Below are 288,358 nucleotides of genomic sequence, written 5' to 3' on the forward strand. Positions count from 1 at the left end.
ACGCTAACCCTAACTCCTAACGCTAACCCTAACTCCTAACCCTAACCCTAACCCTAACCCTCCTCTAACCCTAACCCCTCACCCTACCCCTACCGCTTAAACGCTAACCCTAACCCAAAACCTAACCCTATGCCCCAAACCGTAAACCTAACCCTACACCCTACGCCTAAACGCTAACCCTAACTCCTAACACTAACCCTAACTCTTAACCCTAACCCTAACCCTAACCCCACTCTAACCCTAACCCCTAACCCTACCCTACCGCTTAAACGCCAACCCTAACCCAAAACCTAACCCTATGCCCCAAACCGTAACCCTAACACTACACCCTACGCCTAAACGCTAACCCTAACTCCTAACGCTAACCCTAACTCCTAACCCTAACCCTAACTCCTAACCCTAACCCTAACCCTAACCCCCCTCTAACCCTAACCATTAACCCTACCCCTACCGCTTAAAGCCTAACGCTAAACCAAAACCTAACCCTATGCCCCAAACCGTAACCCTAACCCTACACCCTACCCCTAAACGCTAACCCTAACTCCTAACGCTAACCCTAACGCTTAACCCTAACCCTAACTCTAACCCCACTCTAACCCTAACCCCTAACCCTACCCCTACCACTTAAACGCTAACCCTAACCCAAAACCTAACCCTATGCCCCAAACCGTAACCCTAACACTACACCCTACGCCTAAACACTAACCCTAACTGCTAACGCTAACCCTAACTCCTAACCCTAACCCTAACCCTAACCCTAACCCTAACTCCTCCTAACCCCTAACCCTACTGCTAACGCTTAAACCGTAACCCTAACCCAAAACCTAATCCTATGCCCCAAACCGTAACCCTAACCCTACACCCTACCCCTAAACGCTAACCCTAACTCCTAACGCTAACCCTAACTCCTAACCCTAACCCTAACCCTAACCCTAACCCTAACCCCCCTCTAACCCTAACCCCTCACCCTACCCGTACCGCGTAAACCCTAACCCTAACCCAAAACCTAACCCTATGCCCCAAACCGTAACCCTAACCCTACACCCTATGCCTAAACGCTAACCCTAACTCCTAACGCTAACCCTAACTCCTAACCCTAACCCTAACCCTAACCCCCCTCTAACCCTAACCCCTAACCCTACCACTACCGCTTAAACGCTAACCCTAACCCAAAACCTAACCCTATGCCCCAAACCGTAAACCTAACCCTACACCCTACGCCTAAACGCTAACCATAACTGCTAACGCTAACCCTAACTCCTAACCCTAACCCTAACCCTAACCCCGCCTAACCCCTAACCCTACTGCTAACGCTTAAACCGTAACGCTAACCCAAAACCTAACCGTATGCCCCAAACCGTAACCCTAACCCTACACCCTATGCCTAAACGCTAACCCTAACTCCTAACGCTAACCCTAACTCCTAACCCTAACCCTAACCCTAACCCCCCTCTAACCCTAACCCCTAACCCTACTGCTAACGCTTAAACCCTAACCCTAACCCAAAACCTAACCCTATGCCCCAAACCGTAAACCTAACCCTACACCCTACGCCTAAACGCTAACCCTAACTCCTAACGCTAACCCTAACTCCTAACCCTAACCCTAACCCTAACCCTAACACCGCCTAACCCCTAACCCTACTGCTAACGCTTAAACCCTAACCCTAACCCAAAACCTAATCCTATGCCCCAAACCGTAACCCTAACACTACACCCTAACCCTAAACGCTAACCCTAACTCCTAACGCTAACCCTAACTCCTAACCCTAACCCTAACCCTAACCCCCCTCTAACCCTAACCCCTAACCCTACCCCTACCGCTTAAAGCCTAACCCTAAACCAAAACCTAACCCTATGCCCCAAAACGTAAACCTAACCCTACACCCTACCCCTAAACGCTAACCCTAATTGCTAACGCTAACCCTAACTCCTAACCCTAACCCTAACCCTAACCCTAACCCTAACCCCGCCTAACCCCTAACCCTACCGCTAACGCTTAAACCCTAACCCTAAACCAAAACCTAACCCTATGCCCCAAACCGTAACCCTAACCCTACACCCTACCCCTAAACGCTAACCCTAACTCCTAACACTAACCCTAACTCTTAACCCTAACCCTAACCCTAACCCCACTCTAACCCTAACCCCTAACCCTACCCTACCGCTTAAACGCTAACCCTGACCCAAAACCTAACCCTATGCCCCAAACCGTAACCCTAACACTACACCCTACGCCTAAACGCTAACCCTAACTCCTAACGCTAACCCTAACTCCTAACCCTAACCCTAACTCCTAACCCTAACCCTAACCCTAACCCCCCTCTAACCCTAAGCATTAACCCTACCCCTACCGCTTAAAGCCTAACGCTAAACCAAAACCTAACCCTATGCCCCAAACCGTAACCGTAACCCTACACCCTACCCCTAAACGCTAACCCTAACACCTAATGCTAACCCTAACGCTTAACCCTAACCCTAACTCTAACCCCACTCTAACCCTAACCCCTAACCCTACCCCTACCGCTTAAACGCTAACCCTAACCCAAAACCTAACCCTGTGCCCCAAAACGTAACCCTAACACTACACCCTATGCCTAAACGCTAACCCTAACTCCTAACGCTAACCCTAACTCCTAACCCTAACTCTTAACCCTAACCCTAACCCTAACCCCCCTCTAACCCTAACCCCTCACCCTACCCGTACCGCTTAAACCCTAACCCTAACCCAAAACCTAACCCTATGCCCCAAACCGTAACCCTAACCCTACACCCTATGCCTAAACGCTAACCCTAACTCCTAACGCTAACCCTAACTCCTAACCCTAACCCTAACCCTAACCCCCCTCTAACCCTTACCCCTCACCCTACCCCTACCGCTTAAACGCTAACCCTAACCCAAAACCTAACCCTATGCCCCAAACCGTAAACCTAACCCTACACCCTATGCCTAAACGCTAACCATAACTGCTAACGCTAACCCTAACTCCTAACCCTAACCCTAACCCTAACCCTAACCCTAACCCCGCCTAAACGCTAACCCTACTGCTAACGCTTAAACCGTAACCCTAACCCAAAACCTAACCGTATGCCCGAAACCGTAACCCTAACCCTACACCCTATGCCTAAACGCTAACCCTAACTCCTAACGCTAACGCTAACTCCTAACCCTAACCCTAACCCTAACCCTAACCCCCCTCTAACCCTAAGCCCTAACCCTACCCCTACCGCTTAAAGCCTAACCCTAAACCAAAACCTAACCCTATGCCCCAAACCGTAAACCTAACCCTACACCCTACGCCTAAACGCTAACCCTAATTGCTAACGCTAACCCTAACTCCTAACCCTAACCCTAACCCTAACCCTAACCCTAACCCCGCCTAACCCCTAACCCTACCGCTAACGCTTAAAGCCTAACCCTAACCTAAAACCTAACCCTATGCCCCAAACCGTAACCATAACCCTACACCCTACCCCTAAACGCTAACCCTAACTCCTAACACTAACCCTAACTCTTAACCCTAACCCTAACCCTAACCCCACTCTAACCCTAACCCCTAACCCTACCCTACCGCTTAAACGCTAACCCTGACCCAAAACCTAACCCTATGCCCCAAACCGTAACCCTAACACTACACCCTACGCCTAAACGCTAACCCTAACTGCTAACGCTAACCCTAACTCCTAACTCCTAACCCTAACCCTAACCCTAACCCCCCTCTAACCCTAACCCCTAACCCTACCCCTACCGCTTAAACGCTAACCCTAACCCAAAACCTAACCCTATGCCCCAAACCGTAAACCTAACCCTACACCCTACGCCTAAACGCTAACCATAACTGCTAACGCTAACCCTAACTCCTAACCCTAACCCTAACCCTAACCCTAACCCCGCCTAACCGCTAACCCTACTGCTAACGCTTAAACCGTAACCCTAACCCAAAACCTAACCGTATGCCCCAAACCGTAACCCTAACCCTACACCCTATGCCTAAACGCTAACCCTAACTCCTAACGCTAACCCTAACTCCTAACCCTAACCCTAACCCTAACCCTCCTCTAACCCTAACCCCTAACCCTACTGCTAACGCTTAAACCCTAACCCTAACCCAAAACCTAACCCTATGCCCCAAACCGTAAACCTAACCCTACACCCTACGCCTAAATGCTAACCCTAACTGCTAACGCTAACCCTAACTACTAACCCTAACGCTAACCCTAACCCTAACCCCGCCTAACCCCTAACCCTACCGCTAACGCTTAAAACCTAACCCTAACCCAAAACCTAACCCTATGCCCCAAACCGTAACCCAAACCCTACACCCTACCCCTAAACGCTAACCCTAACTGCTAACGCTAACCCTAACTCCTAACCCTAACCTAACCCTAACCCCCCTCTAACCCTAACCCCTCACCCTACCCCTACCGCTTAAAGCCTAACCCTAACCCAAAACCTAACCCTATGCCCCAAACCGTAACCCTAACACTACACCCTAACCCTAAACGCTAACCCTAACTCCTAACGCTAACCCTAACTCCTAACCCTAACCCTAACCCTAACCCCCCTCTAACCCTAACCCCTCACCCTACCCCTACCGCTTAAACGCTAACCCTAGACCAAAACCTAACCCTATGCCCCAAACCGTAACCCTAACCCTACACCCTATTCCTAAACGCTAACCCTAACTCCTAACGCTAACCCTAACTCCTAACCCTAACCCTAACCCTAACCCCCCTCTAACCCTAACCCCTATCCCTACCCCTACCGCTTAAAGCCTAACCCTAAACCAAAACCTAACCCTATGCCCCAAACCGTAAACCTAACCCTACACCCTACGCCTAAACGCTAACCCTAATTGCTAACGCTAACCCTAACTCCTAACCCTAACCCTAACCCTAACCCTAACCCTAACCCCGCCTAACCCCTAACCCTACCGCTAACGCTTAAACGCTAACCCTAACCCAAAACCTAACCCTATGCCCCAAACCGTAACCCTAACCCTACACCCTACCCCTAAACGCTAACCCTAACTCCTAACACTAACCCTAACTCTTAACCCTAACCCTAACCCTAACCCCACTCTAACCCTAACCCCTAACCCTACCCTACCGCTTAAACGCTAACCCTGACCCAAAACCTAACCCTATGCCCCAAACCGTAACCCTAACACTACACCCTACGCCTAAACGCTAACCCTAACTCCTAACGCTAACCCTAACTCCTAACCCTAACCCTAACTCCTAACCCTAACCCTAACCCTAACCCCCCTCTAACCCTAACCATTAACCCTACCCCTACCGCTTAAAGCCTAACGCTAAACCAAAACCTAACCCTATGCCCCAAACCGTAACCGTAACCCTACACCCTACCCCTAAACGCTAACCCTAACACCTAACGCTAACCCTAACGCTTAACCCTAACCCTAACGCTAACCCCCCTCTAACCCTAACCCCTCACCCTACCCGTAACGCTTAAACCCTAACCCTAACCCAAAACCTAACCCTATGCCCCAAACCGTAACCCTAACCCTACACCCTATGCCTAAACGCTAACCCTAACTCCTAACGCTAACCCTAACTACTAACCCTAACCCTAACCCTAACCCTAACCCCCCTCTAACCCTAACCCCTAACCCTACCCCTACCGCTTAAACGCTAACCCTAACCCAAAACCTAACCCTATGCCCCAAACCGTAAACCTAACCCTACACCCTACGCCTAAACGCTAACCATAACTGCTAACGCTAACCCTAACTCCTAACCCTAACCCTAACCCTAACCCTAACCCTAACCCCGCCTAAACGCTAACCCTACTGCTAACGCTTAAACCGTAACCCTAACCCAAAACCTAACCGTATGCCCCAAACCGTAACCCTAACCCTACACCCTATGCCTAAACGCTAACCCTAACTCCTAACGCTAACCCTAACTCCTAACCCTAACCCTAACCCTAACCCCCCTCTAACCCTAACCCCTAACCCTACCGCTAACGCTTAAACCCTAACCCTAACCCAAAACCTAACCCTATGCCCCAAACCGTAAACATAACCCTACACCCTACGCCTAAATGCTAACCCTAACTGCTAACGCTAACCCTAACTACTAACCCTAACCCTAACCCTAACCCTAACCCCGCCTAACCCCTCACCCTACCCCTACCGCTTAAAGCCTAACCCTAACCCAAAACCTAATCCTATGCCCCAAACCGTAACCCTAACACTACACCCTAACCTTAAACGCTAACCCTAACTCCTAACGCTAACCCTAACTCCTAACCCTAACCCTAACCCTAACCCTAACCCCCCTCTAACCCTAACCCCTCACCCTACCCCTACCGCTTAAACGCTAACCCTAACCCAAAACCTAACCCTATGCCCCAAACCGTAACCCTAACCCTACACCCTATTCCTAAACGCTAACCCTAACCCAAAACCTAACCCTATGCCCCAAACCGTAAACCTAACCCTACACCCTACGCCTAAACGCTAACGCTAATTGCTAACGCTAACCCTAACTCCTAACCCTAACCCTAACCCTAACCCCGCCTAACCACTAACCCCACCGCTAACGCTTAAAGCCTAACCCTAACCCAAAACCTAACCCTATGCCCCAAACCGTAACCCTAACCCTACACCCTACCCCTAAACGCTAACCCTAACTCCTAACACTAACCCTAACTCTTAACCCTAACCCTAACCCTAACCCCACTCTAACCCTAACCCCTAAACCTACCCTACCGCTTAAACGCCAACCCTAACCCAAAACCTAACCCTATGCCCCAAACCGTAACCCTAACACTACACCCTACGCCTAAACGCTAACCCTAACTCCTAACGCTAACCCTAACGCTTAACCCTAACCCTAACTCTAACCCCACTCTAACCCTAACCCCTAACCCTACCCCTACCACTTAAACGCTAACCCTAACCCAAAACCTAACCCTATGCCCCAAACCGTAACCCTAACACTACACCCTACGCCTAAACACTAACCCTAACTGCTAACGCTAACCCTAACTCCTAACCCTAACCCTAACCCTAACCCTAACCCTAACTCCTCCTAACCCCTAACCCTACTGCTAACGCTTAAACCGTAACCCTAACCCAAAACCTAATCCTATGCCCCAAACCGTAACCCTAACACTACACCCTAACCCTAAACGTTAACCCTAACTCCTAACGCTAACCCTAACTCCTAACCCTAACCCTAACCCTAACCCCCCTCTAACCCTAACCCCTCACCCTACCCGTACCGCTTAAACCCTAACCCTAACCCAAAACCTAACCCTATGCCCCAAACCGTAACCCTAACCCTACACCCTATGCCTAAACGCTAACCCTAACTCCTAACGCTAACCCTAACTCCTAACCCTAACCCTAACCCTAACCCCCCTCTAACCCTAACCCCTAACCCTACCACTACCGCTTAAACGCTAACCCTAACCCAAAACCTAACCCTATGCCCCAAACCGTAAACCTAACCCTACACCCTACGCCTAAACGCTAACCATAACTGCTAACGCTAACCCTAACTCCTAACCCTAACCCTAACCCTAACCCTAACCCTAACCCCGCCTAACCCCTAACCCTACTGCTAACGCTTAAACCGTAACCCTAACCCAAAACCTAACCGTATGCCCCAAACCGTAACCCTAACCCTACACCCTATGCCTAAACGCTAACCCTAACTCCTAACGCTAACCCTAACTCCTAACCCTAACCCTAACCCTAACCCCCCTCTAACCCTAACCCCTAACCCTACTGCTAACGCTTAAACCCTAACCCTAACCCAAAACCTAACCCTATGCCCCAAAACGTAAACCTAACCCTACACCCTACGCCTAAACGTTAACCCTAATTGCTAACGCTAACCCTAACTCCTAACCCTAACCCTAACCCTAACCCTAACCCTAACCCCGCCTAACCCCTAACCCTACCGCTAACGCTTAAACCCTAACCCTAACCCAAAACCTAACCCTATGCCCCAAACCGTAACCCTAACCCTACACCCTACCCCTAAACGCTAACCCTAACTCCTAACGCTAACCCTAACGCTTAACCCTAACCCTAACTCTAACCCCACTCTAACCCTAACCCCTAACCCTACCCCTACCACTTAAACGCTAACCCTAACCCAAAACCTAACCCTATGCCCCAAACCGTAACCCTAACACTACACCCTACGCCTAAACACTAACACTAACTGCTAACGCTAACCCTAACTCCTAACCCTAACCCTAACCCTAACCCTAACCCTAACTCCTCCTAACCCCTAACCCTACTGCTAACGCTTAAACCGTAACCCTAACCCAAAACCTAATCCTATGCCCCAAACCGTAACCCTAACACTACACCCTAACCCTAAACGCTAACCCTAACTCCTAATGCTAACCCTAACTCCTAACCCTAACCCTAACCCTAACCCTAACCCCCCTCTAACCCTAACCCCTCACCCTACCCGTACCGCTTAAACCCTAACCCTAACCCAAAACCTAACCCTATGCCCCAAACCGTAACCCTAACCCTACACCCTATGCCTAAACGCTAACCCTAACTCCTAACGCTAACCCTAACTCCTAACCCTAACCCTAACCCCCCTCTAACCCTAACTCCTAACGCTAACCCTAACGCTTAACCCTAACCCTAACTCTAACCCCACTCTAACCCTAACCCCTAACCCTACCCCTACCACTTAAACGCTAACCCTAACCCAAAACCTAACCCTATGCCCCAAACCGTAACCCTAACACTACACCCTACGCCTAAACACTAACCCTAACTGCTAACGCTAACCCTAACTCCTAACCCTAACCCTAACCCTAACCCTAACCCTAACTCCTCCTAACCCCTAACCCTACTGCTAACGCTTAAACCGTAACCCTAACCCAAAACCTAATCCTATGCCCCAAACCGTAACCCTAACACTACACCCTAACCCTAAACGTTAACCCTAACTCCTAACGCTAACCCTAACTCCTAACCCTAACCCTAACCCTAACCCCCCTCTAACCCTAACCCCTCACCCTACCCCTACCGCTTAAACCCTAACCCTAACCCAAAACCTAACCCTATGCCCCAAACCGTAACCCTAACCCTACACCCTATGCCTAAACGCTAACCCTAACTCCTAACGCTAACCCTAACTCCTAACCCTAACCCTAACCCTAACCCCCCTCTAACCCTAACCCCTAACCCTACCACTACCGCTTAAACGCTAACCCTAACCCAAAACCTAACCCTATGCCCCAAACCGTAAACCTAACCCTACACCCTACGCCTAAACGCTAACCATAACTGCTAACGCTAACCCTAACTCCTAACCCTAACCCTAACCCTAACCCTAACCCTAACCCCGCCTAACCCCTAACCCTACTGCTAACGCTTAAACCGTAACCCTAACCCAAAACCTAACCGTATGCCCCAAACCGTAACCCTAACCCTACACCCTATGCCTAAACGCTAACCCTAACTCCTAACGCTAACCCTAACTCCTAACCCTAACCCTAACCCTAACCCCCCTCTAACCCTAACCCCTAACCCTACTGCTAACGCTTAAACCCTAACCCTAACCCAAAACCTAACCCTATGCCCCAAAACGTAAACCTAACCCTACACCCTACGCCTAAACGTTAACCCTAATTGCTAACGCTAACCCTAACTCCTAACCCTAACCCTAACCCTAACCCTAACCCTAACCCCGCCTAACCCCTAACCCTACCGCTAACGCTTAAACCCTAACCCTAACCCAAAACCTAACCCTATGCCCCAAACCGTAACCCTAACCCTACACCCTACCCCTAAACGCTAACCCTAACTCCTAACGCTAACCCTAACGCTTAACCCTAACCCTAACTCTAACCCCACTCTAACCCTAACCCCTAACCCTACCCCTACCACTTAAACGCTAACCCTAACCCAAAACCTAACCCTATGCCCCAAACCGTAACCCTAACACTACACCCTACGCCTAAACACTAACCCTAACTGCTAACGCTAACCCTAACTCCTAACCCTAACCCTAACCCTAACCCTAACCCTAACTCCTCCTAACCCCTAACCCTACCGCTAACGCTTAAACCCTAACCCTAAACCAAATCCTAACCCTATGCCCCGAACCATAACCCTAACCCTACACCGTACCCCTAAACGGTAACCCTAACTCCTAACGCTAACCCTAACTCCTAACCCTAAACCTAACTCCTAACCCTAACCCTAACCCTAACCCCCCTCTAACCCTAACCCCTCACCCTACTCCTACTGCTTAAACGCTAACCCTAACCCAAAACCTAACCCTATGCCCCAAACCGTAACCCTAACCCTACACCCTACGCCTAAACGCTAACCCTAACTGCTAACGATAACCCTAACTCCTAACCCTAACCCTAACCCCCCTCTAACCCTAACCCCTCACCCTACCCCTACCGCTTAAAGCCTAACCCTAACCCAAAACCTAATCCTATGGCCCAAACCGTAACCCTAACACTACACCCTAACCCTAAACGCTAACCCTAACTCCTAACGCTAACCCTAACTCCTAACCCTAACCCTAACCCTAACTGTAACCCTGCCTAACACCTAACCCTACCCCTACCGCTTAAAGCCTAACCCTAACCCAAAACCTAACCCTATGCCCCAAACCGTAACCCTAACCCTACACCCTACCCGTAAATGCTAACCCGAACTCCTAACGCTAACCCTAACTCCTAAACCTAACCCTAACTCCCCTCTAACCCTAACCCCTCACCCTACCCCTACCGCTTAAAGCCTAACCCTAACCCAAAACCTAACCCTATGCCACAAACCGTAAACCTAACCCTACACCCTACGCCTAAACGCTAACCCTAACTGCTAACGCTAACCCTAACTCCTAACCCTAACCCTAACCCTAACACCGCCTAACCCCTAACCCTACCGCTAACGCTTAAACCCTAACCCTAACCCAAAACCTAACCCTGTGCCCCAAACCGTAACCCTAACCCTACACCCTACGCCTAAACGCTAACCCTAACTCCTAACGCTAACCGTAACTCCTAACCCTAACCCTAACCCTAACTCCCCTCTAACCCTAACCCCTCACCCTACCCCTATCGCTTAAAACCTAACCCTAAACCAAAACCTAACCCTATGCCCCAAACCGTAACCCTAACCTACACTCTAAGCCTAAACGCTAACCCTAACTCCTAACACTAACCCTAACTCTTAACCCTAACCCTAACCCTAACCCCACTCTAACCCTAACCCCTAACCCTACCCTACCGCTTAAACGCTAACCCTAACCCAAAACCTAACCCTATGCCCCAAACTGTAACCCTAACACTACACCCTACGCCTAAAAGCTAACCCTAACTCCTAACGCTAACCCTAACTCCTAACCCTAACCCTAACTCCTAACCCTAACCCTAACCCTAACCCCCCTCTAACCCTAACCCCTAACCCTACCACTACCGCTTAAACGCTGACCCTAACCCAAAACGTAAGCCTATGCCCCAAACCGTAAACCTAACCCTACACCCTACGCCTAAACGCTAACCCTAACTGCTAACGCTAACCCTAACTCCTAACCCGAACCCTAACCCTAACCCTAACCCCGCCTAACCCCTAACCCTACCGCTAACGCTTAAACACTAAACCTAACCCAATACCTAACCCTATGCCCCAAACCGTAACCCTAACCCTACACCCTAACCCTAAATGCTAACCCTAACTCCTAACGCTAACCCTAACTCCTAACCCTAACCCTAACCCTAACCCCCCTCTAACCCTAAACCCTAACACTACCTCTAACGCTTAAACCCTAACCCTAACCGAAAACCTAAGCCTATGCCCCAAACAGTAATCCTAACCCTACACCGTACGCCTAAACGCTAACCGTAAGTCCTAACGGTAACTCTAACTCCTAACCCTAACCCTAACCCTAACCCCCCTCTAACCCTAACCCCGCACCATACCCCTACCGCATAAACCCTAACCCTAACCCAAAACCTAACCCTATGCCCCAAACCGTAACCCTAACCCTACACCCTATGGATAAAAGCTAACCCAAATTCCTAATGCTAACCCTAATTCCTAACCCTAACTCTAACCCTAACCCCCCTCTAACCCTAAACCCTAACCCTACCCCTACCGCTTAAACCCTACCCTAAACCAAAAGCTAACCCTATGCCCCGAACCGTAACCCTAACCCTACACCCTAACCCTAAACGCTAACCCTAACTCCTAACGCTAACCCTAAATCCTAACCCTAACCCTAACCCTAACCCCGCCTAACCACTAACCCTACTACTAACGCTTAAACCCTAACCCTAACCCAAAACCTAACCCTATGCCCTAACTCTAACGCTAACCCTGACTCCTAACCCTAACCCTAACCCTAACTCCCCTCTAACCCTAACCCATCACCCTACGCCTACCGCTTAAAACCTAACCCTAACCCAAAACCTAACCCTATGCCCCAAACCGTAAGCCTAACCGTACACCCTACACCTTAACGCTAACCCTAACTCCTAACGCTAACCCTAACTCCTAACCCTAACCCTAACCCTAACCCTAACCCCACTCTAACCCTAACCCCTAACCATACCGCTACCGCTTAAACGCTAACCCTAACCCAAAACCTAACCGTATGCCCGAAACCGTAACCCTAACCCTACACCCTACCCCTAAACGCTAACCCTAACTCCTAACGCTAACCCTAACTCCTAACCCTAACCCTAACCCTAACCCCGCCTAACCCCTAACCCTACTGCTAACGCTTAAACCCTAACCCTAACCCAAAACCTAACCCTATGCCCCAAACGGTAACCCTAACACTACACCCTACGCCTAAACGCTAACCCTAACTCCTAACCCTAACCCTAACTCCTAACCCTAACCCTAACCCTAACCCCCCTCTAACCCTAACCCCAAACCCTACCACTACCGCTTAAACGCTAACCCTAACCCAAAACCTAAGCCTATGCCCCAAACCGTAACCCTAACCCTACACCCTACGCCTAAACGCTAACCCTGACTGCTAACGCTAACCCTAAATCCTAACTCCTAACCCTAACCCTAACCCTAACCCCACCTAACCCCTAACCCTACTACTAACGCTTAAACTCTAACCCAAACCCAAAACCTAACCCTATGCCCCGAACCGTAACCCTAACCCTACACCCTATGCCTAAACGCTAACCCTAACTACTAACGCTAACCCTAACTCCTAACCCTAACGCTAACCCCCCTCTAACCCTAAGCCCTCACCCTACCCCTACCGCTTAAAGCCTAACCCTAAGCCAAAACCTGTTCCTATGCCCCAAACCGTAACGCTAACACTACACCCTAACCCTAAACGCTAACCCTAACTCCTAACGCTAACCCTAACTCCTAACCCTAATCCTAACCCTAACCCTAACCCTGCCTAACAGCTAACCTTACCCTTACCGCTTAAACGCTAACCCAAACCCAAAACCTAAGCCTATGCCCCAAACCGTAACCCTAACACTACACCCTACGCCTAAACGCTAACCCTAACTCCTAACGCTAACCCTAACTCTTAACCCTAACCCTAACCCTAACCCCCCTCTAACCCTAACCCCTCACCCTACCCCTACCGCTTAAACGCTAACCCTAACCCAAAACCTAACCCTATGCCCCAAACCGTAACCCTAACCCTACACCCTACCCCTAAACGCTAACCCTAACTCCTAACGCTAACCCTAACTCCTAACCCTAACCCTAACTCCTAACCCTAACCCTAACCCTAACCCCCCTCTAACCCTAACCCCTAACCCTACCACTACCGCTTAAACGCTAACCCTAACCCAAAACCTAACCCTATGCCACAAACCATAAACCTAAACCTACACCCTACGCCTAAACGCTAACCCTAACTGCTAACGCTAACCCTAACTCCTAACCCTAACCCTAACCCCGCCTAAACCGTAACCCTACCGCTAACGCTTAAACCCTAACCTTAACCCAAAACCTAATCCTATGCCCCAAATCGTAACCCTAACATTACACCCTAACCCTAAACGCTAACCCTAACTCCTAACGCTAACCCTAACTCCTAACCCTAACTCTAACCCTAACCCCCCTCTAACCCTAACCCCTAACACTACCACTACCGCTTAAACGCTAACCCTAACCCAAAACCTAAGCCTATGCCCCAAACCGTAACCCTAACCCTACACCCTACGCCTAAACGCTAACCCTAACAGCTAACGCTAACCCTAACTCCTAACCCTAACCCTAAACCCTCCTAACCCCTAACCCTACCGCTAACGCTTAAACCCTAACGCTAACCCAAAACCTAACCCTATGCCCCGAACCGTAACCCTAACCCTACACCCTACGCCTAAATTCTAACCCTAACTCCTAACGCTAACTCCTAACCCTAACCCTAACCCCCCTCTAACCCTAAACCCTAACACTACCTCTAACGCTTAAACCCTAACTCTAACCCAAAACCTAACCCTATGCCCCAAACCGTAACCCTAACCCTACACCCTATGCCTAAACACTAACCCTAACTCCTAATGCTAACCCTAATTCCTAACCCTAACCCTAACCCTAACCCCCCTCTAACCCTAAGCCCTCACCCTACCCCTACCGCTTAAATCCTAACCCTAACCCAAAACCTAACCCTATGCCCCAAACCGTAACCCTAACCCTACACCCTAAGCCTAAACGCTAACCCTAACTCCTAACGCTAACCCTAACTCCTAACCCTAACCCTAACCCTAACCCTAACCCCGACTAACCCCTAACCCTACTGCTAACGCTTAAACCGTAACCCTAACCCAAAACCTAACCGTATGCCCCAAACCGTAACCCTAACCCTACACCCGACGGCTAAAAGCTAACCCAAACTCCTATTGCTAACCCTAATTCCTAACCCTAACCCTAACCCTAACCCCCCTCTAACCCTAAGCCCTCACCCTACCCCTACCGCTTAAATCCTAACCCTAACCCAAAACCTAACCCTATGCCCCAAACCGTAACCCTAACCCTACACCCTAAGCCTAAACGCTAACCCTAACTCCTAACGCTAACCCTAACTCCTAACCCTAACCCTAACCCTAACTCCCCTCTAACCCTAACCCCTAACCCTACCCCTATCGCTTAAAACCTAACCCTAACCCAAAACCTAACCCTATGCCCCAAACCGTAACCCTAACAGTACACCCTAACCCTAAACGCTAACCCTAACTCCTAACGCTAACCCTAACTCCTAACCCTAACCCTAACCGTAACCCTAAGCCCGCCTAACCCATAATAATACCGGTAACGCTTAAACCCTAACCCTAACCCAAAACCTAACCCTATGCCCCAAACCGTAACCCTAACCCTACACCCTACGCCTAAACGTTAACCCTAACTCCTAACGCTAACCCTAACTCCTAACCCTAACCCTAACCCCCCTCTAACCCTAACCCCTCACCCTACCCCTACCGCTTAAACCCTAACCCTAACGCAAAACCTAACCCTATGCCCCAAACCGTAACGATAACCCTACACCCTACGCCTAAACGATAACCCTAATTCCTAAGGCTAACCCTAACTCCTAATCCTAACCCTAACCCTAACCCCGCCTAAAGCCTAATCCTACCGCTAACGCTTAAACCCTAACCCTAAACCAAATCCTAACCCTATGCCCCGAACCATAACCCTAACCCTACACCGTACCCCTAAACGGTAACCCTAACTCCTAACGCTAACCCTAACCCTAACCCCCCTCTAACCCTAACCCCTCACCCTACTCCTACTGCTTAAACGCTAACCCTAACCCAAAACCTAACCCTATGCCCCAAACCGTAACCCTAACCCTACACCCTACGCCTAAACGCTAACCCTAACTGCTAACGATAACCCTAACTCCTAACCCTAACCCTAACCCCCCTCTAACCCTAACCCCTCACCCTACCCCTACCGCTTAAAGCCTAACCCTAACCCAAAACCTAATCCTATGGCCCAAACAGTAACCCTAACACTACACCCTAACCCTAAACGCTAACCCTAACTCCTAACGCTAACCCTAACTCCTAACCCTAACCCTAACCCTAACTGTAACCCTGCCTAACACCTAACCCTACCCCTACCGCTTAAAGCCTAACCCTAACCCAAAACCTAACCCTATGCCCCAAACCGTAACCCTAACCCTACACCCTACCCGTAAATGCTAACCCGAACTCCTAACGCTAACCCTAACTCCTAAACCTAACCCTAACTCCCCTCTAACCCTAACCCCTCACCCTACCCCTACCGCTTAAAGCCTAACCCTAACCCAAAACCTAACCCTATGCCACAAACCGTAAACCTAACCCTACACCCTACGCCTAAACGCTAACCCTAACTGCTAACGCTAACCCTAACTCCTAACCCTAACCCTAACCCTAACACCGCCTAACCCCTAACCCTACCGCTAACGCTTAAACCCTAACCCTAACCCAAAACCTAACCCTGTGCCCCAAACCGTAACCCTAACCCTACACCCTACGCCTAAACGCTAACCCTAACTCCTAACGCTAACCGTAACTCCTAACCCTAACCCTAACCCTAACTCCCCTCTAACCCTAACCCCTCACCCTACCCCTATCGCTTAAAACCTAACCCTAAACCAAAACCTAACCCTATGCCCCAAACCGTAACCCTAACCTACACTCTAAGCCTAAACGCTAACCCTAACTCCTAACACTAACCCTAACTCTTAACCCTAACCCTAACCCTAACCCCACTCTAACCCTAACCCCTAACCCTACCCTACCGCTTAAACGCTAACCCTAACCCAAAACCTAACCCTATGCCCCAAACTGTAACCCTAACACTACACCCTACGCCTAAAAGCTAACCCTAACTCCTAACGCTAACCCTAACTCCTAACCCTAACCCTAACTCCTAACCCTAACCCTAACCCTAACCCTAACCCCCCTCTAACCCTAACCCCTAACCCTACCACTACCGCTTAAACGCTGACCCTAACCCAAAACGTAAGCCTATGCCCCAAACCGTAAACCTAACCCTACACCCTACGCCTAAACGCTAACCCTAACTGCTAACGCTAACCCTAACTCCTAACCCTAACCCTAACCCTAACCCTAACCCCGCCTAACCCCTAACCCTACCGCTAACGCTTAAACACTAAACCTAACCCAATACCTAACCCTATGCCCCAAACCGTAACCCTAACCCTACACCCTAACCCTAAATGCTAACCCTAACTCCTAACGCTAACCCTAACTCCTAACCCTAACCCTAACCCTAACCCCCCTCTAACCCTAAACCCTAACACTACCTCTAACGCTTAAACCCTAACCCTAACCGAAAACCTAAGCCTATGCCCCAAACAGTAACCCTAACCCTACACCGTACGCCTAAACGCTAACCATAACTCCTAACGGTAACTCTAACTCCTAACCCTAACCCTAACCCTAACCCCCCTCTAACCCTAACCCCGCACCATACCCCTACCGCATAAACCCTAACCCTAACCCAAAACCTAACCCTATGCCCCAAACCGTAACCCTAACCCTACACCCTATGGATAAAAGCTAACCCAAATTCCTAATGCTAACCCTAATTCCTAACCCTAACTCTAACCCTAACCCCCCTCTAACCCTAAACCCTAACCCTACCCCTACCGCTTAAACCCTACCCTAAACCAAAAGCTAACCCTATGCCCCGAACCGTAACCCTAACCCTACACCCTAACCCTAAACGCTAACCCTAACTCCTAACGCTAACCCTAAATCCTAACCCTAACCCTAACCCTAACCCCGCCTAACCACTAACCCTACTACTAACGCTTAAACCCTAACCCTAACCCAAAACCTAACCCTATGCCCTAACTCTAACGGTAACCCTGACTCCTAACCCTAACCCTAACCCTAACTCCCCTCTAACCCTAACCCATCACCCTACGCCTACCGCTTAAAGGCTAACCCTAACCCAAAACCTAACCCTATGCCCCAAACCGTAACCCTAACCCTACACCCTACCCCTAAACGCTAACCCTAACTCCTAACGCTAACCCTAACTCCTAACCCTAACCCTAACCCTAACCCCGCCTAACCCCTAACCCTACTGCTAACGCTTAAACCCTAACCCTAACCCAAAACCTAACCCTATGCCCCAAACGGTAACCCTAACACTACACCCTACGCCTAAACGCTAACCCTAACTCCTAACCCTAACCCTAACTCCTAACCCTAACCCTAACCCTAACCCCCCTCTAACCCTAACCCCAAACCCTACCACTACCGCTTAAACGCTAACCCTAACCCAAAACCTAAGCCTATGCCCCAAACCGTAACCCTAACCCTACACCCTACGCCTAAACGCTAACCCTAACTGCTAACGCTAACCCTAAATCCTAACTCCTAACCCTAACCCTAACCCTAACCCCACCTAACCCCTAACCCTACTACTAACGCTTAAACTCTAACCCAAACCCAAAACCTAACCCTATGCCCCGAACCGTAACCCTAACCCTACACCCTATGCCTAAACGCTAACCCTAACTACTAACGCTAACCCTAACTCCTAACCCTAACGCTAACCCCCCTCTAACCCTAAGCCCTCACCCTACCCCTACCGCTTAAAGCCTAACCCTAAGCCAAAACCTGTTCCTATGCCCCAAACCGTAACGCTAACACTACACCCTAACCCTAAACGCTAACCCTAACTCCTAACGCTAACCCTAACTCCTAACCCTAATCCTAACCCTAACCCTAACCCTGCCTAACAGCTAACCTTACCCTTACCGCTTAAACGCTAACCCAAACCCAAAACCTAAGCCTATGCCCCAAACCGTAACCCTAACACTACACCCTACGCCTAAACGCTAACCCTAACTCCTAACGCTAACCCTAACTCTTAACCCTAACCCTAACCCTAACCCCCCTCTAACCCTAACCCCTCACCCTACCCCTACCGCTTAAACGCTAACCCTAACCCAAAACCTAACCCTATGCCCCAAACCGTAACCCTAACCCTACACCCTACCCCTAAACGCTAACCCTAACTCCTAACGCTAACCCTAACTCCTAACCCTAACCCTAACTCCTAACCCTAACCCTAACCCTAACCCCCCTCTAACCCTAACCCCTAACCCTACCACTACCGCTTAAACGCTAACCCTAACCCAAAACCTAACCCTATGCCACAAACCATAAACCTAAACCTACACCCTACGCCTAAACGCTAACCCTAACTGCTAACGCTAACCCTAACTCCTAACCCTAACCCTAACCCCGCCTAAACCGTAACCCTACCGCTAACGCTTAAACCCTAACCTTAACCCAAAACCTAATCCTATGCCCCAAATCGTAACCCTAACATTACACCCTAACCCTAAACGCTAACCCTAACTCCTAACGCTAACCCTAACTCCTAACCCTAACCCTAACCCTAACCCGAACCCTGCCTAACACCTAACTCTACCCTTACCGCTTAAACACTAACCCTAACCCAAAACCTAACCCTATGCCCCAAACCGTAACCCTAACACTACACACTACGCCTAAACGCTAACCCTAACTCCTAACGCTAACCCTAACTCCTAACCCTAACTCTAACCCTAACCCCCCTCTAACCCTAACCCCTAACACTACCACTACCGCTTAAACGCTAACCCTAACCCAAAACCTAAGCCTATGCCCCAAACCGTAACCCTAACACTACACCCTATGCCTAAACGCTAACCCTAACAGCTAACGCTAACCCTAACTCCTAACCCTAACCCTAACCCCTCCTAACCCCTAACCCTACCGCTAACGCTTAAACCCTAACGCTAACCCAAAACCTAACCCTATGCCCCGAACCGTAACCCTAACCCTACACCCTACGCCTAAATTCTAACCCTAACTCCTAACGCTAACTCCTAACCCTAACCCTAACCCCCCTCTAACCCTAAACCCTAACACTACCTCTAACGCTTAAACCCTAACTCTAACCCAAAACCTAACCCTATGCCCCAAACCGTAACCCTAACCCTACACCCTACGCCTAAACGCTAACCGTAACTCCTAACGCTAACCCTAACTCCTAACCCTAACCCTAACCCTAACCCCCCTCTAACCCTAACCCCGCACCCTACCCCTACCGCTTAAAACCTAACCCTAACCCAAAACCTAACCCTATGCCCCAAACCGTAACCCTAACCCTACACCCTAACCCTAAACGCTAACCCAAACTCCAAACGCTAACCCTAACTCCTAACCCTAACCCTAACCCTAACCCTAACTCCGCCTAACCCCTAACCCTACTGTTAACGCTTAAACCGTAACCCTAACCCAAAACCTAACCGTATGCCCCAAACCGTAACCCTAACCCTACACCCGACGGCTAAAAGCTAACCCAAACTCCTATTGCTAACCCTAATTCCTAACCCTAACCCTAACCCTAACCCCCCTCTAACCCTAAGCCCTCACCCTACCCCTACCGCTTAAATCCTAACCCTAACCCAAAACCTAACCCTATGCCCCAAACCGTAACCCTAACCCTACACCCTAAGCCTAAACGCTAACCCTAACTCCTAACGCTAACCCTAACTCCTAACCCTAACCCTAACCCTAACTCCCCTCTAACCCTAACCCCTAACCCTACCCCTATCGCTTAAAACATTACCCTAACCCAAAACCTAACCGTATGCCCCAAACCGTACCCCTAACCCTACACCCTAACCCTAAACGCTAACCCTAACTCCTAACGCTAACCCTAACTCCTAACCCTAACCCTAACCGTAACCCTAAGCCCGCCTAACCCATAATAATACCGGTAACGCTTAAACCCTAACCCTAACCTAAAACCTAACCCTATGCCCCAAACCGTAACCCTAACCCTACACCCTACGCCTAAACGCTAACCCTAACTCCTAACTCTAACCCTAACTCTTAACCCTAACCCTAACACTAACCCCACTCTAACCCTAACCATTAACCCTACCCCTACCGCTTAAAGCCTAACGCTAAACCAAATCCTAACCCTATGCCGCAAACCGTAACCCTAACACTACACCCTATGCCTAAACGCTAACCCTAACTCCTAACGCTAACCCTAACTCCTAACCCTAACCCTAACCCTAACCCTAACCCCACTCTAACCCTAACCCCTAACCCTACCCCTACCGCTTAAACGCTAACCCTAACCCAAAACCTAACCCTATGCCCCAAACCGTAACCCTAACACTACACCCTATGCCTAAACGCTAACCCTAACTCCTAACGCTAACCCTAACTCCTAACCCTAACCCTAACCCTAACCCCCCTCTAACCCTAACCCCGCACCCTACCCCTACCGCTTAAAACCTAACCCTAACCCAAAACCTAACCCTATGCCCCAAACCGTAACCCTAACCCTACACCCTAAGCCTAAACGCTAACCCAAACTCCAAACGCTAACCCTAACTCCTAACCCTAACCCTAACCCTAACCCCGACTAACCCCTAACCCTACTGCTAACGCTTAAACCGTAACCCTAACCCAAAACCTAACCGTATGCCCCAAACCGTAACCCTAACCCTACACCCGATGGCTAAAAGCTAACCCAAACTCCTATTGCTAACCCTAATTCCTAACCCTAACCCTAACCCTAACCCCCCTCTAACCCTAAGCCCTCACCCTACCCCTACCGCTTAAATCCTAACCCTAACCCAAAACCTAACCCTATGCCCCAAACCGTAACCCTAACCCTACACCCTAAGCCTAAACGCTAACCCTAACTCCTAACGCTAACCCTAACTCCTAACCCTAACCCTAACTCCCCTCTAACCCTAACCCCTAACCCTACCCCTATCGCTTAAAACCTAACCCTAACCCAAAACCTAACCCTATGCCCCAAACCGTAACCCTAACAGTACACCCTAACCCTAAACGCTAACCCTAACTCCTAACGCTAACCCTAACTCCTAACCCTAACCCTAACCGTAACCCTAAGCCCGCCTAACCCATAATAATACCGGTAATGCTTAAACCCTAACCCTAACCCAAAACCTAACCCTATGCCCCAAACCGTAACCCTAACCCTACACCCTACGCCTAAACGCTAACCCTAACTCCTAACGCTAACCCTAACTCTTAACCCTAAACCTAACACTAACCCCACTCTAACCCTAACCATTAACCCTACCCCTACCGCTTAAAGCCTAACGCTAAACCAAATCCTAACCCTATGCCGCAAACCGTAACCCTAACACTACACCCTATGCCTAAACGCTAACCCTAACTCCTAACGCTAACCCTAACTCCTAACCCTAACCCTAACCCTAACTCCCCTCTAACCCTAACCCCTCACCCTACCCCTACCGCTTAAACGCTAACCCAAACCCAAAACCTAACCCTATGCCCCAAACCGTAACCCTAACCCTACACCCTAACCCTAAACGCTAACCCTAACTCCTAACGCTAACCCTAACTCCTAACCCTAACCCTAACCCTAACCCTAACCCCGCCTAACCCCTAACCCTACTGCTAACGCTTAAACCGTAACCCTAACCCAAAACCTAACCGTATGCCCGAAACCGTAACCCTAACCCTACACCCTATGCCTAAATGCTAACCCTAACTCCTAACGCTAACCCTAACACTTAACCCTAACCCTAACCCTAACCCCGCTCTAACCCTAACCCCTAACCCTACCCCTACCGCTTAAACGCTAACCCTAACCCAAAACCTAACCCTATGCCGCAAACCGTAACCCTAACACTACACCCTATGCCTAAACGCTAACCCTAACTCCTAACGCTAACCCTAACTCCTAACCCTAACCCTAACCCTAACCCCCCTCTAACCCTAACCCCGCACCCTACCCCTACCGCTTAAAACCTAACCCTAACCCAAAACCTAACCCTATGCCCCAAACCGTAACCCTAACCCTACACCCTAACCCTAAACGCTAACCCAAACTCCAAACGCTAACCCTAACTCCTAACCCTAACCCTAACCCTAACCCTAACCCCGCCTAACCCCTAACCCTACTGCTAACGCTTAAACCGTAACCCTAACCCAAAACCTAACCGTATGCCCGAAACCGTAACCCTAACCCTACACCCTATGCCTAAACGCTAACCCTAACTCCTAACGCTAACCCTAACTCTTAACCCTAACCCTAACCCTAACCCCACTCTAACCCTAACCCCTAACCCTACCCCTACCGCTTAAACGCTAACCCTAACCCAAAACCTAACCCTATGCCGCAAACCGTAACCCTAACACTACACCCTATGCCTAAACGCTAACCCTAACTCCTAACGCTAACCCTAACTCCTAACCCTAACCCTAACCCTAACCCCCCTCTAACCCTAACCCAGCACCCTACCCCTACCGCTTAAAACCTAACCCTAACCCAAAACCTAACCCTATGCCCCAAACCGTAACCCTAACCCTACACCCTAACCCTAAACGCTAACCCAAACTCCAAACGCTAACCCTAACTCCTAACCCTAACCCTAACCCTAACCCTAACCCCGCCTAACCCCTAACCCTACTGTTAACGCTTAAACCGTAACCCTAACCCAAAACCTAACCGTATGCCCCAAACCGTAACCCTAACCCTACACCCGACGGCTAAAAGCTAACCCAAACTCCTAACGCTAACCCTAACACTTAACCCTAACCCTAACCCTAACCCCGCTCTAACCCTAACCCCTAACCCTACCCCTACCGCTTAAAGCCTAACGCTAAACCAAATCCTAACCCTATGCCGCAAACCGTAACCCTAACACTACACCCTATGCCTAAACGCTAACCCTAACTCCTAACGCTAACCCTAACTCCTAACCCTAACCCTAACCCTAACTCCCCTCTAACCCTAACCCCTCACCCTACCCCTACCGCTTAAACGCTAACCCAAACCCAAAACCTAACCCTATGCCCCAAACCGTACCCCTAACCCTACACCCTAACCCTAAACGCTAACCCTAACTCCTAACGCTAACCCTAACTCCTAACCCTAACCCTAACCCTAACCCTAACCCCGCCTAACCCCTAACCCTACTGCTAACGCTTAAACCGTAACCCTAACCCAAAACCTAACCGTATGCCCGAAACCGTAACCCTAACCCTACACCCTATGCCTAAACGCTAACCCTAACTCCTAACGCTAACCCTAACACTTAACCCTAACCCTAACCCTAACCCCGCTCTAACTCTAACCCCTAACCCTACCCCTACCGCTTAAACGCTAACCCTAACACAAAACCTAACCCTATGCCGCAAACCGTAACCCTAACACTACACCCTATGCCTAAACGCTAACCCTAACTCCTAACGCTAACCCTAACTCCTAACCCTAACCCTAACCCTAACCCCCCTCTAACCCTAACCCCGCACCCTACCCCTACCGCTTAAAACCTAACCCTAACCCAAAACCTAACCCTATGCCCCAAACCGTAACCCTAACCCTACACCCTAACCCTAAACGCTAACCCAAACTCCAAACGCTAACCCTAACTCCTAACCCTAACCCTAACCCTAACCCTAACCCCGCCTAACCCCTAACCCTACTGCTAACGCTTAAACCGTAACCCTAACCCAAAACCTAACCGTATGCCCGAAACCGTAACCCTAACCCTACACCCTATGCCTAAACGCTAACCCTAACTCCTAACGCTAACCCTAACTCTTAACCCTAACCCTAACCCTAACCCCACTCTAACCCTAACCCCTAACCCTACCCCTACCACTTAAACGCTAACCCTAACCCAAAACCTAACCCTATGCCGCAAACCGTAACCCTAACACTACACCCTATGCCTAAACGCTAACCCTAACTCCTAACGCTAACCCTAACTCCTAACCCTAACCCTAACCCTAACCCCCCTCTAACCCTAACCCCGCACCCTACCCCTACCGCTTAAAACCTAACCCTAACCCAAAACCTAACCCTATGCCCCAAACCGTAACCCTAACCCTACACCCTAACCCTAAACGCTAACCCAAACTCCAAACGCTAACCCTAACTCCTAACCCTAACCCTAACCCTAACCCTAACCCCGCCTAACCCCTAACCCTACTGCTAACGCTTAAACCGTAACCCTAACCCAAAACCTAACCGTATGCCCGAAACCGTAACCCTAACCCTACACCCTATGCCTAAACGCTAACCCTAACTCCTAACGCTAACCCTAACTCTTAACCCTAACCCTAACCCTAACCCCACTCTAACCCTAACCCCTAACCCTACCCCTACCGCTTAAACGCTAACCCTAACCCAAAACCTAACCCTATGCCGCAAACCGTAACCCTAACACTACACCCTATGCCTAAACGCTAACCCAAACTCCAAACGCTAACCCTAACTCCTAACCCTAACCCTAACCCTAACCCTAACCCCGCCTAACCCCTAACCCTACTGTTAACGCTTAAACCGTAACCCTAACCCAAAACCTAACCGTATGCCCCAAACCGTAACCCTAACCCTACACCCGACGGCTAAAAGCTAACCCAAACTCCTAATGCTAACCCTAATTCCTAACCCTAACCCTAACCCTAACCCCCCTCTAACCCTAAGCCCTCACCCTACCCCTACCGCTTAAATCCTAACCCTAACCCAAAACCTAACCCTATGCCCCAAACCGTAACCCTAACCCTACACCCTAAGCCTAAACGCTAACCCTAACTCCTAACGCTAACCCTAACTCCTAACCCTAACCCTAACCCTAACTCCCCTCTAACCCTAACCCCTAACCCTACCCCTATCGCTTAAAACATAACCCTAACCCAAAACCTAAGCCTATGCCCCAAACCGTACCCCTAACCCTACACCCTAACCCTAAACGCTAACCCTAACTCCTAACGCTAACCCTAACTCCTAACCCTAACCCTAACCGTAACCCTAAGCCCGCCTAACCCATAATAATACCGGTAACGCTTAAACCCTAACCCTAACCCAAAACCTAACCCTATGCCCCAAACCGTAACCCCAACCCTACACCCTACGCCTAAACGCTAACCCTAACTCCTAACGCTAACCCTAACTCTTAACCCTAACCCTAACACTAACCCCACTCTAACCCTAACCATTAACCCTACCCCTACCGCTTAAAGCCTAACGCTAAACCAAATCCTAACCCTATGCCGCAAACCGTAACCCTAACACTACACCCTATGCCTAAACGCTAACCCTAACTCCTAACGCTAACCCTAACTCTTAACCCTAACCCTAACCCTAACCCCACTCTAACCCTAACCCCTAACCCTACCCCTACCGCTTAAACGCTAACCCTAACCCAAAACCTAACCCTATGCCCCAAACCGTAACCCTAACACTACACCCTATGCCTAAACGCTAACCCTAACTCCTAACGCTAACCCTAACTCCTAACCCTAACCCTAACCCTAACCCCCCTCTAACCCTAACCCCGCACCCTACCCCTACCGCTTAAAACCTAACCCTAACCCAAAACCTAACCCTATGCCCCAAACCGTAACCCTAACCCTACACCCTAAGCCTAAACGCTAACCCAAACTCCAAACGCTAACCCTAACTCCTAACCCTAACCCTAACCCTAACCCTAACCCCGCCTAACCCCTAACCCTACTGTTAACGCTTAAACCGTAACCCTAACCCAAAACCTAACCGTATGCCCCAAACCGTAACCCTAACCCTACACCCGACGGCTAAAAGCTAACCCAAACTCCTATTGCTAACCCTAATTCCTAACCCTAACCCTAACCCTAACCCCCCTCTAACCCTAAGCCCTCACCCTACCCCTACCGCTTAAATCCTAACCCTAACCCAAAACCTAACCCTATGCCCCAAACCGTAACCCTAACCCTACACCCTAAGCCTAAACGCTAACCCTAACTCCTAACGCTAACCCTAACTCCTAACCCTAACCCTAACTCCCCTCTAACCCTAACCCCTAACCCTACCCCTATCGCTTAAAACCTAACCCTAACCCAAAACCTAACCCTATGCCCCAAACCGTAACCCTAACAGTACACCCTAACCCTAAACGCTAACCCTAACTCCTAACGCTAACCCTAACTCCTAACCCTAACCCTAACCGTAACCCTAAGCCCGCCTAACCCATAATAATACCGGTAATGCTTAAACCCTAACCCTAACCCAAAACCTAACCCTATGCCCCAAACCGTAACCCTAACCCTACACCCTACGCCTAAACGCTAACCCTAACTCCTAACGCTAACCCTAACTCTTAACCCTAAACCTAACACTAACCCCACTCTAACCCTAACCATTAACCCTACCCCTACCGCTTAAAGCCTAACGCTAAACCAAATCCTAACCCTATGCCGCAAACCGTAACCCTAACACTACACCCTATGCCTAAACGCTAACCCTAACTCCTAACGCTAACCCTAACTCCTAACCCTAACCCTAACCCTAACTCCCCTCTAACCCTAACCCCTCACCCTACCCCTACCGCTTAAACGCTAACCCAAACCCAAAACCTAACCCTATGCCCCAAACCGTAACCCTAACCCTACACCCTAACCCTAAACGCTAACCCTAACTCCTAACGCTAACCCTAACTCCTAACCCTAACCCTAACCCTAACCCTAACCCCGCCTAACCCCTAACCCTACTGCTAACGCTTAAACCGTAACCCTAACCCAAAACCTAACCGTATGCCCGAAACCGTAACCCTAACCCTACACCCTATGCCTAAATGCTAACCCTAACTCCTAACGCTAACCCTAACACTTAACCCTAACCCTAACCCTAACCCCGCTCTAACCCTAACCCCTAACCCTACCCCTACCGCTTAAACGCTAACCCTAACCCAAAACCTAACCCTATGCCGCAAACCGTAACCCTAACACTACACCCTATGCCTAAACGCTAACCCTAACTCCTAACGCTAACCCTAACTCCTAACCCTAACCCTAACCCTAACCCCCCTCTAACCCTAACCCCGCACCCTACCCCTACCGCTTAAAACCTAACCCTAACCCAAAACCTAACCCTATGCCCCAAACCGTAACCCTAACCCTACACCCTAACCCTAAACGCTAACCCAAACTCCAAACGCTAACCCTAACTCCTAACCCTAACCCTAACCCTAACCCTAACCCCGCCTAACCCCTAACCCTACTGCTAACGCTTAAACCGTAACCCTAACCCAAAACCTAACCGTATGCCCGAAACCGTAACCCTAACCCTACACCCTATGCCTAAACGCTAACCCTAACTCCTAACGCTAACCCTAACTCTTAACCCTAACCCTAACCCTAACCCCACTCTAACCCTAACCCCTAACCCTACCCCTACCGCTTAAACGCTAACCCTAACCCAAAACCTAACCCTATGCCGCAAACCGTAACCCTAACACTACACCCTATGCCTAAACGCTAACCCTAACTCCTAACGCTAACCCTAACTCCTAACCCTAACCCTAACCCTAACCCCCCTCTAACCCTAACCCAGCACCCTACCCCTACCGCTTAAAACCTAACCCTAACCCAAAACCTAACCCTATGCCCCAAACCGTAACCCTAACCCTACACCCTAACCCTAAACGCTAACCCAAACTCCAAACGCTAACCCTAACTCCTAACCCTAACCCTAACCCTAACCCTAACCCCGCCTAACCCCTAACCCTACTGTTAACGCTTAAACCGTAACCCTAACCCAAAACCTAACCGTATGCCCCAAACCGTAACCCTAACCCTACACCCGACGGCTAAAAGCTAACCCAAACTCCTAACGCTAACCCTAACACTTAACCCTAACCCTAACCCTAACCCCGCTCTAACCCTAACCCCTAACCCTACCCCTACCGCTTAAAGCCTAACGCTAAACCAAATCCTAACCCTATGCCGCAAACCGTAACCCTAACACTACACCCTATGCCTAAACGCTAACCCTAACTCCTAACGCTAACCCTAACTCCTAACCCTAACCCTAACCCTAACTCCCCTCTAACCCTAACCCCTCACCCTACCCCTACCGCTTAAACGCTAACCCAAACCCAAAACCTAACCCTATGCCCCAAACCGTACCCCTAACCCTACACCCTAACCCTAAACGCTAACCCTAACTCCTAACGCTAACCCTAACTCCTAACCCTAACCCTAACCCTAACCCTAACCCCGCCTAACCCCTAACCCTACTGCTAACGCTTAAACCGTAACCCTAACCCAAAACCTAACCGTATGCCCGAAACCGTAACCCTAACCCTACACCCTATGCCTAAACGCTAACCCTAACTCCTAACGCTAACCCTAACACTTAACCCTAACCCTAACCCTAACCCCGCTCTAACTCTAACCCCTAACCCTACCCCTACCGCTTAAACGCTAACCCTAACACAAAACCTAACCCTATGCCGCAAACCGTAACCCTAACACTACACCCTATGCCTAAACGCTAACCCTAACTCCTAACGCTAACCCTAACTCCTAACCCTAACCCTAACCCTAACCCCCCTCTAACCCTAACCCCGCACCCTACCCCTACCGCTTAAAACCTAACCCTAACCCAAAACCTAACCCTATGCCCCAAACCGTAACCCTAACCCTACACCCTAACCCTAAACGCTAACCCAAACTCCAAACGCTAACCCTAACTCCTAACCCTAACCCTAACCCTAACCCTAACCCCGCCTAACCCCTAACCCTACTGCTAACGCTTAAACCGTAACCCTAACCCAAAACCTAACCGTATGCCCGAAACCGTAACCCTAACCCTACACCCTATGCCTAAACGCTAACCCTAACTCCTAACGCTAACCCTAACTCTTAACCCTAACCCTAACCCTAACCCCACTCTAACCCTAACCCCTAACCCTACCCCTACCACTTAAACGCTAACCCTAACCCAAAACCTAACCCTATGCCGCAAACCGTAACCCTAACACTACACCCTATGCCTAAACGCTAACCCTAACTCCTAACGCTAACCCTAACTCCTAACCCTAACCCTAACCCTAACCCCCCTCTAACCCTAACCCCGCACCCTACCCCTACCGCTTAAAACCTAACCCTAACCCAAAACCTAACCCTATGCCCCAAACCGTAACCCTAACCCTACACCCTAACCCTAAACGCTAACCCAAACTCCAAACGCTAACCCTAACTCCTAACCCTAACCCTAACCCTAACCCTAACCCCGCCTAACCCCTAACCCTACTGCTAACGCTTAAACCGTAACCCTAACCCAAAACCTAACCGTATGCCCGAAACCGTAACCCTAACCCTACACCCTATGCCTAAACGCTAACCCTAACTCCTAACGCTAACCCTAACTCTTAACCCTAACCCTAACCCTAACCCCACTCTAACCCTAACCCCTAACCCTACCCCTACCGCTTAAACGCTAACCCTAACCCAAAACCTAACCCTATGCCGCAAACCGTAACCCTAACACTACACCCTATGCCTAAACGCTAACCCAAACTCCAAACGCTAACCCTAACTCCTAACCCTAACCCTAACCCTAACCCTAACCCCGCCTAACCCCTAACCCTACTGTTAACGCTTAAACCGTAACCCTAACCCAAAACCTAACCGTATGCCCCAAACCGTAACCCTAACCCTACACCCGACGGCTAAAAGCTAACCCAAACTCCTAATGCTAACCCTAATTCCTAACCCTAACCCTAACCCTAACCCCCCTCTAACCCTAAGCCCTCACCCTACCCCTACCGCTTAAATCCTAACCCTAACCCAAAACCTAACCCTATGCCCCAAACCGTAACCCTAACCCTACACCCTAAGCCTAAACGCTAACCCTAACTCCTAACGCTAACCCTAACTCCTAACCCTAACCCTAACCCTAACTCCCCTCTAACCCTAACCCCTAACCCTACCCCTATCGCTTAAAACATAACCCTAACCCAAAACCTAAGCCTATGCCCCAAACCGTACCCCTAACCCTACACCCTAACCCTAAACGCTAACCCTAACTCCTAACGCTAACCCTAACTCCTAACCCTAACCCTAACCGTAACCCTAAGCCCGCCTAACCCATAATAATACCGGTAACGCTTAAACCCTAACCCTAACCCAAAACCTAACCCTATGCCCCAAACCGTAACCCCAACCCTACACCCTACGCCTAAACGCTAACCCTAACTCCTAACGCTAACCCTAACTCTTAACCCTAACCCTAACACTAACCCCACTCTAACCCTAACCATTAACCCTACCCCTACCGCTTAAAGCCTAACGCTAAACCAAATCCTAACCCTATGCCGCAAACCGTAACCCTAACACTACACCCTATGCCTAAACGCTAACCCTAACTCCTAACGCTAACCCTAACTCTTAACCCTAACCCTAACCCTAACCCCACTCTAACCCTAACCCCTAACCCTACCCCTACCGCTTAAACGCTAACCCTAACCCAAAACCTAACCCTATGCCCCAAACCGTAACCCTAACACTACACCCTATGCCTAAACGCTAACCCTAACTCCTAACGCTAACCCTAACTCCTAACCCTAACCCTAACCCTAACCCCCCTCTAACCCTAACCCCGCACCCTACCCCTACCGCTTAAAACCTAACCCTAACCCAAAACCTAACCCTATGCCCCAAACCGTAACCCTAACCCTACACCCTAAGCCTAAACGCTAACCCAAACTCCAAACGCTAACCCTAACTCCTAACCCTAACCCTAACCCTAACCCTAACCCCGCCTAACCCCTAACCCTACTGTTAACGCTTAAACCGTAACCCTAACCCAAAACCTAACCGTATGCCCCAAACCGTAACCCTAACCCTACACCCGACGGCTAAAAGCTAACCCAAACTCCTATTGCTAACCCTAATTCCTAACCCTAACCCTAACCCTAACCCCCCTCTAACCCTAAGCCCTCACCCTACCCCTACCGCTTAAATCCTAACCCTAACCCAAAACCTAACCCTATGCCCCAAACCGTAACCCTAACCCTACACCCTAAGCCTAAACGCTAACCCTAACTCCTAACGCTAACCCTAACTCCTAACCCTAACCCTAACCCTAACTCCCCTCTAACCCTAACCCCTAACCCTACCCCTATCGCTTAAAACCTAACCCTAACCCAAAACCTAACCCTATGCCCCAAACCGTAACCCTAACAGTACACCCTAACCCTAAACGCTAACCCTAACTCCTAACGCTAACCCTAACTCCTAACCCTAACCCTAACCGTAACCCTAAGCCCGCCTAACCCATAATAATACCGGTAACGCTTAAACCCTAACCCTAACCCAAAACCTAACCCTATGCCCCAAACCGTAACCCTTACCCTACACCCTACGCCTAAACGCTAACCCTAACTCCTAACGCTAACCCTAACTCTTAACCCTAACCCTAACACTAACCCCACTCTAACCCTAACCATTAACCCTACCCCTACCGCTTAAAGCCTAACGCTAAACCAAATCCTAACCCTATGCCGCAAACCGTAACCCTAACACTACACCCTATGCCTAAACGCTAACCCTAACTCCTAACGCTAACCCTAACTCCTAACCCTAACCCTAACCCTAACTCCCCTCTAACCCTAACCCCTCACCCTACCCCTACCGCTTAAACGCTAACCCAAACCCAAAACCTAAGCCTATGCCCCAAACCGTACCCCTAACCCTACACCCTAACCCTAAACGCTAACCCAAACTCCAAACGCTAACCCTAACTCCTAACCCTAACCCTAACCCTAACCCTAACCCCGCCTAACCCCTAACCCTACTGCTAACGCTTAAACCGTAACCCTAACCCAAAACCTAACCGTATGCCCGAAACCGTAACCCTAACCCTACACCCTATGCCTAAACGCTAACCCTAACTCCTAACGCTAACCCTAACACTTAACCCTAACCCTAACCCTAACCCCGCTCTAACCCTAACCCCTAACCCTACCCCTACCGCTTAAACGCTAACCCTAACTCAAAACCTAACCCTATGCCCCAAACCGTAACCCTAACACTACACCCTATGCCTAAACGCTAACCCTAACTCCTAACGCTAACCCTAACTCCTAACCCTAACCCTAACCCTAACCCCCCTCTAACCCTAACCCCGCACCCTACCCCTACCGCTTAAAACCTAACCCTAACCCAAAACCTAACCCTATGCCCCAAACCGTAACCCTAACCCTACACCCTAACCCTAAACGCTAACCCAAACTCCAAACGCTAACCCTAACTCCTAACCCTAACCCTAACCCTAACCCTAACCCCGCCTAACCCCTAACCCTACTGTTAACGCTTAAACCGTAACCCTAACCCAAAACCTAACCGTATGCCCCAAACCGTAACCCTAACCCTACACCCGACGGCTAAAAGCTAACCCAAACTCCTAATGCTAACCCTAATTCCTAACCCTAACCCTAACCCTAACCCCCCTCTAACCCTAAGCCCTCACCCTACCCCTACCGCTTAAATCCTAACCCTAACCCAAAACCTAACCCTATGCCCCAAACCGTAACCCTAACCCTACACCCTAAGCCTAAACGCTAACCCTAACTCCTAACGCTAACCCTAACTCCTAACCCTAACCCTAACCCTAACTCCCCTCTAACCCTAACCCCTAACCCTACCCCTATCGCTTAAAACATAACCCTAACCCAAAACCTAAGCCTATGCCCCAATCCGTAACCCTAACCCTACACCCTAACCCTAAACGCTAACCCTAACTCCTAACGCTAACCCTAACTCCTAACCCTAACCCTAACCGTAACCCTAAGCCCGCCTAACCCATAATAATACCGGTAACGCTTAAACCCTAACCCTAACCCAAAACCTAACCCTATGCCCCAAACCGTAACCCTAACCCTACACCCTACGCCTAAACGCTAACCCTAACTCCTAACGCTAACCCTAACACTTAACCCTAACCCTAACCCTAACCCCGCTCTAACCCTAACCCCTAACCCTACCCCTACCGCTTAAAGCCTAACGCTAAACCAAATCCTAACCCTATGCCGCAAACCGTAACCCTAACACTACACCCTATGCCTAAACGCTAACCCTAACTCCTAACGCTAACCCTAACTCCTAACCCTAACCCTAACCCTAACTCCCCTCTAACCCTAACCCCTCACCCTACCCCTACCGCTTAAACGCTAACCCAAACCCAAAACCTAACCCTATGCCCCAAACCGTACCCCTAACCCTACACCCTAACCCTAAACGCTAACCCTAACTCCTAACGCTAACCCTAACTCCTAACCCTAACCCTAACCCTAACCCTAACCCCGCCTAACCCCTAACCCTACTGCTAACGCTTAAACCGTAACCCTAACCCAAAACCTAACCGTATGCCCGAAACCGTAACCCTAACCCTACACCCTATGCCTAAACGCTAACCCTAACTCCTAACGCTAACCCTAACACTTAACCCTAACCCTAACCCTAACCCCGCTCTAACTCTAACCCCTAACCCTACCCCTACCGCTTAAACGCTAACCCTAACACAAAACCTAACCCTATGCCGCAAACCGTAACCCTAACACTACACCCTATGCCTAAACGCTAACCCTAACTCCTAACGCTAACCCTAACTCCTAACCCTAACCCTAACCCTAACCCCCCTCTAACCCTAACCCCGCACCCTACCCCTACCGCTTAAAACCTAACCCTAACCCAAAACCTAACCCTATGCCCCAAACCGTAACCCTAACCCTACACCCTAACCCTAAACGCTAACCCAAACTCCAAACGCTAACCCTAACTCCTAACCCTAACCCTAACCCTAACCCTAACCCCGCCTAACCCCTAACCCTACTGCTAACGCTTAAACCGTAACCCTAACCCAAAACCTAACCGTATGCCCGAAACCGTAACCCTAACCCTACACCCTATGCCTAAACGCTAACCCTAACTCCTAACGCTAACCCTAACTCTTAACCCTAACCCTAACCCTAACCCCACTCTAACCCTAACCCCTAACCCTACCCCTACCACTTAAACGCTAACCCTAACCCAAAACCTAACCCTATGCCGCAAACCGTAACCCTAACACTACACCCTATGCCTAAACGCTAACCCTAACTCCTAACGCTAACCCTAACTCCTAACCCTAACCCTAACCCTAACCCCCCTCTAACCCTAACCCCGCACCCTACCCCTACCGCTTAAAACCTAACCCTAACCCAAAACCTAACCCTATGCCCCAAACCGTAACCCTAACCCTACACCCTAACCCTAAACGCTAACCCAAACTCCAAACGCTAACCCTAACTCCTAACCCTAACCCTAACCCTAACCCTAACCCCGCCTAACCCCTAACCCTACTGCTAACGCTTAAACCGTAACCCTAACCCAAAACCTAACCGTATGCCCGAAACCGTAACCCTAACCCTACACCCTATGCCTAAACGCTAACCCTAACTCCTAACGCTAACCCTAACTCTTAACCCTAACCCTAACCCTAACCCCACTCTAACCCTAACCCCTAACCCTACCCCTACCGCTTAAACGCTAACCCTAACCCAAAACCTAACCCTATGCCGCAAACCGTAACCCTAACACTACACCCTATGCCTAAACGCTAACCCAAACTCCAAACGCTAACCCTAACTCCTAACCCTAACCCTAACCCTAACCCTAACCCCGCCTAACCCCTAACCCTACTGTTAACGCTTAAACCGTAACCCTAACCCAAAACCTAACCGTATGCCCCAAACCGTAACCCTAACCCTACACCCGACGGCTAAAAGCTAACCCAAACTCCTAATGCTAACCCTAATTCCTAACCCTAACCCTAACCCTAACCCCCCTCTAACCCTAAGCCCTCACCCTACCCCTACCGCTTAAATCCTAACCCTAACCCAAAACCTAACCCTATGCCCCAAACCGTAACCCTAACCCTACACCCTAAGCCTAAACGCTAACCCTAACTCCTAACGCTAACCCTAACTCCTAACCCTAACCCTAACCCTAACTCCCCTCTAACCCTAACCCCTAACCCTACCCCTATCGCTTAAAACATAACCCTAACCCAAAACCTAAGCCTATGCCCCAAACCGTACCCCTAACCCTACACCCTAACCCTAAACGCTAACCCTAACTCCTAACGCTAACCCTAACTCCTAACCCTAACCCTAACCGTAACCCTAAGCCCGCCTAACCCATAATAATACCGGTAACGCTTAAAACCTAACCCTAACCCAAAACCTAACCCTATGCCCCAAACCGTAACCCTAACCCTACACCCTACGCCTAAACGCTAACCCTAACTCCTAACGCTAACCCTAACTCTTAACCCTAACCCTAACACTAACCCCACTCTAACCCTAACCATTAACCCTACCCCTACCGCTTAAAGCCTAACGCTAAACCAAATCCTAACCCTATGCCGCAAACCGTAACCCTAACACTACACCCTATGCCTAAACGCTAACCCTAACTCCTAACGCTAACCCTAACTCTTAACCCTAACCCTAACCCTAACCCCACTCTAACCCTAACCCCTAACCCTACCCCTACCGCTTAAACGCTAACCCTAACCCAAAACCTAACCCTATGCCCCAAACCGTAACCCTAACACTACACCCTATGCCTAAACGCTAACCCTAACTCCTAACGCTAACCCTAACTCCTAACCCTAACCCTAACCCTAACCCCCCTCTAACCCTAACCCCGCACCCTACCCCTACCGCTTAAAACCTAACCCTAACCCAAAACCTAACCCTATGCCCCAAACCGTAACCCTAACCCTACACCCTAAGCCTAAACGCTAACCCAAACTCCAAACGCTAACCCTAACTCCTAACCCTAACCCTAACCCTAACCCTAACCCCGCCTAACCCCTAACCCTACTGTTAACGCTTAAACCGTAACCCTAACCCAAAACCTAACCGTATGCCCCAAACCGTAACCCTAACCCTACACCCGACGGCTAAAAGCTAACCCAAACTCCTATTGCTAACCCTAATTCCTAACCCTAACCCTAACCCTAACCCCCCTCTAACCCTAAGCCCTCACCCTACCCCTACCGCTTAAATCCTAACCCTAACCCAAAACCTAACCCTATGCCCCAAACCGTAACCCTAACCCTACACCCTAAGCCTAAACGCTAACCCTAACTCCTAACGCTAACCCTAACTCCTAACCCTAACCCTAACCCTAACTCCCCTCTAACCCTAACCCCTAACCCTACCCCTATCGCTTAAAACCTAACCCTAACCCAAAACCTAACCCTATGCCCCAAACCGTAACCCTAACAGTACACCCTAACCCTAAACGCTAACCCTAACTCCTAACGCTAACCCTAACTCCTAACCCTAACCCTAACCGTAACCCTAAGCCCGCCTAACCCATAATAATACCGGTAACGCTTAAACCCTAACCCTAACCCAAAACCTAACCCTATGCCCCAAACCGTAACCCTTACCCTACACCCTACGCCTAAACGCTAACCCTAACTCCTAACGCTAACCCTAACTCTTAACCCTAACCCTAACACTAACCCCACTCTAACCCTAACCATTAACCCTACCCCTACCGCTTAAAGCCTAACGCTAAACCAAATCCTAACCCTATGCCGCAAACCGTAACCCTAACACTACACCCTATGCCTAAACGCTAACCCTAACTCCTAACGCTAACCCTAACTCCTAACCCTAACCCTAACCCTAACTCCCCTCTAACCCTAACCCCTCACCCTACCCCTACCGCTTAAACGCTAACCCAAACCCAAAACCTAAGCCTATGCCCCAAACCGTACCCCTAACCCTACACCCTAACCCTAAACGCTAACCCAAACTCCAAACGCTAACCCTAACTCCTAACCCTAACCCTAACCCTAACCCTAACCCCGCCTAACCCCTAACCCTACTGCTAACGCTTAAACCGTAACCCTAACCCAAAACCTAACCGTATGCCCGAAACCGTAACCCTAACCCTACACCCTATGCCTAAACGCTAACCCTAACTCCTAACGCTAACCCTAACACTTAACCCTAACCCTAACCCTAACCCCGCTCTAACCCTAACCCCTAACCCTACCCCTACCGCTTAAACGCTAACCCTAACTCAAAACCTAACCCTATGCCGCAAACCGTAACCCTAACACTACACCCTATGCCTAAACGCTAACCCTAACTCCTAACGCTAACCCTAACTCCTAACCCTAACCCTAACCCTAACCCCCCTCTAACCCTAACCCCGCACCCTACCCCTACCGCTTAAAACCTAACCCTAACCCAAAACCTAACCCTATGCCCCAAACCGTAACCCTAACCCTACACCCTAACCCTAAACGCTAACCCAAACTCCAAACGCTAACCCTAACTCCTAACCCTAACCCTAACCCTAACCCTAACCCCGCCTAACCCCTAACCCTACTGTTAACGCTTAAACCGTAACCCTAACCCAAAACCTAACCGTATGCCCCAAACCGTAACCCTAACCCTACACCCGACGGCTAAAAGCTAACCCAAACTCCTAATGCTAACCCTAATTCCTAACCCTAACCCTAACCCTAACCCCCCTCTAACCCTAAGCCCTCACCCTACCCCTACCGCTTAAATCCTAACCCTAACCCAAAACCTAACCCTATGCCCCAAACCGTAACCCTAACCCTACACCCTAAGCCTAAACGCTAACCCTAACTCCTAACGCTAACCCTAACTCCTAACCCTAACCCTAACCCTAACTCCCCTCTAACCCTAACCCCTAACCCTACCCCTATCGCTTAAAACATAACCCTAACCCAAAACCTAAGCCTATGCCCCAATCCGTAACCCTAACCCTACACCCTAACCCTAAACGCTAACCCTAACTCCTAACGCTAACCCTAACTCCTAACCCTAACCCTAACCGTAACCCTAAGCCCGCCTAACCCATAATAATACCGGTAACGCTTAAACCCTAACCCTAACCCAAAACCTAACCCTATGCCCCAAACCGTAACCCTAACCCTACACCCTACGCCTAAACGCTAACCCTAACTCCTAACGCTAACCCTAACTCTTAACCCTATCCCTAACACTAACCCCACTCTAACCCTAACCATTAACCCTACCCCTACCGCTTAAAGCCTAACGCTAAACCAAATCCTAACCCTATGCCGCAAACCGTAACCCTAACACTACACCCTATGCCTAAACGCTAACCCTAACTCCTAACGCTAACCCTAACTCTTAACCCTAACCCTAACCCTAACCCCACTCTAACCCTAACCCCTAACCCTACCCCTACCGCTTAAACGCTAACCCTAACCCAAAACCTAACCCTATGCCCCAAACCGTAACCCTAACACTACACCCTATGCCTAAACGCTAATCCTAACTCCTAACGCTAACCCTAACTCCTAACCCTAACCCTAACCCTAACCCCCCTCTAACCCTAACCCCGCACCCTACCCCTACCGCTTAAAACCTAACCCTAACCCAAAACCTAACCCTATGCCCCAAACCGTAACCCTAACCCTACACCCTAAGCCTAAACGCTAACCCAAACTCCAAACGCTAACCCTAACTCCTAACCCTAACCCTAACCCTAACCCTAACCCCGACTAACCCCTAACCCTACTGCTAACGCTTAAACCGTAACCCTAACCCAAAACCTAACCCTATGCCCCAAACCGTAACCCTAACCCTACACCCTAAGCCTAAACGCTAACCCTAACTCCTAACGCTAACCCTAACTCCTAACCCTAACCCTAACCCTAACTCCCCTCTAACCCTAACCCCTAACCCTACCCCTATCGCTTAAAACCTAACCCTAACCCAAAACCTAACCCTATGCCCCAAACCGTAACCCTAACAGTACACCCTAACCCTAAACGCTAACCCTAACTCCTAACGCTAACCCTAACTCCTAACCCTAACCCTAACCGTAACCCTAAGCCCGCCTAACCCATAATAATACCGGTAACGCTTAAACCCTAACCCTAACCCAAAACCTAACCCTATGCCCCAAACCGTAACCCTAACCCTACACCCTACGCCTAAACGCTAACCCTAACTCCTAACGCCAACCCTAACTCTTAACCCTAACCCTAACACTAACCCCACTCTAACCCTAACCATTAACCCTACCCCTACCGCTTAAAGCCTAACGCTAAACCAAATCCTAACCCTATGCCGCAAACCGTAACCCTAACACTACACCCTATGCCTAAACGCTAACCCTAACTCCTAACGCTAACCCTAACTCCTAACCCTAACCCTAACCCTAACTCCCCTCTAACCCTAACCCCTCACCCTACCCCTACTGCTTAAACGCTAACCCAAACCCAAAACCTAACCCTATGCCCCAAACCGTAACCCTAACCCTACACCCTAACCCTAAACGCTAACCCTAACTCCTAACGCTAACCCTAACTCCTAACCCTAACCCTAACCCTAACCCTAACCCCGCCTAACCCCTAACCCTACTGCTAACGCTTAAACCGTAACCCTAACCCAAAACCTAACCGTATGCCCGAAACCGTAACCCTAACCCTACACCCTATGCCTAAACGCTAACCCTAACTCCTAACGCTAACCCTAACTCTTAACCCTAACCCTAACCCCACTCTAACCCTAACCCCTAACCCTACCCCTACCGCTTAAACGCTAACCCTAACCCAAAACCTAACCCTATGCCCCAAACCGTAACCCTAACACTACACCCTACGCCTAAACGCTAACCCTAACTCCTAACCCAAACTCTAACTCCTAACCCTAACCCTAACCCTAACCCTAACCCCCCTCTAACCCTAACCCCTCAACCTACCCCTACCGCTTAAATCCTAACCCTAACCCAAAACCTAATCCCATGCCCCAAACCGTAACCCTAACACTACACCCTAACCCTAAACGCTAACTCTAACTCCTAACCCTAACCCTAACCCTAACCCTAACCCTAACCGTAACCCTAACACTACACCCTAACACTAAACCCTAACCCTAACCCTAACCCTAACCCTAACCCTAACCCTAACCCTAACCCTAAACCCTAACCCTAACCCTAACCCTAACTCCTCTCTAACCCTAACCCCTCACCCTACCCCTGCTGCTTAAAACCTAACCCTAACCCAAAACCTAACCCTATGCCCCAAACCGTAACCCTAACCCTACACCCTAACCCTAAACGCTAACCCTAACTGCTAACGCTAACCCTAACGCCTAACCCTAACCCTAACCCTAACCCTAACCCCGCCTAACCCCTAACCCTACTGCTAACGCTTAAAGCGTAACCCTAACCAAAAACCTAACCCTATGCCCCAAACCATAACCCTAACCCTACACCCTACGCCTAAACGCTAACCCTAACTGCTAACGCTAACCCTAACTCCTAACCCTAACCCTAACCCCCCCCAACCCTAACCCCTCACCCTACCCCTACCGCTTAAACGCTAACCCTAACCCAAAACCTAACCCTATGCCCCAAAACGTAACCCTAACCCTAAACCCTATGCCTAAACACTAACCCTTACTCCTAATACTAACCCTAATTCCTAACCCTAACGCTAACCCTAACCCTAACCCTAACCCCCCTCTAACCCTAACCCCTAACCCTACCACTACCGCTTAAACGCTAACCCTAACCCAAAACCTAAGCCTATGCCCCAAACCGTAACAATAACCCTACACCCTACGCCTAAACGCTAACCCTAACTGCTAACGCTAACCCTAACTCCTAACCCTAACCCTAACCCTAACCCTAACCCTAACCCCGCCTAACCCCTAACCCTACCGCTAACGCTTAAACCCTAACCCTAACCCAAAACCTAACCCTATGCCCCGAACCGTAACCCTAACCCTACACCCTACGCCTAAACGCTAACCCTAACTCCTAACGCTAACCCTAACTCCTAACCCTAGCCCTAACCCTAACCCCCCTCTAACCCTAACGCCTCACCCTACCCCTACTGCTTAAAATCTAACCCTAACCCAAAACCTAACCCTATGCCCCAAACCGTAACCCTAACCCTACAGCCTAACCCTAAACGCTAACCCTAACTCCTAACACTAACCCTAACTCCTAACTCTAACGCTAACCCTAACCGCACCTAACCCCTAATCCTACCGCTAACGATTAAACGCTAACCCTAACACAAAACCTAACCCTATGCCCCAAACCGTAACCGTAACCCTACACCCTACGCCTAAACGCTAACCCTAACTCCTAACGCTAACCCTAACTCCTAACCCTAACCCTAACCCTAACCCCCCTCTAACCCTAAACCCTAACCCTACCCCTACCGCTTAAACCCTAACCCTAAACCAAAACCTAACCATATGCCCCAAACCGTAATCCTAACCCTACACCCTACCCCTAAACGCTAACCCTAACTCCTAACGCTAACGCTAACTCCTAACCCTAACCCTAACCCTAACCCCCCTCTAACCCTAACCCCTAACCCTACCCCTACCGCTTAAACCCTAACCCTAACCCAAAACCTAACCCTATGCCCCAAACCGTAACCCTAACCCTACACCCTACGCCTAAATGCTAACCCTAACTCCTAACCCTAACCCTAACCGTAACCCCTCCTAACCTCTAACCCTACCGCTAACGCTTAAACCCTAACCCTAACCCAAAACCTAACCCTACACCGTACGCCTAAACGCTAACCCTAACTCCTAACGCTAACCCTAACTCCTAATCCTAACCCTAACCCTAAAACCCCTCTAACCCTAAACCCTAACCCTACCCCTACCGCTTAAACCCTAACCCTAACCCAAAACCTAACCCTATGCCCCTAACCGTAACCCTAACCCTACACCCTACGCCTAAACGCTAACCCTAACTCCTAACGCTAACCCTAACTCCTAACCCTAACCCTAACCCCCCTCTAACCCTAACCCCTCTAACCCTACCCCTACCGCTTAAAATCTAACCCTAACCCAAAACCTAACCCTATGCCCCAAACCGTAACCCTAACCCTACACCCTACGCCTAAACGCTAACCCTAACTCCTAACCCTAACCCTAACCCTAACCCCCCTCTAACCCTAAACCCTAACCCTACCCCTACCGCTTAAACCCTAACCCTAACCCAAAACCTAACCCTATGCCCCAAACCGTAACCCTAACCCTACACCCTACGCCTAAACACTAACCCTAACTCCTAACCCTAACCCTAACCCTAACCCCGCCTAACCCCTAACCCTACCGCTAACGCTTAAACCCTAACCCTAACCCAAATCCTAACCCTACACCGTACGCCTAAACGCTAACCCTAACTCCTAACGCTAACCCTAACTCGTAACCCTAACCCTAACCCTAACCCCCCTCTAACCCTAACCCCTCACCCTACCCCTACCGCTTAAACCCTAACCCTAACCCAAAACCTAACCCTATGCCCCAAACCGTAACCCTAACCCTGCACTCTAACCCCAAACGCTAACCCTAACTCCTAACTCTAACCCTAATTCCTATCCCTAACCGTAACTCCTAACCCCTCCTAACCCGAACCCCTAACCCATACCCTAATGCTTAAACCCTAACCCTAACGCTAAACCTAAGCCTATGCCCCTAACCGTAACCCTAACCCTTAACCGTAACCCTAACCTCCCAACCCTAACCCCTAACCCTAAACTCTAATCCTAAATCCTAACCCTAACCCTAACTCCTAACCCTAGCCCTAACCCCCCAAACCCTTACCCTAGCCCTATCCGTGACCCTTAAACCCTAACCCTTAACGCCTACCCTATCTCCTAACCCTAACCCCCCAACCGTAATCCTAACCCCTACCCCTATGCCTCATCCTTAAACCCTAACCTGAACCGTAATGGCCTCTCCCTCAAAAAGGAGGCATTGCACATTGAGGAAAAAGTGCAAATGTAAAACTCCTGGGAAGTAACAGACCTAAGAAAATCAGTGCCCCTGCAAAGTTTTGGATACCAGTTAAATGTTATCATCCTTGTTGCTTCTTACGTTCGTTAAGGCAAAAGATGAAATAAAATTTGCATTGATATGTGCTGGCACAGATCATCTGAGCTGAAAGGATTTGGAGGGTTTGAGAATAAGAGAACACTGAAATCTTGATTAGACAGCAGGAAGTCGTTTATAATTTACTGCACTGCTATGCTTGGTAAAATTTCTAGATGCTTTGTCAACAATAACATTTGATTTTTTAATTTGGCCTCTGGGCAGCTGATGCCAGGAGGTAGCTATATAGTCTCCCTGAGATATTCACAAGTGTATGTTTGTGAAATCTTACTTGTCTACATATGCAAATTTATTAGAACATGGAACCTTTGGACTCTATAAAGGAGAACTTGCTTTCTCTGCCAGGTACGTTATCTCTTGGAATGGATGGAAGAAGACTTAGAAGATGAGGATGACACAGCCAGTACATCAAAACCAGAATTCTGCCATCCATTATGCCAGTGCTCAAAATGTGGGCCAGCACAAAAGGTTGGAATATTCATTCTGTAAAAAGAATAATTTATATTCTTGTAATGTGACTTTTAGCCCTAGGGAAGTAGCATTCATATTTCCCAAGACCTCTGTATTTCTGTCTAAAAAGCAGTTGAATATATACAGATCTTAACAGAGTTCATCTGGTGTTATGAAATTGTTCTCTTTTTAATTGAACTGTAGAAAATTTTGGATACAGGAACAGTGTTCAAAGATTTGCCCAATATCTAATGGAGTGAAAAAACTTTGCAGTTTGCTTTTAGAGGATGTGGACTGCTGTCATTAAGGTTTGGACAACTTTGAATAAAAGGACAAATCTTTAAGCTTCAGTTTGTCCTGGTTCTCTTTTATAGCTTATGTTGCTAACTGTCACAGAGTATCAGTGATTAAACCACAACATCTACTTATCTGTTAGTAATCAGGTTAGCAAGGAATACCTGCTAATCCTATATAATCAATGTAATGCTGATAAAGTTTTTAATTGCATGATACCTTTCATACAATCTATATCTAAAACCTCTTCAGAGATACAATATAATTGCAAGGACTTCTTTTCCCCTTATTTATCACGACTGTAGAGGAGAGTCAGGCTTTACAATACACTTTTTTCCAAAAATTTAAATAAAGAATGATCCCAGCTTCTTGGAAATAGAAAACCAATTACTTGCCTTTCAGGAAGAGCATGTATTACTACGTCTGAATGTATACATAACTGGATAAGTCATTGCAAAACAAACCAAAGTATAAATTTTCAGTGTATTGGCTACTTTGAGGTAACAGTATCCATATCACTTAACTGAGAAAATGTAAGATGGCTTAACTTCTTCTAAAATCCTTTTGTGCAGGCTAAGAGTATGCTAGTTGTTCTAAAATGCTTCACATTTACGCCACGTTTTATTCTCTGGTAACATGTGTCCATGTACCTTCAGTACAGAGATCATGTGCTAAAGATGCCAGAGCCTGAGACATAAAGTTCATTTTGTTGATAACAGGGGAAGGAATGGCATTTGCTGTGGAATTTACTTGCCTACTGAATGAAAAGTAGAAGGAGCTTTTTAACTAGTCTTAACCACTGTATTAGGGTAGGCACACATTTAAAAGCACACTGAGGATAGGCAGAATGAAAGATTGTCTACGACTGTAAATCTTAGGCACCTACAGTTTGTGAGAGGAGTAAAAAAGGATCTTCTATACTGTACTGCTGTGTAAGCTGTCTTCCAGGGAGTTTCCTTATTTTGACTCCCTATGGGAGTCTGTTCTCTGGGCCAGTGTTACTTCCACATGAATAAAATTGATTTTAGTTTTTATCTTTACTACCTGAAGCTTCATGTAGCAGTAAAATAGGTGTGTAGTGTCTGTCTCTAAGAGCATAAATGTCTGTATAAATGGAAGTAACTCATAATATTAACACTTACTGTCCATATGTATGAGCATCCTAACAGCTATATTCATCTCAACATGTGCTGCTTTAGCCTCTTTTAAGCATCATGAATACTTTGCCTGGAATTTCTCTATATGAAGCTATCATGGTGGAAGAAAAGTATTGTTCTGTTGAAAAATACTACCAAGCTGCTCTGGTTTACGAACTCTGTCTCTGAAGGTCTCAAATTAGGCTTTGTAGCAGAAGTTCTTGAAATGTCCATATACTGAGCAGGTATTTGTCTGCATTTTTGTCAACAGAAAGTAGCATGATTAATTATACAGTTTTGTTGTGTATTTTCTTCAACAGAAATTTGCAAGGATCTCTGCTAATGGACTTGGAGTAAACGTTTCAAACCGAGATGGTTTTACACCATTGCATATGGCTGCACTGCATGGACACTCTGAGCTTGTCTCTCTCTTGTTGCAACATGGAGCAAGTATCAGTGCCAAGAATGCAAAACATGCAGTTCCTCTTCATCTAGCCTGCCAGAAAGGTCACTTCCAGGTAACTGAGCCTCTTCATAAATGCAAGCTATTTAACACTTAACCACCAACAAAAAGCTGTTTTGTGAACTTATCAACAAATTATCAACAAGACTAAACCAGTAACAGTGAAAATTAGTTTGGTGACTCTGTTTTTTCTTTTAGTCTCTAAAATCTCCAGATGAAAAGGGGATCTTTCAACTGAAACAGTTTCAGTAGGCACCTTTTCCTTTTTAAATGACCTGAAATAATGGTTTAATGAAAGTGCTGCAAATATCTACTGTCATACACTGAACACTTTAAAAATAGCTTGTGCAGCTGAATGTTCCTATGTATTTTCTGTCTGTACCTTCTGTTCAAGGAGGTTGTGTGTACATCTGTTGATGCAGTGGACTTGGTATCTTCAATAGGCACAATATTAAATATTTACTTTACTTTCAGCTCATTTAAGTAGATTATGAGCCAAATGGAGCTCTGAGGGTAGCAGATAACCTCATTCCTCACTACAAGTCAGGGAAGCATAAGCAGTGAAGGAGAAGCATGAGCTAGTGACAGGAGGTTGTTAATACAGGAAGGAGAGTAAATGAGAGAGGAAAAACAACAATCATGAAAGAACAGGTGCAGAAACGCAAATGGGAATATGCAGAAAAGTGGAAAACTAGGGTTTTAAGAATAAGGAGCTGAGGACTGCAAGAGGAAAAAAAAATTGAGAGAATTGTGAAGATGGTGGGGAGACAAAGCACTAGGGAAGCAAGAAGAAAACTAGAATACAGCTCAAACTTGTAGCTTAATGAAGGTTAGTTCATGCGGTGTATATATACAACATAACTCCTTCCAAGTGTTCTGATGAGTTTGAAAAGGGTGAAAGGATACTGTTGCTGTGATGGTTTGTTTTTGATGTTTTGTTAAGTTACCGATTATGTGTTTTTCACATACCTCAAGTTTTATTTTCTGTCCTTTCTTTCAGTTGCTTAATTTTTTTTTTAAAAAGTGTGTGGTAAAATATGACAATTAGTATGATAGGAACAGATACTTGTGGTTATCATCTGTTCATCTGTTTCGCAAAGATGAGACTTGTTTTCTCCATCCTTTTTTCTTCCATCTGTTTTTCATTCTAGATTTCAAAAAAAAATGTTTAAAAACAAAAGGAGGGGGGCTTTCACTGCATGATTATGGTTAGCTGGTATCTTAAATTTAAAAGTTGTTACTTCTTTCAATAGGTGGTAAAGTGTCTGATGGATTACAATGCTAAACAAAATAAAAAGGATATATATGGAAATACTCCTTTAATTTATGCATGCTTGAATGGTCAGTATGAAACTACTGCCTTGTTGTTACAGGTAGGATCTCTGAAAACAGAATGTTCAGAATAGTGTTTCTTATGTGATATATGTACTTACCCAGTACTCGGGATCAGTATTTTTAGTTACACATTTCTCTGTCAAAACTACTCAGGGAAAAAATAAAAGTATTTGTTATCTCACTCCTTTCGATCCCTTCCTTTCATGGTGCTTTATTAGATAAATATTACTTTACTATCATACAGCTAACTGTTTTTATGAAACGTTTTTGTGGCAAGTGTTATGTTTTCCTGCTTATGATTCTATCCCGTAGAGTTTTTTGTGGTTTTGTGATTTGTTTTTTTTTTTTTTAATATGTCTTAAACTTGGAATATGTAGTAGATACATGCAAAAATGAAATGAGCTGATCCATGAAATTGTGGCTTTGAGAAAGGAGGAAATAATATGATCAGGTGGCTTATTGTTGAACTGGTGATTGCTAGCATATGCTTTCTGCATTTGTATACAGCTACAAGGTTTCTGTTGCATTGTTCTCATTCATACATTGAAAAGAAAAGGAGAGAAATACAGATAGTAATGTGCTATCTCCATTTCATGCTACTCTGTCTTTATAACTTCAATTTCATCTTGCTGTCCAGCATGGAGCTTCTGTTAACCTTTCTAATGCCAAAGGAAATACAGCACTGCACGAGGCCGTGATAGGAAAGAACGAAGCCCTGGTAGACTTGCTACTTCAGAATGGTGCAATGACGCACATAAGGAATGAAAGGAACTGTACCCCTGCAGACTGTGCTGAGCCGGTGAGTGCAGAAAGCTCAGTTCTGACATGAGATTTTCCTAACGTTCCATATGCATAATATAGGAATGAAAACAAATATAAATATTTGTCACAACAGTATTAGCAAAGACTTTTGTATTTAGCAATTACGCATGATATAAAGACTAAAATGCCTGTTTATTGGACAACGTACAATATGATACCTGTAATATATGAAACCTGTTGCATTTCTAAAGTTATTCTAGACAAAAAGGATGAGTCTAGAAAGAGTGAAAGCACATATGTGAATGAAAATGACGTTAAAATCTATGCTAGTAATGGCAGAGAGCAGAACAAATACTGAATGTAGGAAAATGAACACCATTCACTAATCGGTTACACTGCTAGCAATCTTCGTTGTTCCACCCACCATCTTTTGCCCTTCATGCCTTTTGATACCTTTTATCTTGTAATTTATAACTCTGACCTTCCCCTGTATTCATAGCAATAACATAGTATGTAATATTAAATTATAAAGAATTATTCTTTAAATGATTTGATGCATATCTTTGTGCGCTTAAATAACCACTGAGATGTAGCATAATGAGAGCAAAATTCTGTGGTGAGTCAATTTTAGTATGTGTATTACCATTTAAACTGAAATTAGCTTAACCATAAATAATTATTAAAATAATTAATTATTAAAAATAAATAATTATTAAAATAATAGGTCCAGACTACAAAATCATAACTCCGGTACAGTGTAACTTGTGGAACGCTGATTTTGTCCCTACTCAAAATTATACAATTTAAAGTTTGTATTTATAATGAGGTATTTTTGTGTGTGTTACATTCATTTGGCAGCAATTAATTAACACACTCTGCATAGACTAGAATCCTAAATTGTACTGATGTTTTTCTTTTTCTTTAATAATGCTGAAAATGGAAACTTTTAAAATTAAGAATTCAAATATCATTAAGTTGCTGGAAACAGCACCAAGCTATGTACCTACATCAGCAGAGAGAGAAAAGGAGTGTGAGCAGCATGCTTCTATCAAGATAAGAAAAAAAGGTACATGTCATATTTCCACTGGTATGAGTAAAAAGGGATTTAGGAATTAATGTGCAACTATGTCAAATATTTTATATAATTGATTTACATATAATTAAAGAACAGTCAACTATTTTGTATATTTATTACTGGTAACACCTAAAATACTGTAACTAAATGCAGAAGACTTTGTATTATATTCATGACTGCTGCAAACTCAGTTTTCACTTTTTTGGTGTGTGTGTATGAATTTTACATACAAAAGCATTTAAAGTTAAAAAACATGCCACATTTGAGATTATATAATTAACGAGGTAATAAATGTCCATTTCAGTGCAAAGTAAAACAGATTAATTTAAATCACCTCTAGTTGTCATTTACATTGCCCTAAAACAGGTCAGGGAGTGACTCTTCCATTAGTAATTGTCTCTCATATTATGGGACAGAAATAAGAGCTACAGAGGTAACTGTCTAAACCATTAAGCACAGTTTGCAAAAGAATGACTTCCAGTAAATGGCAGCATATAGCACAGTGTAAGCAAATATGTTGAGACACATGGTACGGTTTGACAATACAGCTGATGTAATGGCTTATTGCCTCTTAAAAGAGATGGTGTTACTCACCATCCGTCCATCCTCACCTCTTCTCTGCTGCCCTCAGCTTCTGGTCTTGCTTATCCACTACTTTCCTTATGTTGGCTCAGAAGTTTTTCAGATTTATTTTCAGGCTGATACAGTTCACTAACGTGGGGCAAGGGGTGTCACAAGTTCTGTGCCGAGCTAGACAATCAGCACAGGGAAGGACCTTCTGCCACCAGAATTGTGGAGAGTAGACAGTGAGGCTGCACAAGCAGGGATTAGGAAAGATGAGGAGTGGTAGTGTGCCCATTTCAGCATCCATGAGTTTGTTAGATGAGTTTTAGTTAGGCTTTTCAGAATACCTCTTGCCTGCTTTCCTAGGAAAGACTGTAAATGTTTCATTAATACAAAACCAAAATTAGTAACAGTATGCTGATGCCCAAGATTGATATAGTTCTTTCAAATATTATGAGAATAGTTCTAAAAGGACAATAGAAGACATGAGTAAGTAATATTAACAAACAGGTGGTATAGCATCTGTATGTTAATTAATTCAGGTTTGTAAAAATTGGAATTCAGTCCAGAATTATATGGTCTCTTCAGAAGCTTTAGTCATGCTCGTCTGATGAAGAATGCTTACTCCTGTAACTTAAAATGCTTTAAAATTTCCAAAGATAAATTGCAGCTTTGATTCAAGTTATTACTATTATAGTTTTACTGTAAAATCTAATGTCACTAGATACCACTTTTCATTCAGAACTGTGTTTTTTTAATTCTTAAGTGTGACTCAGTTGTAATTTTAGCTGCCTGTTCTTTTAAACCCCTAGTGAATTCGAAGCCATGTGAGAAAGCCGATGATCCCATAAGCAGACAACTTCAACTGGTCCAATCAATTAACAGATTTAACAAGTAAGCATAGAAGCTTCCTCAGAAGTATGTTTATTGTTTCCCATAAGCGAACAAGAAATACAACTGTTAATAAAGCCCAAAAGTGGGTCAAACATTGTTAGACATCACATATGACTAATTTGACAGTAGATGTTAATCCTCCGAGGCATGCACATCCACATCACCAGACAGATGTTCTAGGCATGACATACTCATTGGTGAACAGCAGTGACGTGCTGTGCAGCGGGACTGAAAAGGTGGTCAGTGCAGGAGTACTTGCAAACGTATTTAAAATTGTTTTTGCGCTAATATTTGGTGTACCATAAATTAATAATTTCAGAGCTAGACTGCTTTAAAAATATTATCTTAGTGCTTCACTCAGTGGTTGGGTTTTGCCTATGATCTTTTAAATGTTAATGTATACTCTGTGATAAAATATGGGAAATACTAGTAGGCTGTCGTTTTGAGGTGGGGGTGTCAGACAGTGGCCTTTCTGTGTTGAGATAGTGCCACCATGTGGATTCTCTGTGGCCAAGACTTTTGTGGAAAGACTGACGTAGTTAAATTTAATTTCTTTAAAATATTTTTAGAGCAAAACATTTACGGAGAACAATAACGAGAGATAAAAGTGTCCCTAATTTTGACTATCAGTTAATACATCAGGTAAGTGGAAATACTTGCTTGAATTATTTGTATAATATAGCAAATCTGTCTGCTATTAATATAGATACATATTACAGGAAAGTTTCTTTACTAGTGGTGGTTGATGAATCCCAAAATTCTGACCTGTTTGCTAAATTGCTAATGTTTCATCATTGCTCAAACTTCAGTGGTGCTTCTATAGCACCTCTTAAACATCTTACTCTTACTTTTAAACACCACAAGCCTCTTATTGCAGGCTTCATCTCTGTCTTGTTTTCTGTGTCATGTCTAGTAAAATCTAGGTTATACCAAGGCTTAAAAAACTCTACAGCTCATGAGAGCTGTAGCCAAGCAGAGATACTATATACAAGAGAGAAATTTTTCAGTAGGTTAAAATTAGGGTTTGCATGATAAGTCTTCTTGTAGGAGGAGATTGTTTGCACCGGTGATAGCAAACTGCATGTTGCATTGTCAGCTGTGACACAAATATATGTAATCAATTCATCTATGGTTGGGGGTACTGTGGTACCCTACACCAATGTGACCCTTGGATGCTGCCCTCCAGCCAGAGCATGTGGTCCCTCTTCCTCCTGTACACTGGCTTTGACTCTCATTGGACCTTCTGCTGAGCCATTTCAGCATACTAAATCAAGAGGAGAAACTAACCTATTCAAAAGAAAACAGTTTTCTACCGGGTTAGCTGCCCATTATTAGATTGACATAGTATTGAAAATGCAGACTCTGCCGCTCATCTCCATCTAGAAAATGGAGTACTGTTCTATTTCATAGAGCCCTTATGAGGGGGCATTTGCAAAGACCCTTGAGAATGCCAAATTAATTCTATACAACTATAATATTTTATTAATTCTTTCTAGTGTTAATTATAATATCCCACTATTTAACTAAGTGTGGTATTTATATTTTGTCATTGTGGCTCGCTGAAGGCAGTATGTCATGCAAGTACAGCAGGTGTCAAAAAACTAATACGTGACCGTGATATATAGCACTTTAACCGTGTGCGACTGTCGCGGCTTTGTGAAGTCATACAGCTCTAAATTGTTAGCGGGTATAAGCTCCATCTGAAATTTTTTCAAGGTTGTTGCCATTATTCCAGTAAAAGGGTATCGTAATTAATTTCTGCCTTTAGTTCTTATCTTAGAAAGGCTGTCATTAGCAGGCTTAGATTCTCTTTTTTCTCTTAAGTTATTTTAACGTTTGCAGAGTGGCCAGTAATTAAGGAGAGCCACACACTCTGAAATGGAAAAAATCAGGAGCAGATGTGGAAATTGAAGATAATAATAGTTGGAGTGACCAAAAAGTCTTTAAGGGAGGTGGGGAGGGCAGGGATGTCTTCCCTGACAGGCAAGATCTGGAAGCAGGGAGTTTTGCCTTTGCCTTCAGCAGTGCCTGGTTGAGCCTGTCTGTATTACTACTTACACATTTCTTAATGGTAAAAGAAATGGCTGTTAATTTCAAGTACCTTGAGACTTGCATTACAAAAGGTGTTTGGAAGAGTTAGGATGATACTGGGCTAGTGCAGTGAAAATAAGTTTTGGAATGCCTTCGTTATCTTTTCAGTTTGTAACTGATGTATGTGTAGCTCAGGGCAGGTTGGCCTCATCTTGTTTTCTCATATATAGACTGAATATAATTACTGTCCTACAAAGTATGCTATTTTTAATCCTTGGCTGTGTTCTCAGTATAAAGAATAGCATGAAATTAATGTGATAATTATATTCAAGAAACAGTATATTTATTTTACTTCTTTCTAATGAAGAAAGTAGACAATGCTTTTAACACACCATTTTTTCTATCCTCACAGTTAGCTATTAAAAGCTTTGATAAAACCAAGTTAAAATCTGTTGAAACGCTGGACCAGAGCAAAGTTAAGATTTTTGACACAGGATGCAGTGGTGAGTTTGTGAACCATGATGACATGATAGAAGTTCCTCACAGGAGTAAATTAATGCACCGAAGACACACTGTTAATGTGCCACTTTCAGCAGAGAATGTCAGTGATAATAGTTTATCCAGCCCTAGAGATCCAAATATTTCACAATCCAGAGACTGCTGTCACGACTTGCTTTCAAAACATTGACAGGGAAGCCTGAATTCGATGTCAAAAGCTGAGGAACTAGCTGGTGTTAATTTCAATAACCCTTCACTGTACATCAAAGAACTGGATGACGCTTGCAAGCTTGCCTTCAAAACAGAATACAAGGATGACTCTTCAGCAGAAACAGAATGTTCCTAGCACTTTGGAAGACTGAATCCTCTGCTTATGTTGGAGGTAACTACACAGCCAGATCATTACTGATCTCAACAAACGGGGATGTACTGAGACGCAGACAGCAAAATTACTTTCCTATTCTACTTAGCACTTACTAAAAAATTATATGTAACAGTAAACCAAATGAAACCCTGTATTGTATTTTTCAGCTACCCACTTTGTTTTTAAATGTCTTTGAATTTTTGCATTTTCAGTTTTTAACACTACATTGGATAAGTATATATAAATATATATATTTATATATATAAAGATATATTGGATATCAAGGTATTTATTGCCAGAGGTAATTGAAATGTCTATTTTTATTGTAATATTACAAACCATTATAGTATATATTTCTGTATCTTTCAGTAGCTGGGAAAACAATAGTCCATAACATCTGCAACGCTGCATTAGAAATTTATACATGCTATTAATGTGAACGGATGCAATCCTTGCCAATTTCTTTGCAATGCTCCCCTGTATTGCATCTGTAAGATCAAGTTCTTACACAGGAGACAAGATACTGGGGAAAAAGTAGAAAGCCCTTGACAAAGCTAAACTTTGGAGTCACTGTTCACAGCCTAATCAAAAAAAAAAAAAAAAAAAGGTAGACGCAAGCATTTATAAGGACACAGAAAATTGTTGGGTTTTTTTTTGTTTCTTCCTCTAAAGCAAGTCATACAAAAACACACAAATATTCATGATTCTGAACTGGGGCAACATCTGCAGACAAAACTGCTTAGGAGCCTGCTCTGGAGTGCTCTCTAAAAAGGTGAAATTCCAATTATGAAAGGTACTGCTTGCATCAGTAAGCATTTGTTGGAATAGGCCAAATATTACTCCATTCCTGGAGGTGATCACTGAAGAATCGAAAGCTCACTATGTATCTATGTAACTATGAGATGGCTGCTTAGATTTGAACTTCATTTTCTACTGTTTTGGTTATCGTAGGAGAACATGTAAATAGCACAAGCCAGGTTTCTATGTGCAGTATTTTTTTTCTTGGCTCATCACATCCAGCTTGCATTTTATTTCATAAACTATTTGTATGAATAATTGTTTCTTTTAACTGTGGTATTAGTAAACTGCCTGGCAAAGTACAAAGCTGGAGGACATACTGGTGATTTTTTCAAATAACTTTTTAATCTAAGAGGTAAAATGTGCAGTAAGTGCACGTATGGACAGTTGGAGATGAGGGTCGTGTTTATTTTTCTGATAATTTATGAGTTCCTCTGATTTTCTAATGTGCCTTGGATTTGTGCCAAATGATGGAAAGAAAAAGCTAGTAAAATAACTTGAAAATGGTGTTTTGAGTGCTTTTTTCAAAGCATTACGTCTTTTATGCAGGTTTCCTTGCTTTGTTTTTGAAGGCATTCGAAGGCTTCATCTTGTGTCTATGTGCAAATTGAGGGATCTGTTGGAATTTACCCTCGAGTTCAGTATGACCTTCTTCCCTCCTGCATTCATGGATTACTATTATTAGGTTGTGTGGTTTTGGATTTAAGACAATATAGAACTGTACTGAAACTGAACATTTGCACTTAACTTCCTTCTCTAGCTCTACATTCCCATTAAAAAAAAAAAAAAAAAGTAGGATTGATGTTCAGGTATTACAAGCCAAAAGACCAAGAGGAGATACGAACTACTTTTTTTCATCTTGTGATACTATAAAGATGACCTAGAGTAAGTCGCTTACACTTAACCTGTAGCAAAAATAACATAGATATTACTTACAAAGTTTAAGATACAAGTAAATATTCATGGATCTGATTTCCAAACTACATAGTGAGAATTTTGCTTATGTTTTAATTATACTATGCATTTAACTAAATGATTCTTGTCTTAAGGCTGCCTGACAATATGGATGACAAAAATCAGTTTATTAGTTTATTGATACGGGTAATACTATGCTACAGAGTGTAAGTACAGAATATCCTGCTGTAACTACAGAACATGAGTTAGCACAATGACACTAAGTTCAGTGTCAACTCTTTTTTATTCATCCTTAATCATAGCATGGTTGAATAGCTTTGGAAACAAGTTTTCAGATAGCTTAGTAAATACCTTTAAAAATGGTTAGAGATAAATATCAGAGGATGTGAGCTCTGAGTTAGATCCTTTTTTTCTATTAAAATCAAATTTTGAATACAACAGTCTATGGAAAACAACTTGTTCAATACTGTTATATTTTAAGCATAAAGTATTTTGTTCCATTCTAGGCAAGCAATGACACAGCTGCCACACTCCCAAGTTTCAGCCTTGGTATCAACGGTTACATAATTACTGGTTAATTCTACTCTTAAAATTTAAGAATTGGCCAAGCATTAAAGTAGCACTTGCCTGTGAAAAACTTGCCCCCCACACTCTAAATGAAATATAAAATTTGCAAGAAAAAAAACCATAGTAGCTTACTCAGGTGACTAAATGCAGACTCGGTGCAGAGCATGTTACTGTACAGTCCAGTTTAATCTCCAAAAGGTTGTAAGTTAAAATAAATCCAAAGCATTACTTCACATTTGGACAACTGAGAATCTGGAACAGCCATTTTGGAAGAACAGCAAGGCAATAAAACTTAGATAAATTTAGGAATGGGAAGCATGGATGCTTAGGATATAGCTGTAGCCCTAATGGGAAAACTTTTAAACCATCTATCACCACACCTTGTCTTGAAACTCTTCACACTGGTAAAGGGTCATTAGTCTAAAGAAATTCAGCATACACCCACAATATTACTGAAGTGAAGGAATTCTAGTTACAAACATAGACAGGCAAAATGCCCAGTCTAGTCCACATGAAACCAAAATAACAACTGTTTAAATACTTTTTAATCACATTCACACAAGATGAAAAACACCCACTAGTGCTCACTTGAAACAATTTTATTCTGTTCCAAAAAACACTGCAGTTCGGATCATACATGTTCCTGTTAAATTATGTCAGAAAAGGGTTTTGTGGTAGAGTGTTTATCGGGATGTTACAGTATTTATCCTACTTACTTCCATAACCATATTTTTTGAATAAACATATAGCACAAGTTCAGATTTAATTTATGCATGCAGAAGTTGCGAAAGTTTAGGAAAACAGTATTTTTTTTCAAGGTAAGAAACACTCCAGCCATTTGATAAAAATGGAGGTAGTTTTAAGAATATATGATACCAAGTGTCTGAACAGTGCTGTATTACACAGTTAACTTGCTTTGAGATAGCTTGATGATTTCACAGGGGAATGGTTCAATTGTATGCTGGTTACAATTTCTTTACACAGACTGCCCGATATGAAGTCTTCCAATTGGAACACTACTTTGATACCTTTACTTTGTTTTGTAAGATTTCAGTAAGGACTTGACAGCCAGTGGGCTGCTGGATAGGCTTCCTTCAGGGGCTCAGGAAATCTCATTTCTAACGCTTCTGTGATTTAGAGCCCAGAGGTGAGTCTTTACACTCCTAGAGTGACTGCTCCCAGCTTTACACTGAGCTCCTCTTCATGTTATGGTATCTCCAATAGCAGCAAGTTAAGCGTGTGCCGTTGCTGAAAGCATAGCTTACACACTAAGGGGCAACAAAATGTTCATGCTAATGAAGCAGTGGGGAACCCCACACTGCTCAGGCCTCTCATACTACAAAAATTTTAGTTATAAAATCCCCTTCTCAGATTTATTTTACAAGACAAGTTCATTTGTTGGCCTTTTTATAATAAAAAAAAAAGAAGCGTAAACATTTTCAGATCTTGCATTCTGCCTGACAACAAGCATGTTGCCTTTCTCCAGGCCTTTTGTTTGGCAGACAGTCTTACAGTAGTATTAATAATCATCCTCTTCGTCAGAATCCAATACTTTTCTTCTGTTGAACTAAAATGAGATACATGATGTGAAAACAGAAGGGTCATAGCAAATCCTTTCAAACTCCACTCATTTGACAATGAATACGTCACATGGGAGCAGAACGGGAGCAGAACAGGAGCAGAACGTTCACCCCATCACCTGCCCACCCCCCCGCCAGGCCCCTGCTGGCATACTGGTAGAGGACAGGCCCAGGGCAGAGCCGCCTCCCGACAGAACGCTGACATCCCAGTGCCTGGAGCGACTGCTGTGGTTCAGTCCCAGCACTTACCACTGTAGGCAAGAGAGGTGCTAAATACGAAGTTAAGTTCTACCCTGAACTGAAATGGTCCAATACACACAAGGTTTCTGCTCTATTTTATAACAAATTAAAATTACATTTAGGAAATAAAGCTCACCTTTACTGTTGTTTTCTTTTCTGTTTGCTGACTCACTTTTTCAAGTATTTCTATCAAACCTTGTTCCGATACCTAGGAAAGCAAAAGAAAAGCCATATAAACACATTCTGAGAGATGCTTAGTATCAAACAACTGAATCACATTTTCCCTTCTCAGAAAAGGTGTTTGATGTAATTATATAGTCATATTTAGAAGCTCTCAGTTGCGTTTTTCAGTTTTTTAATGTACAGATATAAAAAACATACCATCTTTTTAGAGTGAATTAGGCCTGAAAATGAATATATGCAACAAAAAATTAGAAAAATGTAACTCACCTTTCCAGCTAGCTGTCCAAATCTTGCCATCTGTATAAGATAATTCTCTACTGCCTTTGCTTTGTCTGGTTTCACAAGTGCTAAATTGCTTACTGCAACAAAAACAGGCTCTGTTCATTTTGTTTTAAAACATACCCAAATACTTTCACTAGTAACTAAAAAGTGACAAATATCCCTATGAAACAGTCCTCTTCATGCCAGGGTCATGAAATAAATTGAAAAAGGCATTTTCATTTATGTAAAACAAAGATACAAGGTAGTTATATTTCTTAATTTTAAATACTTGTTCCTAACTAGATTAACTAATGTTGACTCTCACTACAATTCCTACTTATTAATTAAAACCCATTTTTTAACTAATATCATTCAGATGCCAGTTAATCCCTTCCCCTCCAATCATTGATATCACCAACTGAAAAGCTGTAATAGTTTTATCTTTCCATCAACAACAGTATTTTTCTAGTCTGGCCTCTATACAAGCACATATGTGCTTGATTTGAGCTGCACTGGAGTACACTAGTTAAGAACTTTTTATTAGAAAGTTACTTGGATACTTACATCTTGCACGAGCTGCTTGATCAAGAACTTGAGCTAAAATAGTATTTCTTATCTCTGCTTCCCTATAATGAAAAATTAACACACATTAGAAGTGGGATTCCAAATACCTAAAATAATATACACAAAACAGCAAACTACAGAATACTTTCAATACATTTAAGTGACTTCTTGAGGTCCCTTCAAACTTTACATTTACATGATTTCTTGTATAGCATCTTCTGTCACGGGTAGCTCTATATGTGTTGTAACTCTAAAGTTACATGGCTGACATCTTTCAAGAAATCGAGATGGAGTTTACTATTTACACCTTCTTACTGTTTATTATTACATCTTAAAGACAAAAGCCATGCTATGCACTGGAAAGATTCTGCATTCAGTTCCATGTGGAATTTCACCAAAGGCAGTGTATGGTAGAGCAGGCATAAGGAAGAGTCCATGCAATTGCAAAACAGAACCAAACCTCATTGTTTATTTAGAATTTTTCAGTAAGTCTTCATATACTTACAATATTTGCAAAACTGGAATTTTAGTTTATACATTTCAGTTAATACAAACTTTGTGTGCAAAGTCTAGCTTATCTTTAAACACTTATTTTCAATTTTCCACTTAGTGCAAATACTAAACATTGTTTCCACGCTAAGCTCTGGCACAAATAATTTTGTTTCACATTTTTAACTGCAACAGATGTCCCAGAAAAATCAAATCAACTAGGAAAACATGTTCCCATTGGACCAACAGAGCCAAACCCAAACTCATCACTCAGACAAAACTCCAGTTTGGGAAGAGTTCTGCCAGCCTTCAAGATTTTCTTATGACCAACTCTTACCAATCCTGAAAAGCCAAGGTTTCTGAGTTCCGGAAGCAGATGACAGTGGGAGTCATGCTGCTTGCCCAAAACATCCTATTATATCACTAAGGGTCATAACAGCTCCCAGCTGAGTCCAAAGTGAAAATGAGCTGCTACTGCTGTTCTCCTCCACACCCTCCCACCCCATCAGGGTTCAGACTGCCTGACAGCTCTGTTGTAGATCATCCAATATAGTCGTGGCCTGGGAGCCACACTTGGATCAATCAGATTTTAGCTCTCCTTCAGCTTCTTTCCTGGTGGTTTTTACAACAACAAAAAAAATTCAGGTGGGTATTCCAAAGGAATTAAATACTCAAAAAAAAAAAAAGCTTCAAAATTATTAGATGGAAGACCACAAGCCAATAGTTCTCATTTATACCTCTGTTTTGCTTCCTGTTGCGATGGATCACCGGAAGGATCCTAAAGAATGGGAACAGAATAAATATGATCATCCAAAAACATTCCACACAGGGCAGTAAATTTAAATATTCCAGCAGAGTCAACATAAGCTAAACCCGCCTGACCATGGATGAGATCCTGCAAATAAGAATCTGCTACCCTAGCAAATAAATCTGCCATTCTCTGCTTTCCCCACAAAGCAGTAACACAGTCTAGCGTGATGTCTAGTGCTACTGGATCTATCCACAGATTGTTGTAGGTTTGGACATTAAAAGGCCTTGCTGTTAGGTTTAAGATAATAAACTTTCCTAAAGCCCAGAAAACAGACAAAAGCATTTTAAACCCACTAAAGTAAGCTAAGGACAAATGAAATTCCATGTAACACTTCGTATTTATCAACACAGAAAAAAACCACAATCCCAGCATGGTATTTTGGGACTAATACTGGCAACTGAGATGACTATGCAGAAGCAAGTAACAAAACAAAGAGGAAAAAACTGAATTTTATGTTGAATCTGCACCTCAAATTTTCTAGGTAACATTTCAAAGTGTGAAAGCAGAATACGAAACCACACGGAGACAGGAAACATGGCCAATCATCAGTATAGAAGCTCCCTTCACAGCAACAATGGAGCAGACTGATGCACTTCAGCTCTGAAACAGCAATGGCTGAAAAGACTGATGATGGTTATCCCTAAGATTGTGAGTGGCACGGAAAATGGGGGAGGGACAGCTTATGTGCTGAACCTTCCAAGGCGGCAGCCAAGGCAGGTAGCAGGAGACAGGCCAAAAGCGCCCTGAAGGCGGCGGCTGCTCATGCGGCAGGAGAGGAGGTGGCCGGGGTGGCCCCGCCGGGGCCTGCCCCGCTACCCCCCGCCAGTCACTGAAGCTGCAGTCGGCGACATTTCCAGCCAAAGCAGCGGGCACGGCCGGGATGCTTCCCCCTGCGGCCTCGAGACGAAACCCTTATTCAAGAGAGGCCTCCTCGCGGCGTACCCCCGCCGCTCCCGCGAGGCTCGCGCGAGCGCCCGCCTCCCCCCCAGCCCGGCGGCAGGGAGCGGGGGCACTGCCGGGGCGGCGGCGGGGCGTCCCCGCGCCTTACCCCGTGCTTGGCCTGCAGCTTGGCCTGCAGCTCGGCCAGCCGCTGCTGCCGCAGCGCCTCCAGCTCCTCGTCCGCCATGGCTGAGGGGCGGCCGCGCAGCCGCAGCACCCGCGCCGAACTGCGCCTGCGCCGCCACGCCAGGCGCTACCAATCCACCCCCGAGCGCGCTGCCGAGCGCGGGGCGGGGCTTCTCTGAGGCCTGGCCTGGCCTGGCCTGGCCTCGCCTCAGGATGGCGCCGCCGCCGCCTGCTCGCCCGGTGGGAACGCCGGCGGCTATTAGTCCTCCCCCTCAGCCTCTCTCTCTGCAGTAGTTCATAGTGTTGCTCAAACTTCTGTTCCGTCAGCTTGCCTGTTCTTTGTCATTTTCAGGTCTGCTGGGTTGGTGAGCCCACGTGCGGTTTCATTTCTCTAGCACAGTGGTTGTAGCTGTAGCCATAGTAAGTCTGTGAAGAGAAAAGTGTGGGAAATTATAGTCCCTTTTTTGAGAGCTGGTGATACAAGGAGCCCAAATCAGGCTAGGTCAGGCCTGCTAGTTTTCTGGCTCCGTTCCCATGAGGATGCAGTGCAGAATGAGTGTGTTACGGCAGGTAAGCTGCTACTGGGCTGATAGAAACAGCATTGGTTTGGTGCCTCTGTTTGTCTGGGTCATTATAGGCTACGTTATTGTAGCCACAGACCTTTGATTGATCCCACTTTGGCTGTGTTTTCTATAGGTCTGATTTCCTTAAAATGAGGAGGGGAGAGGGGCAGGATGTGGTTAAGCTTCTCACATGTGCAACATTGAGTGATATTTCCCCAAGCTCTGTTCAGCTGTGACTCCCCCCAAAATAGCTTGCAGTGACCACTGCTTCCAAGTTCAATCCAGAGTTGGCAATTGGGACTAAGAGAAGCATATTATGATACAGCTTCCTGCCCCTCAGCTATGAGGTCTGGCCCTGTCTCTAGAATCTAGGAGTGTGAAAAGCTGATAAAAGGTACTGGCCTTGATCAGACTTGGTACAAAGTCACTCTAATATCAATTCAAAGCAACTATTGTTGACACGCTCACTTGATAGCTTCAGTCATGCTAAATGAGTAACTTTAACATCTCAAATTTCAGCTTTTAATGTTGGTTAGTCACACATTCTTATTAAAGCCTGTATATTTTTCACTCATATTTTGAGATTTAATTTAACAAAAGAAAAATCTTGAACACCGAAACCTGTTCTAACCTGGATAAATAAGCTACAACTTCCTAAAAATAGAGGTTTCTATGAAGATATGTTACCAAATATTTCTGGTCTAGTTTTAAAAGGCAACAAAACGTACAAAGTGCTTGTTTCATTAATACTTTTATTTAAGAACTCCTGCAGTGAACGCAGACAATTAGTGGAGTGGAATTAATTTTCTTTGGAAATCCATGCTGCATGCTCCAAATGGTAACATGAGCCTATCAGTCCTACCTGAGAACCTTCTGTCCATCCAGATAGCCTGACAAGCATGTGTATACCTTGAGAAATTTAAAATCAGGGTCTATTTCAGGAGCACGTTTTTAGTGGATTTCAAGGAAGGTTTTGGGCTTTGCTTCTATGTTAGCAGCAGAGGGAGCCCTAGTTCTACAAAAGAGTATTTGTTCCTCATGCCATGAACCAGAAAACACAAAAATAGTTGCGGTTTTTGCTGTACAGTATGTTCTCACAGATGAAGTTTTAATCTATATCGTACATCTCTGTTGCTGTAAATTCATGCTCCATTATACCACCATATGCTTTGCTTCAGTCAGAGAAAGATGCAGTAATCCTAATACTTCATCTAGCTTTATAGATATTTGTGTTGTGTGTTTGATTGCATATTTTTTGCTCACACACTTAAAGGTTATGTCTTAGTAAGTTGTTTTATATGAGTTTATTAGCAGTGAGCTGGCAGTTGATGAGTTTTTATGTTTTGAGAAGGTATTGTAGTTATTGTCAATTACAATATAAGATTCAGGAAGCAACAAAGGAGAGCTTGGTTCATTAAAAATATCTGGAGGCACATAGCACAGTAATTCAGGCTGTGTTCCGTTTTTGGCTAGTCAGCTGCCTAGTTTCTTCTTCATTTGCTTAGAAGTGTATTGCCTCTGAAAACTGGACAGCTCTAAATGTGCAAACATGAAAGAATAGATGAAGGCTTTTCAGTACTGGTTGAGTTGCTTTATAGTGTTCAGGACTTTAAATTGTGATGCAGAAATAGTGGATTCCTGAAAGTTTTATACACATTTGATGTGTCCACAGGGTCCTGTGTGTCATTTATATTGATGATGAATGGTAAACAGAAGAGAAATGCTTTAAAAAGACTTTTCCCTATTTTTTAAACTTCTGTTCTGATAACCGTTCATCTCTTAGAGTGCAGCCTAGTATATACTGTATATCATATGTGATGTAAGTACTATGTAATTATGTTAACTACATTACATAGCAAACATACTGTGTGTAGAATAGAAAAAGTTATCTGGTAACTGATCTCTATACACTATAAATATACTTTAAAATATAAATGTATAGTGTATAATTTTTAAAAAATCCATTTTTAGCACCTTATTTTGTATATCATGGTTTGAGGTACTTCAACAGACGTAATTTTCCGGTGCAAACTGGCCTGTTGAATGCCCCAAAGTTGAATGATGTTTGAAAACGTAGGCTTTATTGTTTGGCCAATGAGGGCTTAAAAGGCAAAAAATAGGATTCTGTTGTAGTAGTTAAGTTTCATATAGCATTGTGTAGCTACAATTTTGTCTTACCTGAGGCGTCAGGTCAGATTTCACAGATATGAATATTAGCAAATTCAATAGGAGTTAAAATTCATGTCATTGAAAGGCAAGTTTGATTTAAACACTACTGATGTGGTAATGATTCTAGTGTTTTTATAGCATGTTTTAAGATACCCAACCATGTCAAGCTGTTTATTAACATGACATACATTGTTCTAGAAATACTCTATCTTATATATTCTGATATACAAAGAGTATTAATTCTTCCCATTGTCAGTCACATCAAACCTTCCTAAATAACATGAGATTGGTTGTTATCTCATAAGCTTAGACTGGTGTAACTCACCTAAATAATACTCAGTGAAGAATGAAGGACAGTTGATGTGTGAACTGAGACCCTTCATAAAAGTAGTAACACTTTTTTTTTTAGATTGGGAAACTGGAAATGTTCATACTCGAGGGTATGTCCATTTTTGTTACATTCCATTGGTTAAGGTTTTATATTTATGAGATGTATGGTAGTATACCATAGGACCTGACCTTGTTGTCCACCAAAAATTATTTTTGCTTTAGAAACAACCCAAAACAACCTCAAACAAACCCTTCCATATCCTTAGAATTTGTTAAATTTGAAATGTGACTCTATTAAAAGATACTATCATGTAAGAATCAAATGCATTAGCTTAGCAGTTCTCTCCTGTGTGTTGAGTTTCTGCTTTCTGTAGTAACAAAGATAAACTATTGCTACTTTTTTACTTGTTTTTTGGAAATGACACAGGTACCAGAAATGCTTTTTTTTTTTTCTTTTTTTCATCATTAAGAGAAGTATTTATTGCATTCCAACTATTAAATTTTGCTCTAGCTTATGAAAGAGAATCTACTGTATGGAACAATATTGCTTCTAATTATTTATTTAATTAAGAGCCCGTGGAATAGAAGATGCATGTTAAAAACGTTTAAGTTAACCCACTTTAACTCACTGTTACCCCTTTAGGCTGCTGTTTCACAAATAGAGGTGAAAAGAGAAACAGAAAAGTAAATGGAGGCCAGATTGCACAGAATGCGCAGAATGCTACAGAGGAAGGTGATCAAAAGACTAGAGCTGGAAAGGAAGGGTGAGACTGAGATAAAAAGTAGTGCTTGCTCCTTTTTTACTTTTGTCGTTTACTGTTGCTTACATCAAGGTATGGTGAGAAAATCTGAGCTGACCCCTGCAGCATTTTAGATATTCCACATTCACATGAGTCAGCAGCTGTTCTAAGAAAGGGTTGTGGAGGCAGGACAAAATCAAATATTTAAACTGTATTTTAAGGACAGCAGGCGATCTGCTGCCTCAACAGTATTTACAGTAGAATTAAATAAGAGGTAGACTGCCTGCCTTCACCTTGTCTCACCACACCTTTGTATAACATGGAAGATGATGAGTCCTTCTTGGAGGCATCATTCCTTACTGACTCCTTGGGCTGTGGAAACAGGAATATTTTCTCTGTGTTCCCTTGTATAGGTTTTTCGTATGCCCTGATTGCAGCCATAAGCTTCGCTTTCTAAATTGCCAGTGATAATATGCTTGAGTATTTTTAACATGTAAGAGCTTGAAGTGGAATCAGCTAAATTAAAATATTAGTTTAGGTTTGCATCACTCAAGAGGTTCTTTAATTTTCAAAGATGAACATAAGCTAATTACTTAAAACTTTAAAGGTGGTTTCTGCCTTTGTGGGTAGTATATTATTCTGTATTACTCACTAAACCAGAATATTTCTTATAGTAATTGTCGATCTGACCACATGCTAATTCTGATGTACAGTATAAGACACCTCACATGAGCACAGATGCCAGTGTTTGGTACTGTCACACTGTTCATAGTTATTTAAACAGACGTTATCTTCAAAGAATACTCTATATAAATCTGTTGTACCTTTTTGTTAGATGTGCTGATGTGTGATATGGAAAAATTTGGTTTGTACCACTTAAGGGCAATCCCCTCTCAAATCTAGAAAATCTCTATGGAAGAGTGTTACGCTGGATCTAGGTCAGTCCGTGCCTGGCTTTCAGAGCTACTCACCTTGGCAGATGTGGGCTCCCTGGTTTTGTAACAGTTGTCTCCTCCAGACCCTGGAGGCCTTAACATCCCAGGCCATAGAGCTGCAGTCCACATGATGTGCTTCCCAGAACTGCAGAATCTGGAAGACCAGGTTTCTCAACAGCCCTTTAGGCAGGATGCTGAAAAGCTCACCAGAAACCTGACTGGCTTCTGCTGGAACCTGGGCGGAATTGAATCAGATTATATGTTTTCTTTGCCAAATCTGCAAATTTTGACAATGTAAATTGTGTTCTGATTAGTTCTGCTGCGGTGAAAATAGTTTGGCATTCTGAAACAGAGAAATATGATGACCAAAACAAAAGATACTGAAGTTTTGGAGAATGATGCTTATAAATAGGAAATACAAGCAAGAATGAATTGATTCTTTCTGTTTACTGCATGTAGACAAATAACTGAAAAATACTCTAAGCAGGGTTTACTAAGATTTAGTGTCAGGCATGTATGCGCTCATTGTGTTTTATGTATTGAATGCAAAACCAGCAGTCTGCTTCTCACATAGACATTTTATTAAGGCAGTTATAGGGATGAAGCATAGTTTTGAGAAAAATGGATATTTAGAGAGTAGTATGAAGTAATTTACGAAAGTCATTGTTTTAAAAAAAGTGAAATGACTCTATGTCAGTCACATAAGTCAAAATTCTGATTAATATAAAACTTTATCCTGTGAAAACTTAGGATTTTTAAGAAAAGCTTTTCAAGCGGTTTACTGAGATTATTAATAATGTAATTAATTTGATCAGTAGTAAGGCACCAGCCAGGGAAGACAGAATATACCATTAGAGTATTATTCAGTGAGAATTTATTGTTACTGTATTGTTTGATTTCAACGCACCTCAGATTTCAGTTTTTTGTATGTATATCTCATTTAATTTGCTTATAAGTTATGTAGGAGGTGTTTCTGACTGCATAAGAAGTACGTCCATTTACATAGATTTTTGTAATTAAAGCATTGATTGTAACCTTCTTGGACTTGTATATAGCACACTTTTCTGCTTAACAGCAGAAAATCTCTTCCAGCTGGTGGAAATAAACTGGAAAGTAATTGTTATAAAATACTGAAAGATATTGAAAATGTCATCAGTTTTTCAGTTTTGGAGGAAGGATTCTGCTCTTAGCATGACAGAAGGTGTTTCTTGCACTCATTTGACTGCTAGATTCCAAGAAAAAATTGTGATGTACAGTGAGAAAGCTGCATAAAGAGCTAGTGAGGATTAGACAACAGCAGCTGTACTTCTGAATAATTTAGGTTTAGTTTGCAAAATTATACAGGAAAGGATTATCACTTATACTTGCATTTGAGAAAATGGAGCTACAAGTGTTGTTATAAAAAGTGACAATGTACAAACCATCTAAAATAGCACAGGGACTATCTTGTCACTTTGGGCTAGATCCTGCAGAGCTATGTGGCAAGACACTTTTAGAATCATGAGTGGGAAGTAAACAGTGTAGGAAGAGCTTCCTTTGTCTGGAAAAGCAGCAGGGCAGAACCCTTCCTGAAAGGTTAAACTAGTGCTTGAGAGCGCTGTCTGTCAGGTGTACCAGATGACATACACAGCAGCTGGCTCCGGAGGGGTATATTAATTCTGTTATTGATATATATTTGCAGTTATTTATAGTAAAAGATCCTAGAGGACTTCCAGCTCCTTTCAAGCCAGCTGTTGGGTATGCAGCAGTCAAGAGCTCTCACTGCTTCAGGCATATTTACCTTTTGATCGAAAGTAAAGTATGTTGTGCCACTTTTCCCTAAGCCATCCTGCCCTTCGGCTACGAGGTATATGTAAAACAGGAATAATGCCTGGCATCATTCTTCTCTCCTGCCTCAATGTTTACAGTGCAGTTCCATAAGGTTAAGGCGAGATTTTCCTCAGAATGTTTCCTGTTCATTATTTTAAAGGAAATCTAATTTGTAAAATGCAAATTCTGCATCAAATACTTGGCATGATGTTTCTTTAAAAATTTACATTCGTATTATAAATCAATGTTACAAAGACTATAATTCAGTAATTTTCAAACACGAATTAATAATTTTTGACAGAGATTATGATTTTATCTTGGCCTTGCCATCACCTGATCACATAGGTGAACCTGAGTAACCAGCAGGTCGGTTGTGCTCGATGCTGTGTGTGATCACTAGAAATCTTTGGTCATGTGGGATCTCTGGCAACAATGCTTACTTCACACTCCTGGCTTGCAGGCCAGCAACCTGTACAGCCTAGTCAGCAGGAGACTTGTTCTGAGGTACATAGGTGTACCCTTAGAGTTGTAAGTCCTGGCTTTTGCAGAGGAAAAAGAGGGAAACTTCTAATGACTGTATTAAAAGATGCACAGGTAATTCAGGGCAGGAGCAAGAGAAGAATTCTTGCTTCAGTGCAAGAACTAGTGCTTCCTAACTGTCAAATCCAAAACTAGAGCTAGCAGACATAGAGGGAGTTGCTATAAATGGGAGAATGGTCTGGAACATTCAGAGAACCTCAGAGAACACTGTTGGACAGTCAGGAGAAGGAAGCAAATGATGTGTAAAGTTAATTGTACTCTCTAGATCTGCTGTCTTGATAAACTTTGGAAGTAGAATCACTGAGGAGCTTGTATGGTAAAGTCAGTGCCCATATGGTCAGAACTTCTGGAGATGGGCTGCAGGAAGATTCTGACTGTACAAGTATCCAGGGCACCAATTTAGATTCCCACTAATTTGCAGAGTTAGTAATAGGATTAGAGTCTCAAGTATTTGTCTAAGATTACCACAGGGCAGTGAACTATAAAAATCATCAACCTTTCCTTTTTTAACAAACAACAGTATAAAGTCTCTATTTTCTTAAAAAATCTGTGTGCAATCTCTGAGTTTTCAGTCTACGTATTGATTAAAATAATGTAGGTTGAATTCTGCATTTGAAACCAGGACCGAGGCTCATCTTTAAAGTCAGTTAGAACCACATTTGTGTCTAAATTAATTAAAAATGAAAAACCTTTAAATGTAGTTCTGTTCCTGGTGTATTTTCACAGGTTTTTACAGAGAGAAATCCTAGTGGATGTAGAAAACAGAACTCACTAAACTGATCCCACAAAATGGTTTGGTCAAATTCTGATCAAATACTAGTTGTGGATTCTTCATAGTATCTTACCAGTTAGGGAACTGTTGGAAAAGTTCCTTTTCTTTTGGAGCCGTATAAATCTTTGTGACCAAGTTAGGGGTTCTTCCCATCCCAGTCTGTATTGTCCTTTGTTCTACACAGTCCATAGACCTCACAAATTTTCTTTTTTTAAGACCAAAAAAAAAAAAAAGCCACCCCAAAAGCACTGAAGGTAACATCCCATATAGGAGTGTGCTTTATACAGAGATTTCAAGACCATTTTAACGCTGTGAGGAAAACTTTGAAGAATTTGCATTATCTCAACTTTTAACATCACTAGGACTGTAATATTTTCAATTTTTTAAAAAAAGGCATATTCATTATTATTATTGTTAATTTTAGTGAAGATTCAGTTCTGTTAGAGAAAGGGATGAAAGATTGACCCATTTATTATTTCATCCTAATCAAGACATCCATGTCTGCACTGGAATTCAGATATGGCAACTTCTTACACCACAGGTTTTATGCTAAACCAGAATTGAAAATGCTTGAAATCTCAGGCACAATTCCTGTTTAGTACTCCAGGTGAATTTTGTTTCGGGTAAGTGGTTCTGCCTTTCTGATGGGTCACCAGAGCTTTATCAGCAGCCCTGTTCTACCTCAGATGGCATTTCCTCAGCCTTTTTTCCCCTCTTCTGTGCTTCAGTGCATGTTAGGGATAGATGTTTTATTTGTTGAAGTTCTTGTGCCTGTTCCATTCTGTGGTTGAGTAGAAGAGTAATCCTGCCCTGGACCCCGAAGAAATGTGTCAGTCTGAAATGGCTGCTGGTGCTGTGAAAGGAGAGGAAGGTGAGTGCAGCTACTCTGCAGCTCACAATAACATGCTGCCTGCTTGAAAGAGGACAGACACTCAGTATGAGGCATTTAACATTATGAGTATGAGACAGATAACATTAATGTGTGAAGCTGATGATTTGTATCTCCTTTAATTACTTGCAGGATGAAATGGAGAAGGTCACCCTTGTGGTAATAGTAGAGCACTTGGATTTTTCATTCTGAGTCTTCTATAGTCTTCCTGCTTGATTCTGGACTCCCATTTCCCCATAAAGACAACCAGCTTCTCTTCAGAGGATATCAGGAAGGTACAATATTGTGTTTATGAAGTTTTTCACAGTCCTGGGTGGGAAGTGTAAGGAAAATGCACTGTTTTATAAGAGAAGTAACCATTATTCACAGTCTCATACAATTCGAGTAATGTGACTAATACAGAGTATCTTTTTTTTGGCTTTTCTTTAATCTCAGAATGATTCTTAAGTGATTTATGTACTACCTAAATATAGCTAACATCCGTTTTATATTGTTTGACTATTCTTGAAAGCACAATTCTGTTTTGCAGAGGAACTGCTTAATATAGTAACTTTTTTCCTGCAACATACCTGATATATGTAGTCAGTTAACTTTAATGGTGAAATTTAGTTTTATTGGGTTTTAGCTTTACTCAAGCCAAAAATCCAACACAGTTAAATAAATGTTGGATTCTATTTCTTTCTGTTTATTACCACCAGCGTTCTCTAGTTAAGTTTAGGTTAGTTCACCTAAGAAATTTCTTTGACCTTTACAAATCTGGAGGTGTTAGGGAGCCGATTCATTTTGACTTCAGGCCGGTGACACTGCTCAAGTACAAGCTGAGGGCAAAACTGGGGTTTCATAATGCGCAACTACCTAGAAGTCAAGCAGACTATTTCCGCAGAGAGCCGGGCGGGCGCTGGGAGCGGCCGTTCGCCCCGTGTGCCGTGAGCCGCCGCCCGGGGTAAGCGGACGAAGAACCTGGCTCCTGGGGCCGGCGGGGGGGCTCGGGGCGGTGAAGCAAGCGGTGAGGCGGTGGCGTGGGCTGGATAATCCGGGGTGACGGGCACTTGGCCCAGTAACTGGGGCCATCCGACGTCAGGCGCACGGGGCCGTTTGTCCTGGGTGGCTCGGGCCGGGCGCTCCGCCGGCGGCAGGAGGAGGCGGGCGCTGCCCCGGGCCCTCCCCGGGCCGGCGCGGGGAGCGGGGGCCGGCGCCGCGCAGCCCCTCAGCCCGCCCGCCGCCATGGTCCCCCGCAGGGCCCGGCGCGTCGCCGGCTGCCTGCTGCTCTGCTGGGCGCTGGCCGCCGCCCGCGCCGCCCCGCGGAGGCGACCCTCATTCGGCGGCCACGTCGCGGAGAACCGCCCGGCGGGCACGCGTGTGCGCGGGCTGAGCATCCCCCTGACGCGGCTGGGGCCCGAGCCCTGGTGCGCGCAGGTGCGGGGCCGCCGCTGGCACCTGCAGCTGCTGGGCGAGGGCCACTCGCACTTCCAGGCGGCGCTGCACGCCCGCTCGGGCCGCGTCTGGCTGCGCACCCGCCGCCCGCTGGACCGCGAGGCGCGGCCGCTCTACTCGCTGCGCCTGGCGCTGTGCTGCACGCGCTGCCTGCCGCGCGGCCCCGCGCCCGCCGAGCTGGCCGCGCTCACCGTCCGCGTGCTGGACGACAACGACCACGCGCCGCGCTTCCTGGGGGGGCCGCGCGCCGCCGTCACGCAGCTGCGCGTGGAGGAGACGCTGGCGCTCAGGTCCCAGGTGTGGCAGGCGCGCGCCGAGGACGCGGACGCGGGCGCCAACGCGGAGCTGCGCTACTTCGCCCTCCCGCGCAGCGCCCACTTCTTCGTGGTGCCGCGCAGCGGCCGCGTGGTGCTGGTGCGTTCCCTGCTCCACCTGCGCGCGCCCATCCCGCTGCGCCTCTACGCGCGGGACCGCGGCCGCCCGCCGCTGCTCAGCGACCCGCTGGAGCTGGAGGTGCTGCCGCAAGCCAAGCGCCTGCTGCCGCCGCCGCCGCCTCCCCGTCCCGCCGCCGCCCGCCAGCAACGCCGCCGCCGGGCCCTGCTGCCGCCCGCCGCACCGCTGGCGCTCGCCCTGCCCGAGGACGCCCGCCCGGGCCGCCGCCTGGCCACGCTGGCCCCGGCGCGCTTCGCCTCCGCCTGCTTCGAGCTGGCGTCGCCGCCCGCCGAGGAGTCGCCGCTGCGCGTGGGGCGGGAGAGCGGCGAGGTGACGCTGGCCGCGGCGCTGGACCGGGAGGCGGCGGCCGCCTGGCAGCTGGTCGTGCACGTCCAGGAGCGCGCAGGTAGGTGCGGGCGTGGGGACGCGGGGCTGCCCGCCGGCACGGGGCGTCTGCGCTCGGCCCCGCGGTCGCAGCCGCAAAAAGAGTCGCGTCGTCTACAGAGTAGTGGCCTTGGCCCCACAGCGTCTCTGGTTTGTCTTTAAAGGAGTGAAAAGTGCCCGAGTGACAACGAGCGCGTAACGGTGGTTTAGCTTCGGGTGTCAGATGCTGCTCTGTCGTGAAACGTAGTTTTGGGCTCTGAAATCTGCAAGTTACTGAAACGCTGTAGGTGACAAGAAGCATTGCATAGCTTAGTGAATATGGAGGGTGCAGCCAGGTAAAATGGCTTGGAGCAGTAAGGTGGTTATCAGAACTTAACTATTTCGCTTGTTAAAATTCTTAGTCCTTAATGACAGCATGGACAACGCACAGTGTAACCAGAGAGTGTTACTTACGTTATATACGTGTTGAGACGAAGCAAAGTTTTGTTGAGACAAAGTGTTAGATACACCGTGCTTCTTACATCCAAGTGTTTTCAATTAAAATGCTTCCTATAGCTCTGATCCTCTAACTACTTAACTTGAAAAATGCAGCTGAAGTCACTGAGTTTTGAGTCGTTATTAAAGTTAAGCACGTTTGACTCACAAGCACGATATGAGTTTTTGCAAGATTGGTGGCTTTGTCTTTATGTGGCTTATCTTTTTTTTAAAAAATCTGAGGAGCCCAATGTGCACCGTTAACATGGCATGTTTATGATTTAAATTGTCATCGTTCACAGGGTCTTACCAGAGGTAAATAGAATGGCTCATTTCATTTATCTCTGGCTGATTACATCTATCACTTTTAAAAACTTTTAAAATTTTGAATTATCATCTTGGTTAATATTTTTCACCTATGAAAATGCAGCTTAGTTTAAGCATATTTTTAATTGGCTTGGGTGGTGGGTATCTGTGTACATTCACCATGTCTTGTTATTTTTGTGTTACTTGGAACAATGTTCTGAAGATTGTCTAGAATGTGAGTATTCTGGAGAAAATTGTGTCAACTGAAATCAGTTGTTTCGGTTTCATCTTGGAAGGGTTCAGATAAGGTTTTGTATTATGTGACTTCTTGTGAAACTATTAACTTCTCAGCAGTGCAACGGCTCAGAGTAACTTGTTAGCCACAGAGCAGCGCAGGTGGGAGAGATGAAAAGCTTCCCACGCTATTCCTTTCCCTCACCTCTTCTGTTTTCTGACCGAGGGGTAGCCCATAGGAGTGAAGCAGTTTATTCCTTGGTGTCTGTTAAATCCCTGCGGATGCCTGCAGGGATTCTATTTAGTGCTGACAGCTTCAGTGACATCGATACTTCCCCCTATGAAGCGGACTAGATCACCAACTTATTTCACTGGGGTCCTGAGGAATCCTTCTCTCGTTCCCACTTGGTTTTTGTCATGCCTATTGCTGTAGCATATTGGTGTCTGACTTTATGCTGAGTTCTGTCTTGAGCTTTGGCTGCTAACCAGGAGGTGGATACACCAATTTCCCAAATACAAATGCTTTCTGTGTCCTGTCTTCGCTACTCAGCCTTGAGGAAGGTGACATGCCAAAGGGGATGTCATTGCTCGGAGGCAGTGACAAAATCTGTCAGGCCAGCCTGACATTCTCACTTTATAGGAGTTAAAATACATAGGTATTTGAAACACATTTAGAAAGTTATGTCTCTTTCCTTACTTGCAATCCAAACTTTAGTAATGTGAGAAAAGATAACCAAAAGGATGGGATAGGAGAGGGAGAAAGATGTCTAGCAGAACTAGAAGTTTTACTTTTGCTGAAATAAGGAAGATATGGAAGATTGCAAAAGTTCCAGGAAAAAAACCCAGTATTTTCAGAAGTGAGCTCTCAGGATGAATTAAAAAATGGACATGGTTACACTGAATTTTGTTGTGAATAAAAGTCTAAGTTCAGGTTCTTTTTCCAGTTTGTTTGCTTTGCTTTTAACATTTGTGCTGGTTTATTTATAATATATATATAATATATATATATAAACATAACCATAAATATTCCAGCAGCTATGTTTTTCTGGTATTAGAGCTTATAGTATCAGATGATGATTTGTGTTCAAGTGCTACAAAGTTGTATTAATTCCTTTAATGTACTTTTCGTTTTCTACACCCCTAGTTCTTGCTGTCTGGTAGCTGAGAATTGAAAATTAACCAATTCTGGCATTAGCCTGTTCTTCAACCCAGGCAATGATGTCAATAAGACAAGATTTTTAGATGGCTTAGCGTATAAAGTCTACTCTCTTTGTCCTTTATCTTTTCGGTGTTTATTATGATTCCTTTGTAATGTGCACTTCATTACCTAAAGTAGTAAAGAATGCTTGTGGCCCAAGCTGTCCTATTAGATCTCTAGGAACAAAAAGTGGTGTTTTTTTTTTCTTGTTTTTTTTTTTTTTTCTGATGGAGCATTCTCAAAATAGTAGCAGGAAGACTGGTATGTGGTAATAAGGCAACATTCAGCAGCATTTCTTCCTGGTTTATGTGACAGCCCTCACCCTTTCGTTCATAAATGGGACTGTAAGAGATGTCCTGTTCCTGAATTACTTTTTATTCAGAGGAGCACAAAGATGTGTAACAGGCTGTATGTTTATTTTTTCTATTCAGCTACAATAGAATTTTAAATGCTTTTCGCTTCCTCTCAATTCTGTTCTGGACAATCAACATGACAGTGTGTTCAGGGCTGGTGTTCCACTGAAGTAAATACTGTTCCAGATGCAACCAGACCTTTAGCATCTCAGTATCCAGATAATCTCCCACATGTTCCTAGAAGAAGGGTTTTCTCACTCTGAGTTGCAGCTTGCTGAAGGTATGAGCTAACCGAGCTGGCTCCACTTGACATGGGAAGTAACTGCCAATGTAACAGATTCGCTCCTCGCTAGGTTGAGTATTTCTTAGCAGAACTGTATGATGTGACCATAGGCTTGGTGCTGATACACATTTTCCTGCATCAGGGATAGCTTTGAGGGGTGTTTGCAGCATAAACAGCTCTTCAACACGAAGGGTTGGGTTTTTTGGCAAAGCTGCAGTTGAGCTCTAAAGTTGTTTGTAGTGATGTGGACAAATCACTTTTATCACTATTGTCATCACCAGTGCAGCTACATGATATAGTTACTTTTTGACTGGCATATTTTGGTTATAAATTTCATGATTTTTTTTTTTTTTTAAATGTAGATGCCCAAAAAAGTCCATCATTTGTTTGGTATTCTTTGAAATAATAAATAATTATTTTGTGTATTTCAGTGCTGCAGTAAGGTTAACTGCAATTTGTAGAGGAAATACTATGTTAGTAGGTCTGTTCTGTTCTCTGTGTATCTTTTTGTGTCCATTTGATAGTTTGTAGACTTAGTTTTAACATAGTTTATATGTTTTCTGGAAACAGTAGTAACTGGAAAGAGCAACAGAAAAATCTGGGCCTATAGTGCGGAGTGCCTTTTTTATGGTGTGGGTTCTGCTGTACTTGAGGAGGAGTAATCATTCCCGGCCTGGGACAAGAGAGGAGATACTGTCTTGTTTTGTAGTTCAACTTCATGAATTCTTAGAAGGAAGATTTAAAAACAGGCAGAAGTTAGTTTTAAGTAATAGAGAGGGGATCACAGATTAGTTAAGCCTGACTGATTTTGGAGATTGGTAGGATGTTACCTTTCAGATTAGGGCTGATTTGTCCAATGTGACTGTCAGATCTTGGAGTGCAGTAACAGGTCTTACAGCTCCCTGGGTTTGGCTGCCCATGTTCAAGGCCAGCTCTGACAGGATGCAGCTGGCTAACCTTGGATCAGACAGTCAGTTGTCACAAGCCTTGTCTGTGGCCTCTACCCCATGTCTTGGGAGCTGTGCTTAACCTCAGGTCCTTTCCCGAGCCCCCCCCACCCCCGCCCCCGCAGCGTGTGCTGTACCTGGCCGTGCATCTTGCTGACCCTGACACTGCCTTGGCTGACTTGGCTTCCTAGCTTGACCCAAGACCTGCCCCATCACTGCGTGTTTGTCTGGAGACCGCTGGACTGTTGGATGAACCACGTTTATATCATGGGACCTGCTCTGCTCTTCTTGCTCAGTGACAGTGAGGTCCCTGCCTGTCTTGCTGTCACCTTTGACTCCCATTTCACCTTACCTTACCCTGCAGAGGAGCTTGTCCTTGCTGCTCCTTGGCAGTTAAATTCTGCAACTTCAACAGTAGCGTGAGTGCATTTGTATAAAATATTCTCTATACCCTGACTACCTTGAGAGCTTAAATTGCTCTGCCTGGACATTGAACAGAAAATTCAATTTTGAGAGATGAAACCACTCATTTAAATTGAAATAAGGCCCAACAATGTTTATGTTTTTTATAATTTACAAATACGTTGGCCAAAAGAAAAAAAAAACCTTCACAGACACCACAGCCCCAAACCAAAGCGAAACATCAGGAAGTACTCATACAATTAGTTTGAGCAACAAGATGCTAAACAGAATGCCAAAATTTCAGGGCTTAGCTTCATGAGAATGTTTCTTGTCACACGGTCCTTGATGAGCAAATACCTCTAGTGACCCCCACTGGTCGCCCTGCCCTGGGCTATATTTTTCCCTTAACCTTGCCTGAAGAAGTGATGGCTATGCTCACGTTTTCTGTAGCAGTTCAGATTTTATCCCATTTAATTTACTGGTACACAATTTATTTATTCTTCACAAAAGCGTGATACTATTTTGTTCACTTTACCCAGTGAACAGAAGATAAAATTTCTTAGACTGTCATGCACATGAATATTTTAACATAGAGCTAGCATTTAATTTGAGAAGGGGCCATTATTATTCCATTAGTGCTTGGGGGAAGTGCGTGAAAGATCTTGTGTCTCTAATCCTCTTGCTCTCAAGCTCCTTTGACCTTACTTCATCCATGGGAATTAGCTCTGTAATCCCCTGTCATCATTTTTTCTTATCAGAGGATTTACTAAGGGTGATGTTTGACATGCCTTCCAAATAGTTAACAGCAGTCACTTGCATTTTCAGTATATTTGTCCTGTTTAAATTGACACACAGCACAGAGATGCCAGTGTTAGTGATATGTGTATTTTAAACCTTCAAGGTTTTCATGCTTGAAAGCCAAGGATCATCTGTTTTAATTTTATCTGAGGCCTTAGTCCCTTCCTAGCTGTATTGATTCTGTGGGGATCATCCCTAAGAATGACGTAGCTTCTGGGTGATTTTTTTGTCTCGTCCATTCTTATTACCTCTTTTATGAATTACCACCTTGTTAACAGTTACATATCAAGCTGGCCTTAAGCTGAAATCATCACCTGTTATCCAGCAGATGTGTTTTGTTAAACTGCAATGGATTTCATGCTATTAAGTGAAAAGAAAATAAACATTCTGTGTGCATTTGAAACAACTATAGGTGTTTTCACGTTTGGAAGGTGACTTATTTCTGGTAGAAGGGAATGTCTGGGGAAGCTTTACAGCACCATGTTGATGTTTATTCAGTCTGAATGTTTTGATACTATATGCTGTCTACTCCAAGCAGTCAGATTAAAAATATCTTTGTGAGACTACTGGGACTTGAACACGAAAGCTGTTTAGATCTTCTGGCTGTTTATCATCTCAAACATTCAGTTTCTGCAAAATAAAGAAGCCTTTTTTAAAATTTTTTTTAAAGATCTAACTAAATTTTAGCACAAATCTGTTAATCTGATGGAAGTAGTAAATCATAGAACATATGGATAGGTTCTTCGTCAAAGCTGGTTTATAACATCTCCAGTTGGCCGTTGATTTTCTGACTGACATGGCAATTATCTTACACTTTATTTGATTATGAAATAGTTTTATTTCAGTTTTTCCTAACCTTTCTTTTTTTCAGTCTCAGAAGTGTAGTATCCAAATTTGCAGATAGAATATATTTTTAAACTTTCTTGGTATGTTTAAGTTTAGGTTTTAGAGTAAAAGAGAAACTGGGACTTAGCCCACAGTAAGTTTTCCTTTGACTTCAAAGTGTTTTCATGTAAATAGGGAAAAAATTCAGTATTTTGAAGACAGTTTCCCTTTGATTAGCTTACTAATATACAGTATTTAACAATATACAGTGTTTCAGACATAAACTCCGCTTTTCTTTTTTCTGATAAATGTGATCATAATTTCTTAAATAGGAAAACTGATGGCCTTAGATGATTAATCTTATACATATAAAATTTTTTTACTTCTTTAAATGGGAATTGCCTATAAGTCAAGTGTTGAGGAAGTGCCAGTTTGGGGATAAGGACAGTTGGGGGCGGTAGAGCAGAAGAGAATTGAAGTAGCTAAGGAAGGCTTTGTCTATAGGACAGCTTACTCCGCAGCACAGTCTGAAATGGAAACCAAGATGTGGCAGTCTTTCTTCCCTGCTGCAAAAAAATGTGAAGTCTCACAGCCTAGTGTCCTTTCTCCCTGCAGTAACAGTGCACCAGCAGATACCAGTTTATTGCTTTTTCCTGGCCTCAATGACAAGAGTTCTGTGTGGTACAAGTAGGCTTCAGTTTACTGGTGATGCATATAAATGTTGATACATGATGTGCCATGGTCTGTTAATCTGATGGAAATAGTAAATTATAGAACATATGGATAGGATCTTCCTCAAAGCTGGTTTATAACATCTCCAGTTAGCCGTTGATTCTCTGACTGACATGGCAATTATCTTTTATCTTTTTCATTTTCTTATTCTGAAAAATTAAAATGAATAATGATTTCCTATCTTTCATGTGTTTAGGTTTGCGGTCCAGATAATGTTAGTTCAAAAGACTTTCTTGTGCATAATGAAACAAAGTACAGCAGGCTGTATTGGTGTGGCTTTTTTTTTTTCCCTTACACATGATGGGCTACAGAGAAACAAACCAGATTTTTCCCAAGAAGTTTTAAGGAAAATTTCAAGAGAACTTCCCATCTTAGAGTGGTACGGTAGGTGCTACCTCTTTAGCTAAGTTCTCTCCTTATGGTAATGATTTTTGGCAGTCAGTAATCATTTATTAAGACACATGTTTTGTTATTTAAGGATGTCTGTTGTGATTATTAATTTGTAGTCATTATTTCACATCTGGGCATGCTTGGTTTTTCTGTCTGGCACTCTCAGCAGATGGGATACCACACTGGGAAGTCCCCGATAACATGGTTATCACTTTACTCTCTTCTAATTGGTAATTTATATTAAGATCCACTCTGCCACGATCATTTAGCTCCTCTGATGCTTTCTTTACTTTTGTTTTGTGGTTTGCATTGACTTCTATTTTAAAAGCCATATGAAGATAAGGAACAGAGACATGACAGACTGTCATCATTCTATCTGAAAAAAAGATGAGGCATATTAGGAGGGAATGTGGGCTGTCCACAGCTTGAGCCCATCAAAGTTACCTCTTTTAGAAGGTTTATGTTTTATGAATGAGCAAACTACTGTACTTAAAAATAGCCCATCATACATGCTTCATGAATTTTCAGAAATGACACTAGAGAAATGTTCGTGCATACTTATTCTCTATTTTTTGTGGGATATACAGTAGGACTGGGTACAGTAACCAGTCGCTTTTATCTCATGTTATGGTATGAAAGTGGGAACAGAGATTTCTCCTGATTGCAGCTAGAGGCCTGGGACGTTAAGATTTTTTTCTGGAAATGTATCTTCCCAAACTTCAAGTCAGTAGATATTTTACATTAAGACATATTATAGAGCGAGGTGTGAAAAGAGTTCAGTATGATATTTGCAAAGCCTCCTCAAAACAACAATGCCTTCTCAACGAGACCTAAAATATTTTACTTGCAGTAACCCAAACAAATAACAAACCCCTGAGTTTTCAAGATTTGTCTATTTAAGTTAAAAGTCTTAGAGGTTGGAGCAACTTAAAAAGCAAAAAGAAAAATACTAACTTGAATACTTAATTTGCTGATAGAGGTAGATCAGAATGTAAGAGCAATATTGACCTAAAGGCTTGCAAGACTTTTAACACTCTCATAATGTCCTTTTAAAAATAAATTGAAATGACCTAAAAATGCCAGGAGCAACCTAGCTTCTCACCCATTATTGTTTAATCATAGTAATATAATACCTCTTCTCTCCGTACATTCAAGGAATGTATACTATTTGTCCACAATTGTAGAGACATGTTCAGTCAAGTACATATTCTACATTGTCAGATTTTTAAAATCAGAATGTCTGGCATTGTCAGTTTTATCAATTACACTGGTGCAGAGAAGCCTACATTTTTAATGAATACAAGGATTTTATCTTCAAGTCTCATTTTACAGAAGTATCCATCAGATTTTTGAGAGAAAAGACAGTCATATAATCCTAATGAAATCAGAACTGTGAGAATACATTGGATTTCACAGATTGACAGCATCTTTTATAATTTGACATGGTGAAAAGAGATGGGTTTAGAGGCAACTCCAACATACAGTATTTGACATTGCATGCAAACTTTCAGCGTGCATGATTTCCAAGGCTTGATTTAACCAGTGTGACATTCAGAAGTTAACTGAATGATTAATTATGAAAGCCCTCTCCTCCTTCCTTCCGCTGTTGGTGTAACAACATAGGTAGGTAGGGGAATATTTTTTGTTCCAGTTGCTGTATGAAATGACAGGATTTATTAGTTTGCAGTATCTGTGTGCGATGCAATGAATCTTTATAACCCAACTTTGATAGCAGGTTGGAGGAGCTAGTTTGTGTTACTTATGTTGAAACCTTTTCCTAGAAAATTAATGGTGACATCACAGAAGAGTTTTTTTCAGATAAATGTGGATTTGGTATAGCCATAAAGAACTAGTGAAGAACCTAAAGAAGGAAAGAACAATTATTTGATCAAGTTACTTGGTCGCTACATGTAATTTCAGTATGTTCTTCAATTTTGACAAGTCTTTAACTTGGACTCCTGTAGAGGTTCATGATTTTGAGAGGGCTTTCCATTCTTTCTAAATACTAAATCCCTCTAAATGACTTAAATTTGACATGACAAATTACTAATTATTTTACAAGCTTGTGACACCCTTTTTAGTTTATTAAGAATTTTCCTAAAATTTTTGGGCGAAGTATGTAACCCAGTCTTCATAGTATATGAGTATTAAGGTTCTTCCCTGTTGTGGGTTTTCTTTTTCTTTTTTTTTGTGTTTGTTTCTTTTAAAATAAGAACAGTTTTATTTTATTATACAAATATGGTTTGTATCTCACCAAAGGATCAAATTTCTGACTTTCATTAGTTAAATTATGTTTTCTCCTATGTATTTAACTCTGACTTTATTAAATCATCTCAATCTTAACAACTGTGCTTAAGAAGGCACTGTCTGCCTTTTGATTGTGGAGATTTGGAAAAAATAATCTAGTGAGGAGGCTGACAGTAGGCATTGTCCTTGATCTGCACTGCTGTTTTTTGAAAGGTATTTGAATAACAGATTTTCATGCTTTTTCTTGGAGAAGTGACTTCTTTTCAAAAAGGTGAATTTTGTCTTAAACGAGGAAGATTTTAGATATTGCACAAATCCTATCTGTATTATGGCTTGGACCTTGTGGACTTGAAGGAATGTTATTGAATGTACAGTAATTCTGATTTTACTAAATCGGTTTCCTCAGATAGCTGAGGTGGCCTGTGGTTTTCACAGAATCACAGAATTGTCTAGGTTGGAAAAGACCTTGAAGATCATCCAGTCCAACCATCAACCCAACATAAACAGTTCCCAACTACACCATATCCCTCAGCGCTATGTTGACCCTACTCTTAAACACCTTCAGGGATGGGGACTCCACCATCTCCCTGGGCAGCCTATTCCAACGCCTAACAACCTGTTCTGGAAAGAAATACTTCCTAATACCCAGTCTAAACCTTCCCTGGCCCAACTTGAGGCCATTACCTCTTGTCCTGTCGCTTATTACTTGGTTAAAGAGACTCATCCCCAGCTCTCTGCAACCTCCTTTCAGGTAGTTGTAGAGGGCGATGAGGTCTCCCCTCAGCCTCCCCTTCTTCAGACTAAACAACCGCAGTTCCCTCAGCCGCTCCTCGTACGACATGTGCTCCAGACCCTTCATCAGCTTCGTTGCCCTTCTTTGGACACGCTCGAGTAATTCAATGTCCTTTTTGTAGTGAGGGGCCCAAACTGAACACAGTAATCGAGGTGCGGCCTCACCAGTGCTGAGTACAGGGGCAAGATCACTTCCCTGTCCCTGCTGGCCACGCTGTTTCTGATGCAAGCCAGGATGCCATTGGCCTTCTTGGCCACCTGGGCACACTGCTTTTTTCATCTATTGAAAGGTTAAACAGGTGTAGTGCTAAAATTAGTCTAACATAAAATAGTGAAAGGCTAGCACCTAGGGACATTGTGTAGGTAAACAAAGAAGCAGTCTTTGAAATGCTTCTGCTATAGAAACCAGCAGTTGGATTATGTTGATGTGTAATTCTTACATAGAATATGTTGGTAGAGAGCTGATTTCATTAGCTGTATGGATCTAGAAGTTTGCCTACAGGCAGACCTAAAGAAAGGTATTTTACAGACTTTCTCAATTATTTTTTTTTTTTAGTTAGTTATTGCTGCTTTTAAAGAGCATTTTTTCTATGATTAAACTTCCCATCATGCCACTTAATGTTTTGCTTATGTAATTTTTTTCCAGAGGTTGAAAATTGTGAGTTATGACATATCATATATTTCCTGTGAGCAGAAACTTGGCCCAGCTAGTGTATTATGTTACCTAATGTAGTTGGAATTCAGAGTAAGACAGTATAATAAATCCTTCTGTTTATCAGTTTTCAACCACAGATAGGTATGAAAAATAAGCAATTATAGATAGATACCTGTGATGAGGCTTCAGCAGTGGATTATGAAGATTGATTTTGGTGATAGGGAATAAATTTCAGTGCTGCAGATTTTGTCAGTAATATTAAGTTAAAAGGAAGTAATTCCAACTGGAGGGAATATCGGAGAAAAAGCAGACTTCAGGATGAGCTGCCCTAAGAAGGATTTTTGATGCTACACGAATTGACTCTAATAGGGAATTAAGCAGCTAAAGTAGGAAAAACCTCTGGACTAGAGCTTATAATTTTAGTTTTAACTTTCTATGTAAATTGAAAAGAGATCTGTAGAGAGGGCTTAGTTTTGATATTGCAAAGAGCAAGTAAGTGGTGTTTGCAAATACATGGGAAGAGCAATCTGCTCACAGATTGTTTTTATTAAGTTTCCACAGTGAAGAAAAATAGGAAGAGGAAAAATACTTTCTGATCAAATAAAAAGATGGTTTTACCCTTTTGAATATGAAGTATTATTTTCTATATAACTTTTAAAAATCCTAATTTTTAATATAAGGTGTTCCAGTGTTATGTTACTGTCATGTTTACATGCAGCAAGAGCCATTTTGAGTTTTATATTTTGTTGCTCAGCATCTGTGAGAAAATAATTTAAATTTTTCTGTTGTCTGAAGTTAGGGAAGAAAATCTGTCAAATGCAAAATCTGCGTGTGTGGCAGAACAATTCTTTCAGTAGGGTTTTTTTAAATGGATGAAATTGTGTAAGATGTCTACGGTATTCCTGGCTTGAAAGTCAAGTATCTGGCCTTTAATATTGAGGAAATTTTTATTGGTAATGTGTTACAAAACAGTTTGAAAATTCTTTTAGGCATAATTAAGCCTGTGTCAGATTCCTGACTTAAGGTCGTAGCGGTGGGTTGATTTGCACTGCTGAATATAGTTGCAGGTATCTTCATTGTTGTTGGGGCCTGGTATTTGGAGCAGATAATTTAAGTAGAACCTGTCTGTGTGTTTGTAGGACTTAACCCAAATCCATAGAGGATTACTAGTTTTAAGCTGTTTCTGCTAAGATTTGAGTGGAATTATAACATATTATTTCTCTCATAATGTGGCAATATTACTGCACATGTACTACTTATTTACTACTAATAAACTACTATTAACCATAATATACGAATGCAGGTACATGTGTAATTATGTATGAGCAAGATACATATGGGGGAGGGTTTTGATGGAAGGAGGCATTGAGACACCTGAACTACTGAGAGATGCGTTTCTAAAATTTCGTTCCTTCTGCTGTCTTGAAGCACAGATCATTTTCATAAACAGGGGAGAAAATAAATTTTATATACCTTATTAAAAATTAAAGATCCAGTTTAAGCTCCATTCTGTAGGAAAACACAACTGTTCTGTAGGCAAGCAGCTACGTCAGTTACAAAATATGAGACTGAATTTTGTAATATGTAAGTCATAAGTACAACAAATGAAAAACTTTTAAATATTTGCTGTGCTCATTAGAATGTGGAGTTATGCTTTAAAAAATCACATTCATGAACATATACTTTGAAATTCTTAACGCGTTGTCCTGCTAGACATACACATATTACACATTATTGCCCATGTCAGTCTCTTCATCACACTTGTTGTCCTCTGGCAAGTCCTTGTCTGACCATGCTTCATTGGACACCCTGATGTTGTTTTAGCAAGTTATCAGGTCACGATTGTAGGTCTCTGTGCAGAGAAGTACAGTACTGTTTGGTGTTTCTGTTACAGTTTTTGCTTTGATACATGGTACGCAGTCAAGGGAAAGCTTAGTTACAGTCATTTTCCTCCAGAATGCCTTTATCTGAAAGCGAAATCATGATGATTTATTTAGTATTTTTACTTATGAATCAGATTGTCTATGGCTTATGGAAGAAGATAACATACAATAAGATTTGTAAGGTCCCATGCAGTGGAAACCTGTACTGGTCAAGAGAGGCGCTTATGCTGGTCTTTTTGATCATGTGTGTTGCTGATCATCGTAACAAAACTCTTAAGATTATTCAGATATTTCAGAGGTAATCAACATATTGCTGAAAGCTTTGATCTTGCCAAGATGTCAAATGACATTAAGGTCTCTTAACTATTAAAACAGAAGTACCTGGAGGAACATGCCCAACTCCTTTTAGTTTTTGATTAATAAAGTTTGCTAGAGCATGTGAAGATTAATTTCACTCCTGATGCAGTTTTCCACAGTTTCCTTACAAGAGGTATTTCTCAGTTATAATTATGTACTAAGTACTAGCATATTAATGTTCAATGAACTGACAGTCAGTAAGTGACAAGAGGAATTTGTATCCAGGTTTATTACTACTTGTTCAATAAAAATCAGTTATTCTTTGATTGTGACTTATTTTTTGATGGAGAAATACATGTGTGTTAAGAACTTCAGCAGAGCTTGAAACAGAATGAGGTCATGGGTTGATTAGGATACTGATTTCCAGACTCCAGAGAGACAAAGATCAGTAACTTTTCTACTCCTGGCAGGGTTACTAAGGTGGCGTTCAAATCCTCAATAGATCTTGCTATTACAGAGGCAGATTTTCAAAGGTTCTTAACTTGGCTTCTAATTTAGTGCTTCCTATTTTAAGCTTGCAGTATGCCCAGGCAAATTAAGCTAACAGTGGGTATTTACAAACTTGCGACAGCTTCCACAAGACCTGTACTTTTGAGAAAAGACAAGCAATTTTGACACTTAACTTCTCCCTTTTGCACTTACTCTTTTTGGACAACCTTTTAATCAAAATCTTTGGAGTGTTCAAGCAGACACTGATCTCGTTTGGCGCTTCTCATTGAGAGTTTACCCTGTTGTGAGTCACCGTGGTGTATTTCAACTTCAGACTCAGATCAATGTCTAACAAGTTCCCTCCTCTGCAATTTCTTTAGGTGTCTTGGACTGGCTGCCCTGGAACTTTTGAAATGCGCATTCTGACATGAAACACGTCTCTGAAACACATCTGGTTCTTTTTAGTGTGGTAGTGGGAGAAAATATCTATGCTGCTGCTTTTTAGATCATGGTTTTTGGATGGTTTTTTGGTGCTCCTTCTGGCTTTTGTGCTATACAGAGGAGAAAGCATGCAGCTGCTTTCACAGAGTCTGCTTAATTGTTGAAGGGAATTATACCTGGGTGACTACAAGGACAGTGCAATAGCAGTGTGGGCTACAGTACTCTCACCTCAGTGTCAGTCTTTCTTTGTAATAAGGCAATTTGAGTTTATCTTTTGAAACTTTGGCTTCACATGCAATGTGCAAAGAACATTCAGATAGAGAAGCATGAATTGAGCATCCTTACAGCAGGCCTCCCAACATTTCTGACTGCAGAAGTGCGATACCTAACACACAGAAGTCGTCTCAGAGTTGAGAAGACTTTGGAAGACTTGGATGTACATGGTAACTGAGATTTTTTCCATGAATATGTAAAAATGTGTGTTGCATGTATCCATGTTCTGCGATGGTGCAAAGCATGTTTAAGGTTCTTTTTCAGGAGACTGATTGCTTCTGTGATTTACTGTTTGATAAATTAGAAGTTTGGTTTTGCTGTAGCCACCTTTTTTTCATATGTGCTATCTTAAGATAATATTGTATTCCCTGGAATGTTAGATTCTGAGTCCAGGATACAATTACAAAGAAATTCATTTGGATTTAACAAGCTACTGTCAATATGTTATCTGTTGCTCTTTAGAGAAAAAAAAAAAGCGAGGTACTCAACAGTTGTACAATTCAGATTATTTAATACTGTTTCACAAGTTTAACTGAGAAGAACTTCTGTGATTATCTTGGGTGAACACTGATTTTTTTTATTGAATTTTCTGGATAAGAACAAAGTAATCAAAGGTCATGATGGATTAAGTCTCAGGGATTTAAACTAAGAAACCTACATTTGACTTTGTTAATCACAGCACCAAGGAGTTTTCTATATGACAATCCACTTACTGGTTGTTTATAAATGGCAGATTATGATACAGTGTACTAATAAATAGGCTACTTGCCATCAGGTTCCTAAGTATGAAAAACTGAAGCTTGCAAGAGGCTGATGTGAAGGATATATTAGTATTTCTGTGGGAGTGAAGGGATAACATCAGTAAATACATTTGTCAGACAAAAGTAACATATTTTAGTTGGAATGTGGATTTTTTTGAAGAGGGATGTAATGCTGCAATTAAGGAAGTGGAGAGGGGGAGAGAGTACAACTGTCCAACCTAAGTGGCACACCTTCCTGGGAGAATATTCCTCGTTAGCAAGATAACACTGTTGACAGGATTAGATGTTTTGGCAACACTTTGTATTTAGATTCTTAAATACTAAGTAGTTTGTATTATTAAGTAGATTTGAATTAAAACTGATATTTTTAGATATTCCTCTTTGTATGTTGTTTCAGTTCCTGTAAAGCTATTTTGAAAATAACTGCGTGTGTGTAGGTATGTTTTCATGTATATATAAATAATAAATATGCTCTGAAATCAAGTATTAACACCATCAACATTAAAAATTCTGACTTTACATCCATTATTAAACTTGTGGATAAATCGTGTTTTAAATGTAGACAGCTGTTTTGACCTGGACCACATTCCCTTTCACCTTCCCAGGCTTGTTAGCTGGGGCATAGTGCCATGTCAGTGCAGTTGTACTGCTCTCAGAGTCAGACAGGGTGTGTGTACACCAGTTTTCTGGAGCCAAAGGCATTAAATATGGACTGCAGGAACACTCCAAGTTGGCTTCTGAAGCAAAATTTACAAGTTCAGTGCCAGTCCACTTAGGGGTAAGCTGGCCAGAAGGCCTAAGTTATATTTATGCTGTGCTCCCTGATGTTACTGATAAATATTATCAGTTACAAAAAGAATATTCTGTCACAGTCTTGTGTTACCCCAGCTAAGTTGCTTCAAAATCTGAGCTAGCTGTGATTGAAGGAAATTGAAGGAAGCTTTTTTTTTCAGTTGCAAGTGTATGTAAATTTATTAAGGGAAAAATGGCCTTCTGTCTTCTGTATCACTTTGCTCTCTTTGGAATGTGAAGATTTTAATCCTATCCTTTGGTCTTGTGTTCAGAAACTTTCTTCACCCAGGATGTTTCCCACTCCTTCCTCCTTTAACAGGAATGCTTAACTCCATTCCTGGAAATTTCAGAGCAGTTTCTTCAGTCTGGTGTTTTTCCTTTCTGCCACCTTTTCAGCAATACTTGCCCGATAGTTATTATTTGTTTAGGAGCTCTACTATCTTCACCAGTTGATTTAATAATGGCGGAGGTATAGCAAATACTTTTTTTCACAGTTTTTAAGGATCTTCTGTGGTTGATACTTGGAGAATTGGATAATTCTATTCTGTGGTGGTTTGTTTTGGGGATTTTGTTTGGTTTTTAGCAGCATTTAATCTTTAATAGAGGTGAAAATCATATTAGGATTTCAGTGAACTTTCTAACCAGGAAAATCACTAGTTAGGGTAGATTGGTTAGAATTTTTTGGCAACAAATATTTAATTTTCAAAATTCAGAGTTGCTGTAATCATTGCATAAACTTTTCTCTTCAGCAAAAAAACTTTTCAGAAAGCGTGTATTTAAATTTAGAAAATTTAAGAATGTGTAATCTTTCCTTAAAAGAGATATTAGCAGAATGTAATATGGGTGGCCCTGATCTTGCAGTTCATCAGTACTTGTACTGGTTATTTTTTTTCCCCCCATTGTGTCTGGATGCTGTCGATTGCAGAAGAGCCTTAAACCCTCAGTTTTTCTGGATTACATGCCAATATTGCACACAATACACACTCAGGAATTGATACATGCTTCTGTTACTCTGAGTGCCTTTAAGTAGCTGTTAAGTATATCTTCATTTTCCTGTGACCATTAGGAAAGGATTGGTACTTGGTGCACTTGTCACTTACTGTGACAGACGTGAATGACAACGTACCTGAATGGGCCATGGAGCCCTTCCCATTCTTGGCTGTGGTTTCCCCTGACGCTGTGGGAGGTACTGAAGTATACAAGCTGCTTGCTGTGGATGCAGATGAAGGGATCCATGGAGCTGTAGAGTATTTTCTCTTGGAAGGTAAATTTTAACCCTCTCATTCCCGGTGTATTAGGCTTCACAACTGTGATTTTCTTGTCTTTCATCCTCAGTTTCATTAGTGAAAGATCTTCTGTTCTTCTTCCAAAAGATTCATGAGCCTTCAGGTCTGTGTGTGAGAATAGACAACTCTTACTGAGGGTACAGACAAATTTGCCAGATTTGAAGTGTGTTCTCCCTTCAAAGTTGGGTTCGTGCCCAGGTTGTCTCTTGGGGGATGATGGGGACTGGAGCAGTGAGTACTCCTCAGGGCTTTGGCAGGGGGGTGGCAATGGCAGCAGTAGTCAGCACCTCTCTGCTGGGCCACCTGTTTATGAAATAGGGCAGTATGTGGAGCACAGTTTGTTGGGTGGAGAGGGCTAATATTCCTTCTCCCTTGTGGAAGTCATGCTTCTGGTTCATTTCTAACAAATTTTTAAAGGTCTGGATTGTGCCTTAGCTTTGCAAAGCTAGTACAGACTCATTAATAATTTTCCTTCTGGAGGTCTTAAATTTCAGTAATAGTTCAAAACTGTCTAGGCAGAAGAGGAGTAGCAATACCATTCCAAAGGTGAATTTGTTCCTCTTGGCCAGGACTCTAGCAGGGTATTTTCTGGTAAGGGATATTTAGGGTCAAACAACATCAAAGTATTGGAGGATAAAGAAGAGTAATAATTGTCTAGAAAAGTAAAATCCAACTTAGAAATGTAATCATGAATGTAATTACTGATTTCTAAGTTCTAAACAACTTTTGAATATTTCTGTGCATGCTGATTCTAAGCCAAAACCAACTTGGGATTTGATACCATATTCTCCTCTTAATTTTAATCAAGTAAGAATGTTCTTGCTGACAACAATTTGTGGAACTGTTCTTTTTAGGTGGTGAAGACAGATTTGAAGTTGACAGGGACACTGGCTGGATTAAAACAACAGGTTTGCCATTGGTGAGGGACAAGGAGTATTTACTGACTGTACTAGCAGCAGATAAACTTGGAAGCAGAGGGTCTCCAGCCTCTGTTTCTGTAATTGCTGGATTTCGACCACCACAGTTCACCAACATATCGTACTTTGTTTATGTTCCTGAAAGTATGCCACAAGGAAAATCGTAAGTAGCAGTTAAAAATAATGCAGTGAGATTGTGTTCCTAGTTTAACTTCTGTTTGATCTCCCCAAAGCCTCAGTATTGTTTGTGAATCATAATTAGATACTGTGAGTAACAATTTAGATATCTTAATAGAAGTGATCAAGATACAGTTTGATTGATGTATTTTTTAGTCACTTTTTTATACAGAAAAGCGGTATTGAATAATTACGGTTTCTTGCTTTTTTAAATGATATGGAAAGTATTAGTAGATGTTGATTGTGTCTTAATTTTCAAACTAAATGCAGAATACAAATTAGAAATGAAAAAAGATGTCCTGGTGTGAAAGAATATATTAATTTTATATGTCAAATTTGGAGAAGTGCCTTATCCATCAAGTAAAAAATCGGAAAAAGCAAAAGACTGTCTTTTCTGCCTTCATCACGGTGACATACTGAGCAAAAACAAAGATGCCACAAAACTTGTCATTTTATTTTTCTATCCTTTGTCTAACCATGTGGATCTAAACATCACAGAAAATGTTAGTAACGTAGGTCCAGCTGAATACTCTGTTTCGTCTTTCCCAAACTGTTTTGTTCTTTGGCAAACATTTCCTCTTTCAGTTGAGTCGAGAATACTTTTGTCCAGTAAATGTCTTCCTTGTGTGGCCATTCAACTGTTACTCATATGATATTATCTGTGGTGTTGTATTTTACTGTTCAGTCTACAACATTCAGTTTTACAGTGTCTAAATAACCAAGGTGTGTTAAGATTAAAAAAAAAAAAAGCAACTGTTAATAGTAGATAACAAAGTTTTTCTTTAAAACTGCAATAAACTTAAACAGCACAGGCATAAAAGAATTGCAAGAACTGTGAAATGCTGCAATACCTAACAGGTACCTACCATCTTGCGTTCAATAATGTTTAGGATATAAAATAATGAAATTCTTTAGAACTACTTTTTATCACTATTTAAAAATAGGTTTGCGTACCTAAGATGATAGTGGATTAGTCAGTTTGTCACATTACTTGGTAATATCCAAAAGAAATGAAGTATTTAATGTGATTGTTATTATTATGTCAGAAGAGGTTTGAATATACACAATGCGCCCAGTGAAAGTGGTTTCCTGTTGCACGTTGACTGGAAATAGTCATGAAAATCCATGTAGAATCTTCAAGTTCTGATATTTAAATTGGACCAATACACAAGTATGCAGGAAGACAGAGGTCATGCAGTGGATTTCTGGGTTTAGGATTTCACGGTTGTAGGCTGATGTAAGACTGCAGCTGAGCAGAAGAGTGTTACCAAAACATTCTCTTCCTTTGGTCTGCCACTAGTGCTAATTTGCTAGCTGCATGGTGTTATGGTTTGAGCTCAGAGGGAAACTGAGCACCACTTCTTCCACACCTCTTCCCCCTCAGGACTGGGAAGGAGAAAATAAAGCAAAAGGCTTGGGAATCGAGATAAGGACAGGGAGGGGTGACTCACCCATTTTGGTCACAGGCAAAAGACAGACTGCTTAGGGGAAGAAAAAGAACATAAATTTAATTCAGACACTAACAGCAGCAACACTTAACAGAGTAGGACAGTGAGAAGCATTACCACATCTTAAAAACCGTTTTCCCTCCACCCCTCCCTTTCTTCCCGGGCTCAGCTTTGCTCCCGATTTCTCCACCTCCTTCCCCCAGTGGTGCAGGGGGCTGGGACTGGGGGGTGCAGTCAGTCCTGCCCCTTCTTCCTCCTGGGGGGTGGAGGTGGAACTCCTCACATTCTTCCCTTGCTCCAGTGTGGTTTCCCTCTCACGGGAGACAGTCCTCCACAAACTTTCTCCAATGTGAGTCCTTCCCATGGGCTGCAGCCGTTCCCGTGCCGCTCTAGTGCGGGTCCCTCCTGTGTGTTTCAGTCCTCCCAGTGCCGAACTACAACAGTGGGGGCTTCTTCCCACAGTGTCCTGGCCTTCTTTGGGTGCAGCCAATAGCTCTGGTGTGGGGTCCTCCACAGGCTGCAGGTGGATATCTGCTCCACCAGTGACCTCCGTGGGTGACAGGTGGTTGGCCCTGCCCTCTCACCATGGGCTGCAGGGGGGGGTGCACTGGCACACCTCCCCACTCCCTTCCTCCTCCTTTCTTCCGCTGACCTCAGTGTTTGCATAGGTGTCCTCCTCACAAATCCTCCTTACAACTCCCACTCCTCCTCCCAGGTTCCCTGTATTAAATTTGTTATCACAGAGGTGCGGCCACCGTCACTAGTTATCTCAGCCCTGACCAGAGGCAGGTCTGACTTGGAGTCGGGGGAGCTTTGAGAAGCTTCTCACAGGGGCCACCACTGTAGCCCTTTCCCCCACTACCAAAACCGCACTATACACAAACCCAACACACATGGGCAGACTGACCCAATGAAAGACAAATCCAAAAAAAGAAAAAAAAAGTTTTCAGTTGGGTTGTTAAACGTGCTCACAGCATGGCCTTGTGATTTGTGGTGCTGACAGAAGAGGAGAGGTGGTGTGAACATGCAGCCAGCATAGGGAGTTAGAAGGAGGGCAGAGTAATTCCCATTGTCAGGAAAATGTGCTGACTGAAACTGACTGTGAGACCACATCACAGGAAAAGACAGAAAAAAACTAAAGTGAGATGATGACCTACAGCGACCTTTTCCCGTGTTTCAGCAGTGCGCCTGAGGGAAGTGAGAAGACAGCACCAATGAAATACAACCGGGAAAGAAGTGTTTGGACAAACTGAGTTTTGTCTTTTTGATTGTTGTTGTCCGTGGATCGTACATGTTGGTGGGTTCTCCTGGGAGACAGAATTCTTCTTCCTAAGAAACATGCATGATAAGGCAACAAACACTTGAGGAATTAGTATTCTGTTTTAAACCCTTAATTTCTTCTTTTACTTCATACTGTAAGTGTTTTTCCTGCTTGAAGACTTTAAACACATTGGACTTCAGTGGAAGATAGTGCCAGACAAGAGCTAAAAACGCATGTCCTGTATAACCTGTAACATGCTCACCTTTAGTGACTGGCTTTTATCCTTTTGCAGTTACCTGTTGAAACTTTAGGATGGTATGACTGCAGCAGCAAACTTACCATGCTGTTATTAATCTTTTGCATCTTGCTTTATCTTTTAGTTTCCTGCCATAGAAAAAAGTTAGAGTAGGCAAATTCAGTTGCAGCAAAAATGAAATCCTCTTGTTCCTGTGTTTTTAATTCTTACTGTGTTCTGCTTTCAAGAATCCTATCTTTATCTGTTTAACCTCAAGATGATAGAACTACTCTATAACAAAATATTTAGGTACAGCCATCACTGACTTCAGTGAATATTGCTCTGATCAGACCTACAGGATTGCACCATCATTTCTGATATGCATAATTTTTGTTATTTTTTCAGTATGTTGTATTATGGGCTTAAAAGTCCTTTTTTTTTTCTTTTGTTTTTTTGTTTTTTTTTTTGTAAATGCAGCTTTCTTACAGTCACTGCTGTATCCTATCAAAAGAAATCCCTGAGCTACAGTTTACTAACTAATCCTAGTGGTCTATTCAATATTGATCGTACAACAGGAGATATCAGTTTAACTCGAAGTGTGGATTATGAGAGTGACCAGCACCAGTATCTTCTTTTGGTCAGAGCAGAGGAAAATGAGGAACAATTCAGTAGTGCAGCTGAGGTAGGTGTTCACTTCTGGCAGTGTGTATGTATTTCCATTTTCTTTCAGCATTTCCAGATTTCTGTCTAGATTCACTAGGGGCTTACGTTTCCCCAGCTCATGCTGTCTATTCTAGTGTCCATTTTAAAAGTCTTTCTGTTTATGGGTAGATATTGAGGGCTGCTTTAGGTACTCTTAGAGTACACTCTTGCAGATGCTGAAAAGGCTATTTCTTAGGGATGAATAAACCATGCTGTCATAGGTCCTAGGCCTCAACTGGGAAGATATGGAAGTGGATGCAGCCAAGCCAGATGTGAGGTTTTGTCTTACTCTAAACCTTCATAAAGTATGATGTATTTTTGAGATTATTCCAATTTAAAACAAAGGCAGAACAGAAAATGGTATGTTTTGTACCAAGAACATGAAGTGAACTTGTAAAGAGAACAAGTAATAAAAACTCAGAGGTATTAGAAGATGATGGTTCATGGTGTTTTAGAAAGCTGTTTGACAGCAAAAATATTTCTAAATATAGTTATTACAGTTGTTTGAATTCAAGGATTCACTGAGCTAGGAAATGCACGCAATATAACAGTTTATTCCTGCTGCAGGAAAGAAGATGTATGCTATAGAGGGAACAGGAGGCAGAATTATTAGAAACAAGTGTGAGGACACAGAGAGACATTGAAACAGTATGTCAGTGCAACAAACCGTGGCTGTAGCACACCAGAGACTGATAATTTCTACTGACCCTTTTATGTACTGCAAGATGAAGAGTGGTAGGATATGACTTGAAAGAGGATTATGAGATGGTTTTACAAATACGTTAAGCCTAAATGTAGTTTAATTTGTACCTGTTTTACACTGATACAACATCAGTAGTTATGAGAGAGCAACCTGCAGTTTATATGAACCTGTGTAGGGGAAGATGGAGTATATGTCTACCTGTTGCACTGTGAGGCAGAATACCTCAACCAACTTCAGACAGTCTGCAGTGTAGCAGTATGAAGTGCCATAAAGTCTAATTTAACACACACCTTACTGTTTGGATTGTAAACAATGCAACTGTGGGCTCATATTCGACATAGGAATAAGAAAATATTTTTAAAGATGTTAGAAGCAGAATTGTATTTCTTACTTGTTTTAACATAATCAGTTCAATTTAGATCTGATTTACTCTGCTGTAATTGAATTCTGAATTTGGTCTCAGAGATTTATACTGCTAAAATGTAATATGCTTGGCAGTAGAATTTTTAGTGTTAGAAATCACAGAAGTCTTAGAAGATAAGATAATGGAAAAAGGATACTTGGGAAGCAGGTGGTCCGTTTTCCTTTAAAGTAGTAATAGGAAATAATCAACAGAGGTGAAGGGTGAGTGGAAAATGTTGCTGTAGGGGACTAGGGCTTGGCAGTTCTTGGTATTTTGGAATCTAATATTTCAACGGTTCTCAGCAGGAAAAGAACAATCTAAGGAAAATGGCACATCCTATGTGCTATAGCTTCTGAAGACCTCAAGGACGTTTTTTGGAAATTCTTTCCTCTGGTATTTCTAGAGCAGTGAAGTTATTGCCTCAATTCACTTTGCTGTTTAATGTTACCCCTTTTTCCATTCAGGTTTTGGTTGTAATCACAGACGTGAATGATTGTGCCCCCGAATTTCATCAGTTGATTTACAGCAAAGTTGGTGTTCCTGAAACAGTTACTATGACAACTGCGCTTCTACAAGGTTAGTACTTCTAAAACGATTTGTTATATTCAGTATAAGTTCTCCTCCCACTAATTAGAATTCAGTTCAGAAGACAAAATTACCTGCCCCAGCATGGGTAGTTGCAACTCTCTGAAGGCAAATGGCACCTTGTAGGATTGAATCATAATTATTTACTACTGACACAGCCCAAACAATTTTGGTGGACAGAGGACGAAGGAAACAATTTTTTGTAGGGTTTTGGGGTCACAGGACTTCAGTTGTGGTTGGTATTATAGCAACAGGCTTATAGTAGCAATCTTGCAAAATTTCTTTTTTTAAAGGAAGAGAGTGATGTTGGATCAGAAATTGTAGACACATCAGCTCACCTTCTCTGCCCATCTTTAGGAGTCCTGTGTGGACTTGCTGTAGGGAATACTGCTCTTTTGCGTTAAAAGCCTCTTGCACGATTTAATTGTTGTATGTGATTTTTTTTGGGACACTTTAGAAGACTTTGCTTCTTCCTGATGTAACCGATAACATAAGCTTTAAATGATGATGCTCTGTAAATTATGTAAATTTTGATTATGTAAACTGCAAAAATCTTACATTGCAAATGTTTATAAAAAAATCAGCAGGTCCTGGCAATAAAACAAATTTATGTGAACTGAACAGCTGTAGAAGGGCCTTATATGAGTCTTTAACCCTTACATAAACTTTTTATAAATTGTGAGGGAAAAAGGAAATTAGACTACAGGAAAATTGCTGTTCCCCAGTAAATAGGATTTTATAACCTCTTACTGATTTGTCCTGTACTCTTCTGGTAACTGTGCTTTTAGCATAGGTTTTCTAGATTATGGGTAGGACCTGACAAACACATCAATTTAACTTGCATCAATTGAATAATATATGTAAATATTTCATCTTTAATCACACAGAGTATGATCTGAGTGATTTTAAGTCAGCAGTATAGATCTGATAGACATGAGAATACACGACTCTATGGGAATATGTTCTTGGTAGTCCAGGGCTCTTTAAATCCAGCAGGCAAAGGCAAGGTCTGGAAGCTGAATTCAACCATGGACTTAACTTTTTTTTTTTTTTTTTTTTTTTGGTTAAACAAGTTATTTTCAAGTAAGGGTTAGTTCAATAAAAGGCACAGGGGATAGCACAGTTTTATAAATTATTTCAAGCACCACAGGTAAAGGCAAATGCTGTTACAGTCTTATACTACACCTAAGTCTCTTGTTAAAGTACTTAACATTCCAATTCACAAACTTTGATCTACACAATGTTTTTCTCTTCTCTTTTAATAGTGACAGCCACTGACTGCGATTCAAAAGAGAATGCTGAAATACTATATTACACTTTGAGTCAAGACTTTAGTATTACTTCTCACGGTACTATTTTTCCAGCAAGACAGTTGGACTATGAGCGACCTAACCATCTTTATGAGTTCATAATTATGGCTGTAGATAAAGGGGAAGAGCCAAAGACTGGGACAGCAACTGTTAGAGTGCATGTTTCAAATGTCAATGATGAAGCACCTGAGTTTTCCCAGACAATGTAAATACACATTCTTAAAACTCTGTTATTTTTGTCTTTTACTGTTGCTTTTTTAATTTTTGTTGGAAGGCTGATCATTACAGGATGGTAACTGGCTTCAGTTCAATCAAATCTGAGAATTTGACTGACAAATGTGGTATGATCTTTTGACTCTGAGACTTTGTTACTAACAGTAAAAAAAAAAAAAGCTTTAAGTTTCATTCTTAAAGTTTAGGCATACTTTCAATGTATAGTAGGACTTACGTATGTAGATAGGGGTAGTTCACAGACACTCTCTTGTGACAGATCTTGCACTTATGTTTTTTCCAATGTGTACTGAAAGAGGTGGTGCAGTAATTATACATTTCAAGAGGACCACTCCACCACCAAAGGAAATCAAGCACAAAAAGCAGGTAACTCAGTTTTCCTCAGTCCCCATCCAGAGTACGTGGTGGAATTTTGCCTTTTAATTAGGGAATTTAAGCTTAGACAGAGTCAAAGTCCACATCCCCGGTTTCTAATTGTTAAAGAGAAATGCTTAGATGTCAGAATCCTAAATGACCACTGAATTATAAAACCCACAAGAGAAATGTCAATATGCAGAGGTCACTTAATTTCACTTAGTCCCATGCCCTACAATCTCTATGGGGTTTTTTTCTTCTAAAGCGTCAGTAAGCATTTTTTTTCCATACTTAGGGCTCAGAAGTGTCTGAAGCAGTGTCAAAAGTGCTATAAACTTGCATTTGTGTTAGAGGCTTAGTAATGAAATTCCCAGTCAGTTTCTGCATCAGCCTTCTACTCTTAAAAGTAGAAGTTGCTCAGAACAAAACCCAGGCAGAGATTTCAGTGATGCTAAGCTTGTGGTCTAGCTGAACAAAACATCAAAGCTTTCTGACAGTCCTTATTTCATGTAAAGGTAACCTGGTTTCAAAATCTTCAGCCTTCCTTTCTTTCCTAAACATTGCTTAGGAGATACGGCTTGGAAAAGCTGATCTTTTGTAAATTCTTGTTAGATTGCTATGTATTTTCAAATACTAAACCAGATTCAGTTTCTCACTCTTCAGACGATACCTACTTTTCATTTATTTATTTGTTTTAATATTCAGGGTCATTGAATATTTATCAGTATCTGTTAGTCTTGTATCTGTTTCTATTTTTTTAAAATCAGAAATGAGTGATAGTATTAAAGATGCTGTAAACATCTCTAACAAATTGGAAGCAGAAAACATAGTTTTAAAAAAACCCAACCCTGCCAGGTCTTATATTTAAAGTTTACTGAAGAATATGATTAAAATGAACATTATTTTAAACTATTAAAAATTCACAAGAAGCCCTTCTGTTCCCTATGCAACTGCGGGGAAACAGTGTGTAGATTGGCATTGGAATTTGGCTTCTGGAATTCAGATTATCTCAAGTTTTTGTTTAACTCAGTTAACCAGGCTTTGATTTTGCTTTATCTTTCCAGTTACGAAAAAAATCTTGAACCCAGAGCTGAATTTCAGACAGAACTAAGTTGAAATTTTCTGTGAAATTGCTTCATCATGAACACCCATAAATTAGGTCCTGTTGAGAGACTAGTTTGCAATTAATGTTATGCTCTGTGACAGGCTAATACAAATCAAGACGATGATGTTGTCCATCTAGCCCTTTGTTTAAATAGATTTACAGTCCAGTATAAACTTTAGGATTCCTTGCCATGAGCTTTCTTTCATCACAGTTATTCTGTATCTCAGTTATGAAATGCTTAAGGCTACCACTCTGTTTCGTTTTGTCAGTTTTTACTTTCTCCTTCTTAAGAGACCTCGTGTGATGACTTGAACTCTTCTGTCCCTATATTTCATGTTCAAAATTATCAGATTTACTGTTCATTTGCTTTCCAGATGCAGAGTTAAGACAATGTCCTGAGGGTTGTGAATGAGCTAAACCAGAATAATTTACTTCGTTGCATATTAAATTGGGGGAAGAAAAAAAGCTGTCTCCATGAAGGTTTTGATGAAACCCCACATATCTAGATCTAGACAGCAAAAGCAAAGGGAGAGGTTTTCTGTGCATCCATTTTCTTTCTTTGAATTTTTTCCTATTCTCAGCATACGAAGAGTGGGTCCATAAGCACTCTGAACCCAGTGGTACCTATGTATTTTATCTATATTGTTGCATACAACCAGCTGTAGCTCATTCTTACGGCTGAGTTTTGGCATAAGTACTGTGGACAGGTCTGTAGTATGCTTAGTCTGGCCTATGCTCAATCTGGTCAGATATAATAAATATTTGGGACTTTGCTAAAGCAGGAGGCTTTTCTATTCCAGAGAGTGTTAAGCTTAGGCTGATATAATGCCTCTTAAGAGCTTACAATGTCAGTAATGTGACTGGACTTGAGATGAGTTTTTGTAAAACTGACATTGTGCACATATCCTCCACATCTGATTCTCATGCTGTTGCAAAGATTACGCTGAAAGCATTTTTACAGCTTGTGTCAGAAACTGTGCTGTAACAAGCAATGCTTTAACTTACCAAATGTTTGCTTTGATCTTTGAATCATGAAAGTAATTTTTTTAAATTTAAAAAAAAAAAAAGTGAATTCTGCATTTAGCCCAAGACTTCTTGCAAAGCTAAGCTTCAGAGCTTCAATGCTGCTGAAAGTCTGCAATGAAAATCCATAGGAGGTAACAACAGAAAGACATGAATGGTTGGATAGATCATTAGTACCTATTATTTCACTGGTTAGCAAAGAATCTTATCAGTGTAATTGTATTAATAAATTACAAATCTCTGCAGTACCCTTTGTACAGGTAGTCAGTAGGTGTTGTAAAACTGCTATATATATTATTTCCTGTCTAAATTTATAATTGTGTTGTCATAATTTCTTCTAACAGCTACAGGAGTTTTGTTTCTGAAGATGCAGGCCCAAACACACTGATTGCTACAGTTAATGCTGTTGACCCTGATGGAGATGGTGTGACATATGATATTCTGTCTGGGAATCAAAAAGGAAACTTTGTTATTGACCCTAAGAAAGGTAGTAATATATTATCTTTTTGCTGCTGCAGTCATAATGTTGATTCTGATGCAGCTTGAATTTGGTCTTCATTAGGTAGCAGTTATGAAAACTGAATAGCATAGGCTACTTTTGAATCTAACACTAACCTAATTTTAAAAAGTGCAGGAAAAAGATGCAATTGTTCTAGACTTTCTTATAATGTTAAAAAACCCCATATAGGTTTCCTAAAAGCTTTGTATAATTGACCTGTCTTACTTGTTCAGTGTTTGCTTTCAGGCAGTAACTTAATAGAGAGCATTATTATAGATAACTGGTAACTTAATAGAAAGTAACTTAATAGAGAACATTAGTATTGATAACAGTAAGTGTGACATTCCAAAATGTCAAACAGGGATTTGAATAACACTCAATTTAGGAAACTAGGTTCAGAGTTGCAGCAAGAAAAGGCTACTCTGCAGGGTAAGGTGAAATGGGAGTCAAGGGTGACAGCAAGGCAGGCAGGGGCAAGGACCTCACAGCCACAGACCGCCATCTTGAGCAAGAAGAGCAGAGCAGGTCCCATGATATAAATGTGGTTCATCCAACAGTCCAGCGGTCTCCAGACAAACACGCAGTGATGGGGCAGGTCTCGGGTCAAGGTAGGAAGCCAAGTCAGCCAAGGCAGTGTCAGGGTCAGCAAGATGCACAGCCAGGTACAGCACACGCTGCGGGGGCGGGGGTGGGGGGGGCTTGGGAAAGGACCTGAGGTTAAGCACAGCTCCCAGGACATGGGGTAGAGGCCACAGACAAGGCTTGTGACAACTGACTGTCTGATCCAAGGTTAGCCAGCTGCATCCTGTCAGAGCTGGCCTTGAACATGGGCAGCCAAACCCAGGGAACAGGAAGAAGAGTTTGCAAGGCCTGTTGGTGCACTCAAAGCTTGACATTCATCTGCTGTGATTAGCCAAAGATGCTATTAGTAATCAAATAGCCATGTGAGGTGAAAAAACCAATAGGATGACAGTTCTGACTGGAGTAGTTTTCTTTGAGCAACTTTTTCAATAACTCAGTTTTAACTGGTTTAAAGTGGGCATTTGGGTTTTTAGATAAGGCTTTTTTTTCCCATGCTTATGTCTATGTCCTGATTACGCATGTGTGAACAAACACTTCTTATCTGAGTCTACTTGTGTTGTAGTGACACAAAATGATGCATCTGTAGGCAGAATGAGACTACCACTGTTTTATTTTAGTGAAGGCAAAAGTATATAAAATATGAACTAAGTAAGTATATTTTCATTTAAGGACAAAATCATTCACATGAGCAATGGTGATTTAGCCAAGAATACTGCATACATGAGAATGAAAAATGTGTGGAGAATACTTTGCAGTTCAAGTCATTTGTTCTGAAATACTGGTTTTTACATCTTTTAAAATTATTTTCAGCAGTCACATATTTTTAAAACCCCAAAGGAAAAAATCCCACAACATCAGTGTCCTCATTAAAAAAAAGCATAAACACACATCATCTGAGTAGGCTGGCATATCCCTTTAAATTACCAGGGTTTATTTGATGTTTATTGCTTGAAAAAACAAAAGAGGGTGTTTTGAGACGGGAAGAGGCAACCAAATTGAAATCGCATTAAAAGATTAAAGTAATTTAATTAACTTCAGTTAAACTACTTTATATTTAACCTGTTTTGAATTGTAATCAAAATCTGAACTTCAATTTCTCAAAGCATAAGCGTTGAATATATAGGAAGGAGTAAGCTGCCCTAAGTTATTCCTTCTCTTTATTTGATAGAGATTGCTGAGCACGAAATTTTAATTTCAGTGGAAATCATGTTTTTGCAGTATTAATGTTAGATTCTGAAATGTTGCCAAAAATATGGTCAGCAGGTAGCTTGCAAGTGTTGAAGCATGATCCTGAATTTATTGAGAGTTCCTTTTATCCTTTCTGACTTAAAAATAGAATTGTAGGTTCCAAGAGTTAAAGTTCTAAAGGTACTTTGGTACCTAAAGAGGAATGATAGTTTTAAAAGTGTCTGATTGCCACAGGGGTAGTATATCTGATGCTTCTGAAAATATTTATTGTAAGTGCTCAAAAAATCTTAACATCTGGTTGATAACATCTCTTAGGATTAGCTCCATAGTTTTAACATAGATAATAATATATGTGTTCTTATATACTTTTTTACCAATTAATATTTATAGTCTCTGAAAATTTTAGAAACATTAGCATTTTTTTTTCACAATACTTTTGGGCTTTTGTTGCTTGATAAACCAATAAAGGTTTAAACAGTGGCTTGCAGCAGTTTCTTTTCAGAAATAATGTCAGGGGAATAGTCTGTATCCCCTTGTCACAGAAATGTCAAGGTAAGCGAGGATGTGTCAAAAATAAGTGCTGCAGCTAAAACAATACGTTTGCAGGCAAATTGAGTGACATTGATGCTGTGACAATACTCTGTTGTAATGACAATTGCTATTATGCCTGATGAATAACAGAGGTGACTGATGGATGATGGAGCAAAAGAATGACAGCTTCTTACTGCATGGTCTCAGCTGGAGTCTCTTTTGCTTTTGTAGCAAATCTGTCATACTTCTTTCTCTGACAGTGCCTTTATGTCCCATTCAGCAGGGTGTATCATTTGGGTGACTTGGGAGAGTAGCAAAATAGAGGTTTCTGAGGATGCTGCTATGAATGTGCCACAGGAAGGTAAACCTGGAACTAGCTTCAGCTGACCTAGCATTCGTAGCTACAGCAGCAGACATGGTGACACATGCTTCATTGTGATAATGATACAGGAACGTAGCCAGGCTCGCTGGTGGGGCTGGTGCAGGTTAAGCAGAAGCCTGCCATAATGTTTCTCTGGATTATTTGTTTTGTTTGGGTTTTTTTATGCAGCAGATGGGCTAAAGCTAGTATGTGCAGGGCAGCTGAATTGTACTTGTTGTCTCATTTAGCTCTATAGACATACCTGCAGACAAACAAACCTGTCATGCTGTCTGAATTTTGTTTTTATATTGGACTGCAGTAAAAATACCATAGTTAAATGAAACTCCAGCAGCTTTGTGGTTTATTGATAAATGAGTAAACCAGAATGGTTTGTTGGTGTGCTTACTAGTAAGAAGAATAACAGTAATTGGTTAATGGTAAAAACATAAAACCCCACATCCTATTGTTGTTTTTACAGGGCTAGTTAGACTTCGTTCAAGTCCGTTTCCTGAGTTGCAGGGGACAGAATATGTACTTAATGTCACAGCTACTGATGATAACTCCTCAGGAGGGCCCCATTCTCTTACAAGTACTGCCCAGGTTGTTGTGAAAATTGATGATGTCAACAATAACAAACCTGTCTTTCAGAAGGTAAATATGTGAGGCTTGGTCATTTGTATTAGAATGTGTGGTGAATGTTTAAGACTGTGTTGTCACTGCAAGTGATACAGCAGATGAGCTCTTCAAGAAGTGGTCCACTTTTGTCTCTCTTTGAGTCCTGATGCTACTGTCTTCCCCATCTCTTCCATCCCTCTCCTAAGACTTACAGGGTTTGTTCTTCTCTTGTGGCAGAACAGCCCCTGTGAGCACTGTCTCTTCCCTGAACCACATCTCATTGCTGGCATTTTAGAAGATAAGGTTGAGTGAATAACTTTTGGAGGTTCTGTGTGACATCTGTGAGGAGGACTCGACAGGTGTAGCTATCCGTGCAGTGAACTTGTTCCAAAATACCTTTCTAAATTACATAGGCTGCTTCTGATGATTGTATGTCTGGAACTGGTGAAAGAGAAGAATGAAAGTGTTTTAGCTTAATTTGTAAAGTACTGTAAAAAATAAATGCTTGAATATGTTTTCAGAATGTTAATTCATATTAAAGATCTGCTGTCGAAAAATTTCAAATTTGATGCTGATGGGCAATGTTGCATATTTTGAAAAGTCAGTGATTATTCATGTCAGTCTTGGAAAGTCTCAGTAATCTGTCCTTGGCAAAGTTACTTTGGGTAGAAATTGCTTTTTGACCAAAGTGATTCTGTGGTTTGGACAAGTGTATGCCCTCTTTTATGTCTTTTGCTAATGTAGAAAAATGTTTGCATTTGGAGGTATATGCAACTGTAACTTTTTCTCCAAATATTTGCATTAGTTGGAGATGCTCAGTGGCCTCATCTTCTGTGTTGTTTGTATAACTGCAAAATAGAAAGTGAATCCTGTATATTAATCATGGTACAGATAAAACATTAACATCAATGCATGTGAATGGAAATATAGCTAAATCTTTTTTCTTTTTTCTCCCCTCTAGTATATCTTTAAATCAAATGGCATGGTAAGTCCTTGATTTTTCTTTTTTTTCCACCCCTCTCTTAGTGTCAGTATTATCGGGAACATGCTTCTGTATTGGAAAACCAGCCTTCAGGGACAGTTGTACTGCAGGTTGAAGCCACTGATGCTGATGAAGGAGCCAATGGCATAGTGAAATATGGCTTGATGCACAGAGGTGATGTCCTACCCGCATTTAGTATTCATCCTGAGACAGGTAAAGAGAATATCAGAACTGATACTGGCATATAGAAACCACTTTGTTACACTGATGGAAAAAAAGCTTAAATAAAATCAGACTTGTGCTTTTTCATCGAGTTTTTTGATAGCAGACAAAATATAAACTATATTACCTGCATGAACTAATGCTCTCCTTTTAGTTTCATACATGTCCAATACTGAACTAGAACTGATGTTTTCCCTGAAATATGGAAATTCTGCTGTGTGAAATAACTTGTGTGTTTTTGTAACTAGATGTAAAGAACCCCACCATATTTTAAATGCACGTTATCTTTCAACATTACTAATGGCATATAAATGATTTATCCAAATGCCTGGAGTCTTACAAACAGCAAAGAGACTAAGTCTTGGAAAGCCAAAACTAAGTTCAGGCTGAACTTTTGGAGGATAAAAAACAGGAAACATGCCTTTACCTTATACTTAATTGCTCTTCGAAAGAAATATTTTTTTAGAAACTCAATCTCTTAAAATTAGTTTGGTACTCATCTCCATTTTCTAAATTTAAGTCCAATTGTGTGTAGATGTAAGTGTATATGAACCTTGTGTCTTTCTGCACAGTAGAATTTAAGCTGTTGAAATTTGTTAAATCTTGTGATTGGATCCTTGAACCTGAAGTTCACATTATAGGTGTATTTAACCTATTGCATTGTATCTCAATGTATTGACAGACAAATAAAGATCTAAATGTAGAGTTTTGTTAAATGCATAGCATTTTAACTCTCTGGTATTTAATTTGTTTTCAGGAGTTCTGACAACTGTTCAGGTATTTGATCGAGAAAAACAGAGGGAATATCCTATCACTGTCACAGCAACAGATCAGGCAGCGGAACCACTCATTGGAATATGTCAGATAAATATTATCATCCTGGACCAAAATGACAATGATCCCAGATTTGAAAACACCCACTATGAATGTAATTGAGAGTCATTGGATAGAGTTTCGGTACCCTGAGTGTGAGCTTATCTGATGTCTAAGATTTTTGGATTTTGTCTTCCCTGGCAGTAGGTCTTGTGACCAGCTAAGCGATTGCAGCCAGAGATGCACTTACCTTAATTAATTGCAGAATTGTTATTCTGTGTAGTGTGCAGTGTAACAAGTACAGTCTTGGCTTGTAGGCCTTACCGAGTGTCGTTATGAGAAAATTCCTTGAAACAATAGCCATGTCAGTATCTTTCCTTACCTGAGTATACCAAGTGTCTGTGGTACTACACAGAGATGTGAAAGTTGTAATAAGCATGTGAGTGGGCAGCACTGAGCACTAACTGTATCCTTTGTTTTCTGATTAATAGATTTTTGTCATAACTTTTGATTACCTACTTCTCCCATTTGAATTTCATCATTCTTCATTGTTGTTTTACCTTTACTTCTTGGTTCTTCAAAAACCCCATCCTGTTTATGGATAAACACCTAGAGGCATGTATAATATTCATAAAAAAATGAAGACTGAAATTCTCAGTTTTACACAAATCCTAGAAAGTAGTTTCTGACAATGTGATCTTTCTTTTTCTGGTTTTATGCAATAAGTTAAAATACCATTTATGTATATTTCATACAGAGCAATTAGTCACCTAGTGAAAATACAAGCCAAAAAAAAAAAAAGTAGTGTCTTATAAGAAATAAGGATTCCAGGTTATGAGTATGATAATATGACGTTCAAATGTGATCCATAGCTCTGGAGTTATAGCAGCTCTTTAGAATATTCAGTTTGATTTTTATGGCCATCATTCCAAGGAATATAAAGTTACAGCTTCCATACATTATTATTTTAGTATTTCTTCATGTCTTAGTAAGATGTTCATGGTATTTTAGTGAATTACTGATCAGTTTGAAATATCCTTTCCTTACATTAGATGTCCTGAGAGAGGACACAAGAGTTGGGACCAGCTTTCTTCGTGTTGCAGCCCATGATGATGACTACAGCTCAAATGCTGCCGTTACATATTTGATAGCAAGTGAAGAACCAAATTATTTACAAATTAATCCTACAATGGGCTGGGTGTTTGTGAACCAACCCATATCTGAGGTATGGTGCTTGCTTTCCTTTTTAAGCTGGCTATCTCAATATATTTTAGGAGGGACTGAGGTCATGAGTTTGTCCTTACATCCATGTTACCTCTTCACAGTAAAGGCTCAATACATCATGTTTAAATTAAGCATGAGTCCGAGGCTTTTAGCTGATGAGTTCATTGAGTGTGAATTGCATATAAGCAAGTCCTGCTTTCAGCTGGAAAGTAGCAGCTGACAGCGCTGCCTCTGAGAAATTGTTCTTTCCAGTTCATTAGCTCTGGCATTCTAATACCAAGGACTGGAGGGCTGAGACTGTAATCAGGGGAACAAGAACTTCACTGTGTTAACAGGCAAACCTGGATGAGAAAGAGTGTGAAATTTTGCTTCTGATACAGATTCCCAACTTGATACATGCTAGTCATGGTGGACTAAGCATAGCTATCCCTCAGGAAGGTGAAGGCATAACAAAACTGTTGCATGGAGTTATCTAAAATTTAGTTATCTAAAATTAGTTTCAGCCATTTTTGGATAAGGAGTCTGATATTTTCAGAATTGTAAAGTAATTTGTGTTGAAGTGAAAATATTGTTGTAGATGTCAATCTTTAAATACATAAATTTCGATACTAAAAGTATCTATTAACTTCGAAGTAACTGACACACAAAACTTTGGTGAAGATGTATCCTTTTAATATATTTTCTTTATCAAATCCAAGAACCCTACAGCCCTAATAACAAGAACTGTTGATAGGTAAGCTTAAGAACTCAGGGTTTTTTACAACACGAAGTGGGGTTTTTTTGTTTTGTTTTAAGCTTTGTGTGAAATCTGCTAAGGTTTATTGAGACAAATAGCAACATTTTCCAACAAGAAAATATCAACATTTTCAGCAACCTTGCACCTACTTCATATTCTGAGCTCAGTATTCTGCAGTTGTGGATATCTTCCTTCTGTGTGGATTTCTAAAGTGTGCCTTTAATATTATGTATTCATTTATTTTGGGGGGAAAAAAAAGCTCATTGGAGCCCTGATCAAAACCCTCTCTAATGAAACCTTTTTTATTGTTCAGAGGTCATCTATAATTCGAGAGATTATTGCTACAGATGGAGGTAATAGGAGCAGTAAAGTTGAACTTGCGGTAACTATTACCAGTGCAAAAAACCAGCCTCCGCAGTGGGAAAGAGACAGCTATGAAGTTGTTATTCCAGAGAACACTACACGACATACATCAGTTTTGGTAAGGTTGGGACAGACTTGTTTGCCTGTCCATAGCTCTAAGGCTGTAAAGTAACTGAACATTGCTTATGTGCTTAAATATAGTGAGCTTTTATAATAGTTTTGTGTATTGTAGGGACCAATAACCTGCTATCAGTTTTCTTTCAGAAATGCTAATAGTAACCAGCATTTTTGCTCTAATTTATATGCGTGCAACCACTATTTAATTTCCTTCCCATTTGGACAACACTATAGGTGATCCAGTTTTTTGAATGCTGCTGTGTTATCTGAGGTGATTATTGGGCTTAACAGTACTTAGAGTTGTTCAGTGTGATTGCTCGTTATGAATAATTGGAAGAGCTTTATGAAGCAACTCCAAAACACATATTTTTAGGATAAAAGCATGAGTAACCAAACATGTAATGACTGATAGCCTTTGGCTGCAGCTGTTTGTGGCCTGGAGAGGTATCAGGCAGGATTAAGATTTGGTATCAGGAAATACTTGTCCTAGTGTTTTCAGTTGAGAGGTGAAGATCTGGGAGAGTCAATACACAAAAGCTTATAGAAATGTTGCTGTACTTACGAAAGTGTTGATTACTCAAACTTTTTGAACTGTGCAGACAATCAAAGCAACTTCTCCTCTTGGTGATCCCCATGTGACTTATAACCTAGAAGAGGGACTTGTTCGAGAGACCAACATGCCAGTTCGTTTCTACCTGACTCCAAACAGACATGATGGTTCTGCTTCAATCCTGGTAGCTGAGCCACTAGATTATGAAACAACAAAGAACTTTCTGCTGAGGGTTCGAGCACAGAATGTTGCTGCGGTTCCTCTGGCAGCATTCACTACAGTCTATATTAATGTAACAGGTGTGTAAGCTGTTCAGTGATGTTATAGTATAATCATAGTACTTTTTTTTCCTCTTTTTCTTTAAAGTTTTATAGTTTTCTCTTTATGCACTCTTTTTGATGTTTTAGATGTCAATGACAATATCCCATTCTTCGCTTCATCTGTTTATGAAACCTCGGTAACAGAGGGAGCTGGTCTTGGCACATTTGTCATTCAGGTCTCTGCCACTGACCTTGATGTTGGTCAGAATGGTGAGGTAAGCAAGCAGGGACCTACATCTTCTGTGATGAAAGATATGGGAATAACTTCTATATGAACAATGGCTAAACGGGCTAGAAGTCTTCAACCCTAGAAAAGGGATGACTAATAGCGAAACATGAGATGAAATAAAGTAGTTAATTACATGTTTCTCTGTCTTGCATGTGAAAAATGCAACTAAAACTAGTAGGTGTGAGATGGAAAACAAAGAAGAAATATTTACACAGTCTGTAGTTCAGGTGAAAAACTTGCTATAGAATGCTCTGCTTTGAAAAGGTGTACACAGACCTAAAATGTGATTGGATAAATTAATGGAAGAAAAAATGTGTTAAAAGCTTCTGTGTGTTGTAAATCATTGGGGGTGCAGAAAACTGAATCCTTACAAAATTTGTCAAGTTAACACCAAAAGTGAAGGTATTCATTACTGATTTTAAAAATTGAAAGTAGGCATATCCTTAGAACAACAGTGCAAGCTGAAGTCAAGTGCACAAACATATCTATAATAGAGACTAGACCATGGTCCATGATAGCAAGTTCAAATTCATCTCACGTGTGGCTGTTGCATTAGTACCTGGGATCTTTAGCTGAGTTTGAGTGCTGTTGCACAAGCACTGTGCAAATGTGACCTAGTGAACTCAGGAACTGATTAGACAACACAAATTTGTTTCCATTTACAGATCATCAGTCAACATGCGAGGAAGTTAATTGACTTTAAAGTAGATTGCTCAAGCTGGCAGTTTTACCCAGCTTTCTTGACCCTCGTCAAGTTCTTAAACACAAGACTGTTCTTCCTGTCTTTTAAGTACTTATTTAGTTGTGAACTGTTCAACAGAAGTAAAGCATAGATTAACAACTTCTTTTTAATCCTTTAGATAACTTACTCCCTGTTACATGACAGTGGCAGAGACTACACATACTTTCACTTGGACTCACAGACAGGCTCAATTTACACTGCCTCAGTGTTTGATAGAGAGAAGAAGGGGTCCTTTCTTCTAGAAGTCAAGTCGGTAGATGGCTCTGAGTCAGCTCAACCCGGAAAACATGGGAAACCAAACTCTGGTAAGAGACAGATGTCTGTTGCAAGCGTGATTTTACCTGGGTTGGTCTTTGAAAACAGAATCTCGGAAACGCAAGATTAGATGTTAATTTCCTTCTTTTCAAGTGTACTTGTGAAAGAGTGTTTATTGTTTTGGTTTTCTTTTTCCTTTGTGCAACAGTCATGTCAGAGATATTTTATATGATGATCAGGCAAGTTTTGTGTTCTGAAATTAAAAGAAAACTAGGGCTTCATAGTTAGAGTTTAGAGAGTGTTTCCTAGCTAGTGAAGATACACCCATTATCCGTAGCATGCAGATATTTGGGTAGTGCAGGTGTTTCTCAGAGCACTGCATATGATACTGTGTTCATTCAAAAGTAATTATGAAGTATGAAGTAGGGAAGTTCAGGATAGAAAATCTCATTCTCAGTTGACGGCTGTGCTTAAATAAAGACTTAAAATTTGGCTTTTGTGGCTTCAGGACAAAAAGTTATGACTAAAAACTGTACAGTTGCCGTATTGGGCATCGGTTATTCACATATTATCTATTTAAACAAATTGGATGCGACATTCATTTGATATCCAAGTGCTTTTGGGTAATGTTGGTATATATATTGTCCACAACCCTAAGGGTTTGTTTCTGTATTGACTGCATATTTGTCTTCATTTAGTGTGCAGCTAGACAGTTTAAGGAATTGTAGCTGACAGAAGTGGCACAGCTGAGTATTTGAATCTCTTGTTTCTTCTCTCTCTAGACACGGCCTACGTGCACATTTTTATCAGTGATGTGAATGATAACAAGCCTGTCTTCACTCAGAGTGTCTATGAAGTAAATGTGGATGAAGACCAGGATGTGGGCTCGACTATCATTACAGTCAGTGCTAATGACAAAGATGAAGGTAAAGTATTGGAATTCCCCGTAGCTGTGTCTAAAATATTAATGAGTTAATTTCAGTACACCAAGACATATTTAGTGGTGTTAGAAAGGAAGATATCTTTTTGTCTCTAGATTTTAAAACTTCTCTGAGTGTGAACTGATCAGGCATGAACATTAGTTCATAATGGAGCAGTGAGGCATAAGTCAAATAACTTATTTCGGAAGGCAATGCATTAATGTGGGATGATGGGGAATAGTTTCTGTGCCAGCAAATACAAATTTATTATAGATCATATAATTTTCTTACAAATGAGTGCCAATAAAAATGTCCTGGTTAACTAGAATGAATCAGACTTGATTTCAGTGAGATTCATTTGCTTTCTCTGTGGACAGTATAGTTGTATTGTTCTTTATTTTTTTTGTTACACATTCACATATGTGGAACTGGACTTCCTAAATGCATATGATGAGTCTTAGCTATATTGCTATCAGTCAGGAATTCAGCCATCAGTTATGTAAAAATAAGTACATAACCAGTGCTCATAAATCAGAGAGGGAACAGTACAGACTTCCATCTTCTGGCCATGGTCCACTACTAATTTGACTTTACTGTATGGTGAAACCGTACTCTTTTTTTGTTGCACAAGTCCCAAAGGACTGTTCTGTCAGCATGTCTGTGAAGTGCAAGTACATCCTGGCTGCATTTGATTCCTCACCCACTCAAGGAGGTTGAGGCAAATGTGGCTAAGTTGTACTGAAGAAGGATTTATCAACTCAGGGAAATTTCAGTTTACTACTTAGGCTGCTTGTAAATCTACTCTATAGTGTTGGATCAGGGGACCTGATGTGATGGATATACAGCACTTCATTTCTGTCCTCTTAATAAAGCAAATGATTAAACATGTAGCTATGAAAGAAGGGAAGAAGAGAGGAATGGTAATGTGAAGGTAGAGCTTGCAGAAAGGCTAAAAGTCTTTACTTGACCTAAAACCATCAGCAAATTGGTACTGCATCTGAAGTTTTCGGAAGTTCTGTTAGGGCTGTCTCCTCTGGCTTGATACATAATTATCCTGTTTGTTGGTAAAGTCTATGCATAAATGAATACGAGTGCAAAATGGTTCTATGGTATGAAGTATTTTATGATAACTCATTCTTACATGCTGGGTGTTAGCAAAGATGAATTTGTCCCATAGCCTTCCTTCAGTGAATTCAAGGGATCATAAGTAAAAGCACAATTAATACTTCATTGCAAAGAGACATTTTATAATTAGACACAAATTGTAGTTGGACATACCAGAATTGAAAATGCTGCTAAGTGGTCTGACATAGCTGCATGTTTTAAAAGACCAGAAAACTATGATACCAAAATCAGTTATTGAGTGACTTGTACTTCATCTTAACATCCGATGTTTTAATCTACTTCAAGAAATGTGTGTTTTCTGTCACTGTTGCTAATTGACAGGAGCAAATGCTAAATTACGGTATCAGATAACAGCTGGAAACACAGGAGGAGTACTTGATGTAGAACCAGAAGTAGGAGCCATTTTTATTGCCCAACCACTGGATTATGAAGAAACAAAAATGTATGAGATTGACTTGTTGGCCTCTGATGGGAAATGGGAAGATTATGCAGTTATCATCATCAATGTCATGAATAAAAATGATGAGACTCCCGTTTTCTCTATCAATGAATACTATGGAAGTATAATTGAGGAGCTGGATGGGTTACCAGTCTTTGTACTTCAGGTAGTGTACCCCATTTCAGAGATTATAGTATGTCAATGAAAGAGCACAGATTACTCTGATACAGGTATGTTAATAATAATCCAGCACACATATATTAATGAAATTTAGTTTTACTGAGGTTTTTTTGTCAGTGGATGAAGAGAAATGGATTTTTGTGGAAAAATAATTACAAAGATATTAAGTACAATAAACAGGATGGATCATTTGTGATTGTAAAAAGCAAATCATTAACATTTTAAAGTATTAAATAGCATATTAATAGTATAGTTAAATTACCTCTACAAATATGAAAAAATAAAATATTATCTTAGTATTAGAGTATCTACATTGTTATTGTGGTGCAAAGCGTATTTATCTACTCTGAATTGACCCTCAGCCACCTTTTATTTGCCATTCATCTGGCATGCACATATTAATAGTATGTCATATGCTTTTACTTGGACTCCTTTAGACTGTAGCAGCATATAGAATATAATGCAGTCCTTGCATATTTTATAACTTCTGTATGTTTGTTTTCAAAACTTTTGTAGGTTATGGCCAATGATCCTGATAGTAATGTGGATGAAGGAGATTTGAGATACTCATTGCATGGGCATGGTGCAGCTGATATTTTCACAATAGATGAGAAAACAGGCAGCATTTACTCACACAAGATGCTGGATCGGGAAGAGAGAGCACTGTGGAGATTTGTTGTATTGGCTACTGATGAAGGTGGAGAAGGACTTACGGGATTTGCTGATGTAATTATTAACATGTGGGATATAAATGACAATGCACCCATGTTCATGTGCATGCCTGATGATTGCAATGGGAGCGTCTTTGAAAATTCTCCTGCAGGCACATTAGTCATGGAAATGGGTGCAGTTGATCGTGATGATCCAAATGTAGGTCTTAACGCTGTCCTGATTTACACGATAACAGAGAATGTAAAAAATGAGTTTGGCACTGACATGTTTGATATCAATCCCAATACTGGCACGATCCATGTAGCGGGGGGAATGCTAGACAGAGAAAGGACCGACAAGTATTTTCTTACTGTTGAAGCAAGAGATGGGGGAGGGCTAACAGGAACTGGCACTGCCACTATCTGGATTGCAGACGTCAATGATCATGTACCTAAATTCACAAAAGAGATGTGGCAGGCAACAGTTCCTGAAAACAATGCCATCGACTCAGAAGTTCTGCGAGTGTGTGCTACAGATGCAGATGTTGGGGAAAATGCTGACTTAATATTCAGTATCATTGGGGGAGACCCAGAGCAGAAGTTTTATATTGAGAATGACAAGGAATGGCAATGTGCCACTATTCGACTGAAAAAAAAATTGGATTTTGAGAATGCACGTGAAAGGCAGTTTAATCTTACAATTACAGTGGAAGATCTTGATTTTTCTAGTATTGCAGTGTGCCTGATTGACGTTGAAGACTCTAATGACCACAGCCCAGTTTTCCTTTCTCAGTTTATTCAGACAAGCCCCTTCTTTGAACACATGCCTGTAGGTACTACAGTAACCACAGTGAGAGCCACAGACAAGGATTCTGGTTTGAATGGAAACATTATATATTCTATAAAGTCAGATTCGGATCCTATGAGACAGTTTGCAGTTGACCAACATGGTCATGTGATTGTGGCAAATACACTGGATCGTGAAGTCATTCAAATATACAGTTTAATTGTACAAGCTTCAGATCAAGGGACACCTGCCCGCACTGGAAGCGTTACGGTTTTGATTAACTTGCTTGATGTTAATGACAATGGACCAAGGTTTGAGGCACCGTACATGCCTATAGTTTGGGAAAATACGTTGAGGCCTGAAATAGTGTATATGAACCATACATCAAAACTGCTTCATGCATTTGATCCGGACAGTGAAGGAAATGGGCCACCCTTTACATTTTCATTACCACCAGATTATCAGAATTCTTTGGATTTTTCTCTTACTGACAACAGAAATAACACAGCAACTGTAACTGCTTTGAGGTCCTTTGACAGAGAAAAGCAGAAGGTGTTTCATCTGCCAGTGGTTATAACAGATAGTGGGATTCCAGCTATGAGCTCTACAAACACCCTAACTATAACAATTGGTGATGAAAATGACAACTGCCACGAATCTGGCCATAAGGAAGTCTATGTGTACAGTTATAAAGGTAAGTGCTATCTGGACATTATATCAGATTGGTAAATATAGCACAGTTTTACACATAGTTTTTCTCTTGCAGTTCTTAATTTATTTTTTAAATGGTTAACATATTTCAAAACTGAAACTCTAATTCTGTAAACTACCAAGTGGAATGAGTAAAGTATATTTGCAAAGCTCAGACCCTAGTGTGTAAAAGATCATTTACCAAAGAACTGTTAGCTGCAAATAAGTATATATTGCACTTGCAGAAAAAGCAGTATTTTTATAAACCAATAAAATCTGGTTTCCATTCACTAGTTTTCACCTACATGGAGGAAAGGTTTTTGTATGTGCACACATGATTCAGAAAATATCTGACGCTGAGAGATCTGGAGATGAGAATGGCAGAAGTGGAGCAACTTAGAGAAACAGAGGTTAATAGATGAGCCCTACCCAGAAATTGTAGACCAGTCCCACCTCTGCTGTGACAGCCACTGTACGGCTGAGAAGATTAGATATCTTGTGGGGGGAGATTTTCTGCTGACAAGAAAGGATCCAAGAGAAAGCTGTGTCAATGCTTTTTTTAGGGAAAAATAATCTTTGGGGTGCAATAAGTGACTGCTTCCCAGAAGATGTAGTCTTTGAACTGAGGAAAAAAAAAAAAAGGATGCTGTTCTGGATGCGTTCTTGAGTGGTGCACAGTACATAGTTCAACAAATACTAGCAGGAGAGCTGCTCTGTGATAGCAGCCACAGTACCACGAGGTTTAACGTTGTAGTGGGAGAGAGCAAAGCAAATGCATCCATTAAGTGAGTGCTTTATATTTTCTCATCAGAGTGGTTTGGCAGAGGATGAACAGTTTAATAATATTTTCTTAAATTTGTCTTGAATTTCTATTACTGTGTTTTTTCCTGAAATTGCATGTAAAACTTAACCTTAAACTAGTCCTGGTGGCCCTTATTAAGTATAGTTTATTATGCAGTTTATTGCAATTATCATTGCAATGGTAGAATTTCTGATAAATATTAGAGAAAATTAATCCACAGAAGGTACTTTTGCAATGAGTTATTTTTGCTGAATTCAGTATGCCTAAATTAGAAAAAGGTGTGACCAGATCCTACTATAGAGAGAATTAAGTTTCTAGGGTGGATTGGCTCCAGATTTGAACCTTAAAAATTTCATATGTTGCTGGATCTTGACTGTGGAATTCAAAGGTCTCCTTCCCTGGAGTTGCTCCTTTTGCTATTTTGGAACAGCTGCTTGGATGTCCCACTTCTGTGACAGCCCACAGGGGCCTGAAAAAAGGGCCAAGAACTGGCACAGCTTGGTGGCTTCTTGCCCGTTTCCTTTTCTCAGTCACTTCCTTCTCTCTCAGCTGCACCCCACAGGATGCTCTCCCTCTTTTGCTGGATTCCACTTGTGTGCCGTTTGAAATAATAGAGTAGCAATGAAACATTTGGGGATTAACTCCTGATGTGATTTTAGAATTTTATATAGAGTTGTATTTATGTATCATTCTGTCATTGTTTTGTGTTGTTTTCAGCTTTTCTTCTTTCATGTGACATCCATAGTATACTCACAGTTCCAGAAATGGCAGAAATCATATGACAGGCTATGGATTATTTTAAGAATCTTGGATCATAACCATCACCAAACTGAGCAGGGGTCTGAAAATAATAAATGTGGTAATGAATGCAGCAGAATATAAAGTGCACTGAAAAGCAAAAATTAAATGTGGATTTATTATAATTTATCTCAACAGGAAAATGGTCAACAACAGTGCTTGGGGAAGTGTTTGCACCAGATCAAGATGACTGGGACAATAAAACATTTCTTTCTGAAGGAAAACTGCTCAAGTGAGGATTGTATTTGTGTCAAAATGAGTAATATTTATGCTTCTGTAATTATTTTACTCACCACGTATTTCTCTGTGTTCAGGATGTGCATAAAGCCAGGATTATTGAGTGTATTAAGGAATGTACCTTCTGAGTGCTGCTCTTCTTTTTTACTTGGGTAACTAGGTATTAAGAAATTAATGCATGAAATATTTTTTCCAACAGAATGCAGGATCTCACCATGATGTTGCTTTTTAGTCAGATGTCATCATTATTTAAAAATGTGCATTCTGTAAGATCCAATTTAAACATAGGCAGAGTTTTTAATACTTGCTCTCAAATGGTAGAATTGATGGAATACAAATCCCAAATTTAAAAGGGCAGAATGGAATCATTTCATCAAAAGTGGAAGGGAAGTTGGTGATCTCCTTGGATGACTGAATTCATAATTGCATGTGAAAGCCATGACTCAGATTAGTGGTTTTTTTCTGTTAATTGAAATGTTGAATTGGATCCTTAATTCCTACTTATACATTATTTGCTCATATCATAAAGTGAGATGGCATATAACATAATTGTATGATGTTTGAAATACAGAAAATGGATGTGAAAATGAATGTATTTGTCTTTGCTGTGCATAAGACTTTAAAAGCTTTATGTAGTCCAAAATTAAGGACTGACTTTCTGTCTGTCAGCAGCCCCCGGGCCTGTTTCCATATTAACAGGTTACTGTTCTGTAATAGTGATCATGGAATATTTCTGTAATTACTGATTACTGTCCCTTTGAGGTGGTGGTAAATGAAGATGATATCAGAGATTTCATACAGACCTTATCCTTTTCCAGATGGATAAACAAGAATCTGGAATAACTTTGTGTGGTTTTGTCAGTTTCTATTATCTCATAGACCTGTGCACGATGACTGTGTTGAACCCCGTGGTTCAACTGCACACTGCTTTTATTCAAGTTTGGGAAAGTCTGGGGATTTGGGAGTGGTAGAAACATTTTTTTATAAACTCTGCAGATTGTAGTTTCTGAATTAAGGGGTTTCTGGTGCTTTTCTGAGGTTGTTTGTGAATTCCCCTAAATTTTGATACTATAACCTTCATAGTAACATTTAAGGCCTTTTGAATTATGTTAACAAATAAAGTAAATGCTCAATTTTGATTTATTAAGGTTTTCTAATTGAAGGTTTATGTCTAGGTCTTTCAGATTAAATCAGAGGACTGGTTCTTTGATGATGGTGGATAACACTCCTCAAGGAATATACAACTTAAAAGTTAAAGTTTCTGATGGAGTTTGTCCTGATACTATATCTACAGTACAAATCCATGTCAAAGAGCTGGAAAATGAAGCTATACAAAACTCAGCCAGTGTGCGTCTGTCAGGTTAGTTTTATTTGCTGGTGAGAGTTCAGATCACCTGCTTCTATAACTGAATGATTATGTGATGTAGGTATTATTGTATCAATTATTGATTTAGTTATCACTGTAGGGTACTTTCTGGTATTGTTAAATAAGAAATAAATTGAGAAATTAACCTGTGGTCCCCCAGTATTTTATGTTTATCTGTTTTTGAATCCCAAACTCAGATGTCACAGCAGAGGAGTTCGTAAGGAGAGATGAACATGGCAAAACAAGACATGGCAAGTTCAAGGAATTGCTAGCAAAAATGCTACCCGCTAAGCTTAGTGATATCATTGTCTTCAGTGTGATGAGCATTGATGGAAAACAGACAGATGTAAGATTTGCAGTCCATGATGGCTCGACATATTACAGACCTGAGAAACTGCATGCTGAGATGGCAGCATTTAAAAATGAGGTATATTCTCTGGGGTTATCATGCATCTGTGTAATTCACCCAGATACTGAGTTTGCAGGCTATATATCCCAAACCTCAGTGGAACGATTGTCTACATCTACAGATAAGTTTTTTTTGCTTCACTCAGGGGAAAAAAAACACTTGTCAAGCAAGTGCTTAATTCAAGATTTCTCCTTTCTCCTTAGTCCCATACATACAATTATTATGTGGTTGTACTAACTTCTGGTTCAGTAAATATAAACACTGTTTAGTTGCAGAAAGATGGTTCTCCATTCCCATAATGGTACAGTTGCCTGTGTTTTCTCCAGTCAGTGTTTCATTGTGTAATCTATCAGAATGTTGAATATGAAATCAGAAGAATCCCTAGAAGCCTAGAAGTGCTACTGTAGTACTGAGAATGTCTTGGAAATGGCAACTTTGTGGACACTCCAGATACTGATGGAAATTCCCAGATCATCAGCTTGTGGTTAGACACAGTAGAGGCTTGATGCTACCTAGATGGAGATTCTGCTGTACAAAGAGATGACACTCAGTAGAAAAAATCTTGCTAGGAGTATGCAGGGGGTAAAGAGAAGTTACAACAGATAAGTGAGATGGAGACAACCAATTTTGTGATAGTATTTAACGCACCAAAGGACATTTTTAAATACTAAGTGACAGCCTCCCCCAACTGTTTTTTTACTGTTAGAAGGGGAAAATAGTATTTGAATCTAAGACGCTTTCTTCCCCTTCCTGGTGTTTCGTAACTGTTCTACTCTCTTACCAGATCCTGCATGCTCTCTAACTCAGTTATCCAGACATAGTCTGTCTTGGCTCCACTTTTATTTTCTGTAGTCTTCCAGATTTTGGCTTTGCAGAAGCCCTTGAGATGCTGCTGAATCGACACAAAAGCTGCTGCCTTGCACAAAGGCAAAATGCCACTGCTTGTCTTGTAACTTGCCCTGGACAAGGCAGCACTTCCTGACGTGTAATTTGTGGCTATGAGGGCATATTTGGGTTTAATACATGGTACATTTTACAGAGGATTTTTCCTGAAGAGAAAACAGCACTTTCCATTTGTGTGAATACAAGTGGGGTCTGCCTGATTCTGGGAACCAAACAGGAATATCTTAACTTACCACCTGCCTACATCTGACTGTATCTTGAATAGTTGTGTGGTCTCTTCAGAGTGACCAAGTAGGAAATACCAGAGACAGACAGTCTTCATGAAGCATAACGCCTGCTTCTTTTGCATATTTATTGAATTACTGAACGATAATATAGAAAATTGCATTGATTTCAAATATTCTGTGCCATAGTATATGGCAGGTGAATTCATCAAAGTGGTAACGAGGGGATTGCTTCATATATTTTAATGAAAAAATATGTTTGTATTAATTATATATCACCTTTCAATATTTAATGAGTAGCTCTAGTGAGTGATCACGAATAGTTTACAGAAAACCAATCATAACTGGAGAATTTCTCCAGTAGTTTTTGTACATGTGTTCAACTATAAATATAGAAAATAAGTAATTAGCACTGGAATTATTCATTGAATTGCCAAATAAATAATATGTTTGCATTAGCTCCTTGGGATATAGCTTTACAACAACTATTTTTATTTAGCAGAAAAATAATCCATTCTAATACTGTAAAGGACCCAAGGTTGTTTATGTACACTATGTTTTTCCATAACAGTATTATATAGCTGTCCGAATGTGCATTATAGACTCTCCACTAATGGTGATCAATGTGGGCAGCAGACACGAAACTGCACTGACAGGATGCATCACGTCATTATAAAGTATATTTTATGCCTTTGGGGACATGTTTTTCAATACATGTTATAATATTTGAAGATATATGGACAATTGATTATAAAGGTCAAAGTTCTTAGAGTGGTGAATTGAGATGACTGCACAAGTGAAGAAAAATAGAAGTGCTTTAGTATTTATGTATTTGTTTTGATCTTTTCAAAGCTTGTTTTTAATACATTTGTCATACATTCTATCACTTGAAAAAATACATATTAAATGTATAAATGAAGAGAGTCTAAATCTGATCTACTTGTTAATTTTACTTTTGAATAGCTCAGTGTATACCACTGTGAGAGTATGAGGTCTCTTGTATTGAGATATGAGCACTAAATGCACATCATTTTAATGTATTTGAATCACCAAATACAAATCAAATTCTGAAGCTTTATAGGCACCTGTGCAAAATCCCCAAACAAATAGAAGGAAGAAATCTGTTGTGCCAGGGAACAAACTTTGTGATAACTTAGTCCAGTGCGTAGGTTACTGGCTGAAGTACAAAAGGTCTGAAACAATGGCAGCCCCGTTACTCTTCTCAGGCTTATTGTGAGCAGCTTGCTTCCCTTATTTGTGCTTTCTGCTACTTCTTTGGTCTGTTTGGATTAGAAGTTGCAAACTGCTGAGACACTATTACTGTGTTACAAGACCTGTATACACAGTGAGGCTCTTGTCTTTATTTGAGTATTTGGGCTTTCAGGTGCAACCCCAATTAATGATAAAAGCAATGAACTACCAAAGATTAATGTAGAATGGAATACAGTATCCAGTATGCTGAGTTGACTGTATTTTGTTTCAAACAGTTTGACATTACATCCAAGTTTATGGGGCACATATCAATGGACTGAATTCTAATGGCTATGGAGTTGTCTTGTCAGGCTGCTGTCTGTGGATGTTATTATTGAATGCAGCTCAGCCCTGCATTTTTCTGTGTCTGTAGCCTTATGTGTGAGCGAAAGTAAGAAATAAAATCTGGGTATAACTCGCAGGGGAGAATTTTTATCCTGGCTTGAGCTAAAACATGCCTGTTGCTGTCAGAGTGCAGAGAAGTGTGAGGCAGATGACACAGCTCAGAAGGTGGAGTATCACTGCTCTTAGACCTTTGGCCCTTGGAAATCATGTTAGGCCAGGACAGATGTAACATGTGCACAGTCAGTCATGTCAATGATTAAGTTTTTAGGAAATACTGCTACTGTAAATTTTTTCAAATTTTTCCAGTATTTGTCAAATTATTTTGCTTGCCTGTATATAGTCAGGGATGTTACTAATTAATACTCAAGAAACTAAAGCATTCCATTAAGTCTGTGATGACTTAGATTTTTCAGAAATTAAGGAGTAAGTAAAAGCATTCAGTAAGACGTCACTGGTGATGTGTTAAACTGTGTTTTCTCTTAGATCCAGTCAGCTTTACAATTGAACATTTCACAGATCGATGTAGATGAATGTAGGAGCGCAAATTGTAGTGAGGGCAACGGGTGTACAAACTACCTCGCCGTGAGCGATATCCCAACCGTGATGGATACTGGAAGTGTGTCATTTGTCTCGGTAACAACCACCATCAACGCAGTCTGCACCTGTTCAGCTAGGGACCGAGTCCATCAGTCGTGTTCCTCCTACCCTCGAAGCCCTTGTCTCAATGGTGGGATGTGTATTGACACTTTGAATGGCTACAGGTGAGGAAACTTGTATTGCAGATTCTCTTACTTTTTTTTTCTTCTATTTTTAAAGTGTTAAGTGGAGCTTACAAGATAGAGGTCTAAAAAACTCATAGATGTACTTCTGACTGAAGGAGAAACAAAAACCCCATGAGTACACTGGAATGTAAACCGAACGACAACAGTGTCTTTACTAACGGCCCAGTAATGGTGCTGTAGTGCTGAAAGTGGTGGAAATAGTCCGTGTGAGAAAGAAAGAAAACTCTGGGGAAAAAACAGTGGTACAATTAACACGTGTCATTTTTTAAGAGCACCTAATTCAGTATGAAGGAATGGGAGGAGTGCTCTGTTTTGTTTTTTTTTTTTTTCTTTTCCGGAGGAGTAATAATAAAGGTAAATATCAGTGGTAGCAGCAGGCGTGTAGGAGGAGTGAAATGTATTTTAAACAATGGGTAATAAGGAACTTAGAAAACATTAGATAGGAAACTTGCTTTATTGTAGCATCACCTGGCATGCACCAGTATTCCTTTAGTGAAATTATACTGGTTTATTCTATCTAGGAATTAACCTCCCTGAATTTTCTCTGTAATAAATTGACCAATTGATGTTTGGTGTTCTATGTTAATTATTTAGGGAAATAAGTTCTCAAAACATGGCCTCAAAAATACTTTTTTTGGTGGAGATAATATAGCGGATAAATATGCTTTATACTCTTAAAGTATTTTCATAATTGCCAAGCATCCCTGAGACTCTGCCAAAATCTTTATTGCTTCACTGCTATTTTTTTGCTGTGATTTAAGTGCTATATTTGTTGCATGTAAAACTAAAAAAAGAAATTGAACGTTGGGGAATTTTGACTATTTTTTTGTGTGTGTTCTTTCAGATGTCTTTGTCCTGCTTCCTTCCATGGACCAGACTGCCAGCAGACTAAACACAGTTTCCATGGAAATGGTTATGCATGGTTTCCTCCCATCAGGCCTTGTTTTGAAAGCTCACTCTCTCTAGAGTTTATTACTGTGGTTCCAGATGGACTTTTACTATATAGTGGTCCTTTATCAAATCCAGAACCCGGGAGTACAGAAAACTTCATTGCAATAGGTACTTCTGCAAAAGTGTGTGAAAAACTTAAATGTCTTCTGTGTATGGGTTGCCTGTGAACAGTGTAGTAGTTACAGTGTGATTTCTTTCCATTTTATGAAGTTATTTATTTTCTGGTTTGAAAATATTTTGAAACATTTCCTAACAGGTCTTTCTTCTTTGATGTCTATTTTTGAGGCTGCACCTATGGCTTTAGGTCCATTGCAGAGTTGTAGAAATCAAGGGGAAAGCAAAATAGACAGATTGATATATATATATATATATATATATATATATATATATATATATATATATATATAATCCCCCTAGGAAAACTGTAGTGCTATAAAAGAATTTAGGTACTTTGAAGATAAATATTACATGATTAATGCAGTCTTAGTCGCATGTCATTCTTATCTAGTTTAGTGAGAAAAGAAATCCACTTAAACTGCTTTCAGTCTCGGGGCATTTTTGCGCTTTTTTTTTAAACAGGCAATGATTTGATGGATGAATCCAGCCCCAGAGTGCCACTGTAGGAACATTTATACACAAGTAGAACTCATTACTTTATGTTGACACATATTTAAAAGGTTACTACTGCTTATTTCTTGTGAATTAATATACAAGATGCACAGTATGGTTGGCGTTTTATGTTTTCCAAATTAATTGAGAGGTAATGTTGGATATTGTTAATCATTTACCTTTTTTGGCCCTGTTTTGCAGTTACTTGTAAATTTGAGTAGGAGATGGGAGGGAGTAAAACCTCCATGTGTTAATTGTTTTAGAGAATTATAAAATTGCAGATTGATTATCAGGAATTAGTTTCAGTGTTTTGACAGCGAAGTGTGCACGATCCAAAGTATAAAAATAAATACTACATTGAATGAGTATTTCTCTGTAATAGAAGTCATAGAATATAATTCTAGTTATTTCTGTAGTGGAGCCCACTTTATGTGACTAGCAATAAGCATTAAATCAGTACATTCCCTAACTGCTAACATATCCAAAATGGAAAGATTCTTGTAGCTGAATTTAATTTCTTGTTCATGTTGTGTTAGAACTCTCCAGTGGTATTCCTGTGCTGAAGATGAGCCATGGCTCAGGTTTTGTGATGCTGCAGTTTCCAAGTCACCTGAATGTAGCAGACAAAAAGTGGCATCAACTAGAAGTCAGAACCAATGGTCAGGTCAGTTACTTCATTTTTTTTTTTTTTTTTCTGCACCAGGTTATTTATATTTCCAATAGCATTTCCCTGTGCAGAAACCAGGAGGGTAGAAAAAATAAACTGGGTAATTATATGTATTATTCTAACTGTGCTTGTAGATTTGATGAATAATGCAAATTTTGGGAAGACAGCATTGTCAGTTCCAAATCTACCTATGCTGTAATCCATATTCCGAAATCAGGGGAACGTTTTTCCCTGTTTTTTAAGCTCTGCAGTACATGCGGAATGTGCATAAAGGCTTAGTTGTAATTTGCACATTCAGTGTACATATTTGGACATTGAAATCAATTACCTATGCACAAAAACCATATTTCTTTTCAAATGCAGTTACAGTTTTTGTAAAAGTAGTTAAACTACCGAGAAGCATAAATTAAATGCAGAATTAAGTGGCTGCTTTTGTTAAATGGTTCCATCTTGGCTTTACTGGTTATTGCAAGATGGAAAACAGAACAGGAAAAAAACCCAACCCTTTTTGCTTGATGGTATGCAAAAAGAAAAAGATGAAATTTCGATATAACTTGTTACTGAATTTTACAGAAATTCTTAATTTTTTCATGTAGGATGTTCGATTCATTTTGGATCACTGCAGTGCAGCTGTTGTTTCAGAGATAGAAGGAGTAGACAAATGGCTGTCCACTGAAAATCGTACAAATTGTGAAGTCTTTGGGTCTGTTCCACGAAGAACAAGGTATATTTCTGGAGATTCACTGAAAGACAGTTTATTCTAAGGCCTTTGAACATTTTACCTACCAAATTGAAGCCAAGTTACTAATGATAAGGAGCATAAAAGCATTTGCTTTTCTCTAGGACCTTCTGGGTCAAGTCTGGACTTTAAAGTGCTAAATAAATTTTAAGGAACCAGTCTTCCTTCGAGTAGTGTTGCAACACTAAATGACAACCCCAGAACACTGTGTGGTTAATACAGCAGCTTTTGTTGCTACTGTGTACCAACCCTTACCCACAGGATTTCTCCACTTGATTTATCAAGTCACTGTAAGCCTGTTCTTGAAAACTTCATGAAATTAGGCCAGTTGACTTTTTAATGGCAATATCTCTGGATCCTCAACCAATCTTACTATCTGATTGGTGTAAGGCTGAGGGCTCCTACTGACAACCTTTGGCAAATGTATTAAGGCAGATTAACACATCGGGGTCTCTGGTTGATCCAAGGTGGCTGCTGTTATGGCAGAGTCAGAGGGGTGCACCTCTATCCATACCTCAGCTGTTCAGCTCTCAGCCTGCTGTGCTTCTTTAAACTGCTGAGTAAAGTAGGCTGGTGCTAGTGTGCCTGACTGTGGGCTGCAGTGTCTCGTAATGAGACATACAATCGACCAGTGTTTGTTTTCCAGCAAAGTAAGACAGCCAAGGTGTGATAATGACTCTGGTGGTTTAAATTGCTTTTACTCTTGAGTCAGCCCTTAGCCTCAGTTAAAACTGAAAAACATGGAAAATATTATTCAAAAAGCAGTTATTACATTCAAAGCAGAAGAATGTGTTCAGCTGTATTCTTCAAGGGTTTGGATTTAGTATAATTCAGTCCTTTGAACTGATGCCTGTTGCCTGTGCTGATGACACCAAGCTGGGAGAAATGACCAGTACGTTGACATGGCTTGGAATTAAAAATGAACTCCGCAAACTGAAAATAGGACCTGGAACTACACTGTTATTTTTCTACTATGACAGAGGGCCAAGTACTGCATGTAGGCAGAAATGACCACCCTCACAAATAGAGAGAAGGGAACAACTGCAAAGTTGTAAAAGATATGGATGGTAGTCGGAAAGTGAGTGAGTCAGCAATGCTGCATTAATGTGAAAAAGGCAAGCACTACACAGTAATGCCTCAACATGTGTACATCTCTTAAGACATGGAAGATAATCCTTCCACGCTGGTTAGCATTGCTGGGCCTCAGCTGGAGTGCTGGGTCCAACTTGTGCACCACAGTGCGGGATAGTGGTGTACCCACTGGGTAGAGTCCAGAGAAGAGCAGTGACTGTAATCAGCTTGCCTTGAGAATAAGACCTCTTAAGAATGAAGGAATTGAGGTCACTTAACTGAAAGAAGGGAAAGCTGAGGAGAGATATGATAAGTCTCAGTGTATATAAAAGAATGCTACAAAGAGGATTTAGACAATCTCTTCTGTAAAGGGCTTTAAGTTACAGTGAGGAATATTTAGGTTATATTTTAGGGAAACCTTTGTACTAATAAAGATACTTGAGCTGTGGAATATATAGTCCCAGCAAGTGTGCTCATTAGCATTGGGATTAAGCCTTGTCAGCAGATGCATGGAGCCCTCCTGGGCATGAAAAGAGCACACAAAAAAAGGGAAAAATAAAAGAACAAATGAAAACAAAAATTGGAGTTGATAACTCGGGGAAAAAGAAACTGTGAGGACTAAAATGGAATTCTTTGGCTCGGAGAGATGATTGGGAGACATTGCAGAGCCTGGACATTTGTACCGTACCTTTCAGACCACATTGACCCAACTTTCAGGTTTCTGGCCTTTATCATACATAAAACAGTTTTGTAGTATTCCTACAGCATAGGATGAATGTGCATACACAGAAGCAGTTGAAGGAGAACATGGGGTCTAAAATATCACAGCTGTTCCTGACTTGTACACAAACATACCTGAATTGGAATAATGTCCCACAGTTAAACTCCCAATAGACTTCATGGTCATTTTAAAAAAGTAAATTACCCTTTATTTTAAAGGGCCAGCTTCTGCTTACTGACTGTATTTCAGAGAAAGAAGATGATTAAATACTTGTATTCTTTTGTTATTTTATAAAGCCTCTATTAATTGGAAATGCAGTGTAGATGTTTATCTGCCTTATTATATAATGCTCATGTTTGAAGGTAAATTCACGTCTGTTTTTATTATTCATATATTTTTTTAAAGGTATTTGAATGTGAACCATGTTCTACAGCTGGGTGGTGTAAAAGAATCATTACCATATTCTTATCCACAGTTGCTACACAAACACTTTTCTGGTTGTTTGCGCAATTTCGTCTTGGATACTCAGGTAAGAGAAGTGTAACATTTCGCTTTAGCAAAGGAATAAACTTCTTTATTCAATTTTTGGGAGATTTGTATTATACCTGAAACTTTGACTTCCATTAACCTGTTCAATGCCTGTATGTGTGAGTGTAAAATACAAGAAAATTCTGTATTTTTCTGTCATAATTAAAATAGCTACCTTGAAAAATTACTTCTCAATTACAAACAGATGTATTTGTGAGCTAGAAACTGTGCCTTTGTTTATCCCCTACTTCATGCAGCTGTCTTCCAAGCTTCTTTGCACATTCGGGGAACTTCTGAATGGCATTTGTATAATGGTATATTTCTGCCAGCTGTCTGCTTTGTTCGGAAGTACTAGTGTTTTTCTCCTTTCATAGTCAGTTGAGTTTATTCAAAGGCAAAATAAGTTGATAAATCTGAATGTCAAAAAGCAAACTTAGCATCTTAAGCATTGCAGATGAAGAACAGACTGTTATATGGTATAGCTATTTCTGTTTAAAAATGAACCGTACGTGTTTCTTAAGTAATATTTCAGTGTCGTACAATTTTCTCTTGAAGGTATATGATCTTCAGGCTCCTGCAGAGTCCCTGAATAGCTTCCCTGGCTGCGCACTTACGGATGGGAGCTGTGAGACCCTGGGGTCTTCTTCCTGTGGTATTCATGGGAGGTGTCTTGGAGACTGGGGCTCATTTGCTTGTCATTGTTTGCCGGGTTACTATGGCTATCGATGTGATAAAGGTGAAGTCTGTTTTTCTGTTACGTTATGATAGGCTAGTAAATTTTACAATACAGAAAACTTAAAATGTTTGCAGGTGGTTTCTGATGTTTACATTGTGTAAAGCCATGTTTCAGTGTAGTTTTCTGCAATTTTTAACAATTTCTTTTCTAATTCCCTTTGAGAAATTACATTCTCAATATCAGGTAATTTCTTTAGTCCTGAAAGTGTTTGTGCAATAACTGTGTAATGGAGACTGCATGACAAAAGAATTGTGAACAGAATTATTTGTTCTCATCACAGTTTTTTGAATTTGCATCTGTTTACACTTTCAGAAATATCTAGTAACCTAAAACTTAAATGTGAGTGTGCCAGTACCACTTACTGTGCAGAATTAGAACTTCACAACAGGAATTGGAAGTTACTGCTCTGTTGGTGTCTGGAGGAGACTCTGTTGGCCTAAGGATCTGTGCTTTTGGTATAGTAGGATCTTTTCTTTAGCCCTCATGGAGCCAAAGTTTGCAGTAAAAAGAAAACTATAAAATAGGTTGTGAAAATCGGTTGTGGTACTTAATACTTTGTCTGCAGTCTCTTCTTCTGTCTTGGTCAGAGCTCCTGCTTTCCTGCTATCATACTGTGTGAGCATTGTAAGGGGAAGCATTAGCAGGATCAAGTCAGGAGGGAGATCATCTCTTTATGGAGGAAGATGAAGTGGGAGAATGACTGGGGAAGTTCTGGAAATAGATAAAGGGACATGTCCCGTAAGACAAGTTATGTCTCATGGATCCATGCCGTGCATGCCAATTTTTTCTTCTACTTTCAACCCTAATTATGAAAATAATGGAAACAGTAATATTTTCTTCTCTCTACAAAGTGGTTTAAAGGTCTTCATCCTGTCTTTTTAGCTGCCAAAGAATATACATTTGGCCCAGGAAGTCACATTCGCTATCAGCTTCCCGTCAGCGTCCCAGCCCGTAGGACGCTGTTTGAAGCCATGATTAGGACACGGCAGCCTGACAGTGTCCTCATGAGCGTGCTGTCTCGAAATAAGGATGAACACATCACCCTGCAGGTGAGCAAGGCATTCCAGGCAGTGATAGCATAAAGTTAAATCAATGCCAGTGAATAGTTAGCCCAGAGAAACATTAGCTCAAGAGTCGGAAATAGAACCAAAAACCTTATGCTAAGCACAAAAGCTTTGGAATTTGTTTTATGGATGCTTACAGACCTGGTCCTTCACTTAAGATGTTGACTACAAAACCATGGTATCCCATTGGATTTCAAGGGAATTTATTGCCAGTTACAGTGAAGTATAGTTTGCTCTACAGAATAGGATGAATGGTGTGTCTACTCTTGTGTCCTATTCAGCTGTGATCACGAGTGGCCGATTCTGCATAGTTCAGACTCTGCCAAGAGAGGTGCCTGTAGCAGTTCTAATGATGTCAGACTCTCAAAATAACAACATTTTATACATACCGCTGAATGAGTCAGCCAGGTTGGTTTGAGCTGTCAGTGTAGAGATGATGCACCAGATTCTTGGCCATTTGAAGAATCCCATAAATCTGCCCAAGAGAGTTGCAGGGTAAAATTCCTCTGAGTGAATTACATACTGCTGTGAGTACACCGCTACCAGTATTTAGGTTGTCTAGCTCAGTAGCGCCCAAAGTACCTTTATATTACACTGTAGGTGCAGTATAAACATACCCTAAATTTAAATAGATGCTTTAAGATTGAAGTTACAGGTCAATACAAAATGTCAGGTGATGACTTTTCCTTTCTTTCTTACTACTTTGTTAATTATTCGCAAGGTTGTTCGGGGTTTCTTGGTGGTCTCGTATAATCTGGGTGATGGAGACTATTCTGTAAGCCTTCCCTCCTACCACATTGATAATGGTGAATGGCATCATATCACACTGGAGAGAAATGGCAATGAATTCACTCTACGCCTTTATGAAGGAGGTGGGAAGAGAGAAATTCTGAAAGCACTGGGAATATACAGAGAGATTGTGATTGACCCCAGCAGCTTGGTCCTTGGAAACACTTACCCATTCAATCAAAACAAGAGTTTTCAAGGTGAGGAATTCTTGATCTCACTGTTCAGAATATGGACCTGTAAAAGTGAAGGTTTATTGGTACTACATGGGCATATTGCGAGAAGCTTTCTTGTTTATGTAGAGCCCAAAGTAAACAGATTTCTTGCATGACACTTTGCAAAAGGGACAAATAATCTGTTCTCGCTAGAAAAAAGGTACAACAGGGAATTATGTGCAAATACTGTCAGCTACTGGACTTGTAACAAAGATGGTAACCTCTTCACAAGACTGTATGTAGAGTATTTGTAACTGGAGTTCTGCAAGCTTATCCCAGGTGGAGTGTGGGTGGCTCATTGCATTAGATACACTGAAGTGGTTCATTGCAGGGTTCAGTCCAGTCCATTTGGCAGCTGTCCCAACTGACCGAATACAACCATCCCTATGCTGAAGGGAATATTTCCATTTTATATGTGCATTGCATAGCACACAGCAAACTCTAGTTTATTACCTTTATGTGCTACCTTTGTATTACCAGATTTTACAGTCACTCAGTTGAAGCATTAACTAAAATTAGAAATTGTTTACTGAATTAGAGCTAACAATTTAAATTTTTGAGTGGACGAAGTCATGATGTCTGTTAAAAAAACAAATCAGTTTTCAGCTTGGAAATTTAATAGTTACACAAGGGAGAAGTATAGAGAAATGTAAGGTTAAGATATCCATAATAGCTTTTTACTCTGTCCCCAGCTGGCAGCTCACCCTTCTCCTAAAGTCACAGTATAAGCAATGCACAGTTATGCAGCACGTCTTCTATATTGACAAGGAAGACACACACCATTACTTGGTTAAGTGTGCCTGGCATCTGTCTGTCAGCTCTCTCTCCCCCATGCCTTTCACCTTGTTAACCAAATTCTAGTAAATCCATTTGAAACAAGGTGATAATATTTTCACTAGATAAAAGTGTTTCAGTGAATAACACGAAAGTGCGAGGAGAAAACATATAAAATGTATATGCATTGAATAGAATAACAACTTACAACATAATTATATCACAAATTATTTAGAAAAAGACTTTTCTATTGTTTCACTAGAAGCATTCTAATAACTATGGTTTATGCTGAAAACTAGGGACCGTATTTTGAATTTTTACTTCTGGGAGTAATAGTATTTGTTTTCAAGTAAATAGATTAAAGTCAAATGGTTACATGAAGGTCATTTTAATTAGGACAATTAATGTTGCTGTTAAGCAGCTGAAACTTTAAGGGCTTTGAAGTTATAAAATGTACTTAATTCATCAAGGTGTATGCTTTTATGCTGAGGCATCTTGTGTATACGAAATTAATGTCACACATCTTCAGTACAAAATTCGTATCAGTGACCCGAGGCTGTGTCACCATTATTTGTGGTTTGCTCTTCTATAAAGTTAAGCTGTAAACTACAACTAGAAATCAACCAAACACAATTTATACTGGTACACATTGAAGAATATAACAGATTTTCCACAGTATTAGGACTTTTCTATTGAAAACATAGTGAAGGGGTATGTGTTCTGCTGTCTTGAACGCAAGCAGATAGGAGCCTGCAGCAGCACTTGGTTCTTGTGAAAGACGCTGGGAATCATGATCAAAACTTTAACAAATTCAGTCAAAAGGTGGAGAACAGTGCTATGAAAGTTTAGGTAGATTCGGTTCTAGATTTAAACTTTGGTAGCCTGGGTCCTTTGTTAAACAAACTGCTGAATCTTACAGCTGCTTCAAATCATTCTTGCTGAATGGCTTTTAAAACAGTCTCTTTGTGCCTTGCCTCAGGATGTATGAAGGATGTCAGATTTAATAACTACAGAATCCCTCTGGACACTCACATGAAGGAGCTGGTGTCAGTATTAAGTGCCCAAGGCGTCAAAGAAGGCTGTTCTTCAGAGGCTTGTAGGAATAACCCGTGTAACCAGGAATTTATTTGTATTGATTTGTGGATGATGCATGAATGCAGGTAATTGGTGAAAAGAAAAGCACAAAACCCTTCAGATTCAGGTGGGAGAGGGTGAATGTTGAAGAAGTGTGCCGCTTGAAAGGCTGCCACTGGCAGTCTCATCAAATCAGTTGAACCACAGTGAAGCACTAAGCTAGATGCCTGCATGGGCACTAGGTTACTCTGAGAACACTGTCCTTTTAGGTGCTACCCTTAGCTGGTGTAAATCAGTGTATCTCCGTTGATTCTGTAACAGTTTCGGCTGCCTGTCTCGATTGAAAACGTTTAAAGAATAGCAGCAAATCGGGAATGCTTGTAAACATTCTGGAAAAGAGAGTATGTTATCTGGGGTGGAGTGGAACAGTAGCGTGGCTAGCTGTCTTGTGAAGCTCGTGCTGTGCAATGTAGGTGTGCTTACTCGTTAGTGGCTGACCTCTTATACTGTCTTATGCCGTGACCTCTGTCCCTTACAGGCCCCTCGAGTTGCATTAGAAGCACCAGTCATTAAGGCCAGAGTGCTTGTGTGGCCCTGGGGCTGAGATTAGGACAACACTAATTCAAGTTAGTTGTGCTGTGAAAATTTACATTTTAAGCATTACTGACTACCACTCTCCACACAAACAGAGTTTTGTAGAAATGTATTTTTTTCTGGAAATACACTGTGATGGAAACACTAGGCATAACTTGTCCTGCCTAGACACATCTGCAGACCCTAATCCAGCTATTTTTCATGTGGGTAATCTTGCAGAAGCCAGTGGAACTACCCGAGTTCTGAAAGCTCCAGATGTTGGGTTTAAAGCTGTGGAGCTCATTGTTGTATGACTGCATTAGAAAAGACTGTAATCCTGTAATTATTCTGAGTAACTTCTAGTAGCTACTTCAGAAACTGTATATAGAGTGTCATCAAAGAACTGTTTTAAATCTTAAATGCTGTCTTTCATGCCTACTTTTCTCAAAGTGTAATGGTTTCATTTTGCCTTTGTCTTTTCAGTTGCCCTCCAGGACACATGATCACAGAGAATGCCACTGGTAGACAGTGTGTCTACACTGCCTGTGCTAAAAGGCCCTGTAACTATGGTACCTGCAGCTCGCAGTCACCAACCACGTTCCAGTGTCACTGCCCTGATGGCTATACTGGACGTAACTGTGAAATCACACTGGCGATCTTTCACAAGGATACAGGCCTGAGCTTTAGTTCCATGTTTGCCATCTGCATTTGCTTTTTGGCACTGTTAGGTAGTTATGTCAACTACATCTGGTATTACCTTTGGTGAACTCATTTATCCATCTTGTCCCGAACAGTTGTCATCTCTTCCTCCTGCTGAAAAACTCAGTTTCCTAATGGAGACTTGACTCTGCCCTCACTTCTTTGCCATGGTCTCAGCTCCATCAGTAACTTACTTTTCATCCCCGTGTGCATGTATTGCTACGTGAATCAACGTTTGTGAGCGATGGAAAGTTTTTGCAGTTTTATTTTCTGCATATTTTCACTTCATTGCTAAGGAATTGTTCAGATGTGTAATTGGAAGCAAATTCAACTGAACAGCAAAAGCAGAAATTGCTACCAGATAAGCATTGTTTAAAATACTACTGAGCATGACACAGATTTTTCAGTCTAGGAGAAGTATACTGCCGGGTAGGAATACACTTGGTCAGACAGGAGCAGTCAGTTGCATTTTACCAGTTGTGTCACAGCTCCTAAGAGCTGCTTTTGGCTTCCTCAGCCATTTTCAGGCTTAGGTACTGGATCTCAAAAAGAAGAGGAAAGAGAAAGAAGGATCTCACTAGTGAGGAAGGATCACATCTTTGAGTCCTTCTTGTTTATTCAAATTTCATGAAAGTTTGCCTGAGTAAGGACGTAGGATTTTTCTCATGGCTTGTACAGTGTTAATGTAAGTTTCATTCAGAAGTTGTAGTAAAAGTATGAAAGTGTATTATGGACTGTTTTGAATCCATCTGTGTAGCGACCTGAAATACCATCATTTTCCCCAACTCTGCTAGATACTGTTTGCCATGCAAATGTGAACAGCAAATAATGTGGGAAGCTAACTGGTTTCACAGCTTTTCAAGTCCCAGTTAGTTGAGGTTGATAACGGATCCTTATGTGAAATGTTTTTTGCTGTGTCAGAGCAGTTTTATTGTGAGCTGACTTTGTGTTGCTGCCTGTGCTTGACTGAACTCAACTGAAGAAACAACAACTTTTACCTAATAATCCTGCTAATCTTTCAGGTCTAAATGATGAGTAAGAAACAGTTGTTTTTAACCAAGTGGCGTGCATTATCGTGAAAATTTTAGCATTTGTGGTTAACATTGGTGTTATCACACAACTGTAGGTTTTGTTAGGAGAATTTTTAATAAAATTCCTTGTTCTCAAGATTTCAGATGCCCTTTCTCTTACACAGCTTCTAGAAAGTGTTAATGCACTTAAAAGTGATTAATTCATGTAACTTCAATTATAAATTTACAAATTTCCAATAGATTAGACAGCTGCTTTTCTGACATCTGATTACATCTTTTCAATTCAAATGTGGAACTTCACGTTGGTTCTGGTTCAATACCACAGGAACCCTCCGCACCCCGCCCTGCCAGGAGGGGACTTCAGCTCATTTTGTTCAGTTAAAGACAGTGATGGTTTGGCACCTGCAGCTGCCCTAACACTAATGCTGTGGCTCAAAGAAGCAAGAAACTTCACAGAATGCTTTTAATGACAGCACTGCTTAATGACAGCTCAGGATGGTTCGATCTTGAGCAGAAGATCAGCCAGGAGCTTGCAATGTTGGTACCTGTATGGAAGAGAGATTATTTTCAGTGGGGGTACTTCTGGTTTACACTCCTGTTACACTCTTGGAACACGGGCTATATCCATTTTAAGTATTGGCTTTCTAATAGCGGTCACAGTAAAAGAAAAAGAGAGATGTAGAACATTAAAAGACTTGAGTATCTCAAAATCAGCTCAGCTAAAAAATGACCACCAAGATGTTACCACATGTGTAAAAATCTGTGCGATACATTCTGTTGGGGGTGGGGGGGGGCAGGGAGGAGGAGATAAATATACATCTTAAACGCATTGATTCGGCTTGAAGGGTGTAACTGCAGAGCACAGTGCAGGGCATAGACCTCCGTGTACACCAGGTTCAGTCCCCAGCTCATCTAGATGCTGCTCTGCCATGTAGGTATTCTGTAAGAGTCCAGTCTCTTTAATTCACTGCATTGTTAGTTATGGTATCCAATGGTTTGAGGTCTTACTATGAGCTTTTATCAACTTTTATAGAGTTGGTAACAGTGGTACACAAGTTTCTATTTACATAATGTTTCTATTTACTTAAGTTTCTATTTACATAATTTACATATCTGATGTTGAAGCTTTACAACTGTCAGTGTGTAAAATGCACCTAAGCATTTGAGAAAAATGTTTAAATTCACAGATGCTAAGGCAAAATGCACCTTTTTTTTTCTGGTAAAATGTATGAGTAATTTCTTTTGTCTTGTGTTGTCTTGTGCTTCATTTCTGTGTATCTGTATCTGTTACTGTCAACACATTGTTACTAAGTGCTACCCTTTTGTATACATTTTCTCCTACAAAGTTTAACTCAATACAGTAAATACGTCTCTGAACACCACTGGTGTCAGTTCTTCAGCAGCTTCAGAGTTGTACTTTAAATGCTATTTTAAAATGCTCTTTAAAGGCCTTTTCTTCTGTGGATACGTTCACTTGTAAGTCTGTTGAAGAGTGCAAAAATCAAACATTTGCTGAGAAACAAAACTAGAGCCTTGCTGGCTCTGACTGCAGACTGGTGCTGCAGTACTGGCACAGAGCGGTGGCCGTCTAAGCCATCCTGCAGCACTTCTGTATGTAAATTTTTATTTGGTTCTGAATGACGTTCTGTTTTGCTCCCGTGTGTTTACACAGCTCTGGTTGGTGCTGTATTCATGTGGGCTCGCTGGAAGACTCACAGAGATCTGAAGGGAAGAGTTTACCACATACCTGCGCATCATGAGGATTTGGATGACATCAGAGAAAATATCCTCAACTCCAGTGAAGAAGGGGGTGGGGAAAAAGACCAAGTAAAGCTCACTGTGTTACATTACAATTAAGAGGGGACTGGTGGCGCTCACTATGCTGAGGAAAATCTATTTGATGCTTTCCCTTTATAACTGAGGACCTTAGCCTTTGTTCTGCTGAATCATTACTGCAATTGGTAGATGAATTATTTGCAAGGTTATGTACACAAGGGTGCATGTTTCTTAAGTGGAGATAAGTGCCTATCAATTTTTAATTTGACTTAAAGCAAGTGCTCCTATGTGCATATTTAAAAATGCTCGTAGAGGGAGTTTAGCAGTAAAGAACTAACAGCTGATACTTTTGGTTTCGTGGCTCAGGAGCTGCTGAGGTTCTCAGTGGTAATTACTGCTGTAGCACTGAGGCCTTGAAAGAGCCTGCCGTGAACTGTTCTTCATGGACAGTCTCTTTCTGGAGACTGTTCATAACAGCAGTTACTCAGCCTTGACTTGTGAAGAAAGTGAGGTACTAGATTTGTTCCTCTTAAGCCCTAAAGCACGTGGTGGTTGTGGAAGAACCTTTCTGCATTTTCCTATTTTGGAGAGAAATACACTAGTGAACACAAGTTGTGTTTATACTTATAGTAGACCGGATTATACCCAAACCAGATATTACTGTCATTTCTGATAGTTGTTTTAAGGGTTTCTATGTGTCAGTTTAAGACAGAACTTTGAAAGAAAACTGCAGATATTATATAGAGGAATAATTTAAATAGATTATTTGCTGACCCACAGACATGTGCTATGTTTAAAAATGGTAAGGGACTCATTGCCGCCTTTGAAACTGTTCATTTCATGGATTCAAAAGGTGGTGTGACTCTGCAGAGGTAATAATAGTTGGCACTAATGTAATGGATCAGAAAAAGCCAGTGACGTAAAAAAATTATTAAATGTGACCCGTCCCAAAATTCCAAATATCTCCAAGAATTTTTAGTTATAAAATATAGAGAGCGTTTTACACGGTCATCTGAGAAAATATTCTTACTTGTAGAGTATCCTTAATTTCTTGATGAATTAGTGTGAACATAATAAACACAGGGACATTTTCCCTGTGATAACATAGACAGCTGTATGCATAAATCCTGTTTTCCTTAATCAGATTAACTTCCTCTGCAGTACATTGTAATTTTACACCCAGATTTTCCAAAACCCATGAATGACAGCACATAATAATACAGGCCTCCCTCAGATACATTTTAGTGGAAAATCATAATCAATTGGGGACAGAGAAACACAGGGGAAAACTAACAGGGGTTGCGGGGGGTGGAATATTATGCTTTTGATTGTCAGTCCCTTTTTCAGACTGTTTAATGTCCAGCTAGTATTCTGGACTTTTAAACTTGACAATATTTGGAAGAGAGAAGGCTCCATAAAATTTTGATTTTTTTTTTTTTTAAATTGAGACTTGTCTATATAAATGGAGCAAAGTGCAGCAAGAACACCACCTTATTCTGTGCTGTTTCTTAATATATTATAATATGTAAATTGTATATATTATCAGCTGATAATATGAATCTATCATATAGATTCTAAGATAATTTGTTTCATTAAAACAAAGCATGGAACAATATATTGTAAAAGACATTAAAGCTTCTTTGCTTACAGTTGCATCAGTAGCTTGTTTTGGGAGGTCTGGCTTTTTATTTTTAACATATCTTAAAAAAAAAAACAAAAAAGGTCAGTGCAGTCCACAGGCTAGATTAATTTGCACGTTTCCAAAATGAGAAATGTTCACACAGTATCTTGTTCTTGTGTGCATTTGTGACACACTGGAAAATCTTGAGCACACAGTTAACCAGTGGGTACACACTGCAGATGATGTGGCATTTTCCTGTGGAAAAGCTAGATGCCGTTTTTACCCATTGATTCACAGATGGTACAGTCTGTGATCTTGTAATTTTACTGATACATCTACCTGTGAGGAAACACAGGCTAAAACATCTTGCAGTGTTCACAGGTCAGGTATGTCAGCTTCTGTATTTGTGATCATAGCACTTACAAAAAGGATATGGAAAATGAAGTAAATATGTATTATGCACAAAAATCTATTCCTCCCCCAAACAGCAGTAATTTGGTCTGCATACCTTGTGTTCTTTCCATAACTGTGGATATACTGTCATTCTGGCTGGTTTTAATCTAATTTAGCTTGTAAGCTCCTTGGGGCAAGGATTGTCCTTATTTGCCTGTGAAGTGTCATGTGTGGCTAAGGCACTGTATAAATAATAAATAAGCCTTCTGTGTATGATGTCTCTTCCTTGCATATTTTGAAGGTAGACTAAAGCTTGGACTCTATTGAACTATTTCTCACTCAGCTTTGATCAGATACTTCTCCAGATGAGTCACGCACGCTGTTCTGGCTGAAAGGCTGAGGGAAGCTGCAGTTGATTCTAACTGATGTGTGGACTCAAGCTCTAGTTACACACTCAAAAGACACGTTTTACCATTTTTGAGTTTCCCTGCAGGCTGGGGCTGGCTGGGGCCATGGACTGGTACTTTCTCAGATCTGCAAGTCCTTTTTTGCATATAGCATGGCTGTGGTTTTTGCCACAGACAATTAGTCAAAGAAGGAAGAAATCCTTAACTTTACATTCAGTAGAACTACTCAAGTGGTGTTACCTGTAGGCTTATTCCCTACTCTGGGATTTTCAGCGCCGAGAAGCAGCTGGCATGTAGGACAGGCCCTGTGATCCTTAATGCTCACAGTGTGCGACAGGACACGTGTACCGGTACAGGAGGTAGACGGTCAAAAGAGCTCCAGGCTTGATGGGCAGGACAAACTGCAGGACACTAGTACATCTCCAAACACCCCAGTTATTTTCCTTCCTTTTCCTCCCCAGCCTCTGATCCTAACGCATTCCCATATGAATACCAGGTTGAGAGGAGCTTCACTCTAAATGCATTGCAGTTAAACCCATTACTGAGCACCTGGGAAAAAACTTAACTCTCTCGCCTTCCCCAGAATGTGCCCAAATAACCCAACTGCAGAGTCTTCTGCGATACGGAGGTCTCGGTCCTGTTTGTGGAAGCTCTTACTCCGTCCCTGACGCTGGGGGAGGGTGGAAGCAAGCCCGCAGCCAGTCCTGGAGCTTGGTGCCTGGGCAGCACGGGCACAGCTGCAGAGCTGCCGAGGTCCAGACGACTCCCATTACGTTCCCAAACGGGCAACTTGGAAGCCAAACTGAAGTTGCTGCTCTACTACTGCTGCTTTCCCCAGCGCACCTATGGCACTGATGTGTAAACAAACATTAGTAACAGGAACAGCCAGAACCACAGAGCTGCCTGTGTAACTGCAGGTAGCCATACGTTTTACAGCATATACTATAGAAAACAAAAGGGCAGAAAACATTTTAAAACTATTGTAGGAACTTGTGTAGATACAATCTCAGTAGTAGGACATACTCATGTGCAGCTGTCATGCCCTATTAAAACCTAGTTTTCCTCTTTCTAGGGATTACTGATTAGTCCACTTAATTTATCTGTTTTAATTTGCATGCTGCTCTTTTAATCACTGTGCAATTTCTGAAATCGTAGCTTCGCTTGTTCTGCATTTACACTGACGTACAGATATTTCAGTACCCCTACAAAAAAGCTTATCACGGTGCAGCACTGACATCACCCAAGAACAGGACCAGCTGGCTTGACAACAGGAAGCTTTGCAATGGGTGAAGGAGGGAAGAAAAAAAATTGAATTAAATCATTGGGTCCCTAGGTAGTGGGATTATCAGTAATCTGGTACTTTTATTAATCTTCTTCCATGGTCTTTACAGACTTTAAACATGTAATAAGAACATTTTATTTAGTATAAAATACTTGTAAAGGTTTGAAATTTAAATAATCATGTGGATATTAGTATTTAATCTGTCTGCCTCTCAACTACATTAATCTTTGTGTTTCTCCTCTTTTAAAATAACATTCCAAGCATATGACATGTAGCCAAGCTGTACGAAAGCTGATTGTCCTTAAGTCTGACCTACTGGCTAGTACCAGCCACCAGAACACCTAGACTTACAAAAACTTACCTATATCAGGACATCCCAATTCAAATAAAGGACTTGATATGTGTAATTTTTCTCTCCCAAAGAATGCATGGTTCTTTTCATTGAGTAGGAATACTAAAGCTTGAGCTGCAATGGGGAAACAAGCAGATCCCCCCACTGGTCAAAGCAAATTATATTGACGTAAATGGAGTGACTGCCTCAGTCCAGTGACCCTGCTAAAGTTAAAGTGTGTTGGGTGATAAGTGCTGAAAATCATGGCTGATAGACCTTCACCTTGTAACAGAGAAAGGAAGTCCAGCAAGCTGTTAGAACACAAAAAAATTTCAAAAAGTCAGTGATACATGCAATGTAACAAGCTTGAGAAAAGGCAAAACTTCCTGCTTGAGAAATACTTTGCTTTCCTCCGTATGGACCGAAACAAAGCTGATTCCCTAACTGCACCCTTCTCAATCCATCCCAACATAAAACTCAAAAAAGTGATTTTCAAATTACACAATTTATTTAGTATACAATAGTCATTACATCTCTTTACAACAACATATTATAAAATAACTATGTTAGATCTCACTGGCAGACATTGAAACAAGAATTGAAAATACACTTGTGGATCTCAAAGGCTTTTCTCCACTAAAAACGTTCCAGCTACTTGATAACATTTTGTCTCTGCGATCTAAAAAAAGTAGTTCATACCACAGTTCCACTGATAATGCACAGCTTAAAGGTCCTTGCAGACAAGAGGTAACACAGACAAGAAGTCATGATAGTGCCGTTCCCGGTGCTAGTTATTTGTAGGACTGCAGTAAATGCATTGCCAGGAGGGCTGCTCCTGGGGGCGGGTCATAAATGAAACAGTGATGCCACAGCAACTGCTTAGAAATCAGGTGCATCAGGATGATGTAGCCCAGGAACAGGTGAAGTTATTTAAGAAAAAATTGCACATTTTTAATGCAGTGAATGTAAATTATAGCAAGACACGGGAAGTAGAGAATAATTACCAGACAGTTAAACCACCGCCTACCTCCTAGGCTTCTCAGATTCCTGCACCCCATGGCAAGGAAGAGCCCACACAGCCCTTTCCACCACCTGCCCCAGAGCCCCGTGCCTCAGCCAGCCCCAATGGCTCACCTGCCCCAGCCTGCTTTGCTCAGGCCAAGCCTTTAAATGAGGGGCAGAGAAGCAGCTGCTCCCCTCTCCAAGGGCTGTGCTGAGGCATGTGCTGCTTTCCTCTGAGCTGGTAAGTGATTTTGTTCCTTGGCATTTTCTGTTTTACTGTTTTAAGGCGATTGATCTTCTGAATACTGTACTACACAGTCACTGAAACATGCCCTTTCCTTTAATATTAGATCTTTCTGATATAGGAACCGTTAGAATTGTTTAAAAGTGTCACAAGCTACCTAGGCTTTAAAGACTGAACTGCAAGAGTTAAGCAATCTCCAAAATACTTCGTATCTGAAACTTCAAATTTCTTGTGTGCTACTTTGGGGGATGTTTGTGTTGCAAGAAGAATCTGTGTCACTGTGGTGGTTCTGGATCATAACAGCCCCTGGGTTTTATGCTTTCCCAAGACCCAACTTAGCTTGGTGTCTCTTTTGTTTTTTAAAATCAAACAGAAACAAAACAAAAACATTTGCACTTGGTAGTTTCTATGAAAAGGTTAAATTTCTCCTTCAGTAAGATTAGAGACTGTATTTTTAATAGAGAAAAGTCTATTTAAAACTAATTACTGTTACGGTCAGGACTTCTTAGTGTCAGCTGTTACCTACAAGTAAATTCTGAAAATGCTAGGGTACCACTGGCTCTTGGAGTCTCTCATTTCAGTCAGAGGAAAGTTACTGCACCTTTAAAGAAAGATACAACCACATTTTCAAGTAAGACAATACAGCCTAGACATACTTTACCTTACATGTGCTTGTTTTCAATTACTGTAAGGCACTCATTGAGGAATTCACTGACCCATGCTTTCAGCAAGAAAAGGCATGCATCATTACAGGCCTAATTAAAGTTTTAATACTGATTAAAATGTTTTATTATTGTATTATGTTAAACTGCAGTGGTCTCCAACCTCATTAAGGGATACAGGCTAGAAATTACTCAGGAGTTTCAGTTGCTCAGTTTAACAACCCAGCTACTGTCAATGTTTGATTTAAATACAGTCTGATTAAAGCACACTTTCCTTTTCTGTTAGCGTGGAAGTGCAGAAAGATGTTGAACATTGTCTAATGAGTATTTACTGAATATAAAATAGTTTGAGCATCTGACATAACTATCTCCATCTCTTCAGTAATTTATCTTAGTACAACCAAAAAGGGGAAACATTTAAACTGTTTGGAATTGGAACACAGCTCAGTTGCTAAAGCTAATCTCATTACACATCTTGATTAAATTAAATGTGGAGTTTGCTATCAGTAGCACTTTAAGTGTCCCATCATTAGAAATTAATTGCAGTGGTAATTATTATAACTGAGTTATTTGCACAGGCCACAAACACTCTTATAGGTGTTCAAATGTTAATTCAACATTGGCCTAGAGGCACTTGATTACAATTACAATTCTGTTTTTCATAAGAAACAAATGATCCTAGTGGATGTCTAATTAAAGTTGGAGAGTACTGTTAGACTTTCAATCAGATTTAATCTCTAATTTCAATATAAAACCAAAGCGGCGCTAAAACACAGCAGAAGTCATGTGTTATCTACAGAGCATTTAGAAAGTCAATACAATTCACAAAGTTCTAGCTGGTAAAAAGACAAAGGGTACAAACAAATCACAAAATTCTCAGGATTGAGGCCTGTCTTCACTTAATCTTCCAAGTCAATTTAAAATAACTGAAGCCTATTTTTTTAGGATAAAGAGCAAGGACACAATGATTTTCTGCTAAAATATATAGCTTTGTGTCTGAAATAACGTAAAGCAAAGCTCTAATACCTGAAAATATTTTAAATACCTAAGTTTCCTGCTGATTTTAGAGATGAATGTTTCTTTTGTAAGGTTGGCAGTGTTCAATTTTGGTATCCTACCGGAATTCACGTGGGGAGAAAACAATCCCCTGTAGTTCAGAAAGCAAATACAGAAAATAGTGTTGTGAGAATCCAAGCTGAGAAATTTGGATTTTTGTTTGTTCTGAGCATTTTATGAGGATACAAACATGCAACAGGTATCAAGCATGCTCCAACCTTTCTCATTAGAAATATGTAACACTCCATCATTAAATGCTTAATGTTATAAAACAGTATGTTTCTGTATCACTAAAAATGCTGGACAATGATTAAAGTTTTACCCTTCAAACTTGGTTTGCAATCTGCACTCACTGATTCTGAAATCGCACTCACAAGCTTGGAAACTCATATCCGCATACATTCCCAAAGAATTCAAAAAAGAGGCACTGAAAGAGCACAAGGATCTGTCAAAGAGGATCACACTGTAAGACAAAACTTAATTTTTGTGACCATTTTCAGGATTTACAAAGATAATGCCTACTCAGTATAGGAGCAGCAGGTCTGCTTTCATTGAATTTCTATCTTTTTATAGTAAAAATGAAACTGCTAAGCAGAACTTCATAGACTAGCTATTCTGTAGTGGTCATGCAGGCTGCTCATTTTGTGTGTCTTCCAGTCAGTTAAAACTGGAAAACAATTATATCCTAGGTATTCAGAATGTCAGACTTCATAATCAAAATGGTTCCTGCTAGCATTTATTTATGAATCTGAAAATTTTGGCAACATCGAGAATGTTATCAAAACTAAACTGCCTAAAAAAAAATAAGAATCACAGTAATTAAACAAGATACCATCAATGTAAAATGTCTTACAAATGTAACATGTTTGTAAAATTCTGCATTTGCTAATGTGGGTCCTAGCATTAAAATACTGAACTTGAAGCCATGGTTGGAAACATTATTTATGCTTAGCAAGTTTGTAAACATGGAATGTTTTGTTTTGAAACACTCTAGTGAAGTGTATTGTATAAGAAGGCAGATTTTTTTTAATTTCCTCACAGAAGCGAGGATACAGCGAAGGTTTCAAATCAGGTTCATTCTCTCCCAAACCATCCATGATCTGTAATGAAATTGAACGTATTTGTGAAATATCTTTAGATGTTTCTAGGGAAGAACAAGAAGCTAAAAACAACCTCAGCAATATGTTCAGAGGGTCAGGGTGGCCAGATTTGTTAACAGTGACTGTATGAAACAAGTGAGAGGAAGAAAATAACATTGAACAGTAGGATTTATAGTATTGTCTCTATCGTGGATAAAGCTGATTTGTCAGAGGCACATTGCTGCTCTGGGTTATGAGGTCTGGTTCCATGGTACCCCAGAAATGCTTGAAAACTCCCAATGACACAATGGAGTAATACAACCATCCACTGGTCCCAAGGGAATTGAAGCTATGAAGTGATTTGCACTCCGAAAGGGAACACTATCTGTGTACTGCTAACCTGAAGCTCATCAGGAAGCAATTACTTATTTTGCCCAGGCTGAATTGCCCCTTTGTTTTATTATCAAATACCATTAAAAGCAAGCAGTGTTAAATTTGGTGATTAGGAGAATGTCTAAAGGCTCCGTTAGATTTTACTTCCCACACTCATGATGAAGTGGAAAGAATGCAAGCTACTTCAGATTGTAATTGTATTTCAAAAAGAAGTTAAGCAAAATGTATTTTCTTTACAAATCTTGTATGGGATACTTACATGTCCATTAGCTATATCAAGTAGGTCACGTAACCGACAGCCTCTGCTGTGTCTTCTTTCGTAACAAATGCTGTCTTCTAGGATCACATAGTCTGTGCCAAAGGACCGCAGTATTCTGTAAACATCTTCAGGAGATCTCTTGGCATAGATCTGATAAATCTATAGAAGAAGAAAACTAAGATGTAAGACACATTACCACTATTCCTTTGTTTGCTCTTTCATGATTCATCTAAAACCAGAAAGAGAATTGAGATCATAACCCATGTGATTTGAATTAAACATTTAAAAAAAAAAAAAAAAAAGCTTTATTCAGTGGCCACTTAGAGTTTCCATGTTAGGGCTGCTATGATGCACAATAGTACTGCTGCTGACTACAAAAACACTGGATGGTGCTGCTGTCTGCAGAAAGGCCTTGGCAGATGCCTGTAACACTTTCAGAATATCTAAATTATCGGAAAGAATAGTTTAAAACACTCTCCCCAGCTTTGCGTGGGGTTTCTCAAGATGGTTTCTATATAAAATGTTATGATAGTCTGGGAACTGAAGGGAGTATCAGGCAAATCAGGAAATGCTCCATGTGGGTTTAACTGGGCAGCAGGACCTATTAATGCCAACAGTACCCAAACTAGTTCACTCAGAACTAGCTTGAGTACCCAGGTACAGTTACTCAGATATACATCAGTGGCCAGATGTGAGTTTGCAGATGCCCAAAGTACTATGAGTTTTGCAGAAGAAGTTAAATTCTGGAACTGTATCTGAAAATAAGTTAGTCCAATGAGTAAAGCACATCTGCAATGTGCCATTAGAGATTACATGTGTTTTCTGGAATGGAGCCACTGATATGGATAAGAATTAGCTTAATTAATTAGCTTAAACAATCAGAATACTCTTACCTGTTTTGTTCTCTCTCTCAGATTCTTATCCTCATAATGGGGATGATTAGTTAAGGTCCGTCCAGTGCACAGTTTGACTCCTGCTAATAGCTGCATGCTCCCAGCAAACACTGCTGTGTTTGGAGTGTTTGACCTAAACAAATGTTGATAAGTCTGAGGAAGTCTCTGTATGGGCATTTTTGCATTGCTTGCTACAGATCAGAAGGAAAAAAAAGACTGAAAAAATATTTTTCTGCCTCTCCTCTATTCAGGGAGCAAACTGTTCAAGCAACTTCAAATATGAAGTGGATAAATCATGATAATACTCTCTAACTGCAAATAAAAAATTTACTATGCACTGTGAGGAAATTTAGGGAAAACATGATCCCCAAAATGTCAAACTACTTCCATATTTCATGTATTTCTTGGGTTCATATAGCCTTTGAATATCTGTAAATTTCTATATCCCAATTTTTTAATATTTCAAGAAACCTATTGTGACTTAGATTTGTGTCTGATATATAAGGTATTCTATATAAAATGGATTATTTAATCTGAATGCTAAAACTTTTTGTTACTGTCCTGGCATCCACCATTCACTTGGAATGAAAACTTTGTTATGTGAGACATTAATCCTCCTATTATGACAACTGTGGGAGAGAAATTACAAAAAAAGTCACCCCACTTGCAAAAAGTGGCGGGGGGGGGGATGCAGAAGGTGCCAGGTGGAAAATGCTCTCAGTTATTGGTACTGTGATCTCATCTGAAATTCAAAGCCAATGCCTAGAATTGTTATCTAAATAACAGTCTTGGTATCTCAGGATTGTTTAAATACCCATAATGAAAAAATGATTTTTTTGCTCACCTTTCCCCCAACAAGCTTACAATCTAAAATATATGTAAAGACACAACAGAAGGGCATAGCAAAAAAGATAAAGGAAAAATGCCAGGCAACAGAGACCACTATAATTAGGCTAATTAAAAATGGTCATAGTATGCTTGAGTGTTTTCTAGCACTTAGTAGGCATATAACCATGAAAAGTTCTATAAAGACTAAAACAACGGAAAGAAGCATACATTAATTCAAGTAAAATGAAATTAGAAAGGAATGTGAATAGTTGCCTAACATCCATGTACATGCATATATGGCACCTATAGTAGTCAGATAACTGTGACACTTTGGGGTGCACTTTAGGGAGCCTTTTGAAACTGCAGCTATATATTCAGTCTTCTTTAAGCTCTATGATCGGCTTGAAAATGTTAAGAGACAAGTATTAAATTTTACCATCGCCTTTCAAGAGATTATGCTTAGCAAATGAATTAATAATTACAAACGCTTCCTAAAAATTCTGGCACTAGTATATTAATCTCATCTAGGAAGGACAGAGATAGTATTTTTAATAGGCCAGTTTAACTTTACTGATAGACTAGTTTTTCAGCAGTTTATAAAACCAGTTTCATTTTAATGTCTGAAAATATTTAAGCTCGTTTAAAATTTTTTTACTTAAAATATTAAACCCCACAAGTGTCATGAAATAAATGTTTCATTAAATGAAATTAATTTGTCTTAGAATTTAACGTTATGCAAATGTAATGGCCCTGACAGGCTGTCAGCCAGGACTCATCCTTGAATCTGCAGGAAAGCACAATTATTTAGACTAAGCTCAAAAGAACGTGGACTGGATTCACAGAGGGACTTGGTAGAGCTTAGACATGTGAATGAAAATGATGATTCTCAAAGCACCTTCAACATGTTTCTCTGTTTATACCTGGTCTGGGAAACTTCTAGTGCAAAAAGTCTGTTTCTGTGTTTGTTCAAGATTAGTTCAAATTTTCTAATGCTCTGCAGTACTTATCTCCTGATTTGACCTTATCAAGGCAATCCTGTACCTCTGATTCCTAAAGAGCCCAATATAATGCAAACTTGCAGAATCAAACTTTCTTAAAAAAACTCCCCACAAGTACTAAAGGCAAAACCACAAGAAAACAAAACAATCTCAAGAAACATCCTGCAGCCTCTTTTCTTACAAAAGAAAGCTAGAGGAAATGGTGATAGTGCCCTTTTTCCATAACTTACTGGTAAAAATGCTTGTCAAAAATGTAGAAGGTGCAGGGTTCAATTCCTCCCCTTAATAAAAGTATTCACTCTTGCCCAGAAGGAGTGAAATATAGCTGAGTGCATTGTTTATTTATCAGGTATTAAGAGTTTTGCCAGCACTTCCTCCTTTTCCTATACCTTAAAAACAATCTAGTGACCCTTGTTTGCTTTTCAAAAAACTGGCTTACGTGCCCTGGCCCTGGATGGAGTTCAAAATCAGGTATTCCAGGTGAAGGCAGAGGTTTTCCTGAGACTCAGGATTTACCTGTTTGAAATCCTAGAAAATGATACATCTGTATTTTACTGGGGCCAGCTCAGATGTTTCCCAGGCCAACACGTGCCACTACCAGAGTTACTGGAGACACTCTTTTCCACGCTTTAGTGGCGATGCCAAGAACACAAACCTGGCACTGGATTTCACTGCTGTGGACAGACACTTGGGAGCTGGGAGGTGACACTGAGCATCGTGCAGTGTCTGTCCTCCTTAACTAAATCTTAAAGACCTTAAAGGCCGTTACTGAGCATTTATCTTCTGAAATAGCCACTAGAGGGAGACACGACAATTAACTAATATTTTTCAGGTACAGGATGGTTTCTACATTTCATGCAAGCGTCTTTCTCTAATGCTCCTACCTGAGTCAGACACTAACTGCTGTGGTCTGTATCCAAGGCAGTTAATGTGCTTCAAACCACTGAATGACACTTCTCTATTACAGAAAAACGAAGCAATTTTTACAAATGACTGAACAAATGATGTATAAAATGAAAGGATAATTTGTTTTTATAGCTTTCTGCCAAGCTCCATTCCACACTGCCCAACCTGCAAACAATTTATTCTGTACAAAATGTCACTAAATAATGACAAGGACTTACAGGTCAAACTGATTTACATTATATAATTTACATGTCATTCCAAGCAGACCTGATGGCATTTTGAACAAATAATCTCATTTATTTTTGAAGCTCTAAGCTTTCAACAAGTTAATTACAGCTGAACTAATGGGTAAACTAAGCACTATAATACATTGTATGAAGCTTTTCTTTACCTACATTTAAGAATTTAGAGAATTATATAAATACTAAAGAATAAGTCATTAAAAATAAAAAGGGGTTGGCAGGAACTACTTGCACAGACTCTGAAAGTGGTAGTAATTCCTTCTCTTAAACTGCTGAAGAATTACTGTGAGTTGGTTTAAGGAAACCCTACAGAAATGGCCAACGCTGCAATTATAGGTTACACCACTGGAAATAAAATGGCTATTTCTATTAGAAGTCCTCCAGAGTTGAACTCTGTAGTTGGCTTTCAAAGCCATAAAATCTGACAAATCTCAGATTATTCCTTTACTCGTGCCTGGGTGTGATATGAATCTACAAAGCAAAGGGGTTTGAGAAAAGGAGATTTTGAAAATGGGTCCTCAAATATGCCACATTAGATTTTTTTTTTTCTTTAAAAGAAAGTCTTTTTATTTGCAGAATGCTATATGAAAGTACTACAGGTTTAACTGCAAATGATAGGCAGTAAAGCATATTCAGTAAAACTGTCATGGTTCTTTTTTTTCCCTCTGGTTTGGAAAGACTGAAAATTGCAAAAATGGAAAACAACAGCCACAAAGAAAGAGCAACAAGATGCATTTTTGTTAGTCCCAGCTTCAATTTTATGCATGCATATTTTGTTCACATAAAGGAGTGCACCTACACAGTTGGTATAAACCTAGTTCTCAGGCACTATCAAGTCCATGCCTGAATTTTACAAAGACAAAGGATAAGCCCAAGAATTTAAGAACAATAATTAAAAAAAAAGTGTAATATTGCCTTTAAAGTTTGGAATATGTGTTGATTTCAGTGTGATTACCCTTGAAAATCAGGCATGTAAGTAAGAGTGAAGAGTTAAAATTTATAGCTGGCTTGAAATGAAAATATAGCCATTAATATAAATTACTGAATGAAAGAACCACCACTGAAATATGGGTATTCCATTTTTGTAACCTTAGGAGCTTTTTGGAAATTTGTGGGGTTTCCACTAATATAAAAATTTGCCTGCTTGTCCCCCACACCTGATTGACATACAGTTGACATACAACTATGCTCTGCCAAATCTCAGTCTCAGTTAACTTTTCCACTGTTTTGGCTGTTGTCCGAGATTTCTAAGAAGTTTTTCTATCATTTTTGGTAACTGCTTATGAAATATTCCACAATTCTAGACAGGTTTCCCCTTTAAAGGCAGAAGACATTGCTTCTTAAACACTTACCAGAAGTAAACAGAGTAGGGAAGTTCACGCTATTGATTTGCTCATTCTACTGATATTCTTCCCCATCTCACAAATGAGCATGTTGTTCCTGTTGTCTTAGGGAGAAAGACCAAAACTAAGAATTTTAATATACCTCCCATCTGGGAACACAGCTGTGAACTATCCCTGGGTCATTGGCAGGACCTTCTTGACTTTTTTTTTTTTTAAATAGCTAAGAAAATGAGGTGGTGGGTAGGAAAAAGCAAGAGACTGGGATATGCAAGATCATTATGTAAAAAATTGTGCCCTGCAATAGTTTCAGTCCAATACTATGCAGTAACTTTATTGTAAAGATATAAACAAGTATATCTTCCTGAAAACACTACAATAATTTTAGTAAGTGGAAGAGTAAAAATACATCTGCAGACACTTCACGGTGGACAGACTAATAGTTGGCTATTACTCAGATTGTATATTTGGACAAGCTAATATGCATTTAGATCTAAGCAGATAGGGTTTTCTTGTTGTGGAGAGACTGCAAGACAGATGAGTTATTCCTAATTCACTGCTATACATGACAAATTAGAGCTTCTCATACTGAGTTTTAATAATGAATGATTAGTTCCTGACACCAACCTTGACAGATCATTAACTACAGCAGAACTATCAAGTGTTAGTACAGTAAAATATTTCTCTTGCACATCAAAACTTAAGAAAATCTGTCCCACTTTGAGAAACTTACCATAAATTGTGTTGACTTGCATTTAAAGCACAGATAATTAACTCTTCTTTACAGGAATAATATTTCTAAACACAATAAATTCTAAGTAGAAAATTTCCCTCTGTAATTGTCTGTCATGACTTAAAATGAAAAGAGGACAAGCACCAGTTTAGCATTCTCAGCACTAAGAACACATGAAAAATTATTCTCATTGGATCCAGTCAAATCCAGTTCATGCCTGGGAATAACTCCATGTGCATATTTTATGTGTAAATCTATATACAACTCTATATATTGTACACAGGAGACCTGAACTATCAGACATTTACCATCTTTTAATAAAACAGTAGTGCTAAATGGAACTGGCTGGTAAACATTAGTCACAAAAACATGTCAATATGGCTGCAAAGATTCTAAATGAAGAAAAAAACATGGCCTGCTTTCAAGATAAGTCGGTAAAGGCTTGTAATATATTTTACTTCCAAATTACTCCTTCTAGTTTATAGATTAAAGTAATACAAAGTTATGGAGTGTAAATATGTTGCTACAGGTGAATAGGCTGGGTGACTGGTTTCACTGAAGTTCATCGCATAAGAAAACACAGTACAGGGCTCCAAGGAAATACTTCAGATAGTTCAATTTCAAATGTAGTAAATTCAGATTTACTTTCAGAATGTTTTTCTCCAGAATATAAAACTGATTTTTTTTTTTTAAATCTTTGTCAGAGTTCCAAATAAATACAAGTCCCAGGAATATCTCTGTTCAGAACTTAACCTGAAAGGTTTTAGTGGTTATTGTATGTTAATTGAGGACATATTCCTTAAATTCACAGTTCTCCAGAGAACATCCTACCCAGCCCTTTTTCTCAGGATCTTCTACATGCAGTATTCCAAACTGTTTCCACCTAAAAAATACCTTCCTATGCTCTGTGAGAAAGCAGAAGTGATGAGGTGGGGTTGGAAAGATTAACTCATACTTCTGAAAGAGACTGCATCTATGCTTAGCTGTGGCAAGTTCAAGTTCAACTACAAATATTCTGTTTATGGTTTAGAACACACATTGGGATTAATTCTAATAAGTATAAACAATTTAGATTATTTTAAAGTTCAAGAAATCGGCTGTAGAATACAGATTTTCCAGCCCTACAACTGTATATCCAAGCTTTTTAAAATTAAGTTGAAAAGAGAAGTTCACCAGGTTAGGGAGAAAAAAAAATAAAATTATTTCACTGCAAAGTTTATTAATGTAAAGAGGTAGTTATAATATGATGGAAGAAGCTCGACACCTCCAAATTTACCTCTTTCAGCTGGGAAAACTATGTGTACTTATGGGAGCAAATGGAGTCAACTGGTTCCCTGATGCACAGGAAATACAGCAGCATCATACTGAAGCAGAGCAGAGCAGAGGGGGACTCTGCATACAGCTGTTCTCCACACCCATTAATACCTAACCTCTTGATAGCCCTTCCATCCTTAACTATCTCCATGGGTCACCAGAGTTCACTGATGAGCTGTGCCAAATAAGAACACTATAACTAAGAGCATTAGATCTACACAAATGGCATTTAGCTTAAATAGAGAAAAAATCCTCTTACTTAATCCAGTACATCAGTTCCACAGTGTCCGGGTCATAGAACTCTCTCAGCTCTGACAGTTCATCCATTATTCCTGGCCAGAACTACAACGAAAACAAAACAAACTGAAGACAGAATGAACAGAACAAGTTCTGGATGTTGAAACATTTTATCTCCTCTTGGCTCATAAATGATCTTGTCCAGCTCATGGATAAGTTGCAAAACATAAGCATATCTACCCTTCTTATGAGGGACAGGTGGCTGTCATTGCAGTATGAATACACAGGTTCAGAGTTTGAGATCTGCAGCTCCTGCCAGATAACCAGAAGGAACAGAATTACCTGTTGGGGTGAGCCTGAGAACAGCAGCTTTTCTCAGATGCACATCTCACTGGAAGTTTCCAAAATTCAATTCATTAACATCAGTTTGTATTTTAAAGTCGATGTGAAACTAAAATTTGCTATCAAATATGACTGATGTGTGTTGTATCTACTTTACAAGCGAACCATTTCAGGTCCATGGACTATAGCATGAATGTTAATGTTTTAAGTTATTTCTTGACAGACCAAGTGTTAAGAAAAGGAATGAGATAAAGAGTCATCATGTAACAGTTCAATACTAATAGCCAAGCCATTAAATAATGCCTATGATTACAGGAGAAGGAAAGGCCCCAGGAAGTAACATTAAGTTTGGAAAGGCAACCTAAAACTACATTAAAAAAAAGGTGGGAAATCTGCATCAGAAGTTAATATCGTTAGATGTGCTGTGGATGCCATTAATGGCATTTCAGAAGTTTAAATTAAGAGAACCACTGAAGGAAAAAAGAAAAGTGTGACTGAACAGCAACATCCAATAAACTATTGGGGGAAAAACATTTCAAAATTTACTGAAAAAAAAAGAATACATAAATCAAATCTGGAGGAGAGAAATAAGGATTGAAACTGATTCTGGAAAGCTTAACCCTCCCCCAAAAAAGCTAACAGAACAAAGACTTATTTAAGGGTTTCTTGTTGTTTAAGCTAGTGAATACTCAAGGGCAAAAGGGATCAATTAAGAGAGATAATGACAATGCTAATATCTAACTGATTGCTTTGCACCAGTGTTTACTACAGAGGATGTTATGGTGAAACCTATTCCAAGCCTGCTTTCTTTAGATAACAAGGCTTGCTGGCTTGCAAAGTGAAATGTCACAGGAAAAAGCATAAGAAAACCTGCCTGATAATCTAAAAAGCCATAAATCATCCAATTTAGGTAATATTCATCCAAGAGTTCAGAAGGAATTTGAATGTGATGCTGCTAAGCTACTTAGCAAAAATATGCATTCTTTTACTAAAAGTAATTATGTAGGAGGACTGGGGAGCAGGAGATATTATTGGGTCAATTAAGATACTTATTAGTTTAACTGTTTACTTGATACATTTGTTAAAATAATACTGGCTGGTGGATTGAGAAACACCTAGAAGATAGTTATGGCAGTATCACAACCTTACAGTTTCGGGAAGTGCAGTAATATTATAATAGACATATTTCTGCTCTTCAGAAGATCTCTCAAGAGATCAGTAAATAAATTAAGCAGTTGTGAAATAAGACTGTAGAGTCTCATTTCCTTTCTTTGTTACTAAAGTACCCTGGATAGCTAAACGTTTTGAGAGCTTGGAGTCCTTCAGGGTGGAGGCAGAAGGAAATGGGCTCTGCTTTGCTCCTAGATCATGCTGCAAACCTGCCTTGCAATCCACTGAGAATCTAATGACACTGTGCTATCTACTGAATGCTGGGACTATTATATGGCATTAACTATGTAAGTTTTTCAAGTCACAGTATCACACTACTGCCAACTTTTGAGTGAGTACAACCAGTTTTCACTGGAGGAAAATTTTGGTAGTGGGGCTTGCTATCACTGAATTTAAAGAGAATTCCAAGGTAGCAAACTTTTCAGGTAACACTGCATTTAATTAGGAAAGCCAGGAGAAAACTAAAGAACTTCAGGAGTTCCAAATACAACAGAATAACAATGACAAAGTAAATAAAAAGAAAGCATACAAAAATATGGACCAATAACACTACACTGATATAACTCTGTCTTGTAAATCAAGTATATGTCAGATTGAGAAAAAGTGTACCATGACACAAGGAATGGATAAAAAGAATAGATGGAGTATATCAGGGATATAATAAACTGTTCAGAATAATGAGTGGTATGTAAAAGAGGTTTCCAACTTGTAACATGCTCGTCTCTGGGGTTGAAGTCCTCAAGAAAAGAAGCCTGTTGTCAAGTAGCTTAAACTACCAACACGAGGATTTTGTTCTGGACTGGAAAAATCTTAAGGATTTGTAATTTCCAAAAGGCTTAAAAAACACTTGCATAGGAAAAGGTAATATGACATGTTATTGCTGACTCACATCAAAACCAAAAAAAACCCCCAAGAAAATAGAAAGGTGACATACTCTAAACAAATAACAGTGAATATTTTTCCTAAGGTATGTAATTACTCATTGAAAAATATCACTAAGACCTAGAATCTACAAAAATAAACAAAATAATAAACTCTAAACTTGATGACATGACTATAGAAAGAAATTGAGTTATTAGGAGATTTTGGTACTAAAGTTGTTGTATGTTCCTCCACATCCTTGGTAGATGTAAGACAATTTTTAACTTTCAGGAGTAAAATTAAGTCTTTTGTGAGTGAAAACATTACTCTAACTCTCTATGTTGTACAAAAATTTCGGCTTTCTCTTTCACATTTGTTATCGCTTTGGCTTATGATCATGGATTTCACCCAGTACAACCAATGCTTAAGTTTCTTACTGAATGTCTGGTGTGCTTTGAGTTTTCAGTGTACTTCAATTTATTAATAGCTACTATCTCCAAATACATATATTGCGGATATACACTTGACAATTTGTAACACATTGGCCGTGATAAGCACCCAGAGATTTTTCCCCACAAACAACCCTTCTCATTCTAGCTAGAAAGTCCAGAGTCAGACAATTGTGCTAGCCACCAACTTGGAGGTGCTGAACAGTCCACTGATGATTAATGGGAGTTCAGTACTTCTCCTATACAAGGACACTTATATTGAATTCAAAAAGTATAAGCATTAATTCTTTGGCCTCTGAGCGGATCAGAGTGTGATATAGGTCAGTATATCACTTTAGGTTTAAAGGATAAATACATACAGTATGTACATGACCGCTCTTCAGTACAGCTGAAGACTGCTGAGATAATTGGTATATGCTGTGCTATGTGCTGCAATAAATGTATATGTTCAGGGCAAAAGGACTTGGCCATGATGAAGATAAAAATGCAGTTTGAGAAATTACATGAATGGATAGTTTACTAGCAAAGAAAAATCAAGATTATTTGGCAAAACCAGGAACTACAGACTTGCTGAAGCTCAGGAACTAATTTTAAGTACCAACAATTTATTTAGGAATGACTGACATACAAACACAAATCGATGGGTATTATTCTGTTGAGAAGCTAAATGCAATGGACACAGATACAGCTGAAATATACCTATAAAGAGTAAGAAGTGAAACATAAATAATATTTAGTACTCCATTATATACTGAGTACAGCTAAAGTACACATGGAAATAATAGGTCAGCACTTTCACTTTATCTAAAAGATGTTTGTGCTATACTAATGAAGAAAATGTATAAATAGAAATATAGATGTCTTACAGGGTCTCAAAACATACTGTACCTGAAAATCTGAAAGATAGCTAGCATTGTAGCTGCATCTGTATCTCAATAAATTATTGTTCAAGTGATGTATTTGGGACTGTAGTAACCACATGCCTCAAAAGAGGCTTTCATTAGCTTATCAGGATTAGGTTAATAATCCAATAAAACTACTATTTTGAGGAACGGCACTAAAGAATAGCTCTTCTGACAAACCTAACCACAAGTAATGAAATACAAAATTGCCCTACTACTAGTTCAAGAAAACTAGCCGTGATGACCAGTTAACTTTGTGGTGAATACACAAGCTGCTCAGGCAATCTGAGCAGTCACACTGCATGAACAGATAAATTCTTATCTGGAAAGGAGAAAGATAAGTCTCTTATCAAAATCTACTTGAACTGTCTGTTTGTTTCTAAAGGTTTTAGAGGGAAAATACATAAACACATTCTCACAGGAGCAATGGATACTTTTCAGATCTCTCTAAGACTTTTTATTCTGACCATTGCCAGGGAATCTGGTGACAAGTTTAAGTGTCAGGTAGGCTTCTTGCCTGAAGGCTCACTAACTCTTACAGCTTTGCAGAAAAGACACACACACACACAAAGATATCCACTCCTCTGGTAGCTGAACTGCAAGAACTGACTTAAGACAAAAAAATTCTGAGAGGTGATGTATTTCTTTATTCCCACTGGGCACTATGAAGAGTTGTATTTTTAATGTCAATAAAAATTATTTCCTATATTTAGAACAAACACAAAAATGATGCTTTTCGGGCAGACGGAGCACAAGTAATGACTGATCTAAAGCCTATGAAAATCAGTGACTTCTGTTGACTTCAGAATTGAATCTGATGGGATTTAGGAACTTCACATCTGCTCATTAAGAGTGGGAGGAAAATTATTCCTAGTTGATCTGTCACATTTTACTATCTATTAGAATTTCATGCTTTTGCCATCACCCATGTCAAAAGAAATGGCATTATTTCTATCATTCCAGAGATGATAAAAATGGTAAATAACTTCCCTAACCAGCATACCAATGGAAAAAAAAAAAATCATAGAATGTCCTCTAGCAGAATAACAAGAAAATTTAAGTGGAATACATTAGTGCAACTTTACTAAACAAACTGTTAACAGTCTTTTTTTGACTTTTTGTTTCACTGTTTTAAAGGTGGGAATAGACTTCCAGAGTGAACTCTATTAGCAGCTTTCTTAACTGTTATGCTTTACTACTGCCTTTTCAACTTTAATAATGAAATTCATCTTGAGTTTCTCTGAAGGTAATTATTTAACAGAAATATTCTTATCTCACAGTAGGTATTGCAGGAATAACTTCTCCATCAAAGTAGCATCTGAATTTTTTTGTCTTTGTAAATACAGATTAAAACAATGGTATACCCATTAAATTAATGTTCTAAATCTCACTGCTATGACAGACTAATCATCTTGTACATGTTGGTATTTCAAATATGTTTTCTGTATTTACATTTAAACGTTTGACCATAATAATAATTTGTTTCTGGGACAGACTGAAGATAAAATAAAGTACTGGACTAGTTTAACCATTCTGTACATATATGACATGAGGCACAGCAGTATAAAATGTTATGATTATTTCTGCTCCTACAATGAATCATTACTCAATTAAACAATCTGCATCTTATCTGCAACTTAGTTAAAACCAACACAACTTGTATTTCCACAAAATTATGCATTTAAATAACAGCTGGTAACTTACACATACAATCAGACAAACACTTGTATCTATGAACAATTGTATCTATAATTTGGATCAAATAAGCCCAACTGATCCTTTACATACAATTTCATATACATAAAGGTACTTCCACTTCAGGTAGTCTATCCCAATTTTTAAAATTCAGCTACAAATCTTGTATGTAGTTATTTACGAACCAACATCTCTTTGTGAGAAAAAGCAAAATTCCATGTAACTAAAAAATGCCAAAACATTGAGAAAAAAAATTTCTTACCTTATATGAAATGTATAATAATGTAATTATTGGCATAGAATACTTAATCACATGTGTCTAGGAGAAATTGAAAAAAAAAATTGGTTATTCTGATGATACATTCATTTGTATAGACTTAATTTTTAATGTATTGATATCTGACATATTTATCAAGTGGCAGAATTTACAGAGCTTGAATTAAGACCATATTCTGATTTTGTTTTCAAATAAAACCCTTATTACAGACCCATCATAAATGATGGATTTGTATCTATACGCTTAAATCTATATTCGACAAAGTGGATCATTCAGTATCTTAGACTGTACAGGTCGTCTCAGACCAATGATAATTTCTTAATATGGTGACTAAGACTTTTTTTAGTAAAATTGTGGTTATTTTTCATAGCCACATCTATATTGCCATCTAGTGTATTCAAATGGAATTGTTTAATATATAAACCCCTAGAAAATACATTTTACTTACTAAACTTATATAAATGTACTTCAGAGATATCCAGTTTAAGAGGACTACAAACTATTAATTTCAGATGTCTTATAATTCTGAGTCTTGATTTGGTTTAGACATGGTGCAAAACCAAATTTCATGAAATGCTGTAATTATAGTGCTAACCCTCTGTGATGTGTAGAGATGAATACACTTCAGGATAAGTTTCCAGACTTCTGTACTGCACAGGCCAAATGATGCAAATACGCACATGTGGGATGTCCAGAGGTACTTCATTCTGGAAGAATACAGACAAGTTTTTGGTGGTCATCTGGAGCTCTGCTAAGCAGTGTTGATGACAGCATTTATGTCAGAGAAATTCTGAACACAGCATTCTTGGACTTTCAGGATTCTGAAATAACTGAGCAAAAGATTGACTTTGCACTTTGTTAGGTGCTCTTGAGAACACCTCTGCTCCCAAATTTCCACACATTCTTTTTGGCAGTACTTTGGGAAATGCTTCAGTATACAAGCAGAAACACACCAGGGAAAGAAAGAAGGGTCATGATCCTATCAGTTTGTGGTCAGCATATTTTACACTCTTATTAAAATATACTCAGTTGTCTAAAAAAGCCTTTAGTAGAATTAAAAAAAAATACCTCATTGTGCTTAATGCCAGACATCCAAAAAGAACTGTGTGAATTAAGTTGTAAGCAGCATCAGGCTTCAGTGTTATTGTGCATTCTTCCATTTTTTCCATGAACTGGACTTGATTTGAACCACTATTTAAACAGAAGAAATAAAATATTAAGTTCTGTAACACATTTCATATAGTTGTCTCTATTTTAAAAAGTATTTAATACTTCTGAGACTAAAGAGCAATACTACTGCTATCAGTCCACAATCTTCTATTATATCTATGATATAATTAAGACTGATAGCAGCAACTTGATGCAGCATCAGGATTTCTGGAAATGCAATGGGTTTAAATGAGCTGTTTTAGAATGATAAAGTTGTTTACAGAAAAGCATGCTTGGTTTATTGCTTGAAGCAGCTACTCCCACAGGGTTCACAGGGCTTTTGATGAGAGTGAAGAACTTAACTGTGCTGTGTGGGGCTGTGCTGGTATATCTGGATGCTACTAAAGCCACAGACTGGAAGTACATTTACAGCAAAGGTGTTGCAAGGACTGGTTATCGCTTGATGTGGCTGGTCTTGTGAATGTAGAGGGCTGATCATAAAAACAGAAGCTGCTTAAATGCGTGGGGTTTTTCTCTGTTTTTTTGGGTGGGTGATAATTGAGATAATTAGGATTACATTTAGGATTACATTTAGGATTACAGAAAATAAGAGCTGCAGAGTCTTTTGTTTGTTTTTAAAATTGTGTGACGCAGGAAGTTTTTTAAGAGGCTGGTTGAATAGTACCAAAATGCCTTACAGAAGACTGTGATTTCACAATTATCATAACATAGTTTCAGAATTGGAATGTCTCAGATCCCTTCCCTCTCCTTCCCTCTCTCTCCTTTTTATCCTGTTTTACATAAAATCTATGGTGAGTGGCATTAGTTATGTGACACTCCTTGAATTTTTGCTTTATCAAGTTTTATATCATCCCTTCTGACTTTTGCCCAGGCTGTAAATGTAAAACCAAGAGGTCTATAATGAACCATTTACTTTTATTTCAAATAGCAGTTCAGTACTAATTGTCTTCTAGTGTCCTGTAACCTCCTCCAAATCCTACAGATTAGCTATGGGAACTGGCAGCAGTGATGCACAGCTGCAGTCTACCACTGCTGCTTCTTCATGCAGATCACAGGAAATTCAGAACAGACTATCCTAGCTCATTTCTGGGCAGTTTGACGATACCACCAGGGAAATCTTTGATTGGAAGTGCTTTGCACAGGGAAAATGTGATGAACTAGAGAAACTAACATTGTTTTCTATAAAGACACCCTTCCCCTGCTTCCCCCTGTCCCTGAAAAACCCAACCAAAGAACCCTACACATACTGCAGAACTTCAACAGCAAACAAAAGGGCTTGAAGGAATCTAGGGAAGAATGTTTGTTTAGTCTCATTACATCCTTTATATTTTTAGCTTTAATAGGAAGTTACTTATTTTGCCTGATCTCTCTATTGTATGTCCTACTGTTTCCTTAGTACCTGTGGAAAGTGATACTGTATGCTGCTGTATTCAACTGTCAGTTCCTCAGCCTGTTGAAGAAGAGAAAATTGATAAAAATGTGAATTATTTTTAAAACATACTTTACCTGAGGTTTCGAAAGGCAACAATTACAGCTGCTACTGTCATAAGGAAGAGAACAAATACATAGACGTAAAAAAGTAATGTATCCGAGAGTCTTGAAAAAGTATTTAATGGTAGTAAACCAAAAGCTTCTTCGCAAAGATACAGGTTAGCATCAAAATCTCTGAAGAAAAAAGAATAATCCTTGTCATCATGTATTTCATAACTTGATGTCAAAAAGGACCAAAGTTTTCTTTTTTCCATGCAATTATAAAGCCACAGTCGTGCAGATTATTATGAAAGAAACTGTATGACTTAAACATGAGGTAAAAATACATGATTTATCACCAAGATTCTAAATGAGAACAACTGGCAGGCTTCACTTATCGAGGTCATAAAAAAAAAAAAGTAAAATTGCAGCTAAATCATACCTTGTTGCCCCAAATCCAAATTTTGCTTTCAGGAATTTGAATATATGTTCATCTGACTCAAGATTAAGAATTTTCTACGAAGGGGGAAAAAGGGAAGGAAATTACATTTTAAGTATCAAAAAACTAAGCTTCACACAGTAAACAGTTTTTTCATCATTTAAATGAAACTGTGAAGCAACAGAGGCTTACTGAGATAGGGTGCTCTGCAATCAAATAAGCATTCAGTTTGTAATTATGCTTCTGTGGTGCAAAGGGCAAGTTACTTACTTTTTGGAATATCTATTAGAGTTAGTTTCTTACTTACAGATAAAGATTACCCAGGACAAGTTGGTTTTAGCTGTATTTTTTATTTCAATGACTTATTATATCTTACTGTGGTATTTTTAATTTCCACGTGTAATAAATTTTAATCTGTTGATATAGATCTCTTGAAGAGGCTAAAACTCAAAAGCAGAAAACATGTTGCTGTCACTAATGTCTGCAGATACCTGTCCCCAAGAAGCAACTAAAAGTATCGTATGGTCTACAATGTTTTTATAACAAGCATTCGTTTTTAAGTGCATTCATTGAAAAGTAAATTCAATGAAAAACTTTGCAAATGCTCCACAGTCAGAATGCAGTATAAATCTACACTTGTTATAAAATTTCAGGTGAGCTTCAAATTACAAATCCATATTCGATTATTTGTGTTAATTTATGAAGTTTTAAGAGTATGTTTTAAAATCTATGTACCAAAAAGATTAGTAAAATGATCTTTCATTTCTAAAATGCAGTCCCTGAAATGCAGCGAAATCTCGTTGCGGTTTTTATTTAATAATTACTGTAGCTTTTAACATAATACATTTTGTAAGTTTCTATATTAAAAATTCTTTGCTTACCTTGATGAATTTATTTATTAGAAGAGTCAAGCACAAGACTAATAGTACATGGAGGATAAGTTTCCCAAGCCTATTAAGCAAGCCACCCTTTTTTAGGTTTTTCTACAAAGAAAATATTAGTATTTCAGTACTTTTTTCTATGGCTTTGGAACAAAATATTAGTATTTCAGTACATTTGTATATATTTGGAACAAAAGCAACACAGACTATTTGAAATTGTTTATCTGCTAGGCCTGATCAGGATCAACTTTGTTTTAGGTTCATGTAAGCAACAATGTACATATAACCAAGTATCCAGAATAAAGATACACTTCTTTCTCAAAACTGTCCAAGAGGACAATATTATAAAAACTCCGAGTATTGATCTGGCAGAGTTTTGTAACTAGCCAAACAGCCTTCCTTCAGGGCTGGCCCCATTATATTTATACAACTGCTGGCACTCAGTGTAACTGTGATTGTGTTCCAAAATTCCCCTAATTTCAATAATATTGTGTGCCTTTTTAAATATCTGTTCATTAGACCTTCCACCTCAGTGTGGCAAAGGTGTTGGATTTTGAGCAATTTTCCAGTTCAAAGCTCCAGATCTGAGAATGCAGGCAACTTGAAACAGGTGCAGACATTATCTAACTATAAAAAACACAGTCCTGATTTTAAAAGGTCAGAAGAAAGAGAACTGTAAATACAGGAAAAAATTCTAATCTTTGAAAGAAACAATAGATTTCAGTAAACTGAATTTGACATGTGCCTAGTTCTCACAGAATATTTTGTTGGAGGCACATCCATAAACCCAAGCCACGTCCTGCTGAAACAGGTGTAAAGTCCACTTATGTAATCTTTTGCAGGATTCAAACTGCAGCTTGCACAATCATAAATGGTAATAGGAATCACGGAATTATGGTGTCTGATCTGCTTGGACATGCTAGTGGTAGTTAGTGTAATTGAATTCATTATTTGATCATGCAATGTTTTTGTTGCTTTAGCTATAGTAATTCCTCTAACTAGTAATTTCAGATTATAATGCATATAAATTACTCATCTCTATATATCACACCATTTAGTACTACAAAAATATTTTGGTACCTACCTGGATTGTTCTTGCTATCAGGACAGAAGCATTAAAACTTATAAGTAATGATCCAAGAATCATAGAATTAAAGAACTGTAGGACACAGACTAGCAGTAATCCAGAAATCTGAATGATATAGAGCCACGTAACCTGTAACAATAAAGAGATTTTTATGCCTACAAAGCTTCACAGTCATAGCTGCTTTTCTTTGAATATGTTTTATAATTTATTTCAACATCAATTATTTTTATAAAAAATGTATCATCTTGCACTAAATCATTACACTTAGAGCCATTACTATATCCTTTCTATATTTATGTCCTGAACTAGTTAGGTTAAGATTTTATACCTATTTTATACCTAGGGAAGCCTGATGCTATAATAAAGCAGATGAATTAACCAATTGCAGAATGAGGAAAATTATTAATTGCTTAATATTTGAAAGACGTTTTCTATTTTCTTTAGTCAAAGAAGTGTTTCTGTAGCCTCTAAAATGTCTTTATGACTAGAGTTATGGCTAAGTGCAGTTCAGCAATCAAACATTAGCTGATTTCTCTGACTTCTTTAGTAGTTTAGTATAGAACTTTTTGAGCTATGTAAAACTATAAAAAATGTTCAACTGAATGCAAACACTAAAAACCAGCTGATTTTCTTATACAGTGGTACTGAAACATAAATTTTACCTGACACAAAGATCTTGAGTTTAGTCTTGTATTACAGTAGTGGTGTAAGTCAGTATCAAATGGTCCAACACAATCCAACAGTTTTAAGCAGCAATTTTTTGAAAATTAATATGGAATATAGAGTGGTACAGTAAGTCCATTCTATTATAATTCAGGATGAAGCTGGTAATTTGCCAGCTTTCAAGGTAGCTGATTAGTCACATTAATTTCTAACTTCAGCTTATATTTGCAGATATAATGAAGAGTTTAGAAACTGTTAAATAAACCACACTTACTTTGATATGCAGCCACCATACTAATTTTCAGTTAAATTAATACAATCACTAATATTCAAGTCTGCTTCAAATTTAAAATGATATTAAGATGAATTAATCTTCATCCTACTGTAACTTTCCTTAAAGTACATTAGAACCCTTTCCACATAATGTAAGCTTTTACAAGGGCTAAAATCATCTCAGTAGAATTCCACAGTAACATTAAAGTCAAAGACAATGTTTTCATCTTCTATAATATATTTCTATTTCCTAAGATTGACTGTAAATGATCCCTTATCTCCTTAGTAACACTTGGTTTTACTTTTTGATTCATTCAGTTCAGCACCATAGCAGTGACAATGTTGTTGTTTTGCTGTGAATTTCAAGGTACGAAAGTTAACTGCTTCTGTTGAGCAATGTGGTCTATCTTCTTCCTTCTCTTTTGGGTACAGTGCCTACACCTAACTTTCAAACAAGGGTGCACAATACTTGAGGCAAAATTCATACATTGTTACGACTTCAGCTTAGGCAAAGATTTCTTGTGCTACGTTTTTTTCTTTTTCTGGCCACTTCCAGAGGACATACTTAAGCTGTGTTATTAGATCAACTGTTATGATGGTGTTTAAAAGCAATGCCTTGATAGTATCAAAACATAGCTGTGTCTAAACAAAACTAGAAAAAAATTAAACAATAGAAGTGAATTACATAAAATGAAATAGAATCAGCTGAAAAATAATCAGAAATGATGTTGTTCTGATTATTCATTTTTACACTTGCAGTACACACACTGTGATTACTTAAAAGCACAAAGCAGCACAATGTATAATCTGTATTACTTTGGGCATCCAGGCCACTGGTTAGTAAAATACTTTCAAAATTGTTAGTTTTATGATAGAAAAGAAAAAAACTTTGTTATTTCCAAACATGATCTTACCTTTGCTGTGGGAAGCATGTCAAAGCAGTCTAGTATGAATAATGCCAATGCTTGTATCAGCATCATAAACTGATTAAATTGCCAAGTCAGGCTAAAGAGAAATGTTGATATGAATACAGCCATAAGTGTCAATCTCTGGAAGGAGGGAAGGAAGTTTTACTTAACTTTATAGTTTCCTTCATTAAAAACCAAACAAAAAAAACCTTCCCAAAACCTCCAACAAAAACACCTTAATTTTGTTTTATTTTAAATCCATTTTTAAAACATTAATATGAATTTTCTAACTGCAATAACTGCTTGGAGGATAATGAAGCAGTTTTTGAGTTACAGGTTCTTGTATTTATGCCTGTATTTTACCATTGTAATGGTAAAAATGGTGAGATCTCAAATAGTTTCAGCCCACAGATTAACATGCAGTATGTGTTTTACTATGCTATAAATAGCAGTTATATGAACAAATTGAAAAGTAATGACTTAAGAACTGCTTGTCAAAGAAACTGTATTACCAATTTGCTTTTATTCTTGCAGATCAGGGCAACCTCCTATATTTGCAAAGCAAATGAAATAAAAAGAAAAATCTTTAATCCTTGTACTTTACAAGCTTTTCTCCTGCACTTTGTGTTAGTCTGTTTTCTTAAATACACAGTACTGTTGTCTTGTACTCTTTAGAGCTTAACTTCTTTTTTCAGTGCTCAGCACATGTACCCCTTTGTATTTCAACTACATTTAAATTAACAGAAGGCTCATCTGATTAATGTTTTCAACGTTTTAAGGGATTTGTGTGCATATATATCTACTGCTATAAACACTTATTAAGTATTTTGTCCTCAGTTTTACAGACAGTTTTCTGATACTGTTTTTACTGTGTCATACTTATTAGAAATACTCACTTCTTGAATAGGCTGTAGATGAGTTCTGAGTAGGTATGTGATGGCTGCTATCTGAACAGCAAAGAATGGCAGTGCCCAGTTCTCTCTTAAAGGAATGGTGAATTCTACTCTTGTAGTATCTATTCTGTACAAAACAAATGGAGTTTCGTAAATTTAAAACAAATAAAACATCAGTTTGGTGACAGAGAGGTTGCAATGACAGGCAGCTTTGTGGTATTTTAACTACTTATTGATAAAAATGGAGGCTCTACACTCTAGTTCCTTCAACATGCCTGGCTCTGAAAAAACATCATTATGAAGGTTCTGCAAGTCATCCATTGAATCTGTACCTTGAATGTTGTACTTTAGCTTCACTTACTGTTAAAAAGCTGATAGTATGGATTAAATCTTACTTACAAAGCACAGCTTGGGTAATTTAAAAATGAACAAACCCTAAAACAAAACCACTCCCCAAATTCAATGCCACAGGTAATTTTACTTCATTTTTTGGTTTGCAAAAAGCACATACAAGAATAAATAGGTATCAATTTCTTCACTATGATCCCAGTGCCTTGGACTTGAATACCACTAAACTGGTTAGGAACTTCTGGTCATTTTTTGAACGTTCTAAAATAACAGTATGTGACAGAAGTCAGTAAAAGTTCCTCAAAGGACAGTCATTTACAAAACCTGAATTAAAAGTTAAAACCAAAAAATAATTCCCTTTTTTCTTGTGTAGAGAAAATGCTAAAAAGGAAAGTAAGCAACACATCTGAAACATGCTTAGCTGGATGAAAAAACTTCTAAAATGGAGTTACTCAGTAGCCTCAGATGTACTTCATCTGGACAGAAAGTCTTTATCCAAATCAATTCCATGTACTTATTCTATTTGCATAAAGGACAACAAGCTTCCATTGTTCATGAATTATTAGAAAGACAGACAAAACAAATCTGCTCCAAGTATTCTGTAAATGGAAAATATGATCTCATGAAAAAAAAAACATATGAACTACTGCACATTACATGTATTTTTTAATTACTTTCATCATAGGAGAAAGAAATGTTTTACTTATTCTCTAATGGACATGTTTGCAGATAAACTTCTTACAGCTGCTGATTAACAGTTCTGATAGAACTGACACTGTACTTATATTTTCTTGATTAAGTTACAGATAACAGGCTATGTCACACCAGCAGCTTACTGCTGGCCTAAAGCCAGTTTTTAAATTTTCCTCTCCAAATTGAGAATTCTTCAAGTGATAAAGCACTAGAACAGCTCAATTACCATCTTTTTTCTCTGAGTCTTAGTGCAGGAGATGTCTACAGGAATAAGGGAACAGAGAAGCTGAACTTCTGATGATCTTAGGTTGTTGAAGGAATCCCTGAAGGTTGGGTGTGGGGCATTGAGGAGACAACTGAAGAGCATACATGCAGGTGTCTTTAACATCTAAGGGATCCTAGGCTGGAGAAGACAGGGTACATCATCTGGAGATCCAGACACATCTGAAAGATGTAGTCCACTTTCAGAGACCAAATTAAGCCAATCTTTCCTACTCAAACTTCTTGAAACTTTAAAATTCTAGACTGCAATGTCAGCTCACTTCTGATTATTTTCTAATTATTCTGCATTATTTAAACACTTTCTGGCCACTTTCTGGCTAATCTCGAGAGGTCTTATATTTTCTTTTTTTTCCCCAAGTAATCATGCATTTGAAGGTTTAATGCCTTACCTTTTGACATGAGGTATAATTTTAGAAGCATCGAATGTTTAATCCCACTTACCTGTTTGTAATATACCAGCAAGCTGCCAACAACCCTGAAAGCCATGTTCCACTAAGAAGCCAGCTTGTTACATACAGAGCAATGACATAAACTGCCTGAAGTCCAAACAAAGTGTAGATATAAAAATAAACGGGCTCTAGGTATTGCTGTAAAACACAAGAATACTGATGTTGACATAAAACACTTGGGGGGGGGATTATACTTAATATGAATTAGGTTTGCTGTTAAAAATTAAAAAGGTAGCAGGAATATTTCTAATAAGAAAATAACTAAAAAGGGGAGCTATGATTCACTGCGCAATCTTCATAATGCACTTACAATCTAAAGCCATAAATAAATGCCTACCTGAATTGGAAGAATCCTATACAGAATGCTGAGAAACACCTCCTGGTAAACATTCATTCTTTCAAGTATGTTAATTGTCCTCACAGATTCAGTTTTATTGTCATATACTAAACCATGTAAACCTTAATGATAAAGAGAAATTGAAATAGGAGATTGTCATTTTCCCCCTCCATCTTCATTTGAACAGTGAATAACTTTTTCAAAGGTATTTTAGGATGTCTCATCAAAAACTGCAAACTTTGAGTCAAGGATTCAGATCACATTAACTCTGAATCAACATGACCTTCTGAGGCCTTCAGTTCCCCTGCTCTGAATGTGGCTCAGAGTGATAATTCAAGTATTATATATTTAGTAATGTATAAAACGTTTATTTTTACACTTACATTCCTAGCATAGCATCTGTGGTACCTACTGGATCTTGAGAACCCTTCTTGTCACTACTTTGAACACAGGTGATGTTAATATTGACAAATGTGTAGTATAAGCAAAATTGTTGGGGAGCAACAGTTAAGTATCTATAAAACATGAGACTGTCACAGAAAACCCCATCATAGAATGATTTTCTTGGAAGCTGCTCATAGTGTCACTTACTGTCCAGGGATACAGCAAAAAAATGCCCCTTCCCACAAATAGCTCATAACTCAAGTTACACCAGAGAATAAAAATGAAAGTAATATACTGAATAAACCATCAAGGCTGAAACTTTAACAGAGATGCAAGTTGTCCCTCAAAGTGATTGCCTTCATCAGAATGTGAAGGTGTGGCACGGAAAGCACTGTATCATTGTGAAATTTATTATGTTCATAACAGACATATGAACAGAATAAATCTGTCTCCAGTACAATTGTTACACTATCTTTCACAGTTAAGGTATTCCTTGTTCTCAACTATATTTGAAAAAATATCAAAAACAGTCAGCTGGCAACACAAAGTAAAACTTACTTTACAGTTTACAATACCTTGCTGGATGGAAGCAGCCTGAATCATCTGTTTGTAGTAGGAATAATAAAGTCCACATTCTGTTCTGAATGAAATTTCTCTTTCGACTTCCTGCAAGTGAAAGTTTAATAGTAAATTCACTTTCTGTGTGCTTTTCACAACCATATGAAGCTGGCTTCAACTCAAATTCTTGCTGCATCAGGGGAATTGACCTATACAGTGGCTTGAGTCTTCGGGTTTGTGCATTCTATGCAACTTAGTTCAAATAAAGTACATGGACAAATTAGGCTGAGAGGCAAATGGATGAGGTGTCAATGCCTCAGTTAACTAGGGAAAACGTATATGTCATTTGGAAACATTTTTTATCTTTTACTATTTTTTTGTAAAATTAGATAGGTGCACTGGCCAACAGCTGGACTTTAAAACTGCATATGCTTGCTCCATGCATTTAACTTTTTCTTCCTGGTGTAGATTTCCCATAGTGTTCCATCGTTTTGCCACCTTAAGGCTCACTTAACTTAGTGTGCTTAGTTGGGACTGCAACACAACACCACTGAGATTTCAGCTGGCAGGCTATGCTGCTGCCCACTTCTTAAATGCTATTTCTTGCAGGAAGCCAGCTGTTTCCACTCTCAGACTTAAAGTTATAGGTTAAAGGAAAAGTGATTCTTTACTTGGTTTTAGGTGTAGGTAAAATTGTTATTATTTTTAATTTTAAAATGTTCAAATTATTTAAACTAGGTACACTTCAAACTATGCCTCTTTCTAGACTGATATCGCAGCAGGTGTAGTCTAGTGAGGTATGAAAGCTCTCCTAGAGAAAAATGCTCTCAGAACAGGATCTTTGCTTTGGAATTCACCTCCTTTTGTTAACTCATTAGTTGTGAAGACCTAATTAAATTAACAAATTCAGAGCCTTGGGCAACCACATTTAGACAAAGTGAGACTGCATGAACAATCAATCTGAAGAGAAGTAATAGGCATCTTATACAAAATTGTTTTATTATTAGTCATCTTTTTAGTAGTTTATATAAAAACATCTCAGCAAATATCTCTAATAAGCACTAAGTTAGAAAAGGTTTCTATCCAGATTTGAAAATCCAATGAGGTTCCTGTATGTGGTATAAGCAAGTCATTAAGAAATTTAAGTGAGATTTCTATAGATAATCTTATTAATTCAGCTTTCTTTCCAGAAGAACATTACTGAAATAACAGAATGTTACTGTTTTCTGAGATTTTTATGAATGCCAATCTGGTTAATGAATCCTTGCATAGAATCCCAAGATTTCCATCTTATACAGTCCCATCTCTCTTGCTGGAACAGAATCAATACTATTTCAGAGCTAACATAAAGCTAGATAAAAAACCATGTTCCTCCCTCCTCTAGTGCCCAGTATAGAATCTTATCTCAAAACATGTGTTTTATTGAAGTCAACTGTTGACAAACTAAACTAATATTAGTTCTGGTCTGAGAAAAATCAACAGATAAAACCGCATCTGATTCAATGTAAGTTCACAATTAAACTCTCCAGCTGCTCTACAATATACAAATCATTATAATACCAGCAGAAGAAACTGACATTGGCACTAAATACTAAAAGCCACACATTTAGAAAAATGAGAATGGTGCATTTTGAACAAGCTCTAGTTTCCAATTCATCACTACTGAAAAGTTTTCTAACACCAAAAAGTGGCCGATTCTACGTGCTCATAAAAAAAAAAAAAAAAAGAAAGAATGTTAACATTTGGAATTTATTAAGGGGGAGAGAGTAGTCACAGAGGGGGATCTAATTAGCAAAAATGCATTCAAACATGATTAATTTGTAATCCTGGCACCAGCTGTATTCAACCAAATGCTATACTTTATGAGACAAACACTAGTGAGTTTTACATCTGTTTCATGCTAAGATAACATCTGTTTTATTCACTCACAATACTTTTCCAGTTCTACAGCAGTTTATACTTTTCCTAGTACTCCATGTCAATAAAAACATACAGACTTATGGGTAAGCATTATAAGAGCACATGTTTATCTTTCTGTATATTCAATTTGTGGGTGTTTAACAAAGAAGTTACCACTGTTCCATGGGAAAATAAAGAACACTATCCTCCATGATTATGTATATAGAGTTGCATATGATTTCAATTTAAGCAATTGTATCCTAATAATAAGCATTCAAAACAAAATACAAAGGACTTTTCCTCTCAAGGGCAGTGCAAAATTCTAGAGCTTAGGTTTCTTCAAAATCCTTGACCAGGTCATTCAGAATACTGAGCAAGTAAAGAAAGTCTGAGTTTTTCTATAAAGAGCGTAAGCAAAGCTCCAATTACTTTTCTTTTTTGACAAAGCTAAAGCACAGTTTGTGTAACTGAAAATATTTTTTAGTTGTTCAATTTAAGATCAGAAAGATTTGAAAATAGCCTCAACCATACAAGTGGAAACTCAGTACAGACAGCTGCTGTCAATGTTCCCAGTTGTGAATCATGCCTTCAGAAACGTATTTAATCCTTGTACATGGTCTCTTGGCTGGTTAACCTCATGCCCATCTGTTAGAATGGCATGGTTCCTGCTAAGATCAGACTTTTGATCCAGAGTGAACATACCCATAACCACTGAACAGGTACTTCTTTGGAAAAGTACCACCATAGTGTTGGACTGCCCTCCTCTTTATGACTTACACGTTCATTTTGTAGCATTCTAATTAGCTGGCTGCCAGTTTCCCCACTTCTTCTCATCTTTCTTTTATATTCAAAATGTAAAAAGGGAAAATATAAGCACTTCAGAGAAGGAATCCCAGGATTCTTATCCTGCATGTCTGAAAGATTTAAAATTTTGTATTTTTATTACCGACTTCTTGCAAGTAGCAATTTTGTTAAAGGAAAATGCAATAACAGTAGTCTAAATGCTTACTCTGAAGGGATTTTACCTGTTTGTGTTACAGTATTAGTTCACTATGTGGCCTTGGCTCATTCCTGTTCAAGGTTTTTTCAGAGTGCATTTGGACAAGCAATACAACAGCTGACAGAAAAGGTGATGCAACTCTCCCCCTGCTCCCCATTTTGTTATTTTCATAGTAAATCCTGTTCCCAAAAGATACCATACGTAAGGAGCAGTCACTAAACTGCTACTGTAAATTACTGAAAATAGACTAACCATTTTATGTGTAGTGTGATAAATTTCCAGAAAACTGAGAAAGGATTTTTGGTTAAGAAATCTGTTTTGTCTGTCACCATCATAAACAGAAATCTTTGTTGTTTTAACGCACGTGAGAAGGGATTAAAACTTTTTTATTCAAAACTGTTTGGTCAAGATAAGTAATAATAACTTCCTGTGATCCCTGCTGGAAGTGTACACCAACACAGCTTCTGACTAGTGACACAGTATTCTGCATTATCTTTTTTTTTTTTTTGTAGTTTTTTCAGGAGGTCTTGGAATAAAAAGAAGAATACCCATCATGTACCTCTTTCATAGCATAAACTACTCTTTAAGATCTGCATTTTGAGTTTTTCTGATAAGGGAACAATATTACATCTTTGTCCAATAACCACGGTAAATTTATAATAGCAGGCATATTTATTAGTAAATAAGAACAAGATTCACACGTATTGCAGCAGCTGAAAGAAATGCACTGTTTAAAGCAATATTCAAAATAGAATAAAACAGTGTAACAACCACAGAACAGTTTTTTCTAGTTGGGTGAACCATTGCTGGAAGACACCCAAAACTGAACTGGCTTTCTATGAATTGCAATTGAAGTACAGAAGGGTAATCACTAGTAGTGTATGTGCAAGTTGTGATTTCAATTGCTCAGAAGTTAAGAATCATGATTTTGCATAATGAACTCTTTTTACTTTCAATTTTTAGGGTTGAATACAATTGGCAAACTGCACAATTTTATAACTAAGCAATCATGATGTCCATACATGAATGGGGTCTTCAGAACAAAAAACCCACCACTTGTATGTAACTGGTATATGTAAAACCTCTGTCTAGGTTAGTGCAAAAGTGGCAGATAAACACTGCAGACCTCCTTCTACTGATGTATGAAGAGAGGAGTACCTTCATGTAAAAGAAAAAAAATGACAAAAGAAGTCTCCCATTACATCTCACCATATTAATTTAGTAGCCACACATACCCTTTTGTGTATGAATTCTTACCATCTGACTAATTGTAGCTTATTGGAAGAAAGGAAAAAAATTCAGGGGGATAGTATGTTATGTAATTTTTATATCAGAGTTCAGTAACATAAAATTCCCAAATTTGCACTGTTTACACCCAATTCAGAGTAAGTGAAATTACTCATTTAAAATGTATGGAAATATAACTGATTTAGAGTTTATTTTCTTTGTTTCAGAGCAGCAGTGATGCACTACTGTTTCACAGGCATGGGGGTTAATGAAACACTGAAAGTGTACTAGTATTTCTTCCATTTCTTCTATATGTAATGTTTAACAAAAATAAAATAAACCAAAATAACCTCTGCACTTCATTAGGCAAGGCAAACAATAATTGTGTGCCAAGGACTAGACTACAGTCCTCCATTCTGAGGTATGCATTAAAATAAATCTTAATCTTTCAAAATTTTTAGAAAATTCAGTTAATGTACACAAAAATATATGCTTTGGCCAAACTACAAAATGTTAGAGGAAAAAAAAAGCAAATTTTACATTTATTTTCAACGTAATTTTTGAGGATCTCACATTGTTCCATAGTGTTTTTTATCCTTGCCTTTTGTTAGTACATGGTATGTGCTGCGATTATAAGATTAGCCAATTCAGAAATGCTAGAAAACATGTACATACATCTAGAGATACTACATTGTCCACCCATACATCCATACAGGCACAGAGATGACTATATACTGTTTTACAGATGTTAGGATGAGCCTTCCTGTCTCAGCTTCGCAGGAAATTTCACAGGCTCTTCATGTGCAGTCTTCTGTTCCCATACTACTCATAAAACAGTATTTTGTATAAGCTGTATCTCATCCATGTATATTCTACTGTATTCTTTGTTAAGAGAAAGTGTATCAAAACATACAGTTTAGATTTCTTATCTTGCTAGTCTCACTTATGTCCACAAAATGCTCTGATATGGATACTGGCAAGAAAACAAGTCTAGACTATATTTAACAGTAAAACCTTAGAAAGCTTTGTGTTAATCAAAGTGAAAGCACAGTCAGATTCTGACTTGGCAGACAACTGCAGAAAATTTGATCAGACTTGACTCATCCCCAACCTTCTTTGTATTTGCATATAAACTGCAGCAGATAATACCTGTTTGGTCTCAAGCTGTAATAAATAATTTGAAAACAAATCTTCAAAAGTACCTCTGGCTCACGCCTGGGACATAAGTGTTTCAAAATAAATTTCATTTGTCTGATCAATCGGGTTAGAGCTATAGTCTTACATTGGTTCTAAGGATATCTTCCCAAATAGAAGTTGAGAGTGTGCACATGCAAAACACAAACAGTATACACTCACTGAACACATAGCTCCAAAAAGCAGGAGTATGTAGAAAGCCTGATCACTTTTGGCTCTGTGTTACAACTGGTTATTTTATCTGTAATAATATGTGAAATCTCATTAAAGCTTTCCCTGGCTTTATCAGTTTAAAATTAGCACTGTAGCCACATGGATTCTCTGGTGGAGTTAACGTCTTACTGAAGAAGGTATAATGTGAGATCAGAGAGTATCTGCATCTTTCTCCTTTAACCTGCTGGTAGATGAACTTAATGCTTTTTAGAACCTTTCCATCAAATTAGCTGAAATTGTTCATGTTCCAATGTTACTAGTTATATCAACACAAGATGAAATGAGAGCTACCGAGACAACATAATCCAGACTAAAAGTATCTAGAAGGTTTTACTTCAGTTTTGATATCTAATGGCATTCTAGTGTACTTAAAATGAAAACAATAATTATCAAATAAAATGAGCATTTCATCCATTGAAGGGCACCTTAATTGCAACTACAGACTTGCCTCTCTCAGTGACCTCTGTGTCCCTCTCTATCAGTTCAACAGAATAAAAATGCTGTATTCGTTACATTCATACACTGCCACAAGTCCATGCCTGTTTGTACTTCAACATATACAATACCTGTGGAATTAAATCAGTACTTGCTTCTGGAAGGAAAAGGCAAACCTAAAGTGTACCTTCAATATATATATATGATCTATATATACTCAAAGGAAGATGACAGTGAGTACAAAACATTACTATATGTATAATACAACAGCAATTGTTCCAGTAAGTGCCAACTATTTTTATTACAGATATGTAAATGTTTCTGGGACAGAAAAACTGTGTAATATAGGAAAGACATTGCAATTAAAGTATTCCAATTAAATATACATACTCTTTGAATAACATCATACATAGACCTAAGAGAGCTAATTTTAGGCAGCTAAAAGGAAAATGACTCACCTGTTTCTCTTTTCTGGTTAAATTTAGGTATATGTACAGCTACATTATTGTCCCTTACAATGATTCTAGGAAAAAACTATTCAGTCCTGGATCTTGGCAATGAAAATTCTCCTACAGGGTAAATGTTGGTTTTACATTGGTGAATGTCTGAAATATGTTTTGAGGTTTGTACATTTAGGATAACATTAGTAACTAATACATAAAATTAGTATTGAATAGTAAGAGACTGTGCCTAAACTGTATTACAAGATCACAGTATAAATAGATTTAAAGAACTGTATGCCAGGACTTTGCATATTGTTTATTTTAACAGTTTTTTTGTTTGGTTTTGGATTGCTTTGGATAAAACAAAGATGATTATAGAGCAACATATAGTAGACTTGAAATTCTATTCTAGAAGAGCCATAGCTACGACTCAAGCAGCAGCAATGCTTTTAGAGAAGAATTGGGGACAGGTATTTATAGAAATGATCAAGTATTTAAAAAGTGGTGGGAAGCACAGCTTTTTTAAAAATACATTTCAAAAAATAAATTATTCCATGTTTGTAAGTTACAAGACAAATACATAACTGAAATTTCAACTAACATTCATGTTAATGCTTTATGAAAGCACTGATGAAACTACGAAAATGACTGTTACCTTAATATTGGAAAACCACAGGTCATTTTCATGCAGTGTAGCAACATAAACAGAAGTAAGAAGTCCAAGAGAGATGGCAACAATTCCACCAACAGTTATTGAGAGTATGTTCCACGGCCTTCCACCTGTATGATCTTGAAAGAAAAATATTTTGCTCTGCAATTGTGAAACACGTAATTCAGCTTAAAGGAATTTTGGAAACTCATTTATACATTGCCTGTGCTAGTGCAGTTTACATTCTGCAGGTAAGAGGATACTTGGTTTTAAGAGATCTTTATGGAGATGTGGTTTTTATTTTCTCACATAGCAAACTCTCAGTATTATTTACATGCAAAGTGAAATAAGGTGTGCCTTAATTGCTAAAATGTAGTTATGGCTTAAGAACACCATCATCCCATACAAACCCAGATAAATACCGTATCTAATTTGTAAATAATTGGAATATCCTCCAGGGCATCCTTTTTAATTAAGGCAATACAGGATGACTATTAGATCACAAAGAAAGAAACTAAAGTCTTCTTCAAGGTCTTAAAACTGCTGCCTGTATTTTTGGGAGTTGCTTGGGTTTTGTAAAAAACACCGCTGAAGGTTCAGAAGTCTCACTAAATACCCAAAGAGACTGAACAGTGGCCAAAGCAGCCTTTGATAATGGTGTCATGCTTTGACTTGTAGATAACCTCCTGCTGACATCAGAGTAAGATTATAGATGGAACAATGGGAAAGAAAGGTTGCATTTCTAGGTGGTTCAATCAATTTGTTGTACAGTTATGTTCCTGGTTTAATTTGGGGTTGGTTGTTTTTTTGTTGTTTGGTTTGGGTTTTTTTAAATGTTGATATAAGGCTTAATATGGGTCTTAGTGATCTGGAACTATATCTCTGAAATGGCTATTTTATACTGTGTGTGACATCTACATAATGGGTACCAAATACACAATTCAATGGAACTGAGGGCCTAGATGAGAACTATAATCACTTTCCCATTTTGTATTTAGCCTAAGTGTACTTGTGTGGAAACAATGTAACTTTCATCTACCCAAAATGTAGAAACATATGGAAATTAGATCAAAACATCCTTTAAAATAAGTTAACTAAAAAAACCAAACCCAACAAACTTTGCCAACTCTAAAGATATAATTCCAAGCAAAAACATTGTCAGTATTTCATTAAACAGATCCTCAAATTAAGACACTTAATGTCTCTCTTTTACGTTTACCTAGCTAGTCTGTCCTATAGTCAAAAATTAAGGGTTTGTGGCTAAATTCAGATTTCCTGCGCAGTCTGCTTATATTTAACTACAACTCAGAGATCTTCAAATCCTTTTATGTTACCAACGATTTGAACTGGAATTCGTTTAAGAAACTACGACAGCTATATGAAATCTGATAGTGTGTCACTGATACTAAATTGAAAAAAGTTCTCACCAATTTATATTAGGATTTTAAAATAGAGATGAGATTGACACGCAGTAATCTGCATGCCCTCTCACGCAATTAATTTTGCTGATCGATATTCAAGTATAAAAATTTATTTGGTACATTCCTAGTTCTAACCTGTGCTTAGGGTAGATACCAAAAGCTAAACAATACTAAAAAGCCGTAATGATACAATCCTTTTCATCTACCCACCAGACAGAATTCTCCCATCAGGCTTTGCATTCTTCTCCTCTGAAGGCTGATCTTCAGCCACTTCTGTGCCTTTTCCAATCCTTCTCTGTCTTATGGTTGTCATGATGTCAGTCACTTTAATTCATTATTCTTCAGTCTGACTCCTAAATGGACACATACAAGCAATGCATCTTCCTACTGAAACATTCACTTAATACTGTATGAAATATCTGAAAACAGAACCATATTTTACTGCCATCAGAGACTTTGACTTACAGAACTATACTGTAGTTGAAGTGTATCTTAAAAAAATGCAAGATTTTTAAAAATTTTTATAACTCAGAGTTGCAAACGAAAGTATAGAAAACATTATCTTAAATTTGTAAAGACTTAACTTCACAATTTTACATACTCTTGTCCAGGTTATCAGAATGATTCATTGACTGCCCTCACCTTTGGCCCTTGACTCAAAATGCACACCGGGTGCCAGTTCTTTAAAAAAGTATAGGCACTTCACTGAAAAATTAGTCCTTTTAGGGTACTTTAGTTAGGCACCTAAAATAGGAAGTCACTTGTTTAAATCTTGGCTTTCAGGAAATCCCAAAAGAGGGGGCCATAAAGATACAAAAATGATGCCAGAGAACACGTGCTATAAAAAACTAGAGACAGCATTAAAAAAATCCATGATGTTTTATACTATTAAAGTACCGTAAAATTTGAGAACATTACAAAGAAGACAAAGAACAGTTAGTCCTTCCCCTGTCAATTCACAGGTGCTCTCTGCTCTGTGAGCATGGTCCATACATAAAACTGTTTCAACCTGCCATCCCACATTCAAAAATCAATGGTGTCCCATCCTCAACGCAAAAATCTGCTGCCATTCCCAGAGCACAAACACCGGTATTTGTGTAACCACTGGTGTAAGTGACTGGCAATGCTCTAAGAAACGCCTCAACTGCGCAACTTTGTTTTAAAGCTTTTGCAGTGGATTAGCTTCCTCTTTCCCTCATGCCTGGGAAAACACATGGAGGGAACTATGTGAGCGGATATCTAAGTTGTTTTTAAACAGCTGTTTTGTAGAAAACCTGATAATTAATTAATACCGGCAAGGTGGTCATCATAACCGCGCTCCTTCTGTGCGCTGCTTTCCTCACAGCCTGGTACCGAAGGGAGCGCTTTCGGCCGGCACACGCGGGGAAAGCCTCGACAGGGCGCCGGGAAGGGAGAGTCTCGCCTCCGTCCCCACAGCTGCCTGAGGTGAGGCGAGGCGAGGTCCGGGGCGGCGGGGCGGGCTCTGCGGCTGCAGGCCGGGCCCGCGGGGCACGGTGGGGAGGGAGCCCGGGGCGAGGCCGCCGGGGCAGCGCGGCGGGCAGGCGAGAGGGCGGCAGAGGGCGAGCGCGCCTGAGCCACCGCGGGCCGACGGGGAGAGGGAAGCGGCCCCGGGGGCCGGGCAAGGGCGCGGAGCGGCGGCAGGGGGAGCGGAGGCAGGAGGGCCGGGCCTGGGGCCGCGGCTCCCCCGGCGGCCGGGGCGGGCCCCGCGGGGCGCGGGCAGCTCCGCACAGCGCCGCCTTCCCGCTGCCGGCGGCGCGGCTCGCTGCGGCCTGCGCGGCCCGGCGCGGCGCGGCCTTGCTCGGCGGCAGCTCCGCCGCCCGCCCGTCTCCTCCCCTTCCCCTCCGCATCCCGCCGGGCGGGGCCGATACCTGCCAGCGCTCCGAGGGCCGCGGGTTCGCTGCAGCGGGGCGGCGGCTTCTCCTGCCGGCGCTGCCTGAGCGGAACCGCCCGGGCCCCGCCGCGAGGAGGGGAAGGGGCGGGGGTGGAGGCGGGCGCGGCGCCTTTTGTTCGCCCCTGTCAGGCGGAGCGGCGGGGCTGCGGCAGCCGGGGCGCGCCGGTGGGCAGGCGGCCGCCGGACGGGGGAGGCCCGGGCGGGGAGGAGCTGCGGGCTTGTGGGGAGTGGGCGGGCTGAGCACCGGGGCCGGGCTGCGGGTGGGGCGGCCTGTCCGCGCCCTGCGGCGGGGCGGAACCCGCCGGGGGTGGGGGGGGACCCAGCGGGCGCGTCCGGCTTCCCCCCGCTGCTCTCGGGCGCTGCGGAAGGGAAGCGCGGCGGGGCCGAGGTGGTGTGGGGAAGCAGGGACCGGCAAAATCGCCCCAGTCTCAACCTCGTCCCTCCCCGCCCCGAAAGGGTTTTAAGTAGTTTAAAGTTCAGAAGGCGGGCCGGGGCGGTGCCGCCCGCGGGCCGCCCAAATGCGGTCGGCGTGGCTGGGGGCGGTGAGGAGCGGGGAGAGGGCCCCCCGCCTTCCCCCCGGCCCGAGCCGCGGCCGCTCCGCGTCGTGCGGACCCGCTGGACTTAAATTGGCGTGGTCTTTTTTTAAAACAGTGACGTAGAACTTATTTGTAGTGTGTTTTGGTTTTGTTTCTTTGTTTTTCCAAATAATGTGGTTCCAGGTATATGTGATTTTGTAATTTAAATTAGAATCCTAAGCAGTAGAGGTGTAGTTTGTATTCAGTTCATTATAAGCACCCTTGTATTTCTTGATCAACAGCAGCACAAACATGCAACTGTAGCAGAAAGATAATGGCAATACCAGACTTTTTTCTAATTAACGGTACAACCTACCCTTACAATAATTCTTTATTGTAAATTTTATTTGCCGTGTCTTTAAAGATAGTCTATATAGTTATCATAGGAAAAAAAATCCTCATAAAGCCTTTATTAACATAGTGACACCCAGATCCTATTACAGAAAGCAGATTTCCCAATAATCCATGCAAATTCTGTGAAACAGGTGGAGATAGAGTTCACTTCTTCAGGAAGTTGATTCTTTCATCACCATTTTACTAGTCCAGCAATAGTTTTTTGTTTTTTTTTTTTTTTTTTTTCATTCCACCACCTTGGTTCATTGGCAAAGTTGGTGTTTTAAACAAAAAGAGGCATGAAATTCATAGTAAACATGCTCAGAGATGCTGGGCAAACTGTGTAACTAGTAATCATCCTGGTAATTCAGAGTTGAAGCCATTGACATTAGAAATCAGGAAATTTTTCAGTATCTGTCTTTGCACACTTAGTATGTTTTACAGCTATTTTTTAGAACAAACAGAATGATTTTCTCTTCTGATTAAGTTCTCCAAATAGTTAAAAATTTATAGTATAAGTCAATTCGCAACAAACAGACTAGCTATACTTAAATTTTTTTGAGCAATAAGGCAGATGGTACATTTGTGGGGAATGTTTAAACTAAGAATATGGAAACTGAAGAATTATGGGCTTTACAATGGGCATTAGATGTACCTTATTTTTATCACTAATAGCATCATTGCCACATCATATGTCAGATGTTTGTTAAAATTAACATATTGTATACAGATCATACAAGTGATTTTACAGTGTGAATAAAGGAAAAAGTATCTTGAGAGTGTGTATGTTTTTCTGTAAAGGAGGTCAGATAATGTACTTAAATTTCTAAGAAAGGGAGTGCTGTGAAAGCTGTTTACAACATAAGTTCTGTTTATCCACTACCTGTAAAGAGGCCAGTGCAAAGTAAAATTACACAGAACAAAAAGTTGCAAAAGATTATGTTTAGAAAACATAATCATTTAAGAGCTTTAGAAATCCAGTAATTTTGCGTGTCCAATAAATTTAGACCACTAAAAGCCTGTTCTCTCTAGAACTCAAACTTGGGTAGATGTTATCTTGAATTAAATGACAGGCTGTGTAGGGTGGTTGCCAACAGGCTGTAGTACTAAGAAGAGGGGGAGTTACAGTCAACTCAATTGTGTTTTATGACACTGCATGTATGTAATGTATCTGTATGGGATAAATGAGTTAATAGTCAGTTGAAGAAGTTTTCTACCTTGTGGAAATGATTGCAGATTTCCAGCAGTACGAATTCCACTGATATTCATGAACTACCAATGCAGTCTACACTGAAATATCGTTATTGGGACTGAAAACAGTTTGTGTAATTGAAAAACATTAGATAGCCTTACATAATGGCTAATGTATCTAAGAGTAACTTACCTTTAAGTCATTTTAGAATAACTAATCCAGCTATAGCCATCATTTTTAAATATTAACGCTTATTGTTCAAGTTTCACATAGCAGAAGATTAGACAGGAGGAAAAATAAAAAATACAGTTTTTTTCCCCAATTCTATGTATTTTGACAAGTCATATTTCCTGTTGCACTAAGTGTTTGGGTACAGCACTAGAAAAAAAATGGAGTGGGAGAAAAACCCTCTGCCCTGATCCTCTGATGAAGTACTCAAGAAAAGATGAATCTGATGTTGTTTTGCCTAATATTCTAGGGACAACACCTGAAATACAGTAATAGCTGGAAAGTATTACACTGCAGCGTTCTTTACTGCCTCTTTTTATCAGGGACTAGAGCAATGTAAGTGTAAAAAGAAAAAATCCTATGTCAAGAGAGAGCTACACCTGGGAGATATTCTTCAACATATTCTCAGTGAAACAATGTTATTTGTTGGGCAACATGTCCATTGATAATGAGATTCAATGTTTCAAGTTGTGAGTATACAGAAAAACTAAAGAACTTCAGGATTGGTATTAATCTCTGAAAATTGTGTTATAAAATGTAAATTAAAATATATCAAACTATAGCAATCAGTAATACTGTATTATTATTATAATACTGTAATGCTGGCTTTATACTTGCCAAGCAGCAAAAGGATATTATTTGTCAATATTCTTGTTGCTCATTGTGTTCCAACTAGATCGTATGGTAGCAAAATCCTAATGTTAGTATCAAGTTACCCATAATCCAAACAAATGTTAGTCAAACATCTATAAACCACAGTGTATAGGAAATTGAATTAAACTTTAAATTCAATTTATACTATTTAAATTTGTGTTTTCTCTTAGATTGTCACATTCAATACTGTAGAAAGAGCTACTGTGAACTAGAAACACAGGACTCAAGTTCTGCCTAAGTAAATTTTGAGTCTAAACCTGCAATCTTTTTTTCAACTTTTGAAGTTTGTAAGGTGCCCGAAGTTTTGTGGGCAAAAGCATCTTAATTTTACCAATTCTGAGTTGTTTACCTAGCTTAGTCAAGTCAGTATTAATGGCGTTTCACTTTGAGTTGCTCAGTGTGACAGCTCTTTTCCAAATATGCTTAGAAGAGACTGCAAAAAAAGAACAGTGGCACGATGCGTTAACTTTTCTGCAATAATACTGACCGTAAATATTTGCCAAAGATACAGGACAGAGTGATTCAAATCCCACTGATGTGTGGCAGGGCTCCAACGCAATTTCTCTTAATTCCTAGGAGTGTTACAATCATCAGACGTTAGGTCAGTGCAGCTCTATCCCAACAAGCCATGTGTCCAGTCCCAGTTCTGCAAAAGCTGCAACGTTCATGAGCAAGCACAGTGCCCTTTCTCCTGGGAGCAGCAGCTCCCCTCTGGGCTGGCCAGCACTAGTGAGGAGGGGTGGTGTCTGGAAAGACCTGTGCTTCACAGCAGATACGGTGTCTTGGAATACCAGTTGGATCACACATGACCAGGTTATTTATGGGGGGAAGTAACTTCTGATGAGGCTCTTCCGCTCTATTAAGCTGAAGTCAGTAAAGGTATTTCAGCCCAGTGAATAGGGTAATACCTGGATGCCTCATCCTACTACAGAGACTTTTCCCCCAGGTTTTGCATTAGACAAAATGTGAAAAAGCTGCACACACTGCGTTCTGTAGCATTGCATCTAAACCCATTTCTAGTACCACTTTTTTTTTACTTCAACTTAATTGGCCCAGGGCCATAACAATAAACAAAACAAAAAAAGGTAGCCTGTTCATGTCAGTGTAAACCATGATAATACCAGCAATGGGTACTCTGGCGGTACTTTCTCTTTAAACTCCTTGGCCAGCAACAGCAACTGCATTAAGATTTCTCTTTTATTCTGAAAAAGATGGGATGAAAAGCTCCAGCAAGGCCAAGAAATATGCTGTATATTTAAAATCAGGTTGCAAGATATGTTCTAGCTTATGTGATGGATAAGCAAGAGTCAATCACTTACCTGAAAAAAGCTGTGTAAGGCTCTCACTCCATTTAAATTAGGGAAAAACACTCCCACTAGGTTCATTATGAATTTTGAAAGTGCAGTTCTGTCCTTCAGCACTGTCCCATCATAACTGCATGCAGGCTTACAAGTATTTTGACTTGATCATCTCATATTTCATCACCACAGTTACTTTTATAAAACTTGTATTTTTATAAAACTTGTATTAACAGTATTAAAACTGTAATAACTTGACACAAGAGTGAGAAATGGCAGTAAAGTATTTCAAATAATTTTTGATTTAAACAGATTCCCATCTCTCTAAACACTGGTTCAGTGTTTGAATCTTCCATATTCATATTCATAAATGTGACTAAAGTGTTTAACAAAAAAAGTTTATTACCAAAATACAATATTAAAGTCAATACGTGACAAACTCCTGTAAAGCAAAATAAATTATTCTAACATTGTACAGTATTTCAGAAGGTAGTTAAAGTAGTACTACAGACTTTGCTTCATAGTTCCAAACAGTCGTCTATCAGGAACACAATCCTAGAGACAGCTTAAGGCATGCAGCTTAATGTGCTGGATAATTTTATAAAATGAAAGTCATCCTATTTAATAAGATACAGTATCAGAATTAACTGCAGTCTTTACGTGTCAGTTTTCTAAATTTTTTTATACTTTGGCTATAAAAGCAGTGCCATAGTGTTACAATACCTTTTCTTAAAAAAATACATGTACCCATGTCCATGAATATCAAATGCAAATGTAAATTTCTATTAAATATATCTTAACAAATGTTACTTTGAGCACCAACTGTACATTTTTTAAAATGATTAAACAAGTGCTCCTGAAAGAGGAAAATACAATAACTCTGACTGAATCCCACTCTATTTTCCAGCCCAAACATAAATCGGAAAGATGAAATATGCACCTATTTATCAGTATAGTCTAGTATGAATGAAGTTTTCTCTTTAGTAGAAGTATAGGCATTTAAAACAAAGCTGCAAGTTACAGTTTGTATCACAGAATAAAATCTAATTTAAACAAACAGCAAGTGAATAGCTGATCATCTGACAGCGCTGTGACAGAAGATCCAAAAATATTTTAAAAGCTTAAAGAAAGGGGAAGACTGCAGTGTTGGTGACTTTGAAATGTGCTTAAAAACCCTTACATAACATGCAACCAAGCCATACACTTCTAAAGCAGATAACCTGAGGAATAATTTGCTTTCAGAAAAACTAAGTGTATAATTACTTCACATGCAGAACTTCTGATAAAGTCCATGGGAACTGAGTGGGCAACTAATGGCAAGCAGCATGGAGACAGTTAAAACAAAAATAAATTTCTGTGCATATGGGAAAGAATTATTTGTTGGCATTTGTTAGAATTAGTTTTCAGAGGCAACTTTCTACTATTTTATAGAAACACATGGTCAAAAAGAAAAAAGCAACAAGATGGCAAAGAACAACTGTGAATAGACGCATCCTGTTCAGTAATCCCATTACAATGAGTCCTTGTGCGCCATACTTAATGCTGCAAGTGTGGCTTGCACATACACCAAAATGGGTAATTTTGATTCAAGGTTACTTCCTTTTAAGTCTTGGTTCACTGCCATCTCCTTCTTAGCTTATGAATGCAAGTTTTTCACCTTTTCATCTTTCATTAGCTGAGCAACTTTAAAATAATTATCCCTTTACATGAAAACAACAATGTGGCAAAGTATTGTTTCAGTGAATACTGACTGGTAGTTTATCATAACTATGGATCTCATTATACCTTTAATTTTTTCAACAAATGGGGTCTCTGAATGAGAAAGTTGAAATAAATTCCAGATAATGTACTATTTTCACATGAATTCTATACTGAAGGTAAAACATTGGTGTCAATACGACAGTATGAATATCCCATTAAAAGTTTACTATCTCTAACTGAATTTGAGCTCATGTAAATAAAGCATGTTTTTCAAATGTAAAATCCATCTGTAGGAATATGAAAAATAACTTTTAACTGAAAGTAATGTATTTGCCACTTCTAGTCAGTGATAGCACAATAGACTGCATACTACATATGCCACCTTCTTACATTAACAGTTGTAGCTTATTTCTGCTAGCAGAAATGTATAAATAAAGTAACCATAAAATACTGTTTTTCTAATAGTAAGTAATTTTTTAAGTAATGAGTTACTAAAAATCAGGTAACTGCATCCTCATGTCAGGAACTAGGCATGCTTCTGTGCATCTGCCATTCATTAAAAGCAGAAATACATGCCCAAACTAGAAAGTTTAAATCTGGCTGCTAAAGGGCTTCTTTGGACGTGCTACTACTTCACTGGATTGAAGCATATATTTCAAACAATTTAAGTAGCCAACTTTATAAATAACTCAACAAAACTGCCAGGTAATTAGCCAGTATAACAACATTCCAAACTGATACACAGATCAATGTCTTGTACTGCAAACTGCTGTAACTGTAAGAAAAAAAAAAAAAAAAAAGCACTGTACTTTTAGAAGCTAAAGGCTTTAAACCAGAGAGATTTCTATGTGTTTCTTAAAAAACAAAGTAATCCCTAATTCCCTTTATGAATCCATATTATATGCACTAGTAAAATTTATTCTACAAGTGACTGGATACAGTTTTTGCTTAAAATATTGTTTGCCTTTTTTTTTTTTTAAATATGATTTTCTACAGGAAGATTACTCTATTTTTCAGTGAATTATTTCTACAGTTACAGCTCTGCCAGACAAATGGGAAATTTAGACAGCCAGCGGGATTTCAAAGAACTCCAAAGCACGTAGATATTTCTCAAAATCCCACTTTGTGCTCACCTACATCTTTAGGAATCTGTGCAGATTTAATCTACATCTCTTTGTGGCAATTACTGTTAATATCTTGTTCTCATTAAAAAACATTGCTCATACATACTGCAAAGTAATCACCACAAATTAAAAGTGACCTATGATAAGCTTTTTTTTTTTTATAATAGCTCTGCTGAACATGTCAAGAAAACTGTTAAGAAACAGCAGGTCATTATTATAAAGGATCTTTTACACACTATCAATTCAAAAGATAGCAGTTTTTTAGTTAGGATCCAATCAGACAAATAGTTATTAGCAAAATGCTTCTAGGCTCCTCAGCTCCTGCTGCTCTAAATCGATAGAAAGGATAGCAGTCTGTTGAAGGACATCTTGGGAGTTTGTAAGGCCTTAAGAATAGATTGAGAAAAATCAAACACCTATGTGTGCATGCAAGCACACACATGCCCTCACCCACCTCCTCTCCCCTTCCAGAATCCAGGCAGTGGGGTTTATGAGACCATATTGTAAAATTTTTATCTGCTCTGCTGCCAGTTTCAAAGAAGAGGGTAAAAAAGTTCTTTGCTGAAATACTTGGAAAACAACAAAGAGGGAGAAAGAAAAAAAACTTTTCAACTGATACAAAGCTTTCATACCTTTGGGTTTTAACATACTGTATTAATGCATTATTAGTGACTAGTACCTGACAACAAAAGAAAAAAACCCCAAGAATCCTACATTCTTGGCACCATACAGGTGAAAATGGATCGTTCTATTCCCCACTCCTTATATTTACCTCCTAAATGATTCATCGGTCCCTGATTAAAATATTGAACTCCTACTGAAACAAGGACTCAGGATGGGAAATCAAGTTTTCCTTGCAATTCTTCGCTTTAGCAAGTTTTCTCAGGCAAAAATTAGCAAAGAAAGAAAATATTTATTCTAGGAAACCCTCTCTTTAACTTACTGCTTCACCTAGTTTGTACTCTGAGTTGTGCTGTGGTCCTTATTTAGAATGATGTTTATGATTTCACCCTCATGTTCTTTCATATGATCAAGCAGATTTTCTTTGTTGGTAGACTCAAAACCACAAATGCAGCAGCAGAAGAGAAGAACACAGTATTCTGTGCCAAGATGGGGTAGAGTGGAGTTCTTTTCTAAACTGGATGAGGTATTCATCAAGTTAGGTTTTTCATTTTCATCAGAACCTGAAATTTCATTTGTAGTCTGGTTAATAGACTCTGTAAGAGACACCAAGTTGTCTGAACTTCCTAGTATAGGTACTGTACTTTCATCTGTGCCTTCTAATAAAGTTTTGTCAGGAAGCTGTCCTTGAAACCTGAAATAATAATAAAACCCAAAACAAATATCAAAATGTAGTTGTTGCTTTTTGACAGGAACTTTATCTTGGACCATTGGGTCCTTTGAAAATTCTAGATGATAGGGCTTGAAAATAAATCAGACATACCTGCTGCTTTGTGAAATTGCATCATTAATAGCCTTGTTCACTTGTTCATAGTTATAATTTTGGTCACTTGCATGTTTCCACATGTGGGACTTCAGAGATGGAGGATGGCTACATACATATCCACAGAGAGAACATCTAGGGAAAAAAAAGGGGGAGAAGGAAAAAGAGAAATATTTAGAAGTTAGGTTTTATTAGTTTAGTAATGGATTAGTTCTTCTAAAAGGATGAGTACACAGAGAGATACAGTCAATCCTCTTCTCGGTCCCCCTTTTCAGTTTCATGACTAGGTCAAGTTAGTTTGCAAAATTCCGTTTCATTAGGGTCTGAGAAATTTTAAGTTTGGGTTTTCTGACTTCTTAAAAGAGTTAAAATCTTATCTGTTTGGCCTGTTAAAACTGTTTAAATACTGCAAAAATGCAATAGTTCTGATGACTGCAGAAACAGGGAGTACATCAGCGTGGTATCTGGCAAGCCAGGAGTGAGCTCTCTCTGCTGTTGTCTGAACCAAGCCGGAGCTGTGTAATTAGCACTGATAATTTTAATTGAACTAATAAAGTCTTTCCTTGTGTAGCTTATATTAGTTTATTTAAGGATCACGGAATTGTTGAAGTTGGAAGGGACCTCTTGAGATCACCTAGTCCAATCTACCTCCTCATGCAGGATCAGCTACAGCAAGTTGCTGAGCACAGTGTCCAGTCAGATTTTGAATATATCCACAGATCGAGATTCAGAGAGGTAACAATTTTGTCCATAGTTTTCCATCAGTGTGGGTACTACAAGACTAAATTTTCTATTTCCCTATAAAACACTGTCTTATACAGTAAAGAACAAAACCTAGAAGAATAAATCCTATTTATAGAGATGCAGTGTACATTATGGACACAAATAACCCCAGACTGATTGAATCCCATAGGACTTTTTTCATACACGAACATAATAAGAGTTTTTTTACAAGTGTTTTCTAAGATGATAAATCAGTCATCTCAGCATGAGATGAGTGATACTGCATGACATCACTCCAGAGCAGAACAGTATTCATGGTAACGATGATGTAGCTCCTTGCCTTTTGGACAACGAAGCTACTTTGCTTATTTACCTGCTACTTTGGAAGTCTTCAGCTTTTCAAATCACATGGAAAAGATCAGGATAAAATTTTTCTAGAAACTGAACATGACCTTTTTCTAATAAATTATAGCTAGGAATGTATCTCAGTCTCTCTCATTCCTCAATGAGAGTAAGATGTTTTCTGCTCAAGCAATGTGATCCTGATATGTCACACTATGAGTCTGTTAGAATGACTACTATACTAAATAAATATTTGTAAATTTTTAAGATCTTTTCAAAAATATAACCTGGAAACATAAGAATGCCTACATAAAAGTGTTACACACTACAATACAGTAAGGTTTTGCCACTTTTCTTAACAACTGTAGGATACAGTCCTTAAATGCCTTGCAAATAATCATATACAGGAAACTATTTCTGCTCAGCAGAAGATTGTGAAGAACAACAAAAATCGTGACCACAAGTTAGGTGAAGGCATGGTACATTGCCTTGCTTATGTAGCAAGATAATTCTGTCCTGCTGGGTAACAACAGGCATATCCTTGTAGCTCACTTTATTACTTGATTTGGAATGTACTATCCTATTTTTCTCTTTTCCTTCTAATTTGAAGCCTTATAAAGAAAATGGATGCTTTCAAATATAGGCAAGTCCACTCCCAGGTCAAGAATCTTAATATTTCTAATAAGACTGTTACAAAATAATGGCATCATTAAAAATAAGATAGAAGGCAGACCTTATAGTTAATTTACAGATAAAATTAGGCCAAAATTATTGTTTTGCAAAACATGAAGATCAACAAATAATCTTAATTCCATTCTATATGCACATGTATTCCACTAGTCTTATTATATATATGATTTTTCTGCATCACTAACACAGCTTGGTCAGTGGGTTGGTAACACAGTGAGTGAGGCAACAGTTCAGTGTTTGTTTTTATCCCCTTTTAATTACAGTCTCATCTTTTGAAGTACATTAATTTACTCAGGTGATTTACTAATCAGATTTACTTTGCTGAGAACAGTACCATGAGCCAAATGCCATTGACTGCTTTAGCATACAGTTCAAATCAAAGACACAGAAACTCAACAGTTTTTAGCCTGATGAGCTATACTTAATGATCATATAGTTAATGTATAGTTACAATATATGCAAGACATTCCCAGAGAAACAAAATTATTTTACCATTGAGTTTAGTAGTAGAATCCTTTCAATTCTATAGCATGATTTGCCCTACTGGTTGACCTATGTTGAATTATTAAACTTTACTGTTCAAGTGTATCCTAAATTGATCTACTGAGGAAACAATTATCTTGCAGTTTTTGAAAGACTATTTCCTTGGGGACGGAGGGACCAAAGTGCGGAGGTTTTCAGTAATCTTCTGTAATACTAAGAGCACTCAGCAATACTGTATGAAGTATGACAGCAGAGCAATAGAACTTAGTGCTAGTAGGAACATTTTGAGGAAAAAATGCAGTAGAAGGACTTTGAAGTTGTAGAAGCAGATTTTCTTGAGGAGAAACCCTTATGTGAATGTGTTTTATTTGGAATCTTCCTATTGCCTTTAAAATCTTCTACTAAGAAAAGTTCAGAATATCCCTGATTTTCTTTCCTTTCCCAGCTTTTATTTTTTGTTGCAAATCAGTAGCAAACAATTGCACATATTTGTGTCAACTTTCTCATATATATAGATAAAACACACATATCTATGGACAGACTATAAAGAACGTGCCTCACTTAAACATAATGGCTATTCATACTAATTCTTAACTAGGGCAGTGTGATGCCAATCTGGATTGTAACATGTATGCACAAAGGTTGTGCCTAGACTAGGATATTAAACAAAGCCAGAGAACATTCCTGGGTACTGGAATTTGCCAATGTATAATGTCAAATGTTAGAAGTGCTTCTGGCATGGTTTTGGCACACGCATTCTCCCAAACAATTCCGGGCATGCTTTGGTAATTAACACGGTCCAGAAACTACTTGCAATAGGCAGTTTATATGCAACAAACCGCTTCTGGAAAGAAAAAGCTGAATACTGTACCAGAGGGAGGTCGTGGACGTGTTTAATTAGCTAGCATAAACATCACCTGGAAATGACACATCAAATCTCTTTCTCTCTCAAAAAAAAAAAAAAAAAAGTCACTGGAACAAAGAATGAGTCTAGGAGGGAAAAGAATAGAATCTGAACTCTGCTTTGTATCTTAACATAACAAAATCACTACTATCACAGCTTTTTGCCAAATGAGAACTGTTACATACTTGTACTGTTCCATTAGCTGCACTGCCTGATGCTCCTGGGGGTGGCGCCTCATATGGCATTTCAAGCTATTCATATTTGTGGTGGCGAAGTCGCATACTCGACATCTAAAGAGACAACAAGAAGTAAACTAATCTGACAATTAACTGCTATCACTATTCCTGAAATAAAAATCTATGAGAAGGAAAGACTGCAGTTAAAGACTAACAATATTTGCAGAAGTCCAAGTGATGACATTAACTTTCAATTTTTCGTCTGTGAGAATCTTCTGCAGCCCAAAAAAGCCTCTACCTTTGAGCAAGACTCACTAGGCATATGGACTATATTCCTTTCTGACATCTATCTTGTGCATGTCTACTGAAGTTGGTAAGCATCACAAAGTATAAGGGAGATGTGGATGCACTTGAATGGATGCAGCCCTGATGCAAGTTGCTTGACTATGTTATACAAAGGCAGAATATGACCATAAGCTATAAGGGATGCTGTATTTAGAAGTAAGTCTTGTTCCTCAAGAATACGTGTTCTACTTAATGCAACAGCTTTGTTCATCACGACATTTTAAAAGCCAAACTATCTGTTTAATAATAAAACATCTGAAGTTTCAGAGCATTATACCTGAAATAGAAGTCAGGGACAAGATCATCACATTTAGGTTCAGGTGCCCTAAGACAACTGAGTCACATCATGCTATTACTTTTTTACTTCTGTCACAGTATCTTTGTATAAAAACAATATATAGAACAGTCTGGATCTAGATTTACACCCATGGATTTAGATCCCAAAGTATTACACAAAATATTATGCTATTCATATATATCACTATACTACCACACAAGCTTCTTGCGTAGAACATATTGAAACAGAAGCCATCAAGTTCAGCTAAAACTCTGCATATTTGTTAGAACTTCAGTTGTTTCTTTTTTTGAGATGGTAAAATGTCCAATATTTACTAAGTCTGGTCTATAGTGTGAAACAGTTTGAGACTGCAGGATGCTTAATTTGAGATTACTCACTTTATTTTTGAAAGGACTTAATTGTGCAGTATTAAAATCCATAAGGTATAAAATTACAAAAATGCATCATTGGAGGCTATACAGTTTAATTTCCAGCAATTTTTGTCAACCAAATAATAAAATATGTTTACAACTATAAAAATGGCAGCAGTATAGTAGGTTGCTATCTGATAATATGAAAGGCTTGAGGAATACATGTTTCAGAAGGAGAAATACCATAAATACTGGATCTTTATGGTTTTTAGGCTGTGGCTTGAGTATCCTACCAGGTCTGCAGATTTGTCTAAGGGGTTTATGAAAAAATAGTAAGAAAAGTGAGCCAGATCAGTAGGCTTAAATTTAGTACGCAGCAGTCTCTATCACCAATGGAAAATTTTCAAGGGTTCCTAAATTAAACAGGCTGGCTAACACCAATTCAGAAAACTATTATATATGACACGCTACAGTATCTGCTGTTCCAAGCCCACTAAGTAACAAATAATGGCAATAGGGAAGATTCTGAGGAGAAAAAAATATCTATTTGTATTCCACATTTGCTCTCTGAGCCAACACCTTGCAAATTTTTGCTAGTGTTATGGGATATCATTATAATGCACAAATCAAAACACAACACGTCTTCTGGGTTTGTTTATCCAAAAGAAAAATTCCCTGGCTGAGCTCAGCATTTAAAGGTGTTGAGTTTCCAGAATTTGTATTAAAAGATAGAAGTATATTAGCTCAAAAATTCTATTAACTGAGATCTATGTTCTAGCCACTAGAGAGGGACAGAGATCCACACTGAATGAGCACAGATTGAATTTGCAGGAATTTATGCAGGAACCAATAGAAAAATGTATGATTTATTCTTCTGCTGGGGACCTGAACTATAGTATTACACATGATTTTAGATATCAAAGTTTCTCTATAAATCTATGTAACATCCTTGTAGAAAAGTTATAAAATCTGATCCTAAGTGAGCATGTTAATATTGTTTGAAACCTGTGAAAAAGACGAGGGGACTGGCGACAAGAAAAAGGGCAGAATTTTGCCACACTCTGTAGAAGCCAATGTGCAAAGTAGCAATATGACAATGGAGAACACCTTGTAATAAAGCAAATCCAAAATAAACTTAAGTGTGCAAGGAATTCAAGAAATATCTTATTACTATTGGCCAAAGTTCAATATTACAACGTTATTATTTCCCTTTCCACATCTGAATGCTTCAAACTGAAAACAGGCAGTAGACTGCTATAGCAAAAGATGCATCCTGGAAAAGCTAGCAAATCTTAATTACATAGTTTGAGTCAACCAGCAAGTGTGGCTCCTTCAAATTTGCAGTAAAATTATGTAATTTAAATTCTTTAACAGTATCTTCAAATTGCATGAGCAATTAAGCTACCTTTTTAGTTAAAACAAGTAAACCAAGCATGTGGCATTAGCCAGCAATAATTGAGACACTTACCTATATGGCTTATCGGAGTTATGAATTCGTCTGTGATTGCGTACACCAACGTAAGTTGTGCTTGTGTAGTCACATACATCACATCTATACAGTTTCTGCACTGAAGACTTATTTCCTATATGAAAAAAAATCCATTATTTTAGAGTTGCATTCAGCATTGGAAGAAGTTCTCAGATGATAATTTCAGCACAACTGAATTATAAAACATGAATTAACATTTTAAAGTAATACTTCTAAATTTCTATAAATATTTAATACTTTTAAAGCATCTGGAGCAAACTGGCAATGGACATAGAGATAATAAAGGTATAGTTTATTTACTATGCTGTTCTGCATTCTCCCTACTATTTACTGAAATTATTAAAATTTTAGGAAAATGCATTCTTTCTCTCTATGTGGCCACTTCCATTCTTCCTGCAGTTGGGTTAAAATCCTGTTACAGCAAAAGGTGATAAAATGTGGGAACTGCTGAACCCAGCAGTTTCACTGCTTTGCAGAATGAATCAAATCAAAAGAAAGATGGGCATTGAGAAAGGACAAGTTTCCAACTGGCAAACATAGAAAAGAAAAGCAAAAGGCCTCCAGAAGCATCTAAACCCTCTTTGTCATCCACATACACTCACACTTTCAGAAGGATCTGAGATGAGAAAATAGGTACTACCCAGATGTGTTAAATAATTTGGAACTTCTCCATATTACTAAAAAACAATTGTTAACAAAAATAATTTTTTCTTTCTAGAATGAAAGAGACTCTTGAAAAATTAATGGTTGCAGAGACAAAGGTTAATGACTAATTTAACATAGGCAAATGTGTGCCCGCCAGTGAACAGTTTGAATACTTTTGAGATGTAAGTGTGTAGACTTAAACAGCCCTATTCCTGCTCCCTCACTGAATAATGGAACTGATTTGGGTTAAAATACTAACATCAGGGAAGAGGGATGGTATTTTTTATGCAGGTCATTTTCCCATTCCAGCCTATCATGCAGCCTTCATGCACTCTTCAAATGAGGGAACAGCAGAAACATGAAGGAACACCAAGGTTGGAGCTGTTTAAATCAGCACTACTGCCAAAAGAAACATCAAACTAAAATCAGTTTTCTTTCTGCATCTAATGTCTTCACTAGTCTAAGTAATTCTACTTTTTTTTTTTTTTTTTCCTGAAGTGCAAGTAAGGTGCTCAAGTTAATTTTATCTTTACACCAAATTCTTATTAGCTGGCTGAACAGTCAGGCCATCTCTCTCAGTTACATACATGGGCTTTGAAGAAACTCTGATAGGGATCCTTGGAGAATTTCCCTGGTGGCTAAAAATCATTACTAAAGTACATCCCCAAACCAAAATAAATATACAATTCAATAAATAATGTGTGAGAGACAAAGGAAAGCTCAAATCTTGCAAGAACATACTTCAGAAACTCTTCATGCTCATATGAAACACATCTCCAGCACAAACAAATCATTAGTTTGTGTGGTGAAGGGGTTTACTACTAGTAGGATACACCAGAAGATCCTAGGTGGATCAGAAAAGGGTGTATTAGTTGGACATTTTTTTAGTATACTGATATTGCCTTAAGAACTCTGATAATATCAGCAGGTGATCTACTTCTCAGGCCTCCCAGCTCCTTCCCAAACCAAAAATAACTCCCCTCCCTGAAAAATGTAAGTTCTGATTTCCCAAATGAGACCCTCTGATCTGAATCCTGAAGAAGAATTCTGTTAAAGGCTTGTCAAGGTCAAGAGCACTGAAGGTTCATGTCATGCTGAGAGGAAGGTCTGTCTGCCACTGTTTGACTTGCAGTTTGAAAAGACAAACAAGCTTGAAATTTGAAATAAGTGACTGTCCAAAAAGATGGAAAGTAGACTTTTTAGACACATCTCTGCTTAGGTCCAAATACCATGAACTTATTTCCAGTTTGGAGTAATAAAAACTGACTAAAACCGTCTCCTTTATCACCTCCTAAATGCCAATCCTTTTTAGCTAAAGAAGAGAGGAATGAGATGAGCAGATTGAACTCAGGAGAAACTGTAGAGTTTATCAAAAACAGAAGTTCCATCTCCTGAATCCAAAATACTGAATAGATTTTGTAAAGATAATTTTGTTCTGGAATTTCCTCTTGATGATGCTGGACTCCAATAACCCAGACTGAATCTTTTCATTACTAAAGCAACAATTAAGAATCTTTATGGTAAAACTCTTCTAAGGAGACATTGCAGAATAAACCAGTAGAATGAATCACCCAAAATGGAAATTCAGCTTTTCACTTTGATTTTTTTTTTCCACAGGTGGGCACTGAATTATGTCAAAAAAAGTTATATTATTCTGAGGGATACAGTCACACAGCTAACTTAAACAGCAAGGGAAAATTACCACCAATTAAACTTTCACTCCAAAATTCAGCACTTTTGGTTCAAGACGCAAAGTAATTAGGTAGGGCTGATAACCACAGAGGGTTTTTCTGAAGAATATATAGCATGGCTATAAAATAAAATAGCAATCTGAATACAAAGACAGTCTGAAATAAAATTTGAATAATTCTGTGTGTACCAAGATAACAGAAAAAATATTTCATATTTTTTACTTTAAAATGTGACACAGTGCTCAGTCTTCTAGCATTCTTATAAAAAATAATATGGAAGTAATATATAACACGCACTCTTTGCACATCAACCTTAAAGCAAAATATGTCAGAATTTTTCCTACAGTATGCTCATACAGTAAAATTTATTAGGTTTTTTTGTTGATGTAAGTTATCAAAAAATCTTAATTATATACTAGGAGACTTTGGAATTTACATTTCTACAATTATTCTTTTATGAATGCACATTTATGTAGAAGACCTGAAATGAATACAAAGACACTTACTGGGCTGCAGATCTATGGGAGAGCAGGGGTTGTGTGAAGGTTAAGCTATTGCATGCTCTACTTGAATGGGTTTTCCATCTTAAATTCCGCAGCTTTAGAATAAACTGCTTCCAAATGTATTTTCTGTTACGAATTTGGTATTTTATTGGGCAGGCAGCTTAAAACAAACAGTATCTAATGAGATTTTTAAAGCGTTATGCAAACATATTATCTATTGCATAGCTGTAAGTGGCTAACCACCCCGTAGCACACACTTAGGAGCAATTATTTATACCAATCACTACTTTATATTTATTCCTTCAACAAAATGCACATAAATTATAATACATCATATAATCTCTCGCTGTTGCGAAATAGCAGTTGTGTCCCCTACCCCCTCCACTGGCTTATTTCTTGTGGGTTTGGGGCCTTTTTTGCTTTCTGGATGGAGGATATCAGATCTCTTAAAAGTGAACATGGAAATGACAGATCTTTGTTCTAGCAGCAGTAACAGGTGCTCCTGTAATGCTGCTTATTACCCTATTCCTTCATTATTAGACATTTACAATCTGATCATATCCAGTGTCATAATGCTCCCTTTTAATTTATTGTGCAACCATGATGAATAAAGAGACTTTTAGGACTAACTATTTCATAAACAAGAAATGAAACTGTTCCAGCTCAGGCATCTCTCACATAAACAGATGCTATGCCATAAACTTCTTTGTTTTGTGTCGTTTTATAGGGATGACATCTGTTTGACAAGAGATTGCTGTACTGCAGTGGTGTTGCAATTTGATTATAAATTGGTTCTGAAATAATTTAAGCGTGCCACAGTATGAGTTAATAAAAGTTTAAAAGGAGAACTGTTTTCATTCAAGCCACATTACTAAATTCATGTGGGGTAAACAATCAATTAAACTGCATGGCTGTAACACTTTTATAAGATAATAATGAGCAAAAAATATTTTTAAAAAAGTCTCTAAAGTAATTAAATTGAAAGCAGGCAGTTTTCTTGAACAGGGGCTCCTCTTTTGTGGAAGTTAAGTTACAAGATCAGGATATAAACTCTAAAACCACCTTATTAAAACATACTATTTTCAAAAGCAGATGATCATACAGGACTAGATCAAAAGGTACAGTATTCTCCAAAATCTGACAAGTTTCAGGCATTGCAAGCTAGTTATTCCTGTATCATGACATCTTTAAAATTATTGGTTTAAAACAAACAAAACATTGTCTGAAGTAATAGTCCAAGCTGTGCTCATAGATATTCGTAACCAGCTAAACTAACAATGTTTTCACAGAATCACAGAATCATCAAGGTTGGAAAAGACCTTGAAGATCATTTAGTCCAACCATTAGCCTAACACTGACAGTTCCCAACCCCACCAGATCCCTCAGTGCTATGTCAGCCCGCCTCTTGAACACCTCCAGGGATGGGGACTCCACCACCTCCCTGGGCAGCCCATTCCAACGCCTAACTACCCATTCTGTGAAGAAATACTTCCTAATATCTAGCCTAAACCTTCCCTGGCACAACTTGAGGCCATTCCCTCTTGTCCTATCGCTTGTTACTTGGTTAAAGAGACTCATCCCCAGCTCTCTGCAACCTCCTTTCAGGTAGTTGTAGAGGGCGATGAGGTCTCCCCTCAGCCTCCTCTTCTTCAGACTAAACACCCCCAGTTCCCTCAGCCGTTCCTCGTACGACATGTGCTCCAGACCCTTCACCAGCTTCGTTGCCCTTCTCTGGACATGCTCGAGTAATTCAATGTCCTTTTTGTAGTGAGGGGCCCAAACTGAACACAGTAATCGAGGTGTGGCCTCACCAGTGCCGAGTACAGGGGTAAGATCACTTCCCTGTCCCTGCTGGCCATGCTATTTCTGATACAAGCCAGGATACCATTGGCCTTCTTGGCCACCTGGGCATACTGCTGGCTCATGTTCAGCTGGCTGTCAATCAACACCCCCGGGTCCCTCTCTGACTGGCAGCTTTCCAGCCACTCTTCCCCAAGCCTGTAGTACTGCTGGGGGTTGTTGTGGCCAAAGTGTAGAACCCTATTTTTATTTCCTATCACTTCCATTAAAACATTTATGCTATTTCTTTTGGAAAAAAAACCTCATTACTTAATGGGGAACCTTCCCGCTACCAGCAGACCCTCCCTAGCCTTCTTCCTGTCTCCCCCGACTTCAGATGGCTCTCTCAGGCTTAGGTCTTAGGAATGTAACAAGCATTACAGACCAATTTCTTGAATTTATATGCCTTCTGCGTTGATGAGAGCAAAAAGGGAGTTGGGAAGGGTCATTTTACCTGAGGCGGATAAGGTAATAAACTTTTAAGTTTCCAACTTGTATACTGAAAGCCAGAAAAAGAGGCAGCATGAGCTAAGAGAACAGAATTCAAGAGTTAAGGATCTCATTCTATTCTGACATGTACCATGTTGCTTTGGACAAATCATTAATGGTTCAAGCCATTCACCCCAGCTCATGCTGGTTAGTACCTTTTTTCACAAGTAGTTGCATCAATTTATATGATTACTTTCACACTCACTGATCAGCTGTAGAGGTGAGAGTAGAACCCAGAAATTCGAACTGCAATCTATGTACTACTATAGTGTACATTTTGCTATCTAAACAAACAAGAGACCATAGTTAGGACAGAAAGCTATGTGCACAAAATGGAAATACTTCAGCCCACAATTGTTCAGAGCTGATATAATTACTAGTATTTTTCCACAGTGGTCTAAAATTCCAAATACTAATAATTACAGTGTTGCCTTCAGAATAAAAATGCTGTAAATATTTTCAGTAACTTAACTCTGAGAAGAGGATGCATTCAAGTTGCAATAATAAATAATCAGGCCTCCAGGATACTCAAATGATTTTAAGACCACATTTTCTCCTCAACTTCAAAATTTGGCTAATTTTTCCCCTATTTCACTACCTTAACACATCAAAAGTTTGGATTTTTTTGTTGTTGTTGCTTTTAAAACAAACATTATTAAATTATAAGCAGATACACAGTTAAATAAACATTTTAAAAAATGCACACCTACTGTTACCCTGGCAACTATTAGAGACACAGGTGGCATTTTTAGAATGCCTTACGTTTGCCTCTCTAGGGCTAAAACAAATGACTCATTTTGGACATTACCATAATTAAACAGAAATTTCTAAAGACAGAATGGATGGTATTGTATGTATACGCTGACACCAGACTACATTACCACAGTGAGTTTAAAAAAAGGCTTTCTTTTGTTTACTGTTGGTGACTTGGAAAATACTGTAGCTGCTGAAGGAAGGAAAAAAAGATTATTTTTTTTTTCTTAAAAATTCATAGTAATATTCCATACCAGTTGTCTTTCACGAGAAGAAATACAAGGTCCAATTCCAGGGACTAAAAATGTCTTACCTACCAATAAATGTCTGTAAGATATCTCAAAACTGACTATGCTAAGTTTTTCACACTGAAAAGAACATAAATTTAAGGTTATGAACAGGCATGAAAACATTTCAGCATGAACGTGGTCTTAAAACCAACAAGTATAGCAAACAAGTAATGTTATGAGTGACTTTTTGTAATTTCAAGTGTAAATATAAACAGTACCTTCTTTTTCATCTACTTCGTTGGAAACTATTAGTTTGTTAGATGTAGCTGTTGAAAAGATATCTGGAAGACTGTGTTGTTCTCTTTCATGATTTCGCAGTTGGCTCTGAAAAAACAATTTCCCACATTTAAATATACACTACAAACATACACTGGTCACTTCAAATATTGCAATAATTTGTAACATTGTTACGCAAGTTTTAATGACAACTGTATAACATGTACATTAACATATATATAGATTATCCCTCAGGTAATTTTACTAGAAACAAAACAAAGTAAGTAACATTAATTAATAACATAAAGGATTGATGAGAGTGACCGAGAGGATTATATGATTCAGAAAATAAATTTCCTTTTTCCCCCATTCCCATAGACAAGTGGCAAACAGTTCTTCCTCCAAAATTATTATACTCCAAAAGCAGTACTAGATTAAGAGTTAGAGGATGGCTTGTGTGAAAATCGACTCTATTTTCTTATTGCCTAGAGAGTTAACAGTATGTTATTCCTGTTTCTACTTGCTTGGGGAGGAGAGGGGAGAGAGCACCTTTTGCTACCCTAGCTGTACATTTTTTCAAACTAGGACTAAACAATAGTAAACATGGGAAAATTTGCACTACCATTGCCTACAAGAGTTTCAGTTGTACAGCTAGATACTATGCTATCTATTCTATATTCTTGAGTACTGAACTGAGTACATGGGAACACACTCACCAGCACTAATACTTAAAATACCGATTATAAAAATGGCAGAAGTACATTATTCTGCTCTGGTCTGTAATCTTTCAGATCTAAGCTCTACAGAACATCCAGACCAACACAACAACAGATGAAAAAAGAAAAGAATTTCTGCTTCAGGGTGTCTCATGTTACCCCCAAACGCCATGATTACTTTTGCACACACTCATAACTAACGGGCATGTCTGAGCATTCTTTTAAAGTTTCAACTATTAAGTTCTCTGATGCTTCCATTTCTTCCTGTAGTTGCTACACATGGGCAGAAAAACAACACGGTATGAAAACATCCATAAGATAGTTCTCTTATAGAGAAGGAAAATAACTTATGTGAGGAAGCAAGTTTATTTCAGTGGGTAAAGCAGAATAATTACAGCTGAATTATACATTTGAAAAGTGCTGCTGGCAATAATCCCCAATTGTAAGGACAATGAAGCCAGGATGAATTAAGTTAGAAGGAGGGATCACCAGTTATTAAAAAAGTAGCAAGATAGGTTATTTAGCTATTATAGATACAGGAAAAAACTTTACCTTATAATGAAAGGATTCTTCACATTGCTTGCACTGATACATTCTTGTTTTGCAGTGGTTGATCATGTGGCTCTCTAAATCCTTACTATTGCCAGCAATGTGTTCACAGATAGGACACTGGTACGGCTGCCTCTGACGATGGACTCTCAAGTGTTGTTTTATGTAGCCTTTATTACCACTGCTATAATGGCAGAGGCGACAGCGGTAGGGTCGATCTACATCAGGTATATATTCTACTAGGTTACTTCCAGGAATATTTGTGTCATTTGCATTTTGGCATTGTGCATTGTCTTGTAATTCTTTCAAAATGTCATCATCAGAAGCATTCTGATCTGTTCTCTCCTTCAGTTTTTCAATCACAGTGAGTAGTGACATACTGATGCCCATTTTAATTGGTGTTTCTGATAATTCTGGCCTTTCTTTCTGTATCTCAACTATTGCACATTCACTTTGGTTTAAGCCACTAAACTCCTCTGAAGGATTCTTAAGTGAGGATACCATTTTAGAATGAGCCATGCATGGGCCATCAGCTTCTCCCTGTCCTGCACCTGCATCCACAGCATCTTCTCCAGTCAGAGTCCTCAAGCCAGACCTTGTTAGTTCTGCAGCTCTGATAGGCATTGTAACAAGAGCTTCTGCAGCTAGTGAGTGTAGTCGTAAAGACTCTGAATTCGTCCTTCTTCGTGCAGGAGGCACATTTTCATCAGTTGTTACATTCTTATTAGAGTTTAATTCATTATCTTTCTTCTCAGCATTGTTCCATCCTATTATTACTTCTTGAATTTCATCTGAACGATAAACTTCATCAGGTTCTTCACAGGTAACATGGGACTCCTCCGAGATTAATTTTTTTTCTGCTTCAATGTCTGCATTCATCAGGAAAGGCTTTTGTAAGACACTTTCTTCAGCACCTGGCAAACGCTCTACTATTACATTAACATGACCCTTTTTATTTGGACTACAATTGATGATTTTCTGTGCTGATGAAAGTAGGCTATCAGTAATCATATTATCCTGTTCTGTATCTGATACAGTCTCCTCTAAAACCTCTGTAGTAGGAGAATGTACTACAGACTGCTTTAACATGTCTTCCTCTTTTAAGTTTGTTCCTACTGGTGATTTACATGACAGTTGCTCAGAATTGCAAATCTGAAGTTGAAGAGAAGGTTCACTACAGATATCAAGTTCATTGTTTTCCAAAGAAAGAACAACTGTATCCATGCTATGAGGTGTGTGAGTTACAACCATCTCTGACAAGTTGGTAGTTTCATTTTCTTCCTCAAAGATAGGATAGGAGCAATCAACCTCACCCGCATGTTTCCAAGCGTGTGTTTTCAACATTCTTTGCTGACCACAGGTGTACCGACAAATTAAACACCGGTACATGCCATACTGCTCGTAAGTATACCATTTTCTCCTACCCATTTCAGGCATATGAGTAGACTGAGTTATATCCTTACACTCCCGATTTCCTGTCTGATCAGTCCCTGATTTCACACTTCCTTCCACTGGCCCTTGCAAAAATGAACTCGTGACATTTACACATTGCTGCACTTTTGTCTGGATGCTATTTTTACCATCATTCTCATGGTAATTTTGGAAGTGGGATTCAAGGTCTTCTTGGCTTTTGGATGCAAAATGACATTTTGAGCACAGAAATACCAGTTCATTTTTCTGCCCATGTTGTTTTATATGTTCTTGTAGTGTTAAGAGAGAAGGTGATAGAAACTTACATAGACTACACTGGTAGCACGTCACCTTTTTTTTGCTTTGTGGAAGACATTCAGTCACAAAATAATCTGCTTGTAACTCTTCAGTCTTTTTGGTAGCAATAACAGATAGCTCAATTGCTTTAGCTGGGATTTCACAAAGATCGTCTGCATCAAAGGGCTGTGCAGAAGCATTAGAATGGGAACGTTTTTTCCCTATTAAGAGGCATCTTTGTGACTTCTCACTTTCAACTATTTTGCTTAGTTTCTGGATAACATGGATTAGTGGATCAGTTTTACATTTTCTCTGATCTTCACTGCTCTGAAGTGTTGGGCCAATGACTGTTTCAGAAATCAGCACAGCTTCCTGTTCCCCAATATTTGGCATCAATACTGCAACACTACTTCCTTCTTCCATAATACCTAGGAGAAAGGGTTTTATAAAAAAGTAAAATTTATACATGCACAATAATAAAAATACAACCCAGTATATTTAGATTCCTCCCTCTACTAAATATGGAAGCCTAATGCCACTAACTTAATAAAAACTTTTAGAATGGCTATATAAATAGACAAAGATTTTGAGGACATTTAGTAGATAGTGTAGAAGCTATTCAATACAGCTGGACAGAATGACTCCAGGAGAGCCTATAACAGCCTACCTCTGAGCTGTACAAGGGCAAGATAAATATTTTTCAAGTATAGGATGATTAGCATTGTTACAGCTATTGTCTTTTTCTTCACAAGGACTACACATTTGAATGCTAGACACTTAAATGAACCAATCAATAGTAACTGGCATATTTATGTTTAAAAGCCACAATAAGATATGAAAATATATTCCTAACATACTTACTGTGATAAACTGATGTGTCCTAAAGTAAACAAGAATTTGAAACAACATAATTTACAAAAACAAGCAATTTTTTTTTCCTTGAAATGTTAGAAAAAGTAGTTCTGATATTTACTTGCATTAGTCATTTCACTATGATCACAATAAAGACCATTCAAGTGTCAAATCATACTTATTATTATAAATGTCATTTTATAGAAAAACTACTAATTGTAGCTTTTTCTACAGTTCCTTAACTGTAGCTCAAATCAATTGGTACTAAAGTTATAAAGGATAATTTTTTTCTGTTTTGACGGAAAGCTAAAGGCAATAACTATTTCCACTTACACTTCCTCTAAACATATCTAACCATAAACCACAGGCAATAATGCGGTACTGTTGTAGGTTAAATTAGAAGACAGTATGTATACATTTACATGAATTCATACTTTGTGATGTGGACAAAGCTGTGGGGTGAGGGGTGGAGGAGCTGGACAAAAAGTCTTACAGTGAAATTTACTTCTGGAAAAAAAAAAGCTATTCAAGTTCCACTATATATACACACATATATTTTACACACAATATATATTTTTATATACTATATATAAAATCTATAACATAAAGAAATGCCAGATATTTCTTTTATCAATCATCCTTGAAAATGTATCCCAAGTTCTTTCATGTGTTTTTTTTTGCCAAACCAGAACTGGTCCTAAAGACCCATGAAATCCACTCTTTTCTACAGTGATACAATGAACAGACATATGACAGTGGGTTCTGTGGTGCCCCTTTCCCACTATAGAAAAATTCTGGGTAGAACTACTCAAGTTACGTTTATTTGCCATTCGACTTCCAATTCAGGTTATCATCAAAACTATCAGTATAAGCAATGTTAGTACCATTCACACCTCACATGCTCATGTAAAATGAATTTCAACTTGAAAATGCAGCAATATTTGTCAATTTTGAACCATTAACAAAGACAAGACTACTGTGTTCAATGCTATTAATTTTCACTGTCAGTTTGAACAGTATTTACTTGGTAATGGCTAAAATCTTCATTAAAATTGAAAAATTAATAAAATATAAATAAAGCCATAGGGAAGTTGGATCCATGATAACAAGAAAACAAAGCTACATAAGGCCTTATGCCTTTAGCTGGATCTATGTAAACAGATTAATAATGATCAATACTGCACTCCAATAGATCAATTGTAGGAGGTAAAAATTGAAAAATAAATATATTTCAAACAAAAAATGTATCCTTTTACATAAGAGTATACCAAATAGCCTGCTTATTTAATTCAAGTTCAGTGTCATCTTATTAACATGAATCAATGTATGCATCCACAGAGTTACTATGAAACTGAAACATCCAAGTATTTAACCTTTTAAATATAAAACAGTGGACATCTCAATGTGCATTTTCTGCTTCTATTTCTATGTGTTTGGCACAGTATATTGAATGACTAACTCTTGTCTATGTGGCTAAGACAAATTACACCCCTTTCATGTAATATCTCCAATTATATATTAACCTAAAAGAAGTGTAAGGTTATTATTTGAAAACCATCTTATTTAGTTATACAAAAATACTTTGCAGTTTGTTTCATGCTGGCTGTAATATGTTTAAAAAACGTTATGAAAAGTAAACAAATGTGCTTTTTTCCCTGAAAGCAGATTTAACCTTATATGAAGTGCTCAAAGGAATAACATCTACTTGAAATATTTTCAATTTGAGAATGAATTAAGTATAAGCACATGGTGCTACTTTAAAATATATTCAGTACTTTTAAAACTTTGTAAGTAATGCTAAACAGGCAAATATTTCCCCGACCTTTTTCATCTGAAAGCAGCACAGAATCTAAGAGGAAAGATCCTAGACAGACCATTAAACAAATACTCTGCCACATACTATTGCTGTGTCAAAAATGAAAAGAGAGGGAGTACCTTCAGATGTATTGCTTTGGGATGCTTGTAGCGGACCTAAGTTATTAGATGTGTAACTATGGTGTATATGTGTTATGTCATTCTTTGTTTAGAGTAAGTTTAATGTTTACTGCTGACTTTGGTTTTTACTACAGACTTTGGATTTTAGAGGGATGATAAGAATTGTACACAAAATCTGGATTTGAATAACTACATCACTTTCTCTAAGAACAAAGATTATTCAATCTCCCATGACATAAAACTTCAGTCTGGCAAATGGCTCTGCCAGCATGTACCCTTTAAATGACCTACACAGTAATTAAAATACTGGGCCTGGGGATGACAAGGGGCCCCAAGGGGAAGATCCAGACCACGCCTCTGCGCTGGAGCGCCCGTTCCACCCGTGTCAAACACCCACTCGAGCAGCACGGCACTGGCAGGGTGAAATGCCTCCAGGTCTAGGAAAAGCCAACCACCGCTTTGCACAACAATCTAACTCGGAGAGGCCGGTCTGATCACATCGCGGCTCCGCAGGGCAGGGAAACCTCACCAGCGGGAGCTCTGTGCTGTCAATTGTCCCTCCCCGCCAGCGCAGCCCCAGCCCCGGGACTGCGCCTCGGGGACGTCTGGCCGCGGGTCCGCGACCCCCCCCTCCTGCGGGACCCCCCTCCTCTGGCCTCAGCGGTCTCCGCCGGCCACCCCCGCACCTGCCGCCACTCCCCGGCGGCCCCCGCTTGATATCGCGCAGGTGCCGCCGGCGCGGCCCTCAAGCAGCGGGCCCGGGGCCACAGAGCGGGCGAGGAGCAGCGCCCGCCGCACCGGCGGCCGAGCCGCGGGGAGCTGGCCCGCCGGGGAGGCGAGGCGATGCGGTGAGGTGAGGAGGGGAGGGAAGGAGGGCGGCCGCGGCCTGGGCCCGGGGCCGGCGCTGGCCCGGGGAAGGCTCCGCTGGGAGCCGCAGCTGCCCGCGGCTCCGCACATGGGCTGCGGTGCGTCGCCCCGGGGCCTGCCTGCCTGCCCGCCGCCGCGCTTCGCTCCCTACCTGCCGGCGGGCCGCCGGGCCGCCGCCGCTGCCCGCTCGCCCCGGCTTAGCCGAGGGCCCACCCCGCGTTTTACCTGGGTTTTAATGGAGAAAAAAAAAAATTTTTTTTCCTCACCCCCGGCCACCGCTTCAAGATGGCGACGATGGAGACAGTATCACGTGACCGGCGGGCTGGGTCAGGTGACCGGCGGGTGGACGCTGCTGCCGCGCCGCCGCCTCCTCGCCGTTGCCACGGAGACGAGCGCGGGCCCTGCCCCGCCTCGTCCCTGTTCGGAGCCGTAGGGCTCGTCGCGCCGGGCAGCCGGGCCGGTGGCGCCGTCCCAGGGCCGGCCCGCCGCCTCCTCCAGGGCCGTCCCCGCGCCTCCACGCTGGCTCCGTCCCGAAGGCGAGGTGGAGCTGGGTCGCGGTGCGGTTGTGCTCCTCTGGCCCCCGCCACGGACCGCTGCCGCCGGCCTCCTGCAAGGGCAGTATTGGTGTAGGTGGCGCCACCGATACGGTCATCAACTTAAATTCCATCTCGGCGCGGAGACCCAACAGCAATGGACGGCCACTCGTGATGGCCCAGTGCGGCTGAGCTGGTGGTTTTACTCAAAGTCTCAAAATAATTGTTGTTTACCTTGCAGCTCCCGTGCTTAGGGGATGTCCTGAGTTCTTGCCTTTGTCGGTCAGGATTTCGTCAATATTGCTGTATCCAGTACTAAGCCAGGCAGCACAATGTGCCTCAAGAAATGGTATAGTCTCCCAAAAGGTATTTTCTTACAGCACAGCCTTCAAATGGTAAACACCTGTAGGTAAACACAACAGAAACAACACAGCACCCCCCCCCTCCTGCCCACCCACCTCCCCCCCCCCCCCCCCCCCCCCCGCCTTTGGGTCTAAAATAGCAAATGTTTTGAAGTGTAAGCTGCAGAGACCTGACAAGAAGGTTTAGCAATTTAAGTTAGAAAGAATATGGAGTTGAAAGTGTATGCTGCGTGTCAGGGGCAACCTTAGAAACTACATACCAGAAACGTTACATGCTGTGAATTTATGAGATATTTCATATAAACTGAAAAGTCAAGGGAATTATAAGTTTCAGAAGCGGCTCTTGGCTAGGTCATGACAACTGAAATCGAATGGTCATTGCCAGAAAGGGGCTTGAAGTGTATTGATGTGGATATGTCTATACTGGATTTGGGGGGGGTCTTGGTAAAATTGTAGCAACTTTTCGCAAGTTCACTTTTTCCCACAGCTGGGAGTTTTGTTAATGTTTGTATATTGTTTCATAGAGGTAGGAGATGCATTTGAAATATGAGTCAGGTATTCTTAAAGAGATGGATTTAGGCATCCTTTCAATAGGCATTATTTAATTTCTAATTTTACTTTGTTATTTTGATTCCTTGAATTGTGCAGCTCTGTTTAATTGTGTGAAGTTTTAAGACACTTCAAACCTTATCCTACAGTCTGTGATGTGGTAAGATAACTGATAATATTTTGCTAAGACTTTTTTAAAAGAAATTGCTTTGGGGAAAATGCAAGGATACAACCTATCTTCTTAACACCTACTAAAATACATTTCATTTTTAAAAAAAATAAAAAAAAATGAAGCTGCACAGAATTCACAATGTCAAATGTAGTAGTAGTAATAATAATAGCATCTTGTTTCAGCTTTTTCTGCTGTATCAAGTGGAGCCTTTTCATAGAAATGTGATTATTTTTCATGGACCCTGTTCCTTTAAAACCTTAGTTTCCACTTCTGTATTAGTCATAGTTTAATTAACCAGTTACCTGAATTGAATCACTCTTGTAGATACAGAACTCTCACCCTCCTTTTTCCAATCAAAATATGCTGGGATCTGATATGTCTGGATTAAAAATACTGGGTTGATAATGAGTAATGGTCTCCATACACTCTGTTGTAATTAAAGCTGGACTAAGTTAAAGATTTCATTCTCTGTGTAAGTATGATTGTACAACAAAAACAGATTTAGATTTTACACTTTCACATTAATTGGAGAGGCTTCTTAATTCACAAAGTTAATATTTTTCATTTTCGTTGCTTTCAAGTTGAAGGAGACATGAAACCAAATGAAATTTGGATAAGGCAGCTATCCCTGAGTGGTAGAGATGACACATTTGTATTGAGCATGACATATTCAGAATGTTGATGTTTTTGTAAAAGTTTATACAAAATTGCTTTGTAACTACTGTAATAAGTACAGAATGTCAGTGGCATGAGTTTTTATGGTAAACATAATAAGATTAATTTAAGAGTAATACATAGTCTAGAAACACCAAGTAAATTTAGAGCTACATAAGCAAAGATGCTATCTTGAAGAAAACACATGTAAAGTATACACACTTTTTGTGTACACTTTTAAAATAAGAGAAATCTACATATAGTAACTTGCCTATAAGGTGTCTGTTTATTCTTTGTGGCCTCAGCCTCAAACTCTTTTCAGTTATCAAGATTAATGATTAGGCTTATTTTCATTAATGACTCGTACAGCAATGAGTTATATAGTTGTCAATAAAAAATTCAATTTAGCCCATGAGTTTTCTACACTTTCATGCCTGGCTGTTCCAAAACCATTCCAAAAGCTTTATAATTTTCACATTATAATAATGTATTATATAAATGGGGTCCCTGAATCTCATGAGTGGAGATTAAATAAACTGCTTCATAGCTCTATGTACAACAGAAGTGAATCTTGCATGGAGCACTGGTTGGAACAGAGGCCTTGCCTTGTACACCTCTTCCTAGGTGAACAGTGACCAAGAGTACTGTGTGAGCACTGTGAGTGGCACATAATGAAGTAGGTTTTTTTCTTTTATATTTCACTTAAGTTTTAGGTCTTGGCAGTCTGGAGGTGGCCTTTATCTATCATGAAGCAGATCCACCGTAAAAAAGTGAAATTTGCAGTAGCATTGCAACACTGTTGGAAACTAGGAATTTTTCTGCTATCTTAATAGACTAACTGCAACACATAAGCCTGGACTTATTTTTCTTGTTCTTTTTGGATGACAGAATATGTTTCATATTGTCTTTATCTGCGTACTAGGTTTATCTGCTCATAGCTGTTCTGTTTCTGGAAAAAAAAGTGCAGAGTGCATAAAATACTGTTGATTATCACATGAAAAACAAAGTTTTGGGAGTTTCTCAGTTAGAAAATGGTGGAAGAGTTTGCATATGTTTATATAGGTGTATATGTATTGGCTACTTCAATTTATCAGGCTGGCATCTTGGCTGTCCTTACTGTGAAATGGAGCCTTACACAGGGCACATTCTGACCCTCTAAATATAGAAGTTTGCAAACCTGGTGTATAATCTATGAAAATACAGAGAGTAAGAGGAGAGTGGTAAGAACACTGTATAGGAAAAAATGATACTGTGTTATTCATTTATGAAATAGAACTATATTATATTTGAGAAAATGTTGCAGATGGATTAAGAATTATTGGAAGTACTGAAAAATTATACAGGGAAGAATGAACACTGCATTTCTTCATTTAGAGAGATGATACATTATAGATATATGAGGATAATAAATAGTATAAAGAAAATAAATTACACTTTAAATATGCTTGTCCTACTAATTAAATATGCAGTGAAGTTGAATATATGCACTTTCAAAACAGGTACAGGAAGTTTTACTTTTTTTTTCTTATATAGGTGTAATTAACCTCTGGAATTTGTTGCTACGAAATGCTGTAGAAAACAAAATCTTTGTAAGATTTAAAAAACAATAATTAAATTTTTGTATATATAGAGAGAACATGTACAGCTGTTCCACATAGAATTAGAAATGTGTTAACTATATGAAGTGTCAGTGTTTTTAGTATTGAGGCAAACATTGATAGGAGTTACTTAGAATCTTCCCTTGTGAAAGGGGTATATGATGCTATGAGATTTAGATTGCAATGTCCTTTGAGGTGATTGTGCTTACGTGCTGTCAGAACCTGAATATCTTATATAACCCTTCAGTGTAGTTAGAGTTAGTTATCTTTTTTGTTATAGTCTCAGAGGTCTTTGTGCTTTGGCATTGAGGCATTAAAACTGAGCAGAATTTATATTACTTAGATGGTTTATTTTGCTTTACACAGCCTTTTCTACTACAGAATTAGTAAAGTTCTGTATTAAGTGATATTTCAGCTGCAACAATGACATCTAGGGGCTGATTTATATTAATTTAGATACGTATCTCCTATTTTTTGAGAAGATGTTTACTAATATGTTTACTAAATCTAAATTATTAGTATTTGCTAAAAAGCTGTAAATCTGATATGTTGTATATTCAGAGAATAGCCATGACATTTTCAACTTCTTATTTTTTGTTTTGTTTTTCCTTGATCTGTCTTTTAATTATTTTAGTACTGCTAACACTGCAAATCAGTGAATCTCTGTCATTCCTTTAGAGCTTGTATTTTTTCATGACGTGATCAAACGATGAGATTTTTTTTACTCTATACTTTACATATACTTTTCTGTGAATTAAAGGGAAATCTCTTTGACTCTTCTTTCTTATATGACTTGAAATCACATGTACTTTGCTTTGTACAGGAAATGAGACCAAAAATCCCTACATTCAGTATCCTGCTTCCCCAGCTTTATGGGTCTGCAGATATAAGCTTGACTCCAGATTTAAACCCTGTGATTCAGGGCCACCTCTAAGCTATACGTAAATCCAATTTTATGTGTGCAAGTAAGTGTATACGTAAAATACGTAATTGCAATTTAGAGATGATTTAACAGCATCTGTCCTATTATTTGCAAACTTACTTTCTTTCCCTTGAATCTTAGTTATTTGACCATAAGTCACTTATTTGGAATTGCTTTTTACAGAAAAGAATTTCCATATTTCTTTCTCATTGGCTTCTTCACTTATATTTACAACTTTTTCTCCGGAATAAGAGAATACAATTTTTTGTAAAATTCCCCTCATACTATTCTGTGGAATATATTGTACTATCTTTAACATACTGTCTTTTCATTGGTATTGAGGAGACCTGAATAAGAACCCTTGAGGGTAAGAAACATGGGAAGGTTCATCTTTTTCATTAGATAGTTTCTTAAAAATTTTGAAGTCATGTTTGTAGTTTTGTGAGAGTGTTACTGACTTGAGCAGAGAATTTTGAGTTGTAGAAGTTATATAGCTGGAGAAAAGAGAGAACGAGACAAAACTGAAAAAAGCAAAATTAAGCCGTAAATGTTAGGGGCTCTAAAACTTAAAACTTACAGCTACATTTTCATAGAACCTGCCAGTCAGTTGTTAGGAGGCACTCAATTTAAGAGAATGTGGAGGATCACTTAACATGAGAGTGCTGGTGATATACTAAGAGTAGAAGCTAGAGTAAACTAACTTCTTTCATAGCTCTTCTGGTATATAAGAGAAAGAAACTATAATCACGTGAGCTGAAAATAGTGGGACATTATGGAAAGCTTCACCTTGGCTCAAGGTACTGAAATGTTCTCTACAACAAATAAAGGTGTTTTTCTGATACAACCATACCATCAAGAACTTTTTCATACAGAAGTTATACTGGCACAGCAGTTCTTTTCACAACTGCTGTATCTGCTGGCTTCATCTGCGACATAAGTGAAAGCTTATTTCTGTCAGTGATGTTGGCAAATCATAATAATAACTGCATTCTATATTAAATCTTACATAAAAATGTCACCAAAAATCACATCCCTAACTACTATTAGTATGTTAGTAGCTGATTTTTACAGACTTGGTCAAAGTATCACAATAGACATACTTGTCTCTCATTGGAAGGTATGTAGTGAGTGTAAAGCAAAAGAGGATAAATCTGAGCTGTACTTGAGTGTGAATAGGACTGAAGGAAGGAGGAAACAGGAGAGAAAGATTTATAAAATTCTTAAAAAATAAGTAATACTTTTAATCTGTATTTTTGCCTATACAACACTGTCATTTTATGATTCTGTATTGAAAAAGAGTGGGTTTGCAATGGTGACTGAAGGTAGTAGGATGCGTTATGACTTGAAGAAATGCTTCAAACACCAATGTTCTTCTGCCTTTGAAAAAGTACATTTAAAAAATATCCAAACCATGCCATATGCTACTTAAGTCATATTTTGAGCCGAAATATGCAATCAAGAGCATTGGATCCTCTGAAATCAGGGCACTGCAGGAGAAATTGTTATGGGATGGGCTGCAATTTGTTGATTTCTTGGACTGGATTATACAGTGACCTAGAGCAGCTGAGTCAACAGAATCTAGCTTTCCAGTTAGGCTGTCCCGTTACCAGTTTAAAGTTCTCTACAGTGGTGGGAATGATACTGCCCACTGGTAGGTGACAACAGGACCTTACTTCCATCATTTTCTTTTTTGTGGGAAATGATAAATTAGTCGGTATGATTCTTAAGAGGTGTTTTGCCATTGTCTTCAAAAGACCCAGGGCTGCTTCTAGTCCTTAGAATATGCAGTTTTCTTATGTCTGTATTAATAGAAAGGCAGTGTGGTCTGTGTACATGTACTGAGGAGAGATCTGTTTTAAATTAGTGAAAATCATAAGGAGAGTTTGGATTGTTTTTTACTGCTGACTTGGCCATGGGGAAACTCCACTTAGAATAGGGACAAAAATTATTTAGCTATGCAGAAAATATCAAGGCAGTTCATAGAGACTTGCCACTTGATGTACTGTATTTTAATGTCCATTATTGTTTTCCCTTTTTATTAATTTGCATAGGTACTGATATTTTTGCCAGGTCTTACTCCAAACAGTTCTTTCTTAGGTATGTAATTCAATTAAGGGAGTGTAGAATGTGATTTATTACTAGCAGTTGTAGTAAGGGGAGTCATATGCACAAAAGACTCCTACAACAATGACAGCAAACTACCACTCTTTTTTTTCTTGTTACAGTTAGTGAAAATACAAAAGTGTCCTTTGCATTCTTAAGAGAAATTAGCTGTACTTGAAGTGTTGCATTATAGCAGGTATATACTGATCCCAGTTGTTACATTTGTTGTTCATATATGCCCCAGTGACTGTCCTCTGTGTGTTTTACTCATTCAAGAGAATTCATTTGTGAATGATAAGCTGCAGTAAGCCTGGAATCAGATCCTACACTACATAATTTAATATTTCATGTGTAAAGGGGGATCCCTTAAAAAGAATTGGACTCCCTGGAGTTTTAATATAGCTAATATTCCTGTAGTTGATTTAATTGCTAATTTGTTTTTTTACAGTTGTAGTTAAAAGGCATTACTTTTTCCTCCTTGTTAAATCAGTCATTGTAGACTAAAATACACTAATTTCTGGTGCAAGAAAGAACTTCTAGAGTATGTACTACACGCTAGCTCCCAAAGATGAAATACCCCCAAAAATTTGTAAATCCAGTCAGGTGTGAAACTGGTATATTTATGACTTAATTTCAGTATCAATTACCAATTTAGTCCAGAATAAAGGTATTAAGGTTTCTTGCTCAGCATGGAAACTGGATAACTTAAAAAATAACAAGTACTTTTGAGTACTTCTCCTATCATTAAAGGGAATTATGGACCAGTCCTCTGTCCTTCAGTGAATGATCTGGCTCGTCCTGGCGACTTTCCTTATGTTCTGTAGATTGATCTCCTCCTGCAGACTTTTTTACTTGAAGTGCAATCTGTTTTTTTGCCAAATGGGATTAGGGAGCATTTTTAAATCAAGCACATAGGTGGTTGAGATGGGTTTTAAGCAGTAGACTGTAATTTTGGAGTGTGATATTTCTCAGATAAATTCAGTGTAGCAGTCATGTTAACCTAACCTTGATAAATTTTGCAAAATTTATATAGCTGACCACATATTTGTCATGTATATAATGCTGTGAGGCTTCTGTTACACTCCTGTAGAACTTTTAGGAGTACAAAATTATATTATTTCTGAGCGTCCATACAAACACACAACACTGCAAATGCTTTGTAGTACCCAATAAATACATTGTTCCAGTTATCTACATGACAATATTTATTTGGCCTCCAAAACCTTAAATAAGAAAATTTACACAACTTTCCTATCTGCTACAGAACTCACTGTGCACTTGTTCCCTCAAAATAAATAGTAAAATACTAATGTAAATGTGACAAACTGGAGTTCTCCATCCTACTGTGATTTTAATCTGAAAGTTTAAAAAAATAACAAACAAACAAAAACCCTGGGAAGGTACTGGACTAAATTTTTAATTCCCAGTTCAATTTTTCTAAGTCAAATTCTTGTTTATGGGTTTGTATAAAATTAGGACCTCATGGTTTGGCTCACTTTGTGAACATTCCTTGACATCAAAAGATTTTTTTTTTTTCTGTAACCCTTAGCACTGTGCATGCATGCAGGTCTGCAGGTGCATGTGTATGCACTTAAATGTATACAGAGACAAAATTATGTTTTCGTTGCAAATATGCATGTGGAATCTGCACACAATTGCATGAAAACAAAGGAGTCTGTTCATTCTTAGTTGTTTAATCTTGCTACTGGTTTTTAGATAGGAGTAGACCGAAATGAACCATCACACTTTTCTGTAGTGACCTTGAGGTGGCAGCAGCATTACATTCAATTCTGCCATACACCAAGTCCATTAAAGGTGAAAGTAAAATTTGCAATAAATCAAAATAATACTGATTGTTATAATTTTATTACCAGAGCATTAAGTCAATAAAACTTATCTGAAATGTCATTTGCATTGTATACAATTTTTACTAGTTATCAAGTATGTTTTAAAAGCATGTTTAAAGCAACCAAATGAAGAAATCGGTGATAAATTGTTGGAAAGCTGCGACTTGTCTAATGGTGTAGTAAAACTAAAGTCTGTTTTGATCTCTTGTATTGTAAAAGTCTGTTTCTGAAAACATTTGTTAGTACAATAACGTCTTGTGTCTTGACTAACTATATTTAATGTCCTAATGTCTGATTAAATATTTTCCTGCAAGTTGTCAGGTCCTTTTTCATTCATGATTTTATGTAGGAAGGTCATCTAATTATATGACACCCTTTCAGTGAAGGAGAATGTGTTTGTTTCTTTTAATAATGAGGAATAATGAAACTTATTTATGTTGGAAGTCAGAGAAATTTATTGGAGAATTACAACATGAGAAACATGAAAATTAAAAAAACCCTTTTAATAGCATATTCATTACCAAGAAGCTTGCAGGTAATGAAATAGTTGTATGAAAGCCAGTATATTGGGTGATATAATACTGCTTATGTCAGTTTTCAGGACATGGTTATTATGCATTTCTATGTTGTCAATTACTATTAGGTTACTAAATTATTATTAGCTAATTAGTCAAAATAGAAGGCACTAGAAGAAAAGGTTAAAAGTGTTTGTTTTTACAAACTTCTAAAACAACTTCTGTCTGGGAAGCCAGTTGGTGTGTAGTAATTCTCCACAATGATTTTGCTGTGTGGGTTGCATTGCTGCTCAGGTGTTGCTGTTCTGCAAGACTTAACACAAGTTCAGACTAGAAGTCCAAAGAGAGATCTCTTATACAACCTAATGGTGCTGAAGAAAAAACATTCAGAAGTAGTTACCCTAACAAATGCAGAAAAATAATGTTAGTGATGCGTATGTACATCAGTTAAAGTGTTTCCTTCAAATCAGTTTTTATGTAACTGCTGCTAAAGGAGTCCCAATAACTGGTTAAAGATAGCTTATGTAATAGTTAAAATAATTCAGTGATAATTTAATGAAACATAAGGCTATATTGATAACTTAAGTTTTGCGTTTATTCAATCTTTAGGATTTTGTGTTTATACTAAGATATGACATTTCGACTTGTTTACCCTTATATTCTTTACCCATGTTTCACTTGTGTTGGTTGTTGACTAGGTGTACCTTGACAACTTTTTCAACTCCTCATGAAATACAAATATTAAATATATTAAAAAAAAAAAGTAAATATAAGTTGAATTATAACTACAGAATAACATGTTATTAGACTTAAAAAGCAGATAGAGAGTCACAAACCACAAGCCAAATGGAGATTACGATGCGTGAACGATGTTTGGGCTGTGCGAGTGATTACTAAAGCCACTACAAATAGTATTACTTCACTAAGTCATAGATCTGGTCTTTTACTACTTCTGATCTGTACTGTAATTTTCTCTGTCACACTTTTCTGTTTCTTAAGCTAATTTCTATGATTTTACAAAATTTCCAAAGGTATGAATGCGGTGAGTGACAAAGCAGCAGAATAACTGAGGTAACCACAGAATTCCTGTGAGGAATGTAATTTACTGTGAGCCTCTTTCTTCGTTCTGATTTTAACCTTTTGACTCTTTATCATCAAAATAGATTTATCTCAGAAATAAAAGTAAGGCAACAATATATACGAGCTGAACATAGTTAACATGGAAACTAATGTGAGTAATTTCTTAGAAATATACAGAAATGAGGTTTAGAGCATACCCCTCATGTCTGTAGGCCAGGAACCTAGATTATCAGTATCTCAAAAGCAACGATGTCTTTTTATTTGTCTTTAGAGCACCATAAACACACATTTTGTTGGAGAAAAAAAAATACAATTGTCACAGTGGGGGCGCTTTGTAAGTATTCAAAATTAAAATAAACTGGTTGTCCTCAACTTCAGTGGGAGAAAAATCTATTATAGATGTTATAGAATATTCCAGAGATTTTGACCTGGAGCCAGTATTTAGGATTTATTCAAGTGTTAGTTTAACATTTGCTTAATGTTCATACACTAATGTTAAACAGACCTTGTTGTAAGACCTTGTTGTCTCAAAATCACAATATTGCTGTCTTAAAAGTACCATTGCTGTACTGAAGTGGAAGGTACCTGATGTGATCTGTCTCTTTTGGTTAAACTGTAGTATCTGATAAAGGGTATTTTATTATTTTGTGGAGTAATTTGTATAGCAAAGAATATATTGCAAACTGCTCAGTTAGCAATGCTACTGTTTGGTAAAATCACATTACCTAGAACATTAAAACAATCATTCTAAAACATGATTTATAATGACTTGAACATGTTCGTAAAAAATAGATGACCATTGTACATTTACAGTTGACACAGAGGTCCCTAATGTCAAGAAAGCACTCTTGACCTTGATGGGTAGTTGCAATTCCATTTAAATCAATTGCCAATACAAGTCAAATGAAGTTCTTATGGCTGTCTAGTGTGCACTTCTCTGTTCTTCTGACATTATTGTTCTACTCCAAGTCATTCTTCAATCTTTTAACAGCTGAAAGGGACCTGCATTCTGCAGCTTTATGGGAAAACAGCACTAAGTTGTACTTCTGTTTTGCAAGCTTCCACTCTTTCTCACTGACTCTATTTCCAATCTAAGCAAACCACATCCTTTTCTACATAAAATAGAGTACTTGGTCTGTTGCTGGCAAAGGCAAATACTTCACTATTACAGTGAATACAGAATGCATTTTCTGTGCCTACAATTTTGCCACTCATTCATTGAATTTGACAGAAAAGAAACTGATCTTTTAACTCCAGAACCTGGAGATCTTTGTTAGTTTAGCTTTATTAAAAGCTTTCACTATATTACACATGATATATTCTAAACATCATTTATGTTAGAAATGATGGTGAATATATTTTTTGGGGTGTTTTGTGGTGTGGAAGAGAAATGGACGCAGCAACAGAAAAATAACTTGAGAATTTATCCTGGTTTTGTGCATGTCTGGATACTTATTTCTACAAAGGATTTTGCTAAAATTGGAGATGGATATATGAAAAGTAATATGAATTTGTTAAACATTTTGTTCAAAAGACAAAATCCTTGGATATACAGAACTTTCTAAAAATATCTGGGTTTTGTGTTATTAACTGGTAATGTTTTCACTCTTCTAAATGAATTTAAATGTTTACCTTTTGACAATTGGGAATATTAAAAGGTCACATCATGGCACAGAATTTACAAGACTGAAAAAACCCCAGTACAGTTTACAAGACTGAAAAAACCCAAGTACAGTATTATCAAAGACAGATAATGCAAACTAGGCTAATCCTCTTCAACCCTGCCAAATCTCTTTCATAATTAGTCCAAGGTTTCAAAAGATCTTGTATTAATGAGAATAATAGGAAAACTCAATTTGACTGATATGTTAGCATTAAATACATACAATAAATAATAATATTGATAGTGAAAAAAGTGATGCTGGTTGTCAGTGGAACCTGGCTGGGATAGTATTAGCAGGTTGCTGCAATTAATGCAAAACTAATCACCAGTCCTCCATGGAGAAATGCAAATTGCAGGTTGTTAGAAGGCCTGTTCTGTTCAATAGAGTTTGTACTGCAGCTAAGCCACTTAGCAGCATCTTATGTTTCTCTGTTGAGGTGTTTTTTGATGAAGTAATTGAAGTATTCCTTTCTAGAGATTCTGTGCATTTCTTCAGTTTCAGTATTTTGACTCTTCTGTTTTTACTAAATATGTAAGTATGTTTGCCTACTCTTTTCTGTTCCCATGGGCTGAGATCAAAGCAGGCAGCTCATTGTTCATTTTCCTAAGCCCCTGAAAACTGTATTCTATGAAGCTATAGCTATAGAATTGACCACTTGACATGCAGGAAATGCATTACATATACTGTCCTTGTCTGAGCAACTGAAATTCAAAGATTCTGCTCTACCTGATGTTCCACCCATCTGCTGGTGGGTGAGAATAGCTGCATAAAACCTGCATTTAGTTACCTGTCATTTTCAGTGTTAAACATAACATGAAACAAACCTTTGTGCTTTGTGTTTTATTCATTCATTTTAAAGTAGTCATAGTTAAATGGTCATTTACTTCTTCTTACCATATATATGCTTATCAGCAGTTGGTAGGAGGAAATGTATCAGCTACGGGTTGGTCTGTTCCTCAACAAACTTGTCTCAAAGCCTGGGTATTCAAATACCGTGAGTTTCTGAAAAGAATAGCTGCGCTGAATAGAGAGAGGTAGAGTGTGTCTAGGAAGACACATTTGAAGGAAGATACTGAATTGCATTTACCTCCCATTGAAACAAATGACAAAGTGGTAACATTTGTCTTCAGTTCACTGGAGAAGCAAATTCAGGCTTAGTGTAGAAATGAAGAACTTTGGAACACTGTTGCTTGATCTTCCAAACCCAGTTTTGATGGCAGTGTAAATATCATTGCTCTTAATTATGAAGGGATAATTTCTTTTAGAGCAAGTGTAGCATGTGTTACAAGTGAATTTTGTATCTAAAAAGACAATGTTATTAAAATTGGATGTTTGGCAAATATTTTGCCCAAAATCACACACAAGTTGGGTCAGTGTTTGTATTTTCACCAAGTAGTGTTTTGTTGATACTTTGAAGCTAAGGAGCCAAAACATAAAAGGCTATGAAATCTCTTCTCTTCTGTATACCATCGAGTGTTTGACCTTTTATCATAAAATGTAGTCTTTTCATACATTGAAGATTTTGATCCAGGCATGCAACCAAACAAGAACAACTTATAAAAAAAGAAATAATTTTGGTTTGTGCAGCCTTTTACTTTGACATGAAAGTAATTTCTAAAAAAAAAGCCATCTACTACTTCATTGTTTGATATCAGCGGCAGAATAATGCCCCATTTTAATATCATACTGCTTGTCTGTGTACTGCACTAATTTGTTCTGTGACATGAGTGAATCAAAGTAGAGTTCCTGATAGAAGAACATCAAAAGGAAATTAATCTCCCTGTGATAGTATTAATAATTTCAGAATGGATGTGTTTTGCTCAATTATTGTAACCATTGAAAGCTGTGTTTTTGTGGACTGTTAGATCAATATCACAACTGCTACAAAAAAACGAGTGTGTAAGAATGAGACTGGTACTCTTCAGTAGCTAGTCAAGAGTGTCATTACTGATGGACAAGAAGTTTACTGAAGAGTCTTGGTACAATTTCATGGTTACTTAAGGAAAGGAGACATGGAAGTGTGAAATTGGTGGGGAAAGGGGGAAACTGTCTGGAAAAAAAGGTCACTTTTCAGTATGTTGGGGAAGATGGTGGGCCTGGCATTAAAGGTAGCATCAGCAGAGTTTGTAACCACTCTGATAGTGGAAGAAATTTAGTGCAAAAGGAGGCTAACTGATAATAAATTTCAGGGACGCTGAATGCATCTTAGGAAAAGATAGGTGTAAAAGTATAGCATAATGGAGATGTCATAATGTGTATTCAGAATATATCTCCTGAAAATACTCTGTATTTTTTAAGAGTATTTTATTGGCTTCTTTTTTTGTGTGTGTGATCCTTGTCAGATGAATATAATGTTTATTGGAAAGCATTTTTCTTTATGTAGCCTTGCCAATTATCCATAGTTTAATTCACATCTTTCCCTACCAATAGATATATACGGGATTTGACAATAAAAGAAGCTGAGCATTTGTAGATACAGATTTTTTTCCAAGTGCTTATACAATTCAAGAGCAGAAGAAAGGGTTACTACAGTAAAGCATGCCTGTTGTAGCTACACAGCATGATACCCACAGACAAATGAGGACTATATTTAGGGTTCCAGTTGTGTGCTGAGAATAGAACTAAATGAGTACAGAAGCCCAAATGTGTCACTGAAATAAATATTGGCAGTATGGATGTGTGATCAAAATATCCAAATATATCAGAGACTGACTGCAGAACTTAATCCAGGTAGGGGTGAGATTCTAGTATTCCCGTCTTTTTATGTTTACCACCTTTTACTTCTCCTTCCTTTTTTTGTCATGTTCACCCCTCAGGTGATAGTAGTGTTCATCAGCCCACGGGGTGTGGTGGGTTGTCCTTGTACTGCAGCCGCCCCACACCCAGCTGTTCTCTCATCTCCCTCCTCCACAGGATGGGCAGAAAATAAGATGAAAAAGCTTGTGGATCAAGATAAAGACTGGGATATCACTTAACAGTTACCAGTATGGGCAAATCAGACTTGAATTGGGTAGAATTAATTAATTTTAATTAATTAAGCTGTGCCCAGGGCTGGGGTGGCTGCAGAACTGGCTGAAACTGGCCCTGTCAGCATGGGGCAACCCTGGCCTCCCCTCACAGAGACCAACCCTGCAGCCACCCACAAGAAAACCTGGACATGGACAGAGCGTACTAATTAGCTTTCTACTAATCATCTCTTTTCTTTAATAATATAAGACTGCCACTGATATTAATGAGCTTTTTTTTTTGTCTAGGAAGATGCAGTGACTTTTTTTGATTCCATAAAATTCATGACAAGACTGACAGACTTTCTTCTAGATCAACAGTGTGAGAATGAGGGCTTTTTTCTGCATTGACTGAGGTAACATCAGCTCACTCCATCTGATATACTGTAATAATATCTTTTATTAAGGGATGTAGATAAGACAGTATGGTGGAAGGGCTTCCACTGAATGTCAGTAGAAACCTTGGGAGGATCAGTACAAATTTACCGGTCAGAATCTTCATTCTAGTCTCTTCACCACCTCCTTTGCTTTCCCTTCTGCCCAAGCTAGAGTTTTCAAAGGGAAACCAACTTAAAAGGTGTTTGGTAGTATAACATTTGAAGGAACTGCTTCACAACAGTCATAGATTCACAGTACACTGGTTTGGCCACTGCAGATGTGCTGGTTGGATGTCCCTGCCTGTTTCAGTGGTAACAAATAAAGCGATGACAATAAAACTGAGAGGTAATCCTCCTGTAAGCATTGAACAGGACCTTGTTCCCAATTGCTGTCATGGAAGTTAAAGGAAACCTTCACAGTTCTTCTGGCAGATACTAGGGGATATAAAAGTTTGTCTCTTTGTGGTTTTGCACAGAAATCCCAAGGATCTACTTTATCTGAGAAGTCAGATTTTTTTTTTAATATTTTTTTTTTTCTCTTTCTCTACATGCATGTTCTAAATAGAATGGACCTTTGGCAAATTATCAGAATGAGAGACCATGTCCTCACAGCAACCTTGGGAAGTCTTTCAGGAAGATGCCCTTCACATACCATGTTATTTTATTCCCCTCCTCCAGGAAGCACACCTGTTCAGAGAATAAACTCACCTGCTTCCTCTGGAAACCTAGTTCAGAAAACCTCCCTCTAACTTTTAAATAATTTCAAATCTGAAAAGCAATGGACTCTAAATATGGCTTTAACTGAAGGAGTATTTAGACAGTATTTGTGAATGTGGAAACCATATCTGTTATTTGGGCTAATACCTTATCTTCTTTATAAGAGAAGTTAAAGATCGTGCTACTTATAAGCATGTGGAGTTAATGTCCATTTAGGTTTACTGAAAATCTGCACTGTCAACTAAAAATTTAGGTTATGAAACACACAATGCATTGTAACTATATGTGCAATGGCTATCTGCTTTTCTAAATTCCTTCTACAAAATATTTTTTTATAAAGATACAACATGCCGTGTTTCGATGGAGTCCTGCAGGGAGAGATGCAATTAAGAATGTTATGCAATAATACATTCTTTTTCTTACGCATAATGTATTTGTGAGCATCATACATGCAGCAGAAGTGCTGAGCTCAGTAATTCATGTTTTTACATCTCTGTACCATATTGGCTGCTTTAGCAGTTTTAGCACAAAGGTAGAAGTTCCAAAACCAGTATTAATGATAAGAAATGGAAAATAGTTCATTAATTTTTTGTACAATAATAATGTTACTATGTAAAGGTTTGTCAGATATTAGTTACTTTTTAAATTTTAATAGAGGGGGCTATATCTGAAAAATTTTCTAAAAGAGTGATGATGAAGTAGAAATAGGCTTGATTTTTGACACTCAAAAGCAATGTCATTGTCAGTTAATACTTTTTTGTAAATTATAAAAAATAATGGTGAGAAAAACCTATCTGATTACCAGTTGTTTTCCTTTTGTTAAAGGTGGACTTCATATTTCTTGTCTTTTGTCCAGGTTTTCTCTAAGTTTCTCAGATGTTGGACTTCCTGAACAATCTTTTTCATAGATTTTCTGCAGTTGCATAAATGTAAGATAAAGGAAATATTCTTAAAATATTTACCCTCAATTTTTGTTTTTCTAATGGTAACGTAACTTCTACTCTCTTCTCACTAACATTCACAAGAATTCCATTTTACTTTCTCCAAAAGGTAGAAAGCTTGCTTTGTAATACTGAATGCAGCAGTTCAGTAGGAAAAAAAAAAATCCAGTGAATGAGTTTTTAATACTCTGATAAATCATAGTGATACCTTTTATTGCCCAGTTAATTTACTACTATATACTGTAAATAATAAGAATAATTAATAGCACTGCTGTTTTCCTAACTTGGCTGGAGTCACCATCATGACCGTTGGTAATGCTGTAATAAAAGATTAAACCTTTTGAACTGTAGATGTGGGTGAATGTCTTTTATGGGAAGCAACACAAAGTTTCAGAAGTTGAATTATTAATCTTTTGTGAATTAAACTTGAACCTGTTAGGTAACTGTGAAAGCTTTATAAACAAATATCTGATAACTGAGCAAATACATTTTGTTATTTATGTAAGAGTTTATTGTATTTTAAGAAAAAATTGAGAGAAATGAGTGTATTCAGTTACAGGAATTTGTGTCTTACTATGCATAAATGTTCTGCAGATATGTCTAAATTAAAACCATGAGGAAATGAAAAGTAATAATTTTCCCTTACATTTACTTTTTGGAACTTATAAGTGATCAGACTAACTTCACAGAGTAATTACAAAACATTTTTCTAATATTGACAGGTTGGGTATCTGTAGTGATACATTCCTGAGTGCTCACTGACACATTTGTTTGAATTCTGGGTGGTTGTTTGCTTTCTGTGCTTTAAAGAAAAAAAACTGATTCCACCTTTGCAGCTAACCCAGAAGGCAAGGGTAACCCTAATTTATTTTTTTAGGCTTCTCTGTTTTGAATATGCCAGACAGGGCACAAATTCAACAGTAGATATCCAGGGAACACTGCTATGTCAGCTACAGGTGTAGTCAGATAATGTATGACTGCTGAAATACTTGCTTGTGATTACGAATTAAAATAGTGATTAATTTTATAATACCTGTAATCTGCTTACAGTGTTGTGGAAGTCAAATTTAGTGGTATGGTTGATAAATTGCTTTTCATGTTAAGCCTTTTAGAACAGGAAATTTTGGTCACTGTGGTGAGTTTGTGCAGAATTCCAGTAGTGTCAGCTACTTGTAATCTTTATTGCATTTATCTCTTCAGTTTGTCTTTTTGGGATATCTGTAGTTCATGAACCAGCTTTTTACTACTGAACAGTCACTTCAGAAAGTACTACGAGTAGTATGTTGTTAATTGATGGCTCATTTGTAATGAGAGCTGTTGATGTAAGCTCTCATGTTGATCTTCTAGTCGTATTTTCAGGTTGTTTGGTAGGAGCATGTTAATTTCCTTGCTACACCTGTGAAGAACACATAACCATTAATTCTCTATGGCTAGTTATCTGCTCTTTTTAACACCGCTTCTTGTGTGATGTACTCGTTGATATTAATTTGTAATAGATATAAAATTAGTAAGCAAGCTCCTATTCCAAAATTTCCAGTTCTCTGATGAGCTATGCTGCAATCACTTCTTCTCAAGAAGAGTGATCAGTAAACTGTATGGGAAGACTGTCTCTATTCCTGTGGAAATTTCACTGAACCAGGGCAAGAAATTCATTCAAACACCTTCAAGTGAAGATTGTGACTGGAAAGATACTAACTAGAATAATAGAAGCTATTCATAAACACCACTCCCCCCCCCCCCCCCCCCGCCCCCCAATATATTCTAGAATGATTTGCCATAAGCTGATAAAGTAGACTTTCAACTTAGTCAATAGTATTGTACTGTGCAGGACCAATGCATCAAAATTCTGAATAATTTATAACTTTTAATGAGGTTATTAACATTTACCTGATTGGAAGCTGATATAGCTATAGGAACTAGACAGGATAGTAGTATGAGTGATGAAGCGCTTTCTAAGGAAACAGGGACTCCATCTTCTGGCTGAAAAGAGAAACTTAAGAATTTTTGATTGAGTCTTGAGGATAAAGGTAGAAAATACTAAAACATACTCTCAGAATTAATGTTCAGAAAATGGAATGCAAATACCAGTTGCAAATAAATACTACATTAGTTCTTCCCTTATTAATTGTACTTTTTTTTTGACTGCAACCACAAATTTAATATGCTAGGATGAAGTATATTGTAAGTACATCTCAAAAATGAAATCTTTATTACCTTCATGTTATAGAAGAAAAGTTGTTTCAAATAATTTTTTGACAACTATGATGTTATCTTGAAAGCGATTTAGAAATGTTGTCAATACTATGGATTATTGATTGGCAACAGATAACAGTATAGCAGGTGTATTTATCTGGTAATGAACACATGTCAGTATATGAGACATATGGTTAAAATTTGTCAAAAGGCATTTTAGGAGTCTAGTTCACTTCTCTTAGATTATTTAGTTGCTCCAGAAAATATTATCCTTTTGTTAGGAATTGGCTTGTATCAGGAAAATCTGTGATAATAAAAGATGGGCTGAATTTTGCAGAGACTGAAGAAGCCTTCAGCCTATCTGAGATAAGCAAAGTTATTGTTTCCATTCCCTCCTCGTGTGTATGTTGAGTTCAGCTTTAGTGCAGAGAAGAAACGTCCCAGTTTATTTTGTGATGTTCTAATTTCAGTTTAGTATCCTAGCCGGAAATGCCTATTTCACCACATGGAGGCACAAGATAAAGTTGAGAATTCTCTCTGAATTGTTTTTACTCTGGATTTGTACTCAACTAAATCTTAAGGAGACACCTCTTTCAAGATGTGCTTGCCCCCCAAGTGCTTGAGAATATCAACACTGGTGATCTCAAAATCACATAATGTTTGAAAAATATATGACAAAACTAAATGATCAAAGAAAGTCTACATTTAGACTTTCTTTTATAGATATGATTTTACAAATAATTTGTTATTTTAGTTCACATCAATTTTTAAGAGAATTGGGATGTCTGTAGCAAAGTAAAATTACCAAATTATATTGTAGCAGTGTACCAATTTCAATGGATCTAGAATGTGACAGTAAAGATTATTTGTATGCATTGAGCTTTATGTACATGTCTAAACAACAACCCTATTTATGGTAGCTTGTAACCTATGCCTACAGTTGGATAAACAGTTTAACTATTCATGTGCATTATTTTTATATGATGGAGTGCAGTACAGTAAGTACACCCAAAAGGATAATATTGCTCACTCCTCTTGTGCTGGAGAGACCAGCAGGGACTGGCCATTTAGGTCTATCAGTAAACCAATACTGTGCTAGGGTGAAAGGAAGCATATGAATCATAAATGTAGCATGCTTCACCTGTTTTGTTGCTAGCTTTATGATTTCATGCTGCTTAAGCATTATGATTTTGTGATTGAACTGTCTGTTTTCCTCCCTTGCAGTGTAATAAGATGACATTGAAGAAAACCCTCCTCTTTGGGTTATAGCGTGTTTAAATATATCAACATTCGATCTGAATCTCTGAAATAGCCCTGATTTGCCCTCTATTCTTTTCAGTTTGTGAGTCTGCACACTCTTCTAAATTACTGCATGGATACTTCACAGAGAAGAGTAACAAGAGTCAAGAAGTTTTCTTCAGTTTGAGAGTTTGACTCCCATTTTATTTGCTTTTTCTTCCATGTCATCTTCTGTATGCATTTCATGCTTATTATATGGTTAATAGAAACAAGGATAAAATGGCATCCAGACATCAGTATGAGATTTTGTATTAAATATCCACATTTAAGAATACTTCTTTTAAAAGAATACCCACATTTCCAGTGAAGAGCTTTGTGCTAGAAGACCCATTAGAAATGACAATGGTAAGCTGAGGTCTCTTTTATTAAACAAAATCAGTCTTTATGGCACTTTGAAACAGTTGATGCTACAATTCCCTTTTGACAAATTCTGCAATAGGTTTTCATAAATTTTGTTGTATCATAAATTAAGGTAACTCCAAGGATGATCCAACTGTGTCAGACTGATTGTGTCCCTTGTAGCCATTATTCAGGAGAAGACTGGCTGGACTGCTGCTGCCAAAATTCCTCATTTCTGCCATATTCCTGACATATGATGTATGCTCCGTCTACGCTACTGATGGAATTAGCTGTCAGGTTAAACCATCTTTAGGAACTCAAGCCCTGCTGATGTTCAGGTTTGCTCCATGCTGTCTACTAGGCAACAAAAATGTGGATGAGCTGGAATGAGGATTTAGAGGTGCTCTTCCTCCAGTTCCTTGAGTATTCTGTAGCTTTACTGATATTTAAAAACCTTGAAACAAAGAAGAAACCCCAACTCTGGGAAAAAAGAACCAGGTGCTCTTCCGGCCTCTGTACTACACCTTAGTGTGATCCTAAGTACTCTCAACCCTGTAGTGTGCATGGGCAGAGCACAGGCCTGGTCATGTCCAGTGTTTTCCTACTATCTTTGTCATGTACTAAGTACTTAATAAGTTTATCTACAGAGTTGTGATCATTAACCAATCATTAATATTACTGTTTCATTGAGTTTTACTAAAAAATTGGTAGAGATTGTTCACCATAATTCACATTTTAATTAAGTTGGTGAGGGCTGAATCACAGCGGGAACCAGATTGGTGGTAATGTATTTGCGTATAAAGGTGTGGATAGGCATCTTCTAAAAGTACAGATATTCCTAATTCCCACTAATCTTCAAATAGCTCTCAGAGCTCATTCCTTTTTTTATTACAAATTGGATGTTAACCTGCATCTTTATCATCATTTTAGCGAGCCTTCGAAGTGGCTGCTGATCTGTCATTACTTTGCTGTATCTATAGATAAAGAGTGTAGATATTATTGCTAGTATGTGTGGCAAATTATATTTGGTAACTTTGTAACAGATTTCTCATAGCTATGGGCTGTGCAGTGATGAATCATGTCTCCATGTCTTTGAAAATCTTTGTTAAGGAGCCTGTGTTTGGCTTTCTGAATACAAATGGTAATTTTGCCAGAGATACCGGTGAAAGGAGGAAGGAAGCAGATGTGGTCAGATCCTTGTCCCCTCTTCTTATTTCTACAGTGGTGTCAGAAGCCTTGAAAGTTCCCAGACCTCTAGGTCCCTTCATGCCGGCTTGAGTTCTGACAACTCAGAATGATCTGTAGTTTATTTAGATAATTAGCCAAAATGTGATACTCAACTCTTTCATTGTAAAGCCAAGCAGAATCCAGCCAGTACACTGTAGTTTTTGTTTAATTAATGTTTGAAACTGTAACTATTAGAAATTTTTCTACTTCATTTCTGCTTGTTACTTCAGCCAAGGAATAGATAAATCTGAAGTTTTTTGAACAGAAGACGCTATCTCACTCCAGAAGATCTTTCTGTGCTCTTTCAAAGACAAAGATGGAAGTTTTGTTTTGAATTCAGAGGAAGTAAGATCAAACTCTTAAGTCAGTTTAGACATAAGAAATGAACAAAGGGATTTAACACAATAGCATGTCATTTAGATTGTTCAGGTTACACATTTATTTGAGAGTTTTATCCTCTTCTGAATCATTTATTTATTTTTTTATCAGTGTAATGTTTTATGCCTTGGATTTTTATAGTACATTTGCATTTCTGATGCTGCTATTAGACAAGAGCAATAGAGCTTGATAACAGTAGCAAGGTCATCACTGACATGTTAGAAGGAGAAGTTACAGAGGTGAAAGTTCTCTGCTATCACTGTAGCTTTAGAGCCATTACTTATACGAACATTCAAGACCAATGACCACTGCATTTCAGATAAAGCAGTGACTTTGGTTTAAAACCATTTTTTAAAACAATTTACTTCAAGTTCTTTTTGTTTCCTTTACTATTCTGAAAACTGGGGTTTGAGCTTGCAGTGTTTTCTCATAATTACTGAATGTTAGAAACATAATTTTAAAAAAGGAAATGAGATTTTTTTGTATAACACAACAACTGTGGGAGTGGTTAGATGGGAAGGAATAGCAAGTAACACGAGACTTGTGAAAAATCATGAGTGTTGCTGACACAGTAACAAGTAAGAGAGAGATATAAATCAAAATAATCATCCACTGTGTCCTGTTTAGACATTTTCCCATTCACCTTCCTGGAAAATTATACTATTATGTTTCCATTATGGTGGATTCTTCCATATGCATTGCTAACAGCTGGAATCAGAATATTAGACCAAGTACAGAAGTCATTTGTTACAAAACAGCAGTTCTTAAGTTCTCAAAATGGTGGTGTCTTAATCAGTGGCTCTGTTTTTCCCTTGAGATGAGATGACCCTACATATTATTCTTTAGTAACCTGTTCATTGGGTTTCTTGATAGTGAGCTACTTCTTCTGACTGAATATTCATATTACTAACTGGTAAGTCTACTAAACTGGTAAACAAGTGTAATCAGCAGTATAAGAAAGGTCTACAGGAAAAGGACACCTTAGGCTCAAGTCATCCCATGCTTTGACATATTCTGCCATTTGAGACAACTTGTTGGGCTCTAAGGCATTCTCAATGTCTTTGCACCCTTTTCAGCAGCTTGACAACCTAGGGTGTCTGGAAGAGACACCTACATTTACCAATATGTAATGAGCCCACTTAGTAAGATGGTAAAATTGGTAAAAGAAGTTGGCAGTGGGAGTAAAAAGAGATGTGAAAAATAGACTCAGAGCATTGGAATATACATCCCCCCACCATCCTCCAATAGTTAGAGGAAGATGAATGAATTCTAGAAAGACAGTAAAACAGGAGGAAATTGTATTTCTTTTTAAAATTGTGTTTTAAATAATGTGAAATCTCCTGTTAAATCCTCTCAACTTTGGGCTATATCATATGATGAATTGTATCTCTGTGCAAATTCTGTCTCCTGAAGGCTGAAGACAATAGTGTTCTGGACCTCTGCTGAGGAATACCACACAGATGTTCATGGATCATGATGTTCTGTTTTCCATTGATCAATAACTGTCATCTGTCCCCTGAAGAAGCTATTCTCTGTGTTTAGAAAAAGAGCTGTCTCTGGGGGAACTTGAGGAAGCACAGGTTTTAGTGATGTGTTCAAGATTATATGAGAAGTTTGTAGCAGAGCTAGGAGTAAACCCCAGAACTCTTGATCTGTGTTCTTTAACTACAAGACTGTGTTTTCTCTTTGGCAAAGCCTTCCTTCAGTTCTGCTCATACGTGATTTTATCCATCTGGACATGTTAGTACTTTCTGTAACATAGTTAAGTTTTTGAAGATGGAAGTAGTTTAGGAAAAATAGCTTGCATAGTGAGATCCCCTGTGCAAAATACATTTCAAAGTAGATGTTTAACTCAAGTGAACACCTTGAAATCTTAAATTAAGATAGGATTACATTTAACAGTTTACATGCTGTAATAATTGGAAAGTAAGGAATAGAAAATTAAAAGGTATTATTAAACCAGCTGTTTCAGGTAGAACTGCCAGACTTGCATGTGAAATAATTATAATCCTGATTTTTTTTCTTTCTCAGGGTAAAACATAGAAGTGTCTTTATTCTCTGTATGTGTTAACTGCTAATCCAAATGCCCATACCTGCCTTCATAGGTCCTATATGAGAAAGGAATCTGAATGCCTGACTGTTGCAATAGCTCTAGTTGCTGAAAGGTTCTATTCACAAAGAAGCTGTTTATGTTTAAAAAGCCAAAAAATCCAAAAGAAAAAAAACCCCACACGATTAGATCAGGTAAGGAGGAAATCAGTTCTGTATTCTTGAGTCTTTCATCAGCAGAATGCCATTTGGTATATATGCTATTAGATATTTTCGAGCATTCTTTTAATCCTTCAGTTGCTACTAAAGCGGGTTTATAAGGTAGTGAGACTCAAATGATGCCTTCTGTATATATTGTGCTTTCTTGAGATAAAAATAATGGTATGTTAATTATATATTTGAATAAAAGTAACCATATCTGTGTAACTACTGCATAGATGCATGATTGAAATAGAAATGGCAGGGGAAAAAAAAGAAGAATGGAAAAGAATGGAGGAAAAAAAAACCAAAACAAAGCAGCTTCTTACAACTACCTAAAAGAAAGATTATCTCTTACCCTAGTTTCCTCTGGCTGAAAAAAATGTGATGTGATCAGGTCACTGCATGTAAAATGCTGTAAGGATGTGATCTGTACTTCATCATTATAAAATTCAAACATTCTTGAACCTTTTATTCCACCCTGTTCATATTTATCTTTTTGGTCCTGCCTTCATTGGGTACCACATTTGTATTGATAAATTGTAGGTACTTGGAGATGTATTGATGGGCTGAAGACAGTTCAAAATGTAGAGTGCTGTGGCTTTGCATATCATTACACCTAGCTCGCTCTTTGCCTCTTGAAAGCTGTCGATTTGTGCATTATTGCTATTCAGGCTGATAAATGACAGTAATTGTTCTTAAGTTGAAGAGCTGGCTTAATGTGCTGACTTGCTTGGGAATTCTGAGCACCAGGGTTAAACTAGTGCTCCACTGGTTCTAACAAAATGGTCTTTTCCAGCTCAGAATAGATACTTAATTGAATTACTTTAGTTTTCATGCATTTTGCAGCTTTGCATTTGAAGAAAAAATATTCATAACAAGATCAGGGAATTCAGAGCTGTTCATAGGGAGGTCAGGCTCGGTATGTGCCCCCACTTCAAGGCACCTGCTCCCAGTGGTGCTACCACAATTAAAAAAAAAAAAGTTGAGAGGGAGAATATGTTAGTCCTATAATGGCCCTGAGAAGGACATAAAAAATTAGACGGAGATGTATCCCTATTCTTTTTACCACTGTCCCAGTGGTGGAACTTAGTAAGATACGCTTAGAAAGATGAAATACAGCTCATTTTGTGGGATTTTTTTAAACAGTGTTTTTCCATGTGTAGTGGCACTGATTTTTGAGTATATTTAGTCTAAGAAATGATGTCTTAGAGCCTCTGTTAATTCTGAAAAAAGACAGTTTTTTTCAGGTATGACTCAAGAATACTCATGGAATTTGGATTTTTTTTCTTGAATAAAATTTTCTCAAATAATGCCCACAGAATTCAAACCAAGAATTCCAAATTTTCAGAAGTTGAGTGTGACTTGTATTGAGTTGTTCACATTTGGCACTGTTTATATGTGCTGCAGTACAAATTAAGGCTCACAGTCAAGATGATTGAGTGTCTTGGATTTCCTTGCTTCAGTCAATTGTCTCTGTTTTAAAGTCTCTGTATAGTTCTTTTGGGCGACAGCGGTACATTTCCACTTTTCACACTGATGCAAAAAAAATTTCAAATCAGATTGTAAAAAATTGAGCTGTTGAAGAAAATAAGAGGATTCAGAGGGAAATTTATTTACTTCATTTTGATTCTCTGTGATGACTTACTTGTTTCATGTATAAATATTAAGTGGGATCAATCCCTTTCGCATGAGGTTCAGAAAGTGTTTCCCTTTACCTACAAAGATAATATATTTATTAATGGTCTTCTCTAGTTCCGAGCATGATATCTGGGACTTCCTGAGTTGGCATCATAAAGATATCGATTGTTCATTCAGGGAGAATTTTACTCACAAGCTTACTGCGAGAGTCTTGTATTTATAACTGCTGTAGCTTCAGTGTATAATGTAAATTTTCAAATAAAAATTATGAAAACACTGGAAAAATAATAAATTCAGTATATGTTTAGTCATCTTAGTAAACCGAAGTCCTGATAGATGATCAGTGGATAACGTTATCAGAAAGGCATATCTTTTTCTATTACAAAGACTTGTGATTGTTACCCTGTAATTCAAGATTAATTCTTATTCAGGTAGTCTCCTCAGAGCTGGGTTTTTAAATCAGCCACCTACATCTACCAACTAGTCACCTACCCACTTCTATGAGTTCAAATGTAGATTTGATGTTTGGGATGGCTGAAGACTTTTCATGGGTATGCAGATGTACCCAGCATGTATCTCAGCTGGTCTGAGGGTATTCCTAAAGCTGACAATTGAGCAGGGAGACAGAGAGGGTTATGTTACTCATTGTCTGTATATGAGACTTACTATTTTGAACTACTGTTGTTAAAGTAAGTAAACTTTTTATCACTGGAAAGTCTTGCCAGCTCTTAGGGGGACATTTATGCTGTTTACATCAGATGTTGGGGTTCATCTGTTGAATGTAAAACTAAATACTTGGTTATATAGGCTGTAAAAAATGTGAATTTTCTTCCTTCCTATTCCTTTGTTGTAATAAAGATTTCCTACCTCTACAGATATTTGTGCGTTCACTGAAGTAGAGTTCATTGAAGATACTAGTTAATTCCATTACCCTGTGTTCTATGCCTCAAATACATTTCCCAGCAAGAAAAGACTCATTACCTGACTATAATACTCTGGAAACTGTAGATTTTCCTCAAGCTGCCTTTTTACTAATTTTTCCTCATCTGCTTTAAAATTAAACAAATAATAATTTCTTACTTTTGTAATAGGAAAACAGCATTAACTGAGTTCATAGGAAGGTGGACTTCTTAGGCCTTGTATGGATACTGTATTTCTTCTGAATTTTATTCATCCACTTTTCTTGACTGAGCTCATTTTTTGTTATTCATGAAACCTAAAGCCACTGCAGCTTAAACCTTAATGGATGCTATCTTTCACATGCGGATCTTCATAGGCCCAGTTTTCTTGCAGGGTCTCTGATAGAAGGTTACAGAATATTGTGACTCGAGCATATATTTTATATTTCTTAACCTACTCTTCTCCAGTTCTTTAAATCTCTGCTATTCAAGTCAGAATAAAGAAGAAAGTATGAAAGTTCAGCTCATAGAAGAACTTTGGAAATACATAATTCAGAAATTTTATGCTATTGGGCACATTTAATATCTGTCCACAAGTTTTATATAATTTCTAGTACTTTTTTTTCATAAATTAAGTTTTATTTTAAAGAAAAATGCCTAATATTTTTAGTTTTAGGAGAACTTTGAAAAGAACAGAGCCTTTGTTGTTACAGATTTGTTTCTGGCAATGTTAACAGTATATTGTATGCACTTCTCAAACACAGGATGTCCCTCTGCTGAAGACAAAACAGATGTCATCTGATTGTATGGACTGAAATAACATTTGTGAACTGTTTCATTCAGCCAGTTGGTGGTATGACTATTTTAAATTTATCAATCTATGAGCTTTTAAAGTCTCTTGATTTAGAGGCAAAGTCAGGTACTATGGACTCCAAATTACACCTCTAATTCCAAAATAACATGGAGAAAAGTTCTTGTTTGTTTTAGGGTTCTAAGCATATGCAGGTTCCGCTGAAGTGAGTTGAAATCCTGAAGAGATGGGCTGCTCTGAAAATCCAAAGTTTAGTTTAAAAATTTTGTGCAGTTTACCAGTTCCTTTGTTAAATGTGAATTCTTTACGTGTTTGGGTTTTTTTTGTAGTTTTCTCTGTAAAATGAATTTTATTTTCTCTTAATTGAAGTGCTAGAGTAATGTGCTATGGGAAAGAGAGTACTAAGGAGAAAAGAAAGATGAGTATTTTCAGTGGAAGGCAAATTTGTATTTTTTTCTCTGTGCATTTCATTTTTCCTTTTAAAGGATCATTAAAAGTGTTACAAGAATGTGGTCTTTTGGTTCTGCATCATGCTGAATCTGTAATTATCATTTCCAGCTGGTTGACTGTCAGTTGACCTAATGGAAATTCTCTGTAGTGACTGATGTTGCTTTATACCCTTTGTCTGACTTGATTCAGCTCTTCAGGTGGTTGTGGCTTTAAGTTTGAGGTGATCATAGTTGCTTCTGGATTTGTCATACAGCCAGGCTACTGGTGACTGGTCTTGGTTCTTTTATCCTTTTGGGCATAACTTTTCTTTGCACATGTATGCCCTGTTAATGTGATCCATCAGGAGAAAACTATGCAGATGTTTCATGGCTGAAAAAGGGGGATGGGGAGGGTTTTGCTGCCTGCTTTCCTGTGTTAATCTGTATGCTGTATGTAGATGTGCCAGTATTAATTTCTTCTATGTATTCTTTCTGAATCAGAAAGATTTAAAGACCACTTTAATTGGCAATGCAAAGCCATTTCATGTGAGGGTGCCTACACCAGGAATCTTATCAAAATTGACCAGCTCCTTCCTCCAGGAAGGAAAAGGAAGGCAAATTAATCGTTGCATGGAATAAAAATATGTTCTTCAGAAAAGTGTCTTCCAGAGGCTGGAGTGGAATGGGTCTTCAGGCAAAATTCCTATTTAAAGCTTATTTAAATTTTATGCCCTGTGTGATGTACTCTGTAGAACAATGTTTTCTTCTAAAAGGATGAAGTCTTCTGCTGTATGCATGCAAATATTGTTATAGCAGCCTTATGCATCACCCATAATTTAAGTTTGCCCAACGTTTCCAATTAAAAAAAATGGTTTTCAGTGTCTTGAAATTTTGTTAAATGTCACCCATTTTTATGGGCTAAAACTTGCAAGTTCCTGAAATTCTTGTGTTTCAACCAAAATGTTTTAGGTGTTTCTGAGAACTAGATTACAGGAGGTATGTTATTGGCTAATGTTCAAGTAGGTTTACACCAGTTTTTTAGAAGTTTTAACATTCACTTTCTTTGCAATAGATCTATAGGAGGAGGGCACATTTGTTTCAGTTTTGCATTGTGATGTCCACATTAAAAAGTCATCACTTGGACATGTTTATATGTGTTCATTAGCAAGTTTAACTTGGCAGGTATGTTTGCTGCAGTCAGGGTCAAGATTTCTGCTTTGGAAAAAGCTACGTTAGAATGTAATTACATTTTGAAATGTCCTGCAATTTTAATGTTTGTTCATGAAATATCGTGGTTGATACACTGGTAGGAATAATTTCAGTATTGTGAAAGCGTTAAGGATTAGTTAGTTGGAAGTTGTCCCACCATCTGCGTAGTATTCTCACTTCAGATTCCTTATTGGCTAAATCACTGCAGGAGTTTTGGTACTCTGACATGGGTCTCACTTGTGTAACCAAGTTGGTTGATGGTATCCTGTAATCATGGATACTGTAATCATGAGACTGGCATAAAAACTAAGATCTTATAATGCAGAAAATACTTGTTTTCTTTGTGAGTTCAGGATTTCTTGGGGTATGCTATAATTTTTAGATTTCTTTTGTAGTCAAGAAGCTTAGGAAATAATTTTTTTTTTTTTGGCCATCCATAATAATTTGTTGTAAGGAGCTGAGCATTCAAGGAAATATCAAAACTTTTATGATTGGCAACATAAAAACCTAATCTTTTCTGAACAGATTTGGTCATCTTCTATTGTGCTTAAATTGTGGTACGTCATGATGGGCACATTTTAGCAGTTAAGATTCTTCACACCAAATTTGACATCTGCAGTATTCAGAGTATGTGTATTTGTAAAGCAATGGGGCTACCAGGAATCTTGAAATTTTAGCTAGCAATGCCTGATTAGAACATGGTGTATATTCATATGAAGCAACCCAAGAAAATGAAGAGGAATTTGCAGCACTCAAAATAGACTTCATGTTTATACAGTAGAATTCAGGTAAATGTGAAAGTGTGCGAATACTTCCCTCATTGGTTACTATTTTTGAGAAGTATATCACAAAGGGACGTCTGTAAAATTTTTCCTATTGCATACTTAGTCTGTAAGAATATGTCATGCTTTGCAGAAATTAGCTAACAACTTCAAAGGTTATACAAGCTTCGTAGCTTCCCCCACCATCTTTTTAGAAGTGAAAGCTCTAAAAGTGAAATACCTCTTCATAAGTTTAATCCATTTTTAGTTTAAAACATTTCATTCACTGTGAACTTTTTTTATAGTCTTCTCCCCAAGTGTTGGTGGTGAGAGTCACAGAAATACATAAATATTGAAGTCTCCAATAATTTCATGTTTCCTATTTTTCTTCTAAAGAAATGTTTGGAAGCTATTTTTGAGGTGTTGAGATTGTTTATATGTTGGGTTTGTTTATTTGTTTTTTTATCCTGCTCACTTAATTCTTACTGATTAGAATTGAATTCCTTTGTGTTTCTTTTTACAAAGAAATGCAAGGAATAGTTACAAATATTAACAAAGAGAGTTCTTAAAGCAGTGGATCTTTTTTTGTATGTCTTGCCTTTTTTAATATACTTTCCGATTTCTCAGTGGGCAGGAAACCAGATACATGTGTGTTTTTCCCTTTTGTGTTCCTGCAGAACTCATTCATTGAATTTGAACTTTTGTGTTGTCTGAATGTTGTAGAAAAGTGATACATTGCTTTGTACAGCAACACACCTTGATTTTGAATGCATAATGAATACTGTGTAAGGAACCAAACCTGGAGAAAGTTTTACGTGTGTGTTCCCATATTTTTTTTTCTGTCTTAATTTGTAACTAAAATTGGAGAGTCAAAAAATATTCAAAACAAAACCAAACTCCTAATCACCCCCTACCTCCTCAAACACCTAGTGTCTTGTCAACTGCAGAATGAGATGTCTCTGTGAGTTAACTCTGAGGAGAGATTTTTGTTCCCGACTCTGGGCAGATCAAAGAAATAGCAAAATAAGGTTCTTGTTCTTTAGAGCTCTGTGTGGGGAATTGTTATAGGAAAGAAAGTCTTAACTTCTTTAAGGGCACTAGTGGACTTGCATTTGAATCCTGAATTTGTTCATTTGGCAACATACAGCATTTTCCCTCTTTCATCCTAAGGAAAAATATCTTTTTTATGCCATTTTCCCATAAAAGTGATCATGAACTATATTAGCTTCATTTGGTAAACTGATTTCTTTTGACAGAAAGGGAAAATATTAAGTATGCAATGAATAGTCGCATGAATCTACCAAGTAGACCTTGATGTTTACTCCTGCAGGCTTTACTGTATATGAAGCTAGTGGATTAAAGTAATGAACTGGTAAGTGTATAAGCATTTTCAGAATGAGGACTTTTCAATTCATCTTCTCTGTAAGATTTCTGCCTACACCAGCTTGTACTCTAGGATCCTAGCTCATTTCCTGTACTTTGCTCTTTGAGTTGTTTCTGCATTCAACTTTGTTTCCAGGAAAACACAACAAATCTGTGATCATTACAGCATGCCACAGTAATTAATAACCTTTGGTTTCTGTTTGTGGAGCAGACCTGATAGTTTTAAAGGATATTTTATTCTAAAAATCAAGTGGTAGAGAGACAAGGGAAATAATTAATTTGTTTTGTTGTAATGGATGCATTTGTTGCCAAGACTGACCATCAAGTGGCTGAGATGGCATCATTATTTTAGATGGATAGCTAATTACTGTCCTTTTTTTTTTTTTTTATTATTCCTATTTCTGTCCTTCATGTGGTGGTTGTGAATTAGCTTTGTGCCATTTTCTAAAGTATCAGGCATTTTTATACATTTGGTATATTGAATGGCAAATACTTGATGTAAAGTCTGCAGTTTTACTCCATAACCAGATTGTAAAATATGAACTGAATTAATCATAACTGCAAAGAGTAATGGCACATTTTCTCTTATTTTATCTTTACTGCCTTTCAGATCATGGTTTAAAACCTTCTACATCTGGTGCACAGAAAGAGGCAGCAGCTTTGGTAGTGGATAGCAAGAGGCAAAGGTCAAACCAGAGGCTGCACAAATATTGTGCACTGGATTTATTGTTTTAATTAAGAGTGTGGCAGTTCATCATAAACTGTTTATGGTGTTTTTGCACAGTGCAGCATTTTGAAATCAGCTGTTTTAATGAAAACATAATGTCATATCTGTCAAAGTTCTAAATATTTTGAAAGTGAAATATGAAAACAAGAACTTTAATTCTGGGTTTACTGGGATTAGCTCTTGGAATTGTTTTAAAATCCCTTATGTGTCATATCACAGGTAGCATAGTTCTGTATTGGAAAGGGAATGGAAAGTACTATATGGAGCTTGTTATTTAATTGTGAAAATACATGCTGAGGGTTAATGTATTGAAAGACAAAGCTGTTATTATTTGCATTGGAATGCCAGAATTAAGACATAAACAGAGATAAGACACTTCCTTCTTCATAAACAGTATGTAAATGCTGTATCCTGATTGTGCTTAAAAAAAAAAAAAAAAGGGAAAAAGGATCCAACAAATAAACCCCCCAAATTAATGAATCCTTAAACCTGGAAAGAGAGGAATATGCTGTGGGTCATATGATGCCATAATGCATTAGCATCAGGGTCTTTAACTAATTATTTACAAGACCTAATGTCTTTCTGTGGACTTTTAAGGCTGAGCATTTTGTAGTCTAGCAATTTTCTGCTATTTTTATGTATTCATGTAGATATGTAAGGCAATTTTGGTTACATTTTTTGTATAGTCTGATAAAATATTTGTATAATCTTAAAATTATATTTTTGTAGTACTCTCCTTGGAAAATAGAAATTAAGTCTGTCATTAGATGCTAGGCCACAGTAGTTGACTGAGCAGGGTAATGTATGTTACATTTTGTGCTATACTTGGTCAAGTTTCATATATATCGTATTCCACGTTATTTTATTAAATTTAATATCTGCACTTCCTATTACCAGACATGCCTCTCATTCAAAGCACAGAGGCACAGTTCTCTAATCAGAAGTGACAAGCTATATACTTTCTTTCAGCCATTATTCGGTAGCCTAGAGCAAGGAGCTCTGTTTCCTTGAAAATGTTTTGAATTGGGTTATTTTTATTGAAGTATTAAAGTAATTCTTCAGATTTTAGGCTATTATTTAAGTACTTTTGGGAGAATGCAATAACCTCTGGATTCTGTAGCCTTTGTTATGTTAACAATTGTAGCTGCTAAATGTATCTTTTTAATGCTTGTTATGTAAGTGTCTGGAAAAATCATCTGACTGATAGAAACTAACAATATTTAGGAAATAAACAAGATTAGCTGGCTAAATTAGTTTACCATTGAAGTATAATATCAAAGTGACTCACTATTTAAATATACCAATAGATTCCAGTCACCATACTTTCACCAGCAAATGTACAAGATTAACTGTTTGCTAATTTGTTGCAACATAAAATTAATATTTGTCAGATTTATTGTTAAAGACTCTGAAAATTATACTTTCCTATCTTAAGGCAATTTGTTGTTTGTGATGATGTTGGTTAAAGCCCTCTACAAAAATGTCTAATATTTAGGTTTGTTGAATATCTTTATTTGAAAGGACTTCTGGAATCTTTGCAAATTTTGTACCTCCTTTTCTTTCTTTTAAGATAGAAAGAAGTGTGAAAATGTCAAAATAGATAGGGTAGATTTGGTATTGAAGGAGAAAGGAAGCAGTTGTCCCAAACCTCAAAGACATGGCTGCCTTTGTACTCTTCTGAAATAGCATGGATCAATGAGAAACTCAAGGTGAAGCAGCGTTATTTGGGGTATAGTCCTTTTGGGGTGCAGATGTTTTCTGAAAGGTGATCTTAATGCATCAAACATTGCCAGTTTTCCTCCCATGTCTTGTGTGTGCGTTCATGGGGGGAGAAGTGTGAAGTATAATAGAAGAACTGCCAATATTTCTTAGAATTGGGTGAACAATGTGAAGAGATACAGAGCATTGTTAGCAGGTCTCCCTGACATCAAAAGAAATATTGGCCTTTGTTAAGTGAAGACAGTGAGCCTTGTGAAATTTTGCAGTGATGTTGATGTACACATGATAGAAAGATAATGCTAAGAAACGAACTCCAATCTTGAATAAAGATCTTACTCTTCTAGGCAAACATCATGGGCACAATTCAAAGTATTTTCACAGACACAATTTCATAATAAATTTCTGCCAGTTGTAGGCATTATTCATGTCTTGTTGCTTCTGTAGTGCTGCTCTTTTTTTTTTTTGAGTATGTGTTAGCTTTGGAGAGCTTTCTCTTGTTAGTATGCTTGATTGACACTGCTTAATAGGACCATGGTATTAAACATCAACTTTCTTTATCAGTGTTCTGTACAATTTTCATATATTCAAAAATGCAGTGGGAGTTAATCACAATGTTTGATTGACCAGGACTACCCTAGATCTAAACACAGCTTTATGTGTATATTACCAATTCCAAATGATTGTGTTATTTTCTAATTCAGATGAATGAAAATGTAGCAGATCCACAGGTGATGTCGACCATGCTAAGCAAGGAAAGAGAAATAGAAAGTACTCATGAGCGTGTTAATGGGAAAGTAGGAAGACCTGCAGACAGTGTGAGAAATATATATGCTGAAAACAGGGTTAAGTTCCATTATGCTGCCAGGCACCGTGGTTTTGTATGTAGTTTTGATTAAGTAATTACATGCATACTATACTACTTGATTTGCAAATGCAAACTGTATCACATGCACAAAAATATATGACTGTTCTTTGAAAAATATGGCCCTGAATAGAATTCCGTAATGACAGTTCTTGCAGTTTGGTGGAATTAGAATTACAATTCAACTATGTAATTAATTTTTTTAAAATGAATTTATCACTAGTTGAAAAACAAGAATGGGTAATATTGAAGTGGTTAATATTAAAATAAATGAAATGGGTAAGAACTGATGTGAACTAATAGAGTAAAAACCCATCAGAGCTGACCGAAACATGTTAGAAATTAAAACATTGACTCTAACAATAACCAACACTACCCAGGGAAAATGAAAACATTAACAGAGTAATGATATTACATTTCTAAAATCTTTTATAAGATGCTGATCAATACTTTGAAAAGATACAGAGTGGCAGCAGAGGGGCTTCAAGTAGAAATGTAGATGAATAGTACAGGAAATTCTGACTTGAGGGCAGGGAGAATATTAGGGGGAAGTATCTCATCCTGGACCTGTTTTCTTCATACCTTCTGCTTACACCCACTGTTAGAGACAGGGTACAAAGTTAAATTACCCATTGATCTGACCCTGTGACTTGAGCTTTAGCATCCGAGTGTGCAACCTGAATGGTGGGTAAGTGATGGAGAGTCCTTACTGCTTCAGTGCCAGCAGTTAGACTGGCAGTAGGAATGACTGGTATTGCCAGCTAGCTGCAGGTACCCTAGGAAGGAGAAGTGTATAGTCTAAAGAGATATGCAGGGGCATGCCATGACATTCCCCAATATCTTGGCCCCTATCTGGCCTATGTTTTAGGGGTGGATTTGGGATGTGGCTGTGGTATACAACTACACAAACAGCTTGAAAATGCCTCCGGGTCCCCTAGTTTAATGTAGCCATAGTCAGATAAATCTTACTTAGTACTTATTGAGCAGTGTTATATCTAGTACTTAATTGTACAACAGAGGTGGTCTGCAAGTTAGGAGTAAGTATGTAAGGCAGCTAGCGTGTGCTAATCTCAATAGTAAATGCTGACCCAGGATGTGCCTTGCACTCAGCAATGTACTTCATAGGATGTCATCTTCCCTCTCCCAGAGAAATGACTGTCAGAAATTTGTTAGCAATGGAAACGTGAGGAAAAATTTTCTCTTCCCATTCTGCAGTTATGTGGGCTAGTTTTAACCTGGTTTTATTCACTGTTTATAGGAATTCAGCTGGTTGGATTTGATCTGGGAATTGCTTGATGAATTGTTGTGGCAAAAGTAAGTCAGACTAGGTAGAACGTGTGATTCCATTAGGCCTTGAAAATCTTTTTCAGACATGTGGATCTGTAAAACCACTAATGAATACTAATATTTGTTCAGTGCTCTGCTAAAATGACATGATACAGCTTTCACTTAGGAAAGATGTGAAAAATTTCATTAATATATACAACTTGACTGTATTTAATTTTCAGAACTTTTATTTTGAAAACATAGTTGTGTATTTGAAAATTTGGAAAGATGTCTGTTATTTGACAGGGCAACAGACAAATTGTTCAGCATTTCAGTGGTATTGTATGTACATAGGAACATTTTATATTTTAACTTATAAATCCTGAATTTGAAAAAAGCATCCATGTTTCAGCAGAGAAAATGTACACTGTCCCTAACATGCATTAAAAAAAAGGAAAAAAATCAAAGAAAACATGGAAAAAATTATACTCCCTTTAAAACTACTAGTCCTGCTTTCTGAGATGCACAAGTTTTACAACCTGCTAATCACTAACACAATTTCATTTGTAGGAAAAAAATGTTGTTAACAATAATGTGGACATAAAGGTAGAAATGACAAGAGGATATGTAAATGGAATCAGATGTCTAGAGTTTTCACAAAAGACAGAGAAATATTTATCTCAAAATGGAACAGATAAATGGTATTTGGGGATCTTCTGTTTAAATGTTAGTGGAAACAAATGTGAATGGTAGAAATTATGAAAGAAACCACATAGGAAGTAGAACTTTAAAACTTTTGTCTCTTAATTTTTCTCAAATGAGTATCTGTTTATTATTGAATGATATTGACTATTAAAAATTATTTTGTTAAATAGTGCTGGCATATTATGTGGTAATTTAAATGATGCATTGTTAACAAATGTATAATTAGCGTTCTTAATGAGAAGCCATAGCTTGACAGGCCAGTTTCTATAGTCTTAAAGCAAAAAATTCCACATATTTATTGTAATAATCTACAGCAAGATAAAATGAATAGAAATATCTGAAAATATATTAAGATATATGTATGTACATTGGACATTAGTGCTATATACAAAATATATTGGGAATGTGTTTCAAAATATTTCAAACATTGTTGACCTTTGTTATATAATACTAAGCTCAGGGAAATATATTTGCATAGATTTAGTAATATATTGTAAATAACTACATAGGACAGTGCACATTTTTCCTTAAGATGCAGCATTATAAGCAAGACATTAAATTATGCCTATCAGACAAAGCAGCAGAATCTCAACATTTTTTTTTTATAGCACATTCTATTGGGAAGACATCTCTGCTTCTAAAAAGCACATGCATTAACTGCCTGATTCATGTGGTGACATGTGGCATATCCAAATGTGTTATGGATCTCCCAGGAATAAAAACAACATAGCAAAATCATCACCTTGGGATGTTCATTGAGTGAATATTTTACAGACATACTCCTTTTATATTTATATAATAATTTAGTGTTATGACAATTTTTTTAGCAGTGTTGGCAGTTTTTCTTTTTTATAATGGTATTATATTTGTGAGCCTATTAAGTGCACATGGGCTAAACTACAGAAAAAAGTATTTTTCATAATTCCTTAGGGTGCTTGTAGCAAAAGAACCATATTGGTATAGAAAAATGTTAATAAAAGGTCAAGCAGAACTTTCCAATGTTTATCATGATAGCAATAGCAATTTGGGGCTTTTTTGAATTGTATATTGAAGAAGCAGATTTATGAACTGCATAGAGAAGAAAATATACTTACTATACTTTGTACTTGAACTCTTTATTAAGAGACACATCTAAGTTTTAACAGTAATCAGAGTAATTAATTTCTACCATTTTTCTTTTTAAATATCTGGAAATTGGTGTGAAGTGAGCTGAAGAAGTTTGCTTGTTTTGCTGTGTTTCTGTGTTACAACCATTGCTATGTACTCTAGGATCAAGAATGATGCTCGATTACATCAATGTAGTTATTTTTGCTGCTCCAGAGTGCTGGCATTCAAAATGGGAGCAATGCTTTTGGTAGAGTGTATTCATGTGCAACAGATAAAGAAATGCTGGTTTATAATTTAGGAATTAGTCTGTTCGTTCTGGTGTATCATCATATTCTTCTCACCTTATATTTATATTTGCACTGAAACAAGGACCTAGCTAGGCTATTGTTGATCAACTCTTAAGTCTCCTGGAGTCATGTAAGAAAGTCTAAACTCAGATTTTTATTTAATGATTCTTTCAGAGTGTTTCTTCTTGTTGAGATGCTGTGATTTTTTAAATTATAGAATAGATGTGTCTGTGTAGAGTGTACAGTTTATAAAATGTGTTTCCATGTTTATCCAACAAATTTGAAGTAGTAAAAGCCAGGTAATGCATGTGTTGACTATCTCTGAATAGAATGAAAGCTGTCTGGCTGACTCAGATTTCATTGGTACCCTGCTTGGTGTTCTTTCAAACAGACCAAGTGTCAGGTCTTGCACCCTTGAAGTCTCTGTGTGTGGGTTTGGTTGTTTTTGTTTTGTTTTGTTTTTTCCCCAAGCATATTTAAATACAGGCTATGATGAGATTGACTATGGCATGAATGTATACATGTGTCTTTACACTCTTTTTCTGTGAGATTACAGCCCATCAATTATTATTAACTCCTCAGTGATAGAGTAGTAAGTAAATTTGTGTGCTGTGCCTTCGTACATTAATTTGCTTGAGTGTCTGTATCTTAAAACAAATAAACCAATTTTTTCATTGTCTTTCTGGTGATAAGAGTGGGCCATAAACTTTAATATAATACTAATGAATGAGTATTGTCACACCTGGTAACTGGATTAGGATTAACTGCTACAGAGAGTCTCATTCCTGATCAGCTCAGAAGACATGGATGATCTACAAATGACAGTACAAGCCTCTTCAGACCCAATATTGTGATGATACTAATTTTCCGTTAATTTTCTGTTTCTGCTTCAACAGATAAAACTGTACTAGGTGCATGTAATAGTGTGTGTACAGTGCATAAATGATATTAAGAATTCTGAGCTAGATACTTTTCTACCTTATTTATAAAATGCAAAAATAATTTTCAACTGCTTTGTAAATCTTTCTCTGATAGTGTGCTATGCTTTAATTATATGCAAGTTACAACACTGTTATGCTGCAGATTAAAATACTGACCGCAGTACTGCATCTCCTCAAAATAGAAATGTGTTTTCTGTGCAAAAGTGTAGATAAAGGCTATTTTCTTGAAATTGATCCAAGCTGGCTCCACAGGAACAGAAGCATGAGCATCCAAAGTAGCTGTAACAGCAGGAAATTCACTTTTCATTGCCATTTTGCTGTATCCCTTGTGAGAAGGGTTGAAAATAGTGCAGGGAAACTACAGGAAATCTATATCAAATTTTCTTAGAGATCCATCTTATTGTTTAGCAATTTTCCATTCTATCATATTAGCACTGTATTTGGTATTTCTTTTTGGCAGAGACAGTAGTGGTGATTTTTATGTTATCAAAATGATATTAAGAATTAGTAAAGAAGTGTTAATGAAGAGTAAATAATGTTGGTAAAATAGGGTATATAAAATATATAAACAGTATCAGGTTTGCCAGTACAAACTGATTTAATATGCTGCTTAATATCTGGTGTCAAGTTATTAATGGTTTTCACTTTTATCATATGGTCTAGAAAAAATATTTTCTTATGTGTCCATATAGCATTAAAAAAAAAAAAAAATCTTTCTTTAAAAAAAATCCATTTTGTGCATCACAAGGCTTACCTAAAAGCTTTGCTGTACAGTGAAACTGTGATGCTTTTCAGGCATATAGAAATCTTTCGTAGCTGCACCTTAAATAGCTAGTGAGTTGGTGAACTAAACTACGGAAAACCCACCCAGTGGGAAGATGAAACATCTTGAACGTGGGTATGATAATAAAGCATTGCAACCCCTATGATTGAGGGGAATAGGAACTATTGTCACTTCAGATGTCTTGGAGAAATACAGAGATTGGTACTCAGATTTTGCCTGCCTACAGAATAAATGTCTTAGAAATTGTCAATTCAGTTTTTAATTCTGAAATGTTTGAGTTTCACGTTAGAGTTTTGAGCTTTACTGTATGTTTTGGTTCTCAGCTACCAGGGATACACCAGTAGAATTGAGGCATGGCATGAAGCCTAAATTAATAAGCTCTTTCAGGCTTATTAGGCTGGGCCCTGTGCTGACACTGCCAAATTGGGCAGCTGGGGGAGGAGGGAGGTAGCAGCAGGGGTCAGAAGAACAAAGGATAGAAGACAAGGAGACAGCATCAGGCAGTGGCAAGAAGCAATGTGGTGAATAGGAGGGAGGAGAGGGAAGGTGGTGACTGGAAAGGAGGCAGGTCATGAGGAGGAGAAGAAAGTGGAGGTAATGATGTTCATTCCAAAAATAAAACTGGGGACCAAGGACCTAGCTCATTCAATGTAACATGCATCAGGAGACCTGGTATGAGTCACTTCTCAGCTAAAATAGTTATTATTCTAAGATGGAACTCGGGGTTTTTACATACAGAACTGGTCTCTACTGTAACCACTGTTACATGTAAGCCCTGTTAATTTTTTGCTGTTAGCTAGTATGTAAACAGAACAAAAATGAACCAACCTCATAAGAAATCCCATCTAGTCTGTGCACTGTAGTTTAGCACCTGAACAGGCAATAATCTGTGGGAGTACAGTGGTGGGTTGCACTTCCTGTCTAAAAACTGTGAAAATTATTCACCCTGACTGGTGGGAGAGGCTGGGGAGAGGGGAAAGTTGGAGGCCTTATAGCGAGGGCAAGGCTGCTGAAAATGTGTGTTGCTGTCCTCTTTGAGCTCTGAGGATGGTCAGAAAAGTCCCATTTCTACACAGTCCTTCAAGGATTCTAGTAATTGACTTCTGTAGCTCGTCCCCAGTCTGCCATGGAGCTAATCTAAAGTCAGCATATCTGGAAGTGAAATGGTAGAAAGGCCAAAGTTCTGTCTTGGCTTCCAATGGACCATCTGTATTAAAGAACAGACCTCTTGGAGTTATTGTAGTGTGATTCTTTCTCTGTTTTGTCCTTTCTTGATGAAGTGATCAAGGAAGAGTTCTGACAGCTTTTCTGCAGATACTTTCTTTGTTTAAATTCATCAAACCCAAGAGGAGTAGTAATTTGGACACAGAAACTCACTCACTCTGCTGTAATAGAAACTGAGGTTTTTGTGGTACATCTTTAAAGTGTTGTCATTCATTTTTCATGGAATATCACCCTTAATTGAAGAGCTCTTTTTCACTTTTCAAGGATCTGTGTATTCCTTCCACTTCTAGTTGTTCCTATTTTAATTTTGAGTGCATAAGATTGCTTGTATCTTTTGTTGGCTACCTTGCCAGAAGTATCCAAAGTATTCTGTGAGCTTGAAGTTTAAAAAAAGTGTCACTGAAGCAGGTTTGAGAACTTTGAAGTATATATGATCTGTTTTTTACATCTCTGCCAGATTTTGAGAGGTGCCTAGATATTATGCAATGAGCTACCCAAACAGATGAAAATATACACTATCACAGTAATGGTGGTATCTAGCCGTGTTCTGACTGCTGACATCCATGTCCTGTTAAATTACTTGGAGGTACCTCACTGTCATTTGTGCCTTTGACCATTTCTAGGGTGTGCATTTTGTTTGGACATAGTTATGCTTCTGCTAGGTCTGATTACTTTTTTTGCTGGGATTTCTGTGGCAGAGGTCCTGCACTCTTGAGTGGTCTGCTCCAAGTGCTAGTCCTCTGGAGCTGCAGCTTTGCAGTTGTGCCATCCCCATGAAAGACAGCTGTGCTGCAGAATTGCCTCTACTTGTTCTTCTCATTCTCTTCCATTGCTGCCCTGGGGCTTATATTGAGTGAGTAAAATTTGGCTTAATGTCTTCAGTGTTGCTCCTTCTTCCCAGAAATAGAGAATGTGTAGGTAACGGTGCTTCCTTTCATTAGTAGCTCTATTATTTTTCCTGTGCTATTTGCTAGAAAATAAAGACTATGTAAACTCCTGCCCAAGTAACAGAGATCTTAGTTTAAGGCAGATGTAGAGATTGGTAAATAAAGAGGAGCAGCCGTGTTACATATTGCATGATAAGCGATTGAAAAGTATTAGACCATATTTATGATTTAAATGTATGCTATTCTCAGCCACTTCCAAAAGTCTTATCTGACTTGTATGTTTTTTGAGGTCTTAGCTGCTTCTGGAATATCTCCATCCCTCTCCTTCTGTTTGTTGTGTGTTTTTGTGTGGGGGTTGGTGTTTTTCTATGTTTATTTTTTTTTTTTAATAAAAAAGTTCTACTTGTGCCATGAATGAGAATTTTCAAGTATTTCATCATAGAAGTAGATGGATAATGTTAAAAACATCTAGCAATTCTGAAACATGTTCAGATTTCTGAAATTCCTGCTTATATTTTGTTTTCACCCAATGAAGTTTTCAATTTATTACAGTATTTTTGCCCCTATTTTACAACTGTAATAGTAAAGGATAACTTTTTTAAAAAAAACCCATTCATGGTGTTTCACAGTAGTAAATATGTTACTGTAAAATGAATAGTATTAGATTCATGACATGAAATTAATTGTCCAAAAGATGACATTGACCCTATTCTGCCTATTAAAAGATTTTTTTAAAATGCCACTTCCTTTTGCTGCTATAGTTACTACTGAGTGATTAGGAATTAGTTATATGAATAACAATTTCAGAATATGTCTAAAATTTGGCTGACATAACTCACCAAGGATTTTCTATTTATATGCTAATATTGGACAAGGAAGATATAGAATTAGTCAATAAATGTATTACTTTTAAGAATTTTACCTTTGAGTCCTGCAGTATGTTTAGGTTTGTAGAGAACAGTAGTTGGCCACAGACTGGAAGCTGTTGCTGAGATACTAAGAACTTCAGGACAATATGTAGCAGTGTAAATACCTAGGTGAAGGAGAGAGAACTTTTAGGATAATTAATAACCTATTTTTATTTTTTCTTTTTCTCAAAATACGTATTTTTAAAGTGCTGTGAAATCTTGTCTTGGTTCTACAAATAGCACGCTGAAATGCTCTTGCCCCACTTCTTTGGGTATTTTTTAGCTGATGGTGATCCTTAGAAGTCATTGTTGTCTCCAGCTCTGTTGCTGTTGGTTGTCTATAGAAATGGACTGTTTTTCATATTTGTTCACTGACCGTATGGCATTTTTTCCTGCACACGGCAGCACGAAAAATCCTTTCTGTGTTCTAACGTGAACACTGCTACTGGTATTGGGTAGAAGCGCCCCGGGAGCGATCCCACTCGTGGCCTGTTGGTGGGAGTATAGGCACATGCACCTGCAGCACACCGGTGCATCAGCAAACTGCAATGAGGCCATGGTTGACCTTTGTCAGGCTCAATAGCCTTTCATTTATCACTGATCACAAGAGTGGAATGAACATATTTACTTGTGTTTTACTTTCCACTTATAATATCTAGTGGCATGGGAGGAAAATGAAAACAATTGTTCATATGGGAAATTTATGTGCTTCATCTGGCTGTATGATTTCCACAGTTGTACCAGTGCCACTTAGGGACTGGTATTGCATTTTACATCTTTAGGCTACAACAAAGTAGCTTTTCCATCTGCTGTGAAGCCTCTAATAATGCTTGTCTCGCTGTGTTTTTGTAGTACAGTGTTTCATTTGAATAGCAGACTTCTTTAGCTCTTTGTTTAACAAATGCCTTTCATCTGATGTAAAAACCCCACTTTTGTTTTAAGGATATTTTCCTTTTATCCTTAGTGAACGGAAGATTCCGATTTCTGATTTCTCCTGTTACATGCTGGGCACAAATTCATTTAAGTACCTGAACTAGTCTTATTCCAGTTCCTGAGTTTTAGATGGAAATCATTCCTGGATATTATGCAAAGGGTTTCTGAATTCATTCCCATTATAGGTTTGACACTCTGTTCTTCCTGTTCTTTTCCATGCTTCAAATAGTCCCATTAAAATCGATGGGGTTATTCATTTAAGTAAGGCAAGTGGGAGTTGGGTTAATTTGAGGGATTTTTTTTTTAAACTGTGAATTAGTTGTTTTCATCATGTGTTTCATCTTCTGTAATGATTAAGCCTGCCTGTAATATTTTCTGATTTTGAGCACCATTTTTCAGATTTGTGTTAGTTTAAAATTTGTACATATCAGTACACTTAGGTAAATCTACCTACAAATAAATTCTCCTTTCACCACTGTTTTACAGAATATTAACAGTGACGGTTTTATTAAACTGCATTACAATGTTGCATTACAATGTTGAATGACCTATCATTTAATTTAGTTAAAATTTCTGGAACAGTAAATTATTTCATTCAACTTCACAGATTAAAGTAAATATATATATATATATATATATACACACACACCATATTCTATCCCCTATTTGTCAGCAAAGTCTGGTGCTTTAGTGATGATTTTTAGGTGAGGTTTAAACAAAATGTAAGTAATTTGTCTACATAATAGTACAAGGTGGATAGGCGGGACAATAAGTATTATAGTATAGTGTTTGGAATTTACATATCTTTGTAAAATTCATAAATGTATGACTATTCTTAACAGCAAGTGGCATTGCTTTACAAATACTGCTATATATAGCAATGTTTATCAGTAGATAATTTTCAGAGATACTATAGGTATGTGTATAATAACTTTGGTAATAAACAAAATATGAAATACTGTAATCTACTGATGGATTTTATTTTTCTAGTGTACTGCTTGCATTTGTAATGTAGTTTCTCTTTATTTAACTTGCATGGTTTACAAATTGGAAGCAGAGCCAGAATACGGGGAAATCAAATAGGGTAATAGAGTGAAACTGCATTGAAAGCAGAGTTGAATGAAATTCCAAAATTATTTTAAGATTGCGTTCTGCAAATTCTGATTTCATAATAAAGTTTTCACTTTAGAAAGAAGATATTGCTCTGCGTGTGTGACAGGAATACCTCCCGTTTGAATACTGCATCTAGAGCACAGAAAGTACAAATGTATTCTGCTTTGGTATGACGGTGATTAAAGGGTGTTGCAGTCCTGAGTTTGCCAGTAGACAGCAGAGTTTACAGAAAGCTTTACCTTTTTTTTTTGGTATATTTCATACAGGCAGATCACACTTCTGTATTTATCAGTATTAGGACATATGAGTCCAAAAAAAAAAAGGAATAATGAGACATGGACAAAATTATACTGTTGCATAAAAATGCATACTATATGCTGACCAGTCGAATGTTACATTAGATAAATGTTATCTAAGGCTAATCCTATTTTTAACACACAACCCAAGCACCTTGGGGCTTCAGGACGTATCTTCAATTTATTATTAGTAGCTGTCCTTTTGTTTCTGTGGAAGTGATACATTTGAAATGCTTTTACTGTATCTATTTGCTTAATTTAAATGATACATTTTATTGCTTAAAAGCAAACTTTTAAAGTTACTGAAGGCAAGCAGCAGTCTTTTGCTCATTAGCTTTCTCAGCTAATTGGAATTTACCCCATTTTTCCAGCAGTCTTACAACTGAATTATTCAAAACTGCATTTCCTTATTGCATGTTGCCAAATTCCAAGGTGATAAAATACTAAGATAATGAACAAATATTTATGACAAATTATTACCCTTTATCTATAATAAAAACAATTTCTATTAAGATTAGTAAATATGATAAAATGTACATTATACTGGAACTGGACAGAAGATGGTTTAATACTGTAGTAAATATATGACACACTTTTGAACAGGCAAATACTAGTGATGGTGGGAGACAGGTATACATGTATATGTGGGATGTATTCATGTGCAGAGAATTATAGGATGCTGAAATGCTTTTTTGTTTTTTGTTGCTGTTTGCAGTGAACACAGAATGATAAAAGAACTAAAGAATGTGAAATATTTTACTAATTTTATTTGCATTTAAGTTTTAAAAATCTCTTATTGCTTGAAACTGAAGTTAACTTTTTAAATTATTTATGGTAGCAATAATGCATGTTTTTGTTATTGAACTATATCTCTATAGTTCATCTAGTGAACAAAATCCTCCCTCAGCTAATTATAACTTACAGTATTTTCCCAGCAGTCTTACAATCAAATTATTCAAAATTGCATTTCTTTATTGCATATTGCTAAAACCCAAGACATGCAAACATCAAGATAATAAACAATTATTTATTGCAAATTATTACCTAATATATAAGATTAACAGCTTGTAACTATTAAGATTAATACATGTGGTAAACTGTATTTATTATACTTATTTTGTAGCAAATATTTTGTATAAAACATATGTTTATGTATTGCAATTAATGAGAAAAAGTGTAAGATTAACAATTTAAGCTGTGTTTTGTTCTTAGATTTATGCACACTGTAAAATTTATTTATTGCACTTATTAAAAGTATTTAATGATGGACTTTTAGATGCTATATTTTTAATGTGCAAATATAAACTAAAGGAGTGTTAAATTACAAAATGGAAAATTATAACTGAAGTCAAAGGATCTAACTATTTTCTGCTATAAATCTACTTTAAAATGATAATCATTGGAATTACAGAATCTTTAAATTGTGGCCTTTATAGTACATAATGAGTTGTGATGAGTTTTCCTTTTTAAAGGCTTTTTGCGTCATTAGAACTAAACTCAACATCTTGCTCTTAAAGATAAATGTAGCTCATAGTATAAACATTGGAATCGTATCTTTTTATGATGAGAAGTTAAAATAACATTTCTGAGAGGAGAGAGAGAGCAAAACCAGACAACTTGTGATGCACTGCAAGGAAGAAACGGAATTTAAAAATGAGGCTTCTGCTTTGTCTTTGGAGAAGAGCTACTGCTGCAATCACATAGATTGCACAGGTTGGCTTGAGAAGATGTTTCAACACACTCTTATTCTAGGGAGACTTTGGTCAAAGTACTTCTAAACCAATTTTTGCTTTTGCAGAAGTATAATATTTTTCAGCATCTTTTATGCTTTCTTCATTTTGCTAGGAAATTTTTACTGCTTAAATCTGTCAGTGATAGGCTATGGTATGATATGTTGTCTTAGCATTTTGTTTTAGGAAAAATTGATGTATTAAAGTACATTCAGAACCTATTTATACACTGGGCTGAGGTGTATTTCTACTTTTGCTGCTTCCTATGTGACCATGCTTAGTACCAGGTATTTAGAGTGTACTTAATGATGTAATTATAAGAAACAAGTGGTGCGATTTCATCGGGATTTCATACTTAAGCAAACAACCATGTACATAAGCAGGGTTGGTAGAGAAAAAAACCACATTACATCTACAAGTTGTTTTTGTTTTTTCTTAATTTTGTGTGAATGGGATTGATTCTCATAAAACACTATACAGACAGTATTTCTAATGAAATTTTTATTTCACTAATTAGGTACTTCTAATAGCTTTTTTTTTTAAAAAAAAGAGCATTAAAAATATGGCATGAACAGAAGGAGTTAATAAAAATGGCAATCTGTATTTTTATTTTTTAGGTATTCTAAGCATTTATGCTCACTACTATTACTTTCAAGCATTCTGTACTGGGTTTAAATAACTTTACTATGACAGGATTGAAATATTGAGCTACAGGTGTGTTTTAAGTCAGGTAAAAATATAGTTAAATTACTTTATGATAAGTATAGTGATTTGATGGAATGAGAATCAAGTAAAAGTATAATTTTGTTAAAGGCAGTGAAAACTTTGAACTGAAAGTGAGGTGGGGTTTTTTTTTGTTAAGCTTTCTGGAACATAAGAAAAATTACTTTTAGTTTTTGCTTACAAAATGGATTTTTAGTTTTGTGTTTTGAATGCATTAAAACACTACTGTACTGAAGAGTTCTCCTTATTGCTGTAGGTGTTACTCCAGTTTAAAAAATGGAATCAGTTTTTCTGTAGATGTAGTTTATTATTATAGTCATTTGATGAGATTTTTCATCAAAATGCTAATATGGCAAACTGATCTTGTTTCTGTTGAAGCCAAAAGGCTCTCTGATTTTTTTTTTTTTTGTTCCTCATTTGTTATAGACACAGATGTGAGTCTAAAAATGCCTTTCAAAATACGTACCATGCTTTGAGGTTATTTTAAATGCTTATGTTCTTAGTATGATGCTTCAGTTCTAAAACACTGACCTTAGTTTGCTAATTTTGAAGTAGTAAAGATCCTGTATATTATATTATCTGTACATCTATGGAAGTCTAGAAATATTTGATCTAAATTCTCTAACATGATTTCACTGCTCAGGGAATTTAAATGGTCTGATTTGGGATGTGTGTGGCTAGCTGAAATTTTCTGAAGTGGGAATCAGTACTCTAGTGCTCCCTCCCGTCTTCAAATTTATGATCATAAGAACAAATATTCCGCAGCAGACCAAAAGCCTTACAGGACACTGTCCTTTTTGTGACATTGGCCAGCAAAGGATTTAGAGGGAAAGAGTGGAAGTAGCAGGGCAAATGTAGGATTATATTTTCCCAAATTTGTTCCTCCTGTTTCTGGAAGCTGGCAATTTATGACCTATACCTTTATACTTCTGATTATCCTTGTTTCTTGTCTCCAGTGCCCTTTTTAGTTCTATTATCCTTTTTTGTGAGAAATGGTTACCAGAATGCACTCAGGTTTAAAGATGTAGGCCTTCAGAATCTCTGACAAGGAAGGGCAAAATGGCTTAAGAGCACAACAGAGCTCAGCCCTTCATTGGTGTAAACTCCTGTAGCTACTGTCTGTGACTGGTGGTTTGTAGGCAACTACCCTTACAGCTCAAGCTGGGCCTGTCATAGACTGGTGTCAGAATTACTGAGCTATAATTAGGCCCATGATGCTCCTCTTCCTAGTGTCTTCCTTCACAGGGTAGAACTCAGACTCAGGAAAGACACCGATCTTATGATCAGTTAACAAAAATGATGCTTCCACCAATGGATTTTTGTGCATGTGTGTCTAGACTTGGCCCTATTCCTAGAGGTCCTGACTTTGGTGGAAGTTGTAGCTGTACAACACCTCACACGATGAGGTTTAGTAGTTGTAGAACTGAATATAGCATTTTTACAAAAGTCACAGTTTAGACAATTCCCTGATTCTGTATTCATTATATCTGTTTTCTTTGAGATTAACTTGACTGTGGCATTTCTGGAATTTTACTTCACTGAAGTGAGAACAAAACAGCCAACTTTTGCAGCTGATCTGTGAAAAGCCATTATCATTAGGCCATCTGGACAAAAAAGCATTTTTAGTTCTTGAACAGTGGCTAAGAGCTCGTTTTTGAAGAATAGATTTCCTGTGATTGCCACATGATAGTGACAGTGCATTACAAAAAAAAAAAAAAAAAAAAGTGCTGAAACAAGTAGGGTTTTATAGCACCATTTATATTCTAGGTTTATTTCTGCAATAATTTAAACTTTTTCCTGCTTTGCAATTTCTTTGTGCTAGTAAAGGTTTATATAGCTTTGGAGACAGTGCTACCTGGAATGTTAACTCTGACTGGATTACCACAAAAAACACAACAGCAGAAAGAAATTGGCTACTTAAATAGTATGAAGCTGAATAAATGACATATGCAGCTTATATGAAGTTTGAATTTTTTGTGACATCAAAACAGAGTAGACAAAATGGGAATAGGATGTTTACCTGGGTGCTGGTGTTACTGTATTTCAGATATTGAAAGTTTTTTGCAATAGTCCCTAAGATTGATTTCTAACATAAAAAATAGGGGGCTGGGTTTTTTTTTTTGTTTGTTTGGATTTTTTTGTTGTTTTGTTTTTTTTTTTCCTGGGGGGGTGTGTGTGTGTCAGGGTTGGGTTTTTTGTTTTTTTGCGGGTTTTTTTTGCTTCATTATTTCTCAGCGTTTCTTTTCGCTACTGCCTATATACTTTGAGAGATGTGATTCCATGACAACAGGGCATGAATTCGGAAAAACTTTTACAAGTTCTCATCAGAGAATGTTTATTGATCAGATTTCCTCATCGTACTGTTTAGAAAATCCAGGCAAAAATATGACTGAGAAGTGTTTGTTTTTTTAAAATCAGAAGTGGATTTAAAAAAAATCCAAAACAACTCATACTTTATATTTTACAAGTGTTCAGTATTTCCATAAACTGTACAATCAGTCAGATGCATTGTTCATATGGTAACTGGAAAATTGTATGTTGATGGAAACAAATTTTAGAAAAGACATTTAAAAAAATCTGAACAATGTAACAGATGTATTTATCTTCTGCTGTCAAATAAGATGGGAGTGCAAAGCTAAGTTCATTTACAGAGGAGAAAAATTAACTAAGAATGATTTGAACTGAAGGTCATAAGGGTAGCTTTGCAAATATCACAGAATAACCAGTAATGGACTGTCCTGTAAAACTATTTGTCCACACCAAGAATTAAATGCTAGATTTACTTGTAGTGCAGGCAGTAGGAGTACATGGTGAAGAGTAAAGAAAAGGTTTGCTCATCCTGCTGAGTTTTTTGTGTATCAGCTGCCTGATATCAAGATAGGGACACTGTGTTACTAGCGAGTATTTTCTACATTGTGTGGAAAAGAAATGTAGTGACCAACTGGAGGGGAGTGTAGGGGGTGGGGGGTTTTGTTTGATTTTTTTTATGTATCCCATTGATATTTTTTTGTTCAGATGGCCCCTATACTTGCCCTTGGAGGAATATGTTGATGCAGAATATTCTACTCAACTGAGTCTATACCTGAATCCTAAACTTTCACCATGGATTTTTGATTGTCTGCAGACAGATTGTAGCCTAATGGTGATGTTTCCCCCCCCCTTTTTTTTTTGTTTGATTCTAAATCACATGCATATTTTTCATACACAAGACGTACTTTTTAATATTGCTTTTCCATATGCTTCTCTAAATGTATACATTCCACATATTGCATCCAGGGATTTTTTTTTTTTCCTGAGGAAAAGTGTTATTCAGTGGAATTTATCTGTACTTCAGGAAATCTCAGGCAGGACAGATGGAATTATGAAGCCCTGGAAAGATACACACTTGCTCCTAAACGTTGATGGATATGAGTCAGTACTATGAATATGAGGGAGCTTGGTTTATGAAAGGTGCAGATGAGAAGGAGTGTGATCCTCAAGGTAATATTTCCATTTAGATGTGGTTCAGAATATGAAAATATCTATGGATCCAGGAAGGCAGAGTTTTCAAGTGTGGTATTGTTTGGTCATAACACTGGGTTAATAGTCACTGTTCTTATGCGGTTTTACAGTATGAGAGGCAATATTTGTTTGCATATTAGATGACAGCCAGATCCAAACTAGTTCTTAAGTAATGCGTACCTTGTGATTCCAGTTAAATCATAGAATCATAGAATGGTTTGGGTTGGAAGGGACCTTAAAGATCATCTAGTCCCAACCCCCCTGCCATGGGCAGGGACACCTTCCACTAGACCAGGTTGCTCAAAGCCCCGTCCAACCTGGCCTTGAACCCTGCCAGGGAGGGGGCAGCCACAGCTTCTCTGGGCAACATGTGCCAGTGTCTCATCACCCTCACAGTTAAGAATTTCTTCCTTAGATCTCACCAAAATCTCTTTCAGTTTAAAACCGTACCCCTTGTCCTATCCCTATACTCTCTGACAAAGAATCTCTCCTCACCTTTCCTGTAGCCCCCTTTAAGTACTGGGAGGCCGCTCTAAGGTCTCCCTGGAGCCTTCTCTTCTCCAGGCTGAACACCCCCAACTCTCTCAGCCTGTCCTCACAGGGGAGGTGCTCCAGCCCCCTGATCATCTTTGTGGCCTCCTCTGGACCCACTCGAGCAGGTCCATGTCCTCCTTCTGTTGGTGCCCCCAGAGCTGGACACAGCACTGCAGGGGGGGTCTGATGAGAGTGGAGTAGAGGGGGAGAATCCCCTTCCTTGACCTGCTGGCCACACTTCTCTTGATGCAGCCCAGGACAGGGTTGGCTTTCTGGGCTGTGAGTGCACATTGTTGGCTCACAGTCAGTTTTCCATCCACTCATACTCCCAAGTCCTTCTCCTTAGGGCTGCTCTCTATCCACTCCTTGCCCAGCCTGTATTTGTGCTTGGGATTGCCCCGACCCATGTGTAGGACCTTGCACTTGGCCTTGTTGAATTTCATAAGGTTTGCATGGGCCCACCTCTCAAACCTGTCAAGGTCCCTCTTGATAGCAAAAGGTCCCATATGAGTATACCAAAAGAAATATATATAAAATATATGTATTTTTTTAACTGTGAGACACATGTAGGTTCTTTTTGACTATATGGCTCATTTCTTTTTACAGTTTGTGCTTTCCTAAGCTCAAAACTGTGTAGGTTTCAGTGCCAGAAGCATAGGCATGCCATTTTTTTTTTTGGTGAACTCAACTAGTTCTCTGGGATAAGCTTTTGTATTGGAATGCAGTTTATTATTTTTCATCAATAATAGATGGGATAGCATCTGCATATATCATTCAAATATTTTGCGGTCTACCAGTGATTTTTCAGGGTTGGATTTGGTGGATTTGGATATAAGTTTTCTGTATTTTCTACTAGTGTTACTGTTTTCATTGGAGCCTTGAAATACGTGGTGCATGTGATCATGCACATTCTTTAATACCAACCTTGCAAAATTTTCATGATTTTTACTTTCAGAAGTCACAAAACCTGCTTGTCTGCCTAATGCCCTGAAGACTGATTAAGAAACAAAGGATATTTGACAAGTTTGTAAAAAATAATTACTGCTCCGGGCAAGTAAGTAAGTAGTATTTTGATTTGCACGTAGCCACTTTTGAAAACCTAGTTTAAATGGGAGGCATTTATGGAAAAGCATAAAACCCCTCACAGCATGGAACACATCCAGTTAGGTATATACAGCAAGAAATAATTCTGGATTTATGAAAAAAATATTTGGATTTTAGGGGGAAAAATTTCCCCAAAGTTAATTTAATCAGAGGCTCACAATCCTGTTCCTCATGTTTTGATTCAATTTGTAGGCTCATGTATTATTTTGAGGCTGTGAAAACAGTCAAAGAGAACACTGGAAAAAATCAAACCTTAGTTGACTTGAATGATGGGATGCTTTGGACATAGCATCCTGGTAGAAGACTAGATTCTGAGTGACTGTGTTGTATTGTCATTCAGTGGGAGGCAGAGGGTTTCAGATAAAATATTTCTGCAAATTTTTTCTGTCAACTAGGCCATCTTATTAATAATGCTGCTTCCTGATTATTGTAGCTTCTACAGGCAGTAGGCTTCATTGAACAAGCCATCTTTACTCTCTTTTTCCTGTGTTGCTTTCTTACATGGTCAGAAAAGATGGCTCTGTTTGAAATTCGGGAGAACTAAAATAAGGCAGTTAAGATGTTTACCTTAGATTTACTCTCTCATTATTGAATAGGTTATATTGGTAGGTTACAAAACCTTGGGTTTTTGCTATTTAAGGTATGATAAGCAATATTTAAGAGTTTGTGTTTGCACAGGGATGAGGTCTACTTAGCCTGAGAAAACAGATTTGGATAAGAAAAAAACTTAATGTCTTCATGACACTATGACTTAACTTGAAAGCTTATCATTTGTTAAAATTATACAGATTATTCTGATTCTATCTTACTAAATAAATGACATTGGCATTTTAGTGCACAAAAAGTACACTTCCTGACTGCAACTCACAGGAATTTTTAGAAAAAAATTAAGTGGTTATTGTGTTCTGAGATTTGGTTCATGCCATGTGATAGCAGTAGCATCGTACAGTAAAGCAGAGTTGAACAGTAGTAAAAACACCCTTCTCTTTCCTGTGTAGTCAACAATGAAGGAAGTTGTTTATTATCAGCTATAGATTTGCTTCTCGTTTTTCAAAGCTTACACTACCTGGTAACTTTGATTATAGAGTATTTTGGGCTTTACATACATTGCCTCATTAGGGAGACAATAAACCAATTTTAATATGTCTCAGTCTGCTATTTTCAGATGAAACTGTCATCATGGGCCTTTTTTGTTACACTTCACAGCCTGGAATATTTTTTCCTTTAGTTTAGCATGTTTTCTCCTCCATATATATTGTAGTCTAGATATTAGCATTTGTGGCATTTCACTTAATGACTGCGTACAATATGTCTTTGGGTAAAATACACAGCATATAATGGAAACTAAGCAGATATTCCACCTGAAATATATAAAAATAAGGTAATTAACACCTGAGTGGTATCTGGAAGGGCTATGAGCTCTCCTGTTCTGTAGGCATAGTGGACCAGATAATGGTGTAAACATGGAGTGATGAGAATTTATCATTCTGGAGTTGAGTTCAGAACCTATTTGGATGAGCATTAATAAAACAGTATAAATTAAAAGTCTAATATTTTAACATTAAAATGTAACTTGGTTTATAACTCAAAACCAGAGTAGAATATAGATACTTAGATTATTGCCTTTTGTAGTGGGTCTTTACCTACAGGTAACAGTTATAGAAGAAATAAGAAGATAGAAGCCATGCCCTAGGAACGCCTAAAGCAGATGTCTACACAGGTGATTCTTTCCCTGGCATCCATTGTTCTCCATTGACTAGTCTGCAGGTCTGATTAACTGAGACTTGGATATCTCATTCTAAAATAACTAAAATTTAAATCAGATGAATTCTGTCTTTCATATCTGAATTATTGTTATTAGATCTAGTCTCTAGGTCAGAGAAGTTAGAGCTATATGGCAAACCACGGTGGTTACTGCTAATGATTAATGCCATCCATATAGGATTACAAAGTACCTGGTTGTTTGCCACACCTGCTGCTCTGGTAGCTTCAGCTAATTGCTCTGTTAATAGAATACTGACAGAATTCAAAAGGGCGATATTTACATGGCCAGTAGTGGGGGAGGAGGGAGCAAATTTCATTGCATTTTCTAAAAGAGGGAGGGGAATTTTAGCATTACATTACATGTCTTTTTAATGATTACTGAAAACTCCCCTTTTGCTACTATCAACCTGTCACTGCAATCAGTGCAGTTTAAATTCTTTCTGTCTTTTGAATAGTCCTAAGTAGTTGCATTACTGCTAAATTTTAGCTGCTGTTAACACTTAATATAAAACTCTTCAGAGAATTTGTGAGGGTTTTTTTTATTGCTCAAGTACTTCGTGCTTTTTTCGTTTGACAGCTTGTGAAGAGATGAGTATTGGTAAGGTTAGAAAAAATTTATGTTGTTCAGGCACAAATGCATGTGGCAGCAGTGTGGTAACATGAAATTCAGAAGCTGGTAACCTATGAAAGAAGTGCACTGAAAGATCAAGTAACCTTACACTAGCCCATTCGTACTGAATTGCTGTGGTGTGCTGTCTTGAGCTTTCTTGGCGTAATGGATTTAAAAACCTAGAGGGCAGACAGCAAGGGTCCCCGCTTGACACTTAAATAATTTAAATGCAAGCTTAACTAAAGCTTAAGTTCCTCTGAGGTTGTAACATACAGTCTGAACATATCCTAAATAGTTGAAGGTTTTACAGCTCTATTTTGATGCCTAATTATGGATTTAGAGACTAATTTTAGGCACGTGGGTCTAAAAATGCATGCTGTAGTAATTCTAGCAAAATTTCCCAAACTTTCTTGAACTACCTCTTGCAAATAAACTTATAGGCCATGATTCAGTAAGCTACTTAAATATACTTTTGGGAAAATTCACATACCTAAAGTTAATGAATAGTGTGGGATTATTTGTGTACTTAATCATCGGCTTGAACACTTTGAACCAGAGCTCTAGCTCTTAAATTTTTACATTCTTTTTCTTATGGTGACACTTATGAAGCAGGTATGAATCTTGCAGCTAAAATCATTGCATCTGATGCTAAGTAGAGCTACTTTTATGCATTTTACATGTAAGGACTGAATTTTATTATTAACAGACAATGGCATATACTGATTTAGATCAGAGATCACTATCAGTTCATTCTTATTTGACACAGGTTACAGTGTTACAACATTTAGAAGAACTAGAACCGCTGCAAGAATTGAGTGGAAATATCAGAGAGCAAAATCTACCTTATATTTAACATATATTACAACCTTTATCTGGTTGAAAAGAATACCTTATTAGAAGTAATTTGAATTATTGTGGAAGAAATACATCTGTATTATATGTTTGTTAAAAGACTATGGTTAGGTGCTAGAGACCTATATGCAAAACTTTATTGGTAAATTTTGAATTTTCTGATGCTTTTTGGTCAAAAAGTGTCATTTTCTAATTTGTACCAATGTAAGTAGTCTGAATATGGGCAGTCTGTATTAGAAAGTACAACTGAAATAGTCATAGAGAGTAAATTTTCTAAAGTGGATACCTATACAGAAGTATACAAGTATACCTCTTTCTAATATAACTTCTAGTTGCCAAAGAGAAATCATTTATGATAGTAAAGACTCCTTTTACACCAGTAAACTGTTCCAGTACCTAGCTGTTGGCTGGTAGAGATTAATGCAAAAAGATTAAAAAAACCCCCAACCCAAACATTTTTTTAATCTTTCTGCATAAATAAAAAAAAAATAAATTCTATAACTCATGAATAGAAATTTGATTAAATTATTTTGCATAAATCTTGGAACTTATATTTCTGAACTATTTTTTATGGGAATTCTTGTGGTAGAACTAAACCAAACATATCTAAACATTGCTATGTTTACCATTAGGTACAATTCTGGATTACTGTATCACATTTATTCTTCTGTATGTACTTTATATATAGAAAGAAAAAAAATGAATTGAATGTAAATCCTGGTTATTTAAGCAAGAGAATAAACATCAAAATCATTGAACCGAAGAATTGTATTTTCTATAATATTTGCACACAAAATGGTTTCAGGTTTAGAAGTATACATTAATAGATTGTGTAAATAAGTGTATGCTGACCTGAAATAGATAACTTCTTTTGTAGAATGAGTTAATCCAGGAGCTTTATTTTAATTTGGATGGAGTGAGATTTCATTAAATGTAGCATCCTTCATTAGATTGTTTGAATCTTTGTTATTATTACTACTACTATTCTTCTTCTCTCTCTTTCCAAAAGCAAATAGGATCAACACAGTTGGGTCCTGGGCATACCAATAGATTTTAAGTACAGCAGCGAGGCAAGGACTTCTCCGTTGTTTTCTGAATGTCCAAATAGTGCACAATGTGCCATGTTAATACTTCTGGATTTTTTTAATAGAATAAAGGCTTCTCTACTTTCAAATGCAGCATTTCCAACTGTATTCCTGAGGAAGAACGAGGTGAACTTGTAGCAGTAGTAGTCAGATGTTGAAAACTCTTTGTGCATGATATATGATGCAGAAAAACCTTGTTGTACTGTCATTGTCACTGACTGTGACACAGTTTGCTGCCTAGGTTTTGTTTCTCAGCTTAAAGCTGCTTGAGGCTGCTAACTAGTGTACATAGCATTGCTGAGATGTTGAGAAAGAACTTAGAGAGAAAAATGTGCAACTTCTGTAACTTGTGGCAGAAGTTCTGTCATGAAGCTTTTAAATGTAGCTTGGACTCAACAAAAGGAAAAAATCTGTTAAGAATAATTTTATATTAACACAATGGGAACAATATTAACAGAACAGAAACAAGATGGCCTCATGTATCTTTTCCAGCTCTAATTCCGGGCAGCATATGTATTAAAAAACCCCAACCAAACAACCCAAACAAAACTTGGACTAATATTCCCATGTTGGTCTCTGCAACTATCAAAACCTTGATAATACCCAACAGAATTACTGAGAGGCCCTATATTTCAGAAGAGAGAAACTTCAGATACTGACAGTTTAAATGAAAGATGGATTATGACACTGTGTGCATGTATAATTTAAATTGTGAGTTATTTAGAGTACAAATGAGGTTAGAAAAGAGCTTTAGATTGCTATAGTGGCACACGAATTTTCCTTATTTCCCCTTTAGACTAGAATTTGTAATGTTAGGAGTCCTATCTGTGGAAATAACATTCACGTAAAAACTGTCATCCATGTATTCCCTGCTTTGAAGATCATGCTATTAATCTGATAAAATCCAGGTTTTGTGGCAGTATTTCCACTCAACTTATTTATTTTTTTTCTTAATATATGAATTTAGTGTTTTTATTAAAGTATGCTTCCAAACATACCAGTGTTATAAACTTCGTGCTCTTCTAGACAAATATTTATCATTCAGGCTAGAAGCTACAGAGTAGTAATGATTACAGTGTAGACCAACAGGCAAATATAAGTAAAATGGCAAAATGGAAATCACTTGCACATGCATCAACAGTTGGACTTAAGATAGGAATTTGTCAATCTTTAAAATTTTTTAATAGATTTATATCTTTGGGATGTACCATACAGAAGGCTTCAATAGCATTTAATAATGTAATCATACGGCTACATCAGTTTCCTTTTTTTCCTTTTAGAAAGGGTCTTAAAGAAATCCTTACATTTAGACATACCATAAACATGAGATGTAAGATTTTGTTACTACAGATGTGATACTCTCTTGTAATGTCCTTTCTTAAGGTTACCATAGCAGTGGAATACTAAACAGAGGTAGAGTTTTACATAGTTATGAGTAGAAGCAGTCAGCTGAAGCAAAATAGACACATACTGCAAATAGTAAGATGGCTTTGGGGTGGACAAAAGCCCCTTAGGAACCAAGAGGATGTTTTCATTTTCATTTCTTCCAACTTGTTGCTTCAGTAGACTATCAATGGTCATAATCATTCTAGTGATAGAGAAAGTTTGAAAAAGTTGCTGAAAACCAGATTTCTTTAATGAAATTGTAGTACAAAGGACTGGAGGTAATAACATCAATTATCCGAATTCCTAAAGAGTCCAGTGAAAAAGTGCTTGAGTCACTGAATGAAACATACAGTGATAAATGTCACTGACTTGTGCCAGTGTGCCTTTTCCCTCCTAGTTTCTTTTCTTTACACAGCTCCTTAAGTCAGACCTGAACCCTATATTACTGTCTATGCATGGGTTAGCTCTCTTCCTTTTTACTCTGTTCTTATACAGTTTTTTCTGTATGTTTCACTGAAACCTTCCTGAGGAAGAAGTTATCCAGTGCCCTCAGAAAGCGTGTTTTCCTCAGGTATTTGCCAGATTTGAGTCCTGAGGGCTCATTTTATTTGAGGTTAAACCCTTAAGTGGAAATAACCCATGATATGTTTCACCTCCAAACAAGATTTTAGTCTATCCTTGACAGAAAGAAGTGTGGGAGATAAATTTGGAAAGAGATTAATATATATTGAAAATGAAAAATGTTTTTAAAAAATAATATTCATGCTTTTACAAATAAAATAAGCTTTTCAAAATCTGACTCTCGTTATTTTAAAGTAAGGAAATGCTCTTCTGTGTGGTTTTTTTTTTTGTGAAATTTACAGACTCTGTAAAGTACCTTCCCTTCTTCCAGTAATACAGGACCCTAAAAGAAGCATAGGGCTGCAACAATGAGGACTTTGTGTATTTATGCTACTGACACAGGTGATGCAAAACTGAATAAAGGTACGCAGTGTTGGTGCCAAGTCAAGCCACACAGTTTGGATGAGAAGTTAGGAGGGAGGTGAATGGTTCTGTCAGAAATGAAAGTTTCTGAAGATGCTCTAAGGATTGCTAGTTGGAGAAGCCTGAAGAATACAGTCAGAGAAAGACAAATTCTGCTGCTGCATCTTAGTCCAAATGCATACTAAAAACTTACTCCTGCCACCACCAATCCAGGAGGATTTATAAGTCTGACATTTTTAAATAGATTTTGTTCAACGGGTTAAGTAATGTAAGAAATTATTCTATCAAAAAGTTTATTTCTGTTACTAGTGGACATTCGCATGAATTTACTATTATAATAATACATATGTTGTAAAGTGGCATGTGTGTTCATAGCTTCTAAGGTTTTTCCAGCAGTTATAGTCTGAGTGAAGTAAGAACTAATTTTAGATGTGGTATTCACTTTTCTTTTTTGTTCTTGAAGTAGAATATTTCATGTTTTTCACTTCTGGTCTGCAGATTACTTGAAGACCTCTCGATTTTGGGAATAGCAGTTATATTTAAAAGCTGTTGACTATAATGTAAACTTTTTTCCCAAGAATGCCAAAGTAATTCTCTTTCATATTTCTATCATCTGTGTTATTTAAGGGCCTATTCACATAATTATTTTTACTGTCCCACTGCCTGAGGACTCTGCTCATAGACCAGGATGCCATTGTATTAGGCAGATATCAACATACAAAGGAGTCCTTGCTTAAGGAGCCTGAAAAAATTCCTTTTATTAATCTAATCATCAAACTGTAAAGGTCTGATCGACTGAATTTGGACTTGGGTATCTCTTTCCTTTTTATTATACCTGCTATTTTATTTTCAGTCTTTTGGTCTTTCCTTCATTACTTCTGAAGGGCATGCCAGATGGCCAGTAGAGTCTCTGAACTATGTTCCCCCTCTGCCCCCACTGATATGTGCTCCAGGCTTCCTAAAGATGTGTGAATCATGGCTAACCTTAGGAAGGTGCTGGACTGGGGGTCAGGGGGAGAAGAATATTGAAATGGAGGACATCATGGAAGTTTTGGAGGTACTTGTTTTACATTTCAGTAATGTGACACACAGTCTATAAAAGTACGTACCTAAAAAATACTACTGTTTAATAAGAATCAACATTTTGAATGTGAATAGTCAAGAATAGAGTAATTTTAAATATTATTTCAATCTGGGCATCATAACTTTCACTCGACCTTTACGGCTATCAGAGGCCAATATCTGCTGGACTTTTTAGGGTTTCTGCTCATTTTTCATGATAGACAAAGAGTGACAATGAAGCTCTTGACAAAATGGTTTCTTTTATGAGAGAAATGTAAGAGTTTATTCTGTCTTTTTTTTCTTCTCAGAACATTTCCAGGATTTATACCTAGTCTCCATTTAAAAAAAAATAATCTTTATTCATGTGAAGAATTTCTGTGAGAAAAATCACCAGTATCAGCGTTATCTGGCAGGTCTCTACTCTGCAATTCTCAAGCAAGTCCTGTTTTGAATTGGCAGTATCAGAATAGATGACATTATCTTTATATGGTTTTGAAAAAAGAAAACAAAAAATGTCATCAATGTGAAGGTGAACTTCAGTTGCGATGCCTGTAGGAGGAGTTTTCATGCCATTTTTTCTTTGTTCAGCAACTTTGATCGTGCAAAAACTGTCTGAAGACAGATTTGTCTGGCATGAGAGTGTAACAAATGGATACCTCATAATTCTATTTCTTGTTTAGTTGTTTTTTTTCCTAACCAAACAGTGTGGCTTTCTTCTGTACTGAAATACAATTTTTTTTTCCCCTGCTGAGATTCATAAATTTCACTGTTTTATTCAGGAAGAGTCTTGGTAGCTGTAGGAATAAACCTTATCTTTGTGATCTTTTCAAGTTCACAAAGTGGGTTTTTTTGCATTTGGCCCCATGACATTCTAGGTCTACGCACCAGAGGAACGAACTGATCTTAGTATATGGCATGTAAAATTTACACTTCATTAAAAATAACATACCTTAAAATACATTTTGTGAAGTTTTTACATATAACATCCTCCTGCAAAGAGTGGTCTTTATTTCACAGTTACATGAATAGCTTAAAAAATTTATTTAATTTATATATTTAACTTCCTTGGTAAGAATCTTTGGATGATGGGGTCCTGTTAAACTTCTTTTCCTAGTTCAGGAAACTCTGAGATGCTTTTACGGAAGGCTGTGGTCTATCTGTTACTTTCAGTGTACATTTTTGAATAACGTGGATGGATTATTGACCAACTCCCAGTTAAAAGTCAACAGGACAGATTGAAAATGAAGGGACATAAAATGCTGGTAGAAAGGCAGCTTGGCATTCTATGAAGTCAATTTACGTACTTCCTGAAAGAGTATTTGTTTCATTGTAGTCTCTCACTCTCCAACACCTATTCTACATCCTTCATTTTGTGAAGGTTTGCATAGATTTGTCTGCATGCATGCATGTATCACTGCAGCATCTTTATTGATTCATTGCTTAGTACTTTGCAAAGATGAACTGAAAGGGAAGGGTGGGGCTGCAGGCACAGGAGAACCTTATTCTGATTCTGATGTCCTTGTATAACTTTGCTTGTGACAGCATTGTTACCTTTCCAGTGAAAGGGTCTTGTGTCCCCAAAAGTTTGCAAGTGCTTTTTGATTAGAAACATGAAATATTGCCATAAATCACCTTGAGATTAAAAAGGGACCTACTTTAATTTAGTTCTGATGATAAATATGTCTTGGGAAAATTGATGAAGTCAGTCCTTCAAATGGATTTTGTCTTTGATAGGATGGACTAGACAGAGTGATATAGAAAAAAATGTATTTTATAGCCTAAATGCTTATATGTATCAGATCTTTTTATATCTGTGTAGTTGTATTTGTCTTTCATCTTTTATTCATGTCTTTTATACATGTGGATATAAACGTTTGTTGATTGCCATATCAAAAGACAGGAGTAACATCATAACAGTCTGGATGATATGCACAGTAAGACTTTATGATACTCAAAATTTTGCAAGAATTATGCTCTTGATATTTCACTGCTTGAGCCTAGATATGGTATGTGAGATCACTAGCAACTTATAAAGCACAAAAGGGTTTGGTTTAGGAAGATGTTAGTTAAAGCCTTTCATGCTTTCCACTCTTGACAGTGATTATAATGAAGATAATGAAGTGGCTGACAATAGAGTTTTGAAGAATGAGATGTGATAAGAAAGGAATTGCACAATAGATACAAAAATGGTAGCTCGAATCAGTAGTATGTGGGTAACCTAAAGAATGATTTAGAGAGACAGATGATTTCTCAGAATTCCAAAGTCCTGAGATTATCTTAATAGTTCTGTGACAGAACTCTGTTCTATATAAATGAACTAAAAGCAAAACTATAGGTTTAAATCTCAGTAGGTCAGCTCTTATTATTCTTTAAGAATAGAAACTATTGCAGTGCAGTTTCCTGGGTAAGGCACTGTGGAATTAAGAGCTACAATCATTGAACTTCCTGACTTCTGTGATCTGGAACTTGTCAAGGTTAACAACTGAGTTTATTTCCATTGTTTATGGAGGAGGAAGTGTAATTTATCTACTGGGGCTAGGAGTTGGCTAAGAAAAGGTGTACAACAGATGCATCTCAAGGTTGGTTGTGGTTTTTTTGGAGTGTAAGAATTGCTTTAATATACTTAATTGAACAAATATTTAAATAGGCCAGCCCTTGACGTCTTATGTGCTAGAACCATCAAAGGTATTTCTTGAATGCATACAAACTAAAAATCTGGGTAGAGAAAATGGGAAGACATATTTTTACTTTTAAGAGTGAATGAAGAATTTTTCCTTTGTTCATGATAGTGGTATATGTTTCAAACCATAAATGCTTGGTTCCTTTTGTCCTACTTGTCCTGGAAAATGTCCAAACCACAGGTAGGCAATATGTACTGGATGGTGACTGAAGCTCCAATGAATTAGGATTGTGCAAATTCATTGACAAGTTCTAAGGTTGCAGACATGCCAGGGTATATTTTGAAGGTCTCAACAGTGAATAGGTAAGGTGGAGGCTGAAGTTTGACTGGAAAGCCTCTAATGTTGGTGACAACACGCACAGGATAAAGAACCCAGCCTGACTTTCAAATTCCAGGTTGTTTGCAATATGAGTAGGCAACAAAGCATGTTCTTTTATATTCATACTAAAAGTATGTGTTATAGAACAAGAAATCATAAATCCAAACTTCTGTATGTTGTTTTTCACAATATACTTTTTTTTGAGAATAGCAGCAACTTTGATATCTCCCACCCTCCCTGATATTATGCTGGTTTGTGTGCTTTGAGCATTAGGGGACTAGATTTTAGTTATTTCTGCTTCAAGTATAAGGATTTTGTTCAGTCTGAATCTCTTCAGAGGCTTTAATTCTGGCTTAGGATTCGAGAGGAACCTAAGCTGTGTTTGGCATATATGAAAATCAAGCAGCTTAGACATTGAATTTTTGTATCCAAGGTTCTTTGTTTCTAATTCTAAGATAGAACTAAAAATCAAGGTAAAGGCATGGTTTCTCTTCCCCTCCTCCCCCTCCATAGGTACATATATATATTATTTTGCTCCTGATAATTAACAAATAATTCTGACTAAAGGAATTGTGATTACTTTGGGTTTTTCTTCCCCAGTAACTTACATTGTTTCATATGTTACTTTGGGTGGTCAACTTCTTTACCCTATTAAAAATCTCTATTTTGCAAAGACCTACAGACAGTTATTCCATAACTTTTAAGGAAAAGCTCTCAGTGGTACAAGCAAGAGAGGGTGACAACTTGTTACAGGATGATAGTGTTGTGAGCGAACTCTGGGCTGGTACACAGCTGGAAAATACAGTACTGTTTCAGAACTCTACAGTAATAGTTCTGGCCCTGGCAATCACTCCTTGCTTGATTCTTCCCCAGATCAGGGATTTGGATTAAAATCCTGTTGACAGTCATGTGTTGTAGCCCCTGCTAAAGCTGCACAAATCAAGAACAATTGGGCAAGAAGCACCTGCTTTTTCTGTGATTGAGAGCTTTGTGTTTCCTTTAACCTGGTATTTTACTAACAAGCATTCCTTTTGTTGCCCATAAAATGAATGACTTCTGCTGACTCCAGAAGACAGGTACTTCATTACCTTGCATATAAATAAGGGAAATGAGAGTGACACTTGGAAGAAAATAACATGAGTTTATTTGCAAATGGAATCCTGGTCATAAGGTGCTCCTCTTAGCAAATTGTAAGCAGAAATGAAAAGTCTGGGTTCTGGAGACTGCTCATGAATTTATCATGACACCACCTATTTCTTCCCAAGACTTTTTGAGTCAGTTGTAGATATGTTGGCAATTCTCTTGCATCCAGCTTTTGTCTCAAAGGCCAGCATTGCCTTGCCTACCAGCCTGATCCTATTAGAGCACATTTCTATATGGCTTTGTTATTTAAAGTGATGTGTATTTTCTTTACTGAAAGCTACAAAATCAACAGGCTCCTCTGCATGTGATTTCCTCCTCTTCTATTGCCAGTAATACCATCTAGAAAACTTTTTAAAAAATATAATTTTGAAACCAATATTTAAGATATACAGAGCCAGCTCCTCATTTATTGAGAGGACATGGATTTCCTCTCCGCTGCCCTGCAATTTACATCTCCAGGTAATACTTTGTCTTGGTACTTGAAATTTGTTCATACATGCAGAAAGCTACAACTGTAACTTCCTGTTTAGTTTCTGGCAGAACAAATTGTGTATAATATTTGTTAACTGATTTATTCTTTCCTTTGGAAACTATGCTATCTAGGGAAATATCCCATCTTTTTAAACTGACTTTAAGTAACAAAATTGACCTTAAATGTGGAAATATAGATACATTCTTGCAAGAACTAAGAGCTCAGAGAAAATACAGTTGTATATTTTGCTATATCTTAAGAAATATTTCTGGTTAGAATTTAGATAAGTAATATTTTCAGTCAAATTTTTATTTACAAAATTTGATAATGCATTTTAAAAAGAATTTTCAAAGACATTTTCAGAATTTGTGGTGTATATAAAATACACAACAGAAGTATACAAGGATTATTTTCTTTCCCTAGTGGTAACATGTCTCATTGAGTTTATGGAGAGGAAAATTGGCCTGTTTGGTCAAATATAGTTCTTGATTATCCATCAGATATGAAAGGGAGTTCTGTAATGCACTCTGAAAGCTTGCAAAATTAGGGTTTGTCAGAAGGGAAGGTGAATTTCAAAAGCAATAATTTGCTTTCAGTGGCAACCTGGATTAGTTAGGCTGTGAACTGACTTTGAATTCCTGGTGATATAAAAGGAGGTAAATCCAGCTTCCAGCTCTTATTCTGTAGCAATTTTAAGGTACAGACTATTCTGAAGAAATGACTCACTGACTGCAACATGTAGAAATATGGTTTCTATCGTAGGTCAGGTCTTGACTATGTTAAACATGTGAAACTTTGATATCTAGGTCAAATACTGTACAGCTGTAAAAGAGCAGGTATGTCCTGTGATCAGGAAAATTAAGTATATAAGTGGTTGCACAATTTCATGGCACACCACCCATATAATATCTCAGTAATCATGACTGGAAGTAACAAACAAGTATGTGAGAGGAACAAGGCTTGCATCAGAAAGCATTTTGGTGATTTAAGAGCAAATACTAGGAGTTAATTATAATTTAGAAAAGTTCCAGTCTTATTCTTATTAAAACCAATGAAAGCTGACAGGCAGCAAGATTAAGCTCGTAGTGCCTTTGAAGGATCTTAGTTTTAGTGCTGTCATTCAAATTCTTCACTTTGCCTCAGAACATGTACAGCATAAGCACCACAAAGAGCAGACAAATGTCAGATCACCAGAATAGCTCAGTGATGACACAGTAGGGTCACCTTATGATAGAGGAATGAATTTGTTCTTTCTGTCTTTTCTGAGTTGATCAACTGGGCTTCTGGTTGTGACGGTGTATGTGGTTTAGACACCTGTTCACTAGGAGCAGGGCCAAATCCACCAATTAATTTCATAGCTACCTGTGAATGTTCACTGCTGACTTCTAAAGGTACAATCATAAGCTTGATGATGGCTGCTCTCAGTTCAGGAGTTGTAATAAATTGTACAGACTTACAGTGGTTGTGGTATAGTTAAATTTTCAATATGGCAAAGCAATTTGAAGAGTCTGCCTAATTTCTCTGTATACTTTTTACTAGCTCTGGAGAAAATTTTTCAGAGGCCAGGACTGACCCATCAGAATGTACATTCAAAGTAGCTAATAAGCAATCCCTTTATTATTTATAGCGCGATCATTCATAAATGTATTTAAGAAAAGGGATGATCTATTTTCTACATGTTCCTTAAAGGGATTCCATTTTAGCTTCAATTGTAATTTTTACCTTTTTCAGTAGAATTTATTGACACAATGCCTAGCACAAGCCCTAGATTTTGCATCATCCTTTTGTCTGCAAGCATATTCACCAGCCGCTTAATTTGTCATAGCCCTGGAGGTATCAAAACTAATGAGCTTTGTTTGAATAGACTTTTTCCAGTTCATCTAGCACACTTTGGGGTAATCATTCAGTTTCTGTTTGCTTCTGATGTGAAGCATTGTGGGAAATATAAGAAAATAATGGTTAAAAAAAAGCAGTATAAATTGTTAACAGCCACATTCTCTGAAAAGCCCTAAAGATGTTATATTTTTAATTTCACTATTTATTGAAGGATTGTGAGTACCTTAAGTACAATCATTACAAGATAATATCAAAGGAGAATCTGATAAAATGCTATTTTTCAATTAGCTCTGAGTTTAATACTTTGCTTTTTTAAGTATTTCACAGCTAACAAATCTTTAAACAATCTAACCTTTCAGGATTTGGAAGTGGACAAGATAATAACTATGAATACATAATATTGCAGCAGTGGTAAGGGTTTAAAAATCTATTACTGGGATTACATACAGGAATACCTTTTATTGGTCAGACAATTGCATTTTCATTTTTATAAAGCATTTCCCTATACTCGGTATTATACCACAGAGATACACAAAAATGGAACGCAGAGGTGTGCACTGCATAAGTAATTTGTGAAAGTGTCAGATACTCTGTACGACATATGCTTTTAATCTCAAATTCCTAGGAAGATTTGTCCTTCTTGCCAATTAGGACAACATTTGTGGTTTATGTTATTTTTGCCTCGTATGCTCTAGAATAATATATCTTTAACTTATAGAAAATTTCCAATTATAGAATAAGGGGTTTCAAATTCTTTTTTAAGTTAGTGCAATGAGGACAGATTCCCTAGAACTTTTGGTTAGTTTCTTCTAAAAAAAAAAAAAAAGAACCTGGTAGGCCAGGCTCTAAATTTGATTGCTAAGCAGCTCATTGAGTCATTATTTTTCAACAGGATATAATAAGCAAATGAAACTTACTGTGTGATAACTTTGCATCAGTAAAGCATAACACTTCTAAATAGCCCATTACAATCTAAAAAGGGTTGTTTCATATGAACAGTCCCAGGACCTCTTAGTATATTTTCATATTTCTCATTATAAGTTGATTTGATGAAAAGATCTTTCTGTAAAGCAGAGTGAAGAAGAGGAGGAAAGGAGGTGGAGGAAGAAATGGAAGTGCAAGAGAGGAGGGAAAGGGCAGGAGTTATTTGCTTTTTAAATCAATTGTAATCTCATTTGGAAACTTTTTGTAATGCATTGTCATATTGAGATGACTTGGAAAAAAGCTAGCAGGAGAAAGCATAAAGTTAGCTGAAACTCAGTCTACCTGAAAGTGAGATAAGTAGAAGCTGTGGCAAAGGCTGTATCTTTCTTTATTAACTGATTATTATTTTATATTGATACAGCACAGTGCAGTGCCCTACAGAGATACCAATGCTGCCATTGAGTAAGACACCCTGAGTATCAGAAACAGTGTTAGGTTCATGAGGTTTATTTTACATCTCAGTTGGTCTAATTGGTATAGTTGAAGTTTTATACTAAGACAGCTACAATATTTCTGTACCCATATCTGGTCTTCCACCTTTGTAGCTCTTCCTAGCTGCACTATGCTATGTAGACATGCATTTAGTGACACAAATCAGTTTGCAGCCCAGGGCTTCTATGGGTTCCATGTGTGATATTGAGTACTTAGATGGCATTGACAAGCAGTGTTTGTCTTCTCAGAGATAGAGCTATAACTTCTGCCTGTTGCCTTCACTGGCTTATTCAGGCTTTCATCACTTTTGAATTGGATTGCTGCTGTGAAATCTTCTGTCTTGGAGGTCACTGGAAGGCAGTTCAGAATACAGAATGCACACTGTCTTATATGTATGGCTAAGCCATGTTCAATAAGTACAGTAGTTCACATAGTTAAGAAAAACATAGTTTTGATTTATACTTTACGTTATGGCTTGGTCCTTATGTATTGTAGAGTTAAGATTTGCTAAAGAGCAGTCTCTTGATTTGTATATCTGGGGACAGGGAAGGGATCATTTTCAAATAAGAAACATGCCCAGAATAACTTACAATACAATTGAAACATGTGAGGGTGCAGCACCTCTGGCTTCTTATCATATGGGAAGGCACAACACCTTTTCCTCCCTTACTATTGCTTAAATGTTTAGGACCAAGATGTGATTTTAAATCACTATTTAGTGCAGCTTAATTGAACCTTTTGTGCTAAACAGTGACCTACTCTCAAATCTCAGTCATAGAAACAAGAGCTTAGAGGGACTGCATTCACAGAGGATGTCCAGGAAAAAGATTTGTCTAAAAATTCTTCCTGAAATGTTTTCTCTGAGAAAAGCCAGATGCTAAATCAAACTCAAAAGAAATCTGAGAAAGAATTGTTTTTGTGAGGCAAATTCTGTACTATCTATTTTCAGGATTATGGTTTTTTTAATGCTTTGTCTTTCCTCCCACAAACTCTGCTCTTCATTCTTTTTCCCCCCTTTTGTTTATTTTTATTTTATTTGATTGTTTGCATTTATTTATTTAGTCTCTCTCTACTGTGTCTGGTATATTCTCAAGGATAAATTAATTCAGGTAACCTCAGCATCATATCTATGTGGGTTTTCCTATTCCAAAGTATTTATGTAATTTCATGGAATTAAACTGGTGATTTACAGGTTGGATTAATATAAAGTAGAACTCAAAGTACAGGGTTATGAAACATGTGTCTTGAAAACACATCCATGTTACAGTTAGAAAATCGTTTCCTGAGAAAGGGTGTTAAAATATTAAATAACGGTGTCTATTCTTTATCATGACATGTATTTAATGCACTTTTTATTGTCTCTACCACTTTTAAAAAAATTGCTTACTTCAAACATTTAATTACAAGACCAGTTTATTGTAATTGGAGTAGATCTACACTCTTTCTTTAACTTCCAGTGTTATGTATACCCTTGCATACAGGTTAAAGTTTATGCAAAATTTTTAGGACCCCTTACGGTGTTGTTGAATGTTTCAGACAGATTTCTATTACTTCCCTAGAAGTTTGGCACAGAAAGAATATGCCATGTTTTATAGTTTGCTTAATTTGTCGGATATGTTATTGGGGTTCAGTGCTAGGCAGATTCTTTAATATATTGTAAGAAACAGCACATTATTTCTAAACCACGTAACTGAAATAACAGCAACCTCCAGCCCAAACAGATGGACATGTCTCCACTGAGAACTTGGGGATTTGAGAAGAACACTGGGTGTAATGCTGTCACTTTTGCTTTGTGAAGTGTGGAGGATTATGGGAGAGTCGCTGACATCCAAGGAAACAATAGAACTATAGGGACAAAAAAGCCAAAGGATGGGATAGAATTTGACTTTGCGAGATGCTTAAAAAGCATTTTTGAGCTATGCCACAATTAGAAGGGAGCTTGGAACCAAGAATAAAGATTTCTGTGTTCCTTGTAAATAAACATAACTGAGTAACTCTGTCATCAGACTGCGCTTCTAAGAGAAACAAGCCTGCCTGAACTTTAGCTAATCACTCAAGGAAAAAAAATAATCATTTAGAGAAGTACATACTCTCTATATTCAGGGACTGCCATGCAATATTGGGTTACACAAAACATTTGTTCCTCAGGATAACATGATTGCTGAGTTAAGTAAACATATGTCATCTCAGGCCTTCAAGACTTCATCATTTCTGTCAGACACTTGCTCTACTGTTCCTCCTCCTCTGGTGGATGTTACTTGTGGTATTTAGTCTTTTTGGGTTTATTATGGTAATAGTTTGATTTTATAGCAGTGGGTGTAGATATTGTTCTTGTTACACTTGTGGAAACCTAAATATGGGTAGATCTGAGGGGTTTTTTGCAGTCTGAAGTAGCTCACACTCCTAAGTATTAATGTACTGATGAGTTTGAATAAGCTGTTGAGTAAAACAAACCAATTTGGTCAAATTGACTATCTGTCAACTTATGTTAGAAATTTGGAATATTTGGTTTGGCATATCTGGGACAAAGTTGCTAAAAAATGCTGGTAAAAGCACCAAACTCCTTATGATTAGACACTTGGTTTTCAGCAGTAACAAAAACATACCAGAAAAAGTCCCTAAAAGGAACAAATTAAAGGTTGTGGTCAACCTCATGACTTTGCCTTTGCTTGAATTACTACCTGATTAACAATCATTGCAATGATAGAAGGTGTTAGTGCAGACAAGCTTAAAATATTTGATGGTGTGTTGTTTAAAGCTCTTTATGAGCTCCCTCTACTTCAACATTTCTATTTTTTGCCATGAAATAAGCTTTTAGATCAGCACCCTAAAATGTTTACATTTTCTAATACTGGAAGGATCTGCTTCGATCAGACATTAATTTTGCTATAATATATTTTTTCAGTGAATAAATTTATACAGTTGTAAGTAGACAATTACTTTTAAAATATGTAAGGTCTTACAGACTTTTAATTAAGGTTTTTCTAATTAATATACCAAAATAATTCCAATGTTTTAAATAAAAAAATGTATATATTTTTAATTATGCAGGTGATTTGTTTTCCATGTGAATAATGCCTGTGAAATCAGTGGGGCTACTGCGAGAGGCAATCCAAATATAGGCTGCTTATACCTATTTCCTGCTTTGTGGCTTTGTATGCATTAATGTGTCAGGAGGGGGCAAAGCATGGAACTGATGTAGAGGTGGAGCACTGTGGGCTGAAGGCATGTATTTTTGCAGATTTGGGCCTACAACGGCATAATACTTCCTAGACCAATTTTTGCTGAACATAAAGATGTAATGCAACATCAGTGAATCCTTTAGAGCAGTCTGCTTGGAAGACTGTTGGTACACACCATTTGTGGAATGTATTCAGTGGAGAGAAGCAGCCGCATAATGGCTGAAGGGAAGTATTTATTTGTTTATTTAAAACCTACTGTGAGATATGAATGCTAGTTTGACATTGCAGTTGAATTAAATCCTATAAAACTGGCACAGATTATAGCACTATTGTTTAGCTGACAAAAATGTATGGAGTACAGTGGACACTGACTCACGTTGGCAGGAATCAGCTTTAGGGAATTCTGCTTCACCAAACAGATCTCTTTACTTCTAATATTTGACAGCATAGCCATTCAAAGAAATCAAAGATGAAAAATATGAAAAAGGAGGGATACTTTAGAATAACTACCTTCTGGTAGCTGGAAATGAAATCAGATATTAATTCTTAGAGAAACATAAAATTCAAAACCTCTGAAAGAAGAAAAAATACAAATGTATTTTTTATGAAGACTTTTGCTAAAACCTTGGAGGTCTTCCTTCATTCTAACATCCAAAGGTGAATATGAAATTTGTTGCTAGAAAATTATGTATCATTGTGGAACTCGTATAAGATGCACTCAACAGTTAAATGGAATTTTTATCTGTAATCTTACAGAAGATTTATATAAATTACCTTATGAAAACATGGTAATAGAGGGAAAGAGTACCAAAAAAGTAACAGCAGAATTGTCAGAAGACACGAGGAAGCTTCAATAGTATGTAAGATGCATTGTGAGTCTTGATTATTGTACACGTGTTTTAAAAAATTCAAACATGCATGGCTGCATGTATTGTGTAATTTCTGATGCTAGAGGAAATCCAGACCAATGGATTATTTCCTTCTTGAGTAATTAATGCAAACATATAGTATAAAGAAGTTTGGAGTAACAGAAAGTCTGTTAGCCTTTGGTTTTCTTCTGTAATATGTTAAGATGTATTTGTTCGCATATCTAACATATAGAATATCTCAAATATACAGGAAGGGTTAGCTTAGTAGCAGTAATTCATGAGAGCGAGTGTGGTGGGTTCTGATAAATGCTGGAAATTTAGGAGAGGATGGCAAAACTCTGTGTCAAACTGACATGGAATCAAAAGTCAGTGTAACATAGAACATGTTACACTGCATTTCCAGCATTTCCAGTGGCTTCCAGATGGCCAGGGGGCTGGAGCACCTTCCCTCTGAGGACAGGCTGAGAGAGTTGGGGGTGTTCAGCCTGGAGAAGAGAAGGCTCCGGGGAGACCTTAGAGCGGCCTCCCAGTACTTAAAGGGGGCTGCAGGAAAGGTGGGGAGGGACTCTTGATCAGGGAATGTAGGGATAGGATGAGGGGTGTTTTAAAGTGAAAGAGGGTAGATTCAGATTAGATCTAAGGAAGAAATTCTTTCCTGTGAGGGTGTTGAGACACTGGCACAGGTTGCCCAGAGAAGCTGTGGCTGCCCCCTCCCTGGCAGTGTTCAAGGTCAGGTTGGACGGGGCTTTGAGCAACCTGGTCTAGTGGAAGGTGTCCCTGCCCATGGTGGGGGGTTTGGGACTAGATGATCTTTAAGGTCCCTTCCAACCCAAACCATTCTATGATTCTATGATTTTCTTTGGTTTTCTAGGAAGAAACTACATTACTTTCCCTATGCAGTTTTGCAGAGGACATTAGCAAGAGCAACAAAATAAAGTTCCTCTGGATCTTGCAGTAGAACTATTGATTATCCTTATATTGCTTGTGGGTGTTTCATTAACAGAATTACAGATGGGTTTCTCACTTGAGGTCTGCTGTGAATGTTGAGCCTTGGAAGTGACGTAATTCCCACTTTCTGTCCCTATTTCTGGTGATCTATGCAGAATGGTTCTTCAGCGGAGGGGGTTTGGTTTCTTGCTGCTGGAACTCCTTCTTTTGCATATACATCCTAAAGGAACATAACTGACTTGAAGAGGGGAATAGTACTGTTTGGATAACTGTCTCTCCTAATTTATTTTTTTTTTAAATGCCATTAGAACTTAATCTGTAAGAATGTAAGATTTTGTTTCTACTGAGTGATGTTAAACTACACTGAAGTTTGTATATTTTTGTGATTATGGATATTCAAATTAAGTCAAAGGTGCTCGTAGCCTTTGAAAGCCATATCTTTTAAATAAAGCAACTGTTTTGGCAAAGCTTGAGCAGAAAGTTAAAATGTGTGTTTGAAATAGGTCTCCTCATCTATTGCATTTGTTAGTTCCAGAATGGATAAATGCAGATGAAGAAGCAATTAGGAGTGTAATATTTTAGAGAACTTAGTAGTTTTGTCTTGGTTATCCTGCTGGAATGCCAGTTTTCAGACAATCATCACACTTGAACTTGGTTTCTCATACTCATTTGAACAGGGGCTGAGGGATATTAGCCAGCCAAGTGCTGCTCTGATGTTGGTATTCTGTAATATTTATGGTTGGGGTAAGGTAAGCTGTAATCTAGGAGGATGACATTAACTTGTTAATAAGGATAATAGTCAGTTGATGCCAGCACCTCAATTAATGATGTGGGAGCATGGTAATTACAAGAATGGAAGTTCTTGCTTTAATGCCCAGCTTTCAGGTTGTGGAGAGCTGCATGGATGGCTGTTTTCAAGATACATGGTTAACAGCACATTGTATTATTGGTGGCTTCTGACTTGTATTTAAATGTGTACCTGCTCTTAGTCTATGTGTGGGGTTTTTTTACCAGTTTATCCTGTGTTGAATCAACGCTTTTTTTCTCCACTTTTCTTTGTTATGCCATCCTGTTCATTCTGAGGTATGTTTTCATAGGGGAGTTTAAAATGAGTTTCTTGACACATGTATTCTTTAGCTAATTCTGAACATGACATAAAAAGGAATCTTTTTCTGCTACAGTAAATATTTTTGTAATACAGCATGCTTATTTAATGTAAGTAGGTTTCTGAGATACTGTGCAAAATGGGACCCAATTTTATTAGAGTAGCCTAAAGAACTGAATAAATCCTTTAAGCCAATTGTATAAAAATGCAAATTTAAGTCAAGCAATTAAAACCAGATAGAAATTAGAGATTTGGATTTTGCAGAGCAAGCTTTCCACAGCCACTGCCAGATTACTATGCAATTTATCTGGATTCTGTCAGCGATAGTCAGACTAGATTTTGATAAAGAGCAGCAAATCTGTCCCTCCGTAGCTCCTGTGACTTGCCGCAAATTTCATTCAAGTTGAAGCATCTGTACAATCCCTTGAATAATTTGGAGTTAATCATTTGTACTTCACAGCCTCTGATAGGTCTTAGACTTGGGGGGTGGGAACAGATTTGGCTTTTTAATCGCCTTGTATATTGTACAGCGTGAGATAAATGACACAGACTGTCTGAAATCTACATTCTTGCTTCTGATGCAAAACTGTAATTAATTTTGTGCAGTGTTTCAGAATTGATCGTGGTCACTTGAATTTCTAATTTTTCATTCACTTCAAAGACCTTTTTTTTAAAAGAATGTGTTTAGAGTGTGTGAATGCTCTCTGATGCTAGTGTACTAAATGACTATTTTACGCCTCTTTTTCAATAAGGTGAAACAGAGGTCAAGGCATGTGGCTCTTGTTTATCTCTGTCCCAGCCTGCTTCAGGATGTATTTTCTGACTTATAGGAAATACAATCAAACTTATGAAATTACATCTAAATACTTAGACTGCACAGTATTCACTTCTGTGCCTTGTAGAAATCCAAAAGGCTTCTTTCAGAAATCCTTTTCAGTATAAAACAATTAAGCACAATTTAGGCAATAATTACCCTAATTAACTACACTATAATGTTTGTATTCAAGATTATAGAAACATTGTATCTGTTCTCTACTGCAATAATAACAAGTCTTCCTAATTTCTCTGTATTGATAGCACTTGTATGTGCTTCTTTGTTTGGTATATTTCACTGTAAAAATATTTGTCAGTGAAAGATTGAACAATATGAATGAATTTGATTATGCCATTGTCAAAAACCCCATGCATCACAATTTCTTGTTTTTAATCACTACTGTAAACCTCACAGCCTGAGGGCATAGTTTTAATTTGGGTGCCTTACTAATGAAAAGAAAAAAATAATTGTTTTGCCTGGATTTAATAATAAGCAATAAAATCAGCCAACCAGATTTTACCTCTGCATTCAATCTCTTTTTTATTATAAAACATTTTTGTCCTTTTTTTAGATTACAGGCGTAGATACCGAACATTTTACTAATAAATATTTCAGTTTGCTTATGAAGGCTAATGCTGTCATCTGAATATGGAATTATATTTCTTTCATGCTTCATTATCATTTCATGGTAGTAATGACAGTGAGGCGATGGAATATTTACAGGCTTTTCAGAAGACATTTATCCAATACATTTCCCTGAAGGGCACCTAGGCTTAAAGATACATTATCCTTTTATAAAACACTGCCCAGAATCCCAATTTCTGAATCAACCAATCAGAACTTGTTTTGCAGCAGTTACTGCTAAAACCCTCAAGCCAGTCTCATATTAATCCTGTGAATCTGGTGTGTGTGTGAGTGGAGGGCTGGGGAGGAGGAGAGAGGTAGCATTCAGTCCTGAATCATCAGGCTTGGTATTTTAAGTAAAATATGTTATTTCTTCTGTATTTAGATAGTTTTTCAAACCTGTACTTAGAACATTTCGTTGGAACTGGGTAGACTGCAGTAGTAAAGAATGGTTGTTCAAGTTCGGATGTATCTTTTATTTAAAATTTGTTAGACTTTTGCATTAACTTACAAGAAATAACCTTGTCTGTTGTATGGTTGTTAAATGAGCAGATTCCTTGGATCTCTGTTGCTGTACGTAAATACATTGCATGAATCCATTTTATTCTAGAAGTATTCAGGCATTCAATCTGTTGCTCAGTAGTTGGGTTCTCTTGCAGTAGTTGGGTTGCTCAGTAGTTGGGTTTTGTTTGCTTTGTGTAAGGCTGCTGTAATAAGCAGCACCTATTTGTGTCTATGTAAGATTATTTTTAAATAAGGGAAGAAAGGAAAAGTTTTACACTGCTATAATACCTTTCATCCAAAGGGCTTCATAAGAGGCAGTGTGTTACAGAGATTATTATGTTGGAATATGTTACAGGATCAAGATTTTGCTTCTGCTACTGGCCTGCTATACTGGTATGTGTCTACACTGCATTTGGCAGAGCAATATAGAGATTTCTTTTCAGATTCTAAAAGAAATCTAGCTGAGATACCACACAGCTCTGTAGGAGCTAATATACTCTGTGCCTTTTGTTAAAGCTAACTCGAGGATATCTGCTATATGGCAATAAGTAATTTAGACATAACATGCACACTATTGAAATTAATACAGTGGAAAGATCCTTATACTGGCAGTCCCTGGTACTGAACGTACTGTAAGGTGGCAAAAGGTGAACTTTTTAGTGAAAGATGTAGAACAAATCTTTCTTAGAAAAAAATCTGCTGTAATAACAATGCAGAATTATCTCATCTAAGAGATAGACATCCTACACTGCATGCACCTTACATTATCTCTCTCAGAGGGTTGATTATATAAATTTCTCCATCCAGGAGTTCTAATTTAGAGCTTAAGAATACTGAGGTATTTCTAAGTTTATGCAATATTTGCCACTGAAATAATTGGCATATACCATCTGTTACCACATGCACATATCGAAGATACTGCATTTTATCCCCAGAAGGGGTGTAGAAAACATGCATGTCTGCCAAAAAAGTTGAGTGGCTCTGGTGAAGTAGTTTGAAGTTATGTTGATGCTCTTTGGCAGCTAATCTCAGTGCTTCTGGTAGTCCTGTAAGCAGGCACTTTTGCTCCTTTCCTAAAATGTAAGTTTTAAAATTCCATGGGCAAGTCACTTTGGGGCATATTTTTAGTGGGCTTGAGACTCAGTTCTTTCTCTGACAATTTGATCTTCGTTTTTGCACACATTAAACAAATTTCAGAGCAAGAATAAAATAAAATAAATACCTGCATATTTTCCGCTCTAACTGCTTGTTTTGTGCCTGAGAACAGATAATTAGAGATAAATGTGCTCAGATGTGCACCTGCATATCAATTTGGCTGCAAAAATAATTTGTTGTGCAGTTTCCAGTGTCTATCAATGTAACAGCTACTTCACAAAGAGGATTTACCAGGTCTTGAGCTCCAGATGTTGTTGAAAGAAAAGCACAAGTCTCCAGTCTATACAGAAAGAGCTCGTAAGGTGAGACCAATATATTCTCTTTTCTTTGACAGGATTAAAAGATATACATATAACCTGACCACTGATTTACAAATTGCTAGTGATTCTTGAGCTAGCTTGCATTCAGGTCTGGTTAATTTAGAAGATTCCTTTGTTTCTGCAGTCTTTGAGCATCTTTCATGCCCATCACTATGGTCATGCCCAACACTATTCTGATAAAATGAGAATTCTTTTTGTACCTTTCGTTGGCACTGAGCACTTCCTCTTATTTTCACAACATCAGAAAAAAAGACACCTGACATTTGAGCAGAAATTACTCTTGGTGGCTGTTAATCCCAGCAAAACCACAAAGCTGTTCCACAATACAATTTATTTCCCAGTTAAAAATCTTGGGTATATCTTCACTAATGCTGTTGTTTTCTCTGTAGTCTCCACTGAAATGCTTAATAATTTCTAATGTCTTCTAGATTACTAAAGCAAGATTTTTGTGTATACTTGTTGATGTTCTGTCTGAAGACTATAGATATAAACATGGTGCGAGTTACCATTTTCACAGGCTGTTTGTGTTGGGTTTGCGAATTTCAGTGCAGTTGACATTCTGGTAATAGTAAAGTTGCTGTTTTGCATATCTTCCTTTGTTTGGAATACCTACAGCTGTAGTAGTTTGAGATACTAATCTAATGCTGTTCAATAACTGGTTTATAGAATGGTGGCTGTACCTCTGTGCACTGTATATCAACATTGTTAGCAGAGTGCTGGAGGTACTTTGGAGCACTGTCTGAGAAGGTGCCAACATGATGGTGGATTATGGATTCATAATACATATCATGGCTTGAAATAGATGTATAGTTTGGTATGAGTGGCAAATAAAAGGGCAGATCTTTAAAAAAACTGACTTCTGTCTAAAACCCCTGCCCTCCTCCCAAATTTAGAACTTGAATTATTGGGCTAAATTTAAAATGCTTAGATTCAGGGTTTGGGGAGGTGCAGAAAAAAAATGATTTCTGTGAACAATCATCTTAATAAATAGCCTCATATTTTGTCCTTTTTGGTTCCTCTCCCCTCAGTCTACAGAAATGTCTGTCCTTGAAGATTAGGTGCTCTGGATGCATGCAGATCCTTAGTTGTTGTAGTGGGAAGGATAGGTCTGCATGACAATTGCTCAATATATTAGATACCTATAGGGTTCACTTAGTGTGAATATTTCCGAGAATTAATATTTGGAAGCAGCAGCATGAGCTATTTCTAAGATCTTTCAGGAAAAAACTTCCCTCTTTATGATTTACTTTGAAGAATAACACTTTCTTTCCAGAACTTGTTTCAGTAGGTTGGCTTTAAGAGCATCAAAGGAATGAGACCTCTCTAAAGTGAACACTAAACTGAAGATATATTTGATTACAAAGGGGATTGTGCATAACAGTAATTTGTATCTCTAAATAACCTCTCATGCAGTAGATTTACAGTTGAGATGTGTGAGGGGGTGTGCCTCATGCTACAGGATCATAAAACTTGTAGATAAAATGCAAGATATTGCTAGAGCATGTCTTTCACCCCTGTGAGTGCTAGGTATCTCATCCTACAGTAAGGCACTTTTTTTTTTTTTAAAAAAACCCCAAAACACCAAAATCACAATCAAACAAAATCCGAGGCAAATACATTTAAATTTAAGCAATCAGGTTTAAACAATATTTTAAAAAGTACGAAGTTCTGCTTAAAACAAAATTTTTGCATCTGCAACTTAGTTCTTCCTGAATAAAAAAATGAGGTATAGATGACAACAAATAAAATCCAATAATCCAACTTACTTTCAGGTGTAGGTAAGAAAAATGTTGCAGGGTGATGGGCACAAAATTATTCAAACACATTGATTGCTTGCTCAGATCATTAGAGAGCCATGCAAAGAGAAAAAAAAAAAAGAATTAGTAACTGTTATGGTGTTTGCAGTAGGAAAATCTTTTGCAGGCTGTGAAAGATATCGCTCCTTGCCTGAGCAAGTAAACTGCTTGAATGCTACGGGATGTTGTTATTTTGGTGTCACTAGTCTGGTATAATCTGTCTCTAGTTTTGGGACTGTTGTAACTTTCTCCTTTCCTCAGGATGAGCCCGTTAGCATGCATTGAGTGCCCACTGTAATCTTGATTTCTCTTCCAGTTGTAGATAACAAGAAAAATGTTATAATTACACTAGACAGAGTTCTGAAATTGTGATTATCTAAGTAATATCTTAGTAATTTTGCAACACAGGATTTATCCGATTTTTCTTTTCTTAAGAGTCAAGAGACTACTTTTCACCTTGTGGTTAACCAGGAAAAGGGGCTAACCTCAAGCAAACACCTGCCCCCAGTACCCATCCCTTAAACCTCCTGATAAATCCTAAGCAGCAACATATGACTGTTATTACTCGAGAGAATTTGAACTCATAACATTTGAGATGAAAAAAAGGACTCAAAGCTGCTCACCAATCAAGAATGAAACATTTCCACTCTGCAAGGCTTGCCTCAACAAAGAATAAATCTGTAAATCATTAACCGTATTTTTCCTTCCTTCCCTCTCCCCCTCCACCCGGAGTGTGCGTCACCATGTGTACCGGTTTAAGGCAGACACAACCCCTTGTAAAGTCATCATGGCTGGAATCTGATACAGCACTTGCTTTAAAATCCACTTTGATCAGTGAACATTAACCAAAGTGTCGACAAAAGGTCATTTGGCCTCAGGGAAGAAATAGAAAATTTTATGTACAGAACACATTGCAGTGAGTACAGGGTCATTATAACTATAAGAATAGCTGTTGTGTGGGGTTTTTTTTTTGGTGGTGGTGTGTTGTGTTTTTTTTTTTTTTGTCCATGGCTACTATATGACTTTGAACTTGGCATGGCAGCACAGGCTGCTGAAGCAAAAACTCCTCCCTCCAGTGATCACATGAGCCCCTGTGGATTCTTGACAGGGCCAGTAAAGAGCTGTGTCCCACAGCAGATATCATATTTTTGACATAGGACTTCAATTGCAAAAATGTTGATGACCAGTGCAAATGTATTGATTTGTTTTTTTTTTCCTCAATAGACCAAAGTGTTGTTTGTAGTTAGAAGAGGAGAAGAAAGCTAGTGAAACAGAGTTGAATCTACTTCTTAGAAGCCTGGGTTATCAAACTCATTAATCTACATGTCAAGAGGCTAGGAATGAATAATTGTGTGTAGAATTTATCTGCCAACATGATAGCTACTTTTCAGCTCTCTCTTCAGAGCTCTTTCATTGTGCTTGGCTTTATTATATGCTTTGTCTTTTCTATTTCTAGTCTGTTGGGGAGGTATAGAAATATGTACCTCAGCACTACAGAGGACAGTTGCTTTGAAACATGACACTGGTTAGTTCTTTGCATGCACATTTATTCTTACCTAGGTGTTTAAGCATCAGGGTAGCTTGCAAGATTTACTCTTTGTTCAAATGTTAATTCTTAGCATTATGAGTATTATTCCACAAGAAAATCACCTTAGAGGTAACATCTTTGTGCCATTTTTGACAGCTTTGTGGACAATATAGGCTGTTTTATTAAAATAGTGTTCTTGTTGGTAAAGCTTATAAATGATGAGGATTCAGAGCATTTTATAACAATGATGTTTCAAGAATCTCGGTAGAATTGAGATGCTCTTTATTATTTGCTACAGGGATTTTCATTGCCATGGAAGACAAAATCCAGAACCGAAGCTGGTGTGGAGAGGGTGGTAGAAAGCAACATCTGTGAGGATGTGAAACTACTTTGAGTCAGAATATATTGTAACTAACTTTCTTTCTGAAAGAGCATTGTCCTGATTCTCAACTTGTTTTATACCAGTGTGGCAGTATGGTAGTTTAACTGATTTATCCA

General features: G+C 38.8%; 5 protein-coding genes across 18 annotated transcripts in view; 2 read left to right on the forward strand and 3 right to left on the reverse strand.

The window, feature by feature from the left end:
- The window catches only part of ANKRD27 (ankyrin repeat domain 27), a 228,778-nt gene extending 173,850 nt beyond the window's left edge, over positions 1 to 54,928 (forward strand). For both annotated transcript variants that reach the window (XM_074839392.1, XM_074839393.1), the window contains exons 22-29: positions 44,103 to 44,225; positions 45,958 to 46,155; positions 47,354 to 47,473; positions 48,073 to 48,234; positions 49,155 to 49,263; positions 50,649 to 50,730; positions 51,300 to 51,372; positions 53,174 to 54,928. In XM_074839392.1, coding sequence (XP_074695493.1) covers positions 44,103 to 44,225; positions 45,958 to 46,155; positions 47,354 to 47,473; positions 48,073 to 48,234; positions 49,155 to 49,263; positions 50,649 to 50,730; positions 51,300 to 51,372; positions 53,174 to 53,449 — 1,143 coding nt within the window. In that variant the 3' untranslated portion in view covers positions 53,450 to 54,928. The remainder of the gene's footprint in view (positions 1 to 44,102; positions 44,226 to 45,957; positions 46,156 to 47,353; positions 47,474 to 48,072; positions 48,235 to 49,154; positions 49,264 to 50,648; positions 50,731 to 51,299; positions 51,373 to 53,173) is intronic.
- A 1,559-nt stretch (positions 54,929 to 56,487) lies between these two features.
- Positions 56,488 to 61,186, reverse strand: PDCD5 (programmed cell death 5). Of its 2 annotated transcripts, none has more exons than XM_074839394.1 (6): positions 61,080 to 61,186; positions 59,958 to 59,998; positions 58,732 to 58,793; positions 58,174 to 58,265; positions 57,860 to 57,931; positions 56,488 to 57,470 (listed from the first exon to the last, which is right to left on the reverse strand). In XM_074839394.1, exons 1-6 carry the CDS (start codon positions 61,155 to 61,157, stop codon positions 57,423 to 57,425), a joined length of 393 nt encoding a protein of 130 aa, XP_074695495.1. In that variant the 5' UTR covers positions 61,158 to 61,186; the 3' UTR covers positions 56,488 to 57,422. The 2 variants fall into 2 exon arrangements, with proteins under 2 accessions (XP_074695495.1, XP_074695496.1); XM_074839395.1 differs by lacking the exon at positions 61,080 to 61,186 and adding an exon at positions 60,499 to 60,958.
- A 9,881-nt stretch (positions 61,187 to 71,067) lies between these two features.
- Positions 71,068 to 137,943, forward strand: LOC141929557 (neural-cadherin-like). Its single transcript, XM_074839201.1, has 32 exons — positions 71,068 to 72,115; positions 88,732 to 88,929; positions 89,806 to 90,031; positions 93,467 to 93,671; positions 95,262 to 95,373; positions 96,648 to 96,897; positions 99,750 to 99,892; positions 103,045 to 103,217; positions 104,208 to 104,376; positions 105,143 to 105,313; positions 106,251 to 106,423; positions 107,472 to 107,639; positions 108,238 to 108,487; positions 108,596 to 108,723; positions 109,598 to 109,784; positions 110,517 to 110,660; positions 112,101 to 112,384; positions 112,915 to 114,529; positions 116,264 to 116,357; positions 117,538 to 117,722; positions 117,926 to 118,155; positions 121,344 to 121,621; positions 122,487 to 122,701; positions 123,739 to 123,866; positions 124,466 to 124,593; positions 126,806 to 126,929; positions 127,484 to 127,664; positions 128,547 to 128,713; positions 129,450 to 129,714; positions 131,483 to 131,663; positions 132,634 to 132,878; positions 135,553 to 137,943. Exons 1-32 carry the CDS (start codon positions 71,068 to 71,070, stop codon positions 135,735 to 135,737), a joined length of 8,250 nt encoding a protein of 2,749 aa, XP_074695302.1. The 3' UTR covers positions 135,738 to 137,943.
- A 2,236-nt stretch (positions 137,944 to 140,179) lies between these two features.
- DPY19L3 (dpy-19 like C-mannosyltransferase 3) lies at positions 140,180 to 178,994 on the reverse strand. Of its 10 annotated transcripts, XR_012625138.1 has the most exons (21): positions 178,778 to 178,994; positions 177,099 to 177,241; positions 175,474 to 175,607; positions 168,425 to 168,515; positions 167,466 to 167,587; positions 167,121 to 167,266; positions 165,360 to 165,483; positions 164,470 to 164,604; positions 162,617 to 162,748; positions 161,533 to 161,634; positions 160,655 to 160,728; positions 160,249 to 160,407; positions 158,641 to 158,763; positions 158,168 to 158,279; positions 157,558 to 157,614; positions 151,899 to 151,981; positions 145,279 to 145,411; positions 144,386 to 144,544; positions 143,694 to 143,754; positions 143,008 to 143,099; positions 142,726 to 142,745 (listed from the first exon to the last, which is right to left on the reverse strand). XR_012625138.1 is itself a non-coding variant. In XM_074839945.1 (20 exons), the coding sequence occupies exons 2-19, from the start codon at positions 177,199 to 177,201 to the stop codon at positions 143,025 to 143,027; spliced, it is 2,064 nt and encodes a 687-aa protein (XP_074696046.1). In that variant the 5' UTR covers positions 177,202 to 177,241; positions 178,778 to 178,994; the 3' UTR covers positions 140,180 to 141,537; positions 142,977 to 143,024. The 10 variants fall into 10 exon arrangements, 8 of the variants coding, with proteins under 8 accessions (XP_074696046.1, XP_074696043.1, XP_074696048.1 ...); XM_074839945.1 differs by lacking the exons at positions 142,726 to 142,745; positions 143,694 to 143,754 and adding an exon at positions 140,180 to 141,537 and having other exon boundaries at positions 142,977 to 143,099; XM_074839942.1 differs by having other exon boundaries at positions 140,180 to 143,099.
- A 4,470-nt stretch (positions 178,995 to 183,464) lies between these two features.
- ZNF507 (zinc finger protein 507) lies at positions 183,465 to 206,547 on the reverse strand. Of its 3 annotated transcripts, none has more exons than XM_074839937.1 (7): positions 206,468 to 206,547; positions 200,844 to 202,975; positions 199,578 to 199,683; positions 193,129 to 193,243; positions 190,677 to 190,781; positions 187,350 to 187,484; positions 183,465 to 187,220 (listed from the first exon to the last, which is right to left on the reverse strand). In XM_074839937.1, the coding sequence occupies exons 2-7, from the start codon at positions 202,968 to 202,970 to the stop codon at positions 186,857 to 186,859; spliced, it is 2,952 nt and encodes a 983-aa protein (XP_074696038.1). In that variant the 5' UTR covers positions 202,971 to 202,975; positions 206,468 to 206,547; the 3' UTR covers positions 183,465 to 186,856. The 3 variants fall into 3 exon arrangements, with proteins under 3 accessions (XP_074696038.1, XP_074696039.1, XP_074696040.1); XM_074839938.1 differs by lacking the exon at positions 206,468 to 206,547 and adding an exon at positions 206,353 to 206,375; XM_074839939.1 differs by lacking the exon at positions 190,677 to 190,781.
- Between the last annotated feature and the right edge of the window lie 81,811 nt (positions 206,548 to 288,358).

The sequence above is a fragment of the Strix aluco genome, chromosome 14 (assembly GCF_031877795.1).
Source record: "Strix aluco isolate bStrAlu1 chromosome 14, bStrAlu1.hap1, whole genome shotgun sequence".
Taxonomy (NCBI): Eukaryota; Metazoa; Chordata; class Aves; order Strigiformes; family Strigidae; genus Strix; species Strix aluco.

Bases quoted from the DNA above. Each gene is read 5' to 3' on its own strand.
- DPY19L3 (XM_074839940.1), bottom strand. From the start codon at position 177,201: ATGACAACCATAAGACAGAGAAGGATTGGAAAAGGCACAGAAGTGGCT. The intron at 164,605-165,359 runs GTGAGTATTTCT...CCCTCCTTCCAG, and splicing joins ATCTACAGCCTATTCAAGAA to AGATTGACACTTATGGCTGT. The intron at 160,408-160,654 runs GTATGATTTAGC...TTTTTTCTTCAG, and splicing joins TTTGGATTTGGGGCAACAAG to AGATTTTGATGCTAACCTGT.
- PDCD5 (XM_074839394.1), bottom strand. From the start codon at position 61,157: ATGGCGGACGAGGAGCTGGAGGCGCTGCGGCAGCAGCGGCTGGCCGAG. The intron at 58,266-58,731 runs GTAAGTATCCAA...TTTTTGTTGCAG, and splicing joins TCAAGCAGCTCGTGCAAGAT to TAAGCAATTTAGCACTTGTG. The intron at 57,932-58,173 runs GTGAGTTACATT...TTGCTTTCCTAG, and splicing joins TTGGACAGCTAGCTGGAAAG to GTATCGGAACAAGGTTTGAT.
- LOC141929557 (XM_074839201.1), top strand. From the start codon at position 71,068: ATGGTCCCCCGCAGGGCCCGGCGCGTCGCCGGCTGCCTGCTGCTCTGC. The intron at 96,898-99,749 runs GTAAATACACAT...TTCTTCTAACAG, and splicing joins CCTGAGTTTTCCCAGACAAT to CTACAGGAGTTTTGTTTCTG. The intron at 129,715-131,482 runs GTGAGGAATTCT...GCCTTGCCTCAG, and splicing joins TCAAAACAAGAGTTTTCAAG to GATGTATGAAGGATGTCAGA.
- ZNF507 (XM_074839937.1), bottom strand. From the start codon at position 202,970: ATGGAAGAAGGAAGTAGTGTTGCAGTATTGATGCCAAATATTGGGGAA. The intron at 199,684-200,843 runs GTAAAGTTTTTT...TTGTTTTTTCAG, and splicing joins AAGAATCCTTTCATTATAAG to AGCCAACTGCGAAATCATGA. The intron at 187,485-190,676 runs GTATGTAACAGT...TTTTTTCCCTAG, and splicing joins CAGCTAATGGAACAGTACAA to ATGTTCTCTCTGTGGATATG.